Source organism: Eleutherodactylus coqui, chromosome 2 (assembly GCF_035609145.1).
Source record: "Eleutherodactylus coqui strain aEleCoq1 chromosome 2, aEleCoq1.hap1, whole genome shotgun sequence".
Lineage (NCBI taxonomy): Eukaryota > Metazoa > Chordata > Amphibia > Anura > Eleutherodactylidae > Eleutherodactylus > Eleutherodactylus coqui.
The window spans coordinates 205611906-205894832 of record NC_089838.1 but is presented as its reverse complement, the minus strand read 5'-3'; the positions used below and the strand labels follow the sequence as shown (position 1 = coordinate 205894832).

The 282927-nt window shown below is 43.3% G+C and overlaps 4 protein-coding genes across 11 annotated transcripts; 2 read left to right on the top strand and 2 right to left on the bottom strand.

Annotated features, from left to right (window-relative positions):
• Positions 1-15792: 15792 nt before the first annotated feature.
• Positions 15793-35080, bottom strand: CA12 (carbonic anhydrase 12). Its single transcript, XM_066592299.1, has 10 exons — positions 34887-35080; positions 34310-34330; positions 25030-25209; positions 24800-24942; positions 22753-22845; positions 20902-20965; positions 19904-20061; positions 18629-18755; positions 18457-18544; positions 15793-17481 (listed from the first exon to the last, which is right to left on the bottom strand). Exons 1-10 carry the CDS (start codon positions 35035-35037, stop codon positions 17412-17414), a joined length of 1095 nt encoding a protein of 364 aa, XP_066448396.1. The 5' UTR covers positions 35038-35080; the 3' UTR covers positions 15793-17411.
• A 27037-nt stretch (positions 35081-62117) lies between these two features.
• On the top strand, positions 62118-109717 carry USP3 (ubiquitin specific peptidase 3). Of its 2 annotated transcripts, none has more exons than XM_066592297.1 (15): positions 62118-62272; positions 80128-80188; positions 81238-81378; positions 82969-83052; positions 84414-84495; positions 85457-85539; positions 86475-86588; positions 91330-91443; positions 95995-96141; positions 96469-96575; positions 104887-104964; positions 106270-106388; positions 107420-107533; positions 107654-107721; positions 109003-109717. In XM_066592297.1, exons 1-15 carry the CDS (start codon positions 62149-62151, stop codon positions 109166-109168), a joined length of 1602 nt encoding a protein of 533 aa, XP_066448394.1. In that variant the 5' UTR covers positions 62118-62148; the 3' UTR covers positions 109169-109717. The 2 variants fall into 2 exon arrangements, with proteins under 2 accessions (XP_066448394.1, XP_066448395.1); XM_066592298.1 differs by lacking the exon at positions 62118-62272 and adding an exon at positions 77094-77234.
• An 8770-nt stretch (positions 109718-118487) lies between these two features.
• Positions 118488-134850, top strand: FBXL22 (F-box and leucine rich repeat protein 22). The gene is made up of 3 exons (XM_066592296.1): positions 118488-118630; positions 120615-121054; positions 134187-134850. The coding sequence occupies exons 2-3, from the start codon at positions 120699-120701 to the stop codon at positions 134533-134535; spliced, it is 705 nt and encodes a 234-aa protein (XP_066448393.1). The 5' UTR covers positions 118488-118630; positions 120615-120698; the 3' UTR covers positions 134536-134850.
• Positions 134851-144146: 9296 nt separating this feature from the next.
• On the bottom strand, positions 144147-282458 carry HERC1 (HECT and RLD domain containing E3 ubiquitin protein ligase family member 1). Of its 7 annotated transcripts, none has more exons than XM_066592289.1 (80): positions 282304-282458; positions 261718-261839; positions 258864-259822; positions 258655-258750; positions 256674-256868; positions 255973-256284; positions 255780-255876; positions 254217-254360; positions 253996-254123; positions 253748-253892; positions 253059-253230; positions 252662-252796; positions 252251-252416; positions 252015-252140; positions 250962-251183; positions 246434-246586; positions 244593-244725; positions 243327-243518; positions 242917-243138; positions 242003-242176; positions 241803-241917; positions 241338-241458; positions 241161-241208; positions 234787-234958; positions 231948-232272; positions 222640-222760; positions 221501-221549; positions 220130-220392; positions 219432-219650; positions 217256-217376; positions 215375-215612; positions 213145-213314; positions 204628-204783; positions 204407-204513; positions 202772-202882; positions 202508-202684; positions 200333-200572; positions 199353-199436; positions 198734-199245; positions 190688-191436; positions 189298-189496; positions 187887-188047; positions 184627-184743; positions 183163-183370; positions 181983-182107; positions 181150-181370; positions 179848-180116; positions 179064-179116; positions 178335-178532; positions 177942-178116; positions 177544-177817; positions 176744-176957; positions 176445-176650; positions 174464-174591; positions 170751-170863; positions 170390-170590; positions 168426-168553; positions 168150-168349; positions 167535-167643; positions 163683-163829; positions 163454-163555; positions 160500-160673; positions 159963-160256; positions 159019-159084; positions 155845-155970; positions 155537-155675; positions 155042-155223; positions 153994-154149; positions 153062-153184; positions 152689-152791; positions 152383-152552; positions 151821-151959; positions 151484-151653; positions 148507-148676; positions 148242-148407; positions 148055-148131; positions 147574-147826; positions 145479-145631; positions 144919-145224; positions 144147-144776 (listed from the first exon to the last, which is right to left on the bottom strand). In XM_066592289.1, the coding sequence occupies exons 3-80, from the start codon at positions 259791-259793 to the stop codon at positions 144591-144593; spliced, it is 14541 nt and encodes a 4846-aa protein (XP_066448386.1). In that variant the 5' UTR covers positions 259794-259822; positions 261718-261839; positions 282304-282458; the 3' UTR covers positions 144147-144590. The 7 variants fall into 7 exon arrangements, 6 of the variants coding, with proteins under 6 accessions (XP_066448386.1, XP_066448388.1, XP_066448391.1 ...); XM_066592291.1 differs by having other exon boundaries at positions 181171-181370; XM_066592294.1 differs by having other exon boundaries at positions 190688-191412.
• Positions 282459-282927: the final 469 nt, after the last annotated feature.

Sequence of the window (282927 nt, the reverse complement as noted above, 5' to 3'; positions counted from 1 at the left end):
CCAAGATAATGGTAAAACCAACTGTAGTATCTCACACAGTAGTACTGTCCCCATTTCTGTGCCCACTGTAGGCCCCTCACAGTAAGTGCTGCTTATAGTGACCATCACACAGTAATAGTGACCCCACTTACAATTAATGCCCTCTTTGTTCTCACTCAATAATACCCTTTTTTGCCTCCACTCAGCAATACTGTTCCCTTTTGTCGTCTTCACTAATAATGCCCCCTTCAGATATAATGCACCTGTTTGCCACATTTTAGAAATAATGCCCCCTTTCAAAAAAATAATGTCCCTGTTTTCCCACTTTCAGAAAGAATGCCTGTTTTCACCCTTTTAGAAGTTATGCCCCCTTTTCAGAAATAATGCCCTCTTTTAGTAGTAATGCCCACAATGTTTCAATGTATGGAATTGAAAAAAAAAAAAGTCCATACTTGCCTCTTGTACTGCTCCCTGGCAGCTGTAATGGGCGCTCTGTCCCCTGCTCACTTCCATATTGTGCAGTCACGTGACAAACCTAATAGTTGGGACCATTAACTGACTATGGCAATCATGGGTTTGTCACATGCCTGCACAATGCAGAAGGGAGCAGGGAACAGAGTGCCCATTACAGCTGACGGGTATGTGTTGTGGTGTTTTTTTTTGTTTTTTTTTTTAACACGCTTAAGATTAAAATCAGGGGACCCAAGTGCTGTGCCTAGTCCAGCAACCAAGGCCCCCCGTGACACATCTGTGGTCACAAAGTGAAGTGGGCCCCCCTCAGGCTCACTGGGCTCTGGCATCTGCCCAGGTTTGCAGTGAGGTGATGCCAGGCCTGTTGTTAAGCAATGCTTCCTGGTAGAAGGTATGCAAATTAGTTTTCTTCTTTCTAGAGGAGAGCTGTCTCTCTAAAGACACCTATAAGTAGTGATCCTATAAGTCAATGTCCAACCCATTAAATAACCTTTAAGCCAAGGCAAAGTCGCTCTCATTCCTTTTGGCTTGGCTAAAATCCGTAGTCAACTTTCAAGGCTTTTTAATGGGTGGAACACTGACTTACAGGGTAACTACCTAGAGGTGGCTGTAAACAGACAATTTTCTTTTATCTGTAGGAGAATAATTTGCATTACTGCTCAAACGCATGTTGCTTAACTGCATGGTCACCACAAGATGGAGCTAGTCAACAATTCTTTTGTTTCTTCCTCAATCTTTCACCATTAGCTTTCTTACAAACCTGCACACTTCTTGTTACTGGTTACTTTAGAAAGCAGTTTTTTAGTTGTAGATTTTTATTATTTAGTAACAAAAAATAGAAAATTAAATGTAACCATTAAGTGCCTAAATAATACTGCCATACAGTATCTACCTAACACCACCATATAGGGCAGTGATGGTGAACTTTTTAAGGACCGGGTGCCCAAGCTGCAACCCAAAACCCACTTATTTATTACAAAGTGCTAGCACGTCAGGGGATGGAGCTTATCACAACGTATGATATTTACCTTCGTCATTGTAAAAAGTACAAGGCTGTTCCAAAATAGACAGGGTGCAGATTTTGACTGCTTTTTGGATGTGGAATTTGCCATAGAAATTGCCGCTGATGGCATTCTGCAGCATTTCCGCCACGTGTAAACATATCCCAGCAGTAATGCATATTACTACTGGGGCTGATATATTACTAATAGTATCCCCTATATCCCTCCCAGTAGTAATAGCGCTCCCCTGAGACTCATATACTTACCCCCTCCTCCTCGACGAAGCTCCTCTGCTCGGGCAGCTGATCCTAGGTGCACACTGTGACGTCAGTGTATGCATCTGGATGACTCCTTCCCTCTGCTCTAGCGGAACCAAGGAGGAGGCATAAGGGGAGGAGGAACCCGGGTGCAAACTGACATCACAATATGCAGCTGGGAGCAGCGCTGATAAGTGAATACCGGCAAGGGAGCCGTGGCCCCCGGGCCAGCATTCGCTACCATCGTGAGCAGCTGCTGGTGCGAGTGCCAGGAGGGAGGCATCTGCATGCCGCCTCTGATATAGGGCCATAATAATCCTACCTTTGATAACCCACATAGTAACAGCATGTAGTTCTCAAAAAGTAGTTTCCAAGGGTGCAACAAGTAAGCATGAAACCCTGTAGGAAACCCAACTCATGAAAAAGCTTATAATTATCTTGTTGAGATTCTCAGCCCATGTAAAAGGGCCATTATACACAAGATAGAGGCACAATAAAGAGATAAATAACGGGATTATCTTGCCTTTAAAAACTGATGGCATATCCTCAGGATAAGCCATCAACATGGGAACAGTTGGGGTTTGCTGCTCAAGTAAGGGCAATGGCCATTTTGCGATATGTGCACTTGATTTCGGTGTGAGGCCAGAATAAAGTGTGGATAGCGTAAAACGGCTGTTGTGTTGTTTGAGGCTACAATCCCTAGTCCCAGACTCTGCTGTGTCAGGTTCTGCTCATATCAAGATTTGGACTTCATCAAGAATCGGTGAATGACGCAGTTTTTATTGTAAATTTTTTTTCAGTGAGCTAACTTCAAAAAACAAGTGTAACTACCACACTGATAAATGATGCCATTGACTAAATAATGTATCACTCTATCGCTACTGCAACGTGAGCGTTAACGATGTCCCTGGCAGAAGCGGATTGGCTTCAGGCACCAAACCACCAGGTAACCCCTGACTAATAGTATGCAGGGGAGCTGACACTCTGGGGTTTCCCTCAACAAGGAGGTTAGAAATACCACCTGACAGACTGCACTATAAGTAGGGATCCAGTGAAGAAGAAAATGGAAACTTGTAGCGGTGCAGCTAGAAAACCCCAAAGGATGCAAAAATATCCACATGAGATGCATTTAATGGGAAGCTTTATTGTTCACAACATACACCTATGTACCAAACAAAAACTCCAATAGTTGAAATACGGCAATCGATGAGGTTTACTTTACCATGTTACAGCTGATCAGTGTATATTTATTTAGAAATAATCAAATTGCTTTATAAATAGTGGAGACGTGGACATCCTATATATTTATATAATATGGACTAAAAAAAAATCTAAAATTAGACAAAGGACTAAGTGGCTATGAGGTTTGTACAAAGAGCGGGTGGATAGGTCACGTCTCACCTGCTGTAATAGACTGTCTGTGACTCTAATCTAAGCAATTTTCCCAAGATGAAGTCTCAGTGGTTTCATAATTCTAGCTGTCTGATTTCTATAATAAGCATTGGAGATGAAGTCTGGTAGTCTGCAGGATGATGGAAAACCTATGATCTGGCCTATCTTCAGCACAATGTTGTATTAGTCTCAGGAAAAAGGAATCGTATTTCTGGAGAACTTAAAGCGAAGCTGTCAAATGAATTATGCTGCCGTATCTGAGAGCAGCATATGATAGAGGGAGAGAAGCCGAGCTGTGAGATATATTGCTTCATATGTTTTGGAGGAAAATTTCTCTTGCCGTGTGTGCAAGTTGCACCTTGGAAGAATTGGGCGCAACTCGCATCAGACACCTTTCCGTGTGCTGTTTGATACACGTATGCAGGAGCGTAACTTACAGCTTTTGCATTTATTGGGGCCCTGAAGCTTTAACAGCTGTATTCATAGTACTGGGCTTCCTCTATGGAGAAGAGAGACCTTATGGGTCTCCTAAAGCTCGTGGGCTGGGGTGCAACTGTATCCTCTGCATCCCCTATAGCAGTGGTGGCGAACCTATGACACGTGTGCCAGAGGCTGCATGCAGAGCCCTCACTGCTGGCACGTGCGTCGGTGGCTGCTCACCACGATACTGAATGGTGACTACTGTTCCCCTGCCGGTATTCACTTTGTGACGTCAGTGTTCACCAGGGATCTTCCTCCCCTGATGCCTCCTCCTTGCTTCCTCGAGAGTATAGGGGGAGGAGATGTCCGGGAGCACACACTGATATCACAGTGTGCACCTGGGATCAGTACCACTAGCAGTGCCAAGCAGAGGAGCAGGGGGTAAGTATATGGGTTTCAGGGGGGCTATTACTACTGGGGCTGACATAGGAGATACTATTAGTAATAGTGTTCCCTATACCGGCCCCAGTAGTAATAGCATCACTACTGGGGCTATTGTGGGGGGGTCACTATTACTCTATTACTACTGGGGCCACTATTACTGCTGCGGCTACTGTGTGGGGTCACTATTACTGCTGGGGCTACTATGTGGGTCACTATTACTACTGGGGCTGCTGTGGGGGTCACTATTAATACTAGGGCTACTGTGGTTGGGGTCACAATTATAATAATAATCTTTATATAGTGCCAACATATTCTGCAGCGCTTACTGCTGAAGCTGCTCTGGGGGTCACTATTACTACTAGGGCCACTGTGTGTGTGTGTGTGGGGGGGGGTCACTACTACTGCTGCGGCTACTGTGTGGGGTCACTATTACTGCTGGGGCTACTATGGGGGGGGGGGGTCACTATTACTACTGGGGCTGCTGTGGGGGTCACTATTACTACTAGGGCTACTGTGGAGGGGTCACAATTATAATAATCTTTATTTATATAGTGCCAACATATTCTGCAGCGCTTACTGCTGAAGCTGCTCTGGGGGTCACTATTACTACTAAGGCCACTATTACTGATGAGACCACTGTGGGGGTCACTATTACTGGTGAGACCACTGGGGGTCGCTATTACTACTGGGGTCACTGTTGAAATCACTATTACTACTGGGGGGCTACTGTGCGGGTCACTATTACTTCTGAGACCACTGTGGGGGGCACTATTATTACTGGGGCCACTGTGGGGAACACTATAACAACTGATACCACTGAGGCCACTGTAGGAAACACTTAGTGACCTGCCCACAGCGACCTGTCATATTACTACTTTGGCTACTGTGGGGGGGGGGGTCACTACTACTACTGAGGCCACTGTGGGGGGTCAATATTACTACTAGGGCTACTGTGGGGGTCACTATAATAATATTCTTTATTTATATAGCGCCAACATATTCTGCAGCGCTTACTGTGGAAGCTGCTGTGGTGGTAGTGGTGGTGGTGGGGGGGTCACTATTAATGCTGAGGCTACTGTAGGGGTCACTATTACTGCTGAGACCACTGTGGTGGTCTCTATTACTACTGGGGTCACTGTGGAGGTCACTATAATGATAATTGTTATTTATATAGCGCCAACATAATCCGTAGCGCCTACTTCTGGGGCTACTGTGGGTGTCACCATTACTACTAAAACCCACGGTGGGGGGGCGTGACCTGCGACCAAGATGGCCGGTCGCACCTAAGTGAAGCTCCCCAGGGGACCCTCTATTATCCTGCGATAATCCTGGCCTAATTCACTTCACTTACCTCCCTGAGGCACCGACAAGACCTACGCACCCTGCTGCAGCTGCGGTACGAGAGACAGCGGTGCTTCTGAGACCCCACCGGACGGCGGGAGACTCGGGACGGAGCGCGGGGTGACCGCTCGCCAACGCCCTGCCGGCGCCCCCGGCCACATCCCAGCGGCGCTGCGCGACAGAGCCTCCGGACATATATACCCCCGCCATACCAGCGGGACTGGCCCCCGGCACCTGGAGCCAGCGGTGTAGCGGCCCGCGGCTCGGGACTATCGGCGGCGCAAACGGCCGCGCTGGATCACATCGCCCGGCCCCCCCCCCCCGCCCCCCCGCGATCAGTGCGGACGCACACAGCCCTGGAAGGGCCATCCTCCGGTCCCCGACGAGACATCTCAGCGGAGACGCCGGGCACTTACTAGTCTGCTACCGGAATCCTCCTGCAGCGTCCCGCTGGCGGAGCCCTGGGCGAACCTTCTCCTTGCAAGCCCTGAGCACACCGCGGGCTGGCCTTCTTCTCCTGCCAGACGGGACCCGTTAGACCAGCAGCACGCCGACCGCTGCTGCACTGTACCAGCCTGCTCGCCGACACATAAAATCCGCGGCATACCTCACCCACCGCTGAGCCCCTGCCCCGGGAGACCAAGAACTGTGAGTAAAATCGGGGGGGGGGGGGGGGGGGTCATTGCCCGGGAGACTGACATCCCCTAAGCTACACCCCCGAGACAAAACCCCTGGCAGGACACCCCAACAGAGGCCGCACCGCAGCTTCCCACAAATCCGGGCACCCGGGATAGCCCCCAACAAACGGCGCAAAAAAAGGCAGCCAAAACAGCAAGCCCTTTAAGGCATATATCTGTCTGGGACCCGAAGGCTATCCCCCTGGAGTCACTATAGGACCCTCATCGAACCTCTGGAGCCTAGTCTTCACACCTCCCTCAAACACCATCTCCCGCCAGACCAACTGGACTGTAATCCAGGCCCCTACACAACGTTCTAGGGCCTACATCCCCAACGGCTGACGGCATCCAGCTAACGCCGCTAGGGGTTTCAAGTCACTCAGCTCTTCAAACAACACGAGCAGGGCTCCTCTCCAGCCCCATACATTCTCTCTCAATGCTACCGTGGAGTTACACTCCTACAGCCTCAACTATCTTCCCCGTTTAATATTTATTCAACATGAGTACCCGAGCCAAGGGTGGCACTGCGGCCGAAAAACTTAAAGAATTCTCCCGGACAGAAAGACCTGAACAGACACCACGGCCTTTGCGTACCACCCAGGCGAGAGAGAACGAGACAGATCCGGGGCAGTCCCCAGAACCCACTATGCGGCAACTTCTTGAAGCTATCAATATCTGCAAATCATCCCTCACGGGTAAAATAGACTAAATCAAAGCAGACGTTTCCCTGTTGAGACAGGACTTACAAAATATGCGAGGCAGAATGAGCGAGATGGAAGACCGCGTTTCTAATATTGAAGACTCCCTGAAACCCCTCCCGGCAGCAATACACAAAGCTACCAAACAGTCAGAATTCTGCCAGTCCAAGATGGATGACTTAGAAAATCGCCTTCGCCGTAACAACCTACGGATAATCGGCTTGCCGGAACGAGCAGAAGGCTCCCAACCGGAATCTTTCACGGAGAACTGGCTAAAATCTATACTGGGGAACGACATTTTCTCAGCCTCATTTACCGTGGAGAGAGCCCACCGTGTCCCGGCCAAACCCCCGCCCCCGGGGCCCCCGCCCCCGGGGCCCCCCCCCCCCCGCGCCCCTTTCTGGCAAGGATTCTAAACTGCAGAGACCGTGATGTTGCACTGCACCAAGCCAGACTTAAAGGCCCACTCAAATACAACAATTCGCCGATCTCCATTTTTCCTGACTTTTCCACGGATTTACAGAAGCAGAGAGCCACCTTCATAGAGGTCAAGAAGAAATTTAAAGACAGGAATATCCCTTACTCCATGGCCTACCCTGCCCGCCTGCGCATCGTAGCGGACGGAAAAGTCCTCTTCATGCAATCACCAGCCGAAGCCATGGAATGGCTCCAGATGCATCCCATACCATCCGCGGGCGCTGGATCCTAAATATGCCGTAGCTATATTCTAAATCTTACTTATGATGCTATTCTGTATTTCCCCTGGCCTACTGGGAACAATGGGCAATTAGTACTCAATAACTCCCTTATTGGGACCTTAACACATAATAAATAAGACGCAAAACTCATTAGTCTCAGTCGATGCCACTACTTCCCTTAAGGCCACAGGAATTTCCCCTACTAGTAACAACCGTTACTCTCTCGTTAGAGCGTAACTTAAAGGTTTTTCTCTCGACATTCCCGTTATAATAGTTAAACGGAATGTCACATGTTAAATGTTTATGTGATTACAGTTCAGTTTTTGTTAAACTCCCGGAGAATCCGCGCTGGTGCTATTATTCCATTAATACACACAAAATGCCGCCGCTCTTAAATGCCCTATTTGCGAACTACCGATTTATACCACTTAAATGGCGATAACATGTTTTAGCTGGAATGTGAGAGGTCTGGGCACCACCGCCAAGCGCAAGGCTGTGTTTTCATACATTAAACAATTTAACCCCCATATTGTATGTTTGCAGGAAACGCATCTTACTATAGAAAAAGCCGAACTACTTAAAAAACCTTGGGTCCAATGGATAAGCCACTCCTTCCACACCTCCTCCTCCAGGGGAGTTTCACTCCTTATCCACAAAGCAGTAAGATGGAACCCTATTAACACCCGTAGAGACCCCGAAGGGAGATTCATCTTCGTACATGCCGAAATAGACTCTAAGCCCTATATCATTTTATGTATATATAACCCACCCCATAACAACCAATATCCCGTACAAGCGGCCATAGCATTCGTCCACCAATACCCCCTGGCAAGTGTAATCTGCATGGGGGACTTTAACCAAGTAATGGATTCAAATATAGATAGGTTCCATACACCTCCCACAGCCTCACCCGCAGCTAAATCCTCCCTGCAACAGTTAACTGATAGTGTGGGATGGTTAGATCTCTGGCGCATCAGTCACCCCACTACCCAGGAATACACCTGCCACTCCCAGGGACATAACACCCTGTCCAGAATCGATTACATATTCGGCTCCCCATCGCTAGTAATTTGTCTCTCCAATATAACACACTGCCCGCGGGGCATCTCGGACCACTACCCGATACTATTAACCTTAAAATTCCCCCAACATAAGATCGTCCCCAACTGGAAAATACATCCATTCTGGCTTAAACTTATCGATACCGACGATCAAACACCCGCCCACATATCAACCTTTCTGGACGTCCACAACAACAACACCCACTATGCCCTGAAATGGGATACCCTCAAAGCTTACCTTAGAGGCTGTCTTAAATCCGCCATCACCCACATTAAAAAATCCACATCCCAGTCCGACCGCGACATTGAGGCCCGGGCTGTGGAGGCAGAAAAACTATACATTTCTGACCCTACAGAATCCAATAAAGTGGCATGGCTCGGCATGTCCCGCCTGCACAAAATTCAAATCCATGAAAAAACCAAACGTAAATTATTCTTCACCAAACAATATTACTTCGAACTGGGGAACCAATCTAGCCACCTTCTGGCTAACCTCATCAGACGGGAGGGCCAGTCCAACACCATCCTCAAAATCCAAAACATACAAGGTGAGACGCTCACCGACGCCCAGTCCATCACAGAACGATTTAGAGAATTCTATGCTAACCTTTACAGCTCCTCCACTAACAAATCCACTACAGACACTCTCAACTACCTCCAAGATCTGGTATTCCCAACACTCGAGGCCGAACAAATAGCGCTTCTAGAGGCCCCTATTTCCCTAGAAGAAATTCAACAAACCATCCAAGATATGGCACTGAATAAATCCCCGGGCCCAGATGGCCTCCCCATTGAAGTATACCAAAAATATAGTGAACACCTTACCCCACTACTACACGAAACACTACTCCAGGCCCAACTAGGCAACTCCCTTCCCCCTTCCTTCTATAAAGCCACCATAATCGTTTTACTAAAGCCCAACAAAAACCCGCTAGACTGTAGCTCCTATCGACCCATTTCGCTAGTCAATGCAGACTACAAAATCCTAACCAAAGTCCTAGCAACTAGACTAAACCAAGTCATTCTCTCTATTATACACCCAGACCAAACTGGCTTTATGCCAGGGAAGTCTACAACAATCAATATACGAAAAGTCCAGACCGCCATTCAGATCGGTACAAAATTTAACATGCCCTGGGCCCTCGCATCACTGGACATGATGAAAGCCTTCGACTCCCTGGAGTGGAGCTTTCTGGAGGCCTGCCTTCACCGCTTCAGTTTCGGTCCCCAGTTCATACACTGGATCAAGATAATATATAAATCCCCAAGCGCCAACGTAACTGTAAACGGTATTCCATCGGCCGACTTCTCATTGACCAGGGGCACCCGTCAGGGCTGCCCACTATCCCCGGCCTTATTCGCCATAGCCATAGAGGCGCTGGCGATTCGCTTGAGATCCACATCGGCCGTAACCGGAATCAAGTGGGGTGGCCTGGAGAGTAAGGTGGGCCTTTATGCGGATGACACGATCCTGTTTTTATCAAATCCAGAAACCTCCTTCCCCCAGGCCTTATACCATATTGACAAATTTGCCCAGTACTCAGGCCTACAAGTTAACTGGTCCAAATCCACGATCCTATACATGGACCATAACCCTGTGATAGACCCCTCAGTAGCTAGATATGGCCTGGCGGTAGTATCAACGTTCAAATACCTTGGGATAAACATAACCCGAAACCACAACAAAGCCCTGGAAGAAAACATTAACCCTCTATTTGAAACCATAAGATACAAACTTAAACAGTGGTCCAGGTTGCCCCTATCAGTTGCGGGCCGCATAAACCTAGTCAAAATGGCTATACAACCGAAATGCTTATATATTTTACAGCACATGCCTGTGATCGTCCCCAAACGATATTTCCAATCCCTAAACTCCCACATCTCCTCATTTATATGGGGCTCATCGAGACCCAAACTAAGTTTAATGTCACTACAGAGACCCAAGACCCAGGCTGGCATGTCCCTCCCAGATCTCAGACTATATTATCTAGCTGGCCAACTTCGCAATCTACGTCTGTGGTTCCAAAATACAGGGAAACCCACCACAGACCAATACCTTGAACATCAAGTGAAAGGCAACAATCTGTTGGTGTACTTGGAGTTTCCCGAATGCTCAAACCCCTCTGATTTATTACCACTCCACAGATTGGCGCTGAGTGTGTGGAGAGAGACAAAATCTATCCAGAGATTTGACGATACGGTATCTGATCTCCCTCTCTGGAATAACCCAGGCCTGACGGCTTTGCAGTCAGTCCCAGACCCCCAATACTGGAGGAATCTGGGGGTCACCTCGCTGAGAGAGGTATACATAGATGGTATACTCCCTACATTCACTCAACTGCGCGACCTAGTACAATCCCCGCACCTCCAGCTGTTCAGATTCTTTCAACTTAGGCTTGCACTGACCACCCAGTTTCCCCCCAACTCTACTCAGATATCCAATTTCCCTACCATCGGAATCCTTAAATCCCAAGGACCCAAGGGCTTGATTTCGGCACTTTATACACATTTGCTCTCAGCCAAAATAAACCATAACCCACTTCCAGTCTTTAATAAATGGATGCTCTCTATCCCATCCCTCACAACTGACGATTGGACAGACATTATGGAATCCCACCTGTCTGTCTCTCCCGCCGTGAATAATAAACTGATCCAACTTTATATAATCCATCAAGCTTATCTCACCCCCAACCGACTACACCAAATGGGCAACGTCCCATCAAACTCATGCCACAGATGCCACCAACCTGGGGCGAACTTTTGGCATTTAATCTGGGACTGTCCGCCAGTAAACAATTTCTGGTCTGACATTACAGCCTTTACAAACTCACTTTTACTACCCCCATTTACTATATCAATGGATCCCAAAGTAATTCTATTTGGCCTACTGCCGGAAGATCAATGGCCCAAATATACACGCATCTTCCTCAGGAAAATACTGTTCCTGGCCCGCAAAGTGGTGGTACTGCACTGGATGGCTGCAGACCCACCCTTACTAACACAATGGATAAAACTAATAAATGACGTCACTCCATATGAAAAAATGATCTACAAGAACAGAGGATGCCCGGGTAGGTTTCAGGAGATCTGGGGCCTCTGGCTCATTAACCGACAAACTCTATCAGCAATCTGAGTTTCATCCGAGTTCCCACCCTTTCCCTCCCCCCTCTGGACTTCGTATCTTCCTCATCCCTCCCTACATTCCACTTGTATCCCTAATGTACCTTCCACCTTTCCGCCAAGCACCGAGCGGCTGCCCGGCGCGGGCTCTCCGACACTCCCTCCCCCCTATACTGTTGTTCAAATGTTCAATATGAAACTAAGTAAAACAAAACAAGAAGCAATGTTTTTCCTTTTTATTGACCAGTCTATATAGGTACAGATCAATGTTAAATGTACTTATACGCATGTATATTATTTGCATAGAAACAATCAATGCCATGTATAATATTTTTTTTTTGCCAAGCAAATATGCTCTGTACCGTAATTTTGTGTTCTGTTAAATAAAGCAAAGTTAAAAAAAAAAACCCACGGTGGGGAACACTATTACGACGGGACGCTGTGTGGGGTCACTATTACTACTCTGGCTACTGTGGGAGACACTATTCCTACTGAGGCAACTTAAAGGGACACTAATACTGCTGAGGCAACTTTGGGGGGACACTACTACTACTACTGAGGCCACTATTACTGATGAGGGGGTCACTATTACTATTGAGGTCACTTTGGGAGACACTATTACTAGGGTATGTTTACACATGGCGGAAATGCTGCAGAATGTCTTCAGCGGAAATTTCTGTGCAAAATTAGGCAGCATTTCCACATCCAAAAAGCAGTAAAAATCTGAACCCTGTCTGTTTTGAAACAGCCTTGTCCTTTTTATAATGACGGAGGTAAAATCATATGTCGTGATAAGCCCCGCCCCCTGACGTGTTGGCACTTTGCGATAAATAAGTGAGTTTCGGTCTCTGAAAAGTTCGCTATCACTGCCCTATAGTTACACCTCTGCACATATGGCCTGCACATTCACATGCATTTGCATGTCTAAATTCTCATCCATGATACAGACAAGTCGGGTATGTGATCAGTTTTTTCACGTCGACCATCACTCAGCATGGAAAACCCACAATGTGCATAGACCTATAGGCTATAATGGGTGTGTTATACGTCCGTGAACTGACGCAGAGCTCAAATATGTTCCTAAGGCCCGAAGCGGAGTAATTCCTGATGGGACTGCTAAGAGAAACAGTAAAAGTGCTGCTTACAAGTACAGACACTGATGTAGGGAAAGCCATCAGCTGCTTCAATTTCATGTGTCAGTGTGTGATGGAGTGAAAGGTGCATATAAGGTCCTCATAATGTGGTAGCTTGTCCACCATTATAGTTAGATTCCCTCACTTGTCACAGTTACAATAGCTAAAAGATTTCAGATGCCGTATTACATTAAGTTGGAAAAGCTGCGGCCAAGGACATTTTGCACTGATGACCACCTTCAGACAGGTCATTTTAATGCCTAAGTAAATCAACTTAGTTCAAACTTTTTGTTTAGATTTTCAATTTAACTAAATTTCACCATTTAACTAATCATGGCCATTTCAGGAGAGGACAAGTATCCTAGATGTTGCAACAATTCCTACCCCATCTCATGGGAGGTGGCGAGTTCTCTGTCAATGGAAGTCTTCAAACAAAGGCTGGACAAATATCTGTCTGGGATTAGTTAGTGAATCCTGCATTGAGCAGGGGGTTGGACCTGATAACCCTAGAGGTCCCTTCCAACTCTGATTCTTTTTTTAATGCAGATTTTATGTTTTTTAATGTATACATTAAGCTATTCAAATAACTGGGACGGCCAGCACCAGACAAACTGCAATAGTTTTTAACAGAACCAACGTTAGGGACCTCTGACCTATCACTCTAAACCAAAATACCCCCCCCCAAAAAAAATCTATGGTTGGCTTTTGGAGGGGTTTAGAGAATAAATACCATAATAAAGAGAAAGCAAATAAACCCAGCAGCACCACCGTTTCGTCCAATTGTATGGGGAAGCTTCAAGGTTGCTAGCTTGCTTCTAGGTCCTGACTTCAAAGAAGGATCCCTGCCGCAGGCCGAAACGTCGCTTTTGTGGACACAAAGAGGCATCTGAGGATGCAATAGAACATTTAGCAAGTTTCCCGTGTGTTGCTTGCATGTATGTTAACCATAATAAAAACAGAATTCTCAGAAGTGGAATACATAAAATAGAGAAATAGAAAAATACAAGAATAAGGTTGAATGCACACAGGCATGCTGCCATAGTATTTCATTGGTTTATGCAATCCTATGTAGATACCCGCGATTTTGATCGTGGATAACAAAAACTGCGGCATGTGCCGACTCTGCACTGTGCATGTGCAGCTGTGCGCCAGCCGGCACATCCACTGAGCAAAGACGCCAGACAGGTAAGCCGTGGGTCACGGGTCGCATCCTGCTGAGAGAATCTCGCAGTTGGAATCCGACCCGGCCGTCTGCATTCCGCATAAAGGAGATTGTTTACCAATGAGCAGCCTGCTGGAGAGTGTTGGATGGAGCATGAATAAGTGGGGGAAAATGCCAAGGAGTACAGGGAGAAGTACGTATGTCCCCAGCATAAAATATATGCATAAAAAAAGCCAGTGATCTGCAGATTTTGTTGCTATACGTGAAATCTAAAGTATAAACCAGCAACAGATAGAACATCCTAAAGTTTAGAAACTCCACAGAAGGCCTAGAATCCTCTATGTAGCTGCAGCTCAGGATTCCCTATCTTCCAGCCCGCTGTCAGGGCAGCAGTTTGACCACCAATGCTGTCGCCTGAGACAGAAGTGTGATAGAAGGCTTCGCTCCTAATGGGAGCAATGCCTCCTATTACACTTCTGGCTCTGAAGAGCTGAAAGTGCAATAGCAGGTATAGCTCTCACTGATGTAGATAGGAGTGAAGCCATCTATTACACTTCTAGCACCAACCATTGATGATGTCCAGACCCACTTTACTGACAGCAGCCCAGAGTGAGAATCATAAGCAGCAGACCCCCAAGAATTAATTGATGACCTATCCTTAAAATAGGTTATTAGTAAAAGCACAGAATACCCCTTTAATACTATAAAGCCTTACAAGCATGATACAATTGGGGGTGCATTCTTAGGAGTGATTACAAAAGGACACACCTCAATAGGATTCCAAGGGAATATTCATTACTGTTAAAGACAATCACATTGCTGTCTAACAAAAAAAAAAAAAAAAAACACAAAACAATTATAGCTTAGCTCTATTGAGGTGAATGGGGCTAGGCTGCAATATCCCACATGACCTGTGGACTGGTATGACACATGGCTGCTTTCTTTAAATCCTTGGTAAACACAGGAATTACATTTTAAAAAGGCAGATAACAGTGCCATAAGCAGGCGTCAAGCTGTAGCTTTAAGTTGAGGGGAAATCAAAGGGGATATAGATCATATAACACAGGACGATGGAAGTCTGTAGTCCCCTAATGCAAGTATGAAAAGCTGCTCTGCAATAGGCCAGTCAAATATTAGCAAATCTCTTATGAGATCTATGTCCAATACTACTGAAGGTCACTGGAAGCAGTTCATTTACATGTGATTAGTTGTAAAATGTAATTATGCAGACAGTGGAGGAGGTCAATTAAGAGGGAGTCTTGGCATCATGAGAATGGAACGTTCCATTTTACACTTGTTTACTTTGCTTTCTGAACCCCGTGTTCAAAGATTTAATAGTATAACAAAGTTGATTAATGAAGTCTGTTATGAGCCAATCATGCAGAACAATGAAAATATCTAACCAAAGACCTGTAATACACTCAAAAAAAGAAGAAAAAAAACATGAGTCAAAAACACAAAGAGTAAGACCACCACAACTATGTAGATGTGCAGTAACTGGGGAAGAGTGTAGGGAGTAGAGAAACTGACAGTGTATAAGGGTTGTCTAGAATGCAAAAAAATAAATAAAGCAAACTGTGCAACATCTGTTCATGCTGTGTACGGTATTGCAGCTCATCCTAGTCAATTGAATGAGGCCAAACTGCAATACCAGAGGGTCCATGTACAAATATGGAGCCAATAGTTGGTGGAGCAGTTAAGAAGGAGGTTGTGAAGGATTACAAAAACAAAATTGAAAGTACTTTGATTTATCAGACTTCTCAGAGTTGCTTTTTATCAAGATATGGAAAGAAATTGAGCACTTGCTGTGAATATATCAGTAGTAGGAAGGGTTAAGCAATACCTCTGACTGCAACCATTTCCTATTTTTATTCTTTGCATATGTTGCTCTGGAGAACGCTTTCTATAAGATGCCATTTTACAAAAAATACTAGTTAACAGTTTTTAGAAGAAAAGTTTATTTTTAAACAATTCTACAATAAAAATATGCATTCCTAGGCATTTATCGTTACTTTAAAAGTCACAGGTAGCCGAACAAAAATCAAACTTACACTGTACAAACAAGAGGTCAGATCTGCAATACTGTGTTGTGTGGCGTGTGAGAGACATCTTTCCAGACTTCATTCAAATACAAATTATGCGTGGCTCAATATGCAGTTACGAAGACGGAGAAGGAACACTCTGGAAGTCAATGTTTAGAGGACTGTTCTATGTTTGGGTAGGAAAAAATGTGCAGTTTCTCACGTAGACCCAAGCAGCATGAGAAATAACGGAAAGTGGAAAAACACTGGTTTAAAAAGTTAAAAGGAGTCTGTTCTGCAAACATGACATGTGACATTGAAGCAGCAATTCACCGAAGGCCTTTAAAGTTTTTTTTAGGAATGTCAAACCACTCTTCATCTCCAAATTATATCCTAGTCGCTTAGGTTTACCAAACAATAGTCATTCACTAAGAAAAAGCTACCCAGTAAAGTAGAGCACTCAGACACCTGGTCTAAAGATCATTAAAAAAATGTTTTTAAAAAACTTCCTTTTGTCCCTTGTACTAGTCAAATACAGAGATCCCAGATTTAAGATGCCAAATTATACAATTCTAAGGAACAATTAACATTAAGGGTGCATTCACAGGTGAGAAAAGTGTGTGAATTGTGCATTGCGAGATGCACGAAACTACAACCCATTATATGCAATGGGTATATTAACATGAGTTGATTTTTCTTTCGCAGTGATGCTGAGATGGAAAATGATTGCAGCAAGTCTATATTCATGCGAATCTTGCATGAGAATAATGCATTCAAATGTGCAATGTCCCACACATCACAGAAGAACGATGCAACACGTGTTCTGTGCGATAAGAGTCACACCTGAGGATCTCACGCTCTACATCGGCCATGTGAATGCACCCTTACATTCATTTTCAGAGAAGTAGTAGTGTGGAAAAGGTTTGGGCATTGAAACGAGATGTTAAAAGCTCTCCAGTAGCATTAAATGCATTCTAGGTTATTTTTTGGGCACCATCCTAATAGATTTCTTATTCAGGGATCATTTCCTAATAGTTCAGGTGCAGAGTGGAGATGTATGAACAATAAAAGAACGAAGAGGTTCACGGCTCAGATATCAGAAGTTCAGAGAAAGACTGCAATAAAGTCACCGGCATGTGCCTAGAATGAGGCGACTGATCAGTGAAGCCATTGGTAGAATACATGGGGAGTTTCATACATCTTTAGGTTCAAGTTTTCATGGGTAAACTAGTAAGCAGGTAGCATTACTTGGCAGCAGATGACTAGGGACAAATCTTGGTTATTACAGATTCTAAATGGGCATCTAAACCAAGAGAAAAAGAGGCAAATATTTCATTCCTTCAAATCTAAAAATCTAAGTGCTAGAAGATTGGCCAAAAATGTGAGTTTGCAGGCTACCGATCTCCAACAAATAACCCCATTTTCAAGTATTTGTATATGGGGGAGAGGGAAAAAAAACAGTAATGTTCAGCTTTCAAGCATAGAGTAGAACTTGTCTGAAGAGCTGTCCAAAATGATGTAGGAGGCAGTGCGGTGTCATACTCTGGAGGTGTTTTCTTCCATGGGCACAGCAGGAGTATACACAACTTTCTTGGTGTCCTTTGCCCTGGAAAAATGTTTAAGTTGCCAAGTTATTATGAGAGAAAAAGGCAAGGTTAAAACGCAGAATATATAGAGAGTAGAGATGAGCGAACGTGCTCGGCCACGCCCCTTTTTCGCCCGAATACCGCGATTTCCGAGTACTTCCGTACTCGGGCGAAAAAATTCGGGGGGGCGCTGTGGCGGCACGGGGGGGGGGGTAGCAGTGGGGAGTGGGGGGGGGGGGAGAGAGAGAGAGGGCTCCCCCCTGTTCCCCGCTGCTACCCCCCGCACCGCCACGCCTCTCCCCGCCCCCCAGCGCCCCCCGAATCTTTTCACCCGAGTACTGAAGTACTCGAAAATGGCAGTACTCAGGTGCGTAAGTACTCGAAACGAGTACGTTCGCTCATCTCTAATAGAGAGCAATGGTGCTGTATAGCGTTGGTGTTTGTTATTAAGAGTGGTTGAGTAGATGCTTACATGTCCAGTACTAGCTAGTAACCATGTAATATCTGCACCACTAACAAGTTGCAAAAATAAATAAATATAAAGATTTTGGAAACCTGATGAAGTTTGCAACCTAAATCATAACTACAATGCACAATAAGATGACAGCCATTTTGGTAAAAATAAAGTTAACAAAAAGTAATGCTGGTCTTTAGACTCATACCACCTTTTGTTGCTGTGTTAGGCAAATGATACTTCATTGTTCAATGCATCCATGGAGATAATCAATATGGGATGGAAGAGCACCAATAAGTGCTTTGTGTGTTCATATGTATCAGTTATGCTCTACTCTAAACATTTAACTTGGTTAAAAAAAAAAAAAAAAAAAAGAAAAAAGTGCCTATTTTTTGTCTTGGGTCACCATAACTGCCATTGTAGCTACAAATGTGAGACATGTCTAGATGCTAAAAATCTTTGGTTGGCACAAAATGTATGGTTGTGGATAGTTTCTAAAGATTACAGTGCATTTACTTTAAATCACAATACATAAAGTTACCTCCTGTTTCGGCGAAACATCCAACATGTCGCTGCAAGAATGACTAGAGTTCCAAGTAAACAAGCCAAGGTGACTGCTAGAACAACACCTAGAAGAAGACATCTTGGCATAAAAGTATTCTTAAAACACATCAATTTATATGATTTCCTAGACTTATTAACTCAGTCCTTACCTTCCCGAAAAGACACCGACACCAGCCGGTCACCTTCCTGCTGTAGCCTTCTGTAGTTATCAATCATTTCTATAGGAGCAGAACTGTTCTGGTCTGTGCAATACAGGGCTGTCTCTAAGAGGAGAAGCTACAAGACATGCCATTACTGATTTTCAAGCTCATAGTTAAACAACATCTTACATAGTTTGTATCTAACAGGTTGAACTTGAAACCAATTCTGGAACACGAACACACACCAAAATGTCTTTGCTAGGCCATCTCACTAATGTGAGCCATTTCCAGTTCAAGCAAGACTTGACCTTAGCTTGGACATTTTTCATTTAGCAGGTTTGTTATGTTAACTCTATCCTGACAAGCTCATTCTCCACAGCAAGCCCATGTCTTCAGTGGAAAAAAAAAAAATTATAATTTTACTCAGTTCTTCACCATCTAGGTTTAGTAATAAACATGTAGAGTACTGTGCAAAAGGTTTAAGCAGGTGTGGAAAAATGCCATTTTTGAAAGCATTCTTTTGTAGAAGTGTTAGATTGTCAGTTAAAATGCAAAGCGAACGAACAAAAGAGAAATCTAAGTCAAATCAATGTTTGGTGTGACCACTAGAGATGAGCGAGCATACTCGATAAGGCAAACTACTCAATAGAGTAGTGCCTTATTCGAGTACCTGCCTGCTCGTCTCTAAAGATTCGGGTGCCGGCAGGGGGCGGGGAGCGGCAGGGGAGAGCGGGGAGATCCTATTGCAGTGCGTGATACGCAGCAAAATAGGTCATGCCGCATATTTTCTTCATCCGATTGTACACCACATGAAGATATAGGCTCCTGTGAACAAACCCATTGAAATCAATAGGTTCCATTCACCACTTTTTACACGTGCAAAAATACACTGTAAATACGCTCATGTGAACAAGATTTTAATATACAATCAGCTTTACGAAGACAGCCATAAGGCTGATGTGGCCCTCAGTGAAAGTGAGTTTGACACCCCTGTTCTACACAAGTGGGGCATGGAGAGTTTTATCATGCCCAGGCACTTTGTTATATATGAAAACTCAGTAGTGACAATGAAGTAGACATGCCAAGAGACAACATGCTTAATATTTCTTTCCCCCATCCAGATATCGCCCAAAAGTGATAGCAAGCTTTGATGTCATGAATATGGCCAAATTTAGGGCATCATCCAGACATTAGAAAGATAAAACATTTAAATGTTTTCAATCTGTAAGAATGACTGATTAGTTGTATACATGGACTGCCAAGGTTCACCGTTCTATAGACTACCTGCTCCTCTGAAATGTAGACTGGATTCTGGAAAACTGACCACAACACACTGGGATTGCAGGGTGGAGTTGTAAGAGAACCTTCATAGCGATAATACTTATCCGGTCTTTCAGGAAGAAGATATTGCACATCAAACCTTGGAATCTGAAACTTCTGCCCTATATTGTTAGAAAGTTCAGAAAGTAATTGTAGAAACAAGATCTACATGGCATGTGAAAAAACAAAAAACACAACCCAATTTAGAACTTTTACTAACAATGTTCATCTAGCACTGTATAAAGAGGTTAAAATAAAAGCACTTTAAAAAACACTAAGGCTGCCTGTCCACGGGCATTGCTGTATCCCGCGGCAGATACCACCGCCCGGGAGCAGGAGCCGGCAGACAGATCTCCACTGTCAGCCTATCTTATAGGCTGACCACGGAGAATCGTGGTAAATTCGCAGCATGCTGCGAATTGAAGCCCGCGGAGAATCGCAATGATTCAAGCAGCCACCCCCTCTATAATAGGAGGTTGTGAGTGGCTGTCTCATCAGTGTCCTCCACAGGTGTAACTGGCCCCCACATTTGGTAGTTTGGCAGCCTACATGTTGAGGTGGTGCACATATTAGCCCTCCTGTGTCAGTAGGTATATGGCCGTTTTCAGTGATTGTGTGTTGGATTTAGTGGCTTAGTGAAACTGTAGAATGCATGCTGAAATTCTGCATCTGTTCACTCACAGCAGAAAAAAAAAAAAATATATATATATATATATATATATATATATATATATATATATATATATATATATATATATATAACGTCTGCAGTGGAAGATGGACATGATGCAGATTTTCGAGTCAACAGCATGCTCTGTCACAAAAGAGCCATGAATTTTCACTGTGGATTTCATTCATTGCAATGCATGAATTCCACAATGGCAATTCACATGTTCATTTACTCCACAGATGTCTGCATAAAACCCCTACATTGTTACTACCACGTATATTAGTCTACTCACCTTTGTACTTGATATGCGCCAGTTGAGAAATTATATTATTATATGCAGGATTGAAAAAGCCGATCTGCAAGTTTAAAAAAAATGCAATGCTTATAGAAATACTGTATAGTAATGAAGTGTAGTACTTAAATGGCCAATGATGAACAGCACTGCGGGATGCTATTATTTTGGCACTACATGGCAGTATTTAGTGTGCAATGAATGCACACGAGCGTATATCATCTGGCGTTTTCACGGCCGGCCAATCTACGCCACCATCTGATGCAGGGGCTCGGTGTATATGCCATCGGGTGGGAAGGGGTGGGGGAGAAACAGCTTAGTTCTGCTAGTGTACTGAGTTTTAGGGATCTTCTATGATAATGTACTGAGATCCCACCCCCTGGCCGACCCCTGCTGCTGTTTGCACTGGATGGGATGGAGCTGAGTTCCACCCCCTACCATTGCAAACTGCAGCAAGGGGTGGACAGGAGAAGGGGGAGGGAGTTCAGCAGTCACGCTGCTAAACTCCCTTCCACCTCCCTTCTCCGGCCGCTGTCATTGGCTCCCATAGGAGTCTATGGCAGTGGCTGTAGTCCAGCCAGGAAGATAGTTCCAGGATCATCTTTCCTGCCTGGCATAAAAGCACTCGGCCAGGCGCTTTTATGCTGCAGGAATATGCCTGTGTGATCTGATGTATCAGATGGTAGCGATATACGCTCATGTGAATAAGCCTTAAAGGCCTCTTGTCCACTTGAAAAATACAATCCGCACAGAATCTGCCACGGATTTCTGTGGCGGATTTGCTTTAAATGTTTTTTTTTTTTTTGCATGCAGATATCCGCACACATTGCTATCAATATGATAGCAATGTTGCCGATCCGCGGCAGAATGGAGCATGCCGCGTTTTTTTCTCCCGCGCGTGAAAAATGCAATTCTTTTAAAATGCCATCCGCGGGTGCAAAAATCCGCAATTCCATTTATCTAGTGAACATGAGGCCTAAGGCTCATTTATTTTGTTACCTTTCCTTATTTCAGCAGAATTAGCAAGGACCTTTCCACCCCATGCTTATTGGCCTGGCTTTCACTTCCATGTATATCATGACACCCAATAGCATCCCTACTCTCCAGACGCTTTGCATGAACTGGATCAATATACCCATACAAGCCATCCATTTTCTGGAAGTTAAAAGTTAAGGTGCCATACACAGACTAAAGTTGATGGAAATTAATTTCAACCCAAACTATTGTTTGTTGGCTGAAAACTAACAAAGAACGACCTTTAACTGACGAATGACAGCCATTGCCTGGAAAGTAGTCAGCAGCATTTTAAAGTTTTCATCTGATATGATGAAAACTTCATCCATGAACTGTCTTTGAAAGAAAATTTTCAGGAAGAATTTTCATCCATTGCCACTGAACTACATACGGTAACTAACTAACACACACACGTTCAAATGGTAGTTCAGTCAACCTCCTAGCTAATGCGTGGGGCAATCTGTACACAATATAAGGAATTAAGTAATTAGACAGCAGAGTAATTACATTTTGTAATTTATAGATAACTGTCACAAGCATGGCAAGTTGTATATTATTGTGAGGGTAAGGTCTGCTAAAGGTGGTTTTGTTCAGAGCCTCAGTCACACATTTACGTTAAAATCCAGGACAAAATAGTGCTGCATATAGTGCCATTTCATCCTGGAAAATGCCAGACCTAATCAAAATGGTGTCAGTTCATCCAGGGGGGAATTTTTTTTTCCTGCTCCCGTAGTGGAGCAGGAAGCAGAAGTTAAAAGCACCTCTGAAAATTTAGGGATCAGATCATATAGAAAAAAAAAAATCTGTAACTCTATAAAAGCAAAAACCGTGTCTCACTTCTATGAGAATTCCAAGCACAGCCAACCCGTCTGCAGCCTCCATGGCTATGCCAATATTGGCATACTTAGAGTTATAAAACACAATATGCATCTGAAAAAGAAAGTCACATGTCAGCACATCTTCGATCTTGGTCCAGCTGCAACAGCAAATTTCAACCTGCAAATAGGGGAAGAGGTTGATATTACGAACTCACATGCTCTCAACTGAACTGGATTTGTTTAGGCCATAATAGAAAACCATCCCTTCAGGTCATTTTTCCTACCACTGCCCTCTCCCATGCAGCTTTACTAGACACAACATCTTAGGCTCAGAAAACACAGGACATTCAATTTTAAGCAGTGCATTATGGCTTATTCAGACAGGTGTATATTGGTCGGGTTTGCACACCAGGCCAACATATGCTGTCCCTCTCTGTAAGGGGAGGAGGTGGGACGAGCCAGGAGCTAGTGCACTGAACTTCTGCTCCTCGCCACTACTTGGAATGGGAGGGGCGGAGCAGAGCCATGTTCCGCCCCCTCCTATTGCAAACATTTACAATGGGCACTAGCTCCTGGACAGGCTTGCCACCTCCCCTTGCAGAGACGGAAAGCGTATATCGGCCGGGCGTGAAACTCGACCGATATACACCTGTCCGAATAAAGGCCTATTTACATGGAGCGATCGTTTAAAAAAAAAAAAAAAAAAAAAATTATATATATGTTCGAGCGATAATCGATGCGTTTAAACACGCGGCTATCGTGCACTGCTAGCTGATCGTTAAATTCGAGCCAGCCAAATAAAATAAAATCAGGACTGCACGCCGAGTTCTCCGCCAGGAGTGCTGATAGCATTGTTTCAGCCATTTAACCCATTGGAGAACAAAGGAGCTGAATGCAGCCAAGAGCCCTCCAGCTATTAACTGCATTCAGCTAAAGGCTTCATTTGCATGCTAATAAGCTGCTGAGTAGCTACTTAATAGTTTATGCAAAATGATCGCTCAAAGCTGTCACTCATACTGTTTGAGCGATGATCATTGCTACGTGTAAATGGGCCTTAAGCCCTAGGTTTTATATCAGGATTTAGCTCCTTGTGAGATCACACAGGAAACTACTACAGGTGATTGTTAGGGTCAGAGTACACAGTTAGATAAATGGTGCTGCTGAAAGGTGAAAGTCATGAGGTTTACCTTTTAAAGCCATGTTCACATCTGTGCTATGCTATCCGTTCCATCATAAGAATGGGGGGAAAAAATGGAAAGCCAGATCTGTCGTATGACGAAACTGAACAGCCCCAAGTGGACCCCAATAACTAGTTGCTCAGCTTCTGTTATACCTTCTGGGATTTCTGCATTGGAGGCTCAGTTCAGGGCCTCCAGCACAGATGTGAACAGAGGCCAATGTGTACTAAATTCATGGTTGACCACTAGATTTTACGAATTTTCCTCATCCGCTGCATTGTAAACTACCATTACCAATACAGAAGCTTAATCAAATTACTAAGACCATTTTGATATTTTTCACAGTAATAATTAGTTACCTCCATTGTACTGGACTGGCAGCAGGGCAATATGACTGGTACTACAGTTAAGAGCCCGACAACTAATTTTTCTTGTTACTGAGTAGCAAAATTAGTATAGCAACTAGCGCCAGTTTTGTTTTCCATTACCCGATTCTACACAGACCCCAGTTATTACAGCAATTCCTCTGTTGTGTAACCCTGTATTTACTTACAGCACCGCTCTGGAGTCCTCACATGCATGGCACCACACTGTCTGAGCGCTGCCCAGAGTCAGATGTTGCGTACAGGTGTGTAGAAAATAGATATATTTTCCCCTCCAAGATCCTACTATGAGTGCCAGACATTACTACTACAAATTTTATGCATTTAGTAACTGTATACAATAACCAAAAAGAGGGGGTAAAACCCCCCAAAAGTTCATTTTTTAACACCACACAAAAGGCGAGGCCCATGCATGGTCGATGAACTGGAACAGTCTACTGGATATCACTCATTCATACCATATTAAGCTTCGGAACAGCAGATTAGCTGATGAAGTATGATTTACCTCAGCTGGAAACCTCTTTCCTCCAATGCAATGTTCTGACCCTTTATGACCCGCCGGCCTGCCCCAGTGAAAGTGAAGTTGTGAAGCAATATACCGAAAAGGTGGAATCTCCATATACAAACTTGGAGGCAGGGACACAGAAACTATAATAGAGATGAAAGTTAAATCCTTTTAGGTTCTTCCATTTGTCCTCAGGAGCTACAGATGGTTAGAGAATACAGCCTCTTTACCTGTATGTCCAGTGTTGGAGATAATGAAGTTATCGGTGTGGGATGCGTTATAGCCATACAGCCGAATGCGTTTCAGAGTGGAATCATACTGCAGGAAGTTGCCATGGAAGTCAAGAGGGGACTGGTAGACACCACCACAGAAGCTATATCTTGTTGCCCAGTTCTTCTCCCCCTCCTCACCTATGACAAGATTCAGATGTCACTGAACAAAATGTTAAGAGAAAAGTTCAATTCCCTCCCATATCCCTACCAGTTACATGGTGACAGTAGAAACGGAGCCCAGCAGCCCTGATTTATTCTCACTGCTATTTCTATTAGGAAGTTCCTGCTTTAATTGCTTAGAACTGTTTGAATAAAAGAAGTCACTGTATAAAACTCACCACACAGGAAGACCAGGAGGACTCATAAGGCTCTGTTCACACCTGGTTTATTACTCATTTTCAGTAATCAACCATGAAAACCTGATGATTTTAAGTGCATACTTTTAGGCCTGTTTCACACGGGCTAAAAACCCCATGATTTTATAGTGATGCGACATCCCTACAAAATGCATATATGTGAAACCTGTGGTTTCCAATGGGTTCTTTCACATGAGCGATGTTTGTAGCCTGATAGAACTCATTGGAAATCATGGCTTCACATACATGCGTTTTGTAGTAATGTCACATCGCTACAAAAATTGTGCAGGCCTTAAACAGAACCTCACACCACAATACAGATACAATTGGTAGGGGTACACAGGAGTTTGCATTAAAAAGAGACTATTCAGTTCTTTAAAATTAATGGGACATTGTTAGGATAAGCTATCAATATTAGAGCAATGGGGGCCCAACTCTCAGGACCCCTGGCAATCAGCTGTTTGAAAGGGCCATGGCACTCACTTTCATGATTTTCCAGACTCCGCTTTGTACTTTAAATCAGCAGTTGTGCCTCATTGTAGCTCAGTCCTATTCACTTGAATGAGACAAAAGGTGTACTTCACTGTAATACCAGGCATAGCCGCTGCCAAGAGTACAGAACTGTGCCCGATAAACAATGAAGGGGCTGTAGTGCACACCAAAGTGCCATGGCCCCTTCAAACCGCTGACTGGAAGGGATACCAGGAGTCAGCTCCCTCACTGATCTAATATGGATGGAGAAACCCATTTAAATTTTGATTAATATTGCACCTCCTGTCTCAATAATCAGTTTGTTCCATCGACCCACTCAGTCATCACAATGAAATACAATCTTAACCAAACAAAAGTAGTTTCTTGTGCTTGCACACTGCATTTACTTATACATACAATGAATACTAAACCTTACCTGGACACTTCTATGTCCTTGCTCTGCTGAAGATATACTATGCACTGTGAGATAAAAGCAACTATTTCCAGGCTGGTAATAGAATTATTTATTATGGACCCATACCAATGAAGGAGTAAGATCTTTGTATTGCTCGTGACAAAGGCCCCAGTGTCCTTTTCTGAGAGTCATTGTGAACAACTGCTGAACACAAGGAATTCCTCTTTGTAAGTGTAACTTCATATGCTTGAGAATGGTCATACAGAACAGATGAGCTGAGCAAGGATTGGATGTGTGCACTCTCAAACCTGGTTTCATCGTAGATTTCAGTAAACTTGTATCATTTTTATCCACTTGTAAATCTCTCTCTCTCTCTCTCTCTCTCTCCCTCTCTCAAAAACGCAATGCAACAAAAACGCAAGTTGTGTTTTTAACATTAGAAAGTCCCATTGACAATGGTGTTAAAAATAAAAAATGCAATTGGGTGGGAGCCCTTACGGACCTGTATTATGGACGTGTTCCGACACGCTCATGTGAAACTTCTATCTACATGCGATTCTTGGACCATGCGAATTATATTTTACAGTTTTGACAAGTGAGAGCAGAGATAGATACGAAAATGAAGATTAGCATCCACATACAACTGCTCAATGGGCCTTTCTTCTCAGTCAGTTTTGTAAATAGGTCATTCTCAAACCCCCCCCCCCCCCCCCCACATTACCAGTTTGTGGAGGGTCCGGCTGCGGATTTACTTTAAGACTCCTGCTAACCTTACATCAGAGTAGCTGTGGGTTTTTATTGCTATGTCAAACATTTCATAGTTGCCACATCTACTTGGAAAGCATGGTCACTGAAGACACTGCGCAATGATATTCTCTGCCAAAACAGATTAGCCACAAACTTTTTTCTTTACTTTTAAAGTTTGCTCCTGGATTTGAGATGGTCAAGAACATAACATTCCACACTAACCAAGTCAGAAATACAAATAATCATTTCTAATCTTATCCAGGAGGACAGATGAAAACACATATCCATGTAGGTAAGCACTAAGCCTTTATTGGTAAACTAAGGCTATTTCTCAACATCATTTTCTCTCATTCTGTGCTCCTTCATCCTTTAATTCAGATCTTTGGGTCTTTTGTTGGAAGTCTTCCCTTCGCTGCAATGCTACTAATTTACTCGTACATATAAAATAATTCAAGTGAATTCAATGCATCAGCGGGACGCCTTTGCCAATTTTGCTTGCAGTGCAAATATGGAAAGCATCCATGTCTTTTAGAGAAATTTTTTTTTTCATGCTATAGCTATATAATATAGCGCCTTAAATGTGTTGTCGAGACCAATGTCAAATTTCATAATATATTACACAATACTATAGTAAGTCCATCCATCCATCACCTTTCCTCTCCATGTTCTTCTCTTCATCCTGAGGAATCCAATGTGAACTGTTCTTCTACAGACTTCCTGTCTGCTGTTTCTACTATATTTCCCATAATCCCATTGGCTACATCTCAGACTGTATTCTCCTCCCACACCTCAAGATTGCTAAACCCCACCAGCTTGCGCCAATTCACCTGTAGTTTATGATAGGGATGACAGCTGCAGTCCTGTCAACGGTACAATTCTGAGTTGTGATTGCAATTCCCCAGTGTGAAATCAAGTGCAGCCATCTGGGGTGATATGTGACATCATTCATAAGCTATATGTGGCACTACAGGGGTGTAGCTAGATGCCCATGGGGCCCGAATGCAAGAAGTTCAGCTTGACCCCCCCCTCCCTACTGTTCTTCATGGCTGCTGGCTGTGCTCTGCCCCAAACATTCCACTGTACTGATGAAGCACTAGCAGCGAGGGATGTTGCTAGAGTTTCAAAAGATTAAGGGCACAAGCTCCTAAACATGGGCATCACCCCACGAAAAGAGAAAAAAAAAAAATGGGCATCTGTTAGAAACTTTTGTATTGTCGCAGGCTTAGATACAGCAGTTTAGCTCTAGCGTACCTCTCTGAATAATGCGGTCATCGTGTAATAGATCCCACTTCTATATAGCGATAACGGTGCAGTTACTTCCAGTAATCACAGCCAACATCTATGTGCCAGTCGTACTCAGTTCTCTTCTCTAGCTAGGCCCAGGCCGTATTGAAGACTTCCAGCCACAAGTGGGAGTGGCAGCAGCGCCGGTCCCATTGAAAACAATGGAATACATTGCGATCTCCTGCTGTTTCCATGTGAAAACTCCTCACATCTAGGGGGTTTAGAAGCATTGCGAAGGTGATATCACTCTCGCCAGTATGAGGGAGCCCTTAAACTATTAACCCTTTCCAATCCAATTTGTATCCTGGTTTTCCTAGGGGGCTTACTCTTTCTGCCATTATACAACGGTGCTATCTGCAGTACTGCATGAGGGGACACGTTGGATAGGCTCCAACAGCAGAGAGGCTGGCACTATACAGTAAGAGAACCCCGGCGGACATCTTCCAACATTGGAGCTATAAAGCCCTAAATCATAATATCTTCAGATGTCAGACAGTGGATTGGAAAGGGTTAACAAATTGCACTAAAATTGGTTAAGTCGGCTTACTTTTATTTACTGTGCATGTCAAAATAAATCACTGAAGATATCAAATATAAAGTTTGTTGTCTCGCTAGGAAAGTTGTACAAGTCACTGGGAAACAGAATAAAAAGACAAACATAATCTTTATTGGTTTACATTCAAAACTCATTGCCATCACAATGTTTCATACAGTATATAAAAGGATACATTAATCGTATTCCTATGTGGGCCAGTATTGGAAACGCCATCTCCTACACTCCAAATTCATTCCACTCATCTAGACAGACATTGCTTTCCTCTCACACTCCAAGAATATAGCGGATTTAAAGTTTCTGAGCCCCACTGGGGCAGAATTTATAAGATCAGTGATATAAAGTGCTGCAAGATATGTGGACGCTATATAAATAAAGTCGATTGATTTGCAGCCCCTGGGTCATTATCCAACTAGGTACTCCATTTGTCAGGGGATTAGGAAGTACATATAATCCAAAACCCACACTTCTGTCATACAAAGGACAAAAACAAACCTTTGTGGTCTCAGAAGAAAAACAAAAAAGTTTGTGTTTCCCTCTTAACAAAAGTGTTTGAAGTCCTTGTATTTCACTTACTGTTTATAAAACCCATGTCGCATAACTATATAAAAGGTGTCCATAAAAACACAGCTCTAGTTACTAGACTATCTACAAATAATGAATATCCAGATTCCATGGGATCCTGCATCTATGGCACTTTTAAGAGAGTTTCCATGCCAAAAGTATTTGCATAAGGATGTAATTAGCAGCCTTGTTTAAATATAACATTACAGAAGATTAAAAAGTCTTTAAGTGCCATTTTCATCACCACAGATAGGGTCTTGCTTTGGAAACGTGATCCAGTTTGGCAAAGCACCAAATTTAAACAGGGCTCTAGTTTGGCCAGGACATGTGCCCAATGAGGAGCTCAGATTCCCTAGTCACTCATGAGGGTGAAAGGAGGGGTGTGGGTCCTCATGGGTACATTTGACTCTGCAGAATACAATTAATAGTACAAGCAATGACATACAGATGGGTGTCTAAATTTATGGTGCAAATCAAGAAACACCACTATACAAATGCAGGTCACTACTTAATGCAAACAGTAAAACAAATCTTAAACTCGCAACAGATAGGGCATGTTTACACAGGGTGGATTTACCACAGATTTTTCATGCAGAACGAATGAAAAAATATGCAGCAGCTATGAATGAGATTTTTTAAATTTTGCTGAAACGCTACAAAGAAAACCCACCCAAAATTCCTGCAGAAAAGACCATGCTGTGTGGAATTTAAATCCACAGCATGTCAATTAGCTACAGTGAGGATTTCACTTCTGCAAATGATTGGGTGAATTCTGCACCAAGAGGTACGATTTTTGACCTGCAAAATGTTCACTGCGGACACGCCACAGCAAATTCTGCCTTGTGTGGATGAAACCTTCATGGTAGTTTCATAAGAAAAAATGCCACTTTTTTCCCCCCAGCGAAACCCACCATGACCAGATGTCTAGGTCAACAGGAAGTTAAATACATTGCAAACACTTTTAGGGGTCAGGGGACTCTTCTCGAATATGGGTATAAAATATGCATCCATAATATGCCCACGTAGAACGAGCCTAAGGCCACCCTCACACATGCATTTTTTCCAGCGTTTGCCGTTGTGTTTTTAGCACAGAGCTAAACGCTGTCAAACACTATCACTGATTTCAATGGGGCTTCTTAGACCTACGCTAAAACGCAGCATTGTAACACTGCTTTTTTCAAGAGCTGTCTGTTGTATTTGTATGTGTTTCTGCAATTAAATATGCGAGTTTTCAGTATTGCTGAAAACAAGGTAGAATGTGGTTACCGCGTTTTTGACTGCTTTTTTTTCAGTTCTGGCATTATCAGCTTGCTTGGCTGCGTTTATGACTGTGCTGAAAACTCAGTCAAATACTGTCAGAAAACGCATGTCAACGCAGCTGAAAACGCAGTTAAAAAACAGCGTTTTTACAAGTGCATGTGTGAGAGTGGCCTAAGGCTTTCTTCATACACAAGTTTGTGTTTGGTTTTATTTTATTTTTGGAGCTTGTGAAAAAAAAAACACATGAAATTCAGTCTTTCTTGGCGAGTTTTGACAAGCTATTTTTTGTATATTTTTCCCCTAGAGCAGTGGTGGTGATGAACCTATGGCACGCGTGCCAGAGGCAGCACGCAGAGCCCTCCCTGCTGGCACGTATCGCCATCAGCACGTTAGTGAATACCGGCAGGGGCCACAGCTTCCCTGAGGGTATTCACTCACTGCGCTGCTAGCAGCGCTGATCCCGGCCACACTGTGATGTCAGTGTGCAGCCGGGATTCTCCTCCCCTTACATCTCCTACTTGGTTCCGCAAGGGCAGGGGGAGGAGGTATCCGGCAGCACACACTGACGTCACAGTGTGTGCCAGGATCATTCCAGAGCAGGGGGGCTGCTGTGGGGGTGTTACTATTACACTAGGGCTGCTGCGGGGTGTCACCATTAGTACTGGGCGCTGCTGTGGGATGTCACTATTATACTGGGGGCCTCACCATTATTACTAGGGGCCGCTGTGGTGGAGTCACCATTACCGCTGGGGGGGGTCACTATTACCGCTGGGGCCACTATTATTGCTGGGGGGGGGGGGGAGGGGGGTTACATTACCGCTGGGGTATGTTTACATATGGCAGAAATGGGCAGGGCTGCTTCACAATAGACAGAGTTCAGATTTTGACTGCTTTTTGGATGCGGCGATACAGAAATTTCCGCTGGAGGACATTCTGCAGTATTTCCGCATCCAAAAAGCAGTCAAAATCTGCACACTGTCTATTTTGAAGCGGCCCTGTCCTTTTTAGAACGACTGAGGTAAAAATCATGTCATGCTAAGCCCTGCCCCCTGACATGTTGGAACTTTGCGGTAAATAAGTAGTTTTAGGGTTGCAGTTTGGGCACTCGGTCTCTAAAAGGTTCGCCATCGCTGCCCTAGAGAGATAGATGTCTAAAGGAAGACCATTTAAAAAAAATAAAATATATATATATAAAAAAAGGTGACTTAGCTAAAAACACAAAGTAATGTAAATGCTCCATGCTTCCCAGTTAGAATGTCTGCAGCACATGCACAAGATTTTAGCAAATCTCATCCACACTGTGTAGAAAATTGCCATGTGGAATTGGCATGCAGGGCAGATTTCACCTCTTCAAATCAAATGAGTGGGTGAAATCCATATCAAAATCCACAGTAATGTGGAGATTTTTATACTTTTTACATGTACTGACCACGGATCCCCAACACACAGCAGGACTATAAGATCCCAGGGACATTCACATATTCTATGTCTGCTTTTGTGTACCTGATCCGCTGTAGTAAATGTACGGTTGGGGGCCTTTATATTGAGGAAACAGGACAAACTGAAAGCAAGGATGAGATGTCATCGCCATACAATTAAACAGAGGAAGACAGAATTACCTGTGGCCGAGCACTTTTCTAATCATGAACATGACATAGGAGATATGAGAGTTTTGATATTGAAGGGTGGTTTCAAGTTACAAAGCCACAGAAAAATTTTGAAATATAAATTTATAACTTTTGACACGTTCAGTGGAGGACTAAATTATTCCCGAGGATTTATGGGTAAATGGGAGGTATGAGATATCCATAACACAGATAAGACTGCTGGTCTGGTGACGACCCCCAATAGTAATTCGGGGTGGCTTCACCCCCCCACCCCCACTTTAGAGTGGCTTCGCGTGCACAAAAACACGCGTCTATTACAACACATTAATTCCCTATGGTGTGTTCACATGGCCGTGTTTTACAGGCGTGTGCCTGTAAAGATAAGACAATGCGTGCATTCCCTATTGTGCACTCATGTCCTCAATAGAGCCACAGCTGCTGCTGGCAGCTCCATTGAAGACAATGGTCTGCTGGTACTCCTTAATTGTTTTTCAGGAAAGAGTTTTAAATATAAGCTCTTCCCTGAAAAACAAACATTTCAGTGGGGGGGGGGGGGGACAAAAAAAAAACACACACACACACACACACACACACACACACACACACACACACACACACACACACAAGAATTCCCTGCTGCACCTGCCACATCTGTGACAGATGCGGAAAAGGAATTCAAAATCAGCGCCTCAGCCAATCAAAGGCAGCTCTCTACTGTCATTCATCCAGCAAGAGCTGCCTGTGATTGGCTATGCACCTCAGCCAATCACAGACAGCTGCTTCTGATTGGCTGAGCACCTCAGCCAATCACCGACAGCTCTCGCTAAATGAATGACAGGCGAGAGCTGTCTGTGATTGGCTGAGCACCTCAGCCAATCAGAAGCAGCTCTTTCAGCAAGCGGGGATTTTAAATCAGCACAGAGAGGACACGGCTGAAGGAAGGCGACGATTTTTGTTTTTTATTTTCACCACCACTTTTCCTTGTTTTTCAGGAAAGGGTTTATATTTAAAGCCCTTCCCTGATAAACAATTACAGGATTCCGGCAGCTGGATCCCCTTCCGCAGCTGTCATCTGTGACAGCTGGGGTAGGGAATTCTTTATTACCCACAGGGATGAAGAATTCCTTTGCTGCATTTGTCACAGATGTGGCAGGGAATTCTTTTTCCTCGCGGGGATGAAGGAAACATCTGCTGCATGCGGCAGATGTTTTCTACCTCTCCGTGGAGAACACAGCAGCGGCGGACGGGTGATTTTTTTTTTTTTTAAACACAAATTCTTGTTTTGCAGGTAAGGCCTTATATTTAAAGCCCTTCCCTGAAGAATTACAGGGTGCCGACAGAACATGGTCTTCAATGGAGCTGCCAGCAGCCAGTCTACAGATAAAGCAGTTCCATGTCCGTTCCCATATTAAGGGGTTATTCACATTTTTGCTGTGTATTATGCGTGCAAAATTTGCAATACACAGCGAACAGAACCCATGTCTTATTTTTGTGCGCAGTGCACACATATTAAACTAATATTGATTCTCCATTGAAATCAATGGGAGCAGGGTTATCTTTTTGCGTGCACAAATACGGAGCTATAATCATTGTTTTTTATGACACTTTTTAGATCCATGTTTCCTTTTTTTTTTAAATGTGCAAATTGCAGCACTCTACAGGTCTGTTTTTCCATAGAGGTTGGTCTCTATGCATGTATGTATGTATATATATTTAACAAAAAAAAAAAAACGAAAACAAACAACAAAACAGACCACACTAAAAACGACATGTGACTAAAAAGGTCTAGTACTGTCTCATGGATGGACAAGTTTGCACTGTCTATTTCCATGGGACGACTAATGCCCTACTGCTTTTCTGAATGTTCTGGTATGTTACTACTTTTTGAATGGCTTTCATTTTCTTAATCTAAAATAGATACATAGTTAAACGTTTTTCATGTTGCGATGTTACAACCACATAATACTAGGTTGGCACCTACCGGTATATGTCCAGCTGTGTCCTGCAAAAAGGAAAAGGAATTTTAATATTTCTAATATGAAAAGCAGAGGAACTGCACAACAGGGTTATAAGGAAAGATGCGTCAAAATGCTTATTTCATGGGGAATACGAATATTTAGAGGGGACTGATCCGCTATAAGCCATTCTAGAAGATCACTACTAATTGCATTGCAAGCTCATCATACACAAAGGGAATTTGTACTAACATCAGACAGACTACTACTTGTTAAACTATAGCAAGGCAAATGTAGCAGAGCCATGTGAAGCACCAGGAGAATTGTGTTCATAACATCTTTACATAGGACTGCTAGGAAAATGAGCTGCTGTAATAAGTGATAAGCCTTCCCTGCTTGGTCTAGGATTTCTTGCTAGATATTAGTTGTCAATTGAAGACATATAAGGTCATTTAATTTTTTTAAAGATGCATACATTCAACTACTTGCCATTTTTTTAACAATTAACACATGGCACATAATAAACCACGTACATAACCCCTGCACTTACAGAGCAATTAGTAAAAGTTATGTTGAACAGTAATAAATGGGGAATTACCTTACCTTCAGAAGCTGCCTGTATAACAGGCAAAACAAGTATAGAGAAGAGCAGCCTGTACATCTGTGCCAGTTTCAGTGATAGTACCAGTGATACACCTCTGTTCTCTAGTCCTCCTTCATACACAGCCCCTGCACAATAACCTCTCAGTTTCATACAACTAACTATGCTGTCAGGCTCAGCCCAAAGCCTTTCGCCACCAATAACACAGCACAGCTTGTTACCTGGCTCAGTCTCCAACTCCTCCTTCCTACCTGCTCTAGATCCCCAATGAATGATCACACCTGAGAAATGCTTAACTTTACAACCTGAACATTGTTCTGCATTGATGAATGGTTAGAAGAACATTGAGAAAGAAAATGACCACTCACTATAGTTTAAGTAATCTATACAACAAAGGCCCCATTCACATAACTGCCGCAATTTTACCCTGGCCGCATCGTGGCCAAAAATCGCACCCGTGAAGAATGACTGCGATCGAGTCCTGAGATTAATTAGTGTTTTCTCATCCATTCACATACGCGTATCGCCTGAAAAATAGGCTGCAGGCCCGGAATTCGTCGGTCGGTAGAAGTCCTCTGAATGACAGCCAGTGCTTAAATAGCGGCAGCTGTCTTATTTCTTGAGCACCGGACGCAGATAAACTCCTTCCCCCTCCCTTTTATCAGCTCCCATAGGAGTCTATGGGAGCCTCCAGCGTTTTCCGTCAAAAGATAGGTCAAGAAGATCTATCTTTTGACGCTGCGTGATTTTGTGTTTTGGCGACACAATTTTTCTCATACACCTGAAAATAGCCCATGTGAATGAATGCATTGGAATCCAATGCTTCACAAGGTTGCGATTGTTAGGCAACATTTTATCACGATTAAATAAGCACGTAAGAATGCTTGTGTGAATGAAGCCTCCAGCTCAATGGCCATGGCTCTGTTCACAACTGCATTGGAGGCTCTATTTGGAGCCTCAGGTGCAGGTCCGCCATATTGTTCCATTTTGTTTCCAAAAATGCCAGGTAGCATGTCAGAAGCCCCGGCTGCAGACCCTATTATAGTCAATGTGCCCCACCGACTGGATACTGTATATTTTGCATCATAGGCATGGGCGCTGGCCACTAGCTCGTTAGATTTTGCGCAATCATCATTCTTAGGGTCATGAAGCCAGATGATTTCCTTTCTCTATGTGGCAGCCACTTGTGGAAATACATGAATCATCCTCTTTCTGACTTTGTCTCCTCCCTTCCAATACTTTGGAACATCAAAGCGGAGGATGCAGAGCTGGGAGCAGGATGATTCATGAAACTGTACAAGATGCTGCTGTGTGGAGGAAGTGAGCATATTAAACAAGGGAGCTGAAATACTGCACTGAGGGATTTCTGAGACACAGAGGGAGTACTACCGTATTACATTATAGGGGGACTGTTACCTATAAAGACATTATTGTACTGTGGGGGCACAAATGAGGCACTAATATATTGTAGGGGCCAAATACAGGTACTATTACCGTATAAGGGCATTATTATATAGTGGAGGCACGCAGGGGGCACTATTACCTTAAGAAAGCACTATAACTGTGGGGCACAGAAATGTTCCACTGCCCAGCCCGAATACCCCCTGACAGTCTGCAGATGTCAATGGCAAGTGGCAGGGGCGAAGCTGTGGAGGAGGTGGAATGCAGAAGGGCAGGACACCCCTGACTCAGAGCCCAATCGACTCGTCTTCGTGACTCGAGGTGGGGCGACTTGCATACTTGGCACTAGAATATAAAAATTGGTTTTTACTGCGATAATTGTGATAGCAGAATCCCTTTTAATGTAATGGATTTATAATGAATTGGACATTTGATGCAGAATTGTGTTCTTTATGTTTGAGATATTCTATTCCTGGAAGGAATGCTTCTAGTGGAGTATACCTCCATAGTATCTAAAGGACCACCCCATGATTTTTTTCTGTCAGATTTCTATGTAATTTGACAGAAAAAAATAGAAGCTCACGAGAGATCCTATTACAGTTAAACAGTAACTAATGGGACACAGCACAAAATAGTTTCTGGCAGCTTCTTTATGAGTCTGAGAAAAAAGAAACCTCTGCTTTCATGCATTTGAAATTGGAAACACACATGTCTATGGACAGTTGTGTACTTGAGACTTTATATATCTGTTAGGTCAGGTTAAAAAAAATCACTCGTTCACTATTCAGTTTAAATACCGATTGTTCAGTCGTTCTCATTTACTCATACAGCGAATGTGAACCAGTGAATGATTTCTCAATTGAACGAGCCAATGATGTATCACCTGTAGTAACATGCTGCCTGAGAGAACTCTGACATTGTTCGCTCATTCAAGCGATAAATCGTCAGGTCTAAATGGACCCTAAGATAACTTTCTGCGTAGCGCTATTAGAGTCAAGGTAAAATTTGCTGAATCTGTACAGCAAGCAATAGTAAAATTTGGCTTTTGATAAAAAATAATTTTATTTCTGTTTGTAACCAATTAGTGATAAAACTACAAATAGGTTATAATTAGAGATGAGCGAACGTACTCGGATAAGCACTACTCGTCCGAGTAATGTGCTTTATCCGAGTACCGCTGTACTCGGGGCTAAAGATTCGGGGAGCGCCGCTGCTGACAGGTGAGTTGCGGCGGGGAGCGGGGCAGAGCGGGCGGGAGAGAAGGAGAGAAAGATCTCCCCTCCGTTCCTTCCCGCTCTCCCCTGCAGCTCCCTGCTCCGCAGCGCGTCCCGAATCTTTAGCCCCGAGTACAGCGGTACTCGGATAAAGCACATTACTCGGACGAGTAGTGCTTATCCGAGTACGTTCGCTCATCTCTAGTTATAATATATTAATCCATCTTCATTATGATTTCTCATATAGGACCTAAGGGTGCATTCACATGAACGTATATCGGCTCGGCAGGGGCCTAACTAATGGCTCAGGGGCCCTGATGCAAAATGGGAGCTGGAACCCCTCCCTCTATCTGTATCTGTACCCATACCCATACCTAAACCATGCTGCACGGAGACATAACTTGAAGCTTCTGGGCCCCAATGCAAAACCTGTAACAAGGCCCCCAACTATAATGCTTTATTAATAGAACTGGGTTCCCGATGTGGAGAAGAGAGGCCTTATGGGCCCCCTAAGGCTCCTGGGCCCGGGTGCAACCGCATCCCCTGCATCCTCTATAGTTACGCCCCTGCGGCTTGGTTTTCACTCCGAGCCGATATACGTCGTCCTCATCTGCGGGGGGGGGGGGGAGGATGGAAGAGCCAGGAGCAGGAACTGAGCTCCCACCCCCTCTCTGCCTCCTCTCCACCCCTCTGCACTATTTGCAATGGGGAGAGGTGGGACGGGGGTGGGGCTAATTCTCGGAACTTAGCCCCACCCTCGCCCCGCCTCCTTTCATTGCAAATAGTGCAGAGGGGTGGAGAGGAGGCAGAAAGGGGGTGGGAGCTCAGTTCCTGCTCCTGGCTCTTCCATCCCCCCCCCTGCAGATGAGGATGACGTATATCGGCTCGGCGTGAAAACCGAGCCGATATATGTTCGTGTGAATCCAGCCTAAGCTTGGTAAATGTACGGCATTTTTAAAAATATTTAAATAGATCTAAAATTTTATGCTGACTAATTTCTCCTTGAAATATCTTGATAGTGATTGGAGTTCATTTTTTATACAGTGCTCCAAATCTTCTATATAGACATACAGTATATATAAAACCTAACATGCTGGATGCCTGTAGATGCCTCTAGAGGGAGCTTAGGAGCTAATTGCATACAGGTATATATTGAGCTGTTATTTTCTTAATCTTTAAGTCTGTCTTGTAGATGTGGAGTTCTGTATCTGAAAAATTGAGCTCCAAGCGCTATAAAAATATATGAAATTAATCATTACAGCATTTTGACACAGTATTAAAAGTTGGCGTTTAACTTTAAAGGGAACCTTTTACCAAGTTTATGCTGCCTTATCTACAGCCAGAAATACAGTACAAAGCCAGTTTCATATGAGTGTATTATGGCCGCATTTTTGTGTCCGTAATACGGACATGTGTCCCCGCTCAGCTCATAGATTCCTATAGTAGTGACAGATGGGTTATTAAACAGCAGGGTTGCTCCAGGACTCACATCTGTATTATGGGCACAAAAATACGGCCATAGTTTGCTTGTGTGAAACTGATTTAAGAAGAAAGCAGTCAATCATCCATAGGTGGACTAGGAGGTAGAAGTTTATTAATACCAGGACTAAACACTAGGCTTGCTGTGCCTGCTCAACAGTGATTGCAAGAAAACTACTGCACGAGATTTCAGCAATGTTTGATGCCTCTGTCAGCAGAATGCAGGCTGCCTATTCTTCCTATGAAGCGTCAAACTCAAACTATCGCAAAATATCTTGTGTTTGGACTGCCAAGATATAATATGATAGGGTATTGTTACTTTTATATTTTCCTAACATGTTCAGGAAGGTTTGCTAGAAGTACCTTATGATAAATTCAGCTCTGTGCAAGGGTTTATAATGACATTTACAAAGTATCAGCTTTTGGTGAGATATTGGGGAGTGATGTTATAGTCCCAAGTTTTGTAAGTCTAGGTAACCAGAGTCTATGATTGTGTGTTATAAATCAATCAGCCCACTTATGATTAAAGGGGTTAACCAGACCCAAAAATTGTTTTGACGCTGGTTCAGGTTGGTGGAGAAACATAAAAAAAGTAATACTCACCTAGTATGATCCATTGCTGCTTCCATTGCACTGTTGCCCAGTCTCCAACATCTCTCCACTTCCTGCTGATACAGCAATAACTTCTTGATACAGGAACATGTGACTGCTGCATCTAATCAGTGGGCGAAGTGATTGACTGTAGCGGACACGGATACATGTCCTTGGTGTAGGTAATGTCATGACTGCAGCAGGAAGCAGGGAGCATTGATGGACTGGGCATCACTAGAATAGGAGCTGCATGGGGTTTAGATTAGGTGAGTATTACTTTTTTGTTTCTTCACTATCCATTTTTTTAAACACAATGAAGGGCTCCTACTAGAAGAGGGACACAAAGGTCCAACAGAAGACCAGCATACTTCGAGCTAATTGCTAGCCACTAATGTCTGCTTATTATACAATGAATCACAAATGATATATTAGACCTGAATGATGATGTTTCCTCTATGTAAAAGTGGATTTGTACATGTAGAGCTGTAGGGTGGCACTTAGAATCACTTCCTTTGGTGGACCCAAGAAACTCGAGTATAATAACAGTCACCAGTAAATATATACATACAGTGGTGCCTTGGGTTAAGAGTAGAGATGAGCGAGTATATTCGCTAAGGCACATTACTCGAGCGAGTAGTGCATTAGCTGAGTATTTCCCTGCTCGTCTCTAAAGATTCGGGTGCTGGCGGGGAGCGGGGAGCGGCGGGGGAGGAACGGAGGGGAGATCTCCCTCTCCCCCTGCTCCCCGCCGCAACTCACCTGTCAGCGCCGCTGGCCCCCGAATCTTTAGAGACGAGCGGGGAGATACTCGGCTAAGGCACTACTCACTCGAGTAATGTGCCTTAGCGAGTATACTCACTCATCTCTAGTTAAGAGTTTAATTTGTTCCGCAATGAAGCTTTTAACCTAAAACACTTGTAAGTCAAATCAATTTTCCCTATTGAAATGAATGGAAAAGCCATTAATCCATTCCGGATCGCAAGCTCTCGCATTGATTACAATGGGGATGCCGCTGTCCAATTGAATGCAATGGGCTGCCGGCAACCCCGACCGTGCATGCTCAGCCAGTGGTGCATTCACAATGACCTCACTGCAAAGGACACAGAAGTCACGTTCTTGAGATCGGCACCACCCCCATGATCAGCAAGTTATGCCCCATTGTGTAGATAGGGGATAACTTGTATTTCTGCTACCACTCCTTTAAGGCATGTCTGATTTGTAAAAATTAAAATCATGATTATCAAGGAACCAGTAGTGTGACAGATCATCAAAAGATCTAAGTCTGGTAAGAAAGCTTGCAATATACTACTAATACTTTTGTAATTTGCTGTTGAAAAAACATCTTTAGAAACTGTATAATGCCAATAATCTATAACCATGTAGGATGCCTAATATCTATATATTTACCAAAAAGGGAAGGTGCTTGAAGAGTATTAGAAAATGTTTCTTTTCCCAGAATAGTTGATTCTATATTGTGACTCATATTTTGGACAGCTAATTTAACTAAAAGGATTTTAATTAGTCCAGAATAGTAGCACAATAATACTGCAGGATCGAAGGACAGCCAATTCCACCATCCCATATTGTACTAAAATAATGCCTTTACCCAATAATAATATAGTGTATAATAGTTGATTGTAGTTTTTTTTAGATATAAGATGGATAAGTATATGGGGACATTTCAAAAGAAAGATTCATTTTTAAGCGATAGCATTTTTATTATTGCTGTTCTTCCAAGCCGGGATATTCCTTATGATTTATAATGGGATGAATCATTTTTTGTCTCTTTTAGAAAAATTAGACCATTTGAACAAACAGTTGTTTTGTTGGGTAAGTGATTTTTATTCCCAAACACCAAACAAAGGAGTGAATTTGAAACTAACATATCCATACTAATATTATAAATGCATAAGTAACTCTGTCTGCTTGTTACCTTTTCACGGCTAAACCGCTGGAGCGATTTTGATGAAATTTGCCGGGGAGATAGCTTGCATCTTGAGGAAGGACATAGGTTATGTTTTATCCCGAAAATTTACAGTTCTCTAGGGAGCGCAACAAGACAGATGCATTTGGTGATGCACAGGCGCGCCTCTGCTTTGCTGCTGACGCCGTGGCATGCGGCGAGGTGGAGGAGAAGAGGGCGCACATCATAAGCTATGCCTCCCCAAACAGGCAGACACGTTAGGCTAGTAGGGATACCCGGTGTTGTCCGGGATTAAAACTTGAACAAAAGACACATTAACATGGATTGAGGTTTTAAAGAAAATCTGTGTTGCCCATAACAACCAATCACAGCACAGCTTTTATTTTACCTAAGCAGTATAAAAAATACCAATCACAGTGTGGCTTTTATTTTATCGCAACAGATACTACTGGTGTAATTACATTAAATCGTGAATTCTGTAATGTTGTTCATAGTACAGAGGAACTGATAAGCAAGGTTTATTCTCAACTGCAACCTATTATGGAGAATAAAGAATGGTTGTGTCAAAGGGCAATTTTGGCACCATCTAATGAAACTGTAGGACAGATGAATGAAAAAATTATTTCACAAGTTGAAGGAGAAATTGAAGAGTATCTGTCAGTGGATAATGTTATAGACACTGAACAAGTCACCTCATACCTTGTAGAGTTCCTTAACTCTTTGGCATTGTCAGGAATGCCTTCCCATAAACTGAGGTTAAAAGTTGCTGTTCCAATCCTACTATTGCATAATCTTAATGTACTAAAACTGTGCAATGGAACACATTTACAAATTACACACCTTGGGCAAAATATTGTAAGAGCCATTATTATGACTAAAATAGCAAAAGAAGAAAGTGTTTTAATTCCACGCATTCCGATAATACCAACAGATTTTCCTTTTTAATTCAAAAGGCGGCAATTCCCTCTGAAAACAGCATTTGTGATGACGATTAATAAGGCTCAAGGGCAAACACTTAAGGTAGCAGGTGTACATTTAGAAAAAACATGTTTTTTTCATGGGCAACTGTATGTGGCGTGGTCACATGTATACAGCTCCCAAAACCTTTATATCCTAACAAGACCAAAAACGTAGTGTAGAGAACTGTGCTGACATAGCATATTGTAGTTATATTCCTTTCACCATTTCAACTTTTTACGTTTCACTATACAGCAAAACACAGATCAGATTAAAAAAATACAAATTCCATGTGGATGAAGTTGCGGGTAACAAGTTAGTTCACTATACTTAGAAGAAAGCTAAAGGCCCCAGGCTGCCATGACAGCCAAAGAGCACCCTGCAATATATCTAACCCTTTTATCAAAGATTTTTTTTAACTTTGTTGAAAATCTAAGGAATTATTGACGGTGAAAAGTGCAACCTCTTTTTTGTATTTAATTGGAATGCAATAAAACTGAGGGAATTTGTGTTTAATTCTGGGACAATCTTTTCCCAAAAGGTGTCTCTTGAGCACAAAATGTATTGCAGTTTAAAGACTTACCTCCTCACCATAAAGCCGAATGAACACGGCCAGGTCAGATTCCGCATACCTGTCTGCATTGTCCTTAATCTGTAATACGGATGTGGCGGCCGGCGCACATACACAGTACAGAGGACGCCGCTTCCTTTCAATGGAAGCTGTCTGTGCGAAATCCGCACTGAAGTAGAGCATGCTTTGAGTTTTCCTCCATGAGCGGAAAATTGCAATTGATTTCCACTCGTGTACAGGGGGGAAAAAACGATTTTCTATAGCATGCAATGGGCATTATTTACTGCGGAATCCGGAGGCAGACGCCCGCTTCGGATTCCACAGTGCAAATACACCCGTGTGCATTGGGCCTAAAAGAGATTTTTTGAAAGGGCTATTGTATCCTTTACATTTAAGGCTGAGACTTTGCAAACCATTATCTATCTGAAAAAGAAGTGCTGAGAGATGTTAGAGTAATCGTATTTATAACTGGATATATGCTACTCCACCAAAGCTCCCCCTTAAATAGAAATGTGAGTACATTTATGATGTAAAACCTGGAGTCTAAAGTATAAATATACAGAAAAACTGTTGAACAGTGGAACCAGTAAAAAAAAACTAAGAAATTCTTTGTTCAGGGTGAGTTGGCCAGTCAAAAATTATTACTCCTGGGATGATGAGGGGAAGGGTAGCAAAAATGTCAAAATCTTGTGAATAGTTAGCCACCTAATAAGTCCATGAAGCCTAAAGAAAGGTCCATATCAAGCATAAAGCTTCAGAGAGATTTTGCTTGCTGTGAGCCAATTTTAGTGTTGGCTGTGAGCAGAGAGCAAGTTCACAGAGCCGCTTTCCTCTGCATCAGGCCATGTCCCCTTATACATAGCTTTATTCTGTAATGATTCCTATTACAACCAGTTTCCAGATCTCCTTTATCAGTTGATCCAAATGGTCAGGGCTGAGTGATGCTGTTTCTTTATTCATTCACTTCAGTGGGGATTGCAACATATAAAATGGCAAGGAAAGAAACTTTCTAGAACAATAATATTCTCCTAGCTCTCATGTCTGAAAAGCTATACCTTTCTATAACAATGGAACAAGCATTGAATGATCATAGATAAGTGAGTGTGCAAGAATGTGATATATTTATGACACTGCAGGAATCATGCTGGTGCACCGACCAGCTCTACAAGCCAAACCAAGAAAACTCAATCAGATAACTAGAGTGTAGGACCAGTCTGGTTTCCACCTGCTAACTTAATGATCCTTGAAATGACTTAGCAAGCATATTTTAAGAGGTTTTCTAGTCATAAAAAAAATATTTACTGGCGAACCAGGCTAGAATACAACCTGTCAGCAGGAATCTGGTTGCAGTGCCTATAAGAAGACACCATATCTCCTAACAGGGATCCCAACAGAATTTGAAGCAGATGGGTGCAAGATCTGATTTAACTTTTTTTATAAACTAAATTCACATACTAAACCCATCTTTTACTGATTCTATACTCAGAATCCTAAAATATTATATAGTCTCCGTTGTCTAAAACTATCACTTTCTAAAAGGTGTCCACTTGCAGTGAATATGAGTGACTGTCACAGCACACTGCCAATGCTCACCTCACTCACCTACTGATGGGGCTGCGGTCAGGCATCACTGCCATTCATGCTCCGCACACTGCTCATCCCCAGGCTTCTGCTACTGGGGCTCTTGCACTCTCCCATCCAGCTTCTTAAAGAGCCAGTGCACACACCCTTTGCTCGTCCCCCTCCATTCTGGTTCCTGCAATTGCTATAGTAGGCATCTACTCCCTAGGGTGGGTGGCTAAGCAATTTGGTCTCATCTAGCCAGTTGTGTAAAAGCCCTCATTTGTGTTCCTGGTTCTGACCCTCTGCCAGTACTTGACTATCCTGACCTCTGTATTCCTTAACTTCGGTTCTGTATCATGGATACCGTTTTGTCTGCTGCTCGCCCCAACTAGAAGCTTGGTCCTTGCTTATACGCCTGTGTTGCCAGCCATGACCCAACCCTATCTATTTATTACGCGTCAGTTCAGGCCTTTAGGCACCATGCCTTGTGCAGTGTCAGCGGCTACACACCAGACTATCTGTGCATATAATGGCGTAGGGATCTCGCAACAAAGCCGGCATTCTGCTTGATGAGGTTAAGCATGAAAACCAGGGTTTCCTAGAGGATGCCACGTCAGTTAGTCCACATCCAAACCAGTGTGTGGCAAGGCAGATCCACATCCGCCTGTCTGACAGTAACACCTTTATATCACCATTGAATATGTAGACCTGGGTGTCTCACTGCATGTGGTAACCTGCTTTTCTAAGTAAAGGTGCCCATACACCATTGTTTGCTGACAGCTATTTCTCCTGACTTCCCCATACACTTGAACACTCAGTTTGCCCCATTGTGCATGTGTTTTTACTGGGTAGAGGGACATAAGTATCTGCTAGACCGCTCAGATGGTGGCTTATGTTTAGGAGGAACAAAAGGATTGGGTGTTGAAATTCAATATGTACAACCCTTCTTTGCTTCTTCAACCTGGTTGGATTTTTTGCAACTGCGAAGTAATAGTTGTGGCAACCTGCAACTCCATTGAAGTTAATGGCAGTGTCGTGATGCGGAGCTACACAGTGGTTTTGGTCACATGACCCCTGTCGTGGGCAAGGTTGCCATGTAGCCCTAGTCTTACAGAGGTGATAACTTAAATGGCTAACAAGTAAAATTATATTTGCAAGCTTATAGTGCACATAGGCACCTTCAAACCACAATACACATACATTTGTATTGACATCACTTCTCCAATCTATTGTCCAATGACCTTAAAGTGGTTTTATAGGACTTTACTATTGTCCTGGAACTTCCTTTAATGAAAAAACACAGAACACAAAACAAAACTGAAGTGAATAGGTTCTCTGTGCTACCAAATGGACCATTAACCATCCGGAATTCACTGCATGATCTTATAATATCCTATGATCCTGGCTGACCTCTAAAGCTTGGTAGTAACATAGAAATCTGTTTAATTGTGGTGACTGCTCTTCGACAGTAAACCTATGAAGAGTCATGATTTTTCTGGGATTGCACCAACCTTTAGTTCCTAAAACAGCTTGATGCTCACATGGTCTCTTGCAAATATCGGAATGCAAGTCACATTAAAAAGTGCTTCATTTTTTTTTTTTGTAACAATAATTTTTATTGAACAACGGTATTGCAGTATTATAAGAAGATTGCTTATCATTTTTCAATATTAAAGCTTCTAGGCTTATCTTTAGAGAAAACTTCTAATAAAGTAATAACAAATAGGTGTTATCGTATGTTGCGTTTTTCATTGTTATTGGCGGAAAGAACTATATTCAAGAATAAACAATGGCCTGGCCAGGGCCAATTCACAATGTCGGAAAGGAAAGGTACTGGGGAAAGTCTGAGGGGGGGAGGGGGAGGGATTCTCTCTCTCTCAGGGATGTCACCCTTTGGGGCAAAGACACCAGAAATCTGGAGTTAGGTTAATAGGCTCATCCCCGCTGTAGGAAAGGTATAATTTATCCATGGGGTCCAAATACTAAGAAATGTATCACCTTTATCTTCCGTTATTGAAGTAAGTTTTTCATTTATGAGATACCAATTCATTCGGTTTTTAACTTCGGAAAAGTCTAGGGAAGCTTTACGCCAGGATTGAGCAATAGTTTGTTTTGTGGCTAGGAAAATAAATGAAATACATTTTCTGGAGTTTGGGGGTATATTCGTGATCTTTTTGTTCAACAGAGCCTCCCATGGATTTTTGCATAGATCATGAAATGTTACTGAGTAGATTAGAGAGTACGTCCTAATCCAGAGTCGTTTGACCCTAGGGCAGGACCACCATATATGGAGCATGTCTCCAGAGGACGAGCAACCTCGGAAGCATTCTTTCGAATAACCGGGGACCGCATGTGCAATTCGAGTGGGGACTAGGTACCAACGTAGAAGAATTTTATATGAGGCTTGCAACATTAATATGTTACGGGCTCCATTGTTGGTTGATCTCGAAATCTGAGACCACTCCTCCTCACTCAGGACATCCCCTAGGTCCCGCTCCAATCTAGACATAAGGTAATTGTGTGTGGAACTTGGTGTGAACCAGGTTCGAGTATATTTGGGAGATGAGACCTTTTGCCTGAGGGTATTTAAGGCAGTAGGATTCGAAGGGGGTGAGGGAGTATGGAGGTTTTGTGTTCCTCAATAGGGACGTTGACCAATTTTTTAACTGTAAATAGCGAAATATTTCTGATGATGCTAAGTCCCTATTCTTCTGTAGGATAGGAAATGCCATCACCCCTTCCTTTGAAAGTAAATGGTGTAATTTGGTAATACCTCTATTAGTCCAATTTTGAAAGGCTAAGGGGGAGTCCTGGCCTGGTGGGAATAGAGGGTTACGTAAGAGTGGTAGGAGGGGTAGGTGAGGGGAGGTCAGGTTCCCTGAATTTTTAATGCAGTCCCAAACTTTAGAAAAGTGCTTCATTTTAACCTTGCATTAGAGATTGTCATAATTTTTTTTATCTTCATCTATCATCATATAATAATAAAATCATTAGAGATGAGCGAGCATACTCGCTAAGGGCAATTGCTCGATCGAGCATTGCCCTTAGCGAGTACCTGCTCACTCGGGAGCAATTATTCGTCTGACGGTGGCGGGCGGGGAGTGGTGGGGGAGAGCGGGGAGGAACGGAGGGGAGATCTCTCTCTCCCTCTCTCCCCCTGCTCCACTCTGCTCATGGCCGCAACTCACCGCTCTCCCGCGTCGGCAGCCGAACCTTTTCTTCTGAGCGGGGAGATACTCACTAAGGACAATGCTCGCTCGAGTAATTGTCCTTAGCGAGTATGCTCGCTCATCTCTAATAATCATACATAGAATCAAACAAACATTAGCTATCATGACTCAGAAAAACAAAAAGGCCAGGAAAAACAGATTACAATATATTACCCAAAGAAGAAAAAACAGAGGAGAGAAAAGAAAAAAAGGGGACAATGGTTTTATCCAAACTTTACTTAAAGGGGTTGTCCCGCGGCAGCAAGTGGGTCTATACACTTCTGTATGGCCATATTAATGCACTTTGTAATGTACATTGTGCATTAATTATGAGCCATACAGAAGTTATAAAAAGTTTTATACTTACCTGCTCCGTTGCTGGCGTCCTCGTTCCCATGGAGCCAACTAATTTTCGCCCTCCGATGGCCAAATTAGCCGCGCTTGCGCAGTCCGGGTCTTCTGCAGTCTTCTATGGGGCCGCTCGTGTAGAATGCCGGCTCCGTGTAGCTCCGCCCCGTCACGTGCCGATTCCAGCCAATCAGGAGGCTGGAATCGGCAATGGACTGCACAGAAGCCCTGCGGTCCACGGAGACAGAGGATCCCGGCGGCCATCTTCAGCAGGTAAGTATGAAGACGCCGGACCGCCGGGATTCAGGTAAGCGCTGTGCGGGTTGTTTTTTTAACCCCTGCATCGGGGTTGTCTCGCGCCGAACGGGGGGGGGGGGTTAAAAAAAAAAAAAAACCCGTTTCGGCGCGGGACAACCCCTTTAAGGTAGTTATCTCTTAGGCAGATCAACCACCTTTCCTTGAAACTTTTCTTTTTTCCTGCCTGTTCTATCCACATAACCCATTCATATTGCAAGTTATATGTTTTAACTATTTACTACTTCTGTAATGGTTGGAATCATGTTGGATTTCCAATAAAATATTTTAGTATGAGCTACGAGCCACATTCAATATTCTACTGCAGACCCCTTTACTCCTATCTGGAATCTTTTCTACTTTTAAACTAAGGAGAGCTAGTTCTGCTATCAGAAGTGACTGACTACCTGTTACTCAGCTAACTAGTCTGGAGACCTTTCACCAAAACTCCCAGCTTGTTGCGGTTCTAGAACATATGCATTAAATCTGCAGAAGCGTCACATTTACGTCAGCACTTATCTGAGATGTCCTCATCACATCTAGCCACTTTCCTTAGAAATATATATGAACTATGGATTTATAATGGTCTTAGGGCGAGCACCCACTGGCGTTTTTTTACCTGCGTTTTGCGTTTTTCCTGCACAGGCATAGAGATAACATGTGTTCCTGTCCACTGGCGTTTTTTTTGCGTTGCGTTTGCGTTTTTAACATAGGAACTGTCAGTTGCATATGTGTCCTTATTTTTCTCCATGGAAATTAATGGAAAAGCCGCGAAAACGCCGCGAAAAACGCCGCGAAAAACGCAAACGCCAGTGGGTGCTCGCCCTTAATATCATTAATACATTTAGTATTTTTGCAACTATATCTTATAACTTCCTGCCACTCACGTAGAGAAAACTCCCTTTGGAGGTCTCTCTCCCACTCTACCATGTATTTAAGCTTCTTTCTGGCATCTTTTCTTCCCTTTTACTTTTATTCAAGTACACTTAGTATTTAGATGATGTGTTTTATTATATCCCAATCTTATCAAATATATCAAATGCTTTTATATACATTTGGAAGATATAATCTGTTTTAGCTTCTATCTATTGCTAAAAGAGGAAACCTCCAATTGAACCCAGGTACTATCATGTCCTCCTGCCACCTAATAGGCTCTAATATTGCTGCTTTATAATAAGCCAACAAATTTGGAATCCCCAATTCCCCAGATTTCATGTGTAAATGTGCCAATTTGGCTGCCACATGCACTTTCGCTCTATCTCTTTTCTATATAAAGCTTGCTTAAGAATGATTGTAGTTTTGTTATGCAGTGAAAGAAGAGTCTAAGGGATCGTTCACATTAGAGTCGGAGGTACCATTTGGAACCTTCATCGCTGCTTTTCACTAGAAAACAGGAAAAAATAGAGCAGCAAGCTGCACAATTTCGTCCTGTAAACTCCGGCAAAAGAGCTGGCCGTGAATCGAACAGACCCCCATTATAGTCTATGGGGAGCAATTCAGCACCATTTTGTTCCATTGTAAGATGGAATCATTCGGCCATGGGGTACTGTTTCCCTTTTCCGTGAATGGAGCAGGAAGATGGAATCCCCTAATACTGATGTGAATGAGCTCTTAGGAATAGGCTACAAAATGCTAACAGAATTTTAGGCAAAATACACATTTTGATAGCTTAAATCCTTGCTATCATGTGGCGCAAAGTGTTATGGCAGCAGAAATGCTCTCACTCACATCTTGAAGGTTGCAAGTTCGATCCCCGTGTGGTTCAGGTAGCCGGCTCATGGTTGACTCAGCCTTTCATCCTTCCGAGGACGGTAAAAGGAGTACCCAGTAAAAAGATGACTGGGGAAGGCAATGGTAAACCACCCTACAAAAACAGTCTGCCTAAAAAAATGTCACAATGTGCCATTACCCAAGGAGTCACTCATGACTCGGTGCTTGCACCAGGGAACTTTACCTTTTACAATTTGGAATTTAATTTAGACAAATCTTTTAAAATCTGTGGTAACTATACTTAAGAGAGCTGTTTGATTTAACTCAATTGTGTTAGCCATGTTATTACACATATTTAACTGTAGATACTGCATGCTGACCCTAACCCACTGATAACTTTCATTTCTTTCCTTAGATCTGTAGTGGTTTTAAGAGATAAAACGTGGCACTTTTTTTTCATTCAGATTATACAGAGAAACTTCGGAGAAAGAATCAGTAGTTTCTTTTAGGGTACATTCACATATAATCAAATTTGTTAATTTGTGCAGATTTTGACATGGATCCCCAGGAGATTCAAATGAAATGGTGAAATCTACTACGTATCCATGTCAAAATCTGCCCCAAATGGTGTAGATTGTGACGAGGCTATGCACCAAAATCTACTGTGTAAAATATGCTGCACATTTTGGGATGGATCAGTATCAAAATCCACTATGTGTGAACATATTTGTATATAAGTAAATTGGAATATCAATACAAGGGATTATTATGTCACCCTGACAAGAGATGAGTCCAGATTATTCAGGAGGTGCTCTTAGCTCCGCCTACCCTCCATGATTGGTAGTTTTCTCAGTATGCAGTGTAATAGCTAGAAAGCAAAACATTCAGTCAGTGTGGGTGGGTGTGCTTAGCAGCACCTCCTGAACAGGCTGAATTCATCTCTTGCTAGGAGCTGCAAGGGCAAGCAGTAAATTCTTATGAACCAATGCGCATTATCTCATAAGTAACAGCCCACTGAAATCAGCATGCCTGTCACTACTTTGTTGCATTCACTGAACAGGGGAACTGTAGGAAGGGAAAGAGTTATCCTGCTCATTGATGTCTATGAGAACAGTGGGGAGAAGGGAGGAGGAGGAGATAAGCAGAAACTCACACAGACATGCTGCTAGAGCTAATGGTGCATTATTTACAATTTATTCACATCTCCCCTTCACTGCTTAGTACTGCTGTACAGTCTTACATGATGATGCTATTTATGTCTTTTTATGTGTTACAGAGAGCAGAATCTACAGTTCTCTGTGCACAGTAAATAAAAAAAAACTTTGGTACGGTGTTAGGCCTTAGTCAGACGGGCGTTTTTTTGCGCGATTTGCGCATGCACATGCGTCCAGCGATTTTTTAAAACCATTGCTTTGCAATGGTATCGGACACATGGGCGCTTTTTATGCGCTCATCCGATAAATTATAGAACAGAAATCGCAGATCGCACCTATCTGCGATCCCTGTTCTCTTCTCTATATGCGCTCAATGGGGCTGAGCCAATCAGAGGCAGGTCTCACTCACACCCATTCATGAATTCATGAATGGGTGTGAGTGAGTCCTGCCTCTGATTGCCTCAGGCTGAGCCAATCAGGGGGAGGTCTGACTCACACCCCCTTCACACCCACTGCAGGCCAGCCGCGCTGAACTCCGGCTGCCGGGAGCAGGTAAGTATATATATTTTTTTTATTTTAACACATTTCTGGATGAATTGCAGGGAAGGGCTTATATATTTAAGCCCTTCCCGACAATTCATCCCACACTCGCCCGCAGCGCATTGCTTTCAAAGGAGCCGGCTGTATTGCCGGCTCCATTGAATGCAATGCGCTGGACAGCTCCGGCCCGTTTCTATTGAAACGCGGCTAGGAGCACATTTTCGGGCGATTTTCGGGCACCGGTCACGCGATTTGCAGATGCACATCAGTCATGCGATCCGCAAATGGCGCGAAAAAACGCCCGTCTGACTAAGGCCTCAGCCAGTAGAGCAAACTTTGATTGTTCTCAGTAAGAGAAACCAAGTAATCTTGTAGATATGATACCTTTTAGCCATTAAAAGGTATCATATCTACAAGATTACTTGGTTTATCTTGCTGAGAACAATCACAGTAAACAGAAGACATCATAATAGCTAAAACGTTTCCCACCAACTCAGAGAGAACTAAAAATCAGATATACAACTTGCAGAGGGATAAATGGTAATAAATGCAGGATGCAAGTCATATAATAGCCATAAATGGTGTTATTTATTCATGTACACACGGTAGCTTAAACATAACACAGATATTACCATGTATAAGAAATCCCTACCCAGCGTAACCCCTTAGCATAACTATTGAGTGACATTGATATATTCTGCTCAGGTAATCTACTTTTTCCACTTTCTAAATTACCCTGAAAAAATACATAGCACAAATTCTATTTTATCGTTAGATGGACTTATAAGTTCTGCAATATTTGCTGCCATATAATACAGCAAGTAAAGCTATTCCCAATGAAAATGGCAAATCAATGGGAGAAGATCGCTGAAGGAATCCCCTGCTGCAGCTGTCACAACCGCAGGAGGGGATCGTGATGGTCTCACATTGGTTTTAATGGGCCAGCATTTCTGCTGCCAGTCCCGTTAAAAATAATGAGCGATATCGTCAAAAAGAACATACTGTGATTTGTTTTCTGCATCGCATCGCAATGTAGGAAAACATTGCAGTTGTGAATGAACCCATTCAAAAGAATGGGTTTTATAATTGTGCGAGATTTGTGAGTCTCGCAACACACAAATCTTGCACGATTTTATTGCCAGTGTGAAGGTGCCCTTAGGGCTTATTCCCACAACAGTATTTACACAGGTATTCAGCCGTGCCAAAGAAAATTGCGACCATCCGAAGCATTGGATTTCAATGTATTCATTCAGATGCATAATTTTTGGCCATGTAAAAAAAATCTCACTTGAAAAAAAAGGCATATACACGATCGCAGATTTTATATGCGGCGTGAAAAGATAGGTCTTACCCTGTCTTTTGCCGAGATACGCAGGAAACTCCAATAGACTTCAATGGAAGCTGAAAAAAAGGGAGGGGGAGGGACTTACCCGGCGAACAATGTTGGAAAAAGAACACAGCTTACTCAATTTAAGCATTATTGGTCATTCCAACATCGTTTAAAACGATCAAAGGTTTTCATCGCTTCTGTGTATTTTTTGCTGATACGCAGCAGCAGCCCGTGTGAATGGCTGAAAATACATGAATAAAGATCAGGACTCTGTGTGTATGTGCGAACATATAAATGCATAGGGTCGTGTGAATAATCCCTTAAACATATAATGGGATTGCTGCTCTTATTCTTAAAGGGGTTGTCCCGCGCCGAAACGGGTTTTTTTTTTTTTTAAACCCCCCCCCCCCGTTCGGCGCGAGACAACCCCGATGCAGGGGTTAAAAAAACAACCCCCACAGCGCTTACCTGAATCCCGGCGGTCCGGCGTCTTCATACTCACCTGCTGAAGATGGCCGCCGGGATCCTCTGTCTCCATGGACCGCAGGGCTTCTGTGCGGTCCATTGCCGATTCCAGCCTCCTGATTGGCTGGAATCGGCATGTGACGGGGCGGAGCTACACGGAGCTACACGGAGCCCCATAGAGAAGAGGAGAAGACCCGGACTGCGCAAGCGCGGCTAATTTGGCCATCGGAGGGCGAAAATTAGTCGGCACCATGGAGACGAGGACGCCAGCAACGGAGCAGGTAAGTATAAAACTTTTTATAACTTCTGTATGGCTCATAATTAATGCACAATGTACATTACAAAGTGCATTATTATGGCCATACAGAAGTGTATAGACCCACTTGCTGCCTCGGGACAACCCCTTTAACTGTTACATTGGCCCTATTGTACTGTCCCTTTTCAATTGCTTTGCAGACTAGTAGCACACTGCAATTTGTTATGACTTGTCATTACAATGATTATGTCGTTTATATGCAAGTCAAAGTACCTACCAGCCCTGGAGAACCCAGCAGTAGATTCTGGAAGAAACACTTAGATGTTTGTTGCTCATTTTTGCCCCTTAATTAACAATAATGAATTTAATTACTGAGTTCAGATTTGCAGCACAGCCTCTTATTTTGAGCCACACAATGGTCATTATGTTAAATATATTATTTTGTTTCATGTGCAGAAACAGTGACCGCATTTTAGAAACATACAATTCTTGCTGCAGTAAATGGGAGGAAAAGCGATAAAGACAAGAGAACAAATTATTTACTTTGACAAAATCATGGTGGACAAACATAGATGGGGGATACTTTGGAATACCTAAGACTGCATTCACACTTCACTTAGGCTGTCAGTTATAATTCCTTCTTTGCTCTGTTTTTGAGAAACAAAATTAAAACTGAAAGAAACTGATCATTTTTCCCCCATTGATTTCATTGGGGTTTAAAAATACAGAAAGCTTAGCTCGGATTCACAACTACACTGGAACATCCGTTCGGGGGTCCTGTTGCAGACCCAGGCACAAAATACAGGAAAAATGGCGCTGCATGCAACGCTTTTTCTTTAGTTAGTGGCATGATATAAAGCAGGGGTGTCAAACTCATTTTCACCGAGGGCCACATCAGGCTTATGGTGACTTTCAAAGGGCCGATTGTAAGGCTGCCTGCAGACGGCCGGGTCGTATCCCGCTGCAACCCGAGCCCCTGCAGGAACCAGCGCGGCACTCACCTGCTCCCGTGGCTCCGGCTCTGTGATGTGCCGACTGCCGGGCAGTGAAATTTCTGTGCGGGCCTCTGTGAGCCCCGCACAGAAATAGAGCATGCCGCGATTTGTTTTCTGCGCAAGATTTCACGTGGACAAATCGCGGCCATCTGCATAGGATTGTGTTTTCTAACGCAATTCTATGGCAGCTTCCACGGGCGGAAATTCTGCGGGAAATCCCGCAACGGATTTTCCGCCCGTGTGCAGGGGGCCTAAGACAGTACAGCAAGGACCTGTTCACACAAGTTTATTTGCGTACATAATATGCAGTGAATAGAAGCCAGTGATTTCAATGAGTTCATTCACATGATGTATGTTTTCATACAGCATGACCTATTTTGTTACGTACTACGCAGCCCGATAGGCCATTGAAGTGAATGAGCCGCGCAACTATGTGGTAAATGCGCAGGAAACCTATGTATTCACTGCATATTTGCGCACCGTTTCAATGGGCCCACCAGCATTCCTTTTTGCGTACACAAATATACAGGCATAAGCGATTTTCGATTGAGCAAATATGCAGGGTATTTGCGCAACCGAAATACAATTACACCTGTGTGAACGAGCCCTAATAGTGACCCTGATAGTGGCCCCAGTAAAAATAACGGCCCCCACGGTGGCCCAGTTAGTAATAGTAACCCCCTCAGTAGTAATACCCTCATAGCAACGTTAACCCCCCCTCAGTAATAATAATAAGCCCCCCTCAGTAATAATAAGCCCCCCTTAGTAATAATAATAAGTCCCCCCTCAGTAATCATAATAAGCCCCCCCTCCTTACCTCCTCCTACCGTACCTGTCAGCACTGCTCCCCCTCTGCTCATGCAGAGCCCGGATGCACACTGATGTCAGTGGGTGCGCCCGGCACGCTTTCTCCCCGAGTCCTAACCTGCGGAACTGATGAGCAGGTATGTCTCTCCCGGCACCCTGGCTCCATACGTGCACCGGTTGTCCGGCAGCCGGCACATCAAAGAGCTGGAGCCGCGAGAGAGGTGAGCGCCGTACTAGTCTCTGCAGGGGCTCGGGTCGGGTCCCGCTGCGAGATTTCTTGCAGCGGGATCCGACCCGGCTGTCTGCAGGCGGCCTATCAGGGACGTACCCTTGTGACTGAAGGCAGAATGTATCCTTTCGGGCAGTAAGCCCGTGTGTAAGAGACTATCAGTTGGTGGACGCTAGACCCACACAGAGAGTTTTGAGACTATCCTGTGTTTCGCAACATTTAAGTAGTATGCCCTCCTATGGAATGGACTGTAGTAAAGTTTTTGTTTGTGCTACATTAAACTTGTGTCTACCTCCGTCTCTCCAGTGCTGTGCTACTCCTAACATCTCACGTGCAGTTGTACAAGAGCACTGAGAGTATGGCCCCCTGCACACGGGTGGGAATTCCGCGGCGGTATTTCCCGCAGAATTTCCGCCCGTGTCCGCTTGCGTAGGATTGTATTAGATAATGCAATCCTATGCGCACAGCCGCGATTTGTCCGTGTGAAAACACGCGCGGAAAACACATCGCAGCATGTTCTATTTCTCTGTGGGTCTCGCAGAGGCCCGCACAGAAATGTCACTGGTGAGGCGCCGGCTCCGCTCTGTGCATGCGCCGCCTGGGCGACAGCTGGCGTATCACAGAGCAGAGGAGATGCCAGGAGCGGGTGAGCCGCAGGGCTGTGCAGGGGCATGGGTCCGCATCCCACTGCGAGAATTCTCGCAGTGGGATCCGACCCGGCCATCTGTAGGTGGTCTAACTCAAACATGAACATGTCAGAAATCCTTGTTCCATTGAGATGAATTGGATCCATTGATGTGCAGTGTATCTTTCCATTTAGACCATGTAGACTAAGTAATAGACACACAACAGAAATCTACCCTTGTGACGTCTTCAGTGACTATGGAGGCACTATTTCAGTGGTATAGATTTTAGTCTACTGCTTCCATCTATAAGCAATGGCAAAAAACTAATTTATGGGCAGGGATGTAACATGTGATGTGAATCTTGCCAAAGTAAGGCTCTTCACATTGCTCCTTTGCCTCTGTCCCAACTTTCTATCTTGGGTTTCTGATTTTTATGCCGAATGGTGTAGAGACAGAAGTGTGGTTGAAGCCATAGCCTTTAGGCCTTATTCACACTAACGTTTTATCACAGCTGTTTTGCTGCGATAAAACGTTGGCTGTAAATCGTGGCCATCTGAAGCATTGCATTCGTAAAATTGGCTGGCCGGAAAGGATGGTACATACACTGTGGATTCCGGCCTGTCGCTTTTATGTGCATCCGGAAAAGGTAGGCCTTGCCCTATTTTTTGGCTGCGATCAGCTGAGAACTCCCATAGAAGCCTATAGGAGCTGCCAGCAAGGGGAGGGGGAGGTACTTTAGCAGCGGCTCGCATTGCTATACTCCCTCACTTTTTGCTTCTATTGCCGCTATTAGCTGGCAAAGGGAGGGGATACAGCTTAGCATTGCTAAACTCTCTCCCCCTGCCTGACGAAATTCTGGGCTGCGGCTTATAAACGCTGCACCCGGCTGTCTGGTTGGGCGAGAAAACACGAGACTTAGCCATGGCTACGTAGTGACTTTCTTTTGTTCATGCGATTTTCAGCTGAGATGCAGGCGGACGAAAATCGCCATGCTGTGTAAATGAGCCCTTAGGGCAGCATATACCGGCTGCCGTTTTCACGGTTGGCTGATATATGCTACCATCTGATGCAATGGATTCCAATGCATCAGATTACACAGACGTATTCCCGCAGCGTAAAACCCCCCCTGCTGGCCAATATAGCGCTGGGTGCTTTTATGCCGGACAGCAAAGATAGTCCTGGAACTATCTTTCTGCCCGTAATACGTCGGCCGCTGCATAGACTCCTATGGGAGCCAATGACAGCGGCTGGAGAAGGGAGGTGGAAGGGAGTATAGCAGCGTGACTGCTAAACTTCCTCCCCTCCGGCTGTTTGCAATGGGAGGGGGCGGAGGCGGACAATTGTTGGCTGCAGACAAGGGGCGCAGATGGGAGCTTAGCTCCACCTTCTCCTCCCCCTCCCTGGCGGGCGCACGTAAAAGTTTCTGCGGCCGTGTGAAAGAGCCCTAAATGTGTGAAATGGAGACAACCAGGCGTGGGGTTAATAGAACAGGATCTGGAGCTGAGCCTGCTCAATACATGATGGTTGTCAGCCGTTTCAAAGAGCTGACAGATTTGGCTGATTAATCTCTTAAATTCTACAGTCAAAGTTGATTGCATCATTTAAGCCAGTGGAAAAATGTGAGGGGTCCTCGGTCCCTCCATCAGTCTCACCTCGACATGATCGCAGGATGCTGATTGTTGCCATAGAGACCTGGGGCGTGCCTTGGGTTGATGGTTATTAAGCCCTATTTGTGGCCGAACTTAATATGCTAACGGTAAAAGTACAATATACTATATTGTGTCCAGTATACTATGTGTGTGCAGTGTATTGTAGAAGTAATTAAATGATTACAAGTTCAAGTCCTCCAGTGGGACTAAAAAAATGAAATTAATGCAATAAATTAGCAATAAACTTGAAACTAAAGGAACCCTCAGACTCGGCGCTGCTCCACACCTGGATCCAGAGAGCCACTTTCATGTCCGTATATCAAATAAAGTGCAAACAGCATATGATCTTCAATTGCTTTATCAAATGTTTCAATACGTACAATCAGAATAATCACCCAATGTGGATAACATCTAAAACAGTTTTAAACACTGTCTGAAGCAATGAAAAAAGGAAAAACGGCATGAACACCCATCAGCCACAGTGATATTGCGAGGGGGGCCTCCCCCTTCCTTAGGTAAGATACATATCCACATTGGCTGATTGATTATTCTGGTTGTATTTATTTAAACATTTGATAAAACATTTGGAGATTATATGTTGTTTGCAGTTTATTTGATATACAATAAAAAATGAAACATAATTGTTATTAATGCAACCATAACATTCAAATATTAAAGTATTGCATTATTTACTCCAGTTGGTGAACACTGTAGAAAATAATACATAATGCCTGTCATGTTGATTTTTTTTGTCACTTTGTCCCCCCCCCCCCCCAAGACTAATTTTAAAAAAATGCACATACCCCTAATGGTACCAATAAAAACTACAGCTCACCCCATAAAAAAACAAACCCTCACACAGGAATATCAACATGAAAATAAAAAGTTAAAGGGTCTTTGAATGGGGTGACAGAAAGCAGTTTTTGTTTTTAAACCTTGTTGTGGTCATAAATTAGCTGATAAAAGCATGCAGGAGAAGAGAGAGCAGAGGAAAGCTCAGACTTTGTTCATATGGTGCTTTTATTTCCATTTTCCTGCTCCATAATGAGAGCAGGAAACCGGAAACCACTGACCGAAAGGATCAGCCTTATGACGGAACCAAAAAGTGACGAACAGACTCCATTATTGATAATGGAGTCTGCTTGGCCATCTGACATTTTACGGAATGAGATAGCACTGCATGCAGAAGTGATTGGCAGCCCAAAATGCATGCACAAAAGTGAAAAAAATGCGCCTTGTAGATGGCCATAGACTTTAAGTTTGGTACAAACAAAACGTGTAAACATAATATAAAGTAGGAAGCCTCATGCATTAGACTGTCTAATATTATTTTACATAATACATTGTAAAAAACATAAATACACGCAGTTCACCTTGAGATACTATAATCACAAGAGGGGTATTTTGGCTACATGCTACATGTTTTTCCCCCAAACGAAACTTGTTTGTGTTTCACAGAGGTCAGTACATGTTCACTGATAAAGACAGATAAGAAATAAACCTGGTCAGAACTCGCTAGCTGCTTGTCCTTCTTTAAGGAAAGCTAGGTAATAAAGTTCACGTCCATTATATTGTAAGATGTTGGTTAAGGGGCAGAGTGAACACAGGGCTATACTATAAAGTACAGCTAAATGTGATATCATTTGTGGGGTCATATTACTGTATATGGAATGGAATAGAGACTGCAATGTGATACTCCACTCAATAAAATACATAACTGTCACAATGCTCGTGTGTATGTGTCTTGGCCTGCTTTCACACCTGCGTTATGCGGGAGTGCGGGAGAGCAGGAGTTAAAAAAAAAATGGAGTGCCTGGCACGTGCGAAAAAAAAAAGATCCGGTCGCGACGGAGGGCAGATCCGCAGCATCCGGACAGGTAAGTAATGCTTACTTTTTAGCCTCATGTCCGCGGGAAAGGAGGGACCCGCTGTGGGATTCTGCATGAAGAACCCGCGGCGGGCCTGATTTTCCCCGTGGACATGAGGCCTAACAGAATAGTCTAAATACTTTCTTATTCAAAAAGAAAAAAGACAACATCAAATAATATTTAAAATAAAGGGGCAAATGATGGTAGCAAATGATATGTGACCAGCAGTCAGCTAGTATCATGTGTGTGTTATTGTGCATACACAAACTAAAACATAGGCCTGGATGGCCAACTTGTAAAAGCCTATGTAGAGATTAGTAAATAAGCACCACTAAAACCCTATTAAAGCCTAATCTATAGCCGCCCGACATGTTTCGCTTTGCGGCGTCCTCAGGGAGAACAACAACCAGGGCTATAGTGAGCCGAGCGCTGAACTGGTAACTCTTAAATAGCAGGGAGGCAGGATCTTCTTTTGAGTAGCCAATCTAGACCAGAGACAAGTCAGCAGCACATAATGATGTGAGAAAATCCTGACAGACAGCGAACGGTGCTATAGTTCAACCAATAACATATCGATGGCTCTACCAATCAGAGTCTGTTGCCAGAGCATGCCCAGAGCAGAACAGGCACGGCTGTCTCAATAGAGCATGTGCAGACACTTAGAAAAACTATTGAGTATGTCCGCATCAACTGAGCATGATCAGGGAAAAATTCTTGAGTGCTGCTGAACACTTGGAAAATAGAACAATGTGACTATCTCAATAACGTGTGTACTGCCATTTAGAAAGATTGCAGTGTTTTATCCACATCAGCTGAGCATACTCAAACAAACAATGATAGCGAATACCACTGTCTCAGATATCACTATCTTTATAAAGTTATAGTTTATGGGCTAGATAGGCCATTAAAAGGAATAATATAAAATATAGGTAAACACATTCACTCTCAAGTACAGCAAACTACAGCTAAAAAGGATGTTGTAAACGTCATATGGTCCAATAATAGTTTATTTAACCCCTTAAGGACCAGGTAGTTTTATATCTTAAGGACCAGACACTTTTTAGGGATTTTACCTGTGGTAGTTTTACTGCCCTATTTTTTTCCTTTTCCTACCAAAATTATTTTTGCTGCTTTTTTTGTGACATATAGGGCTATTTTTTAAATATCTTTTTCACTGAATTTTTTTCAGCTTTTTTGTTTTATTGAGGGTAAAAAGCTAAAAAAAAAAGAATGTTTTTAACATTTAGAGTGAATAATTGGATCAGAAGCGGCGCTCCAATGGTGTACAAGAAAATTGAGAACAGAATAAATATGAAAAGAAACTCACCGCAACTGAACCGGTCCTATGAAAAGGAGACCGGTCAGTTCGTGGGTCCACTAAGGCCTTTCAAACCAATTTAGGGCGAAATACGTTGACGGTCCTAAGACATCCCCTAGGGGAGAGCAGCAGCGAGCGACTCCGAAACAGTCGTGTCAAGGAGGAAAGAAATATGTATTCAGAATAGGCAAAAAGACTCACTTAATGCGCTCCGTCCATGTGATCACGTTACGGGAAGACTATCGTACTGAACGTCATCACGCCCAGCGTAATATCACGTGACCTCCCGAAAGACATGACAAAAGATCTCCTGGATGAGACGTGACGGGAACCCGCCCCTTCCTTGTATCCAAGGATACCGAACGCTAGTCGGATCGGTTTAAAGGAACGTCCTACTTTGTAGTGCAACACCATATTACTTCCCCCTTTTCCTTTTTGAGTTCCGATCACGTGGTTGAATAGCGCAGTGTCTCTCTATGGGGACCGTTTGATATATGTAAGTTTGCATACATTATAAAAATAACCATAATAGTATGCTACCATAAATGAGGATATGATACCACTTATTGAATTATATTTATTATTTAGAGATTACACATAGCGATTGTCCACACCAAAGCCCCTCCCTTTCCCCTTCCCCTCAGTGTCTGTTTGCTATAAATAGGAAGCACTTGACATTTGTTCCCTATGCTTGAAAAAGGCTTGTCAAAAGCCGAAACGCGTTGCGATATTTACCCATTTGCTCTTGTATGCAATAAATTGTTTTATGAAGAATACCCCTGCTTCGTTGGAATTTCCCTGCTCCTTTGGATATTGGGGTGCCAGGAGTCCAGGCACCCCCCATCAAGTAAGATTTCCATACTTTGATACAGTTGGACGGAGCACATTAAGTGAGTCTTTTTGCCTATTCTGAATACATATTTTTAACATTTAGTTATTTTTGCTTTAAATTAGTACATTTACGCAAAAATAATGTATGGGAACGGGTTCCTCATTTTGTTTCGGAAAAATATTGATATATGATATGTATGGTTTTGGATTACAGGGCACATATAGCGATGGTTTTGGTTGGCGTTGGCTTTGGGTTATTATTATTAGCATGTGAGCGGGTACTTGCGGGGACGAGTGTCGGGCATCGTTTGCCAGACATTTGTTCTATCTACATGGGCCTTAATAAATTGCGAAAACTCATGCCCCTTCTAAATGTAATGCCAGGATGTTCAGGTAATACGTCCTTCAAATCAGCGAGTAATATAAGCCAATATTTATGGAGAATTTTGGTAATTGCGTGGTGTATCCATGAAATGTACCAATACTTCTGATTTGTTTGGATTCCATTTGTTTATTTGTAAAAGGTCTCAAAAATCTATTTCTGTCATCAGAGCAGGCACGCTTATATGCTTTCTTCAGAATGTGAGTAGGATGTCCTCTAGCTTTAAATCTAGCATACAGAGAATTGCATTCAGCTTGGCCAACAGGTATCCCTTTCTTCAATGCGGGAAGGTGGTGGCTCTGCCATACCCAAAAACTATTCTTTGATGTTGGTTTACGATAGATGTTAGTATGAATACACCCATCATCTTCAAGTCTGATAGTAAGGTCAAGAAAATTAGCACGACAATCCCCAATCTCATAGGTGAACTTCATGCAGAAGTTATTATTCAATCCCTCCAAAAAGGAAATCAGATCGGTACGTTCACCCTCCCAAATTAAAAGGATATTGTCAATGTAATGACCCCAAAAAAGAATGTGTGTGTGAGTTTCCTCCATATCATCTGAAAAGATATGCGTAGCCTCCCACCAACCTAAAAAAAGATTTGCATAAATTGGGGCACAGATTGTCCCCATAGCAGTCATATGTAGTTGTAAATAAAAGGTGTTATCAGATAAAAAGTAATTATGTGAGAGGAGGTATTTAAGCAAGCAGATGATAAATTCATTAAAGGCAGAAAAATGACTACCTCTTGAGGACAAAAAATACCTTATAGCCTGGATGCCAAAGTTGTGATCAATGTTGGTGTACAAGCTCTCCACATTTATGGTGACAAGTATAGAATTGGATGGGACAATGATATCATGGATTTTTTGGATGGTGTCTTTTGTGTCCCTAAGGTATGAGGGTAGAGACATGACAAATGGCCTGAGAATCTTATCAATATATAGACTAATACCCTGTGTTAGATTGCCATTACCTGAGACTATCAGTCTACCTTGTATGTGGGTGATCTTCCTATGAATTTTGGGTAGAGCATACATCGTAGCTATAGTAAAAGTTAGATTAAATACAACCTCATATTCATCTAAGCTTAAAAGCTGTTGTTCCATTGTATCTAAAAAATGTAATGAAGTTCCGTGAGGTATGTACATGTAGGATCCCTAGGTAAAATGTCATATACCTCTGCGTCCATAAGAAGTCTCTCAACCATCACTTTATAATCCAGGGTATCCATAACTACAACATTGCCACCCTTATCAGATGGCTTGATCATAATATCCTTGTTGTTCATAAGGTTCTGTAGGGCTAGCTGTTTATCCAATGTGAGGTTAGAATGAACCATTTTCTTCTGCGGTCGGATTTTCATGATTTCATTAGACAATTTGACAAAACTGTCAATATTGCTATATAAGGAAAGGGGGAGAATATTTTTGGATCTTCGATGTAAGTCGGTAAACAGGGCTTTCTTATCAGCAACAACTACTTTATTCTCATAGAGTAGATCAACAAAGCATAGCTATACAAAAATCATCGTCCTGAGCTATGAAGGGGGTTGGGGGAAAGGGACTTGTTATTTGTATAGCGCCAACTTATTCTGCAGCGCTTTCAAGTAATATATTTATTACTCCCCACCAAGCTGGGTACTCATTTTGCCGACCTCAGAAGGATAGGAGGCTGAGTCAACCTTGAGCTGGCTACCTGAACCATGTGGGGATTGAACTGGCAATCTTCAGGTTGTGAGCGAGAGCTTGACTCTGCACCAAACGGAGGCCAATTATCTGAAAAAAAAGATTAATATCTGGGTACAAAGGATAAACTTTTAATAAGGACTTGTTCTTCAGCATAAGTTAGCTCGTGAAAGGACAAATTCATAATCTGGGATTTATTGGACCGAGTAGAAGATTTATCCTTAGGGACACGAGATATTAGGGGGATGTTCGTGGAATGTCCCACATTCACTTCAATCCCCAATTTGGCTAGATGTCTATTCTGAATTTTATCTAGACCATTGCAAGAAGATAGGGGGTAGCATACATTTGCAGTTTTTTTGTGCAAATTGCAAGATGCTTAAAGGGGTTTTCCGGGCACACCATTGTAATTCTGAAAATGCTGAATTCTAGGAGTTACAGCTAAGTAGCAGCAATCTGTGCTGCTGTGTTTACATGCATCAATTCTGCAGTAAGCACAGCCGCAGACTATTACGTACAACTGCCAGCATGCATAGAGCGTGTTTACTGGCCACCTATAGCTCCGCCCACAGCTCACAGGTCCTACAATTTACAAGCACCAACTTCCCTCTCACTGAGAATTCCAGAGAAAGCTGCTGAAGTCGGCACATAGAACCTTCCGGCAGTCTGAACTTACATGAGCAATACAGCGCAGTACTTCCGCTTCTGTCCTCCCATCATGCATTACTCACAGCGCTGTATATTTACTGTGCTTGGTCCTAAAGGGGTTAAAAAGAACAACAAGCCACAAGAATAAGAATTTTGAAAATCAGAAAATGGAACAGATTCCCAAATATTTATTTACTCTGGTCACTGCGAAACAGCAGTAATACTGAAAGAATGAGAGATTTCCCAGCTTTTATGTAGAAATGTAGTTAGATGCTGCCCAGGCAGAAGTAGATCTACTTATTGCAGAAAATCTGCTAACAAACAGTGACCTCTGCAGGATTTTGCAACTACTGTAGGAAAAATAGATGTACTTAACTCCTTTGGCCGGGCTCACATGGCCGTAAGCGTTTAAACGCTGTGAGGGTCACGCAGTGTTTTACAGCTGTGGAGCCGTTGAGTTTCCACTTATTACATGGTGTGTATACACGTGTGATACGCAGTAATTATACGCCCGTGGGAACCCAGCCTAAGGTCTCATTCACACAGCCGTATGCGTAACCGCTGCGTGGATCACGCAGCATTTTACTGGTCTGTGGAGCTGGCAATGAGCTGGCTTTTGCTGCGTATGACAGTAAGTGCACTGTACATGACAGCGTATCTCAAGCACGCTGTCATGCGCAGTGTAACTTGTTTTTTTTTTTCATATCGGCATTGTGTATGTATTGTCGCCCATACGCAATATATTGTGAATGAACAACGCTGCATACGCTACTCATAAAAAAGAATAGAGTTGTTCCTGCGTGATACGCGGGGAAATAGAGCATGCTGCGATCTTTTTCACCTGTGTATCTACATGCAGTGTTTACACACTAATGTGAATGGATCAATGAAAATCCATGTACTTTTATTGACTCTATTCACTGCATATCACATTAAGGACACGGCTTGTTTTGGCCATAAGGACGCAACGGTTTTCTTGTGATTTTCATCTCCACCTTTCAAAAGCCATAACTTTTTTATTTTTCTGTCGACATGGCGATATATGAGGGCTTGTATTTTGCATGTAGATTTTATTGGTAAAATTCTTTGGGTACATATAATGAACTATCAAATTCTTCAGTTTTTTTGGAGGGCAGAGAGAAAAAATACAGCAATTCTGCCATTTTTTTACAGTGTTAATCACACAGCATAAATTACATTTATTTTTATAGAAAGGGGAAAATGCACAAAAAGGTTTTTTTTCTATATTTATTTTTTATTGTCTCTATAGAGGACTTGAACCAGAGAAGCTATCATTGCTATGACAATGCATTGCAGTACCTTGGTGTCAACCCAGCGGCCCTCTACGATTAAATAGTGGAAGGCCAATGATATCACAGAGGGAGCACACTCCCTCTGTGAACCCTTTACATGCTGCAATCTAAATTGATCATGGCATGTAGGGATTTAACAGTGTGGATCAGTGTTCTTAGCGATCCCCGCTGTTGCAGCGGGAGGCTGGCTGTCATAGCTGACTCCTGCTGCAGGATGGAATGGGCTCACTTCTGGTATACATGGCCACTTACATTACACTACAGAATTGTTTTACTAGCGCAAGGTGACCAGATGTCTTGATTTAGGCGGGACAGTCCCGCTTTGGGACCCTGTGTCCCGCCTTTTCCCGGGACCCCAGTGGGACAGGCATATATCCTCCTCCCCCCTCCCCTCAGCTCTTATCTTTCGTTCCGCTAGAAAGGAGACAAGAGCAGAGGGGAGGAGGCGCTGCTGCACACATACTTCCCACATTGGCTTAGCATTCTCAAGATACACTAAGTTCTTGTGATCGGTGAAGACTGTCACCTGGTGTCGAATCCCCTCCAGAAGATGACGCCATTCCTCAAATGCCCATTTTATTGCCAACAGCTCCCTGTTCCCAACATCGTAGTTGCGCTTGGCGCTACTGAATTTACGGGAAAAGAAGGCACATGGACTATACCCTGAACGGCCCCCCAATTCCTGGGAGAGGACTGCCCCCACCCCAACCTCCAAAGCGTCTACCTCTACGAACAAGGGCTTCTGAGGGTCCGGCTGAGCAAGCACCGGCACGGTGGAAAAGCCCTCTTAAGTTGCTCAAATGCCTCTGAAGCTTCCAGAGACCACGACGTCACGTCCGCTCCTTTTTTCGTGAGACCAGTCAGCAGTTGTGCAATCACTGAAAAACTTCTGATAAATTTTCTGTAAAAGTTGGCAAACCCAAGAAAGCCCTGAAGAGCCTTCAAATTATCTGGTTTAGCCCATTGTGCGATTGCCGCAACCTTGTCTGACTCCATACACACATCAGTTGCAGTAACGATATACCCAAGGAATGACACGCGTTTGACCCCAAATGAGCACTTCTCCAATTTAACATACAATTGGTAGTCCGTAGCCGCTCTAATACTAAATGGAGATTTCTGACATGCGTGTCCCAATTTGACGAGTACACCAAAATGTCGTCCAAATAGATAACCATAAAAACCCCTAGATAATCGTGGAAGACCGCGTTCATAAACCCCTGAAAAACCGAAGTGCCCCAACAGGGTGTTGAACGTGGTCTTCCACTCGTCACCGGACTTAATACGTATAAGATTATAAGCCCCCCGAAAGTCAAGCTTAGAGAACCAGCGTGCTCCCACCACCTGATTCAACAGATCAGGGATCAGAGGGAGAGAGCACTGATTTTTTACGGTGATCTTGTTTAAAGCCCGATAGTCAACACAAGGCCTCAAAGACCCATCTTTCTTTTCAACGAAAAATAGGCCTGCTCCAGCTGGTGACTTTGATGGTCTGATATGTTCCTTGGCTTAAGCCTCTGAAATATAGGATTTAAGAGCCTCATGCTCCCGACCCGACAGATTAAATATGGTCCCCTTAGGAATGGGACAATCCGGGACCAGATCAATCCTACAATCCCATTCGCGGTGTGGGGGTAATAGCTCAGAAAGCTTTTTAGAGAACACATCTTGAAAATCCAGTAAATAGTCCGGAATACTAATAGTATCGGTGGAGCACAATGTAACAGGCACTAGATGATCCTGACAGAATCCTCCCCACCGAACTAGCTCCAGAGTAGTCCAATCGAACTGAGGATTGTGCGTCCTTAGCCACGGCAATCCCAGAACGATATCCACGGACATCTTCTCCATGACCAGAAATGAAATAACCTCCGAATGTAATGCTCAACCGTGAACTGAAGTTCTGGTGTCCTCCAACGCACTACCCCTGAGGACAGAGGGGTTGCATCGATACTGGTAAAGTGGATGAGCAAACCTAACGCAGTAAAACTTGATAACAGTGGTCTTATGAGCTGCAAATGGATACGGTTCGCGGCCGACCCAAAATCAATAAATGCCTGTTCCACCCTCTGAAAAGCCTTGTAAGACAAACTACAAGGCACCAGTAATTTCAGGAGTACCTGATCTCCTAGATGACCCTCCCGACAGTAACCTAGGAGCTGAAGTTTTCCTGCTGCTTCCGTATCTGCCTTTCCTGGCAGGATGCGATGCGATGACCAGCCTTGCCGCAGTAGAAACAGAGTTGGTTTGAAACCCGGGACCGCCTCCGTTCTTCAGGACTCAACCGGTCCTCTTCCATACCATCAGCTCCGGGGCTTGACAATAGAGTACAGGCTGTAGAAGTCGCCAGAGACTTAGCACCACGTTCTTGACGGCACTCCAGCTTAGCTTCCCTTCTAGACCTGAGTCTACGATCAGCTCTGACTGCCAATTCCATTGCCTGATTCAAAGTATAGGGTGATGGATGGGACAGCAATAGATCTTTTACTGAGTCAGACAGACATACCAAAAACAAATCTTTGAGCGCACACTTGTTTCATGCAGATTCACCTGAATACCGCCTGAAACTAGAGTAATATTCTTCTGCCGACTGGCGCCCCTGGCGTAGGGCCAACATCTTACTGACTGCATAACCTGCACGATCGGGTTCATCAAAAATATTCCCGAGCTCAATGAAAAAAAGAGTCTACCGACTGCAGACAAGTGGAATCAGCCAGTAAAGAATGGGCCCATGACTGAGGCCCTTCTCTTATCAGGGACATAACAATCCGCACCCATTGGGGCTCGGACACAGAGGAACGAGACCGCAAGCGAAAAAACAACTTACAAGCCTCCCGGAAGACGAAGACTTTTTTCCGTTCCCCCAAGAACACCACGGGTAATGGATATTTAGGTTCAGGTACTGGATCAGCGCGCACAACCAACTGCTGCTCATGATGGCTGAGACGCCCCAACAGGTTCTGAACCATCCCGGCCAGGTCACGAATCTGACCGGTAATCGTATAGTAGGACTCCATTCACACCGTGAATCCCACCTAAAAAAAAACGCATGAAAATATTTTTGGGGCCCGTTATTATGTTACAGCACGGCGCGGGACTCCCTGACCCTAACTGACGCCAATGTCCCTTCCTGGAGGTAGCCCCAAAGGTGGACAGGTCCAGGCCGCCAACACTGACCCTACGCTGCCTAGTGGCAGGGCAGAAAGGAACCGCCGTACCTATGCAGATGACAACTTACTAGTACCAACAGTCTAGGCCGATAGAATAAACCAACACGACAGGAAAACCACAGAATACAGGCAGAGCTGGATCGAGACAAGGTAACTTTCACTGGAGCAGGACTGAAGTCAGACACACAGGAAACGGAACCAATAACTGGCAACTACTATCAGCAGCTGCCAGACTATATTCAGGAGTCTCCGCCCCTTGGGCGGAGACTAATCAAGCCGGCTGACTGGAGCTCCCAGCCAGCCACTATAACTTACAAAGGTAGAGCGCGCGCGCCTCTCATAGCAGACTGGACACCGGAGCATGGCACCGCTGCTCGCGGACCCGAACGTGGACACAACACCATCCCAGAACGCCGCGTCAAACCGCACCCCTGCCACCCGTGGTCCCTGACTGGCCTCATGATAATACCTGCCCATGATCCATATCTGCAGGAGAGATGGAGGGAGTACTCGAGAGCGATGGAGATACAGAACCTACTAACAAGGGTAACAACATTGCAGGAGGAGGCCGAGTCGTGTGCCATCTGCTGGAGCAAATACAGTATTGAGAAAGAGGTCACCATCCTTCCATGCAATCACGAGTTCCATCAGGATTCCATCTATCCCTGGCTCCGCTCGAACCCTCACTACCCCTTGTGATAAAGGAACTGCTTCCACTGAAGTAATCTCTTTAAAAAGGTCAGACCATAATTCTGCCAGGGCGGAGAAATCAGGGAAGACCTACCGCCAGTGATGGAGTCACCGCGAGGAGAGGGAGATTGCCTAGAGGCTCTTTGCCGCATAGGCCATCCAAGAAAGAAGCTGCTCCCCTCTAAGAGCCGTCCCAATGTGGAGTCCTCTGATACAAGTGGCCCTCCTGTACATCGCTCTCCTGTACATCACTCTCCAGTACATCACCCTCCTGAAGTCTATCTATTTTCCATTATCATCAAGGTGGAAAGGACAGATGTGGTACTAACACCTCCACAGGCTCAGCCACCTGCCCATGATCCATATATGCAGGAGAGTTGGAGGGAGCACTTGAAAGCAATGGAGATACAGAACCTACCAACAAGGGTAACAACATTGCAGGCGGGGGCCTGAGTCGTGTGCCATCTGCTTGAGCAAATACAGGATTGAGGAAGAGGTCACCATCCTTCCATGCAATCACGAGTTTCATCGGGATTTCATCTATCCTTGGCTCCGCTCGAACCCTCATTGCCCCTTGTGCCGGAGGTACTGCTTCCATTGCAGTAATGTCTTTAAAAATATCGAACCATAATTCTGACAGGGCGGAGAAATCAGGGGAGACCTACTGCCAGTGATGGAGTTACCGAGAGGAGAGGGAGACGGCCCAGAGGCTCTTTGCCGCACAGGGCCATCCAAGAATGAAAACGCTCCCCTCTAAGAGCTGTCCCAGTGGAGTCCTCCGGTACAAGTGGCCCTTCTGTACATCGTCCTTCAGTACACCACTCTCCAGTGCACCACCCTCCTAAAATCCATCTAGTTTCCATTGTCATCGAGGTGGAAAGGAGAGACGTGTTACTAACACTTCCACAGGCTCAGCCACCTGCCCATGATCCATATATGCAGGAGAGATGGAGGGAGTACTCGAGAGCAATGGAGATACAGAACCTACCAACAAGGGTAACAACATTGCAGGAGGAGGCCGAGTCGTGTGCCATCTGATTAAGCAAATACAGGATTGAGGAAGAGGTCACCATTCTTTCATGCAATCACGAGTTATATCTGGATTCCATCTATCTCTGGCTCCGCTCGAACCCTCATTGCCCTTTGTGCCGGAGGAACTGCTACCATTGAAGTAATCTCTTAAAAAAGGTTGGACCATAATTCAGACAGGGCAGAGAAATCAGGGAAGACCTACCGCCAGTAATGGAGTTACCGAGAGGAGAGGGAGACGGCCTAGAGGCTCTTTGCTGCACAGGGCCATCCAAGAAAGAAGCCGTTCCCCTCTAAGAGCCGTCCCAATGGAGTCCTCCAGTACAAGCAGCCCTCCTGTACATCTCTCTCCAGAACACCACCCTCCAGTGCACCACCCTCCTAAAATCCATCTAGTTTCCATTGTCATCGAGGTGGAAAGGAGAGATGTGGTACTAACACTTCCACAGGCTCAGCCACCTGCCCATGATCCATATCTGCAGGAGAGATGGAGGGAGTACTCGAGAGCGATGGAGATACAGAGCCTACCAACAAGGGTAACAACATTGCAGGAGGAGGCCGAGTCGTGTGCCATCTGATTAAGCAAATACAGGATTGAGAAAGAGGTCACCATTCTTCCATGCAATCACGAGTTCCATCAGGATTCCATCTATCCCTGGCTCTGCTCGAACCCTCATTGCCCTTTGTGCCGGAGGAACTGCTACCATTGAAGTAATCTCTTAAAAAAGGTTGGACCATAATTCTGACAGGGCAGAGAAATCAGGGAAGACCTACCGCCAGTAATGGAGTTACCGAGAGGAGGGGGAGACGGCCTAGAGGCTCTTTGCTGCACAGGGCTATCCAAGAAAGAAGCCATTCCCCTCTAAGAGCCGTCCCAATGGAGTCCTCCAGTACAAGCAGCCCTCCTGTACATCTCTCTCCAGAACACCACCCTCCAGTGCACCACCCTCCTAAAATCCATCTAGTTTCCATTGTCATCGAGGTGGAAAGGAGAGATATGGTACTAACACTTCCACAGGCTCAGCCACCTGCCCATGATCCATATCTGCAGGAGAGATGGAGGGAGTACTCGAGAGCGATGGAGATACAGAAACTACCAACAAGGGTAACAACATCACAGGAGGAGGCCGAGTCGTGTGCCATCTGCTTGAGCAAATGCAGGATTAAGGAAGAGGTCACCATCCTTCCATGCAATCACGAGTTCCATCAGGATTCCATCTATCCCTGGCTCCGCTCGAACCCTCACTGCCCCTTGTGCCGGAGGAACTGCTACCATTGAAGTAATCTCTTAAAAAACATCTAAGCTGACTGGAAAAAAACAACATCTCCTATTCCAGGTAAGGGATCTGCACTAATACTAAAGTGCTATTATTGTCCAAGCTGACAGCGGCCGCTCCAGACTCCAATATTACCATATTTTCTATCTAATGGTAAATATTACAATAATAAATGCTATTTACCATCTTTACGTCTGGTTGTTACTTTGTAATCTATGTAAGGCCAGTCTCACATGGACGGGTCAGATTCCGCATGTGGCAGCGACCACACGTACCTTGTATTTTCTGTACTGCAGATGTCCGCCGCGGCTCGCCGTTGGTCATGTGCAGTACAAATTATTTTTTCAAATCCCTATTTTTCCCACTCAGTCACTAGGCGATGACGCAGATACCCGCGAACTATCCACAATGTCAATTGCGGATTGGCCGCAGGTCAAGCGGCTTCCATTGACTTAAATCCGCACAAAAACAGAACATGGTGCGATTTTATTTCATAGTGATGTGGAAAATTAAAAAATATATATTAACATGTTTTAAAACTACAAGTTTAACATAAAAACTTGATTTAAGCAATAGGTTAAAGAATGGCTTCTTATAATACGCTTCCTTAAAATGGATCGTCTAGGACTTTAGGTATATTTCTATTGATGAACTATCAATAGGTGATCAGTAAGGGTCTGCTGCTCGGGATCCCCACTGATCACTTGATTCCCAGCCCCGCAGTCAACAGACAGCAGCCCAGTTTGGTACTACAGGCAAAGCTAAAACTGAATTCAATGGGAGCTGTGCCTGCACTACCAAAACAGGCCACTGCAATATGGACAGTGCTATCTGCTTCCTGTGCTGTCCACACTGACAGTGATACTGGCAAACAGCTGATCAGTGGGTTTCCTGACATCGATTTATTGTAGATCATCTGGAACAAAGTCCCTGATAAATCCTTTAACCCCTTAGTGACCACCCTATAGTGTTTTTACGTCCTGCAGCTGCAGGACGTGTATGGAGGGAGGTAGCGCCGCTATCTCCCTCCATACAGCGCGGGCGTCAGCTGTTTATTACAGCTGACACCCGCGGGCAATAGCCGCGCTCGGCCGTTCGGCTGATCGCGGCTAATAACCCTTTAAATGCCGCTGTCAATTCTGACAGCGGCATTGACAGCGGCATTTAAATCCCCCAAACGCTGTTTGGGGGTCCCGCACGGCCCCCCCGCGGTGAGATCGGGGGATCCGTGCAGGTGTCATGGCAGCCGGGGGCCTAATGAATGGCCCCAGGGCTGCCTTAGCAGACTGCCTATCAAGCTATCCACACAGGGTGGCTTGATAGACTGCCTGTAAAAAAGCAGTATGACGTAATGCTATAGCATTACGTCATACTGCAGGAGCGATCAAAGCATCGCATCTTAAAGTCCCCCAGGGGAACTGCAAAGTAAAGTAAAAAAAGATCAATAAAGTTTTTTAAATTGTAAAAAAAAAAAAAGTTATAAAAGTTTAAATCACCCCCCTTTTGCCATATCAATTACTAAAAAATCTAAATCATAAAATAAAAATATGTATTTGGTATCGCCGCGTCCGTAAAAGTCCGATCTATCAAAGTAGTGCATTATTTTTCCTGCACGGTGAACGTCGTCCGAAAAAAAAAATAAAGAATGCCAGAAATACACTTTTTTAGTTACCCTGTCTTCCAGAAAAAATGCAATAAAAAGCGATCAAAAAGTTGTATGTATTCCAAATTGATACTATCGGAAACATCAGGACATCCCGCAAAAATTGAGCCCTTGCACAACTACGTCGACGGAAAAATAAAAAAGTTATTGCGCACACAAAATGACCGCAGAAAATAATTGCAAAAAATTAAATATCTTTAAAAAAAAATACAAGTACTACAGCAAAAAAAAAAACTATATAAGTTTGGTATCGTAGTAATCATACTGACCCATAGAATAAAAATATCAGGTCATTTTTGTTGCAGTTTTATGCGCCGTAGAAACAGGACGCACCGAAAGATGGTGGAATGTCGTTTTTTTTTCCATTTCTCTCCGCTAAGAATTTTTAAAAAGTTTTTCAGTACATTATACGGTACAATAAATAGTTCCATTGAAAAATACAACTTCTCCCGCAAAAAACAAGCCCTCATACAGCGACGTCGATGGATAAATAAAGGAGCTACGATTTTTTAAAAGGGAGTAGGAAAAAACGAAAATGGAAAAAAGCAAAAAAGCCCGGTCACTAAGGGGTTAAGGAGGATGAAGTGCATTACACATATCAGTGGATGGTAGTATTGTGCGTGCATTTGCGCTCCCCCCATTGACTTTCATGGGAACTTTTGGTGCACAAATACGCAGAAAAATAAAACAAGCTCTATTTTTTTTTTGCACGACCGAAATGTGCACCCAAAATACAGAAGTCTAAATGAACCCATAGAAATCAATGGGTTCTATTCTCTCTGTATTGTGTACACAAATATGCCCATATGAAGCCGGCCTTAACTGGACCGACGGATGTCCCTGACATGTAAGTGACTCAGGGTTATACTGAGATGCTTGTGAGCAGTGTATCTATATGAAGCTACATGGAGCGGGGTCTTCTGCATCAGCTCCCTATAGTGAAGGCTGATCTGCTCTGGAGCTTGTGTTACATACAGTACCGTATATACCGGTGTATAAGACGACTTTTGAACCCCGAAAAAAACGCTCTGAAGTCGGGGGTCGTCTTATATGCCGGTAATACAAAAAAAAAGTGTAAAAAAAAAAATCATTACTCACCTCCCCCGGCGTTCTGTCGCGCTCCAGCAGGATGTCGCTCGCTCCTTGTCCCCGGCGCAGCATTGCTTTCTGAATGCGGGGCTTGAAATCCCCGCCTCCAGAAAGCTAATACACACGCCGTCAGCCAGTTACAGCCATTCAATGACATCAAAATTGAAACCCATGAAACTCGAGGCAATTATTTCCATAGGAATCAATGTAAATCCAATTAATGTGTTCTAGATTTTCCAAAAAACACATCAAACCACATTTAATGGAGAATAAATATGGTATTTAATACTGAAAACAATAATAATAAATTAATATAAAAGACTACTGTAAAGAATAAATGAACATTTAACATGTTATTGAACATATTACTGTGTGTTATCTGTGGCGTTACATAGGACTGCAGGTCACATCTACTACATCATCTGTCCTCAGCGTTATCACTGTGTTCTCTGTGCTGTTACACAGGACTGCAGGTGGCATCATTATGTGTCCTAAGCGTTATCACTGTGTGTTATCTGTGGTGTTACATAGGACTGCAGGTGACATCACTGTGTTATCTGTCCTAAGAGTTATCACTGTGTTATCTGGGTAAATATGGCCACTTACATTAGACTACAATACTGTTTTACTAGCGACCAACGCGACGCTTGAGAAGGGTGGGTAGCGTTTCAGCATTAGGAGGAGGAGACGCTGAATAGGAGATCATGTAGACTGCATTAGCAGCGAGGTCACGTGGGCTGCGTCAGCAGCAAGGCCTTGTGGGCCGGTGGCCACCAATAAAACTAAAAGCGGCCAGTGAAACTAGAGGCGAAATTCTAGCTTGAAAAATCAGTGAAACTGGAAACCAGCTAAACAAGATAATGAAACTGGAGGTTGGACTGTAAATAAAACAAAGTCACATGACCCACAAAGTGCTACATTTTCCAGACATAACCCAGACATTAACCCATTCAATCCTGCAGAGGTGCAATACACATAAATCTAAAGCATACCACACATAAGAAACTGATATGAGAAAGACACAAAACAGTTTGTTTTACTGCGTGCAGGGCTGCATGTCTGCGTATGCTTTTATTACGTATTTTTGCACAGTACCAACGCAGCCCAGCGAGCTGATGATGTCACAGCTTTTGTTTTCCCCACCCCGTGGCATAGTAGCCTGCGTAAAAAAATGCATTAAAAAGCATTCCTATTCGTACGATCGTGTATTTACTACATTTGTTTATGCACCCCATTCATTCCAATGGGCGATGCTGTGTGTGACCGACATCCTACAGCGCCGAAAATACAACATACAGCATGCGATTCTGCGCCCGGCGACCCCGACTCTTTCATGTGCCGGCTGCCGGGCAGTCGGCGCATGCGCAGACCGGAGCCGGCGGCCGGGTGAGTGACGTTTCTGTGCCAGGCTCTGCGAGCCCCACACAAAAATAGGACATGCCGCGGTTTGTTTGCCGCGTGAGATTTCGTGCGGCTAAACCGCGGCCGTCTGCATAGTGCGTATTGTAATGCACTCCTATGCAGGCTTTCAGTGGCGGAAATCCCGCCGCGGGATTTCAGCCCGTGTGCAGGCGGCCATAAACAGAGGTTTAGTGCTGCGTATTCTGTGCACATAATTGTGTGAGAGGGGCCTGACTCCATTCACTGCGTATTACATATATTGCGTACGTAATACACGCAGAAATGACATCCGTGTGAATGAGGCCTCATATGTTATGTTGTGCACACGTTATTTGCATCTCGTCAGGCAGCACTCAGTGTATAACGTGCGCCGCCTCCGCAGCCTGCGTGATGGATGACAGGAACTAGCGCGGCTCCCTGTCAGGTACATCGCACAGTTGCTATGGAAACCACTGACTGGACGCAGCAGGGGCACTGATATCAATGTGCGTAAGGAAGCCACGCCTTTATGTTTCTATGGTGGAAAAAGTCCCGGTTCACTGTGCAGTCTTAACCTCTTGTGTCCCTCCGCAGCGCCATGGAGTGCCCGCACCTTACCGCCAGTGTCTGCATTGCCCCGGATTCTGCTGCTTTCCCCAGCGGCTGCCCCTCCTCGTGGTGCTGCAGTGGTGAGTTCTCTCACTCCTCCCCGCACTCCACCCGCAGCAGCTTCCAGGAAAGTCCCCGGCTCCGGGCATGGCCTAGTGGGGAATGTGTTATTGTGTAGAGCCTGCGGCGGGCAATGGACGCGGCTGCCTCTCCCCTCCATACCGTTCCCAGGAGGGGGAGGCTGTATTACCCATAGTGGAGGCAGTCCAGGTGTGTACAGGGCAGTGTCCCCTACTATGGAGCATGTGGCTGCAGGCAGCCCTCAGCCATGGTGACGGTCTCCTTTGTTCCTGACCTGAGCAGTATTAGAGGAGCCCTGAGAGGTATCCAGAATGTATTGTGCTCCCCTCCACACTGGGCACACCGCCACTATGTCCCTGGTGCCTCGCTGGCACATGTGGCGCCTCCTGTATGACTGGCACAGTTCTTTGTTATGTCCTTTGGCTCCACAAGGACATCCCTAGGTGGGTCCATGCATTACAGGTCCTACGCCGCAGTGGGTACCAGCCCTGGGGCAAGGCTGGCATGCACTATACCCTACGGTGCCCCTTTCTTTTGTGTCCCTTACTTGGTGCTGGACGGTAGACAAGACATTACAGAGAAGATGCTTCGTCTTCTGCTTGTCCTGATAAAAGGAGCAGAACAGGAATATTTCTAAGGGCGCCCACCCACTGGCGATTCTTTTTCCCTGCGAAATTCGCAGCATTTTTTTCTCTGCAGGGGTCTATGGGACTTGTAATGTTAAAATCGCGATCGTGCAAAATCGCGATTTCGCGGTAAATTGCGATTTTGCGCGATCGCGATTTTAACATTACAAGTCCCATAGACCCCTGCAGAGAAAAAAATGCTGCGAATTTCGCAGGGAAAAAAAATCGCCAGTGGGTGGGCGCCCTTAAAGGGAATAGTCGTAGTTAAAGGTAGTGCCGGTCACTGATCACAGCGATATGTCTGCTGTATGGACCTAGGAAGTAGTTTTGGAGAAACCTGCATTTTATTAGCAGCCAGACACAGAAGTAGTCCTGCATATCCATGACTGCAGCTGGCCACACCCACCCCACCCTCCAGCCAATGATTGGCAGATCTCTATCTATGTAGCTGGAGGGCGGGGTGGGTGTAGCTAGCCTGCAGTCATGAATATCAGGGACTACTCTAAAGGCCCATTTAGACACAACGATTATCGCTTAAAAGCCGTCTTTTGAGCGGTAATCATTGTGTCTAAACGTGCGTCCATTGCGCACTGTTCCTTGTGCACAGTCTTATCAGTGCCACATGCTGATATCTCAGCGGGCGGTGCTGGTAGCATTCTTTCAGCTGGCAGTTCTCAGCTGGACACCAGCTGAAAGCACCGAGAACAATGCAGCTGTTTGCATATACAAAACAGTTGCATTGTTCTCCAAACTATCACGGTGGTATCCCGCTCAGCCTCTATAACTCCTAAGTAGCTACTTAGTTATGCAAGGATGATCGCTCAAAACTGTCACTCAAACTGTCATTTGAAAAATTTTTGAGCGATCATCACTCCATGTAAAGGGGCCTTAAAGGAGATGTCCCGAGGCAGCAAGTGGGTCTATACACTTCTGTATGGCCATAATAATGCACTTTGTAATATACATTGTGCATTAATTATGAGCCATACAGAAGTTATAAAAAGTTTTTTACTTACCTGCTCCGTTGCTGGCGTCCTCGTCTCCATGGTGCCGACTAATTTTTGGCCTCCGATGGCCAAATTAGCCGCGCTTGCGCAGTCCGGGTCTTCAGCAGTCTTCTATGGAGCCGCTCGTGCCAGAGAGCGGCTCCGTGTAGCTCCGCCCCGTCACGTGCCGATTCCAGCCAATCAGGAGGCTGGAATCGGCAGTGGACCGCACAGAAGAGCTGCGGTCCACGAAGACAGAGGATCCCGGCGGCCATCTTCAGCAGGTGAGTATGAAGACGCCGGACCGCCGGGATTCAGGTAAGCGCTGTGCGGGTGGTTTTTTTAACCCCTGCATCGGGGTTGTCTCGCGCCGAACGGGGGGGGGGTTTAAAAAAAAAAAAAACCCGTTTCGGCGCGGGACATCTCCTTTAAGTAGTCCTCTATGCATGTGCTGCTACTGATAAAAGGCAAGTTTCTCCCAAACTCCTGCACAGATCCATACAGCAGACATATCACTAATCAGTGTGAATGTCATTACCTTATGGTGCTCTCAGAGAGGAGTGGAAAAACTTGGTGACAGGGTATGCTTACACATAGTGGGGATGCTGCAGAAATTCTGAGCATTTCCACAACCAAAACCGAGTCAAAATCCGCACCATCGACTGTAAATCAGCTGCACATCCGAGTTCAGCAGATATAGCGCTCCCTCTCTCACCTCCAAGTCTTCGCGCTCCTTGGGCTTCCTTCAGGAAACTGTCAAAGTGGCATGCCGTGTGTGCAGCGCTGTAAGTCTATGCTGATGTTGGGGAACTATGAGTCCCAGAGGAGCACTGCAAAGGGATTTAACTGAAAATCTAAATAATTTAGCAGAAAACAGTATGACAAAATACCTTTTACATCATCCCCTTGTCAGCACAACAGGGGACATGACTGTCAGCCAGCAGCTCTATCCTGATTAATACCTGTTAATGAGATTGTCTATGGTGAGAAAAACATGGCCGCTTTCTTCCAAACACAGCGCCCCTTGTCCATAGGATTATGTGTGGTATTACAGCTCAGATCCATGTAAGTGAATGGAAGCTGAGCTGCAGTACCAGACACAATCCACAGACAAGGGTGGCGCCATTTTTTTCTAACACTGGAAACCCCTTACATATTAGGGTCTACCAACATCAGACAGTCACCAGGATCAGGGCTGGTGATTTAGCTGTTTGCTGCCATTTATAAGCTGATGGTTTTTCTTTTTTTTTTTTCTCACAGTTTTTTTCTGTTTATTTTAGTTTGTCGTTCCAATAAGAGCCCATGGGTCTGCCTGACTTGTTCCAGCGTCCACTGTGGACGGTAAGTGCAGTTGTGTTATATTAATCGAGCAATGAGACCTATTGGGGATTGTGGTGTTAAATAAAGATGAGCGAGTATACTCGCTAAGGCACATCACTCGAGCGAGTAGTGCCTTAGCCGAGTATCTCCCCGCTCGTCTCTAAAGATTCGGGGGGCAGGGAGCGGCAGGGGAAAGCAAGTCCAACCCCTAATCCTACTCTGTTGATCTGACAGAAGGCAGAAAGCCCCATGATATGGGTGCCAATTGCAACGTATTAAGAGGATTTTTTTTCCTGAATCCTAAATAAACAGTCAGGGTAATGCGATTCACAATACATGGATTTCTGTGCCCTATCAACCCACCCATGATGTGACTGCTGATGGATTGGTGTGAAAACTGGATTAAGAGTTTAATAGGCAAAGTACTGTATAAAGAAGTACAGCATTATATACTACAAGTGATTACAAGTTGGAGACTAAATAAAAATATAAAAAGTTAATATTTTTAAAAATATAAAATATTAAAAGTTCAAAAATCCAGTTTTTCATATAAAATAAACAATCATAAATTGGTATTGCTCTGTCTATAAACGTCCAAATATTACTCTATTTATTCTGCACTGTGCCTGGTGAAAGAAAATTGGAATGCACAGGCTACAATTGTGGGGTTTTCTGCACTGTAGATGCTATAAAAATGTAATGGTACCATTTAAATAACACAGCATCCTTGTTCTGTTCTTGAAAAGCTTAATGAGTTGTATATTCCCATTAATTCACAGGTAATAGGTTTTTTACATCGAAAAAGTTGCACACAAAAACAGCCCGCTCATACACTCAGACTGCTCACATTGGCCTAGGACGGATCCTTGCATACGCTCACTGAGGGTTGGTCCCGTGTTTCAGAACCTCTTAGGGGGAATGAATTCTGGATTATTAGTTGTATGTTCGGTTGGGTGTGCTTCAGTGCTCTTTATGAAATGTGCAATAAACCTCTGTAATTAAAAAATATGAAATGTGGCTTATGAGAAAAACTTGTTCTTCTTGTTTGCTGGTTTTCATGTATTGAACAGATATGTGAATGGTCATGCAAAGAAACATTATGAGGAAGCGCAAACGCCACTTCCCAACCACAAGCAACATGAGAAGTCTGAGAAGGAGAAAACCCAGCAGCACACCGTGTGTATGGACTGCAGCAGCTATAGCACGTACTGGTGAGGCTCGGCGGCTTTATATTCAGGCAGTCTGCTTAATAGAAAAGTCTCTGGTATTAGCTATATTAGGAATCTGCCATGTTCTGGCTCTTCCACATTGAGCGCAGCATAAAGTAGTGACAGACTCGCTTTTACTTTCCTCTGGATCAACAAGGGGTGCGTGGAAATAGGCTGAACTGGATGGACCTTGTCTTCTTTCAGCCTAACATACTATGTATGTTATCACCTATTGCCTACAGGTATCTGGTTTTTAGAACTTACATGTTGGTCCTGCCTGAGATGAGTGCTGCTAATTCATGAGGTGCTGCTAACCCGGTATCGCATGAGTATGGTTAGTGGTTGGTCATATATAATCAGGACACAGCCGGAGCCGCCTGTAAGGCCCCTTTCAGACAGGAGTTCTTGGTCAATGGTTTCCCTCAGTATTTGTAAGCCAAAACCAGGAAAGGAACTTGTACAGGAAAAGTAAAATGGAATGATTTGTGCATCCCCTGTATTCTGGACTCCGTTCTGGGCTTGACTGATGCAAAGTACTGACAAAATACTGTCATCTAAGTGAGGCCTAAGTTCTTAAAAAGGGATATTGACACACAGATCTATATGATTGTGCGAGCTGTGAGCTTTATGTCATCCTTGCAGAGTTTGCTGGCAGTGTTAAACAGCTGACACCTGCCCGCATAAACAGCCTTTTAAGCACCTAGATGCCACAGTCATTAGACTTCGTTGATCCATCGAGCCCCCACTGCAACATGCTCACAAAGTTCTGATGGGTTGCCATTGCAACCTAATGAAGGATTCCAAACTTGTCATATATTGAATGCCATTAAGCCATTTCGATGAATACACTGCAGAACAGAAGTGGTGATGGAAAACAATTTTTAAAGTAAAGTCATAATAAAAAGATACATTTTTTTATCATTCTCATTGTTTTGACCTGCAGAATAAAGTCAACATGTAATTTATATCACACCGCGAGTGCCTTAAGCCTCATGCCCACGGCCATGTCAGACTCCGCCAGTGGAATATCGCGGCTGAGTCCGACATGGCGCCCCACAAACACCCCATACTCTCCTCTCTGGATCCGCTGTGAGAGTCCCGTCCGGCGCGCATGTGCAGTGCAGCACATAATGGGGCGGTGACTGATAATCTTGCAATACGGAAGTATCACAATTTTTCAGTATATTATATAGTAAATCGTTTCGTTAAAAAAATACTACCAACAAAAAAAAAGCCTTCCTGTGACTTTGTTGACGGGGAAAAATAAAAAATTAATCTCTTTTGAAAGACAAGAATGCAGAAATTAAACACTGAATATGGCTGACAAAATAATTAGGCGGTTGACAGTGACATGTCATAGACCAGTCTTCTCCTAGCCCTCTAGAGGTATAACACAGCAGTTATTGACTTGCCCACCCTGTAATGATAACGAGATCGCTCTGTCCCAAACGCAGCACAGCTGTAAAGTGAACTACAGGAAGCTTCATTCTGCTGTAAATGCTCTTGTCTCCTTTGTGAAATGTGGTATATTCTAATGTCTTTTTTTCTGGGGATTTTTTACCTTTTTAAGACAGTCTACCTTCTTGCTTGCAGCTACCGTTGTGATGACTTTGTGGTCAACGACACAAAGTTATGTTTAATACAGAAAGTTCGAGAACACTTGCAAAACTTGGAAAAGTAAGTATAGCTGTTGATTTTACAGGATAGCGTTTAAAAACTAATCAAAGATGAAAACTGAAAATGTAACTTTTCACGACACTCTGGATATGTTCACGCACAACGGACTAAGGTTGCTTTTTTATATTGGCTGAATTCGCAGCCCGATATAACGAACGGAGCTTGTTACAAAGTTTCTTTCCTATGGACCTAACAAGCGTAATTAAAGTAGTTTGTCCCTTTAGGCTGGCTGTACTTATCCTCACTCTCACAGGATGATTGGCAAGCATTTTATGCTTTGTGAAAGTCAACGATCAGCCGGCAAATGGCACATTTGGTTGTTTGTCGGCTGATCGTTGGCAGTGTTACAAAGCCCAATTGTCAGATGAACAAAGGTTATCAAACCATATTAGCTTCTCATTGCAAATGAACGTTAACAGTGTTCTTGTATTTAAAATGGTTACTAGTATAGATGAGCGTGTATACTCGCTAAAGGCAATTGCTCGAGCGAGCATTGCCTTTAGCGAGTATCTCCCCCGCTCGAGACTGAAGGTTCGGGTGCCGGCAGCGGGCATGGAGCTGCGGGGGAGAGTGGGGCGGAACGGAGGGGAGATCTCTCTCTACCTCTCCCCCATCCCCCCCCAGCTCCCTCCTACTGACAGCCGCTACTCACCGCGCCAGCACCCGAACCTTCAGTCTCGAGCGGGGGAGATACTCGCTCGAGCAATTGCCTTTAGCGAGTGTACTCGCTCGAGCAATTGCCTTTAGCGAGTGTACTCGCTCATCTCTAGTTACTAGACAGGATGAGGACATGGGTGGTGCTGGTAAAACCACACCAACAGGTGTTTTTACCACAAATTTAGTGTGGTTTTCAAATGGTTGCTAATGTCTGTGTGTTTTTCAATTCTCGTGTAAAAACTGTACAAACACTAAATTTATTGTACACTTAAGCAACGCAAAGGAGGTCAGCCCACAAAGTAGGTAGATGCAACATGCCTAAAGCCCCATTTAGTGTCAGGCAAACGATGCCTGACACTCGTCCCTGCACATACTAGCTCCTGTGCAGCAGCATAAACGATGGACAATAAGCTGATCACTCAGTGTAAATAGCAGCCGTTGAGTACTGAACGTCCGCTATGTTAAGTCAATGTAGAGGGGCAGTTGTACAGGAGCTAGTAGTGCGGGGACTACTTTTGCCCAACACTCGTCCCGTCTAAATGGGCCTTAAACCTCAAAGAAAGCGCTAAGTCGGTTGGGGCCATGTCTTACATCACATCAGATCTGTATTATGAGGGGAAGGTTAAAAATAATAGTGATAGGAGAGCCAATGTTTCTCAAAGATTTGTATCAGAGGACCTATAATTAATTCTATGTTTTGTTAGTTCTGCTTTCACAGTAGAAAGGCACAGAAAGAGAAAGTTCTTGGATAACCCTTTGTTGAATAAGAAAATGCTCAAAATAAATGTAAGTATTTTAGGCTATCGTGCCTAGCTTAAACAGTTGGATTCTGCGTTTCCTCCAATCCTGAATGTTTAATCCCTTAAAGGGGGTTGTATCAAAATGTAAAGTTATCCCCTACTCTCTGGGATAACTTTATGATCGGTTGGGATTTGACTACTGGAATCTTTCTCGATGTCAAGAAGGGGTTGCAACAGTCCCCACATGAATGGAGGAGACCTATGATCATGCCCCCACTGATCATAAAGTTATCCCCTATCCATAGGATAGAAGATGCCTTTATATCTTGGTACAACCCCTTTAAGCACCGCAATCTAAAGCATATTGCGGTGCGGACAAAGGAAGTGATCCCTTTGTACTGTTCCTGCTAGTCCTGAAAGTACAATTGTAGTCCGGGGCCTAAAGGCCCATTTACACGGAGCGGTGACTGCTCAAACGATAGTTTGAGTGACAGCTTTGAGCGATCATTTTGCATAAACTATTAAGTATCTACTTAGCTACTTAATAGCTTATTAGCATGCAAATGAAGCCTTTAGCTGAATGCAGTTAATAGCCAGAGGGCTCTAATCTGTATTCAGCTCATTGTTCTCCGGTGGGTTACATAGCTGAAACAATACTATCAGCACTACCCGCGGAGAACTTAGCGTGTAGTCCTGATAAGGCCACACAATGATTTTCAGGCTGGCTTGAATTTAACGATCAGCTAGCAGTGCACGATGCCTGTGCATTTAGCTGCAACAATTATCGCTCAAACGATTGCTGTTGAGCGATATTTTATTTTTTTTTTTTTGAGCGATCATCGCTCCGTGTAAATGGGCCTTAAGAAAGGCCCCTAAGGTTCCCCATAACTGCATGATTTCTACTACAGGAGTTACTGTGCTAACATTGACATATATGAATGTCATTGTCATGTATATGATCTTTTTTCATAGTATTTCTTATTTACTGATTTTCCTTTATTCACAAGGGAAGTACCTCTGCAATTTGTGCCACTGGTTTACGAAACCTGGGGAATACCTGTTTTATGAATGCTATACTTCAATCACTCAGGTAATTCCTGTGGCTAGGCCTCTAAAGATTCTCTGTAAATCATTTATATGTCCTATGAATATTGGCTGAGGCCAGTTTGCCAAATGTATTCATTTGCTTTGAATGAAATGAAGGGGCTTGATTCGTCATGACAATCCCTTTTTAAATTGAAACCAACCCATTGATCAGCTGATGGCACAGGTAGAAACTAGAGATGAGCGAACGTACTCGGTAAGGCCGATTTCACAATCGAGCACCGCGATTTTCGAGTACTTCACTACTCGGGTGAAAAGTACTCGGGGGCGCTGTGGGGCGGGGCGTGGTGTGGTGGAGCGGGGGGTAGCAGCGCGGAACAGGGGGGAGCTCTCTCTCTCTCCTTCCCTTCTGCAACCCCCCGCTCACCCATAGCGCCCCCGAGTACTTTTCACCCGAGTAGTGAAGTACTCGAAAATCGCGGTGCTCGATTGCGAAATCGGCCTTACCGAGTACGTTCGCTCATCTCTAGTAGAAACCCAAATATAAGCTGCCAGAATTCCACTTTTTTTAGTCGGTCTCTCCAAGAAAATAAAAATGTAATAAGTCATATGCACTCTAAAATGGAAACTACAGGACTTTTCACAAAAAAGCGATCCCTGCCACAACCCCATCAACAGAAAGTTAAATAAGTTAATGGTGGTCAGATTATGGCAGATTTTATTTTTTAAAATTAGTACAACGAAAAAAAAAACCAACCAAAAACTAGACAACTGGCAGTGTCGTGATTGTACTGACCCCCAGAATAAAGTTATGTCATTTTTGCTGCAGTGTAAGCTGGAAAAACAGCTGTCATAGGTGGAAAAAACAAAAATGAAAAGAGAGGGCAGCGTCCCAATGCCTTATTTTTCCCCTCTCTTTCTCTTTGCCGCCTATGTATCTGTGTTAATGTAGTATGTTTGTTTGTTTTTGTCTTTGTGCAGCAACATTCAACAGTTTAGCTGCTATTTCAAAGAGTTGCCGGCAGTGGAATTGAGAAACGGGAAAACAGCCGGCCGTCGGACTTACCACACAAGGAGTCAAGGGGAAGTTAACGTGTGAGTTCTATCTGAATGTGTTCTGTGGTTGCACTCCCTGTATATTGGAGATTTGATTTTCTAGGTGCCGATTGCTGGCCCCTACTAGCTGTAATATGCAAAACAGGAGAAGGGGACAACACTCCAGACTATCCTTTTTTGCACTTAAAGTAGACAGACCCCATTGACATTTGTGCCTTGCAGTTCTGGTGTATTTCCATTGTTCTGCTCCATCCTCCGAGCCAAACAACTAAAATATTAAAATCGCCGGATCTGCAACATGTCAAACCCAAACAGAGCTGAATGGATCTCATTGACTATATTGGTATCCTTCTGGTATTCCGATTGGCATTTTACTGGAGAAAATAGCATTCTGTGGTGTTTCGTCCTGAATTTTCTTCTGGTGGCTCTAAATATATTTTCATATATTTAATTTTAAGACCCTCTAAATCGTGTGTTTCAATCCTTTAGACACAATCGATTTTCCAATTATTGAAGCCATGATGGACATTAGTCATAGAATCAATGTGTCAGTAGAAATGATTGATTTCTATCATTGTGTTTTTTAGCCTGATAAAAGAATGGTTTCTAACAGTTAAATTAAAAACAAAGACAGGGAAACTGCAAAAGGTGAAACCAAACCTTGTGTACACATCCCTTTCTGTGACTACTTGTTCTCCTAAAGTAGAGGGTACTCATCTGTTAATCCAAGCAGATATATGCCACAGAGGTGTTGTACATATAATCAGCAACATAGGCAAAAACCATGGCATATTTAAAAAAAACTTTCATATCATCTGGCGCATTGTTTTACTCTAGTACATATGATAGATGTCAGCTTCAGCAATTCTAAAGACCCCTGTGGAGCATTATAGAGGAGGCAAGTGTTTTATAACTAGAACTCCATTGTCATCCATGCTTCAATGGGATGAACAACTACTTAGGATGCAGCTGCAGCTATATTTCTGTAGCGAGCATAGAGGAGAGGCTACTAAGAGTTTATTTTTGGGTAGGTGTCTTATCAGCATGGCACATCTTGACTTGGCAGTCTTTGCCCACTCTTCCTTGCAAAAGTGTTTCAAATCTGTCAGATTGTGAGGGCATCTCGTGTGTAGCGCCCTCTTCAGGTCACCCACAGATTTTCAACGGGATTTAGGTCTGGGCTTTGGCTGCACCATTCCAAAACTCTGATCTTCCTCTGTAGAAAGCCATTCTTTTGTTGATTTGGTGGTCGGCTTTGTGTTATTGTCATGCTGAGAGGTGAACTTCCTCTTCATCTTTTTAGCAGAGGCCTGAAGGTTTAGTGCCATGATGGGCTGATATTTGGAACTGTTCCCTCCAGCTTGACTAAAGCCCCAGTTCCAGCAGCAGAAAAACATCCACAAAGTATAATGCTACCTCCATCATCTTCACTGTGGATTATGGTGTTTTTCTGGTAATGCGCAGTGTTTGCTTTGTGCCAAAGATACCTCTTGGAAATATTGCCAAAATGTTCCCCTTGGTGTCATCAGACCAGAACACGTTCTCCCACATATTTCTGGTAGACTTGATTTAGGTTTGGGCAAAACACGTCCGGGCTTGGATGTTTATCTTTCTTAGAAAAGGCTTCCATCTTGCCACCCTCCCCCACAGGCCAGACATATGAAGAATACAGGAGAGGGTTGTCACATGCACTATACAACCAGTACTTGGCAGAGATTCCTGCAGCTGCTTTACTGTTGCTGTCGGCCTCTTGGCAGCCTCCGGACCAATTTTCTTTTGGCCTTTTCATCAATTTTTGAGGGATGTCCAGTTCTTGCTAATATCACTGTTGTGCCAAATTTAATCCACTGTGTTGCCTGGTGTATGTCTTGGAAATTTTTTGGTACCTTTCTCCTGACTGATACCTCTCAACAATGAGATCCCTTTGATGTGCTGTAAACTCTTTACGAACTGCGTTTTTTGACAAAAAATGCAACTAAGAAAATATCAGGAAAATCCTCCTAGAGGAGCTGAACTTTATATGGGGGAGATCAGAATCACTTTACATAATGGCAGCGGAGTACTGACTACTATTTATCATGAGGTTAAATGTGATTTGACTGATTCTGAACACAACCAAATACCCAAATATAAAAGGGTGTTCACACTTATGCAACCTCATCGTCTTAGTTTTGTTTTGTTTTTTTCCCCACCTTAAGGCCCCCTGTCCATGGCTGAGGCTAGCGATATTCCGCCGTGGGGGAGGAGGGTAAAATGCTGACAGGTCTCCGAGGTGAGCCTATCTGATAGGTATGCTCACCGCAGAGAATCTCAGTGTGCTGCAACTTAAATGGCTATGATTATCCACTCGTGGACGCCAGCGCTGCGTTTCCATAGCAACCCTATGGAAAGCTTCACAGAGCGTGATCTGTGGGCGATTTATCGCCAGCGGGTCATCGCCCGTGGACAGGCAGCCTAAGTAATTTTAGTGTCTTTTTCAATGAACTTCTATAGATAACAGGTCACACTTTGTCAAATTTTTTTAATGTGACAATAATATGGCTTTTTAACAGGGGTGTGTAGACTTTTTATGTCCATTGTAGATGACTTGCAGTCCTGCCACCCACATGCCAAATATAGCATGATGATGCATTTCAAGAAGCCTCAGGTTCCTTTCATTTTGTCTGTTTTTAGTGGCATCATTCTATGCTGCTTGACTCTTCCACTTGGGCTTACAGTTTTTGGAAAACGGCTGGAGAAGTCCTTGCATACGGTCAGTCCATGCACGCCATGGTTGCCCTCTCATCCCAGATATCAGTCAGCCGATAGTGAGCAGCATTTTCCTTTCTGTGGAATGTCATTCTGTGCATATTTCTCTGGGTACTCTGAGGAATGTTCTTGTCCTCCTTTCATGTTTCTCCGCAATGCTCTAATACTAGGTAGCCGTTCCACTATCAGGCAGCATAGGCCATCTTCTTGGTGCATCCGCCAGGTATATTACCTGTAATTCCCTCTAGCACTTCCCTACAAACATTAGGGCACACATTACACTCGACCCCTTTTGGCTACTGGGTAGCTTTCCCAGTTATGAAGTTAGATTAGCATTCATCCGTTACATATCTTCTTTGCTACGTAGACAGTCGGTTCTACAGTATATCATTGGGACATTCCTGTGGTGTTTTAGTATCTACGGTCGCGGGGTTGGCTGTGCTTTTAGGGCTGATCTTAAACAAATCTGTACTTGGTGCATGATGGAAATTATTCTGCTTATCCTTTTGTAAGCACTAATTGCCCCACGCAGGCTATGTTTATTAGATTCTCTCTTCCCTTTACCTCCATCAACCCAGTCTCCCGCATATGGCAGATCCTTTCCCCCTTTTTTCCCCAGGGATCTGTCCTTGGCTCGATAGAATGGAAACTGGAACATCCCGAGCATTGTATTTCTCCAGGTGCCATTGGCTCTCCTTCGGGACTTTTTCCCTTTAAATTGGTTGTACTTTTTTATTATTCAAGTACAGGTCCTGCAAGACTCCTTCAATGTGATCATCCTCATGACTTTTGAGACTATTCCTCATGCTCCCAGTCTGCACACTGCTTTCTCTTCTCTGGCCTTTCGCAAACTACAGACGTAAGTTGTACTAGGCTAACTAAGTTAAAAAAAACTAAATCGCCATGTCAGCCATATCTAGCAGCTGGAAACTGTGACTCACGTTCCACCATCTCAACTACCTGTGTCTGAGAGCGGACAGCTGTAAGGCTGGCACTTCCACTCTTCATGCCTTTGGAACGGTCCAGCTAGAAGATCATTGTTGACATTGGATCACCCATACTCCTGCCCTGCCTTTGTTCAGGTAGCAAAACCATGAACATGACATGCTGTACTTTGTGTATCGTCTGTTCTTCAGCCTGTTTCAAATGTTGAGTCCAGTCTCTTCCTTGAACTCTAATAGAAATTGGAGTTCAATTTGTTTTTGTTTTTCTTTTTGCAGCATCACTTGTAGTTTTTATTGGTACCATTCTTTTCTTTTTTTTTTTTTTCTTTTTTCTTTTCTTTTTCTTATTCCTATTTTGGAGAGGAGAGAGACACAGAAAATTTCTACTTTGGCACTTTCTTTTATATTTTACGGAGTTTATTATGCTGGATAAATGTATAATTTTATAGTATGGAATGTTACAGATGTGGCAATACCAATTTCTTTTTTTTCTTGTCTTAGTTATTTCAATATTTAAAGCATTGTAAAGGGAAAAAAACATTTTAAATGTTCTAGAGAAGTGATCAAGTGAGCAAGTTCTCGTCTTTTTACTCCTTTTCTGGGGAAAAAATAGATCCGCGTTTGTGACAATGAGAGAGCAGATATGCTCTCTTGTTGCTGGGGGTGGGGCGGAAGAAAAGGCCATGTCACCCCTTTCATGGGAGAGGTCAAGAGAAGGAGAATCGCAAATCCTATCTGCTGCCTGCTTGCTTTCCCCCTTGCTCTTTTCTCTGCACACTGACTGACTGAGAAGTGACAGCTGTAAATTCAGTATTCCCGACTCCAAACGGCTGTAGCTCTGGTTTGGTAAGTGCTACTAACATGCTTTTGTCATTGCTAAAGCTATAATTTTGGTTTGCATTTAAGTAGAACAGATAAAAACTGAGCTTATAGCCCTTTGAAGTAGAACGAACTCTGTGTGTCCAAAACTGTAATATCGTTTTGCTGCAGAACAAACGGATCTCGTCCTGAGCCGTAGTTGGCGTTAAAGTGAAAAGATTACGTTGGAGTGTTTTTAGAACCTGAAATAATTTTAATTTTTTTTTTAGGTCATTGGTTGAAGAGTTTAGAAAGACTTTGTGTGCATTGTGGCAAGGTAGCCAAACTGCATTCAGTCCGGAATCTTTATTCTACGTTGTATGGAAAATCATGCCAAGCTTCAGGTAATTTTTGTGTCGAGATGCTAGTAAAACCTGTTCAAGCTTCATGAAAACTGTCAAGCATGTATCTATTTTTGTCATGCAGCTAACTTAAAGTTTTGTTACTGCATCTACAGTATGTGCTATTGTGCTTGGTGAATCAAAGTATAGTGATGACAATATGTCCACTTATGAAAAAATATTTACCGTTACTTAAAGGGGTATTCCCACCTTTAGACATTTATTCTGTAGGTACAGAATATACTCTAAATATTGTGAGGTATGCTGGTCCCCTCTGGGACTTTCAGAAAGGTGGGTCCTCCAACTCCTGTCCCACCTGGTGAGGCGCCCCCTTGCTGCTGCATCCAGGTGGAGAATGAATGGAGATTAATGCTAATGTTATAACCATTTATTGCAGTGAGGTGGAATTGTCTTTATTTTTCTGTGCTTAGGCAGGAAAAGCAGTGCATGCTGCATGTTCCCATCTGTTAAGATTTGCAGATTGCAAATACCCACAAAGTGAATCTTTGAGAAAAATAAACAAATGCTTTCCTGTCCCCTGCCTGTCTTTTTTTTTTTTTTCTCTACTTGTTCAGCATCTTTTAATTTTTTATAATCCGACGTCCTTTTATGGCTTTTTTTATTATGGAACTTTTAAAACTAACTTTATTAAATATAATAAACACTCATGACATAAAATGAAATAAAAATGTAAGTTTATTGAATTGCGTCTTGTTTAACAAATTTTTTATTGATTTTGAAAAGGCCAAAACATATTAATCATGACTTTCAACATTACACTCATGTATATAGGCAGGGGATTACAAAGTTGAGCAAAATGCCTTAAACTTACATTTCAGATATTAATTCTTACAAAGTAAAATAAGGTAATGTTCAAGATTTCTGTTCCTTTTCTAATAGTTTAACCCCTTAAAATGTAAAATAGAATCAATCTAAATAGACCAGAAACAAGAGTAACAGTTGGGAAGAGACAGAAAAAAATGGGAAACCGCATAAGGAGAAGATCAGGGGGGTAAAGGCAGTTAGGGTGTGCTTATTGTTTGTCATATCGGTGCACCTGTGTTGGGAAAGCGAAACAAAATCCTTCTGATAACTAGCTCCAAAGACATGCAAGCCCCCCCCCCCCTCTCCCCCACCGCAATGAGCTTGTGGGGTGCCATTCGGAGGTCATGGCAGCCTGTTGCCTTGTCGAGGAGACTTTTAAATTTTATTTTTTTGCTATTGATGACCAATGGGGACTTGTTGCTTGGATCCCTGCTGATCAGCTGATTCCCAGGCCCACCAAAAGATATTTTATTTTTACAAGCAATATGACATAGAAGGCTATAAATTTAGTATCGCCTTAATAGTGTTGACCTACATAATATATAGTTAACATGTAATTTTTTTGCTATGTCATTGGGGGACACAGCAGGACCTTGGGTATAGCTGCTGCACTAGGAGGTGGCACTAAACAAACACAAAAAAAGCTAGTCCCTTCTATCAGCTATATTTCTCCAGTTTTAGCTTTTTGTCCATAGGAGGCAGACCTTTCTGTTTTACAAGTCTTTTGTGCTTTTGTTGTTTTTCCTTTTCCCCCCTCCAGTTGAGAACCAAGTTAGATCAACCCTGATTCCCAAGTGGGGAGGGTGAACAGTGATGCATTAGGCACACTGTTACTCCCTTCTCCAAGACGACCACTAGCCATGATGTCACCTGACATCCCTGCTCCCCCCCCCCCCCCACCCCCATCCCCATCCAGCAATCTCTTACCATATATTGACAGTCGCTGAAGCTGGGACTCTGGTGGAGCCAAAGTGAAGAAGAGGAGATGATAAACTGGATAAGGTAAGTATAGAGCCATCGCCCTTTACCCCTTCATACTTGCATCGCCTTCACCTTCCTCCAGTCCCCCTTAGTCAGTTCCGGATGCAGGGGCTCTATAGTCCCCAATATGCATCTTCCCCCATGGGATCTCTCATCTGGAGTCGCACTCAAATGGACCTTGGCCTGCGGCCTTCTCCAAGAGTCTCTGTCTCAGGAATAGACGGCCTCTCACCCCCCTTGCTTGGGAATGTTCCTCCCCTTCCCTCAGGACCAACTGTTGTGGCGGCTGTCACCGGTCAGGGACTCCGTTTTCCTATGTGGCTTTAGGGTTGCTTTCTAACATGCGCCTGTGCTGCGGCGGAAGGACCCCCCCCCCCCCCCCACAAACGCTTCACAGGTGCTTTGCGTTTCTCAGTGCTGTGCAAGAGTCCCTGGACGGATTGTTGCTGCTTGTTAAGATCCTATATTGGGGGTTCAGGAGACCTGGGCTCCTGTGGTGGTGCTTTGCTCTGGGCCATGTCCTTGCAGCAGCCCGCCAGTAAGAAGCCCATTGAGGTATATATGTGTGAATGATACCACACCTCCTTCGGCGACATCCCAGTTGGCGCACTTTTGACGGCGGGGCTTTCTTTCTCATCCTGATGGGTCATTGGTTGTGTCCATGGTCACCTTCCAGCCCTGGGATCCTTCCTTGGTGACTCCTCACAACAACCCTCCAGAAAGGAACCCATAGATGTATATATGTGTATTGCCACACCTCCTTCCCCATCATTCCCAGTGTGGTCGACAGGAGGTAGTGCCCCAGGTATGGACAGTGGCCATTGGCATGTGGGCTGTATGCTTGGGGATGTTTTCTTTGTGCTTCTCCACCTCCAAGGTTCCCCAGCTTAGAATTCATCTTAAATGGAGGTGGTGCCCAGGAAAAGACCGCCCATCCCTATGGGCAGTGCATCTGGCAGTTTTCAGGGTTAGTACAGTCCCCTTAATTGCTTTCGAAGGTTGCTGTTCCTCCCTGGCTTGCCCTGGCGCCAGTCCACTGCTTAAGCTCACTGCAATCTTGGCAGAGTGCAATGGCCCATGCTCCCTCTTGTGACTAGGATAGACCCTACATATCATTTCCCTTGTACACTCAATTTACCTAATGTGCAAGTTCAGTTCTGCCAAGCCCAATGCATCCAACCATTTGGAACAGATCTTACTGTATTTGTGTCCTGCTTTACGTTTGAAGTATATGCCTTTTTCCCATGGTAAGTCGGTTATCCTTAAATTCCCTCAATGTAGGGGGAGAATCATCCAGCCAATGCTGCGCTATCAATTTTCTTGCGATATATAAGAGTCTCGCTACTGCTAGTTGTTCATGCTCCTCCACTGGTATACCCCCTTCTTATAGGAGGAGTAACTGTAGTATTGCAAGCATATATCTCTTTTGACTACGTGACTTTGTCGAGTTGCACCCACGGCTCTTTATTACTGTCCATAGCGGAATAATGTCATGCTGTAACATAGCGGGCATCCTACCCCCTCATTGACCAGTCGCATTGGAGGACTTGTGTCATAATTGTAAACATAGCTATCAGGCCACCATATTATCTTCTCAACACATAAATGTCTACGCCTTCCCTTTGCATTGATACGATGATGCAGTCAGTAATGGTCTACAGCCACCTTTTAATACCCTTCAAATTGCAGGAATTAACTACTGCTGGACTCCATATGTCGCTTCATTATGTACTGGATGTGAATACCAGGCGGCATCATTGACTTCTCCATAGGTCAAAGAATGATACTGCTGCTCAACTCTGTAGTTGATGGCTTCGGCGACGATCCACGTAGTCCGCAGTTCTACCCTCCGTACCACAATTACATTACTGCTACATTCTATATAGCAGGTTTACATAGTCCTGGGAACATCAGATGGACTCAGTATTTCCTCTTAGGTAGGCATCATTGTGCAGTGGGTCGCTAAATTCCATCCCACTTTTGTTAGGCTCTTTTTGCCAAATAGCCGGAGGAATAATGGCATACCATCAGTCATTACCTCAAATATTTATGTCTAATTCTCATATATCAGTCAGGTGGTATCTTCATAACCACATTATGACTGTTACCAGACGGCTCATTCCCTATTTCTGCAGTGTAAGTTCTCACATGCCTAATGAACACTTCCCTACCCCCTAGGTCGAGCAGTTCTGGATGACAGATTGCCCTCCGTTCTTGGCCTGTTCTCTTATGTTAATGCTACTTTATAATATTATGGATGATAAATCCTTTACTTACACTACATATTGCTCTAGATCAGATTCAAAAAAGTCTTGGTAGCAAAATAGCCAAGGCTGTACAGTACAATGGAATGCCCTGGTTTTCAAAAGAAACTGAATGCTTTGTTTGCTTCCATTCCGTTTATAAATAGTGCAGTCTGCATCACTATTTGTTGTAGTAAAACCAAAAAAACAAGGAAAACAAATAGAGCAGGGAGCAAATAAAGCATTCCTTTTGTTTTGAAAATCCACTGAAATCAATGTGAAAAAACTAAATCGTTTAGTTCTGTTTTTCTGTTCCAAAAAACAAGAAATAATTGTGACTGAAGGCTTCAATGCAGTTGTGAATGGGCCCTTAATTGTATAGTTTTTGAATTGCAGTCAAATGGCCCTGGGAAATAGTTAATGAAAATGTAAATGTTCTGAGTTTCTAATTTTAAAAATGTATAGTTTTTAGTATATGCTCATCGATTTAACTTTTTTTTTTCAGGGGCTACCAGCAGCAAGATGCCCATGAGTTCATGCGGTATTTGTTGGACCATTTGCATTTAGAACTTCAGGGGGACTCTGGCTGTAGTCAGCCCCTCATGTCGCAGGAAACCTCCAGCAGATCCAGCAGAAGTAGCAAGTGTTGTATGTAAGTGTCTTCCATGCAGTTTAGAAAATGGGGGGAAAATTCATTATTTTACGTCTTTGCTATAAGTGTACTATAGCCGGTTTTATTTGTGGCTATCAACATGTTAACTGGCTTTAGTCTGTAATTCTATAGATTTGTAGTACATTTCAGCAGAGTATTCCATCCTCCACATTACAGCAGGAAGCTGTAATATTTCATCTCCTGTTACACCACACATCTTGTATACTTTCATGACTTTACAGTAGCAGTCTTTTAGGAATTGTTTTTTCTTCTATGAAGACTGTAACATGAAGGTTGCTAGTTTGTTGTTTATATTGTATATTGCAGCAATGGAGAAAACACAGTGGTAACATCTGTGTTTGGGGGTATTCTGCAGAATGAAGTCAACTGCCTAATTTGTGGGACAGAATCTAGGAAATTTGACCCATTTCTAGGTAGGTTTCTTTGCTGCAGACTAGCTTGAAAAATTCTAGTCTTTTATATGCAATTCCAAATGTCCAGTGCAATAAAAAAAAAATGGCCACGAATTGTGTTATGTATTGTGCAGTACAAAATACCTTGAAAGGGGTATTCCGGGCATTTACTGTTGGCGACCTATCCTGCCGCTCAGGATCCCTGCCAATTTACTGATCCTCCGGCCTGCAGTCGGTGCAGTTTGGTTGGACGTCCACATCCTTGGTCAGATCAATGGGAACGATGACATCTGTTCTCTTATTATACTTCCATCTCTGACTGCAGTGAGGAGGCGGAAGTGTAATTGAAGGTTTTACTCCCATTAATTTCAATTGGATGGAGGCCTTCTATTACATTTTTGACTCGAATTACCAATGTAGATGTCTGGCTCGGCTGCACTGACAGCAGGTGGGGATTCTGAGCGGCAGATCAACTATGGATGACCTGTCCTGAGGATAGGTCATTAATACTGAATGCCAGAAATGCCCCTTTAAACGAAAGGTAAGGCTGCTCTGGCAGACACTTTTTTTTTTTTTCTTGCTTTAAAAGTAATTAAAAAAAACAAACATGAATTTAATGTTTTTGAAAAGTTTTTTTTTTTTTTTGTTTAAATATGCAGACAAGGGCAGTTGGTCTGGGGATGCCCCTATGTTGGAGATTTTTGGAGTGAGGTCTTTGTCTTCTTGCCCACGCTTCTACCGGTCCCTTTGGCTTTGGACTCTAAAATGGCACTATTTAGATTGTGGATGAGGAGGCATGGATCCATCACGATAAAATATTTATTAGAGAGATATTGTTTCTGGCCAGGAAAACGGGGGCTATGAGGTGGATGGGGGTGAGATCCCCTTCCATTTCCTATTGGATAAGATTGGTCGACAATTCCCTATGAAAAAGTAGTCTATCAGCATCGAGGATGTCCTGACAAAGTTGAGAACGTTTGGGGCTTGTGGATAAACTCGCACTCCACACAAGAAAAAAAAGAAAATAAATACACAGCAAAGCAAGCGTGTTAGAAAGGATATTTTTTAATTTCAATTATTTATTGTTTAATGCAAAATAATATCAAACCGATGAAGATTTGTTCTAAGTCAAAGAACGACGTATGAGAAACTGTATACATGTCATTGTGTATGTTATACTTGCTTCGTCATTTTGTTAATAAAACGAAGTAAAAAAAAAATGCAGACCAGCTTTTTTTCTTAGAGGAGCCTCTGGGAAAAATACTGTGGACCCAAAAATGGTGCCAAAAGTGAGGAAAACCCTGCCTTGTTTATAGTGCATTTATATAACTCATTTTTGTTATCGTTGTCATTGGGGGACACGGCAAGACCTTGGTTATAGCTCCTGCCACTAGGAGGCGGACACTAAGCAAAAAAAGAATTCGTCCCTCTCACCAGCTATACCCCTTGTGCAGGCGCTGAGCTAAATCCGTTTTAGATTAGTGTCTGAAGAAGGCAGACCTTACTGCTCTGCAGGTCTTTTCTGTTTTTATTTCTCCATTTATCCCTGTAGGTGGGAATCGGGGATAATGTAATTTACCTGATTGTTCCCAAGTGGGAGGGGGGGAGGCGGAGATCAGTGCTGCATAGACACACTTACTTCCTCCTGCAAGAAGGAAGAGTGGACCAGAGCGGCACTAACCACTCTGCTTCCCACCGGCCACGGGGTCATCTGAGATTTCTGCCTGATAAACCCACACACACACACACACACACACACACACACTTCCAGCAATCTCTCACCATGAAGTGAAAGTTGCTGAATCTGTGTGTCTGCTGGTGCCCCGGGACAGTCAAACCAAAGAGGATAAAGACGAGATGCGTAAACTGGATTGGGTAAATATAGAGCTATTGCGTTCCACCTCCACCCTTTTGCAATTTTCCCATCTTCTCTACATTCCTTTTCACTATGTTCACTGCATCAGGTAGCTGCCAGCACTGCTGCTAAGCCCCTTCTACATGGTACCCCTCCTCCAAATTCACTTCTCACTGGCCAAGGTTGACATCTAAGTGTTGCCATCTCTTACAGCCCTTAAACATTTGCCACCTTCAACGGTCCCTTGCCTTCCCTTGTGGCCCACCCACTGTACCTACCCTAGTTTGCAGATGTGTTTCCAACTCCCTTGCTAGTGTACACTTATGCTGAGGGAGTGGCCTCTTTTCCACTTCCAATGTCCATTTCTGAAGGGCTCTTCCTGGCTGAGGTTGTGGGATGGGGCTTCCTCTAGGCACACTGGAGTTTGTGGGGCTTCAAACGGGTGCTGTGCTGCCTGGTCTTCTGTTTGGCATGTTGGGCGCGCAGTACTTCCAGTGGGTCAGGTTACCACTTCTGTGGTGGTCCCAACTCGTGGGCCGTGTGTGTGGGGGATTTCCGATTGGTGCTCACTGTTGGCTGTCATTCTGGTTGGCGAGTTGGGCATGCAGCACTTCGGGTGGGCCAAGCCGATGCTTCTGTAGTGGTCATGGTTTTAGGCCTGCATACAGGGAAGATGAGACTTCTGGTTGGCACTCTGCTGGAGGAGGGACTTCTCTATTTCTCTATCTCATTGGCCAGTGGCCACATCTAGGTCCACCTCCCTCCAGCCTTGGGTTGCTTCCCATCCTCCTCCTTAACTACTCACAGCCGCCTTCCAGTGTGGGGTACACGGGTATAGAAATGGGACCTAGACCCCCTATTCGGACAGCTTTCTCCAGCCGTGCCCCAGAACTGCTTCTCAGCAGCTACTTAATTGATTGCTCCTCTGCCTTGGACCAGAAAGGCTCTGCCTTTTTAGGGGCGTTTCTTTCTGCACCCCACCCCTGATTGTGGGATATGGGAAACTCTGAGACAAGGATTAACTAATGCCCTCTGACCAGTCAAATCGCATCTGCATGATTGCTGGAAGTGTGAGAGAGATTCTCCTCAGTCCCTGGTGTCCTTGGGATAAAATGGCCCTTGGTAACCATTACTGCATCAATATCAACTGTCGAAGTTGTACTCTGTACATAGAATGTTCTTCACCAACAGCAGCATTGTTTTCTGTAGTCAATACTGATACGATGCCTTCCTCCATCAACCCGTGTGGAAGTCAAACAACCCATATGGCAAACTCCTTCATTTGGAACCCAACGCTCAGGTCCACTGGACTCGCAACCGAAGCAGGGGGGCTATTGCACCATCCAGAATGGCCAAGCTCATGCCTAGCATGTCTCTTGAGTAACACGCCAGTTATCTCCTGGCCCTGTAAACTCTGTATAGGATGATACAGGTATACATGGGTAAACTCCATATATTATCACACCTCAGTGAGTAAAATAATTACCTGGTATACAGGTGCTCTTGTACCCCATAATTAACACTGTGGAGGACCTACTATTAGTGCACATTACCCTCACCCTATAGGAGGAGTAATTGTTGTACAGCAAATCTGTGCCTGACATGACTACACGGCTGTGGAAAGCATAATTTACGCTTTCATTTTCCTCTTTCCTAGAAAGAGTAATTGTATTATGGTGAGAATCCGCATGTCTCATGACTGCCCAGTTATTGCAGGAGTCATCCGCCTCATTACCCCCTTCCATAGGAGGAGTTATCCTATTAAGGCTAGACTTTTGTATCGCTCATGATTACGAAATTTTCGCAGGAGTTATCCGTCTCCCTGTTTCCATAGCAGAAGTAACAGTAGTACTGTGTATCTGTCATGACTACAGTTAGGAAAAACATCAGTCGCCTCATTACCCCCTTCCATGCATCAAGTAATTGTATTATGCGAGACTGTATCTCTGCACAATTATGGCATGAGTCATCCGTCTCATTACCCAGTGTTACAGCAGAAGTAATACAGTAAGACTATCTCTCATGACTACTCAATTATGTACTCTCTCCTACACCTCATTACCCCTTCCATATGAGAGTAATGTAGTGCTCTGATATTCTGCATCAATCATGACTGTGGTCAGACCCCTCCATTGACCATTCACATGTCATCCAGTTATAACTTGGTGTGTTACGGTCCCCATGGTAAATGCAGTTATCAGACCGCCATATTATCTCTTTACCAAAGTGAATGGATTATGGATAGACTTTGCATTTGATGCAGTGAATAGACTAGTAAGGAAGCACCATTGCCCCCGTCCGCGGGAGGAATAAAAGTGTTACTGCTAGATTCTGTCTCTGACATAACGCAGCAACTACAAGCCTCAGGCTGCCTTTTTCCATTTCCATGGGAGGATCATTGTATTTGTGCTAGATTTTGTATCTGACACAATTGGGCACTGAATGCAGGGGTCAGGCAACCTCATCGCCTCCTGCATACTGCTCAACCCTCTATTAAGGGTGAGACAAGTGTTAGTAGGCTGCTTCATCCCTCCCACCTTCTAGATCAGGAATAAATGTCTTACTGGTAGACTCCGTGTCTTGTATATGCAATGATTGTGCGATTAGTTATTCCCTTCGGCATATGCGGTGACTAATGGTATTACTACTAGCGTCTCACTATTATGCAGTGCTTGCTGGTGTCAGTCACATTACACCTTTCATGGAGGAGTAACTAAATTACTCAGAGACATGGTCATCTATAGTTCTATCTTCCAGAAGTCAAGCTCAATAGCTTGATCATGCAGTCAAGAGAAACATCAGATTGTTATACTACGGCTGGGTTCACACGGAACAGGAATGTCCACAGCGGGACCGCACGGAAATTCCGTATGATTTCCATAGCGGAAAGGCTGCTTGGGTTTCGAAGCAGCTTTTCTTTTCAGACTGTATTCCACTGCAGAAATCTCCCCCCTTAGAGAGGAGAGCCCGCAGCGGAAACGGCTTCAAACCAAAACTGACGTTGCAGATTTGAATTCTGCGACACGTGTCCGTTTCCGCATGGCTTGTCCGCAAGGAACTGTTGGCAGCGTGTGAATGAGATTTTTGCAAATCTGATCCACTTTACTGCTTAGTCTCAGTATTAAAAATGAAACAGAATTTCTGTGCGGAGGGTCTGCACCCAAATTCCGCGACAATTCTGCCCTGTGTGAACCCAGCCTGACACTTCCAGAAAAGTAATGAATTTGGGTGTATATCATAATCAAATGCAGTAATGCTATTTTTTGCAAAAGCTGGAGTGGTAGCTACATAATCTTCCTTATACAATGATCCTTATCAGTCCGCCAGTGTCTTCATAACCACAAGGTAGTGTCAAATATCACAGCCCATTTCCTGCTTCCGCAGAACAAGCATTGCATCTGATATGGGCAGTTGGTGCTACTGGTAGTAATAATTGAAAATCTCTCACCCCCTCTATAGACAGCATGTCACTAGGCTAGATTCTGAAAAGTCTCTGTAGCAGCGCAGTGTTGCAGGCTGCACGGTATAATGGGATGCCCTGACTTAAAGCCCAAGTTCTCACAGTTACTGGCTATATTTATCCTCAAGCATGATTGCTCTCTCGGCGAGGCTTCAAATGGCTTTTTAGGGTACCACCAAGGAATAGTCTTAAATCCCTTCCAGTTGGTACTACTTCCTGGCGAATGACTGCCCTCTGTTATTACACAATACACTGACCAGGCTAGGCAGAAAGTTCTACCATCAATCAACCCTGATGATCCCTTCCATAGCAAGAGTACATCATCTGTTACTATCATAAGTAACTAAACACACTACACATTTAGGGACTGTATTAGAGTCCTGTTAGACGAGCCACTTCTCATTTGAACGAGGGAGTGACGTCCCTGCTAGCTTGTTTGCTCATGCTGCCTGTTTAGACAGGTCGATACAGTTTTAGGCTTTTTCCTCTGTTTAGGAAATATCCCACCTTGGCAGCACAGATTCTGGACCATTCAGGCCTCCATGTTTCTGATGTCCTGATCGCTCTCCAACGAGAGTAGCTTCCTCCCCACTTACGATCGTCATCCTATAACTTCAGATCATCTGTACGCTCATACGCCAAATCTGTTTTGTGCCAATTCCCTGTTTGGCACAGTTGCATTACCCCCACAGTAATGACCTGCAATGAAGCGATTATGTCAGAGATGATTAACATCCTGCAGTCTATTATGTCCCATGTTTTAGCTCTCTTGACCTGCTACTTTGCAGAAGTGGGCAACTGGATAACCCCATATCCACAGTCAAGAACAGATTAAATCGATGGGTGAGCTCTTCTCCCCTTCACAAAGTTTAAATGGAAGGGCTCTTTTCGACTTGGATTCAACCATAGTCGTGCTTTGCCTTGGCTGCTAGCAAGGAAAGATGCTGCTTCATTGTAGTAAAGGTCTGACAGGACTGGGAAGGGACAGAACTCCACCTTCAAGAAGACTGACGAACAGGCTGGAAAATGAACGGTAGCTCCTAAAATGTATGTATTTTTTTTATTAAAGGACAAGCACATCACGCTCCCTCATTGGTACCACCGTGCTACACTTACAGGCACTTCTTGACATTTGGCAACTCGTTCTGCCTTCCTAGTGATGGGAATGCTTTCCAATCTTCATTATCTCCAAGTCCTACAGAAAGCATTACTTGGCAGCTGCCGGTGGACCTGTCGCTTGCTTATGCCCACTGGGATTAGGCTGACCACCCCACCTTTTCCATTGCCCCACCCTTTGAGTACTGCTCTGGAACATCCCAAGGTCTTGCTTTGTCCCCCGATGACGCAGACAAGAAAACACAGGATTTTTGTTACTTGCGTAAAATCCCTTTCTGTTCACGCTCATTGGGGGACACAGCAGCCTCCCAATTGGTTATTTATTGTTTGAGAAACTGCCACCAGTGCAAACTGATTCTCAATCCTGCTTGGTTTTTGCCTAGAACTATTTGTTTTCTGGTTATTGCCGATGTTGAATGACTTCATGTGTTTAATTTGTTTTCTCCTACTTCTTATGTACAAACTGATTTAGGCTCCGTGCCTGCAGGGGGTATAGCTGGTAGGAGGGACTAACTTTCTTTGCTTGATGTCTGCCTCCTAGTGGCAGGAGCTATACCCAGGGTCTTGCTGTGTTCCTCAATGAATGTGATGAGAAAAGTAAGAAACAAAAATCCTGTTTTGCCTTACAGCCTAAAAAAAAGCTGCTAAAAATAAGTTTTTGCTAGAAACACTGTGTGAAAGCACCTTTTAACAGCCCTTACACATTAAATAGGAACTGGATGGCTTGTTACTGATTTTGTAAGTCAGATCCTTCTTATGATGGACCACCTTATGTACATGCAAGACTGAACTGGCTTGTCAGCAGCTGCCTTTTCACACAGTTGTGACGGCTTCAGACACCTCCATGTACAATATATGTGGTGGGTTTGTGAGGAATACAGGTCAAGTCCACAGCATGTCTGTTAATTTGTGGAAATACAGTAGATTTCACCCTGTACAATGCAAGGCATGAATTCCACCACAATCTCAGGATTATATGGCACGTAACACATGTAAGCAACATCATACACCTACATATCTAAACTTGTAACATAAGGAAAGCTCCAGCTTGGGGGGGAAAACCAGTTTATAGGGAAGGGTGAGGGAATATACTGCATTGTACAAGTAGGGGGTGGTTAGTGAGCACAAATAGCCACCACCATGGTTTATTGTAGGTATGATGTTATTGTGGAATGCAGTGTAGGTTTTATGCCAGATGTCATGGGACCCAAATTCTTCCTTTGCCTCATCAGTCCATAGAATGTTATAGCTAAAGTCTAGGGGGTCTTCTAGGTGTGTGTTTGGAAAATTCGAGACGGGCCTTTACAGCTCTCTTGTTCACTAGTGGTTTGCACTTTGCAACTCTTCTGTGGATGCCGTTTCTGTAAGTGTCTTTTTTTTGTCGAATGATGTACTTTGACCTTTAGGCTAGTTTCAGACTTCACTTAGTAGTGGAATTTTTTTTGTACCAAAGCTCTGTAACTATGTACAGCACAATGTTGGTGAATAGGGTTTGTTTTAACCCCACGTACTAACAGAGAATGCTGCAGATTTGAAAATCCACAGCAAAATTTTTCTTATTTGTTGTGGAAAATTCACTGCAAACTTCGTTAATTTAATGTAATGAGTGAAATCTTGCAGGTAAATCGGCACCAAATCCCATTTGTGTGAATTTTCTGTGCAGTAATGCAGTTGATTTTTTTTTTTTTTTTTTTTTTTTCTTTTTCCTTTTCCCACTGTGTATGAAAGTAGCCTTCATGTGTTTTGTCTGGGTTCAGATGTTTGTGACTTTTTGGATGAGTCGTTGAGGCACCCTTGGTAGGTTGGCCGCTCCTTGAAAGATTCACTTTTGTACCAAATTCCTCTTCGTTTGTGGATAACGGCTCGGTGCGCATCCTTCTAATCACTGCTTCTCGTTACAGATCTCTCTCTAGACATTCCCAGTCAATTCCGTAACAAACGTAAAAACCAAGAAAATGGACCAATCTGCAATCTCAAAGGTAACGATTGCTACAGTTTGACAATGAATTTGTTAGAAACTCTAAATAGGTTTCTGCTGGAAAACCACCAATGTTTGCTTTTACTCTGAGTCATCGGCACTGCTCCCTTGCAGTGTTGGCTTTGTAGGTTCAAATCTGACCACGGGTGATGTCTGTGTTGGCTTTTTTATGTTCTCTGATTAAGAAGAATAAACACAATTTCTTTGGCAATGAAAGAACAAGTGTGGTGGCTCAGTCATTAGCACTGCTGCCTTGCAGTGCTGGAGTTGTAGGTTCAAATCAGACAAAGTGTGATGGTTGTGTGGAGTTTTTGAAAGTTAATGTTGCCCTTGATAAGATTAGGACCTCAGCATTGCAAGGCAACAGTAGGAACTACTGAGCCACATTCATGGAAGAAGCAACACCACGCAGAAAACAGATTGCAGATTCAATTTCCATCCGCCTCCCATTGAGTACAATGCAATAAAAAAACTGGAAATAAAAGTGGAGCAGTGTAAAAAATCATAATGATGATGGCAAATAAGAATCTGATTGAAACCTGAAGACTTTCACTTAAATACATTTTTATTTGCCTGAAAATGGGAATTAAAACACTAGCGTGAAAAGGCCCTAGTAAAAGAACTTTATTTTTAAAAATGTTTTACGCTTGGAACATTTAGATGTAATGAAACATAAATTTTAATTTGAGTCTAGTTAGTTTTTATTCTATATTGAATGTTAGCTATTTTTTTCAACTTTCCCCGAGAGCAGTAGTATTGGTGGCACACATCCTTCCTGTACAGAGTTTATAGTACCATTGATGTAACACCGACAGCCTGTTATTCAGTCACAGTGAAGGGGCAGCAGTCAGAATCATTCAGGTGAATAGGATGACTTGCCCAACTGTAGATGTGACAGCTTGCCTGTATATACACTGAAGGGGGACAGATGAAAGGGAGAATGACTGCAGGTTCAGACTACTGCGTTTTCCTGAAAATAAGACACTGTCTTATATTATTTTTTGCCCCAAAAGAGGCATCATTGAATGGCTGTAATTGGCTGACGCAATGCTTGATGAGCCAATCACAGCAATCTCTTGCTGGAGGTGGGGTATTCAACCCATGTTACCGGGAAGAGATTGCTCTTTCAATGCTGAGGAGGTCACAGTAGTCTGCCGGAGCGCCTGGAGAGCAGCTAGAGCGACTGGGAGGGCAGCTGCGAGCTGAGTATTTTTGGTCCGATTATTAACTGTTTTTGCTTCCTTTATGACTTACCTTTGAGTTTGGGCTTGCAGATATTTATATCCACTTATCTCTGTCATTTAAGACTGCCTTCGCAGCTTCACAGACCTGGAAGAGTTGGATGAGACTGAGCTCTACATGTGCCTGAAATGTAAAAAGAAACAGAAATCCACCAAAAAATTTTGGATCCAGAAACTACCAAAGGTGAGAGGTGGACAGTAATGTGATGATCGACCTTACTGACCTTATGTCAGAATTCTGCTAAACCCAACGTAATGTACTTATGATCTGAGCTTTGTAGAGTGGATTTGATTTTATGTCATCCCCATTAGGGTGCATTCACACCATGCTTAAACTACATCCTGGGGTTCTGTCTGACTCCTCGAAAACTAACTAGAGACTTTATTGGTCTCCATTTAACTAATGAAAGTTGTCTTTTGACCAGGTTTTCTTTCACTTCCAGCAGACAGAATAGCATGATATTCTATCCAGCACTAATAGAACCCTAGAAAAGGCAGTCAAAATTTTTAATGAAGCCAATTACAAAATTTACATGTGCTTTAACTCTTTCCAATCTAGCGCCGGACCTCGTCCAATATTGAGATTTCCCCGCATAGCTTTCATGTCTGATGAGGTCCAAGACATGTTTCTAACACTATGCAGAGGAGAGCTCGGACATTTGAGTCCTCTTCTGCATACTGTAATATACATATGCATAAGAACTCCGATGTCCGAGCTCTCCTCTGCATAGTGTTAGAAACGTGCTATACACACTATATGCAGTTATGGGATGCCTCTGTATATGCGATACACACTATATGCAGTTATAGAATGCCTCTGTATAGCACAGCACAGATTTAAGTAAATGGAATGCAGGACAATTTTCCTTTTGTCCTGTTGGCTCAGGAAGATGGTTTTATACTTTGGCCAATCTTTTTATTGGAAGTGATTAGCTGGGAAGCCACAGTCCGTACTCCAGCAGCACCACACGAGACATGGAGCATTACGTGGCCATTGAAACAATGGTTCGTTCACATGAATTGATCTATTGATGTTGCAGATCCTCCAGAGAGAGAGATGCTCTCTGAGACTTTCTTCAATCAGCCAAGGAAGAGAATGTCCACAATTTACCACCCCACCGGTCCTAATTAACACACATTGCTCTTAATAGGGCATTTGATAATGGGTGTTCAAACCCAATCAACCCCTTTACTAGTTACCTCTTATATCTGCAGGTGCTTTGCTTACATTTGAAAAGATTTCATTGGACTGCTTACCTGAGGAACAAGGTGGATACGTACGTAGAGTTTCCACTGCGAGAGTTGGACATGAAGTGCTTTCTACTGGAGGTAACGTGCCGTGTCTAATCTTCCCAGGCTCTTAATTTCACTAGATATTATATAGTGTGATAATGCAGCTGAATGTCTAGCGTCTTGTCTATGAAGCAAAATATATATTTTTTTCCTTAGCCAGAAAATATGGGCCCAGAAAGCTGCCTTTATGACCTGGCAGCTGTTGTTGTTCATCATGGTTCGGGGTGAGTACATTGTAAAAGCTTGATTATCCTCATGTCTTCAGTGGCGGATGCATACCACACAACCTAAAATCACCTGTGACTGCTGCAGCCAAACAGTGGCCACAGTGGTGACCATCAATAGCCAGTGACTGGCTGCCGCAGTCACAGGTACTGGTCAGCTGCAACCAGGAAGGACAGAGTGGTTGTTTAAGTTGAGGGAAAACTCCTTTTTTAATTACATTTCCACAAGTTTTGCATACTCATCTGGTCACATGGTTATGATCCAATGAGCAATCAAAACTACCCAATTACAGTATTCAAATGTAATTGCCAAGCGAACAATATACTATTGCTACATCACCACTGGTTGCATGCTTCTTCCTATTTATCTTGTAAGAGGACCTTTTATATTAGATCACTTATCAGCTCCCTTCAGGCTGATATTTGATTGGCTTGTAATAGGACTACTACAGTGAATGTAATTTGTCAGAATCTGAACTGAAGTCCCAGCGGATTAGACCCATTCACTACTCAGTAAACATTTTTGTAGTTGTGGAATAAAAAATGGTGCCATAAGGTTACAAGAGCAATACATTATGGCCAGTAAATGTAAGATGTTGGTATTGATTTAAGGTAGCTTTCATATACTGAAGAGGAGATATAGAGAGATATATATGAGCGTGTGTAATATTATATAATGGATGTAATTACACACACTAATATTACTTACTCTATGGCCCCCCTGTACATGGGCGGAAATTCCACAGCAGGATTCCCTGTAGAACTTCCGCCTGTGCCCGCTGCCATGGGATTGCGTGCATGCACGCAATCCTATGTACAGAGCCGGGATTTGTCCACGTGAAAACACATGTGGAAAACAAATCGCGCCATGTCCTATTTCTGTGCAGGTCTCGCAGGGGTCCGCACAGAAATGCCAGTAGAGACCCGCCAGCTGGGTGGCAGGCGGCACGTCACAGAGAACAGGAGACGCTGGGAGCTGCAGGTCTCTGCAGGGGCACGGATCCACATCCCGCTGCGAGAATTCTCGCAGTGGGATCCGACCCGGTCGTCTGCAGGCGGCCTACATCTCCTCATCTATGTATTTAATAGTATATTCTTTGTTTGTCTACTCTTACCATGTTTTACTACTTCTTAGAGTTGTGGGGTTTTCTAGTAATATTTTATCGACTACTATTAAAAATACTAGTCTTTTTGGCAGTTCTGTTATGCATAACTAAAAGTTTCTTTATTGATATTCTATAAAGTTGTAGTCACCATTTTGATGTCTTTATTTTTGGACAGTGTCGGTTCTGGTCACTACACGGCCTACGCAACCCATGAAGGACGCTGGTTCCATTTCAACGACAGTACAGTAACCCTTACAGAAGAGGAGACCGTGATGAAAGCAAAAGCCTATATCTTGTTCTATGTGGAGCGTCCAGTCCCAGCCACTCCAGAAAAACTTTGAATACCTCTTTTCATTCCTTCAAACTTCACACATGCCCATCCCTCCACTAATACTTGATTGAAAAAAAAAAAACCAGTTTTAATTCATGCACTTTCACAGCTCTTTGTCTGGCTGTCATTGATGGAATAAGCTGTACTGACAGAACTTGATAGCCCCACTATGCTGCCAATAGCCTGCAGATTTTGCGTTACAATGTAGATGTTCTCCAAAACAAAGACTGTAGATGCAATCATCTTATGCAGACATTTGAATCAGATAAAACAATATGTTCAGTGTAATCACATAAAGCATGCCGATGTTTGAGTTGTAGTAAAATTCCAAATCTTGGTTGCCTTACTTGCTGGTCTTTAGTGAGGCCCCAGAAGTTCATTTTGGGGGAAAAATTTACATAGCTCCATTAACCTTTTAACAACTAGCTGGAAATCCTACAATCCATATCACTAGTTTGTGAGCTTTGGCACCTGCAGAATTGTACTCTAGGGAGCCGATCACATTAGGATTTAAAAAGCGTATACGCACATATGCTATTTTAAGCATACCTGTACATTTTTTTTAAAAAAACATTTTTGAAGTGGATAGCCGTATGTTTCTATGTGATTGTGTCCGTTTTTACATTACAAAAATGTATACTTTTTCAGTGTAAACTACTTTCTTCAAGTTTTGTAGTTGAACACTTTTTTTTCCCTTCCTTTTAAAGGGAACCTGTCATGTCCACACAAGCACCATAAGTAAGTTTGTGGCAGGCAGCTGGGTGATGTGTGTCAATGGGTCTGTCGAGCAGTGTGCTTCATGCTTTATTTTTTAAATTAAAATCCATACACCTGACGCTGTGATCCTAATGTGAACAGCACTTTACAAATCAAGTTGTTGCTGCAGAGCAGTTTGGCTTTATAGTCTGGACTTCCTCCCTACAGATGGAGCAACGTTTATCCCTTTTCATGAACGGGGGTGTTTTTGTGCCCCAAGCTAAAGGTTACCCAAAATGTTTTTATGCTTTGCCTTTTGGGGACACATGGGGCTTTATTGTTTATTAAAGTTGAAGTGAATATTAATTTTTTAGGGTAAAAAGATCAGAAATAGAAAAGTTTAGGTTTTTTTTTACCCTCCTTTTTCTGTGCAATATAAGGTTTTATTAATACCCTAAAAATGGTGTATATTGTTTAATGTAAGACGTCTCTATAGTGGCAAATACAAAAAAACATATTTTAGCTCTAAATCTACCTGCTTCCTTAAAGGAGATGTCCCGCGCCGAAACGTGTTTTTTTTTTTTTTTAAACCCCCCCCCCCCCCCCCCCGTTCGGCGCGAGACAACCCCGATGCAGGGGTTAAAAAACCCACCCGCACAGCGCTTACCTGAATCCCGGCGGTCCGGCGTCTTCATACTCACCTGCTGAAGATGGCCGCCGGGATCCTCTGTCTTCATGGACCGCAGGGCTTCTGTGCGGTCCATTGCCGATTCCAGCCTCCTGATTGGCTGGAATCGGCACGTGACGGGGCGGAGCTACACGGAGCCCCATAGAGAAGAGGAGAAGACCCGGACTGCGCAAGCGCGGCTAATTTGGCCATCGGAGGGCGAAAATTAGTCGGCACCTTGGAGACGAGGACGCCAGCAACGGAGCAGGTAAGTATAAAACTTTTTATAACTTCTGTATGGCTCATAATTAATGCACAATGTACATTACAAAGTGCATTATTATGGCCATGCAGAAGTGTATAGACCCACTTGCTGCCTCGGGACAACCCCTTTAAGTTTTAGCTGCGGCAGCTGTAGGTAGATGATAATCAAAGTACAGATTTATTTATATTTTTTTCCAGTTAAGGTGCAAAAGCATTTAGGGTCGGGATACAGGAGTGTAAAATTGATGACTGAGGGTTTTTGTTTAAAATGTTTTTATGTTTTTCATAGCATTCCGCATGACAGGGATGTATTAATGCATGAGCACCTGATGTATAAGTTTGCTTGTTTTTTTTCTTACACATTTTTACGTTTTTTTTTGTTTTTTACAATGGCGGCATAGGTAACCAGGGTGCAAACTATCTTTGTGTTCTCAGCTGTCCCCACACACCGATTACTGCTAACAGTGATGTACTTGACTCTTATAGTAATCTGTAGTCGCAGACATACAGAGAGGATGCACATGTCCCTTCTGCATGCCTCCAGGCTTGACATGCATGTGCAGGAAGTTCATCCCCTGCTTGTCACTGCTGGAACCAGAGGATTACAGGCTTGCTGCTTCTCTAAAACTCCTGCTATGGCCATGATGAACAGCTTGTGCTCCAGGAGCCATTGTCAGGACCTGAACTAATCCATTTCTGATGTTGGCATCCATACCAGAGGCTGTTAATTACAGCCATAGCAGGACCTTTGAAGAAGCTGGAAGCATGCTATCACTGCTGGAAGGAGGACTGTAAATATATGGCACCTCTGCCAACTGGCATACTGCTAGCTGCCATATATATTTGAGTTGTTTAGAAGGTTAAAACAAAAGGGAACAGGAAGTTATTAACAAATTGCATCAAGTTTAAAGTTTTGTTCCATGTGATCTCGCAGCTGTGGGGGTCCAGATTACATAGCCTGACTGCTGTCTAGCAACCTATTACATTTCTAGAAGATGAGGATAAGTCTGCAGATGACCAAGCTCAGAAACTAATGTATTGGTGTATTCAGACTGTGTGGATCAAACAGTATCTGGGACAGTGCATGCAATTCTACCGCAGTATTTGGTGCGGTTGCAATAAAACTGCAATGTATTAAAAATCTTGGCAAATCTGCATGTGGGGTTTTCTTATGCGGTTTTAACCCTACCTCCTCCACACCATCTGAATACACCCTTTGCTTATTACGAACATGTTTATTTTAGACAGACCTGAATCTGTAATAATGCAGAGCAAGGATTATGTATAGGTGTCTGCGCCAACCTCAAGTTGCAGAATGTTTAGTGTTTCCTCAAAGTCTGGCAGATCTCCAGCTGCAGGTCTTGTTTGTTGCCGATGAAGCAGATTGTGATGTGGGATAATGCAGTCCTGCCTAGTTTGATGATTCTATCAGCTTGTCCTGCAGATTAGTTTGGTCTATCTGCTTATCCAGGGGCTTAACTAATGATTCCAGAGATGCCTTTCCTTTGAGGTGCCTGAACCATAGGTCTGATCCTTAATGCAAGAATTGTTAATTCTTATGTTCTCTTGCCCTGTAGATGTCTTTATACACATTCATTTGAATGATTTATACTTTTAAAATGGTGTCCATTTCATTGTATTTCAAAACTACCATCACATTCCTTTTATTGAGCTTCTCAATTCTAGATGGTATATTGTTTATCTGAAGAATCATGCTGTTTTGTTCAGCAGCCAGTATAAAACTTCATACTACAACATTCCTATCTCTTGTCTTATTGCCTTTTTCTTGTTTTGTATAAATGTGTTTTTATGATAGTGACTGAGAGATGCAGACCTGAAAATCCTAGTCACAAGAGTGTAAGATGGTACCGCGTATTATCCGTGGTATGTACGCGCATGTGAAATGCGGTAATTTGCAGGCCATCCAATACATTGCCTTATGCTGGAGTTGTTCACATTTGCATGTGAGAATTGCGGCATGAACGGGCACAAAAAAGAACGCAGCATGTTCTAGTTTGCTGCGTATTACATACAAGAGAGCACATTGTAATCAACGCCGCCCCATATGCAATTACAGCAAAGCTATGGTGCGGAAATTCAAACAAAACTAGGAATACTGCACATGACTGCATGCGTGAGATGCACTGTATAGTATCACTGCCATAGCAGTAATAGGTCTGCTTCACAGCAGTAAAAGGCTGCGTGGCTTATATGGTTGTGTGAGCCTGGCCTAATCAAGCCTTCTTCTGAGGATTGTGGCATTTACAGCTGCAATCAATAAAAAAGCAAGGGATAACCACAGCAAAATAGTGCTTTAAGTAGGAGGACACCAAATTAAACCGGTGCAAGGAGCAGACAGACCCATAGTCGGTGCATCAGGCTTTAGAAGTATGTCACTCCTGCTACAATAGTAATAAAGTCCCCTTAGAGTAAAACAGTCGGTACTTTCCCCTTGCGCAATTCCCTATCAGGTCCAATATACATGCAATCTCAAGGCCCACACTCATTGCTAAGCCAAAATAGAAGCCTGAGCATTTTCTAAGCGTTCCAATGGAAAGCCCATGGACAAATCCACAGCCTATCACAAAGATCATCTACGCACAGCTTGTGCAAAAAGGAATTTCATCCAGGCTTGCGGGTGGTGCAAGTGGAACCTGAAAGCTCCAGTCAGGAATAGGAAAATGGGCAATGCCCAAGAAAGATGATAGTCATGAGGAGCTAGACAGTTCTAAGAAGGGAAGTAAAGCCCTCCTTTCTGAGGATAAGATATGTTGCCCCTATGTCCCAGATTTTCAGGAGTGGCTATAGCCAGTGCCTCATAAAGTACAGTTAGAGACATCTAGGATGAGGTGAATTTTGGTTTTGTCCAACATAACAGGGCTGTGGGGCCAAGCGTTCCAAATTATTAGCTCCTAATCTGTATAATAGTAAAGTTGCCACAAGAGGTCATAAGGATTGAAGAAATCATTTGAGCCAGCTCTTGCCACTCTGTCTATGGTGAAGGTGGCATCTAGGAGTCTCCTATAGTCATTTTGTGTGCAAGCTCATCTTGCAGAATGGGTTCCCGCAGCTCTTTCAGCCATATGTTATTCCGCCGACTCTGGTTCTGATCTAATAGTGTCAGTTTGTAAATGAATACAGGACTGAGCAGCTGCTCCCTCGAAGGCCACAACACTAGCTAGAGCACTGGCGGTGGTTTGATCAACTGGCCTCCAGAACACAATCTTCCCCCTTTTCTGGCCAGAGCCTGTTACTAGGATTGCTCGAAGCGGAAGAGGAGTGCCTCTAGGTGGTTTGTGGGGAGGCCTTAGATGAGGTCCTGCAGACGCTATAGCTCAACATGCTCCAGCAATGCTATATAAAGCTGCCTGCGAGAGACCGAAGAGTCTAACCGCAAGGGTCGGGAAAGCATGGATCCCTGTCTCTGCACGTGGCACCATATTCCCTACGGGAAGGAACTCGGGAACAAGTGCGGCACTGGAAACCGGAGAAGCAGAAGAAGCAGTAGCTCTTGGAGAGCGAGAAAGTGTGGTTTCCACTGTCTGGAGAGAGTCACTGGAGGTGCCATCAGGCTCATTGAGTAGACTGCAGGGGGAATGGGAGTCTATATGCGGTGCAGACAGAGCATTGGAATTAGGCAGGCAAGGGTTAGCAGCACTTCTACGTTTCCTATTGGGCATGGCAAAGGTCAGTAGGAATGGCAGAACTGAATGCTCAGGGCTACAGTACAATTGAGAGCCACGTCCTTACAGCACCATTGCTAAGCCACGCTCCCTATTGTCGCAAAGGGGGTAAAATCAAGAACAATTTAAAGGGCTCAACACTACTAATACAATATCAAGTGGTTTCTTCAATTCAACACAAAATGCAGTAGCCACTAAAAGTGGCTGTCTACATTTATTCACCCCTTCCTGACAAGCGTCTTTAGTAGAGCTCTTGCTGCTGTTATGACCTGTTGCAAATGTGATGCATAGCCACACGCCAGCTTCTGACAGCATTCCTGAGGAATCTTAGCCAATCCTTCATGGACAATGGCCTCTGGTTCACTAATATTTTGGGGTTTGTATGTTGCATTCACCTTCTTTAAATCTCAAAGATAGTCCATGGGGTTTAAGTCAGGTGACCGTGATGGCCACACCAGAATTTTCCAGGAAGTCTTCTGAAAACAAACCTTGGTGTTTTGTATGCGCCTTACTGTGAAAACAGAAACCTCCGTGCCTGCTGCAAGTCGTTTGCAGTCACGCGAGGTTTTTGACCTCCTGCCTTCTCAGGAAACTGGTAGCATCCAGCTTTCACTTTCTCTTTCTGCTGCATTCAGGTAGTGGAGCCAGTGTTCCTTTAGCCTTGAACTTGCGCAATTAAGCTGCTAACTGGATCTCTTGGAACATTCAGTAACTTCGCTAGTTTTTGTATCCTTTTCTTTGTTTGTGCAAGACAGTCACCTCTGCTTTAAACTTTTTGGACCACTCTGAACGATAGCAGCCCGTGTAATTGGGCCATAAGTCAAGACATTCCCGTGCTCCTGAGGGAATTTGAAGGAATCACCCCATGTAAATACTGGCAGAAAACTGAACAATGCACCATTCTAAAGTGAACGACTGCTGTTTACACTGAACGACTGCCTGCTTTTAGTGAATGGAAGCGGGTGGTGAAACAATGCTGGACAGGCTCCTCCATCTATTCCAGCACCGCTGTGAGCGATGCCAGCGATACTCGTTCCTGCGTAACAGCACAGGAATGTGCATCACTGGGACAAGCTGGCGGGTATCGTTGGCCCGGTAGCTCATTTTGTGTAAATGGGCCATTAGTCATTTTTCTAATCAAACGTTGGTCAAGAAAGCCCTAGCCAGTCCAGGGATTTTGACTCTGACGCACTTCATTAGTTGGATTAGGTGTGATTGAGACAACCCATGATTTGCAAAAATGTGCGCATAGGGTTGAATAATTCTGAGACTGCCCTACTTGTTACAAGTGACAGCCGGTAGTTTCTGGGCACAGCAAGACAGGCATGTCTAGAAGGTCCTGGCAGAGCACATACTGCACAAATTTACTAAATTGTCAGATTTTAAACAAATCTGTGAACAAATTGCACAGACACTTTGTACATACAGCACAGTATAAGCTGCTTTTTCACACTGCCCCTGCTAGGACCTTTTGACTGTCTCGGAGCTCTGCTTTCCCTGCTGCCAGCATTTTGGCTATTAGACACACCAGCAGATTGCTGCATGGGTTTCAGAAGAAAAAATGTTTTTTGATAGTCTGACACACATCATAAATACAATCTTTCCAGCACCTTCAATTTAAAAGATGTGTGTTTTAGACACTGTAAAACTGTACCAACTATCTAGGACTTTCTGGAGAGTTAGCTATTGGCTGGCTGCCAAAGTTGTTATCTGATATGTATGGCCAGCTTTATCTTTGTTCCTCTGTACTATGGGTATCATCAGAAACTTATGTAAGGCCAAATGCACCTGGCCGGGTTGGATTCCGCATGCAGAATCCAACCCTCTGCGCAGCCAGTAATCCCTGCGTACCTGTCCGGATTCTTGCCCTCTGTGCTGTGGACTTGCCAGCCCGCGCACATGTGCAGTACAGGCAATGCGACTCCATCACTAGGCGATGATGCAGATCCTGCGGCCTTTCTGCAATGATTGTAGAAGGGCCGCAGATCAGACTGCTTCCATTAACTTCAATAGAAGCTGCTCGCACAGAATCTGGCTCAAAATAGAGCATGCTGAGATTTCCGCTCATGGGCATAAAAACTTGCTTTTACATTGCATGCTTATGGCAGGTATTTGCTGCGGAATCCGGAGGCGGACGGCTGCTCCAAATTCCACAGTGCAAATCTGACCGTGTACACTAGGCCTTACTGTCTCATTTGATTGAAACCTAATTCTCCATTCAACCCCTTAATGATGTGACCCTTTTTTCCGTTTACGCCTTGCCACTTTTTAAAAATCCATTACTTTTATTTATTCATCAATATACTTATCTTAGGGCTTTTTTTTTTTTTTTTGCAAGACACGTGAAATGGGGAAAAAAATGCAACTCGCTGCTGATCGGCCTTTCCTTCACCAGACTCTCCCCCCTCCAATCCATCCTGAATGCGGCAGCCAGACTCACCTTCCTGTCCAGCTGCTACTCAGACGCCTCTGCCCTGTGCTGGTCACTGCACTGGCTGCCCGTCGTATACAGAATTCAATTCAAACTCACTACCTTCATCTATAAAGCTCTCCACAGCACTGTGCCGCCCTACATTGCCTTCCTGGAGACTTGGTGACCAAAAAAATGCTGCTTTTTTGTTTTTCTTTCCGACCTTCATTGTGCAGGACCAATGTTGCAAAACTTTGATAGATTTGACTTTTATGGACATAGTGATGACATATATTTGAGGTTTTGTTTTGATTTTATGATAAACATGGGGAAGGCCGCCTGCAGACGAGCGGGTCGGATCCGGCAGCGAGAAATCTCGCCGCGCGATCCGACCCCAGAGCCTGCAGGGACGAGCGCGTACTCACCCGCGCCTGGCGGCCCCGGCTCTTTGATGTGCCGGCTGCCGCGCAGCCGGCGCATGCGCAGACCGGAGCCGGCGGCTGGGTGAGTGCGTGCCCCGCAGAAAATTAGAACATGCCGCGGTTTGTTTGCCGCGCGAGATTTTGCGCGGCCAAACCGCGGCCATCTGCATAGGAGTGCGTATTGTAATGCACTCCTATGCAGACTTTCAGCGGCGGAAATCCCGCGGCGGGATTTCCGCTCGTGTGCAGGCGGCCGAAAGGCTGTTTTTTTTTTGTTTGTTTTTTTTTTTACCTTGACAACTTTTAACTCCTAGTTACATTTTCTTTAGCCCCCAGAGTATAATGCAATACCATAGTATTGCATTATACCACATATTGACAGGCAGTCTTATGAAGTGATGCCTATCAAGCCATGTCTCTGGCAAATCGGTCATGGCAGCCCTGGGGACCTTCAGAAGGCCCCAGGCTGCCATGGCAACGAAACTGTACCTCACGGTCTCATCGTGGGGTTGGGGCTTTCAATTGATTGGGGCAGTTAAACGCCACAGTCAGAATTGACATTGGCATTTAACCCCTTAAGGCCGCCTGCGCACGACCGGGTCAAATTCCACTGCAGAATCCCACCCTGTGCCGGCCAGTGACCCCGCGCCCCTGTTCGGATTCTTCATATTCTGTACTGTGAATGTCCCAGCTGCCGCACATGCAGAGTACAGATTATGCCACACCGTTGCTAGGTGAGGACGCCAATCCTGCAATGATGATTGCGGAAGGGCTACAGGTCGGCCGACTTTTATTGACCTCAATGGAAGCTGTCTGCATGGAATCCACCTAAAAATAGAGCATAATGCGATTTCTCTCGCCCCCCCCCCCCCCCCCCCCCCATTTCTCCCTATATGCTTTTCCAGAGTATATAGAGATATGATAGATAGATATAGATTGCAGTCATTGTCCTGGGACGGGCTTTCTACAACTTTTGTATATCTTCAGTTTGTTTCTGCACAAGTGTAGCACCCCTGTGTATATTGACTTCGGATGGAGACACACATGGCTAATTTAAAACCTCACTAAAAAGGCAAGAATGCCATTTATCAGGCTGATTTAAAGGGCCTGTATCTGAGTCTATATATAACCTAGTGACAGCTGTAGTGCTTGTTCCCTGCCATATATGTCCTTAGTAGGGCTGAGTACACAACAGGGAAGATCTATGATTCTTTGCATGTGATCCTCAGCATGGAAAAGTCTCTAAAGACAAAGTGGATTATAATTCTTAATTGCAGTAACTAGACAAATCGTTCCTTCAAGACCAGAATGTCCTGGACGCCTACAAAAGGTATTCATGGCAATAACGTTTCCTTTTTCTTCCTGTATTCTATAGCGAGAAGTAGAACTAGAACTTAACAAAATAGTGCAGCACAAGTTTGTAGCGATTTCTGAAATCCTATCCCTAAAGTATCATTGAATACATAGGCTATAGACACAAGTATAAACAGTCAATGTCCTACTTGTGAGGTTTATTAAATGTATAGAGCAGTTGAGTTACATGACAAATACTGAATGGATTTTTCTTTTTTGCTCTTTAAGGCGGCCTGCACACAGGTGAGAAAATTGTGCAATTTTTTAGTGATGTGAGAGTACGCAGAATAAAAACCCCATGGTTTTCAATGGCTACATTCCAATTTCCTGTCATGCGGTGTTGAAAGCTTTGAAAAATCGCTGCTCGCCCTATTTTTCTTCATTTTGCATTTTTTTTCTCACCCATTCTTCCCTATGGAGCCTCTGATTTATCGCAATGCGCAAACTTGTGATGTTTGTGCGATGTGTTTTTTTTAACATTACCAGCACCTGTTGTACTCTATCACGTGACTAAATCCCAGGTAGCAGCAATGCAATGAGAGATTGTTTTACAGGAAAAACCATTGCTGACGCTCAGACATCGCATGAGCAGGTATGCGATATTACCGCGAGTTTCTTGTGGTAATATCGCGCTTACCGATGTGAAGTAAGCCTAAGGCCTCACTCACACAGGTGTTCTTTCACAGCATTTAGCGGGGGTTAAAATACTGCACTTAGCCCCAATTCGTTTCAATGGGGCTTCTGAATCGAGTGTTTTAGCGTATTTATAATGCACGCTAAAACGAATGCTATATGTTCCATTTTCAGGCGTTGCAGCACGTTTTTGACAGCCTGAATCACCCATTAAAATGAATAGGGTGTGTTAAAAACGCTGTGTACAGAGTTTTACAGCATTTTTAATGCTGCTAACTATACCACTGGGAGGGGGAATAAATGGTAAGCCCACAGGCAAACACTTACGAAAACACTGCTCACAACACTGTAAGATCGCTGCATTTTACAAACACTTGTGTGAGAGTGGCCTAACAAATCAAATTCTTACTAAATTTACAAAGCCTATTAACCATTGGACGTAATTTTTTAAATTTTCTGTTTTTCCTCTCCACTTTAAAAAAAAATAATTTTTTTAATGTCCATTAACCCTTTCCAATCCACTGTCTGACGTCTGAAGACATTATGATTTAAGGCTGTACAGCTCCGATGTTGGAAGACGTCCGTCGGGGTTCTCTTACTGTATATTGCCAGCCTCTCTGCTGTCTGAGCCTATCCAACGTGTCACCTCATGCAGTACTGGCTTTAACCAGCGGATAGTACCATTATATAAAGGCAGAAAAAGAGTAGGCCCCCCTAGGAAAACCAGGATACAAATTGGATTGGAAAGAGTTAATGTAGATGTCGGGGGATGGGTTTTTTTTGTTTGTTTTGTTTTCCTTTTTTGAGGTGCAGGTTGTATTTTTCAGTATTACTATTTAATGCACCAAATAATGCAATATAAAACTTTTTTAAAAGTGGAGTGAAATGAAACCAAATTCCACCATCTGTTAGGAGAAGGGGTCTTGTTTCTGCGATGTACATGCTGCAGCAATAATTACATAACTTTAGTCAGTATGATTTACTACAATACCAAATTTATATAGTTTTTTTTTTTTACTGTATTATATTTAACCCCTTAACGCTGCAGGGCGTACATTTTTTAAACAATAATTGTACTAATGAGCGATGTTGCCAATTGTTCTCAACAGGCTGGCGGCAGCAGCGCCGGCCCCATTGAAAACAATGGGAGAACGTTGCGACTTACTGCCCCGGCTGTGACTGCTATCCTGGGGGATTCCTTCAGCCCTGCAGTGATGCAAGGCAGTTTCTATGTGGAAACTCTTCACATCCAGGGGTTTTCAGAAGGATTGTGTTCTATAGATTAGATTGTGAGGCATTAGGTCTAATAAAATGTAACCTTTCTACAGTGACCTTGTCGTCGTCTCCATCAACTGATCTTGCAGTGAAGAAAAAAGACTTCTGGCTTGAAAACGCTTTTTTTTCTCCATCTTATGATGCCTGGAGTTCCTGCAATGAATATCACAGATTTAAACCGCGAGTGTCTTCTCCATTTATTCTCATTCCTGGATAAAAACAGCAGGAAATATCTGTCACAAACCTGCCACAAGCTGCAGGACGTTTTCCAGGACCCTTCGCTGTGGACCTTGCTGAGGTTCAGCTCGCCTTCTGAACTCGCAAGAAAGAACTATATTTTGGGACCCGCTTTGAAATCCTTGTCAATTTGCTGGTATTCAAGCAGGGTGAAAATCTGCAACATTGAGGACTGGGTGAAAACTGCTCTTCAAAAATCCATGTGCAGCCCCCATCTGAACACAGTCAGTGACTTCCTCCAAGAGGTTTGTAAAAGGTAATGCATACAGACAGATATCTGACAGCGAGGGAACCTAATGCAACCACAGTGGGAATTCTGGGCCTTCATTTACATAAAAATTAGACAAGCTCACCATAGACACCCATCTTGGCAAGCAATGTTTAGCTAATGTCCAGCTGGCACCACTTGCGCTCTTACAGCCATAAGTAAGGTGGTGTCACAGGACCGGATTTTCATTGTAGAATCCGCGGCCACACGGATGATACACAGCCAGTAGCATGCATGCAAGGTATGTAAAATCGCAATTCGTTTTTACAATTGTAAAGAAAAAAGCGAGTTCTGCAAGCAGGGGAAAAAATCACAGCATGCTCTATTTTGCTGCGGACAGCCTCAGTTGAAGTCAATAGAGGCCGGCCAACCAACAGCCCGTCTGCAACTGATGTTGAGGATAGGCCTCAGGTACCTGAGTCATCGCCTAGCGCCAGCATAGGAGGAACAAACCTTTAAAAATTTTTTTTTTAAAGTCTGTACTGCACATGACCGATGGTGAGCATCCATGGTCATCCACAATACTAAAGAAGCAGGTACGTGGGGGTGCCGGCAAGTGTCACAGACGAATTCAGCTGACGGAAATCGGATCGTCCATGTGAGCGCGGCCTAAAAGCGCAGCCGCTTAAAACACAACACGTAATTATTACTGACACTAAATGACTGAGATTAGGAAACACTAATATAGATCTTACAAACTCCAGTCCTTATGGCTCCCAACAGGTTATAATTTGAGGACATCCTATAGGGATAGAACATGAATGACAATTAGAGATGAGCGAGTATACTCGATAAGGCACATTACTCGAGCGAGTAGTGCCTTAGCCGAGTATCTCCCCGCTCATCTCTAAAGATTCGGGGGGCAGGAGAGATCTCCCCTCCGTTCCTCCCCGCCCGCCACCAGCCCCCGAATCTTTAGAGACGAGCGGGGAGATACTCGGCTAAGGCACTACTCGCTCGAGTAATGTGCGTTAGCGAGTATACTCACTCATCTCTAGTGACAATGTCTGAGGCACTGACAGTAGGACCTCTATTGCAATGCTTAAAAGCTGACCTGTGGAGGAGCAGTCAGGACTGAAGTTTAAGAAACGCTGATCTATATGAATAAAATACAATATTTGAGTGCTGCCACATAGCCTAAATACTAAAGACCTGGGCTACATTTACTATAGGTCCATATTTGTCTGTATTAAAATATTCAACTTTTGAAAGCATGTTATGCTGTATGTAGTAGGGCCGTAGTATTAGTAAATCTGATGCAATCGCCTATCTAAGGGCTCATTCACACGAGTATATTGTCACTGTGTATTTCCCGTGTGTAACACGTAGTGAATGGAGGCAATAAACTTTCATTCTTCCATTCACACCTACATTTGAACATTGCAAGGGGACGTCCGTAAAATACACAGGAGAAATAAATCGCAGCATGCTCAATTGCTCAGCGTATCATATGCAGCCCTTGAAGGGTTGTGTATGAAATGCTGTTTATTCGCAGGCATTGCGAAGGGGCATAGTTTCAATACGCAGCCCCGCTCTACACAGAGCAGGGAAATTTGAGAAAAGATTTTTTTTAAAAGTCACACTGCACATGTCTGTGACGTCATAATTCCGGGCATGCACAGTGCCTATCGCAGCCCGTACAAAATCTCTGCCGGCAGAGCGAATGGGCTGTGATAAGCACAGTGCTGTGAGATATTCACAGCGTTGTACACGCATACCCGTGTGAATGAGTCCTAATAGACAGTGTAAACTTAGACTAAACAATCCTAAAATGTACCAGATTATCATGCTGCATGAAGGTAGAACTGATCAAAGCTGGTGTGCTTTTAGACACCTTTCTCAAGCTTTAGATCACCTATTAGTGGACTTTTGAAATTTTCAATGCCGGGCTTAGTATAAAGGCCCATTTACACACAACGATTATCGCTCAAAAATCATTCAAGCAATGTCTTTTGAGTGATAATTGTTGAATATAAATGCTACCATCGTTAGCTTTTCGGCCGAATGATGATCTTTAGTTCAGCATAAAATCCATTGTTCAGCAGGAGAGCTGATAGCAGGGACCGCATGCTGCGATTCTCCATGGGAACGCTGATAACATTGTTTTCAACTGATAAACCGTGGGAGAACGATGGAGCTGTATGCAGATAACATAACCCGCTGTTATCTGCATACAGCGAAGGGAGCCTCATTTACATGCAAATGGAGCTAATAAGCTACTAATGGGTATTAGTGCACATTAGTAGTTTATGGAAAATGATTACTCAAACTATCTTTTGAGCAAATTTTGAGCAATCATCTTTGTGTGTAAATGGGGCTTTAGTTTGCCTCGGCACATGTATTAAGTGCATCCCAACTTGGAAATCTACGTCAGATCCAACCTGTCATAAACTACACATAAATCTGTCAGTCCAGGGGGGCTACACTCCCCCTAACTAGTCTCACACACTTTTTTTGTAAAAGTGATGGTCAGTGCAAAAACCTACAATATAGTCACCACTGGTTTACCTTGGAAACTGGTATAAAATGGTTTAGAAAGGTCTGCTACAATGCTGAATTTAGGCCATACCTCTTTCTTGAACACTCTTTTGTAGCAAAAAGTGTAACACATAATATATTGCAAGGCATGGCTAGAGATGTGGAGTCACTGTTTTTTTTTTTTGCTACTCATCTACTGGAGTCAGATTGTGACAAACTGTGACCTTTTAAAGTCACAATTCTTAAAACATCACTCTAGAACCTTCACACCACACATCAAGCCTCTTCCCCTCTCCTCTTTGGAAAAGTGGAATGGGAAGTGTAAAACAGCAAAAAAGTTGCACAAAAATGTGCAACTTTTCAATGATGAAAAGCGATGGCAAAGGCCTTGATAAATTACCCTAGTTTATTTATTTGTAAATTTCAAATAAATACAGTGCAAACCCAGGAGACAAAATGTGGCGTTTGGTCCATCATATTGCTTCATTATAGAGGTACAGTATTTTTCTCCATTTGAGGCCTCGTTAGGGACACCCAAAGTAAAGCTATCATGTCCTCTATGCTGCCCTCAAAGTCTACACATTATCAATGTAATATACTCATAGCAGAGGTGGGCAATGTTACATAGTACAATAAGGATTGTATCTGCTTTATATGTGTAGTTGTCTACACTGACTCAATGCAACAAGAGAAAATGTATGCAGAATGTAACTGTGAATAAGACATGTTCAAATTGTGTCAGCAGTGATGCCTTTAAAGGGCCAATCTGGCAAATTTTTATTTATTTATTATGTAACTGCCCCCCCAGTATATATGTTGGCTAGTATAGTGTAAAATTACTTACCCGAATTTCCCATTTTCAGGAGTCCATAGGCAGTACAATAACGAATGGGCTCCTAGTTACAAGCAAACAGATTAGTAATCAATTATTAACTAAAATATCAATTAGCATGCTCCAATACAGACAAGACCAAGACACAGGCACATTGTATTGTAAATAAGCAGTATTTATTAAAGGGTGGAAAAACTGTGCTGCCTATGGACTCCAAGAAATGGAAATTTCGGGTAAGTAAATTTACACTTTCCTGAACGTCCCATGGCAGCACAGAAAGAAATGGGAATTGATGAGCAATAACTTGTACATGAGTGGTGTAGAAGACACCATTTCTAGCACTCTCTGGCCAAAGATGGAACCCTCTGCTGCCAGTATGTTCAACCTGTAGTGATTGATAAAGGTTGTTGTTGACCATGTGGCAGCTCTGCAAATCTGCTCCAATGTGCTGTCCCCTTTCTGCCCAGAATATTGTAGAAAAATGGTGTCCGCTTGCCCAATGAACAGGTTCTGGAAATGTACATGAGTATGGCATGTCCAACAGCTAGAGAAAGATTTTTATCTTCATCTTTGTTTTATGGATCAGGTGAAAGGACTGCTAAGCACATTTACTGATTAATATTAGCTTGTGAAACCAACTTGGGCATAAACCCTGGCATAGTGCAGAGTATAAGGCAGTCCACCCTTTCCCTGTGGTAAGGACCTTTGCCGACATAACAGCAACTAGAAAGTTAGTTTTGAATGTCAGGTACTTTAACCAACAGCTCAAATGGTTGGTTAACAGAGGCAGACAAGACTACAGTTAAATCTGAAGAAGAGAGAGCCTGGAAGGCTGGTGATAAATTCTTCCAGACTCTGAAGAAGTTTCTAGATCATGATGTTGTAGTATTTACCAAGCTGCTGTTCATTAATGGCTGTAACTTGGACCTATGTTTAGTTTTAGGCCTTTCTCAAAGTCCCCTGTCGAAACTAAAATAGAAGACGCAGTACAGAGATAAATTGTTGCACAGACACTAGTTTTTAAAGAGTGACCAGACTCTGTCATATACTTTTACTGTAGCTGGTCTGCGTGCAGCCATTAATGTTGTAACCCTGTCCCCCTGAAAGCTATTTTCCCGCTTTTCTTTCTGTTGTGCTGCTTTTATATAGTGCCCCTAGGCCAGGTTTTAATTATAGGACATATTCCATGGCCATTACTATTCTCTTTCCAGTTTTATTTTTTTTGTACCCAACCTCTACTTGTGGAGCCTAGGCTGGTTTTCTTTGTAGATTTTTTGCTATTTACTATACCATCTGTCAGTTCTACAAACCTTAGACTACAAAGTGTTTGTTTTAGAAGAAATATGCCAGTTGATTGCGTACCTACAATACAGAGACACTCTTAAGTGTAAGTAAAATGAATAGCTCAAATAAGGTACTTTTTTTTTTGTTTTGGGGGCAACATTATGGAGACTTATACTTGTCTGGACTCTATCGCTGGATAATTTTCATACCTATTTAATCACACTCAGTTGTTTTAAGGCAATGTTCAGTATATTGAACTTATTTAATCATGCAATTCTTTTTTTTCATTCTCCTGGATCTGTAGAGATTCATTTTCAATAAACTTTAAACTTAACCAGATAATCAAATTCTCTGGTATTCCCATGTGCTGTCAGCTTCAGCATGTGGGGGGGAGGCTGAAGAACATGGTTTTCTGAGATAATAGATCTTCTCTGAGGAAGCCTCCAGAAATTGCCCTATGCTAGAGTCCACACAAAGGAGAACCAGGTTTGTCGTGGACAGAATGGAAGAAAGGCTATTGTTTCTGCTTGTTCTTTCAGCGCTTTCCTGAGGACTTTGGGTATCAGCGGAAGAGAAGGAAATACATATACAAATTTGTCTTCCCAGCTGACGGAAAGTCCTGTCAATGCAGGGGCTTTCGGGGACTGGTAGCTGTTGATCTTAGCGGTTCCTGCTGGCATTTAGGTGTGGGCTGCTTACCCTCCTCATCTGGTGAAAAAGAAAGAAATTAATGCTCCATTTCCCTGACAGAATCTTGCTGCGGCTGAGATGATCTGTTTTAGTGTTTAAAGTGCCTCTTATATGGATGTCTGAGATCCCTAGGGGATTGTTTTCTGTCCATCGCATTAACTTTTTGCGCTTGAAGGCCAGCTGTCTACATTTGGTTCTGCCTTCTGATTAATCAAAGCCAGCCTGCCTTCAGCTGCTACATGTTTGAGGATAGAGACTTGTCTTTTCCTCTCTACCCAAAGATTGAGTCTGGGGTGCCCATGTAGACAAAGAAGAGGCATATGTCGTGAGGAGGTTCTGAGGCTGGGAACCCAGGTATCTTCCCATGAAGAAAGGATGTTACATTGTAGCAGTCGGATGCTTGCCTTTTGAAAAATTGTAGCGGTACCTTATCTTGTAGTAAGTTTTCTTCTGTCAAAATATCTGTTATTAGATCTCAACCTTGAAGACCTTTTCCTTTGTTCTCAATAGAACAGAAATTCTGCCTTTTTTTCTTTTGGGAAACTTTTCCCCCTTGGACTCACTGACTCAGTAAATGTGGCGCAAGGCACACTTAGGGATTTGTGTTTTTAGGCACTTTTGAACATTTTCTCTGACTAGGTCTGATAAAGGGGTGTAGCCTAAATTGCACCAAAATCATTGCAAAATTTTTGAAGTCAACTAACAGATGGTCTAAACTTCGACTAGACAATCTTAAAATTCAACAGATTTATAGGGAGTAGAGCCCCTATGATAAAATCTGGCACATTTTAAGACTAGTTCCAACTTTTAGGATTTGTTTAGGTGGGGTGGAAGCAGGCTGAACTAGATAGACATTGTATGTTACTAGGTTTACACAAGCACGTTTTCATCACGGTATTATGTGAGCAATTTTTGCGTGCATAATACACAGAGTGAATAGAACGCATCGTTTTCAATGGATTCATTCACATGGCAGTATTTTTTCATGCGATGTGCGATCACATGAAAAAATACAAACCATGCAATATCTTGTGTATTATGTGTATTATGAAAAGAAGCCCATTGTAAATACGCAAGAAACATGCATATTCACATATGAAATCAATGCGATTTTGTGCACTCTTCTGTGTGTGCAAATACGATGTATATTTGCCCACACAAAAACACACTTGATCAGGCAAAATACACCACTGTAAGCGATTACTGTTCATGTGGATACACAGCCAAATAGGCTTAGGCCCGTTTGAACCACCCTTTAGCCGGTAATAAATAGGCCCCAATGTATCTGTCTTGGTCTTGCCTTTATTGGAGCATTCTAACCGATAAGTTAATTACTTAACCGATTTGTTTCTGTACTGCAGTAGGACAATCAGGAATACTTTGGTTAGTTATTCCTTTCTATCTGAAACTTCCTGTAGTCCTTTGCCTCAGATGGCCAAAATAAGTGCACATTGCCCATCTAAGATTTACTTGGCTTTATGTTCTCTTAAAAGTCAGCATAATTCTTGTGTGAGGATATTACGTAGAGCAAACAAGCTCTTCCTGAGGAGCACGGACACTCACATCACAGTCACTTTTGATGACTAGATGCTCTTGTCACTCAGTTATAATGAAGGAGCTCATCCTCCTGGCTGTATGAATTCTAGTGTGTAGTTTATTGATGAATATAGAAGATAATGGCACTGTCCTCCGAACACACAGAGATGGTATTTCCTCTAGCTGGGCATGTGATGCTGTTCTGATGCATCATTGGAGTGTTACAGCATAGAGAAAGCAAGCAGGGAAACATTTCTGTATTCTGCAAAATAAGCATAAGTCAGACAGCACTGTATGGAAGTAATGGCAATATACATAGAGTGACAGGCAATCAGGTGAGGGGGCAGCGATGGAAAGCGGAAAATTAACTCACCTGAAATTTTCTTGTCCTGGAGTCTGAGGCAGACCCATGGGCTCAATGTTCCAACCTAGCTCTAGCCAGAACCTACTAAAAGTAGCAATAGTTAACCCTTTCCAATCCACTGTCTGACCTCTGAAGACATTAGGATTTAAGGCTGTACAGCTCCGATGTTGGAAGACGCCCATCAGGGTTCTTTTACTGTATATTGCCAGCCTCTCTGCTGTCAGAGCCTATCCAACGTGTCACCTCATGCAGTACTGGCTTTAGCCAGCATATAGCGCCATTGTATAACGGCAGAAAAAGAGTAAGCCCCCTAGGAAAACCAGGATACAAATTGGATTGGAAAGGGTTAATAGTTCACCACACCTTCTTAAGTTATAAAGAACTCCTCATTCCTCATACACCTTGAAATAGAAGCCAAGCATATAAATGCAGCAAAATATGGTTATTGGAGGGTCGTTTGCTGCCTTGGACCTAAGGAAAAAAAAATTTCTGGTGAGTATTTTTTCTTCTTCATTATTTTGAGTGGCACCCATAGGAGTTCAATAGCAAAGATGGGAGAGGGTAATTTCGTAACATTATACTGAAGACTCTTGTATCAAAAGCTGACAGTTCAGAGAAAGGGATGTATAAACAGTAGTGTTTCAAAAAAGTGTATGCTGAATCCCAAGGTGAAGGAATGCTGCCATCCAATAGGTGGCGCTGCAGAGGTACCGTTCCATTTTCCTTATTTGCATATGTTACCCAGAGGAGCATGCATGGCCTTGTAAAGGCCCATTTACACGGGACAAGTGTCGGGCAAATGATGCATGACACTCCTCCCTGTGTCTCCGCGCTCCCGTGCTCCTACATGGGAGCTAGCAGAGCTGGCTGGTTCACGGAGCGGCCAGCAGGGGGGCAGTGCAGTGCAAGAGATTCCTCTTGCTTCCCCACTCCCCTCCATTGAGATAATACAGCGGCTGTTTGCTACTGAACGGACACTGTTTAAACTGTGCGATGAGCTTCATCGCTCATCTTTTATGCAGCATAAAACAGGAGTGATGAAGCTCATTGTGCAGTTTAAACAGCGGCCGTTCAGTAGCGAACGGCCTCGGTGTTATGTGAATGGAGGGGAGCGATTAGAGAGGAATCTCCTGCACTGCCCCGCCCCCCTGCTGGCTGCTCCGTGAACCAGCCAGCTCTGCTAGCTCCCATGAATCATTTGCATGACACTCGTCCTGTGTAAATGGGCTTTAAGTCTACTCACTCACTTCCTAGGTGCCCCTTCCGACCCACTCACCTATTAGGTTTTTGGCACGCAGGAGAGCACCCAGAAGGTGTGTGGAGACACCTACTACATACTGAGATGGTGAAAACACCCCGCAAAAAACAGCTGTCTGTGTATGGTTTCCTATTCCCAATCATTGTTTTAAATACTTGTTTAGAGAGTCGTACATTGATTTGTAGGAATGCTGCCATCCAATAGGTGGTGCTTCAGGAGGTATTCTTCCATCTTCCTCATTCGCACTGAAGCCCAAGACGCTGTTTGACAGATGACCTAAAGAGGCACTTCACTGAGGTCTGCCCAAGAGGCTGCAGCCTTTGTGGAATGAGCTTGAATTCCTTCAATGACAGAAATATCTCCCAAAGAATAGCATAAGGGAATTACTCATTTCAGCCATATGACTATTGAGGCTTTGCTGGCAGCTTGTCCTTTTTTGGCCCCAAAAGAACTTCTAAATAGGCATTTATTGCTGCAAAGTTGACACGGAGGGTATTATACTTTTTGAGGAAAATCCTAAACCTGTGAGGTTCGTATAACAGGGCATAGATCCCTGCACCAGTTGGAGAATATGCCTTGACTTAGTTATAGACAGCAATGTATTAATGACACATTGAGAAAGTTCTTGATTTGCCAAATTCAACCTCTCACTATTCATGCTGTGAGATGTTGCCCCCTCAGAGCTGGATGCTTGAACCCCTCCTTCAGAATGAGATGGTCTGTGGGGCAGCTGCCAGTAAATTCCATTCAAAAGTTCTCATAATGCTTGAAACCAGGCTCTCCTGGGCCAAAAGGGGATCACCAGGACCTTGGCCTTGTCCTGTCTGATCTTCTGGAGGTAGCTCTAGATCAATGGCAGAGATGGAAACAGTCACAGGACCTTCCCCTTCCAGGAGAGGGAAACTGTGGCCAGAGCTACTTAGTAACTTCCTGTTGGCCGCCATTGCCATTAGGCCCAACTCTAGCAAACCCCACTTCTCCACTAAGCAGCTCACTACAGTCTAGGTCTGTTTCTTGAGAGGCTTCGGGGATGAGGCTTTCAGGAACCAATCGTTGAGTAAGAGTACTAAACTCCCTCAAGGTGCAAGAGTGCTACCCGAACTATTGAAACCTTGGTAAAAACGTAGGGCAGATGAAAGCTTGAAAGGAAGGGCTGCAAACTGTAGAGGAACTACACGGTTGTTCAGAACATAAGCCACTCTTGAGAAACTTGCTGTGTTCTGGGTAGATTGGGAAGTGCAACTAAGCACCCTTAAGGGCCAGCTTGGACATCACACCACCCCTGGACAACAAAGAAGTGACAGACTTAAGAGTGAATTGTGGAGACATCTGTTCAGCCATCTCAAATCTATGGCGGGCTCTCCACTCGTTCTCTGGTTTGGGCACAGGGAACACCAGAGAATAGTACCCATTTTGCCACTCCTTGTCCAAGAACTCATAAAAACAGGCCAGCAACTTATGGACAGACCTGTGGGATCAATTCTAGGAAGTATTCCTTCTGAATGGTGTTTAATATGCAGGCATGTGGAGTAGAAGCCTGCTACGTGAAAAAAAAATGCTTTAGCCTTGCACCCACCAGGATAGCAGACATGTCAGAAATCAGAGTTTGGAACAGATGATGTGGGCTTTTTTTCCCATGGGAGGGTGATCTTGAAGCATGGGCAAGGCATGGCCTTTTCTTGAACGGCCCTGGAGAAAAAAAAATAGCTCTTTTCATTGGAGGATTATCTTTGTCAACTGCTCAACAAACAGATGGACAATTTGAAAGGGTAAAGAGCAAAAATTGTTTTTGGAAGACATATGACCATTCCAGGGTTTGAGTTACACAGCACACCTAGCAGCATTTGATAATGCCATCTGCTTGAAGGATAAAACATTATATGTCAAGGGACACCTCATTAAAAAAAATAAAAAAGTCAGCAGCAGTCTTATTATTGTATCTTGATGCCACCAGGAACTCCTGGTGGAGACAAGAGTGACAGGGGGTGACATTCCCTCTACGTGATTGGCTGCAGGTCCTGGAAGGCCACTATTTAGCTGCTGTCCTTTCTCCTGTTACCATCAAGTAGTACTATGCCCTGTCCTCCCGTCTGCTGTCACTACCCCTGTTCCTCTGCTGCCTGCTCCGGCTACAGTCTTGCCCCTGGTTACCAGCGGCACAGTGTCGGTGGTGATGTTTGGCCCCCTCCTCTGCATCAGTTAGGCAGATTTCCATGATTCTTCTGCCGTCCGCTGTGAGTACCCCTCATCCTGTGCTGCCTGCTTCAGGTCCAGTCTTCCCCTCGCTTTGCAGCAGTAGAGTGTCGGGCGTGATGTGCAGCCACCTTCCCTGTCTGAGCTGTCACTTACTCCGGGAGGTAAGCAAACAGAAGTATGGGCCAGTAAGATTGTGAGGGGTTGTCAGGGAGCACTGAGGCGGACGCCGGCAGACCACATGGGCAGTGAGCAGCAAGCAGTGAGGCAGCGGGGACTATGCTGCTAGAACCTTTGTCCCTTCACCCTATCTGGAGCTAGTGGTGTGAGAGGCGTTCCTCCTGTCAAACCCCTAGCTTCCGGTGGCGTCAAGATACAATAATACCCAGTCTTCATATCAGGGATTATCTGCAAAATTGGTTCACAAGGGCATACCTGCCTCCAATTGATCCATCAGTTGAACTAGCCAAATTCTTAATGCTTTAGCTGCAGCAGCGGAGGAATAAACTTTTCTTCAAGGATGCATCTGCCCTTCTGTCCAAAGGATTTTTAAGAAGGGAAGAAGTTTCCCCAGGAAACAGCTGTTTTAGAAACTTTTGCTACATCTATCCTAGTAGATAAATCTTAGGGTTTAGAGTCTTTTTCATCAAGCTTCTCTATTGAAACAGACCACTAGATCTGATTTCTTGTCATGGACAGCCCATTCCTTCTGCAGTACAGAATCCAAAACAGGATGGGAAGGAAATACCTTGGTTTTCTTTCTAGAGAACTACAAAAGCAACTTCTTTCCCTCTTTATGGAGATTATTATCATCAACCTCCACTGTAGCTTTAACAGATTTTAGGAATCTGGGCATCTGATCTTTTCTAGAGACAAAATTATCATCCTGATCAGAGTCTGATTCAGAGGAGTTTGAAAGAGTCTATTAAAACAGGGTACCCTGTCCCCTCTTCCTTAGATACTAAAAGATGTAGCTGCTCTTTAAGGGACAGCTTGTGAGCATTTAAACCAGGAAAGGAAACTTCTAGCCTCAGAAGCAACGGGAGAGTCCTCAATAGACACATATTTAGCAACCAATGTCGGCTGAGTATCCTGGGGATATTTGTGCTGACATGAATTGCATTCTCTGTGCCTGGTCTTTCTCTTCCTCTTAAGAGCTTCACTCTTAGGTTCCTCTTGAGCGTGGACATAAGATACCTGAAACGGGAAGTGACTCAGAGGCCATATTAGAACCTGACAAACTGCAGCGTTGAGCATTGCTAAAACCAGATAAACTAAATGCAACCACCCAGGCTTCAGGAATATCACTGAACACCCCCACCTCGAATATAAAAAAAACAACCTACGGGCTTATTCTTGCACCACACTTTGACCCCTTTGGTGGATGATTTTGGTGTCATTAGATTTGGTACATCCTCACCACCGCCGTAAAATCATGAAATTTAAGTTTGATACAGTAAGTGACCTGTAAGGCCAAGTCAAAGTTTCTATGTTATGTCTAGCAGTGCTGTTATGCTTTAGCTAGGGAGAGTCAAGCGTCACTAAACAATGTTCGTATCAAGTCCTTACACATTTTGGGGACATGGTAACAGTAAAACTGGTAAGACCAAGCCATGGATGGTGAACAGTTCAGGCCGAATCCTCAGCTCGACAGTTCTTAAAAGATTTACAAGCATTTTTCCAAACATTTTATGTTCGCCTAGTGAACATCGCGTCAATCTTGTAACATAAGAAGCTTTATGCACAGTTTCAATTATGAACACAGTATTGGGAATGTGACGCTAAACAGCCCAAGCTGTGATGGAGCTCTCTTGGGAAGATAGAAGACACAATCATCACAAAAATTAAATAAATCTTTACTGTACTTACTGCTTAACGGTCAGGAAAAGGGTTAGTAAGCCCTCCTGTGGCAACACCACCAGGGAGCAGAATCACCCCCCACCCCTTTAACTGTGTATGGGGAATAGGGATCTTCTTCTAACACAGTGTTTCTCAACTCCAGTCCTCGGAGGCCCCCATACCCCCAACAGGTCATGTTTTCAGGATTTCCTCAGTATTGCACAGGTGATGTAATTATTGTCGGTGCCTCAGACATTGCCAAAAGTGTTCTTACTATAGGATATCCTGAAAATACAACCTGTTGGGGGTCCCTAAGGACTGCAGCTGAGAAACACTTTTCTAGCAGAAGGGGGTGTGGAACCATTAACTCTTACTTAACGTGCTGCTTATTAGTACATTATGTCCAAAGATGGGTTGGGACATAAAGCCCATAGGTATTGCCAAGGACAATAAGGAAAATATGTTTGCATGAGTATGGCCCTTTAAATATTGTTTTCGCTTAGTGACCATTAGCCACATATGATTTTTAACTGCAATATCTTTAACTCAGAATATGCAAATGTGGTGCCACGTAAAAATAATGTAGTTTTAGAACCCTCATTTAATTGAGAAATGTTACTTACTTTTTATCTCATGTTCTTTTTAGATGCCCAAATCTGCGGACATTGACTCTCTCGGGTTGTGCCCATATCGGTGATGAAAATCTCATTCAAGTCTTAAAACACTGTCATAACCTTCAAAGTCTAAAGCTGGAAAATTGCTCTGGAGTGACAGACAGGATATTGGTGATGGTTCCCCTTCTTTCTAAAAGACTTCACACCCTCCATGTAAACTTCTGCAGAAATATAACACGGAAGGGCCTCTCTCAGATGCGGCAAGGCTGCCCAGAGATCACACTGCAAGCCGACATGAGTGCAGATATGATCGCTGACAGAATGCCAGATGATTTCTGTATTCCGCAGCGAACACCAGGAAAAATAATTATCCTGAGATAAGACACTTGGTGACAGCAGCTTGGACACAATACTTCTGATCACTACCATCCAAGGTCTTTTCACTTATTGATGGTTTTGCATGGCTGTAATATAGCAGCATCTGTAATACTAGCAGAATACCCCCTCCCTTGCGGTTACACTGAACCAAACTTACCATAAGGGATCACTATCGGGTCCAGGTGTTGCACGCTCATTGACACAGCCCATTTAAATGAGCTAGTACTCTTAGATCAGATCTAAACAAAGCCGTATAAAACATTTTTTTCAGATGCCTGTGTTCAGACCAAGAATAAATGTTCATTTGCGGTTTATCAAGTTTGAGTTCTGTCTGATACGTTATATTTTAGATGAGGAATGTCAGTGTACTTGTTTTGTTAATAGATGCAAGTCTGTAGAAGAGAATGCAAGTTTTATATATTTGTAAATGACGAGTATTGAGCAGCCGTATTAGAGACATATCTTTCCAGTACTTTATAATTAGAGCGTGTGTGTACGTGCCTTTTCTATTCCATGGTACCCAGTAGTATCTAAGAGGTGACCGAGCACACCCCCCCCAAAGGGTGACAGCATGCAGAGCCAGCTCTACACTAGGGTCCTCATTAAATCTCTCACCCTCTAGTGAGAATTGTTCATTTTGCCTCAGTCTACACAGCAAGGCTGTCAAATGATCTAATGGCAAATGTTCATAAAATGCTGATTTAAATGTCATTTTCTGACAATACATTCCCAAGATTCGTGTATTAGTGTTACATCATAGCAGATAAGGACAATGCCAATACTTGCTGCCTTTCAGCAACTGCAATGACTAATCCTTCCCACAGTAAATTATTAAATTGCCAACGCGTACTTTTTTCTTCACAAGATTAAAATCTCATAATTTGCCAAGTGAAAACTGATGGTTGACGGTTTTTACATTCAAATGTATATAGGATTCTATTGATTTGAATGTAATAGGGACTGTTTAAACCCGGCAGTTGAACTGTGGTCAAAGTTTAGACCAGCGATACCCAACCAGATAGAACTTCTTTGTCTTCTTTTGATTTAACCCCTTAGTGACCAAGCCTGTTTGCTCCTTAATGACCAGGCCAAATTTTGCAAATCTGACATGTGTCACTTTAACATGGAAAAACACCAGAAAGGTTTTGCATATCCAAGCGATTCTGACATTGTTTTTTCGCCACATGTTGTACTTCATTTAGGCGGAAAAAATAGAGCGATAGAATTTGTTTATTAAAATCGCCAAAATTGGGAAAATTTTGAAAAAATCGTCATTTTTTCACATTTCCAACTGCAATATCTTAAATATGTGCAAACATAATATAGAAATTTTTGCTAAGATTTATATTTCCACCCGTTTACTTTATTTTGGGCGCACATTGGAAAAACTTTCGTTTTTTTTTAACCATTTAGGAGAGGTACAAATTTAACATTACTTTTTAGCATTTTGAGGAACGCTTTGTTTTCCTATACCAAGCCAAGATTGGAAAGGCTCATGAGTGTCAGAATAGATACCCCCACAAATGACCCTATTTTAAAAACTACACCCCTTAGTGTATTCACTGAGGGGTGTTATGAGTATTTTGACCCCACAGTTTTTTTTCAGGAATTAATTCAATTTAGAGGAGAAAAAGTAAAATTTCATATTTTTGCAAATATGTCATTTTAAAGACATATTTTTTTCCTGAAAATTTTTTTACATGAAAATCAGGATTTACACCCCAAAATGGATACCCCTATTTCTCCCGTGTTCAAAAATATACCCATTGCTGACGACTTACTCCTATACCTGTCCAACCCCCGAGTCAGCATGCCTGTACTATTGAGAGAATTTGAAAGATTCGGGAGGGTCAACAATTATAAAGTAAACACCCAGAAATCAGAGGCCCTTAACATTTCGCTTCCGCAGGCCGAGGTTTCCCTACTAAGACGGGCACTCCCTTTCCGGTGGGTCAGCTCGCACCTAAAGTACCTGGGAGTCATGATCCCGACAGAGCCCTCACTAGCCTACAAACTAAATTTCATCCCCTTTATAGACAATTTCGAGAAGGAACTGGGGAAGTGGAGACCCCTGTATCTTTCCTGGAATGGCCGGGTCAACGCGATAAAAATGGACGTGCTGCCCAGATTCTTGTATCTCTGTCAAACCATCCCGATTGGGCTTCCGAGAGCATTTTTCAAAAAAGTCAAATCCTTAATCACTGCCTTCATATGGAGGGGCCGCAAGCCGCGACTACGTTTTTCTATACTAACAAGGGAAAAAGAGAGAGGAGGCCTGAGCCTCCCGGACTTTTCCCTCTATCACAAAGCCAACATCACAAACTGCGCCCTCGACATCATCAAAAATAGGAGTACAAGACTCTGGGTAGAAATGGAACATGCAGGCGAACCAGACGGGCTTGACGGAGCGCTATGGATCCCCCCGAGACTGATAAAATCCATCCCAAATATCTCCCCTTTTGGTCTCCAACTAATTAAGACATGGGCAGATATGGCGCACAACTTTGGACTGGTCACAATACCAGGCCCTCTAACCCCACTCGCAATTAACCCCCAATTTGAAGCCACCTTACTACACCAGAGGCTCCTATCTCTCCCAGTCAGACCGATCCCCAGACAGAGATGTCATGACTCAAGAAGGCCTAAAACCCATGACAGAGATACTGGGACAGAACTCCCATCAGCCAGGGTCCTGGCTTCAATACCTGCAACTAAGGGGGTTTGTGAGCTCGCTGACACCGAAAGACAACCTGACAGCGCCACTTACGGCGTTTGAACAACTCTGCTTATCAACCACAAATCAGAGACACTTGATCTCTAGATTATACAAGATACTGCTGGACCGTGAGACAGAGGACGAGACCCTGAATTACAAAGAGGCATGGGAAACAGAACTTGACACCATTCTCACAGAGGAGGACTGGGATAAAGTATGGGCCCTCACACATAAACTCTCCTCAGCGGGCAGGATCCAAGACCTCAATTACAAGCTAGTCACAAGGTGGTATAGGACGCCTGACCTGCTGCAGAAGATCTTCCCTCAATCCTCACCCATGTGCTGGAGGTGTGGCGAGAGCAGGGGCACAATGATACACATCTGGTGGGACTGCCGACGAGTGGCCTCCCTCTGGAACAACTCTCTTTAACCACATCAACCACACAGGGCTGTCGATAAACCCAAAACTAGCCCTACTCTCGCTATTCCCAGGGTCGGTGAAAGATGCCAAAACAGGTCTACTAAGGTACTTTATAATAGCAGTAAGAAGGCTAATACCGAGGTTCTGGCGTTCTCCAACCACCCCCACTAGAGGCATGTGGGTGGAGGAACTCCACACCCTTATGAGATATGACGAAATGGGGGCTGACGATCCCAAGACTTGGGAAACCACCCTTAAGACTTGGCAGCCATGGGTGGCGTTCAGAGGCTCAGACAATCTTAAAAAGTGGGTAGCCCAAGGCTCGCTGGACTAGGCAATAGGCCAAGGGACAAGCAGACGAGACCATAAAGCAGAACCTCAGGGGGCCCCACACAGCAGCTCTTCTCGTTTCTCTCCCCCCCCCCCCCCTCTCCTCTAGACCCCCCCTTCAGTGTGTTAAGAGAATTATGTTCCACATAGTCGAAGGGAGAACAACTCGCTATACTCAAGGTGGGGGCCGTAACAAGCCTTGCCACCATGAATCCCAAAGGTAGCCGAGGTAGAGGGAACGCGAAAGAAGTAGCTAGCACGAGACATAATTGTCTCGCCAAGCCCCACCAGGGATAAACGCTCCTCCCCCAGACCTACCTCACTTCTCCCTTCGATCTTTATATTCTTTCAAAAGTTTACGAAAGTTATATCTGATTTTTTCATGATTAATGCAGAAAATTAACACTGTTTGTCTGATATATGCAATAAAGTCTATTTGAATCAAAAATATACCCATTGTGGCCCTATTGTTATATCTGAGTCCACAACGGGGCCCAAAATGAAAGGAGTAGTCAGTGTCTTTCAAAACAGAAATTTTGCTTGAAGTCCTTTTAGGCCCCACAGCACACATGTAGAGTTCTTGAGCGCCCAAAACCATAGAAAACCCCCACAAATGACCCCATTTTGAAAACTAGACCCCTTAAGGAATTTATCTAGGGGTGTACTGCGGATTTTGACCCCACAGTTTTTGAATGAATTCAAACCAAGCAAAAGGAAAAAAATTGTGATTTTCGTTTTTTCAGCAATTCTGTCATTTTAAAAACAGCTTTTTTTGTACAGCACACATATGAATGAAGACTTGCACCCAAAAATGGATACCCGTTTGTCCCGTGTTCAGAGACATACCCATTGTGGCCCTAATCTTATGTCTGGATACACAACGGAGCCCAAAATGAAAGGAGCGACCGGTGGCTTTCGGAACACAAATTTTGCTTGAAGTCCTTTTAGGCCCCATTGCCCACTTGTAGAGTTCTTGAGCGCCCAAAACCACAGAGAACCCCCACAAATGACCCCATTTTGAAAACTAGACTCCTTAACGAATTTATCTAGGGGTGTACTGCGTATTTTGACCCCACAGTTTTTGAATAAATTCAAGCAAAGCAAAAGGAAAAAATTTGGATTTTGTTTTTTTTGGCAATTCTGTCATATTAAAAACACCTTTTTTTTGTACAGCACACATATGAAGGAAGACTTGCACCACAAAATGGATACCCCTGTTTGTGCGGTTTTCAGAAATATACCCATTGTGGCCCTAATCTTATGTCCGCATGCACAACGGGGCCCAAAATGAAAGGAGTAATCGGTGGCTTTCAGAACATAGATTTTGCTTGAAGTCCTTTTAGGCCCCATTGCCCACTTGTAGAGTTCTTGAGCGCCCAAAACCATATAGAACCCCCACAAATGACCCCATTTTGAAAACCAGACTCCTTAACTAATTTATCTAGGGGTATACTGCATATTTTGACCCCACAGTTTTTGAATAAATTCAAGCAAAGCAAAAAATTAGGATTTTTGTTTTTTTGGCAATTCTATCATTTTAAAAACAGCTTTTTTGTACAGCGTACACATGAATGAAGACTTACACCCCAAAATGGATACCCCTGTTTGCACTGTGTTCAGAAACATACCCATTGTGGCCCTAATATTATGTCCGCATGCACAACGGGGCTCAAAATGAAAGGAGTAATCGGTGGCTTTCAGAACATAGATTTTGCTTGAAGTCCTTTTAGGCGCCATTGCCCACTTGTAGAGTTTTTGAGCGGCCAAAACCATAGAGAACCCCCACAAATGACCCCATTTTGAAAACTAGACCCCTTATTGAATTTATTTAGGGGTGTACTGTGTATTTTAACCCTACAATTTTTGAATAGATCTAAGCAAAGCAGTAGGAAAAAATTACGATTTTCATTTTTTGGGCTATTGTGTCAATTTAAAAACAGGTTTTTTTGTACAGCACACACATAAATGAAGGCTTTCACCCCAAAATGGATACCCCTGTTTGTCCCGTGTTCATAAACATACCCATTGTGGCCCTAATAGACTTACAGGCCCCATTGCAAGGCCTATAAAGGAGGGAACACCCGTTGGATTTCAGGGTACCACTGAATAAATTTCAGGCCCCACTGCCCACTTATAGAGCCATTGAGCAGCCAAAACTATAAAGAACCCCCCCTCAAATGACCCCATTTTGAAAACTAGACCCCTTAACGAATTCATCTAGGGGTGTACTGCGTATTTTGACCCCACAGTATTTGAATGAATCTAAGCAAAGCAGAAGGAAAAAGTTACGATTTTCAATTTTTTGGGCAATTTTTTCAATTTAAAAACAGTTTTTTTGTACAGTGTACATAGGAATGAAGACATTCACCCCCAAATGGATACCCCCGTTTGTCCCGAGTTCAGAAACATACCCACTGTGGCCCTAATCTACTTACAGGACGCATGGCAAGGCCTATAAAGGACGGAACACCTGTTGGATTTTAGGGCACAACTGAATAAATCCCAGGCCCCATTGCTTATTTGTACGGAATAAAAATTGACTCCCTAAAAATCCCTCCCCCCCTCCGCGCCCTTATTGGCGTTCGCAAATCTTAGATAAAAGTAATAATGTGAACTGTGTAGTATTTCCGAAGACAGGGGTAATTACGGAGGCTGGTTGGAATGGGCCCATGGGGCAATAAAACCGGCATCCCCCCTCCTCTCATGTATTTTGAGGGGCTTTTCTTGACCTCAGCGGTGGGGATGGGGTGTAAAAAGTGGCGATCCGTGAGTCTTCGTAAGCTTGCTGAGGTGCAGCGGTCTCACACAGAAGGCGCTCAACAAGGTGCTCCTGGAACTGCAGGAAGGCGAGCGTTCCCGGGGCTTCTTGTAAATTACGTATTGCAGGTAGCGGTCTCAATAACGCCGGGCTCACGTGGGTGCAGGCGAAATCTGCTTGCGGAGGCCCGCAGTGGATCCCAGCTGTGAGCCGGCTGTGACCCTGCGTACGGCCGCGTAATGTACTGCACATAACTGCCTACTCTCACAGGCGGTCATGCGCAGTACACCTTTTTTTGTTTGTATTTCCCGCACCGTCGCTTAGCGATGACGCGGGTACCCGCAGCCCGTATACAAGGTAGTTGCGTATGGGCTGCGGGTATATCCGAGAACATGGAGCACAATGGGCTCCATGCTGCGGATAGCCGCGGTAAAATAGAACCTGCTGCGTTCTCTTTTCTGTGAGTGGATTACACAATTCCAACCCGCTAATGTGAGAGGAATTGTGTAATCCAATGCGATTGATCCGTGTAATACCGCGGATCAGACGCATGCGGAATCCGTAATTCCTATCCGGTCATGTGAGACCGGCCAAAGGTAGATCGCTACCTTTTTATCACGTGACTGGGGAACGCTCAACGAGGCCACCCGTCACTATTCCAGACTCTCGGCGACTGTTGGTCGCTGGGAGCAAGGAGATTTTAAGTTTCCTGGGCTCCCCGACTCCTGCGCATGTGTCTGGCTTTTTGCCGGCAATCGCATGTGCAGAATTCGGGAAGGTCCACGAAGGAGGATCGCGTCGGAGTTCAAATACGCAGGCCTCCGGTAAAAAGTTTCATCTCCTCTCACCGATCGCATCAGTGAGGGGAGATGAAGATTGAAATTTTTTTTTTACTTTTACGTGATCGCCATTATTGGATAATGGCGAACACGTGACCAGGAACTGCTCACCGCGGCCCCCCCGTGAAATCTCCATGCTCTTGGCTACGTTTTGTAGCCAGGAGCAGGGAGAATTTAAATTATTCTGGCAATCCATAGCTTTTGCGCATGCGTCCGCCATTTTGGCGACAGGTGTGTGCGCAGAAGCTGTGGTAAGGTCCGCGGATAAATCCGGGGGCCTTAGGTATGTACTTTCATCCTCCCTTACGGATATGATCCGTGAGGGGAGATGAAACGTACGCTTTTTAAACTTTTTTTTAAACTTTTTAAAACTTTTTTTTTTTTACACTTATTTTACTTTACATGATCACTGTCATCCATTGGATGACAATGATCATGTCCCCGGTATAATCTCTCTGCTCCTAGCTACACATGGCAGCCAGGAACAGAGGGATTTTAAATTTCCCGGGGCTCGAGCCCCTCAGTGCATGCGCCCGATGTCAATCATCGGGCGCGCATGCGCATACGGGGATTCGGGTCCCGGGACATCGGGACACCGCTGAGGACTGGGGGTGAGTATTTTCACCTCCCCTCATGGATCCGATCCATGAGGGGAGGTGAAACTGACTTTTTAAAAACTTTTTCGCGATCGCCGCTATCCATTGGATAGCTGACATCTCCTGCCTCCTGGCTACCTACAGGCTACCTTCCATTGGATAGCGCCGATCGCAATGCCGGGGGGGGGGGGGGGGGGGGGGGGGGGGAGGTGTCCCCGCAGCCCGGGATGACAGCTCCATGCTGTCGGCAACCTGCGGACACCGACAGCATGGAGCTGTCACGTCCACAGCCAGAGGGGCTTTATTCTCTGCAGGACACGTGTTTTTACGTCCTCAGAGAATAAAGCCCACTTCGGGAGGACGTAAAAAGGCTATGGCCCGGTCGTTAACGGGTTAACCTCAAGGCCACGCTGCTAGCACACCATCCCAGTACCTTGAACACCTAAGCACAGCTTCTGTGGGATGCAAGGATGTCAGTGTGTCCACCCAGATTCCACCTCCTTGAAAGGTTGGTGGAAGCAGAGGAGAAGGGAGACGTAATCCAGGTGCATACACTGCCATCCATGCATCCCACAGTAGCGCCGTGCTGATCACAGCAGCGGTGCATAGAACTTCAAGGTACGTGATGGTGTGCTGTCAGTCCGGTAGGGAAGGGGTTAAATCAAAAGAAAAAAAATATTTCACAAAAATATTTCTAAAAAAACAAGCAAGAAAAAGATACAGCAGATACAGCGCTTGCCTCCGAAGTGTTGGGCTGTCAAAGCACTCCTTCACCCAGTGGCCTCTAGTGAACGCAGCGCCTGCTGGTCAGGTGATGGCCCTTTCTGCTGCTTATCTGCTGCAGACATTCCACAGCAATTCAGTCCCATGTGAACCCAGCCTTATGGTACGTTTACACGTGGCAGAAATTAGGTCCTTGCAAATTTCAAAATACTGCATACTCTATATTCAGTATATTCAGTAGATGCAGCATACACTTTAAAAGTGACATTCTGCAAAAAATGTAAAATGGTTTGCCCCTCAATGCCAATTTATTTAGAGTGCGTGTTCAGACGTAGTAGAGTTTTTGTCTTCCATGCATATTTTGTGGCAGATTTCACCCTGTGCACCTGTCAAACATGCTGAAATATTAATTCCAAGGCTTGATATGTCACTGCTGCTCTGTCCTAGAACAGCTATGGCTAGATGGTTCAACTGGGTCATCAGAAAGATATAACAGAAGATAACTACTACCTATAGAAGGTGAATACATAACATGCATCAGCTTTCCTGGAAGACAAGTCTCATACACTTTAGAAATAGGTTTTCCAAAATGTGCACCGCACTAGGATACTGGGTAAAACATACACTGGCTAATTGTGGGAGTTTATATTCCCTACAACCTTCAAGCTTATTCTGTGGACTGTAACTTGTCCTCTCAGAATAACTTACACAACTTTTTTTTTTCATTTTTAGGGAACCAACATACTGAGGGACATTTATCAAAACTAGCAAAAGGGAGAAGTGGAGCAGTTATTAATAGCAACCAAATTCCAATTTTTTCTTGAAGGCTCAAAATAGTTATCTGATTGAGAGGTATCATTATCTTCTCCACTTTTTCCTTGTTAATACATTTTGATAAATTCCCCTTACTGAGTTTCAGGAGACTGATGTTATACGCAAAGTCGATTAGGTCTCATACACAATGTCAGGTGGTCAAAACGAAGGCACAATGCTAACAGTGCGCCACACAAGCGTAGGGTAAGGTTTGTCAAATACCCCATTTTACTAACATGTAACAGTTGCGGAATCTTGGTGTGAAAAAATTCCACAACTGGTACAGGATATCTGAAACAGTTGTCTCTGCAGTTTCCACTTCTGGGTTCTGGCTTCCGGCTTCCATAAGACTTACTTACTGCCAGGTGAATGAGGCATAAGAGTAGAACATCAGACATAATACTCACAAAGAAACATGTTCGGTAACAACCACACAGTCCTTCTGTTGGGTTTATTATTTTTCCTGCATAACTAATCCTGCACAGGCAACTCCCAAATTAAAACAAAATAAATAGGAATAATCATGTAAAACTGTTCTTTGGGGGTGAACAATAAGTGCACCAATGTACAAAATTAATTCTTCAAGTACAGCACTGACCAAGGACATCTGGAAAACCTTACAAATTCCCTTGGCCACTTACTCTATCCCTCAACAGAAATTCTGCTCTCCATGCAACTTATTATATTCAGCAAGTGAGGGAAGGGCCAGTTCACTTTACCTTAAATTTACAATGACGTAGGGTAAAATTAAATTAAAGCAAGTTTGTCCTGTTATTAAACAAAAAAAAAATTGCAGGTGTTGTAAACGCCTGGTGGAACTTCACGCTTTCACTTCTGGAGAGTGGATATACAAATTTGGAGCTTAGTAGTCTGTATCTGATCCTTCAGTATTATCCACATTACGGGATAACATATAGTTGTCCATGTCAATAGATCGGCAGTTGTTGATTGCATAGCGCAGGCGTTCGGCCATCACTGGCTGACTCGAGTATGGAGGGAGTCGGAGTTGAAAAAAGCACGTCTGTGAGGTAGGCAGACTGTCGTGAGGCTGTGGATGGAAGAGCAAGAAATAGTAAATCGGTGTATTACTATGGTCAAAAGTAGAGCTAGAAATATAGGAAATGAACCAGAAGTTTGTAGCAAACAAAAATATTTCATGCATTCACCATTCAAACAACAGGTACACTTACCCTATCAACCTTCATGATCTGGAAGCGCTGTGAAATGTCCGCGGTGTTAGCTGGAAGTCGAGACCGGCCAGAAACAAACCTCATAAACAAGACTCGCTCCTCATTAGAAAACTCATCTAGTGTCTGCCAGAACCACTGCACCAGCTGGTGTTGTTCATCAACCTCCCGGTATCGCACAACCTTCTTCAGAACTTCCACAGAGATCTCTGGCATCCCACACACCATCTGTTCTAGTTGCCTGGCAGTAAGAAGCGAGAGGAGGGGAACAGGCACGATCCATGACATTCCCTCTCGCACTGCAGCCACCTGCCATACAAAACAGGCGTATCAGTTTAACATGAGACATAATGCTTGACTACATGCTAGTTTGTAGCTTTTTCAATGCGGTTATATAAAGGGATGATTACATATTAAAACAGAATGCTTTTGAGTTTTTAATCAAGAAACTCTGAGGGAGATGTCTAACGTTAATGTTTCTTATGTAAAAAGTAATTAAAAGGAGTAGAAAAATCATCACCACGTCCACCTAGCTCACATGTGAAATTTTCAGTGTCTCTCACCTGCCGGTCCATTTCATGTAATCTGTAGTCAATTGCTCGCTCTACATATTCCTTGCGGTTAGAAAAGGTCAGGGGGATGCTGTTCCCTCCAGGAATAATGGGCACCATTTTTCCATCAGCACTTTGACCAACAAAGGAATCAAGTGGTATCATCTACAACAAGATGAAATAATAAGTGACACTAAGGAGCTGAATTAGCTCTTTAAAAGTATACGCATAAAGTATATAACACATGGAGGTTTTTACAAACTAAATACACCAAGTCATTAGCTCTTTAGTCTAAGGCTGGGCTCACGTAAGCGCAAGTTTACCACGTATTAACATGTGTGATATGCGGTAATTCGCAGGCAATCAAATAAATTGCCTTACGCTGTTTCACTCATATTTGCGTGTATGCACTGCGTATTACATGAGCGTGTAATAAACGCCATCCATATGCAATTACATTGTGCATGTATGGCGTATACTTGAGCTGTTGTGAAGCAATTGTGTGGGAAATGTAAACAAACAAAAAACAAACAAACCGGAAGACTGCTCATGACATACGCTGCCATGCGCGGTTCCACAGCAGTAAAACCTTGCGTGAGGTCATGTGAGCCTGGCCTTCAATGTACCAATACTTTTTGCTTTATTTTTGGGGAAATTTTTATTGCATTTTTTTATATACAATACAAAAATATACAAATACATAACCCTTTCCCCCCCATAACGTTGATGTACCAAGTCAGCATTTATACCCAACACCTTTATACAGAACACAGCAATACAAGTCAGTATCAAATAACACTTTTTTTCTTCGGGATATGAAGATGAATTACTTCATGAGCATTTAAACCTACATCTGTGCATGAAACAGTCAAATAAAGGCCCATTTACACCAGCAGGTGATCGCTCAAAAATCGCTCAAATGACAGTTTGAGTGACAGCTTTGAGCAATCATTTTGCATAAATTATTAAGTAGCTACTCAGCTACTTAAGTATCGATTAGGTGTGCAAATGAAGCCTTAGCTGAATGCAGTTAATAGCCCAAGGCTATTATCTGCGTTCAGATCCTTTGTTCTCCACAGGGAAACAATGCTGTCAGCACTCCCCATGGAGAACTGCTGATAAGAGTGAAGGACGATTTTTAGGTTAGACTGAATTTATCGATCAGCAAGCAGTGCCCAAAAGCGGACGATGGGCGCACATTTAGACGCACTGATTATCGCTAAAATGATCACCGATTAGAGATTTTTTTAGCAGTCATTGCTCCGTGTAAATGGGCCTTAAGGCAAGGAAGGCAAATATTCAATATCATCCAAATAAGAATACATTACCATCAGGGGTATCACTGCCAACTCGCTCACACACCAGAAATTAAATATTCCCTCTCTTGTGAGGGTAATTGAGGCTACACCCCATCTAACCAAGTGGATCACAGACCTTCAAATTTGTGTACAGCAGCTTGTTTTATGTAAATAATTTTCTCAATCGAGAGGAGCTAGTCTAGTTCATCAATGAACTCCTGTTTTTTTAGGCAGAGAGGGAGTCATCCTGCTAACTAAAGTCAGAGCTGAGCAGTGGGAGGGAGGAAGTAGGAAAGCAGACGCTCAGAGAGACATGCTATTAGAGCTAATGGTTTGTGATTTACTGCTCAGTACTGTTGTACCATACACGGTCATCTCTGATAAAATGTTTGTGTGTTACAGACACAGAATTTGCAGTTCTCTGTTAACAGTGTATAGAAGACAACATAACAGATGTTCCTCCCACCAGATCAGAGTGAACTGAGATCAGATGTGTCGCTTGCAGAGGGGCAAATGGGGAAAAATGTAGCCTGCAAGTGATAAAATGGTCCTAGTTATAGCGTTATACCGCACGTACACACATGGTAGCTTAATTGGGGAAGTCATCCGAAACGTTAGATGCGCTTCAGCTCTCAGGCCACCCCTTTAATTGTATTTCAAAATACAGATATATAAAGATCTCCTTTATTTGTGCATCAGTTAATATCACAATAAATCAATTTCGACCAGCAAGGTTTGTGGGTAGTGACTGCTTAAATAACTAATACACTAGTGTTATAGTTCGTGTCTCAATAAAAGAAATGCAGTACCTCATGGAAGGTCTCCTCGGTTATGCCACTGTCTTCAATGTGAAGAATGCTATTAAGAGTCTGCACATATAGCAGATCGACCTCCTCAAGGTCCTCTAGAGTTAGTGGGATACAGCACAGCTGTTTCCATACCAAGGGGGCCAGATGTAGATCAAGTGGCTTTTTTGTGCGTATAGCTACACCCATTAGGATGCCAAGGAACTTGAACTGCATAAGGTGCTCATCCAGTCCAGCAGATGGGTTAAACAAGAACCTTTAAAAAGGATGAAAAAGTAGTATTAAAACTTCAAGTATGTAGAAGACTATAAATAATTTAATCAAAACAAAAAGTAAGACCTCGCACCAGGGAATTAAAGACCAGAAGTAAAGTCACTATAATAATGTCAGTGTTCATGAGTAAAAAGCTAAAATGAAAAAAACAAGTAACCTGCAACACTTATACTGAAATAGTAATTGACGGTGATGGATACAAGTGCATTACCTGTCTCTGTTGTAACCCACTTCAGCTGTTGCATTAGGTGAAGGAATAAGAAGATCAACCACTCCAGTTTCCAGCTCCTAACAAAAGGACAATAGGAAATATGGATGCATGAAATGATTTACGTAGAATGTGATGGTACAATACCAAATACAAGTTATAAATATGAACAGTGTGAAGAACCTCTCACCTGACACATTTCAGTGATTGTATCATCAAACACTCCCCCTGCATCATCCGCACCCTCTCCTACCAACTTCACTTTCCAAGCGCGAGATGGGAGACGCAAGTCTGATGCATTCAACTTTACCACCTGTCGGGCAATCTGCACAAATATGGGTTTACACTTTCTGCCCCTGAGCGGTGAAAAACAAAAGGAATTAAATGGTTGTATTAATGTTAGAGAAAAAAGGTAAGATGCTAAGGGGGATTGCAAGATAAAAGGAGGAACCAACCTGGTGGAGATTCTCTTTACAGTAATTTGAGGTCCATAGTTCTTCCCCTGAACCATAGTTTTCCCAATAGACCGAACCATGGGAAGTGTATAAACCCTTGGTGCCAACAGGGGCCTAAGCTGGCCCTGTACTATACCCCATGTCCCAGCATTATAGTGGGATGTACTGCTCTGGAAGATACAAATAATAAAATCACATTAATACAGAATGGAAAATCGGACAACAATAATACAATTAGAAATATGTGATGAACTCTTATGATATATGTGTAAATATTCAGAGACCAGACCCACACCTATTGGATATAAGGCATGCGAAGGGGTACCCAAAAGAAGCAGGAAGTCATCTATTAAAAATAATCTATATGTAAATTTTGAAACTTCAGTCTCCTTCAAACTACTTTGCATTTAAAGCAATACATTTCTCCAAACGTTTTTTTCCAATGCTCAAAGCATTTTTTTTACTCATTATTGATGTCTTTTACTACTTGTGCTGCTTTTGTTTCACCTCTTCAACATCAGCAAAATGATTTCCTTTTAGGTTTCTTAAAAGTGACGGGGGAAAAAAAAAGTTGCACTGAACAAGATCAGGTGAATACAGCGGGTGATGCAAGCGTGCCATGCTATTTTTTTGTCAAAAATTGCTTAACATTTAGCGCTGCGTGGGCAGCTACATTGTACTAATGGAAGAATTAGGTCACCTGTTTACCACAAATTGGGAAGTTTTCTCCGTACATCATAACAACTTTCTGACAACAACTTGGTTGACTGACTGACCCTGTTACAGGTTATGAGTGTGCTATCCTTCTCACATCAAAGAAACTAATGAACATTGTTCATATGAATCATCCATTACAAAATAGGCAAAAAAACTGAACAACTTGTTGAAAAAATAAAATAAAATCACTGGAGCCAAACCACAGCCTTCCCTAGCAACATATCCCGTGGATATGCGTAAAAGTCCTAGATAAGCATTTAACGGACCGATGAATAATTTTTTTTTTAAACTCTTCATATCATTGTAGTCAGAGCTATAACTCTCTGTATCTGTATGAGGGCTTGTTTTTTGCAGGATGAGTTATTTAAATGTTCTACTTTGGAGCAAAACAAGTTGGTTAGCTTTAACAACAAAACTTTATATTGGGGGGTGGGAGAGAAAAAAAAAAGTTCCATAAAATAGTAATCGCAACACTTTATAGCACTGTTACCTGTGACTGTTAGTTTGCCTGTCAGTGTAACTAGGTCGTCACGCCTCATAGCAGACCTGGGGGATTTTTTTAGGCCTCCATGGTAACACCTATGGGCCCCATAATTGCGTAGTAGGGTGTCAAATTGATTCAGGCAGTCCATTCCACACTTTAAGTTCTGACTAAAGTCTGAAATGCGACAACTGAAGTCATGTCTTCACATGAGGTCATACAGTTGTTCATAAGTTCGCTAGTTTCTGTGCTGTTGGCATGACAAGCTTTACTTAGAATATCAGGAAAAAAAGATTTTTGGACTTACCTTTAAAATCTCGTCTTGTATCATTAGAAGAAACAGCCAAAGGCCGTGAAGGGCTATAGCTACTGCCACTAGGAGGCAGACACCAAGCAGAGAAAGGGTTAGCTCCTCCTACTATCTATACTCCTCCAGCGGGCACTAAGCTAACCAATTTGTATGCAAACAGCAGGAGCAGCCAAGTAGGATATGAAAAAAAAGTTAATATAAAAACTATTATAACTGACTCAGCACAGCACTATGTGCAACCTCAAAGAAAGATATCCTTCACAGGGAAGGAGAGAAGCCAGAGCTGGTATACTAGCAGAGGAAAAGTAGTCCCTCATGAAAAGTAGCTAGAAGAGGTGCAGAGTGTGGGAAGGAGAAAGAGAGGGACACAGATTAGAGGGAAAGTTCTTCGAGTCCCAATCCCCAGGTAGGTACAGGCCTTGTTGGTTCAAGTGGTAGAAAACCGGTCCTGGGGAATATAGCCTTGTGCCTCCCTATGGAGAAGATGGGAGTTGTAGTAGGCAGTGGGGAAGAGAGAATAATCACCTTGCCGTAGAGTGGGGAAGACACTTACCCTTTCGCTAAGAAAGAAACGACAATTCCTTAATTTCAGTAGTGTACACCCCAGTGCTTGCCTGTCTGAGTAGAAAGGGAGAGCTCTGGTGAAAAAGGGGGCACTATGGCTGGCAAATTATATTCAAGTTTGGGCTTAGACGTGCTTCTTTTTCTTCTGAGATCCGGGCATGCAGAGTGTTAAACTATGTTCTGCTCGCTCTTCTTGGTGGGGTAACAGGGAGAATCCTGGCAGCAGTGTATTCCCCGTATCAAAGTAGTTCTTGAAGACCAGTGCCAAACAGGTTTGCCTCCTCCAGACACTAAGCTAAAAGTGGTTGGCTTGGTGTCTGCAGGAGGGGTATAGCTAGTAGGAGTCAACACTTTTTCTGCTTAGCGATCACCTTGTAGTGGCAGTAGTAGTACCTACGTGTCCCCAATAATACAGAAGAAAAATGTATTTTTCCACAGTGCTGGTATCTTTTGTATAAATCTTGTCAAACACATTAAACGGTTGCTAACAGGATTGAAGCCATAACCCAAGATTCAAGCTGTCATGTAATACATTACAGCAGGAGCCTGCCTGTCAATCACTGCTGATCACACAGGCACAACCTCTGTAAATCATTAGAACAAACAAGGTGCTTTAAAAGCAACACAATTCATGCCGTACTTCTATTCCATGGTGCACCATGGGGTTAACCACTGAGGTAATATTAGCAATGATTACAATTTGAAAGAATTTGTGTGTCATGATGCGGTACAGTTACTTGAGCAAAAATAAAAGTTGCAAAAAACAACCATTTTTTCTTAATTCTGGAATTTCCAGTAGTAAAACATCAGTCACTGTTCAGAACAATCAGAATTTTCTTTCTAAACACCACATCATATGACAAATTTAGTTCATCATCAGAAATGTAGAACTGCATTATCAGTACCTGGTTGTTGGGGCTAAGGTTCAGTAACCTCCAAGATGAATACATAAGATCAGAGAAGTGATAAAGTAGTCGTAGCCTGGCTCTGACTGTGTGTGTACAGATGTCCTTCAGAGAACTGTACTGCGGTGGGATGACATCAGGAAGGCCCAGTTGCAATGGCACTGACACACCTAAACATCCAGTACAAACTAGTTAAAAGTGATGCATGTGCAAGCAAATATAAATCATGTCCGTTTTCCTGTATACCCACATATAATAAATAGCCATTTACGTCACTAGATGACACACAAAAACAAAAAATGCAAACCAAAGTATTTTTGGCACAGTGCTAAGTTACCTGGAGCACGTGGTGGCACAGGAGTAGCAGTCCATGCAGCACTGTGACAACGTCCTGCTGAAATTTGACGAATGCTCTTGCCCTGTAATGCAGTGACTAAAGTGGGCTCACGTACGTGATTGGTGTGACCAAGGCCAAGCTGAAAGCCAATAATAGTAAACAAAAAAGTCAGATAAGCCAATTTCTGGTCCAAATATCTTTCACATACCTCAATGAGTCACAAGTAAGGTTGGGTACATCGTTGAGCATTTTTAAAACTAATTGCTACAACTATATAAAATGCAATGGATCGTGGCAACCTCACTTTTATTCTATCAAACACTTAATGAATTGCTAAACACCTTTCCATATTTACTAAAATAAAACAGTAATGCAAAGAAGAAAGCTGCAAGATCTAGATGCGGGGTTAGCCAAAGGTTAAATAGGTAGGATTATTATTGGTCTAGCAGGATGATGTTATTGCAATTAACACACAAGCACTATAGTCAAGTATATACAGATTAAAAGAAGAAAACAAACTGACAAAGGAAGCCCATGAATAAAGTGAGAGCTCATCACTAACCTGACCCTCTGAGTTACTACCCCAAGCATACACTTCACCAGCAGATGAGAGCGCTAAAGTGTGCTCTGCTCCCACTGCTATGTCTTCAATAAAGATGCCCAAGAGGCCTGGAACCAGCTGGGGGCGATTGTGATTCCGAGCTCGACCTTCAGGTAAACCAATTAGACGGTCTGAAGAACAATCACAATACAGTACACAGTTATGTGTAAGTAAAGGTTGAGTAATTATGCAAGATCAGTGATTAAGTTGAAGCGATATATCGCATATTAAGATGCAAATAACGAGGTAAATCATCAAAATGCTCACCTTGACCAAAAGTGTAAACGTGTCCATCTTTAGTCAATGCAACAGAAAATTGTGTGCCACATGCTACCTTCTTAATGCCAATCCCACAGAGTATGTCCACTTTCTAAACAGAAACAAACTATTAAGACTACAGCCTAATTATAAGTAGGGGAAAAGTAAACAAACTGTTGCAGATTCATCACTTAATTTTACAGCAAAATCTGCATGTTTTACATTCAGATTTTGTGGTGTATGTCACCCTACGTACGGCAAGGGGTGAGATCTGATATAAAAATGTGAAGAATTGAAATGCTGCGGATTTAAGATCCATACCCCATATTCATTTTCTCAAAACCCTACATTGTACAGTGTCAAGTATTAAGAAAACGCTCACCTGTGGTGAAGATTTGGCAGTCGAGTTTCCCAAACCAAGTTTGCCATAATCTCCATCTCCAAAAGCCCAGACCAACAAGCCATCAGCAGACACCGCTAATGTATGGTTCAGCCCACAGGCCACCTGAAATGTAGGTTGGGAAATAATGTCTGATGGGTATCATATGAAAACACAGGCATGTCATTTACTTTTTACATGTTAGGGTCAATGCCCACGAACGGATTTCTACCAAGTTTCCCGCGGCGGAAATCCGTGCGTGAATTAAGCAGCTATTAGGTTCTATTGAGCCATATAAGGGCTCATGCCCCGCGATGCTCTTGTGCGAACAGAATATAGATAATACAGGTTAGAAAGACAAACCTTAAGAATAGTTTGCCGATCTAATAGCACAATTTGCATTTTGTTAATAAACATCAAAAAAAATTATGTAAAGACAACTTGTCAAACAAACAGTTATGCTGCATTCTCCGAGAGCAGAATAAAATGTTGTCAGACACACCAATTTCAGCGGTCTGTCACTTATGTCTGCATAGGTTTTAGTTTAGTAGAACATACAGTTTATTTGCTGCGGTGCAATGCCAGAACTATGAGGCAGGGGTCTGATGAGTTTGTGTGATGCGGACGCCCCTGCTGTGTCCAAGAGCTTTCTCTCCCATTACTATACATAAGGAGAGAGCTGTCAATCAGCGGTGGGTGCATGTTAGGAGCCCATATCGCATGAATACATTGAACTTCTCGTTCATAGCGCTTGCCTTGTGGTATCACTAAATCTAAGTTTCACAGAAACTACAGCACATTCATCCCACATAAGTGACACCACGGAAATCCATGTGACTGTCACTACTTTATTCTGCTGTTGCAGAATAGACAGCATATACAGGCTACTTTTAATTAACAGGAGGAAAACTGATAGATTATTCCAGTCATATTACCTGTCCAATGTGAAATCCTTCCAGAGCTGTCACACGCTCAGGCAGTTTCTTGTTGGATGTGTTTCCCAAACCCAGACGACCATAATCTCCATTTCCAAATGTGAAAAGTTTCCCATCTGCTGTCACCACTGCTGAGTGTTTAAAGCCACACGACATCTGGAATTTGGTTCAGAATAGACATGGGCACAAATTTAGTAGGAAGAAAAAAAAAAAACTATTTCAACACCAAGTTTTTACCATTAAGAGAAGCAGTCTGCAGCCCTATCATTGCTATTAAAATTAATGAATACACTTGACGTAAATCTGACAGACCCATTTTAAAGTTAAGGAGATCGACCTGCCAAAAATGGAAGCCATGATGCTAGTGTGACCAGAACTCATAAGTACATGCACGATGACAACGATATTACAAATACATTTAAAGTCTAGTAGAAAAGCAATCATGATAAAATAGACAAAATGGTATTCAAGGGCGGACAAAACAGAAGAACGACAACATTTTCTAGTAGTCTAGAATTGTGATGTAATATTTAGCCAGATTAAGTACTGTGCCTTCAGAAAATAAACACTGTGGCTAGGTGCATACTAGCTGTAACTGCAAGCTGCACCAGGAAGGCTGGAGTGCAACTCGCATCAAACACACGGACACTTCTATGTGTGTGGTCTGATATAAATGGACACAGCACACTGACACGCAATTAATTTATTGTCTGTGAAGCAGAAAGGAGTAGGCTATGCCAAGAGTTTTTTACATAGACCATCAGCACGCATAGGGGGTGGGGGAGGAAAGACAAACAAACAAAAACCCCATGCATGTGTGTAGCCTTGTGGTCTATAGTGGGGATCTGTGCTGTCAGTGCAATTACCTGGACAGCACAAGGCCCCGAAATATGCTAATGTGCCCGAGGCCTTAAACCAAGGATTCTGCTAAGGATGAAAGTGCAGCAATTGGGACGGGAAGACTTCACAACACTTCACAAAGGAAAAAAAAGAATGTATGTCCAACAAAGCAAATGTTTTATGGTCACAGTACAAGGATAAAGCTTACCTGCACAACCTCTTCTCCTTGTAAAGCTTCAATCTGCCTTGGTCGCCTTTGTCTGTCACTATTTCCATGTCCCAGCTTGCCATAATCTCCATCTCCCCAACTGAACACTTCTCCACTCTCGGTCAGTGCCATGGAGTGTCCATCTGAACCGCAGGAAGTCACCAGCTGTGTCACCACAAATCCTGAGAGAAGAAACACAAGTTTAACCTTAAGCAACTTGCAAACAATAAAAAAAAAATCAGTTTCACTAGAGAAGAACCAGGATTTACGAATTGCATTTATGGAAGTAGACTGTGTACCATCTTCCATTTGCAGCAGAATAAGTGGTCATGAAGTGCTTGATTCAGTTTAATGTCATTAGGAAATTATATTTCATAATACCCTTATTTATATAACTGTAGATTTGTTATTGTGTTATCCAAAAAAATTGCTAATTTTAAAATATTGCATCATCAATTAAATCTACACTCTAAAATGCCTCAGAGTATACTTTACCTTGAAGAGCAGAGATGACAGTCAGTACATGAAGATCATCTGAATTACCTTGACCAAGACGGCCATAACTACCCTCTCCACAGGCTAACACAGTGCCATTAGCTTGGATTACAAAAGTGCAATTTTGACCACAGATGACCTGGGAACATATTTAAATGGTTAACTGTAAATCACATTTAACACGACTAAAGTTTACTTTACAATCAGTTAAATTCTTACACAACAACCTGTCACTACGTGATGCTTATGTACAGATGTGGTAATATGTACTAGTTGTTAATCTTGCAAACACCATGCCCCCAAGATACCTGCTGTGCCTGAGAGAAAGAGGTTGCTGCAGAGGGAATCATGACATTTCTGCCAGCCTCTGCTAGTTGTCCATGCCGTCCAGCTCCCCATAGATGTACGTCACACTTGCCTCCAAGATGCCAATCCTATGACGAAAAACAGGACATCGAATGCAGTTGGAAAAATGAAATGCATGCTTTTTTTAAAATAATCAAATCCCTCCTTAAAGACTAGTGCTCCACAATAACTGAGGTATCCGGTAAAATTGTTGGTTAGAATGACAGCTGCATGATCTTAAAGGAGATGTCTCGAGGAAGCAGTTAATTTTTTTTTTTGCCCAGTCCCCCCCATTAAACACACATTACTAAGCCCCCCTGTAAATGACATTTCTAGCTGGTTCGTACTTACCGTTCCAGCGTTTCAGCAACTTATAAAAGTTTCCTCAAGATGGCCGCCGGCTCTTTCCCCGTCGCTCGCTGCAGCCCGACGTGCGCGCTCCCGAGACGCCGCCAACTGTGTCTCCATGGCAACCGGACGCCCCGCAGCCGCCGACCAGACGCCCACCGCCAGGCAGCAGGTAAGCGGCGCTAGCCCCCGGCTCCCCAGCGCTAGACCCTCAGCCCAGGTGAAGGCCCCGGAGCCCAGCGCTAGGTTCCGGAGCCCAGCGCTAGTTCCCCCGGCCTAGCGACAGCCCCCCCCGGCGCAGCCCGGCGCAGCGGCAGCCCCCCCCGGCCTAGCGACAGCCCCCCCGGCGCAGCCCGGCGCAGCGACAGCCCCCCCGGCGCAGCGGCAGCCCCCCCCCGGCGCAGCGGCAGCCCCCCCCCGGCCTAGCGACAGACCCCCCCCGCCTAGCGACAGCCCCCCCCCCCGGCCTAGCGACAGCCGCCCCGGCCTAGCGGCAGCCCCCCCCCGGCCTAGCGACAGCCCCCCCGGCCTAGCGGCAGCCCCCCCCGGCCTAGCGACAGCCCCCCCGGCGCAGCCCGGCGCAGCGACAGCCCCCCCGGCGCAGCGGCAGCCCCCCCCCGGCCTAGCGACAGCCCCCCCGGCCTAGCGACAGCCCCCCCCGGCCTAGCGACAGCCCCCCCCGGCCTAGCGACAGCCCCCCCGGCGCAGCCCGGCGCAGCGACAGCCCCCCCGGCGCAGCGACAGCCCCCCCGGCGCAGCGACAGCCCCCCGGCGCAGCGGCAGCCCCCCCCCGGCGCAGCGGCAGCCCCCCCCCGGCCTAGCGACAGCCCCCCCCCGGCCTAGCGACAGCCCCCCCCCGGCCTAGCGACAGCCCCCCCCCGGCCTAGCGACAGCCCCCCCGGCCTAGCGGCAGCCCCCCCCCGGCCTAGCGACAGCCCCCCCGGCGCAGCCCGGCGCAGCGGCAGCCCCCCCCGGCGCAGCGGCAGCCCCCCCCCGGCGCAGCGGCAGTCCCCCCCCGACCCATCACTTACCTGGGAGGCTTCTCGGGGCTGCTGGGCTGGGCTGGGCTGGGCTTCTCCGCTGGGCAGCTCCAGTTTCTGCACCTTCCTCTAACAGAGGATGGTGCAGAATGGCCGCTTCAGCGCGCTCCCCAGCAGTGACAGCTCGTCTGCGCATGCGCAGAAGAGCTGTAGCGGGGAGCACACTGAAGCGGCTCGTGCTGAATGGAGAAGACCGGACTGCGCAAGCGCGTCTAAAAAAGCAAGCTGCCAGCGAATTTAGACGGAACCATGGAGACGAGGACGCTAGCAACGGAGCAGGTAAGTGGAATAACTTCTGTATGGCTCATATTTAATGCACGATGTATATTACAAAGTGCATTAATATGGCCATACGGAAGTGTATAACCCCACTTGGTTTCGCGAGACCACCCCTTTAATGTTTTCACTATGAAGTAAAGATTTTTGTTCTCTTCTCACAAAACTTTTTTTTGTCACTCTAGCTTCATAGTCGCTTCTCTTTTATACAGATCACATTTCAATCTGCAAACAAAACTAATCAAACGTATAGCGCCTTTAAAATTGCCAAAAATAAGTAAGATCCATCCCTGGCTGTAAGCAGCTCTCCCCCATACTGTCTGCTACAAGGGATCAAGTTTAGCCAAGTTCCAGCCCCTTATCTGCTGTCTGCCAGGTGGTGACAGAAGGGATCGGAAAGGAATGAACACTGCTGTTCTTGACAAGATTCACACAGGAGCATGCAGTCCTGCAGACTGGGGCTAGTTTGAGTTCCATTTAACATCATTCAGTTCCAGATTTGCTATTCTTTCAACTCCCAATAAAAATCACAGTGGATGATACCAAAAATAGTATTATTAAAATAAGCTAAATAAATGGCAGATTAGCTAAACTACAGTTTCTTTCATATATTACAATTTCCTCTAGTTTTTTTCAAGTGGCTAATACACAGTGGACATTTATCACATATCAAGAATAGGTATAACTATGTAATTACTGCAAGCCCCAATAATCATTAGAAAGGAGGTCTTGAGAAGTCTGAACAGAGCAGCGCTCAAGCATGCACGATGCTGCTCCATTCAAAGTCTATGGTACTGCCAGAGACAGAGTACCTTGCTTGACAGTTTCTGCCAGCCCCAAAGATATTGAACGGAGCAGGATGCATGCACGATCACCGCTACATTCAAATTCCTCCTTTCTCTAATCAGAAATGGGACACTCAGGATCCCAGTTCTAATGATCTGTAAGGAGCTCAGTAAAGAGGCCCCTAGTGTTAGGTGATAAATTTGGACTGTGAGACAAGCTTTTTAAAAATAACTAGATTGACCCCATGTTCGCTACATGAATATAAAATGTTTGGAAAAGTGGTTGTAAATGTTTTAAGAACTGATTTTAATTGGCAAGGATTTCAGGATAAACTACATTTTTAATGTGTACGAGCTTCCATCTGAGCGTATCCCTTGAACTGTTCGCCGTGCACGGCTTGGTCTTTCACGTTTTGGGGACATGGCAACAGTCAAACAGGTAAGCACTTGATAAGAACATCGCTTAATAATGTGCCGCTAGACTCAACATAGGAACTTTGGTCTGGCCTGACAGATCACTCAATGTATCAAACTCAAATTTTATGATTTTACGGTGGTGGTGAGGATGTCCCAAATCTAATGACACCAAAATCACCTAAGGGTCAGGCAAAGGGGTCAAAGTGTGGTGCAAGAAAAAGCCTGTAGGCTTTATATTGGACAAAAAATATGCTAATGTGGATTAACTCACCTCAGGCCTGGAGATGGCCCATGACATAATTTGTTCATCTGTCCCATTGATCCACTTGCCGTTATCCTGTGGACAGAGTAATACATCTGAATACATACATTCAGAAGCAGCTGGGTGGTTAAAAAATGAAGACATTTAGATTTTCTGCAAGAATAATTCTAATTGAAAAAAAACCCACTATATTAATGGCCCTTCTAGCAAGATTTATTGGAATTAGTTGGGTCAATTCCATAAATCTATCCAATTAAGGTCTCCTGCATTCGGGTGGATTTGCATTGCGAAATTCAGAGTGGGATTCTGCAGCAAATCCAGACCATAGCATGCTATGAGAATACGCGATTTCCTGCCCACGAGTGTACTGAAGTCAATGGAAGCTGTCCGTCCCACGGCCATTCTGCAATCATTATTGCAGAATGGTCGCGGGAGCCACGTCATCGCCATCCTCTCTACTGCGCATGTGCGCCAGCTCTCTGGCCGGCACATTCGCAGCAGAGGAGGAAGACGGTAAAGGGGTAAGTTGGGGTCACCGGCCAGGCACCACGTCAAACTCCGCTGCAGGAATCCCGCATGTGGGGTCCGACCCACCCGTTTGCAGGAGGCCTAAACATGACAGGATACCCAATCTGAAAAAGCTGCAAACAAACTGAAGCTATTTAAACATCTACTATTTTAAGGGTATGTTGACAAGCAGCAGATTCGTTGCATATCTCTATATGGGATGGTCATTGCAGGAGGTGCAAGGGTTTTCACAAAAAATTTGGAGCATCTGAATATGACATAAGAGTGTGGGTCCGTATTCTCGTATACTTTTATTTTAATGTGATACTTAGGGAACAACTATTACTTTCCACTAAAAACCTAAATGAAATATTAAAAGAGTTGCACTAGTGTTTAAACAGGTTCATGGAAAACAAACAAACAAAACCCAGCAGCAGCTTTCATACCATTAAATGTCTTAGTTCTTCCTCTGGAACTGGTTCCAGATCAGGAACAGCAAAGGACTCAGGAAACTGTGCTCCCCGAGCCAGAGCTTCAGCTGCTTTAATGGTGGTAGAAAAGCACTCTAGCCATGCCCATTCTGCAGGGTTCCATGAGGCAGGCTCTGGTGGAGCCAGGCGGTGGTGTGGAGGGATAGGCGGATTGCACAGAAGCTGGTCCAGGTTCAGTCCCACGGCCAGTGATGCTAGGCACTGCATGTAGGGGCTGTGCACCAACTGGTCCCCACACACAACATGAGGCTACAAAGCAAGAGACAAACAACAAAATATGAGTTTCCCCAACAAAACAAAAAGATAAGTTATATTACTGATAATCACTGAAAATGTAATGGCTGTTACTAGAGATGTGAACCATGACAACATTTAGATCAATACAATACTTTATTCTGATATTTATAAGGGACAGTTTTAATACAAAGACTTGTAGGATAAAGAGAGGAAGGATTTATAGTAAACACATGTTGTTCATTACAGCTGTAGTACCTTCTCATATGCATATTGTTCCTGAAGCATTATTGGAAGGCGCTCTAAGAAGGTTTGCATACAAGGTGCCATGTTCAGTCCTGCAATCCCTTGGTGCTTCAGTGCAGTTCTGCAGGTGGCTAAAATATGATTGGAGGACATCCACTCTGGGGTGCAATTTACCACCAGAACATCCTGCAAAATAACAGTAGACACTGATGTTGGATTATGTCAAGATGGAGTTTGTCAAAGACGCTGCAAAATGTTGCCAGAAGCAAATCCTACTAAAAGGTTTGCAGACATTTGGATACCCACAAGTATATATTGGAAAACTATACAAAACATCTTTCAAATAAAAATAATAACCCATTCAGGACCAAAGATATTTTTTTTATTTTTATTTTCACTTTTTTGTCATTGCCTTCAAAGAACCAGAACCTTTTCATTTTTCTATTGACATAGTCATTTGAAAGCGTGTTTTTTTGCAGGACAAGTTATATTTTTAATGGTACCATTTAATGTACCATAAAATAAATATATATATAAATAAGTAACTTAAATTTTTTTTTTTAAGAGGGGAGAAATTTTAAAAGAAATGCAATTGCGCCATTTTTAGGATTATTTTAACAGCGTTCACAGTGCTTTAAAAATGACAGATGAACATTGTTCTATGAGTCAGTACCATTAAGGCGAGACCAAACATATAGTTTTTTAACCCCTTAGTCCTCCCTCACATAGGCATCGCTGAAAGCACCGCAATTTAAACCGCAGCACTTTGCAGCGTTTTACTTGATGAGGAGCGCTAAACGCCTAAAAATAGAACAGACTCCGCACATAAATCGAGCAGCTGCCTGAGACGCTCTATTGAAAACAATGGGAGGCTCTGTGTGAAAGAAGCCTTGAGGACATGGCCTTTTTTACCATTTTCGCTTTTTCCTTCCCCCTATTATTTAGCCATCGACGTAACTGTCTGATGGCTTATTTTTTGCGGGATGAGTTGTCGTTTTCAATGGTACTATTTAATGCACCATATAATGTACTGAAAAACTTTTAGAAAATTCTAAGTGGAGTAAAATGGGAAAAACTGCGTATAAACTGCAACATGACGACTTTATAAATTTGGTATCGTAGTAATCATACTGACTCACATATATAGTTATTTTTGCTGTACTGCTTTTATTTTTTTTCCAAGATATTTATAAATTATTTTCTGTCGCCATCTTCTGACAGCCATAACTTATTTATTTCTTCATCAACAGTTGTGTGAGGGCTAATTTTTTGCAGAACGTCCTGTAGTTTCTGTTGGTACCATTCAGATACAACTTTCTGATCGCATTTTATTACCTTGTAATATTTTTAATAACTAGTAAAAAAAATTAATATTTTTTTTTAATCCCCAGAGGGGACAAGAACTTACGATGCTTTGATCACTCCTGCAGTATGATGTAATGCCACAGAATTACATTATATGGCGATCTGACAGGCATTCTATCAAGCCACGCCACAGGCATGGCTTTATAGGCATTCTGCTAGGACAGCCCTGGGGCGTTTCAAAAGGCCCCTGGCTGCTGTGACAACTGCACATCAACCTGCAATCTCATCGCAGGTGGCCGTACCGGACCCCAGAACACGAGTCGAGGGATTTAAATGCCGCTGTCAGAATTGACTGTGGCATTTAAAGGGTTGTTAACTCTGATGAGACGTACGGCTTATCAGAACTGTTGCAGGTGGGTGTCGACTGTAAGAAACAGCTGGCACCCACATTGTATGGAACGAGATAGCTCCACAATCTCTCTTCATACATGCCCAGAACATGCAGGACAGAACTGTATGCTCTGCAGCATTAAGGGGTTAAATAGTTTTCTATTTTTAAAAAGTAGATAAAATGTTTTTTTGTTTTTTTTTGTCGACTGTGGGAGGGCTCTTTTTTGCAGGGTGAGCTTTAGTTTTTATTAGTACCATTTTGGGTAACATACCCCTATCACTTTTTATTCAAATTTTGTGGCAGCAGGGGTACCAGGAAAAAAACAAAAACAAAAACAAAAAAAACAAGTTTGACATCTGGCATTTTTATTTTTTCCAAAAAGCTGTAACATATTTCGGAGGTGAATCAGTAGACAAGCACCTCCTTTCTCAAGCAGCTTTGTGAATGTGGTGCTTGTCTCTGTTATTTCACCTACAAAAAGTGTTGCAGATCTTTAGGCTTAATGCATGTACCTTGGCAGTAAACAGATTCACTGCTCCTGTTGGCCTTTGCCCAGTTTCCTAATATGTCTGGACAGTAATTTGCTATAGACTTAGAAGTTCTATCAACTTAGAACTTTGTTCCACGACTTTCCCTCAGAAGCCAGTTATATCTTTCCTTCTGGGTATACTGCCATATTGTATTTTTTGAATATCTATCCCCGAGCGCTGGTCTTGTTTCGTTTCATAATTACCTGCATTGTGGTGACCATGAGTCATTGGGGCTCATCACTGGCACCCTTCAAGTGGATGTCCTGAACTGCATGGTACTTTTTCTTTTGTTGCATTGTGCATTCAATAGATTTTGCCAAAGGCTGAGATGGCTTATAGGCGTGGTGGTTTGCTTACTGACCAGGGCAATACCACCATGCCAGATGAGTTTATTAATTCTCAATTTTATGCACTTCCTCTTCCAAGTGTCTTTGGAGCCCTGTCCTGCTGTTTGAACTTTTTTTTGCTTCTGGGAGCAGACTACTCTCTACACTGTGGCCCAGGTTTGCACTGTAGGCCGAGTCCCATTCAACCCAGGCTACTGAATGTTTTAAAATGCCATCTGCTTCCGGCAGCAAAACTCTGTACAGCAAGACATTTTAGGAAAAAAGCAGATCGGCAGGGGACCTGGACGACAGACCCCAGCCTATCTGCTCCTGATGACCTATCCTGAGAACAAGTCATCAATAGATAGAAGTGGGACAGTCTCTAACGTAGAAACATGAGAATAGGAAACTTACCTTTGAACGATTGGAGCAGGCAGCAACTCCCACATCAGGAATCCAAGCTGTGGTTGTAACCGCGCCAGAACCGGTTATAACAGACTGCAAAATGGAACCATCCTTTAAATATTAAAAAAAAACAAAAACACAATAGCATTATACACTCAGACATTACTGTAATGTGCGAAGTAATTACAATATAACATATATGAAAAGCATATTCATTACAAATTTTTTGTCTTCGTACCCTTAAAGACCAAATATTCAACAGGCCACCAAGTCCACCAGACACCAAGGCTAGACCATCATGGCTGAAAGCCACAGTGCGCACAGGAGTAATGTGACCCTTTAACTTGTAAGCACAACGAATGTCCTCAGGCTTCCTGCAAAACTCCTAAGATGAAGCAGAACAAGGGAGTCATTGTCATTGGAAAAATGCTGGAAATTAATATAAATATGTGAACCTGATATCTCACAAAATTTACCCAAAATGGACAAAAAATGAGTCCCTGCCATCTAGGATGGGGTTTTTATTTTACAACAATGAGGGCATTGCAAGAAATACAATATTATGTAATTTGCTTACCATGCAGTCTAACACATCAGCAGTGAAAGAACTACAGATATGTCCACTCTTAACTTATCAGGAATACCGTTAAGTTATACAATTTGTCATAATACCACACAACATCAATTTAAAACAATGTCAAGCCATTCTTCCTTTAAACACGGGCAGTCTATGGAAGGCAGATGGCTGTCTGACCTTTTTTTTTTTAACATTCTGCGCTATAGCTCTCAGAATATGTCGGGTTTGGAGACAAAGGAAGGACATAGCAGTAACTATAACATGCTGGTCTAGTTAGAAGACTCAACAATCCAAGCATCATAAAACGCACATGCTTCCACACCGCTCTCATTGCTGTAGACTTCAGGATTCTGCTACATTTATTCATAGATAAAAGTTTTCCTTAATGGCAAGGTAAGTGTAATTTTTATAGACATCAATAGAAAGAAAAAACTAAAGAGAGTTTTCTTTTTATACATTTGGAGACCCCCTGACTGAAGTTTTTGCAAGAAGAGCATGGTTGTTTGTCTACCAATTACTCGTACCTTCACATGGGCAGACGACTGGGTGAATGAACGTTCATTTCTGATTATTTGCCTGTGTAAGACGCCCTTGGTGCCAACAGATTTCGACTGCTGACCCAATTTCTGAGCTTTGTAAGTACTTTCTTTTTTCCAATTCAGGAAAAAAACTTTATTTAGACAGGCGAGAGAGCAAATAATAGCAAACAGTGCAGCATCACATTGATCTTTCAGGTAATGCAAGTACAAAACAACTAGATTTTGTAAGAACTTACCGTAAAATCTCTTTCTCGTCTTGTTCATTGGGGGACACAGCAAAGACCTTGGGTATAGCTTCTGCCACTAGGAGGTGACACTAAGCATAAAAAAGTGTTAACTCCTCCCACTAGCTATACCCCTCCTGCAAGCAGCAGGCTAGCTCAGTTTGTGTGCAAGCAGTAGGAGCAGCCAGTAGGATACAACATAGATAATCAACAACAATACTCACGAACTGTAACTCATTCCAACACCGTGTGCGACTGCACCACGGACCCTCCCCTAGGGAGTATACGTCACAGTTCCAATACCAGACTGGGTGGGTGCTGTGTCCCCCAATGAACAAGACGAGAAAGAGATTTTACGGTAAGTTCTTACAAAATCTAGTTTTCTCGTCTGTATCATTGGGGGACACAGCTCTGACCTTGGGACGTTCTAGAGCAGTACCCAAGGGGGCAGGAAAATAGAAGAAGCCGTGTGTGTAAGGAGCAACCTGCCCTTCAACTGCGACCCGCATTAATGCATTACTAAGCATCCAACATGCTCAGACAGAGCTTAAAGGGGCCTAAGTAAAAAGCCCGATCCACCCTCTGGGGGAAGAAATCCTGACGAGGAGCCTCTGATGAGGCACTCGCTGTCAGAGTATACAAGCCGTAATACGGCCTGAGAATAGAACCTCACTGTGACTGTGACCCTGTATGCCGCGAGTTGATCCGTTGCAAGGATTCCCCCCCGGAGACACCGGAATCCAGTCGGAGTTGCCAGGATTAGCAGCCGTGCACTAACGTGACTGAAGCATGCTACCTACGCGAAGTACTCTTGCGTAGTCAGACCAAGCCAACTTACCCTGGAGCGTTCCTCAGAACTTCTGACAAAGGTGCCCACCGATACTCCGCTGAAGTGGCCCCGATACCGACGGCAGACTCACCGCAGGTAGATAACGATCGTCTCCTGTACCGACGGTACAAGGTAGGCATCCAAAGCAGAGTTGTTGGGCCCCAAGCGCAGAGACTTCAGAGAGTTGTCGGCCTTCCGCCAGTCGACTTAGTTGTAAGTGAGCTTCTCTATACCTCCAGGTAGCCAACCTCACCTTCACAGTCCCTCCGTGAGGGAGGACGCAGGTCCATTCCAGACGCCCTGAAGATACTACTTGTTGAGATCTGCCCCGTTCCATGCTGGAATTCCGTGTTGACCAAGGCTGGAGGATCTGCTGTGTAACCCAACTACCTCTGTCCATGACGTCGGCTGTCAGATTAGAGCGTTCATTTGCATAGCCCCTCGTGCTTCTGAGGACATCCGTCCCCTGGAATGGAGACTAACTGGGTAATCAACTAGCGCTAACCCCGTACTGGGATTCAATGTTACCGCGAGAATCTACTAGGCACCACAAAAGTTGGGCACGCAAGGCAGCAAGGGTACACTAGAAAGGGACTCTCACTGATCCCCTTGGCACAACTCCAGCAGTAGGGGAGGCCAGGAGGCCGCCGCCGGCAACCACGTGCACAAACACGCCGACACGGGCCAAGTCCCCGCACACACCCAGCAGCAGCCAATGCAAAAAAACACAGACATTACGGTCCGCACGGCGGCGGACTAACAAAACAAACCCACATACTTACCTCTTGACTGAGGTAGGGTGGCTCCCGGGCTCCAGCAGAGCTTCTCCCCATCATCGCCTGCCTTTGGTGGGGCAGTGGATGCCGGACCATAAATAAGGGGGGCTCTATGGCTGGCGGGTCACGCTCAGTTTGGTGGCCGAGTGTGCCTCCTTTGCTGCAGAGGGGGCCCGGCAGATAACAGATGTCTGTAGTTACGTCTGTTCGCCGCCCTCGGTGGGATAACGGGGAGAGTCCTGCCTCTCCGTTATGCCCTGGCCTTCCAGGAAAAAAAGGAAACTAATGGAAAAAATTCAAAAGAAAGAAAAAAGTAGTCTCAGCAGGAGACACAGTCCTGCCTTCTAGACACTAAGCAAAAAACTGAGCTAGCATGCTGCTTGCAGAAGGGGTATAGCTAGTGGGAGGAGTTAACACTTTTTTATGCTTAGTGTCGCCTCCTAGTGGCAGAAGCTATACCCAAGGTCTTTGCTGTGTCCCCCAATGATAACAGACAAGAAATATAAGCGACATATAAAACAGATTCACAAATCGATATGATAAAAACTTAAATAGCAAAATATCATCTGAACAATTGTATATTTTGGCCATAAAAAAAAAAAAATCCAGAGAGAAGTTAAAATAAACTGTGCAGTGCACGGTACCAGAAGGAACACTCGCAACCCCCCACAAAGTCAGAGACAGTCCGTTTAATAATGGGGCAGTAAAAAGAAGCCCCCATATCTTAAATGTAGTGGCGCCTATAGTGGAGTTCTATTTAGGGAATCCTACAGGACAGGCAAGAGAGGGCAGGAAAATAAAGTGAAATAGACACATCAACTGCCCTGTTTAAACTTAACGCCCTGTAAGGAGAATAAATCCAGGAAGATCAAATAGTGTAGAACTTATCTGGGACCCCTCGGTGTCAATATATCAACCGTTTAGATGCTGAAGCAGTATGTACGCTCCTAACACACTGCGCAAGCATTGGCATACCGTTGTTGATCCAGTTAATATGCTTTTTAGCTTAAAACAGAGTCTTGTGTAAAAGCTGACACTGAGGCACTGGGGGAAGTCTCAACCAACCCCTGCAGTAAGTACATTTTTTAATAAATATGATTCTTCTATACATACAATAGGGAAACCCAATTACTCTAATCACTGACCTTGCTAGACATTTGCTCCTTCCATTCTTCGGTGGCTGACCTGGACTGAAATGTATGCAGAGCAGTCTGCGGAACGGTCCACACGCACACCAGACCATTTTGGCATCCACTGCAATAAAAAGCACTATCAGTTGGTAGTCAGTTGAATAACGAATGGTTACTATAATATAGAAGTAAAACAGAAATGTTTCGACATTTTCCAAAAGAGTTGCAAATCAGTTACAACACATTTCATCTTTCACTTGAAAAGTGTATCGTAAAGTCGATCGCTGGTCTTTAGGTTCTGTAGTTATAAGCGTTGTAGCCCTCAGTTCCCACATGTTAAGCAAAGACTGGTCTTGTGGCTTGGCATAAATATGTGTTTTTGGCAAAAAAAAAAGTTCAAGTACATAGAAATATCTTAAAAAGTGGCCATCTTGAGCAAAGTGTCTTATGTCAAACCAGACTTAAGTGGTTTTCTTCTCAAAAATGACAAAGCTTCCTAGTATACAACGCTCCCATTTAACACCAAGGACCAGCACAGTGAGGAATTGGAAAGCACCACAGAGTCTTAATAAATAAATATTACAATGAATAATAAGCAGACATTACGACAGTCGGAGGAAGGACACTTACGTCGCTAGCATCAGCTGTGGGCTGTCAGCCTTACCCACTAATCCACACCAGGCTACGGTGTTAACATAGGACGGATGTGTCAAGAAGTAGAGTATTTTCCAGCTGCCGTCTGAGTTCCCCCATAACTTTACAGTGTCTTCTTTAGCACAGGTAAGCAGCATTTGGCCAGTTGGATCCCATTTCAAGTTAACAAACATTTCCTAGAAAACACCATTTTAGTTTTCAGATATGATGACTGAATTAGCTACCAATCCGTGAATGACAATTACAGCTTACCTTATGTGCGTCAATGAGAAAGACTTCTTTATCAATTGGTTCTTTGTTTCCAATTAATAACTTCCCATCTGCATATCCAATTGCAAATGGATGATCTTCACTAAACCAAGCAATGCAGGTAACAGCCACTGCCAACAGCAAAAAGAAAAAGTGATGCAGGAAATCTGTTACTTCCTATATCTGTGAGGACTTAAAAAGAAAACCATTAAAGCCACATGTGAAGGTGCTCAAGGATGAAAGAAAACATGGCCAAGCTTAAGGAGGTTGTCCAGATGTAATCTATTGTGCGTCTATCCTTAGAATAGGTCATCAATAGGACACCAGCAGGAAATCACCACATGGGAGCCACACTGGGGCACTTCCCTTCTGCAGGAAGTAGACAGCTCTGTTCCCACTGCAGTGCCCAGGCTTGGTAATACAGGCAAAGATCCTATTGAAGTGAATGGAAATTTGGACTACAATACCAAGCCCGACCACTGCACTGGGGAAAGAAAGCAGTCTACTTCCTGCTCAGACACTGACCTGTGAACGGCTGATAAGTAGTGGTCCTAGAGAAGGAACCCTGCTAATCTACTATTGAAAGCCTACCCTAAAGGCTGGGGTCACACAGGGTGCTTTTGCTGGGGAAATTCCGTCCAGAAATTTAGCTGCAGCAATTTCACATGCGGCCACTAATCCCGGGATTAGCCAGCCATGTGGACGATGTGTGTGAAAAATCTCATCCACACGGGACGTCCAATCCATCGCAGCAAAGTCGGCACTGTGGTGCGGATTCCCCAGCCGCAGGTGGTCAATTTTTTTTCCCCATTGCGGCCTCGCTCTTCTCTAAGGGAGTGCCGGCAGCAACGGAAAAGTGTGCAGCCAAGCTGCTCCAAAACCCGCGGGTTTTGAAATAGTGCTTTCCCGGTGGAAAACCGCGAGATTTCTGTCGGGAATACGTCCGTGTGACCCAAGCCTAAGGATAGACCATAATTAGTTTGGAACTGGACAACCCTATTAACCCTTTGCAATCCAATTTTGGATTCAGGGTTTTCTAGGGGGCTCTCTCTTTCTGCCATTGTACAATGGCACCATCTGCTGGCTAGAGCCAGTACTGTGGTATATGACATGCCGGAGAGGCCCCCGACAACACAGAGCGGCCAGTAATATACAGTAGGAACACCCTGCCGGACGTCTTCAGACATCGGAGCTGTACAGCCTTCAATCAAAATGTCTTTAGACGTCAGACAGTGGATTGGAAAAGGTTAAAGGTAAACTCCATTCTGAATGACATTTTGCAGTATTTCATACTTTAGTTCTTCATTAAAAGCTGAACACATATTGCAAATAGTTATAAACAGAAAGTGATAAGAATGAAAGGACTTAAAAAAACTGGTACAAAACCACGTAACATTGGGGTTTACTGTTACTTGAAATTTTCATGCATATTTCATCTTGGACATTTAGTAAAAAAGGTGGATCTTGCTTTGGACAATACTTTTTAGTTTTCTGGCTGTTCATTGGTTTACTGTGCAATTTAACACAGTCTTCTAATTGAACACAGATAAAAGGCAGTTTAATTGTAAATAGCCATGCAGTTTTGCAGCCAAAACCCCAAAGCCATGTGGCCATTTTTAATCAAATTGCTTTTATCTGTGCTCACGTAAAACACTGCGCTGAACTGCAGTGTTTACTGGTTGAAGGGAATAACCGCACGGATCACACACACGAACACATCCAATACCCTCCCGGACTATAGCCATCATTCATGACCACTAACATTTGACTTGGTTAAATATGCATGTTTTCCTATAGATTGAGGGGTAATAAGTACCTGCCAGCAAACTCTAGTAGAAACTAAGCGATAAAACACAGAAGAAATCCATCTCATTCATGAATCTCCAATGGAATCAGACATAATATAAAGCATTAAATACCTGGCACATTCTGTTAAAACTGAAAGATCTAAAACACAGGATACAAACCTTCTTTTCTGTAACAATGTTCCAATTCCAAACGTCGCATGCTGGTAATATCTGTCACCTCAATGAGCCCCAAAGAACCATCCATGCGCCCAACTAACAAAGACTCCGGTAGGTCACCTGGCCATGCACCCCCTGGATAATGTTCAGGCCAAGCAATTGAAGAGATCCAATGAGGCTGAACATCCACAAGGCCTTTTCCCCCTGTTATATACAGGTTCGCAAAAAAAGAGAAACAAACAAAAAAAAAGCTCTGAAACGGATGATAGATTCGCTACATAAATGTTATACAGACTTATACGATACTACACAAGTCTTCCTATACTAATTATTCTTACTACTATAAAATATAGGAGGTGGATACCATTCAGCTGCCAGATGTTGATTGTTTTTTCGAGGGCTCCAGCCAGATATTGTCCACTAACACTCCAGCATACAGGAGACAGAGCAGGGTCAGCTTCTTCTGGTGTTCCCTCGCTAATGAGGAGAGCGAGAAGAGGAAAAAAGAAAAAGAAATTCAGTCAAAGGGTTGTTACAGAAATTATTAATGAGACAACAAAGCAGAATCAAATGGTTTCTTCCACATTTTAAGTTTAGAGTTGCTCATCTAAATAAGGACATTCTAGACTCAGACCGCCAACACTAGGGGAGCATGCTGAAGATGGATTAACTCCTTGAGTGGCGGGTTTCTTACCTCCCTGTCGTACCCACCAGGGCAGGTTTTTTAAATAGGCCAATCATTTAATTTCAACTAATTTTCTAGTCGCGTTCCGAGAGACATAACTTTTTCATTTTTCCATTGACACGGCCATATGAGGGCTTGGATTTTGCGGGAAAAGTTGTACTTTTTGATGGCATCATTTTTGGGTATATATAATGTATTGCATAACTTTTGTAAAAAAATTTGTAGGGAGATTAGGGGAAAAATAAGAAATCCTGCCATTTGTTTTTTGGATTTCATTTTTACGGCGTTCAGCGTGGAGAATAAATAGTGGGATACCATTATTCTCATGATTCCGGCGATACCAAGTTTATACAGTTTTTTATGTTTTGCTATTTTTGTACATTTAAAACATTTTTTTTTCTTAAAGGTTTGCTTTTGTGTCGTCACATTCCAAGAGCCGTATTAATTTTTTTTACCATTGCCAGAGCTCTACAAGGCCGCGTTTTTTGCGGGATGAACTCCAGATTTATCTAATTTTTTGGAACATGTAAAATTTTAATCATTTTTTATTCCATTTTTTCTAGTGGCAAGATTAACAAATCTATAATTCTGGCATGTATTTTATTTTTATTTTTCACTGCATTCTCTGAGCAGTATAAATAATGTATTAAAGTAATTCTACAGGCCGGTACGATTATGCCAATACCAAATTGTAATAGTTTTTTTTCTTTTTCATGACTTTTTCACACTTAAAAAAAAAAAAAAAAAGTAATAGAAGTTTAAATCACCCTCCTTTTGCCATATCTATAATAAAAAAATCTAAATCATAAAAAAAAAAAATACATATTTGGTATCGTCGCGTCCGTAAATGTCTGATCTATCAAAATAGTGTATTATTTACCCTGCACGGTGAACGTAGTCCAAAAAAAAAAAAAAAAAAAAAAAATGCCACAAATGCACTTTTTCAGTCACCCTGTCTCCCAGAAAAAAATGCAATAAAAAGCGAACAAAGTCGTATGTATTCCAAAATGGTACCAACGTTAACTACAGGAGGTCCCTTGCTTAAGTACGTCAATGGAAAAATAAAAAAGTTATTGCGCGCAGAAGATGCAGCAGAAAATAATTTAAAAAAATTAAATGTCTTTGAAAAAAATACAAGTGCTACAGCAAAAAAAAAGTATATACATTTGGTATCGTAGTAATCGTACCGACCCATAGAATAAAGTTATCATGTCATTTTTGTTGCAGTTTGTGCGCCGTAGAAACAAAAACGCACTGAAGGATGGCGGAATGTCATTTTTCTTTCATTTTACTCCACTTAGGTTTTTGTAAAAGTTTTTCAGTACATTATATGGTACTTTAAATTGCACCATTAAAAAATATAACTCATTCCACAAAAAACAAGCCCTCATACAGCGACGTGGATTGCTAAATAAAGGAGTTACGATTTTTTAAATGGGGGGGGGGGGGGGGGAAGAAATGGGGAAAGAAGTAAAAAAGGGACCGTGTCATTAAGGGGTTACATAATGTACTAACTTCCTTCTCTGGGTCATTAGGACACAGGGATACCACATGTGTAATTTTATTTGTAATTTTTCACAAAGTAAAGAGAGACAAGTGTTTTTAATTTTATTTATTTTTTTTAATAATTTTAAACTTTTTTTTATTTTTTTTTAAACTTTTTAAATTTTTGTCCCTTTAGGGGACTTCCACAGAGACCCATCAGGACTCCCTGATCACATACCAGGGGAGGGGGGGGGGGGGGTGTCCCATGGTGACAGCCCTTTGCATGCTGCAGTCACATGGAATGCAGCATGTAAAGGGTTAACACAGAAGAGATGAGAGGTTTTCTCTGATCTCTGCTGTAAGAGCTGGTGCCTAGCAGTCCTCTGACAGCCAAGCACCAGCTCTCCCTGCAACAGAGACCATCGGCTTGCTTCTCACAAGTCGATGGTCTCTATAGCAACCTGTAAACAAAGCAGGACATTAGAAGCAGGAGATTGCCGCCATATCAGCAATATCTTCCTGCTTCTCAATGTCCTGCTGTGTTCTCTGTGGGATAGTGCAGGCAGAGCACAATGTCACAGCTTGTGGCATTGTGCTCTGCAGCTCCCATAGCGATACATAGCCCGGAAATCTTCCGGGCTATATCGCTATGAGCAGTGGAGCTCGTTCCGGAAAATTTCCGGGCGTGCCACTCAAGGGGTTAAAGGAGGCCAGGATTGTAGCTTAACTCTGCAGATGTGTAAAGCAAAAAAAATCAGGAGAATGTTTAGACACAAGGGGAAAAAAAAAAAGAATAGGTCCACTTTAACATACATCCTGAACATGTAATTACTAACACTTATTAGTGAATTGAGACTTGTAGCTTGATACAGCACTTGAATACGCTGTACACACAGATTTATAGATCTACTAGCTGCTATACCCGGCTTTGCCTGAGTTAATTTGGTACTGGTGTTTATCTGGTGTTCACACAGAAAATCTTATGAAGTCGTCGTCACTTTAGAGATACCGAGGAAAAAAATATGTTCACCATTTTGCATGGTTCTTTGTGTTACCCAGAAAACACCACGTGGAGGTAACCATGCGACGTTTCCTTTATATAAAATGACATCGGAAGTGATAGAATTAGATTACGTACGTAAAATTTGGACGCTAATTCTTTTACACTTAGAATTGAATAATCGAGTTGGGACCCATTAACTTTTCTTATTTATGACAATCAATGCTCGTGCCAAATTTCTAATTTCTATGACATCGGGAAGTGAGAGAATTAGATTACGTACGTAAAATTTGGACGCTAATTTTTTTGCGCTTAGAATTGAATAATCGAGTTGGGACCTATTATCTTTTCCTATTTATGACATAATCAATGTAGGTACCAAATTATAAATTTTTATGACATCTAGAAGTGAGAGAATTAGATCCTGTACATAAACTTTGGACGCTAATTCTTTTGCGCTTAGAATTGAATAATCGAGTTGGGACCCATTAGCTTTTCCTATTTATGACATAATCAATGCTCGTGCCACATTTCATGTTTCTGCGACATTAGGAAGTTTGAGAATTTTTGGCGAGTCAGACAGTGAGGGCTTTCGTATATATATATATATATATTATATATATATATATATATACATATTAGATAGATAGATACCGTTACCGTTCACTAAGCTCTTGATCTCCTCTGTTCAACATGAGCACGCACTTTACAGGATCCTTGATGGTTTTGACAAATCAACTATGTTTTACAACATATGCTAACGGATCCCTCTAATTTATAATGGATCCATTAGGTTTCTGTGATTTTTTTTTTCACGAACATAGAATAGGTAACCATTTCATTCAGTGTCATCGAAGGGAACAGACATTAAACAGTTTTACAACTTCTCCTGTCAAGAAATACTTACAGTTTCTGGAAAACACATGTCTGCTGCATAAAATACTGATTTCTAGACACATTCCACACTCGGACAGTGCCATCAGAGCCACTTGTGGCCAAGAGACCCTTCTTATTGCACCAAACAGAGGTAATCACCTGGAAGCAGAAAATTGTGCAACACTCAGCTTTATTTATTGTCTGAACGCACTATTCAGTGCAAAAGTGGTAATGAAAGCTAGGAGATGCTGTGAGTTTTCCCAGGGCAAAAGCTAAAGATGAAGAGTAGATGTCTCAGGTCAGAGGATTGAGGGACACCTACCAAGAGAGAGTAAGAAGAGGGGGTGGTGTACAAGTGAAAGATACTAAATGTTTGGTCATTGAGATATTATGGGATAAAGGAAATTGATGCAAGGGGACAAGAGAATTGCTAATTAAAAAAATGTCTAGGGGGACCACAGGGTAATATTTTTGAGGGTTTGGAAGTTAACAGATTATTGGCGATTTCGGTTAAAGCTGCTCCAGCAGAGTAGTGGGGCTTGAAGCCCGATTGCAACTGGTTGAAAAGGGAGTTGGAAGAGAAGTGGGAGAATAGTTCAAGATGGACATGATGTTCAAGGAGTTTTGAGGCAAATGGGAGTAAGTGAGAAGAGGCTATAGCTCAACAAAATGATGGCTCGAGGGTTGGTTTCTTGAGTATGGGAGTGATACATTAACTCAATATTTAAATGAAGGGGAGGCACCAGTGGTTAATGGTAAGTTGAAGAGACGGGTTAACTCTGGGGTAAACACAGCAGTAAGATTGGGGATGAGGTGGTGGGATGCAATTGGGTTGAGGTGCAATTTGGAGAGTAGGATAGAAAGGTTTTCATCAGTAATGGTGGACAACCAGGTTATGAAGGAAGAGTTCTGAGCACTTGTACAAAGGGGTTGTGGGGATTATAGCTGGAAGCCTTCTCCAACGTTGTTGACCTAGTGTTTAAAATATGTAGCAAACTCCTCAGCTGAAGCGAGAGATATAGGAGCATTGGGGGATAGAGAAGGGAGTTAAAAGTCTTAATTATTTAGGGTTATGAGGCAGTGACGATATGACAGCAGCAAAGTAGTTCCCTTTAGCAGAAGTACAGTAAGTGCAGGCTTGAAAAACGGAGAAAGAGTAGTTGGGCTTTCCTTAGAGTGGATTTTTCACTGTACAAGTGTCTTACTACTTTGCATTGTTGATTGTAAGAGGTCTTTCACAAATACTATATAAATATTCAAATAACTGAGCATCTTTACATTTGTTTAGTCTATGTGTTTTGATCTTGTAACACATTATGGTTATGATTTATCAAGACTGACTTTTCCTATGCTTCTCAATATAAACTCTGCTGAAGTAGGGCCAGGCACACACAGCAAGTGTGCACGAGTTGTGCCCGACAGGGCCAGGCAGCAATCCATGTGCTGTCCGATACATGGACTGCCCGCACATTGACATGTATTTGCATGTCCTAATTCTTGTCTGTAGTATGGATAAGAATAGGACATGCGCTAAGTTTTTTATTCATGCAGAACAACAGTTTTTGCTTTAATAAAAAACAAAAAAACATTTGGGACTTAATGAAGAAAGCTGACACAAGTCAGTTATTAAATATGGTCTTATGAAATCCATGAGGTCAGAAATATGTCATACTCTTACAAACCCTAATATCAGAGCACGCTATGCCAAAATGCAGTGCAGAAAAATAGTACAACGGGTCTGTACACTAGTCTAATGTACTAAGACTGACATGTCTCAGAACACTGTGTACTATACGGTCTCTGCTAGTGATTTCAAAAAAGTGTTTGTCAAAGTGTTGCCCATTTCCAAGCAGGAACCAGCTCAACTCTGAAGAAATAAATTAAACGGAACGTAAAGCTCCTCATACACAATATATGGATGCTGGTGGATTGTGTTCTTACTGAAAGCGTGCACAACAGCTACATTGTCAAACAGTACCCACTTCTTAAAAAAAAAAAATAATAATAATTACCCTGTTCTGATGTGCCTCCAACTTAGTAAAGGAACATTTTCTCAAGTCTCCAGCCATATCAGCAAGCGTTTGAGGAGCAGTCTGATTATCACGATCATGGGCAGCCAAAGTGCGAACTAACTGCTGAGCCGCCCACTGCCGATGCTGTGAGGATAGCCGTGAAGACAGGCAGCAGGCAGCTAATGCATTTGCCAATTCCAAAGGACCTGCAGCATAAATATAGCAAAAGAATTAGCAATTCCCAGGAAAAAAAAGTGTGTCCAAAACACCCCTGAAATAGGTATGTAATGCTTCAATACCTCTTTTTTCCATCTCTGCTTTGTCATAATTTGGACGCAATTTAGCTCCCTTATCAGCTAGTAGAGCTACAAGTGCTTGTGTCACTACAAAGTTGGGAGAGGTGACCAGCTTGTATTCCTCAGCAATTCCCCGTAGAAAACTTGGTAAAAACTTTCTCTGTACAGGGTCATCCACAGTAGTTAGATTTACACCAGTTGCTGCAGATATCAAGTTCTGTGAATACAGTAAGCAGTCCCCTTTAAGTTACCTTCGCAATATATACTGCTGTAAACACAGAAGTCTAACAATAATTAGTAAGATTCTTACAAATCGTAATTCACCAAGAAAAAAAGAAAAAAAAAATAAGTTAAAAGGTGTAATTTTCTAAACACATCTAGTGCCAGCAAATGAAAAAATAAGCATGGGAAAAAAAATTAAACATTGAACCCCTTTCCATCACAATCAGTTTGGGCAGACACTCATTTCTTTCATTCCCACCTTACAGAAGTTGTAACTTTATTTTGCCATCAACATATTGGTAGAAGGACTTGTTTTTTTGTCTAACAAGTTATAGTTTTTAATGGTTACATATAAATATAGTGAGAAACGTTAAAGGTTTTTGTGGAATGGCAAGAAACAGCAATTCTGGAATTTTTGGGGATTGCTTTTTAGATTTTGTTTTTACAGCGTTCATTTTGTGGTAAAAAACATTAACATTATATTTGTCAATACAATTGCGGCAAGGCAGAAATGTCACTTTAGCAATGGTACAGATAAAGATCTATTGAATGATGAAAACTGTTCAAAGTGGATATCTAACCTGGGTACATAGCTGGACAAGAAGTCGAGCAGCACTGGGTGTACTGGATGCCAGGCAACCTACGGCTGTGCTCAGGTATGCTAGACAGGAAATGGGTTTGCTGGTTTTGCTGTGTATACCACGTGAGCGGTCAGTAGAATTAGACAGCGTGTTCGAGGGACTAGTGGAGAGACCAGCTCTACCTGCTGCAGCCAAACACATGAGGCGGACCAGAGTGCGGATATCGGTTAGACCCAAAGACTCCAAGCCTGCAGCAAGGCTGCAACTAGATCCACTGCAGGAAGAAGAGCAGAAGGGCATATTATGTTGACTAAATAGATTTACAATATTTACCAGTTTCATTCTTATTGTTAAACACCTACATAATAAACCAATGGAAAAGGATAATAAGTACAGACCTAACAGAGAGTAGTGAAAGTGCACGCATCACCATGGTACGTGCCAGCAGGACTTGTGCAGCAGCTATTACCCTGCGGAGGGCCATCACACGGTCATGAGGATTTACCAAAGCTGCTGCCTGCTCTCCCAGAGTAATTCTGCCTGATGAGCTCTTCTCCAGAGCACCTTGGCAGCCTGAGGAGGAATCCCAATAAAGTAATATGACTACAGAATATATATGTATACTATCAAAACATTAACTCACTGTGTAACTAATTCGACTAAAGACAACTCCACAAAAAAAAAAAATCACTTCAAACTGAAACTTGCTGTACAACTTTGAACTACATCTTCAACACAAGATACTGGCCATCAACATAATTGAGTGATTTTTCATGCACGCTCCAATGTACCTATTTGCATTAGAGTTTCCTCCATGCTGTTGGTGGCCGTTACCATGGCTACAGAGGCGCCCAAGGGGTCACTGTCTGGAAACTGCACCGGCTCTGGTACAATCCTACGATCATTAAGGCCAAGAGGTCCGGCTAGAAGTTCAAATTCTTCTTCTCCGGTCAGCTTATCTTCATCAACATCCAGCATGTCCCAGTCTTCTGTGTAATGTAGCAAATCGTATTAAAATCCAGAGTTCTGTAGACATTTAGGTATTTGGATAAATGCCATTTAATTAAATGGATATTCCGTGACTTTAACTATTGATAACCTATGGTGAGGATCCCCATCAATCATCGGTGGTCAGCACTGGAAGTGTAATAGCCAGCTTCACTCCCCCTAAAATCAGTGGGACCCCTACAACTCTGATTATACTTCCAGCTTCTCACTGTGGTTAGGGTCGGTCGTCTGGTCCTAACTGCGAGCTGGGAGTGTAATAAGACAGCCCTCCCATTGATTTTAGTGGAAGTGAAGCAATCTGCTACACTTCAGTCCCATATCAGCGCAGTGGGTCGGACATGGTCATAGGTGGTCAGGTCTGGAACGATCAGCTGCTTGGCAGGATCCCGAGTGGTGGACTGCAGCCAATCAAATATTTATGACCTATCCTGAGGATACATTCTCAATAGTTAAAATTCTGGAATTCCCCTTCAACTATGGGCTCAATACTCAAAATAGCAGATATTTTTTACCTTCATAAACACTGTCTTGTTTACCGATTAAGTCGGGAGCATGTCCTTTGTACCTAAAGCATGGAAAGTTTAATTAGCTTCCTATATTGCACTCATTTTGTTATTAAAGAGAAACTACACTTTCAGATGTCTATAGGATATATGTCAAATATTAAGTCAACAGTATTGATCATTTGGGGTCCCGCTGCTGATCGTTAAAAAAAGGGAGCTGTATCAGCTATCTTCGCTTATTTAGGTCGATTCAGGCAACTAAAGACGAACTGCATAGAGGTGTATAGAAGGCGCTTTACTGAGGCCATCTTCAGTTGCTAGAAGCAGACGAAAATGAGTGAAGATGGCCAAGGAGGGCACAATGCTAGGGTGAGTGATGCCGCCCCTCCCTCATTTTAGTGATTAGCATGAGTCTCAGCAGTGGGACCCCCGCTGATCAATAGTTTTGACATGTGTCTACGTTGTGTCAAAGGTTATGTCAAGGTGTAGCAACTCTAAGTGTTTGTTCTTGGCTCCCCATTTTATAATTGGGATTGTGATTGCCGAAATAGCATTGATAGAAGTGTAAGACTAGTGCGCAGATGCTGCAATGTCTGAATGAAAACCTCCCTCACTACAACACCCAATGTCCTGAGGGCGGCTGTGTGTAAACAATGCAGTGGTGCTCGAGTCCACCACGGAGTTGGAGGGCATTTTTTGCGGAAAATGTAATGAATAGGAGAGATTGATATTTAAAAAAAAAAAAAAAAAATTTAAATTTAATTGTAGTAAATGTACTGCTACGTCGTCTTACTTTTCTGATGCAGTTGCTTTACGCTTGCTCTTCAGACTCAAATACTTCTCACGGCAGCTGCCACATAACAGGTAGTATGGATTCCCACTGCCACATTCCCCTCCAAACCATCCATCCACATAAGAGCCATTACTACGGTATCCCTGCCGGTTGGCACTGTGCCCACAGCCTGGGTGATACCTCTTCATGTGTTGATTGAAGCTAAGTACACTTGCCTCACACAGCTCACAGATTACCACCTCTTCCCTTTCATCTGTTTCACAGACATGCTGTAAGAGGAGGACAACTTTTAACTTGCAAACAATAACTGACAATAGTGGCTTCAAAGACAAGCAAGGCTGAGGTTGAGCAAAACATGCATGTTACTCCATAGTGAAAATAAGCATCGATTTACATATAGAATACATAAGGATAAGCAGGAACATTAATGACCTAGCATGCAGAGGGTGGCAGATTACATGGACTGCTCTGGAAAAGTCCTTATCTATACTTTGATACAAAATTACAGAGGGTCTAACATTTTTCTAGGGGGCTATGAATTAAGGTTTGATACACAGTTTTATAAAAGCGCCCTTACAGGGATTGTACCGAAATATAAAAAAAAGTTATCCCTTAGCCAGGCGGAAACCCCACCAATCCAGAGAATAGGGATTCACACAGTCCCCACATGAATGTAGCGGCAGTCACACATGCACACTGCTACTTCATTCATTTCAATGACTGCACTGCATATTGCAGAGTGTGAGTGCTTTATAACGTAGCCACTGCCTACTTTTAAAAAATACCTGGGAACGGGGATATATAAATTTTATAATTCAGGTATTATTTGTGTATATCAAAAAATGTGAAAACTGGATATTATCCGGTGCTGTAAGATACAGTTCTACATAAAATGTAATTCAATCAATTCTACAGTTTACATATAAGATTGAAAAGAAAAAAAAAAAGAAAAGAAACAGCCAAGTTGTTCACCCTCTGCTTGCTTTGTATAAGCCATTAATGGAGTAACGTCCTTAACACAGCAAACAATGCAGTAAAACCACACCACATATCCAGCTCTTAATTCCAATTAATTGAATAAAATTAAGATTACGAGAGGCCTACACTTCTACATAAACCATTCACTATAAACATCAGCTTTTCTGTTAGTATTTGTTATCAGGGAGGATTATTAGAGCCACATTTGTAAATGCTGTAGCTGGATGCTGCATGCATCAATGCTCTTGATCTCATGCTGGGGTAATAAGCAAGGGGTGAGGGATTAGAGCAGAGATGAGAGCAGCTCCAGCTGCTGTCACACACCCATGTTGGCCAATCCAGTACCTCTGGGATCCACATTCCCAGAATATCATTATCGCTTGCTAGGTCTTGTCCAAACATTGCCTCCATGGCCTCATCATCAAGGTCAATTTCTAGTTCCTCATCCAGATTGAGATCATACAGAGATCCTGGTTCCTGCTGCAACGATACACCATCTCTTCGACCTTGGTTGCGGCGAGCTTGAACGGTACGGTATAATCCAGCTGCCAATAGGATGCAGGGAAACATCAGTATACCAAACAGACAACCCAATTAGCCTTACATTTTATTTAATCGGCTACTTAACCTATAGTAGAAAGCTGTAAATGCCTTAGCGTTAGGGTGACTTTACACATGACAACTACCATCTGAGTGATACTGGGGAGAGGTTTACGGTAGCATTACTTATGGGACTTTTTATTCATTCTACTTGTTGCTTTATGTTGCATATCCATAGCATTTAAAGAAGCACTCTATTTATTTTGCCTATATAGTGTGGAGAAGGAGAGTGCCCTCTCCATCTCCTCTGGATGCCACTACTGCCAGCATAGACTACGGCATCTAAAAGGGTTAAATCACTGGGTTCGGAGCCAAGCTCCATCCTGGTGGTTGCAGCGAAATGGGAATATACGACACATTATTTTATCTTATTCTCACCCCTTCCTTCCCCCAAGTCTCATGGCCTACTTAAGTAATTTTTTTAAAACCTTGCCAAAAGGGAAGAGAAAGTTTCATTCTGGTAGAAAATAGGCCCAAAGTACATTTCTGCATATATATTAAAATATAGGCTAGTATCCTTCAAAATAGGTTGACTTTAAACTTATCCGATAACATACCAGCCCTTGCCAATAGTGTTCTTGCTGCCAGATCAAACTTTTGCCTCCTGGTTACAGTGGACCTGCCTCTGGTCTGCTGCCCACTACTTGCTCCAGCGTTTTCTGCTTGTTCCATGCTGTCTGGACTACAATAGTATAGGACATAATTAGATATGACTTTACAGCCTCCTTCACACAGTTATTGAGCAACATTTTAAAAGTACATGCTGAAGACAAAACAGAAGTTTGAAGCATGGAGGAGTAAACTACTCTCACCCTGAAGCCTCTATATAAAACACCTGGTGGGAAAGGATCAGTTTTCAACCATTAGGCACATAACTACACTTTCTCTAAGGGCTCTCTCGCATGTTACCACGTATTGCACAGTACCAATCGTCACATTGACTTTCAATTGGGTCTCTCACACACTGTACTAAAGGAAAAAAACATCATAACATGTACTATCTTGGTGTGTATAACCCACGCACACACTCCAAGAAGGGGTATGGGGATTGTCGGTGCGCAAGTACACAATTCAGAGTGTACTTGTTTGGGTGCTCCTGCGCAGGAGATACACACACAGTGCTCTACAAAAACAAAAAATAAAAACGCTTGTGTAAGAGAAGCCTAACTTACCCACCATTTTGCCAGTCTGCACTCTCGACCCTAAGGTCGACATTGACTTCAAGCTCTCTGCTGCTGCCGTTTGACCATCAGATCTTCCTGTTATAAACCTTCACTGGTGGCTCCTTTGTGGGTCCTCTTCCTGATATCCTACTCCTAACTCTTCTTTCTGGGCACAAGCCTGAGTATTGCAATCATTCTGTCCCATTCTGTTTCTATCATAACTATTTTTTCCCAATACTAATATGGTTCATTAGCTTCTTTTTGTACCATTTTGATGTATAAATTACTCAGCCCACTTTAGGTCTGTGTTTTTGTTACCCATTTTCCCCTCCGCTCTTTCACTGTGCCCTTTAAAGTCTTCACTTTCTGTGTTGAAAACTGCATTAAGAAAAACCCACGCCACAAATTAAAACTATCTATATATTTTTATGCCTTTTTATAGGACTTTCAACTAACTTCTGTAGTGTTTTAACCCCCACCCAATTAAAAAAAAACAACTCACTGTAAAAATACAGCCAAGTATTCATGCATAAAAATTATTTTTCAGCAATTTTATTATTCGTACAAAACTAACCTTTCACAAAAGCATTCTTCTAACTCTGGGGTGTCTGAGGAGGTAATATCTCCCGTGAATACATCACTGGATTTACCCCCTGCACCTGTAATAGCTGCCCCCTGGCACTGTTCGCTGGTTCTACCAGAGTATCTCTCCTCATCATCTGGATGTTCTATCATCCACATTGCCAACACAGTGATATTCTGGGGGTCAGCCTCTCGAGCGCCTAAAGAAATTACATAAGAAATCAAAGTATACACATTAGATGTCTTCGGGAATGTAGTTCTGTGATGGCAATAACTCTTATGAATATGAGGCTTTTACCGTCAACATTATAAAGGGTGAGAACAAAAGCAGGCCTTCTTCCAACAGAAATATATTAGACAGTTTTTGTGCTCACCCTGTAGAATAGTTTAAAATAGAACTTAAATAGGGGTTGTCCAGGCACAAAACTCTTGTAAAGTTGCTCAGTCTGCAGCACAAAGCTAAAAGTAGTTGTTATTGGAATAAATCATATTCCAGATTTCACGGGTTTGCTCCAGATTGGTTATAATGAGAAGCTTCATGCATGAATATATATATTTGAACTCACGGATGTTATCTGTCAGCCCCCAATACTCTTCTGCTTTATTTAAAGGAAGTACAATACAGATATACTAAATATGACGCACCAATTACATGCACGCCCTCCCCCCAACATCATAACAACTCATGATTGGCCTAGTATGTAATGATGCTAATGATTAACATATGTTGACCCCCAGGTGTATGTCACGATGTGAACATGTAATTATACCCAAGTAGCATAGACCTTATTAATATTCCAATCTTGACCAAAAATATGCAGTCAGAGATAAGAAGTTCCTCCCCTTGATAGCTAGCTCTGGGAACCGTACGTGGGAGCTTCAACCTTTACTTGTACATACCAGGGTATAATATTGAGCTTGTTATATATATTTATTTGCCTAGGCTAATATAAGAAACACATTTATATTATTACTACAACATAGTCATACCCAACTCACCTGATCCACAAACGTTACTGTTTGGTAGTTGTGGAATCCCCGTTGCACCATTGACATCACTGGCACCAACTTACTTTGGCTACTAATTAACTGTAGCAGACACGTCTTTGGTGTCAGTGACATCACTGAAGCAGGAAGGAGACAAAAGTGGGGATTGAGCAATGCTGAAACAAGAGCAATGTGGATCAATTGAGAAGAGTATTATTTTAAGGTTTGTGCAGGAGGGAAAGCAGCTATACAGAAAAAGTTTATTACTGGTTAACTCCTTTATCACAAATTACAGTGCAAACTATGTATACAGAATTTTCTTAAATGAATAAATCGAACATTTGTGCCCCAATAGCGACAAGATCTGTCAGTGGTAACGAAAAATCCAAATTAATATGGATACTTCGTCATATAAAAGGGATCAGCAATATATAATATGCCACATAGAGGACATGTACAAGACAAGTACCAGTTGCTTCCATGGCCTTCTTGATTTGTCCTATGGAGAAGCCCATTTCTAGTAAAGGAACCACCACAGCGGGAGGTGGGGGTGATGTAGAAAGGCGGCTACTGGGATCTGAAAGAGCTGTGAAGACAAATTATTTTTATGTTCAATCTTTTTATTGAAAAAAACTTTGGTTTTCAAAGAACAGACAAATCATGTCTCACAGGACCACATGTAAAATCAGGACATATATGTTAAAGTAGATTACAAAAACCTAACTGACAGAGCTCAGCCTTTATACAAAAATCTCCATTGCCTCACCAATCAATGGATTGTCTCTAGCACATCAATCGGTCTCACAAGAATTAACCATTGTCAGCGCCGGCTTCTTCTTCTTGGCACATTATATTGGACTAAACTCCAAAACAACTGAAGGAGACACAGGAACGAAGAAAGCGAAAAAAAAAAGAAGGAGGGGGGGGATGGAGGGACATATAACGGTGTCCCATTAACAGGACCTCAACTCTCTGGTACCAAAAATCCAGCGACCAGAGAAGCAAATAAGCAGATATAGGAAATATAAAGGGGGGAAGGGGTGGGGGGTAACCTATAAAGAACCAAAGTTTGATATTGGAGAGAGAACAGAAAAAAACAAAAAGAAACACATACATATATATTACTGAAGTAGAATAAAATAACAAGGGGAATGGGTAGGGGTGGGGGAGGGGTAAAAGGAACAGGTATAACTATCCTAAGGTCAGTCCGACAGGTCTACAAAATTTGTAGATCATCTTAACCTAAGCTATACTTTTCTTGAGCTATCGGGATTTATAAAAATTTAGGAGAACAGGGTCTCAAACTCCGCAGAGGACACAAAGTCCAACCAAGGCTGCCACATTATTAGAAATTTCTCCATCTCTCTGTTACGTTCAGCACAGAATTCTTCCATGCAGCATAACTGCGCCATTTCCTGCTGCCTACTCATGGAAGGGACGTGAGCCGTTCACCAATGTCGTGGGATCACCACCCTCGCAGCTGCCAGACAAAACCTAAGCAGTCCCCTTTTCTGAGCTCCGATTGAGCCTGGCAGAATAGAGAGTAATGCTATTTGTGGGGTGTTTTGAATTGCCTTCCTACTCATCAAATTGTATATTGCGAATACCTTGTCCCAGAAGGGTTTCACCTGGTCACAGCTCCACCGTACATGGATCATAGCGCCCCTGTCAGTCCCACAGCGTCAACACCAGTCCGATACCGAAGGGAAAATGTGGTGCAAACGAGCTGGGTATCTATACCACCTTGACAAGATCTTGTAACTTTCTTCATGGGCGGCGCGTGCAATAGACCACTTATGTGTAAACAGGCATGCCTTCTGCCAATCCCCGGTGGATATCGCAGCCCTCCCGGTCATCTTCCCAGGCCAGCTTAAAACCAGGGTCCACATCGCAGTTTTCCAGTATCAAAAGGTTGTATATCAGGGAAACTACATGTGCCAGTTTATATTGCAAGTACAATAACTTTTCAAATGGTGTTAACGCCCTCTCAAAGGAGCAGTCAACTCCACATGCAGTGAGGAATGAGTTCAACTGGAAATATTCAAACCAGCAGTGGTCCAGTCCTCCAAGTTTATCCCTAAGTTCCTAAAAAGTTGGCAATGATGCCCCATTAATAATATGGTGTATCCGTGTGCCTTCCTGTGCCTCCCAACCCATGAACCTATCTCTAATCTTGCCCGGTGGAAAGGCCGATTTGTGAAATATGGGGGTGAGCAGGCTGTCCTTCCCTGACAGACTCCATTTTTGGACCGTGTTCTCAGTGTCTCCTGCAGTAGAAAGTTAGGAGAAATGACTTGAGCCCTGTCACAGGCTCTAATCCACGGGACAAGATTTATACGGATTGAACATTCTTCTTGCTCCAGGACCACCCATTGTTTCCTAGTAGCGTAAAATTGCCAGTCTATCAGATGCATTAAAACTGCTGCTCCGTGGTATTGCCTGAAGTTTGGTAACCCTACCCCTCCCCTAATTTTGGGAAATGACAAAGTACAGACTTCCCAGTTGAAGTCTACGTCTACCCCACACAAACGTGATCACGGCCGCTTCGAGTCTATTAAAGAATTGTATCGGAGGGGAGATGGGGAATCACCTGAAAAAGGTATAGGAACCTCGGGAGTATGTCCATTTTAATTGTGTTTATCCGAACCAGGATAAATCCCGGGCAGCATATGTGGGCAGGTCTTTCAGCGTTCGTTCTAAGAGCGTCATATAATTTCTAAGGGAGCAATTTAGATGGGTCATCAGGGATACAAACTCCCAGATATTGTATAGCCACTTTTTCCCATTTAAACGGAAAGTGTTCTGCAACACTGAACCATTCGGGGATTGAACTTGCAAACCTTCAGGTAGTGAGCAAGAGCTTACACTCTGCACCACACGAGTACTACACGAGTAGTACGCGGCTTAGTAATATACAGCAAAAGATCATCTGCACATAACACCAACTTGTAATGAATGAGCACTGCCTATTTGTACTCCCTTATTAGTCGTGTTGTTCCGGGGACAGGGGGCAACCCTGTCTGGTACCATTTTTAATACTAATTGAGGATGGCAGTCTGCCATTTACTCTGGCTTTAGCTGTGGGAGAAGTGTACAGGGAAAGTACCCTGGCTAGAAAGTTGGGGCCCAACACAATCTGTTTCAACGTCTCAGTCAGGAACCACCAATGTACCCTGTGGAAGGCTTTTTCAGCATCAACGGATAGTAGGCACATCTTACCTTAGATGTTACTAGTATGATTTTAATAATATTGTCTCTGGCTTCTCTACCCTTAACAAAGCCCACCTGGTCAGTATGGATAATGGAGGGCATGTATGGAGTTAGTCTGTTAAGCCAGAATTTTTGAGAAGAATTTTACATCCACATTTATTAATGATATTGGTCTATAATTGGTGGAGACCGTATGGCCCTTGCCCGGTTTTGGTATGACGCTAATATGCGCCTCCAGCGAGTGACGTGTAAAGGGAGAATCAGAGGAGATTGTGGAGAAGACCCTTGCACAAATTATATTATATTCAATTATATATCTTTTTCAAGACTTGCCTGCCCCCTGGTTCCTGTGATGCCTGCTGCACAAGATCGCACATGGCACTGAAAATCTAATTCTTCTTACAGTCCCATGCACACGTTCTCCCACATACTTGTATAGGACAGACAGATATATTATATATATTTTTTTCTATATTATTTTAAAATTTACTTGCAAGTTTTGGTAATTTGTACACTCACCAGTACGGTTGGTGTGCCTTGATGGCTGAGAGTCAGGAGATGTTAGACTCTGCCTTCTTCCAACTTCATCAGTGGGTGATGTGGGTAATGATGTGATTGGAGGGGTCTGTGCACGACGTGTGGGCAGCACTGTTGTTGTTGGGTAGCTTGAAAACATTTGCCTAAATGAAAAATGTAAGATACTGAAAAAGGTGGATGAAATAGAAGATTTCCAATGGTGGCTCTAGCAAGGCTGCCTTACTGCACTGGGAACCTTTGTTCACATCCTGCCAAGGGCAACATTCTACATGATGTTTGTATGTTCTCATTACGTTTGGCGTGGATTTCCTGCAGGGACTCTGGTTACCTCCCAAACTCCAAAAACATAGTTATAAATATATTGGCCATTCTGTTTGTTTGTTTGATAATTTACATTGTATCCAACTGGATACGCCTTTGTGTATATAATGTTGGCAATGAAAATAAAGTAACTCTTTAAGCTTTAACGTTTCATTTACAGTGCTCTGTGGATAGCTGTGCTTACATGGCAAATTTGACGCAAAATCTGACTCATAAAAAGTGTAATGTTAATTATAATAGGTCTATATAAAAGGAGGTTCTTACTATGGAGATTTTTAATCCACGTCACGGAAAAAAGAAATAACTTACTTCTTGGCACAGAATCCACAGCTTCTACAAATGCAAATTGAGGGAAGAAATCTGCATTATAAGCATGGATTTCTGCCACGACTTTCATTGAAATCCGCATAAAATTTTTCCAATGCCTATTTATTCCACTTGGCTGAACATAGTGTGAATCCCAAGGCACTACGTTAATCTATATGGCCTTTATAGACACCCATGTACACAGTTTAGTTAGAAAAGGAACCTGTCAGCCTGTCCTCTAAGCAACCGAAAAAGTAATTTAGATTTACAAAGTAACTGATAACTATTTTCTGGCAAGATTGAGGCAATAGTGATTATGTACTTTCATAATGCCCACCGTATTACTAGCAACATGTCATAGCCAAAAGCACTTAAATACCTACAAAACATTCAATGCAAACATCAGGCTTTCTACCAAAGTGTCCAAAGTCACACCACAAATGTGGTTATGTAGAAAATGGGATTTGTTGTATAAGTAGTAACTTTGGAAACCGCTTAAATTGCTTTCTGCTTACTATACGAGGTAATAAACAAGCTATATGACCTGGACACAATGTGCAGAGAAGGACTACTATATTTTGTAGTGTAAAGGTTATGCAAAACATGCAGTATGCAGCAATGTGACACCAAAGTGGAGAGCCATTTACACTGCTCATAATCAGCATGTTTAACTGTGTTAAAGCTTCTTGGCATTCTTGCACCACTTGGAAAAATTGTCAAAGAAAAAAAAAGCAAACAGTACGACATAAGAGAGTTTATATGGTACCTCAGCAAGCTAAGAGGCATGACTCCAGGAGACTCGGATGCTGGCACTGTTTCAGTGTCAGTGACTGGAGTGGTGGCGGTAGTAGTGTCCTCAAGTGAGCTGCTCATGAAAGAGGTGGTGCTGGATGCTGATGGGCTGGTGGTGACTGGTGTTTGTGCTTGATGCACTTGGTCATTATCCTCTGCTTGTTGGTCTATGTCTGCAGAAAAAATAGACATTAAGCACAAAAGAATAATTACCCAACAAAAAAATAATCCCAAGACAAATAAACAGAAAGTATTAGGAAAACACAAATGTTGGAGAGCAATTTAAAATACATGGTTAAAATTCACAAAAAGTTAAGGGATTTTATAACCCCTCTTGATTTTCAGATACACAATATTCCTATCTGTATTGAGGTCTAGGCTACAAGCAAATTTGCATCCTAATATATTTCACTACTGAGACCTGATAGCTAAAACTGTATAAATTGCATCTGCAATAGTCATAATAGTTTGTTCAAAGAAAATTATGCTTGTTGCAAAACGTTGTTTTATCTCAAAAGCAGGATGTGTACTTTCTAGCACCATAATGGATCAAGTGCAACAATTGTGACACTCAAAAAGCAAAAAAAATATGGCCAGCTTAAAACTTTACATAAAGTTTTAAATAATTTTTTGAAAATTCTTAGAAGTGAAAATCAAGATAAAAATCAATAGAAAAGGTTTAGGGACTTCAAAATTCCAACTGTTAATGAGGGATACAAATGAATACATCTAACTTAGTCTGGGTTCACATCGGCTTTCTTTTATCTCTAACTAGTGGGTCGATCTTTTTTTTTCTTTGCAAAACAAAGGAAAAAAAAAAAAGGATGCAAACAAGCAATCAGAACGGCAAAAACAAAATGATAGAAACAGATCATAACTGATGCAAATGGAAGCTAACGGATCCAGTTTGATTGCTTGCAATGTAGCTCTATTTTACAAGTGCACATGTGCAGTTATTGCTAGAGGGCCAGTTAAAATGTTCCAAAACCATGTAGCACAAAAAAAAGGGTAAAAAAATAAATGTATTGCTAAATAAGGGTAGATTCACGCTAGCGTTTCATCTCAAGTTCATCTCACTTTTTAGTTTTTGGAGCAGAGAGGCAGAATAAAAAGGGAAATAATCAGTTTTTAATCACCATTGATTTCAATGGGATTTTTTAAAACAGAAAGCAAAAGAGAAAGCTGCAAAACGTACAATTTGTTTTACTTAAACAGATCTGCTTAATTCCCTTTCAATTCTGTCCCTCTGCTCCAAAAACGGAACAGACAGACAAAAACCTAAACCAGAGATTGAACACTAGTGTGAATCCACCCTAAAAAGATGTCAATGGAACAATATTTCAGTATGAATTTTTATGGTATACCTTGTCTAATCCTGCTGCCAAATTGCTCTTCCAGGAGTCCATGAACCACCAGCTTGTAAATCATAGATTGCGCTCTCTCCAAATCAGCCAGTCCCAGTGCCCTCTTAATGGGTGATCTCATTACCGCCCTCTTTACCATGTGACGCATCAGAAATTGCAGGGCAGCTCTCATTTCCACATCCTCATGTACAACAGGGGAGCTCGCACAATCTGAATTGTGCCCATTTTCTGCCAGCACCTTTGGAATAAGCAGCAGCTCGGCATATTTACTGCAGCTTAGCAGCGCCCCCAAGGATTTCATAGCTCCTAAATTTATGTAGGATAACTGAACGGCTCTAATTTCAGATTGGGCAACATCATGGCTTCGTGAGATATGGTCATGACTTTTACGTTTCCCATCAACAGAATGATGTTGATCAATGGCTGCCGTTTCACTCAGAAGCGTAATAGATTCATTTTCAGATTTAGAAGCCATGTTGCTTATGGTTTTTTCCTCCGTCGCTCGGTCTGCAGGTTCACAGTCAGCCTTCTGCTCAGGGTCTCCTTTCTCTTCCGATTCATGACGGTGTTTCTTTTCATGGCGTTTAGCACCAGATTTGCCAGGATCTTCATGGATGCCTGTCAGGTATGTAAGGTCAAGTAGTGTAGAGGAAGTCAGCCCACGGAAACGAGCCACATCGAAGGGAGGGGGGTCACAGGGCTCCAGATTGTAGAGAGGAGTGTCACTAGGCGACCAAAAAGTTGGGAAGCTTTGGTTGAGAAAAAAAATCAGAACGACACAGGAAAAGGCAAGTGAGGGACAGACAAGAGGAGAGTACAGGAAATAATGTTGATAATTGTCAAGTAAATGACAGCGAGCATTCATGTGCAATATAGGGTCTTATTTAGGAAAGCTAGCATAGAAAGTGAAGAGTCAAACATAGCAGCCATTCTGCTTATGGGGCTCATGGTTCAGCTAGCACACATACATGCACAAAAAAAAAAGCCACTAAAATCAAATGGCTGCTATGGCGAAAACGGTCACTTTTCTTAGAAGTAGTTTTCATAAATAAGTATATTTGTGACTCGGAAATAAGAACAGCAGAGATTTAAAAAAATACAGCATCAGCAGCGCAGGACAGACTCATGAGTTATTAAGAAGGGTGAAAGGAAAGACATTGAAGACGTAAGGATGGAACTATACTGACTTAAGACACATGGAGTTGGGACACGGTGTAATGAATAAGACTTTAAATAAAAATTATGCAAACCAGGTGAACTGAGGATGGCCATATAAATATGTAATTTATATGGCCATCCTTAGTTCAGCTGGTTTGCAAGAACAGAACAGCAACCGTATCTCATTTATTTATGGGAAAAATACCATGTAACAACTACTGAACGGGCTCTGTGGTCGCAGGAGAGTCACTTCTATAGGACAAAAGCCATACAAACATGTAATGTCTCAAATAGACATTATTTGTAATGTCTATACGACAATAGAAAGCACAGGAAATGGCAACGTGACTGAAGACCGGTAAAGTGCAAACGCTGGTTAGTCTGCCATCACACCATTGGGGGTCCAGCTTCTGAGACCCCTAGCCGATGACGCAACCTGCAGTTGGCAACTCGTTTCAATATTCTATGTCAGCGGCCCTGCACTGTGACTAATCGGAGAGGGGACTCCATGAAGGACATTCATGTGGAAAAGGGCTGTGTCACTTATTTAAAATAGTCGGGTAAATGACAAAGATCTCTGATATGAAAGCCTGGATTCCAACCTGTTGGAACCTGTCTCCCCCCCCTGGAGATAAGCAGCATCATGGGTGTCCATTAGTGGTTTGTCCCAGTGCTTTTAAAGAAAACGTACCTCATAGATTCTATTTTTTAATAACTAAAACCAGATACAGATTTTTTCTAATTGCAGATTTTTTTTTTATTCTATTTTCTGTACATGTCTATGGGGGTAGCAATCTATGCCCGAGCTGCAGTTAACAGCATTTAGAGATACTTTACAGCAGAGCTCATGGGCCAAAGACACATTAAAATTGGTTATACCACTACCAATTCCCTAAGAATTGGTATTATAATCCTATTAAGAATTGTAATAATGCCAAATCTTTTGAGAATTGGCAGCCCCATCGCCTAGGGGCCACGCCCGATAGCCGTGCAAGGCCAGCCACGGGCGGTCTCTTTATCACAGGTTCCGAATCAATTGGACCAATTTTCAAAATCGTCCCCACTCGACCGTCTCCGATTTTGCTGAAAATTTACTCAGATATATGTATATGTTTGAAACGAGGTTCTGTGAAGTTTTAGCTCCAGATCTTAAATACCTGTGGCACTGTCGCCTTTACACTGGAGGTCCCACTGAGCTCGCGGCTTCAGCTACAAGGATTTTGCAAACTTTGGCACATAGGCATTATAGAAATATACTGGCTATGATGCTGAAATTGGACATACTAGCTCAACTTTTGCTGGTGAACACAAAAAAATTAGTACCGGCTATCACAAAAGAATATATCGGCCACAATTTTGTGTCAAAGTAGCTTGAAAATCACGCCGCATGACATTTACACCAAACTTTGGCCAAGTATAGCTCAAGACCAAAAACGACTTGTAACCGGTGCTTTGCTCTGTACACCAAACAGCTACATGGCTTTGCACTGCTGCAATATCACGGTCAAAGCATATGTATTTGTGAAGATATTCACACCCACATATGATGAAAAATGTTAAATGATCAAATCTGACCTATTTTTAAGGTCAAATATCTAAAAAAGGGTACCCCTCAAATCTATTTATTTTGATATCAGTCGAAAGAGCAAATTTTTCTCTACAAGGATCATCATTTTATTTTTTGGAGTCTTTCAGTTTAAGAAAAGAAAAATGCCACTGAACATGGCGTTTTTAAACATACGCAATGAATGATAAATGCACTATTCAAACCCTTGCGTTGGTCCATGGTGGTTATACCACTACCAATTCCCTAAGAATTGGTATTATAATCCTATTAAGAATTGTAATAATGCCAAATCTTTTGAGAATTGGCAGCCCCATCGCCTAGGGGCCACGCCCGATAGCCGTGCAAGGCCAGCCACGGGCGGTCTCTTTATCACAGGTTCCGAAGCCTGAGGGTGGGTGTCTTAGCCTAGGATCCCAAGCCTAATATTGGGTCTCTTTTGTTGGTTCCCAAGCCATAATGTTCAGTCTAAGTGGTCTGGAACTGTTGCTGAATTTGCAACATAATTGGCTCCAAGAAGCTGTATTGTCGTCCCATTGCTGTTGCAGCTGGTGCTGGCAGTATTGCAATGATTGACTGCTCAGGAATCCAGCAGGTATCATTTCTCACAGGCCAGTGAAAGAAGCTAGCTGGTCCATGAGGATGCATGAAATTTATTAATGCATCATGGTCGTCGACTGAAATTTCAGAAATATTTCCAATCCACCAGTTGTTATCGTAAATGCAGGCAATGTATTGCCCTGGCTGGAGGTTTGCAATTGGCACAAAAGGCATTTCTGATCTGACAGATCGATCTACATGGGCAATGAAAGATGATGTGTCATTTGACACCCTTGAAATGCGAATCTTTTTGTCATCAATTGGCACAAACTGGTGATTTTCTCGTGTTCCAGCAATTGTATGTCCATCTTTGAACCGTTCTTCTTGAACTACCCGTATTTCATCAATTTTTTCTTTTGGAACAAACAAAAACTTGATTCCATGCAGTTGCTCATTGCAAAAGTTGAATAAATCCACCGGGGTCAGTATTTGGTTTTCAGTTGGGCGTTGAAGACTGGCACGAGCTGCCAACCTCTTTGCTGTCCCTCCAATCCCATCACAGGGCGACTTTCCATGACTGGTACCAAAAAAATTCCATTCAGCACTGATATTGAAATCAGCATTATGGTGGCACAAGTTGAGAAAATTTTTGAAATTTTTGTACTGGGCTGCAGATCCATCGCTGAAGTAGTGGATATGACGAATTCCATAGATGAGAGTCAAATGACACATCATCTTTCATTGCCCATGTAGATCGATCTGTCAGATCAGAAATGCCTTTTGTGCCAATTGCAAACCTCCAGCCAGGGCAATACATTGCCTGCATTTACGATAACAACTGGTGGATTGGAAATATTTCTGAAATTTCAGTCGACGACCATGATGCATTAATAAATTTCATGCATCCTCATGGACCAGCTAGCTTCTTTCACTGGCCGGTGAGAAATGATACCTGCTGGATTCCTGAGCAGTCAATCATTGCAATACTGCCAGCACCAGCTGCAACAGCAATGGGACGACAATACAGCTTCTTGGAGCCAATTATGTTGCAAATTCAGCAACAGTTCCAGACCACTTAGACTGAACATTATGGCTTGGGAACCAACAAAAGAGACCCAATATTAGGCTTGGGATCCTAGGCTAAGACACCCACCCTCAGGCTTCGGAACCTGTGATAAAGAGACCGCCCGTGGCTGGCCTTGCACGGCTATCGGGCGTGGCCCCTAGGCGATGGGGCTGCCAATTCTCAAAAGATTTGGCATTATTACAATTCTTAATAGGATTATAATACCAATTCTTAGGGAATTGGTAGTGGTATAACCACCATGGACCAACGCAAGGGTTTGAATAGTGCATTTATCATTCATTGCGTATGTTTAAAAACGCCATGTTCAGTGGCATTTTTCTTTTCTTAAACTGAAAGACTCCAAAAAATAACATGATGATCCTTGTAGAGAAAAATTTGCTCTTTCGACTGATATCAAAATAAATAGATTTGAGGGGTACCCTTTTTTAGATATTTGACCTTAAAAATAGGTCAGATTTGATCATTTAACATTTTTCATCATATGTGGGTGTGAATATCTTCACAAATACATATGCTTTGACCGTGATATTGCAGCAGTGCAAAGCCATATAGCTGTTTGGTGTACTGGTCAAAGCACAAATTACCAATGGTTTTTGGTTTTGAGATATATTTAACCAAAGTATGGCTTAAGTTTGCAAAATCCTCGTAGCTGAAGCCGCGCGCTCATTGGGACCTCCAGTGAAAGGGCAACAGTGTCCCAGGTATTTGATATCTGGCCCTAGAACTTTACAGAACCTCGTTTCAAACATACATGTACATCCTTATAAATTTTCAGCAAAATCGGAGATGGCCGAGTGGGGACCACTGGTCCACTTGGCATGGAATGACCCAATAGACAGGAAGGGACACTGAATTCTATGGGACTGTTCTGGGCATGCTAGGTGACATGTGTAAAGATCTTTGTACAGGGAGGGAGAGGAGGTGGGTTGTGACCATCACCTATTGTGATTATTGGATCCTGAGATCTCTATATATAGATTTTACCTTTCATTGTAACCCTGCCTGTGATAATGAGATGACTGCTGAAAAGTTCAATCTACAGAACAGGAAATGCCAGACTATTATTCATCTTAGGCCACTTTCACATGGCTGTATGTAAAAAAACAAAAAGGGTTTTCTTAATGCAGCTTTATTCTGCATTAGCAATTGCGTATTAACTGCGTTTTTTCCCCCTTTTTTTGGGGGGGGGGGAGGGGGAGTTGTTTTTTCTTTACACACCTCATTCATTTCAATGGGCGATTTATGCCTGAACTACACACTAAAAATGCTAAAAATAAGACCTGCTGCATGTGATTTTGCATTTTGAATAAAATATGCGGTGCAGAGACACTAATGTGAGAAGCCCCATTGAAATCCATGGAGATTTAGTGCTGCGTATATTGCAGCAAAAATGTTCCATGTGAGAGTGGTCTGAAGTGGTCAATGTGAAAACTGCAGGATGTTAGTTTTTTTTCCCTACTTTTTTTTTTTTTAAATCTGAGGTCAAAATTAGAATAAAAAAAAATCCTAATGCAGATCATAACCTTATAAATAATAAAAACAAGAAACAAACAATAAATCAAAAATTACTCTAAAATATCTAAACACAAAAACTTGCTTTCTACATAAAGGTCCATTTAGACGGGAAGAATGTCGGGCAAACGATGCCAGACACTCGTCCCTGTGTCCTCGATCCCCGTTGCACGGAAGCTAGAAGCGCTGGCTCGCTCACAGAGCGGCCAGCAGGGGGACTGGGCATCTGCAGTACTGAACAGCCTCTATGTTAAAGGGGTTGTCCCGAGGCAGCAAGTGGGTCTATACACTTCTGTATGGCCATAATAATGCACTTTGTAATGTACATTGTGCATTAATTATGAGCCATACAGAAGTTATAAAAAGTTTAAGGGCTCATGTCCACGGGCAAAATATGATTTAGGATCCGCAGCGGATCTCCCGCGTGCGGATCCGCATCCCATAGGGATGCATTGACCACCCGCGGGTAGATAAATACCCGCGGATCGTCAATAAAAGGGATTTAAAAAAAAATGGAGCATGGAAAAATCCGGACCATGCTCCATTTTCGTGCGGGTCTCCCGCGGGGACGGCTCCCGCGGGCTTCTATTGAAGCCTATGGAAGCCGTCCGGATCCGCGGGAGACCTAAAATAGGAATTTAAAGTATTTACCATCCGGCGCGGGCGGGGAAGGTCAGCTGTTCCTCACGGCCGCATCTTCCTTGCTTCGGCTCGGCGGATGTGCCCGGCGCATGCGCGCGGCACGTCGGCGACGTGCCGGCGACGTGCCGCCGGCGTCAGGAATTCATCCGCCGGCCGAAGATGAAGATCCGGCCGTGAGGAACAGCTGATGTTCTCCGCCCGCGCCGGATGGTAAATACTTTTAAATTCTTATTTTCGGCGCTCATGTCCGCGGGGCAGGAGGGACCCGCTGCAGATTCTACATGTAGAATCTGCAGCGGATCTGATTTTCCCCGTGGACATGAGGCCTTATACTTACCTGCTCCGTTGCTGGCGTCCTCGTCTCCATGGTGCCGACTAATTTTCGCCCTCCGATGGCCAAATTAGCCGCGCTTGCGCAGTCCGGGTCTTCTTCTTTTCTGAATGGGGCTCCGTGTAGCTCCGCCCCGTCACGTGCCGATTCCAGCCAATCAGGAGGCTGGAATCGGCAATGGACCGCACAGAAGCCCTGCGGTCCATGAAGACAGAGGATCCCGGCGGCCATCTTCAGCAGGTGAGTATGAAGACGCCGGACCGCCGGGATTCAGGTAAGCGCTGTGCGGGTGGTTTTTTTAACCCCTGCATCGGGGTTGTCTCGCGCCGAACGGGGGGGGGGGGGGTTTAAAAAAAAAAAAAAAAACCCGTTTCGGCGCGGGACAACCCCTTTAAGTGAATGGAGAGGGGCGGGGGAGCGCGAGGAGTGAAATCTCCTGTAGCCGCCCCACTGTGAGCCAGCGATACTAGCTCCTGTGCAGCAGCATGACAGCGTATGTGTGGGGACGAGCGTCGGCCATAGTTTGCCCAACATTCGTCCCGTCTAAATGGGCCTTTAGGTCATTTTCTGATGACTTATTCCCTTTACATTATCATGTACAATTGTGCCAAATGAAGCAAGTTTCTGTAGGAGGTGATAGTTTATCATCTGGTTAACAGCTATTGGAAACATATGGCCACCTTAACTAGAGGACATAGAAACCTCATGTGCAGTATGGTATGGATACAGAGCAGACTTAAAGCATTTACTTACTAGTTAGACAAGCTAAGGAAGATGTATTTAGACACTTGATATATTAATTTCCAACAAAAGCAATAAAAAGGACTTCAAAAATAGGTTGTCTCAACTCAGAAGGAATCCTGAGTTAATAAATTAACAGTTTTCCCATTTGAGGCTCCTCTATTGGCAGAAGACAAGAGCAGCTGCAAAGATCACCTGTCACTATGAATGACCCAACATGTCTGTGTTCCACAGACAGCCCCATCTATTTCAATAGGAAATGTGTAATACTTTACTTTCCATGTAATAGCACTACGTGGTAAATAGAATGTTGGGTGTCTCAGGAGTGGGACACAATTTTATAAAAGTTTATGACCTACTAACCAAAAGGCATTTAAAAAAATAAATCAATAAATCTCCATTTTTTTTTCTTAGTGAAAAAGATGAAACATATAGTAGAAGTACTTTAAAGCAGAATAGCCATGTTCATACCTGATCGTGATCTCTGCCTCGTCCCACTGAACTTTTGCAGACGTACTGCCTTCTTTTACTACACCCAACAGAGTAGCATGACGACCCGTCTGTTTATGGACACATCTGCCACCCACCCTCAGTCCTGTGTCCACTCCTCCAATGACAGCCAAAACAGGCCACACTTCCACACACAGAGTCTTCAGTTGAGTTTCACCCAGCTCTGCCAATCCGTGCCTTGCATGCTTCCCCTTCTCTTCCTCTTTCTCATCACGGGTTTCATGCTCTTCTCTACTCTGGACTGACCGACTTTTCTTTAACTTAGCGCCTGCTTCTCTTAGGCAACCTTTGATTTTCTGCAAACGCTCAACCATTTTTTTATTAATGCAGTGGGTCCAACGATCGGTGCGGTGTAATATTCGGAGAAGCTGCACACTTGACTCAGCCAGGACAGTGGCTACAGGACTACAGATAGGATCCCCTGGCAATAAATCTCTTGGAGTGCCTCTCATTTGCATATCACAAATCTTTACCTAAAACATGAAAATTCCTTTGCTGAATATAACCAATTCATTAACCTCTCATATTTAAATTGTGTGCTTAAGGTTGAAAACAAAAGCAAGTAGTAATAAAAATGTACCTTCTCTCCAGGATTACTACTGTAAAACATTACACAGGGGTACAGCTCTGCTGCATCAATGTCTTCAAACGCCAGCTTAGGCTCCTGTGATTAAAGAAAAAAAAAATGCATAAAATTCACAGAGCTAGGCTAGTTTCACACGGCTGATCGCGATTTTGCCGAGAGAAAATCACTGCAAAAATCGCTTCTTTGTTCCTGTGATTTTTGAGCGTCAGCGATGCATGTTTTGGAGAATATTGCATCGCTGCCACCTGCAATATGTTGCATTGCGATAGAAAGAAGGCTCCATGGGGGAAAATAAGAGATTTAAAAAAAAAACAAAAAAAAAAACATGCATCACAAAACGATAAAGCGTGCTACAATTTTTTGTTTTATGAACATTGCATGAGTAAAAACATCGCAGATGGGAAGGAAACCATTGAAAATCATTGGTTTCATAATCTGCTTTTTTACTAACACATCAGGCGAAAATTGCGTAATTTTCTTGCCCGTGTGAAACCTCCATTAGGCCGCCTGTAGACAGCCGGGTCGGATCCCGCTGCGAGAATTCTAGCAGCGGAACCTGACCCAAGCCGAGCCCCTGCAGGGACCAGCGCAGCACTCACCTCTCCCGCGGCACCAGCTCTTTGATGTGCCGGCTGTCGGCCAGCCGGCACATGCACAGAGCGGAGCCAGCTGCTGGTGAGTGACATTTCTGTGTGGGGCTCTGCGAGCCCCGCACAAAAATAGAGCATGCCGCGATTTGTTTGCTGCGCGTGATTTCGCGCGGACAAATCGCGGCCGTCTGCCTAGGATTGCGTTTTCTAACGCAATCCTATGGCAGATTCCATGGACGGAAATTCTGTGGGAAATCCCGCCGCGGAATTTCTGTCTGTGTGCAGGAGGCCTTAGTCATTTATAAAAATGTAGCTGTAGCAAAGAAAAGATGGATTTGTTTTTAAATCACAGATAATACAAAAGCAATAACAGCTTTATCTCACCTCTCCGTTTTTACCAAATGACACGGTACGAGCTTCCATGTCAAGGACACAAGTGATAAAGTCTCCTTGAGTAAAGCTAGGTAAGGTCAGAGTCTGCTCCCCATTGTGATACAGGTTCCCACTGTATGCTCGGTACAGCCACATATCTAAGGTGGTTCGGTGATTGAAGTCATGCACAGGCCATCGGGAAACACCAACACAGGTACCTTCATTGCCACGATTTTCTTTCACAATATAAAACTAGGGAAGAAAACTCTGTAAGATCATCTTGCTTAGGCTGGTTAATTATTTAAAATCTTGTAGTGAAATATTACTACTTAAGCTAAATTTCATAGCATGAATCAAACGTGAACGGTAAAGATACAACACCACTGAAACATTTCTAGGAAGTTACAAATGCAAATCGAACAATGGTGGCTTGCAACTGTGGAAAACAGACAAAATTAAGAAATGCAGAAATCTGTAATTCCCTCAGGAGGAAAATATCAGAAACCACCACAGAAGATGCATTTCCAGGACTTTCTTCTTCCCATTTTATTGCACCTTTAAAAAGGAGTTTTCTCATCTCAGTCAATCATAGCTGAGATGGCAATACCTCTCTCTATGCAGCGGTTGGGAGTCTGAAAATAGCTGAGCGAGCCGTTTTATGCCATTTCTGTAACTCCCACAGAAGTGGGAACACTGCGAGTCATGCTGTTTCTGTAAATCTTGAGCTGTGGAAATAGTGTAGGCTCACCGTGCTAAGAGGTTTTCATAACCCCGATTTACTTCACTTCCTCCCCATCCCCCAACTTGCTGTTTGGTATTCCTGATCACCCATGTTCATAGCATGCAGCCTGGCCAGTGAGGTCAAGTCTTGAGACAGAAGTGGGCCCCAGTCACACGCCACATCCTTACCTCATCCTCTCTCTGTCGGTGTCTTCTACGGCTGTTACTAGCATCCCTAAACTCTTCTCCATCTATACCCATGGCTTTCAGTACTACCTTTATCCTAACACTTGAATCTACCTCTCTGACCCAGATGTTACCTCTCTGCTATCCAGAATCTCAGAGTGCCTATCAGCATATCCCTTTTCTTCTCTTCCCCTTTCTAAAACTTAGCATGGAAAAAAAAACTGAACTCCTCATCTACCCTTCACCTCACTCTACACTCCCACCGATCTATCACTTTTCAGTGGTTCTACACTTTCACCAGTTCCACAAGTCTGGTGTTTCGGTGTTACATTTAACTCTGCCCTCTCCTTTAAATCACACATACAAGCCCTCGCCACCTCATGCTGCCTCCAGCTCAAAAACATCTCTTGGATACGATCTTTCCTCAACCCCAAAGTCAAAAACGCTAGGGCATGCCCTCATCTTTTCCAGTCTGGACTATTGCAATATCCTCCTCTGTGGCCTCCCTTCCAATTCCTATGCTCCCCTCCAATCAATCCTCAACTCTACTGCCCAGTTCAACCATCTTCTTCCCTGTTACTCTCCCGACTCTCCCCTCTGTCAATCCCCTCACTTCAAGTAATGAACTTGAACTGCCAATCCCGTTGAAATTATCTATGACATACAAAGCTGTCCCACAGCCTGTCCCATGATTAAATCTCTGAGCTAATCTCCCAATACCTCCCCACATGTAATCTCCAATCCTTGCAAGACTTCCTCCTCTTATCTCTTTTAGTCTGCTTCTCGCATTCTCCAAGTTTTCTATGTGCCACCAACCTCAACCACCTGGGAAATTTTCCAAAGGAACCTGAAAACCCACCTCTTCAGACAAGCCTACAACCTACTGTGACCCTGCTACCACCACAAGATGAACAGCTTCTACCCCTCATCTCTCATCTCCTCCCTTTCCCCTGTATACTGTAAGCCCTTCCTCTCTGCCTCTGTATCAGTTTACTAGTTATTTAATGGATATATATGTGGCTATATATGTAGGAGTATCTGCAATTTAATTTAATGAGAGCAATGTAATTTAATCCTATTCTCCAGCGCCTTGGAATTAATATCACTTTAACAACCACCACCGTATAAGACTTGTATAGCATAATCTGTGGATATGCCATAAAGTCTGTGATGGCAATACCCCTTTAAGTTGTCTTTAACCCTTTTTTTATTCTTCATACATATTTGTACTGTATATATTCATGGTAGATTTATACACTTATAATATTTAAATTATCATACCTTCCACTGATAGCAACCTGATGTCACGCCAGTTGAAGCCAGGCCATACCCTTTACCACCACTTCCATGAGTTAGAATTTGTCCATTTTCCACAAGGCAACACTGGGCTTTTTCAGGATCAAATGAAACCTCTTGAATAGGAAGGTCTTCCTCCTCCTCTTCCAGCTCCCCCATCTTCTGTATGGGAAGTAATGATATTGACTGATGCTATTTCGTATAATAAAGCTTTAGAATTTACGATTTTCAAAAGTCAATCTAAATTACCTGCAGTTTAGTTTCTTGCTCTTTTTCCTTCAATTGATGAGAATGTTTAGCCTGAGCAATGGGCGTTTCCCACATACAGTCTGAAAGGAGAGAAAAGAGTCGCTCTACCACCTGTAAATTTAAAGTTAAAAAAAAAAAAAGTTAAATGTCTAATGCATAAAGCCATATATCCAATATTTATAATGGCATGCAATGCTTCCTTATGTTATCACATGAGTTATTAAGTTCAGGAACACCCATTTCATTGCACATCTTTCAGAATAATATATAAATAAGGATAACAGTTTGTCTTCAGGGATATTGTGGCTACCTAAAAGAAACAACATTTACACAATTCTAAAAAGTATTATACAATTGTATACAATTAAAGTGTATTGATCATAAGTATGAGTCAACATGTACATTCAAACTTACTTATATTTTACTGTAAAATCATTTTCTCTTATTTATATCTGAATCAATTTAAAAAGCATTTACTGAATAAAACTTTTTTTTAAAGATATTTTTAAGTACACCCCCTCATGAGATGATAGATAGATAGCCCTTTGCTAAACACCATATTGACAAAAGTATTTGGACACTGCATGTTTTTCAGAAAAAGTGCTTTATTATTCTATTTAGTAAGGTGTCGGCCCTTCTTTTGCTTGCTTTGTAGCGGCAGAACGTCGTGGCATACTTTCCACAAGATCTCTACGTCTGGGCAGGAATAGCTGCCATTCCTCATGCCAGGCTGTGGGAAGAGATTGTTGCGAGGATAGGCGTAGGTGGCGGTGTCGTACCCGTCGCTCCAGTTCATCCCACAAGTGTTCAATCAGATGAATGAATAGATATTACAAAATGAGCAGCTTTTTATTTTACCCATGCCCTTACCAGCATACCATTCGGCAAACTCAGTATTGGCATATTTGCTACTTTTCTGCAGTGTCCAAATACTTTTGTCTATATAGTGTACTAGCTGCTATACCCGGCTTCGCCCAAGTTAATTTGATGCAGGTGTTTACGTGGAAAATTTTATGAAGTCAAGGTTACTTTAGAGGAACAAAATATGTACACACAGAGGAGCGTTAGATTCTCCTCAGACTGCATGTATCAATGTCCCTCTGCAGAATGTGCCACCCCTCCCACTCTCCTCACTTAGGACCTAAATAATTTTCGCGCCAAATTTCACGCTTGTACGACACCGGGGAAGTTACATTACATAGGGATGCCAATACTTTTGCAATTAGGATTTAATAACAGAGTTTTGACTGATTTACTTTTCCTATTTAGGACCTAAAGAAAGCTCGCGCCAAATTTTATGTTTTCAAGTTAGAGAATTAGTCGCCAGTCAGTCCTCTCACTACATTATATACACACACACACACACACAGATCAGTGCCTCTCAACCCTTTACTACCGAAGCCTCATCAGTTTGATCATAGTGATGTTTAAACCTGACCAGTGGTCCAAAAATGTTACGTTTATCCACAGTTTATTTTTCATTTGTGTCTGAGGCAAGATATGTTGCAAAATGGGTGAAAGGTCTATGCAGTGTATGAATTTTTGTCACAGTTACACCTCGCCAACAGACTCTCCTCACAGCTTGAGAAGCACCAGCCATAAATCTTGGTCATCAAAATATAAGAGAAACCATACCTGGGCCATCTGATCGTCATCAACGCTTGACTCACATGCAGGCAAAACAGCCTCTAAGACATGTAGGGCAAGAAGTCTTGTTCTTAAATTCCCTACAAGTGGGACACCTGCAGAACAATCAAGACAAAGATTATTAAATATTCAGATACTAGTCTCACTTCAAGCCTTTTATGATAAATGCTATGAGCATCACAATTTAGCACAAAGAATGTAAATTATACCTGAGCTGCACTTCTGAGAAGCAATATTCAGCAAAACTTCTGTCCATTTGGGAGATGCCATCTTAGATTGTATAGCCTTGGAAGACACAACTCTACGTAAGAAAACTAAAAAGTCACCAAGATGAAGCTCTGCTGTGCGCTGCTTCCTGAGTGTAGCTGGAAGAAAAAAGGACTGGGTTACATTCCCCATTCTCTGCTGCAAAATATACAATATTCAAACTGCATGTAGAAGTGTACATATACAGCATGTGTGGGCAAACACCGAGAAAATATACAAATTCCATGCAGATTTTGCCCATGTTCAGATTTAAACCAACGACCCCTAGGAAGGCAACAGTACTAACTCCTGAGACAAATATGATAAAGTGATTATGATATTCTTAAAGCTTGTTTTTTCCCCATTCCCAGCAGGTTGAATATCCAAGCCAGGGGCGTAACTATAGGGGATGCGGTTGCACCCGGGCCCAGGAGCCTTGGGGGGCCCATAAGGCCTCTCTTCTCCATATAGGAAGCCCAGTACTATGAATAAAGCATTATAGTTGGGGGCCCTGTTACAGGTTTTACATTGAGGCCCAGAAGCTTCAAGTTACGCCTCTGATCCAAGCACATTAGTCTGTGATACCAGAAGAACTCTAAAAACAGTAGCCCTGACATTAACCCCTTAGTGATGAATCCCGTCTGCGCCTTAATGACTAATTTTTCTTTTTTTCAAAGTTGCATTCCCAGAGCCACAACTTAATTTTTCCGGCTAAATAGCAATTAGGGGCTTGTTATTTGCAGGACAAGTTGTATTTTCCAATGACCTCCTTTTTGGGTACATATAATGTACTGTATAATTAAATTTTTTTCAGTGGGATTGGGGAAAAAAGAAATTATGTCATTTGTTTTTTGGATTTCATTTTTACGGCGTTCAGTGTGGAAAAATAAATAACGAGATAACATTCTTTTGTGTCGCGGCATTCCAAGAGCCAAAGCATTTTAATTTTTCCATCAACTGAGCTCTATAAGGGCTTGTTTTTTGTGAGATGAACTCTATTTTTCATTTATACAGATTTGGGGAACATATAACATTTAATTTTTTTTAATTCATTTTTCTAGAGGCAAGGGTAACAAAAATTGCAATTCTGGCATTTCTTTTTAATTTTTAACGGCGTTCACTGTGCAGTATAAATGATATGTTAATTTAATCCTGCAAGTTAGTACGAATACAATACCAAGTTTATCCAGCTTATTTTTTTTACTTTTTAAAAAATAATTTATATTTTGTTGTGGTCTTACGCAAATTAAAAAAAATATATATGAAGTTTTGCCCATCATTCTGCATTCAATACCCTATAACAACAAAGTGAAAACAAAATGTTAAAAATCTTTGGAAATTTTTTAAAGACGAAAAACTAACATTTTGCATTGATATTGACCCATTGGTATGACACCCCCCCCCCCCCTGTGGAGAACTACTGATAAAAGTGAGAGATGATTTTTAGGTTACCTTGATTTTAACGATTAGCTAAAAGTGCCTGAAAACCAGGTGCCCCGTGCCCATTTACACGCACAGAATATCGCTAAAACGATCGCCGATTTGCGAATTTTTAGCGATAATCGTCCAGTGTAAATGGGCCTTTAGGCTGAGTGAGGACAATTGCCCTCTAGTTCAGCCTGGATCTATCTACTACTACCAACAAAAATGCATTATTCATAAACTTTTAAACCCCTAGCATATGAAATTTATACAGCTTTCCAGGTCAAAACTCCGGTACACAGCCTGTGCCCACACGTCATATAGCAGCGTTTAGAGCTTCAGCTTTTGGCAGGGCTTGCGCTTTAATGTGCACGTGCTCTGAGCAATCCTGTTCATCTCTATAGGAAACAATTCTGCAGGGTGGCCTGAGTGCTTGTGCACATGTGCACAGTGCTTGCTACAGAGGCTAACACCACAAGGTGTAGTAGTGGAGAGAGCAGAACAGAGCACATATAGCCATCCGCCCGGGGTTTAGATAGTGCCCATGCCACATAAAACAATGAAAATTCATAGGACACAAAATGGGGAACCAAATGAAACGTGATGTCAGAGTTGGAAAACCGTCTAAGTATCTGCTACCTCGGGGGGCGGAGCCTGGCCGGAGATGTAGATAGTCGCATCTCAGAGTAGCTCCTGCAAGATCCGACATTCCCATCCTGTTAACGGGACCCAGAGACGCCGAAAGGCAATCAAAAAGCAGCGGAGACACAGTAGCAAGCTCCGGAGACAGAACAGACAGCAGCAGAGTTAATGATGCGAGGCAAGGAGCGGGGGAAGGCAGATGAAGCCGGCGGCAGGCAGAAGCAACATGGCGCCGGAGGGAGGGAGCCGAGAACGCTCATACCGCGGCCCAGCACAAACAGTGCAGACACAGCACGTAAACTGGCAAGGTATGCCAGGGAGGAGGGGGGCAGAAAACAGGACTCCATAAGCCCTAAACAACAGAGGGGAGAGCGGGAGAGCCCACAGAGAAGCACACAAACGGAGGGAGCAGGAGGGGAGGAAGAAACTGCAGACACAGTACATGCAGAAAGTGACAAGGACAAGGAAAAACAAAATAGTCTACATGCTGTACAAGATCATGCTGGAAATGAGCAGGAAGTCATAAGTCAGGCAGACAACCCCAACTACAAAAATAAAGGTGCAAACAGTGTCAATCCAGACGAACACTACACAGAAGACAGCATGAATAATGCAAGCAGCCCAGGCATATGCACGCACAGCGCAAATCACGCAGACACCTCAGAAAGCACTATACGAGACACCTCCCAAAGTGCAGAAGATGCCGCCAAAAAAGATCAAAGGCAGGAGGACGAAAGGTGCGCCAGGGAGCCTACGTTGAAAGAAATATTCAGCGAAATCACTAAAGGCAACGCATCACTGAACAACCTTAATATGCAGATGGGGGCGATGCAAAGTAATGTAAACCTGCTACGGCAAGATATGAGGAAAATATCAGAGCGTCTGACAGAAACTGAACAACGTATAAGCGACGTAGAAGACGCAACACAGCCGATGCAGCGAGACGTGGAAAAAAACCTGCATGACATACAATATCTACAGAACAAGGTAGACGACCTAGAAAATAGGTCAAGAAGGAACAACGTGCGGATTGTGGGCCTCCCAGAAAAGACGGAAGGAAGAAACCCAGCAGAATTTTTTGAAACATGGCTGCCCGAACTGTTCGGAAGAAACACTCTAACTGCAATGTTTGCAGTCGAAAGAGCCCACCGCGTACCGACACGACCCCTCCCCCCGGGGGCTCCAGCCAGACCGATACTCATCAAAGTACTGCATTACAGAGACCGTGATACCATACTCCAAAAGGCCCGCGAAAAGGGTGAAATCCAATATAATGGCGTGAAAGTCTCCTTCTATCCAGATTTCTCCACGGAAATACAAAAGAAGCAAGCAACATTTGTAGAAATAAAAAGACGACTGCGAAACCTACAAGTGCCCTACGGGATGCTGTACCCGGCTAAACTGAGAGTGGCGGCGCTGGGCACGACACAATTCTTTGAAAACCCAAAAGATGCAGGTGCCTGGATAGATCAAAATGAAGAACAGATTCGGAGGGGAAGATCGCCGCGCAAGACACCATGAAGAGGCTGCACCTAAAGAAACGTTCATGCAAAGGGAACCGAAAATTTCTGAAAGGAGCTCCTGGGACGACAGGATGCATCGCGTAGAAGAATGGAGGACTGGTACCCCGATCCGATGAGACAACGGATCAGTGAGTTACATGTTGGGGGTGTCTGTTGTTTGGTCTCTCTCTCGCATATTAGGGGAATATTAGATAAGATACAGTTAAAAGGGATAAGGTTAAACGATAGAAAAATGATTCAGGGTGGGATAAGGGGAAGAAATGTCAACGTAAATGTACAAATGATAAATGTGTTGCAAATAACGAAAATATGTATAGTAAATGTGGATAAATGTCTGTACTGGGGGATGTGGGGGACCAAACCAAAATGTTACTGGAGAAGCCCTATGCGGAGAACAAACAGTAATACACATACACATATACGGGGCGACACGGGCGAGACACAAATACAGAGATGGGGACCCTCCCAGTGCGACTCACTCATAAAAACAAAAAGGGGTGGTAACGCCCAGAAAATAATAACCCTGCGGAAAACAAAAAACAAGGAAAATGGGTAGTAGGATAAGGGTCGTATCGTGGAACGTGAGAGGTATGAGTGACCAGACAAAACGATCAGCAGTACTGCAAGTCATCAAGGAACAAGGCCCGGCTATTATATGCTTGCAGGAAACACATTTATCAAAAGAAAATACGGACACGTTCAAAATAGGGGGGATGGGTCAGAGCTTCCACTCCACACACACGAGGTATTCCAGGGGGGTCAGCATAGTGGTACACAGAAATATACCGTTTAAATGTCTCTCACGAAAAATTGACCCAGAAGGCCACTTTATATGCCTACACTGCAGAATCTACAACTACACATGCATTATAGCTTCAGTATATATCCCGCCACCATATAATAACATGATAATGAGGCAAGTTATAGGATTCATAACAGATAAACCGGACATTCCAGTCCTTATCATAGGCGACTTTAATTCTGTCATTAACCCTGCACAGGACAGACTAAGGGCAGGAAACGCAAACGAAGAAAGGAACCTGACACCACTAGGTAAACTAATAAACGAGATATCATTGATAGACATATGGAGAACACGGCACCCCACAAACAAACAATACTCCTGCTACTCATCCACATACCAATGCTTATCTAGAATAGACCTAGCGGTAGGGAATATTCAGATATATAGAGATATAACCTCGATAGAATATCTACCAAGAGTTGTTTCTGACCACTCCATCCTACGTCTGGACATACAGCACAGTAACACTGTGAGTCATTCCCAAAAAAGATGGAATCTGAACTCGCACTGGCTAAACATATTAAACAAGGAAATAGTGAAAAAAACACTAGAGGAATACTTCATATTAAATAAGGATACCACAAGTATGACGATTTGCTGGGAGGCCATGAAGGCATATATGAGGGGGGTATACATACAGCAAATCACACAGGCAAAAAAAGGACATAGAGAAAGAGGGCAAAAAATACGAGACAAACTAAAAGAATCAGAAGAAAATTACATAAAAGAGAAAACTATAACAACACTCAACCTATGGAAACAAGCCCAAGAGGCCCTTAATAAATACGTCCTAGAAACGGCAGCCACTAAAAATGGGTTCAGGAAACAGACCTATTATGAGGAGGGAGAAAGAACGGGACATATGCTGGCAGTTATAGCCCGAGCACAAACTAGCCCCACATACATCATTGAACTAAAAGACGCACAAGGCGAGATAGTCAGGGACGCAACATCCATAAGAGAGATTGCACGGGAATTTTACTCCTCTCTGTATTCCTCGAAACTGGAAAAAACGGTAGAACAAATCGAGGAATACTTGGCGGATATAAGAACACATAAATTGACGGAGGAACAGAGAGAGTTTCTAGATGCACCAATAGACTTGGAGGAGATGCAAGAGGCAGTAAAAGATATGCAAAATAACAAGGCCCCAGGGGAGGATGGTTTCCCAATAGAATTTTACAAACAACATGCAGACACTTTATTACCACAACTCCTGGAGACATGGGCGGGGGCGGAAAAGGAAGGGGAACTGCCACAAACAATGCGAAAAGCAAAAATAATAATTCTGTTAAAACCAGAAAAGGACCCCCTGTTGATGGACTCGTATAGGCCGATATCGCTGTTAAATGCGGATGTCAAAATTATAGCAAAAGTTTTAGCCAAGCGGCTATCACAAGTGGCATCCACCTTGGTGCATCCAGACCAGAGTGGGTTTATACCAGCAAGATCAACGGCAACGAACATCCGTAGAGTATTTCTAAACCTACAAATACCCGTAGATAATACCGGAGACAGAATCATATGCTCACTGGACGCGGCCAAGGCGTTTGATAGCGTTGAGTGGCAATACCTGTGGAAGGTACTAGAAAAAATGGGCTGTGGCCCAATATTTGTGAGACGAGTAAAACTCCTATATGCTAGGGCGGAGGCGGATGTGTCCATCAACGGGGGGTCATCAGAAACATTCCCACTACATAGAGGGACAAGGCAGGGATGCCCACTATCGCCACTCCTGTTTGCACTTGCAATAGAGCCCCTAGCATGCAAAATTCGGTCACACCAGGAAATAGTGGGATTCATAAGAGGAAACATGGAGGAGAAAATCGCTTTGTATGCAGACGACATGTTATTATTTTTAGGGGACAGGGAAAAATCTTTAGAAACCACGATGCAAACAATAAAAGAATTTGGAGCCTTCTCAGGACTCGCTATCAATTGGACCAAATCCGAAATACTATCAATAGACACCCCAGACATGCAAGTTGCCAACAGAGAATTAACCCTGAAATGCACCCCAACAATTAAATATCTGGGAGTTAAAATTACGAAAGAGGTCAGTGAGTACGGGAAAATAAACCTGGAACCACTTATGGAAAAATGGAAACAAAAACTTCACATATGGAAAAAACTACCCATGACAATTATAGGAAGAGTGAATCTTATAAAAATGATATGGATGCCCCAATTGCTATATCTAATACACAACTCCCCACACTGGATAACACAAAAATTTTTCCACAAGGCCAAGGGACTGTTTAGAGAACTCATATGGGGAGGGAAGGCACCCAGGATAAAATTAGAACTACTATACAATTCAAAAGAAAAGGGAGGATTAGCCTTGCCCAATCCGTTCTCGTACTTCATGGCCTCCCAGCTGCAGCATCTCAGGGGATGGGAGACAGAAGAAACACACGACGCTAGTTTCAGAATCCTTAAAAATCTCTTTAACGGATCACATTTGTTTGAAACCCTGGAACGTGGAGCGTTTAAAAAAAACGGTCAAAGTGCCCCCACGCTATTATTGATACATAAAATATGGTGGAAGACCAGAAACATGCTTGATATAAAAAACTGCACACAACATACCCCCATATGGAATAACCCGCACCTGCCAGAAATCAACAAGCTAAAAGGATTCCAAGGGTGGAAAGACAGGGGAGTTAGGAGAATGGATCAGATACTGGAGGGGGGGGAACTAAAAACCTTCGAGCAGTTAAGGCAAAACCACGACATCCCCAATAGTGACTTTTACAAATATCTGCAACTTAGACACGCTATACAAGCGGAAAAAAACACGGCGGAAATAACAATGGCAATAAATATAGTAGCGGACATAATAGGAAAAGCCACCACCACAGCGGGGAAAATATCTGTACTATATTCCCATATACAGGACACGGTCAATGCACACAACCCGTTATCAACAAGAGCAAAATGGGAGGCAGACATAGGGCCCATTGAGGAGTCGCACTGGGAGGAAATCCTACAAATGACACCCAAGCTATCTCTGAGCGAATCACACAGAGTCTCACAAATATTTCTAATACACAGAGTGTACCGCACCCCGGCCTTCTTACACAATATAGGAATGAGAACCTCCCCGATATGTGCAAGGTGTAGAACCCACACGGCGGACCTAATCCACATGCTATGGCGATGTCCGAAATTGCACAGATATTGGATGGGAATAAGAAATGCAATTAACGCGGCATTTGGCATACGTATGGACTTTACACCATACGTGTGCATTCTGGGATACATACAGGATCTAACATTAGATGATTATGAAAAACTAGCGGTAGCCAGACTATTGTATATAGCCAGAAAAACAATAGCCCAGCGCTGGTTGGACGAAGAACCACCCACGCTGGGAGAATTCAAAAATAAGGTCAACCAAATTTTACCGTGGGAAAGGAGTATTTACACTAAGCGTAAGGCCAGTCAAAAATATCAGGACATATGGCTGAGATGGATACACGCCCAGAGCAGTAATGTTGGACCAAATACATAGGGAGTGGTGAGCCGTGTGGGGAGGCACCAGTAAACCGGGGATTTACTAAGACATAACAACGTATGTAATGGATATATATAAAGTTTATTGGGAAATGTAGAACAAATTACAGACTCGATATACAATAAAATAAAGTGGTAAGGAGTAATAGGGAAAAGTTAAGAAAGGAGGGATTGGAGAGAGAGAGACCGGGCAACGGGCAAAAGAAATATGACCCCCCCCTCGAATGCAACAAAAAATCTAACCCTGAATCAATAAAAGAAAACAGCAAGAAGATAAGCAACACGAAGACCAAAGAAGAAAACAAATATACGTTACAAGAACTGTTATTATTGTTTACGACACAACACTGTGTTCATTCAGAGACAGTTTACCCAAAGAACAGAACGTTGAGAGAGAGATCTTAGGGGGGATGGGGGAGGGAGGGGGGTGAGGGGAAGGGGGTGGGTGAGAGGGGGAGGGGGAGGGAGGGAAGGGAAACCAAAGATTTGTTAAAAAAAAATGTTTTAAAATATGCAAAAGGTGAAAAAGTTTAATAAAAAATACTTTAATTAAAAAAAAAAGTATCTGCTACCTCTGAAGTCCTTTCTTTCAATCTCTCCTAGAAGCTCAGATTTTTTCTCTTCCTCATTTTCACCAAAGGTAGGCATGACTCCAGCCTGAGAAAGAAGGTTCTTCAGCTGACTACACAGCAAGTCCAAAAGAGATTGCACCACTTTAGGGCTTAACTTATCAGCATAGGTCCTAGAAAAAAATACATATCAAAGTGTAACCTGGCATTCATGAGGACCACAATTGTTATTCACAAAACAAAAAAAAAAGAAAAACTTTAATACACCTTAGAAAATCGCCTCAAAAGAACTGCATGTCAAATATATTTTTACAGTAGCAAAACGCCATTAGCCATGCTAAAAAGTATATACATTATGGATTACATCACGCATATGTTAATACACATGAACTGGAGAATGTGGGTGCATGTTTCTACATTACTGGCAAGGAACAGATTGCTATGCTCCTTTATAACTGTGTTCACAGCACGTATTGGACAGTTTAGGGTATACTTGCTATATACACAGACCTTATGTAGTATCCCATTATTACTACACTCAAATTAGTATGGTTATGTAGCACCCAACATTTTGATACATGTGTATTTTAATCCATTTCTTTACCTACTACTATGGCTTACCATATTTTCCAACTGACACGCTAGGGATATTACCTTTGCATATATTTTTCACACTTTACCTTGGATGATGATCCGTGTGACATTTTTGTTCTAGCATTACTTGGCATCAAACATAATCATGTACTATCTTTGATGTACTTTTACACAATTGCACATTATGAACTTATTCTATTTTGTATGAAGTATATCTTTATATATTTTTTTACCGTCACTGTACCCTTTGTGGATGTAGTTCTATTTCTCACTTTTTAGCCTGATTAAAAGCCTTCATCCAAAACGCTGCTACTACTAATGATCGATCAGTGGTGTTGTGTGCGAAAACTATACACTAAAGGCTGATTTAGACACAACGAGAATCGCTCAAAATTCGCTCAAAAGAATCTTTTGAGCGATTCTTGTTCTGTCTAAATGCAGGGACATCGTGCAGTTTTCGCGCATGAGTTGTTGATAGCTGAATTCTAGCTTGCTAGAATTGAGTGATCGGCTGTTATCAGCGGAGCAGGCTGTTATCAGCGGAGCAGGCTGTTATCAGCCGGCTGTGCTGATAAGATTCCCTGTTCCTGTGTCCTCCTGTGAATTCACAGTGGGGCACAGGCTGTAAGTGCAGAAAACACTACAGCTGTTTGTTTACACAAAGCAACTGTAGTGTTCAGCAACAGATAGAGGTGGTATCCTGCTGCGCCTGCATAGTAGCTAATTAGCTACTATAAGGTATGCAAAGATGATCGCTCAAAACTGTCACTCAAACTGTCATTTGACAGATGATCACTCAAAAGTCGCCCAGTGTAAATGGGGTACCTGGGTACCAGCACCCAATAAGCCTACTTTATCTCGTGGGAGAGTGCTGATCTGAACTATTACTAGACTATTCACAGGATATGTTATAAATGTATTATCACAAGCTTCCTGTGTGAATTCAGCAGTAGTGTGCATGTGTGACCACAGCTCCATTCACAGAGGAAGCTTGGGGACTGCTGTGCTTATGTTCGCTGCGGTTCCCAGCAATTGAACCCCCAGTAATAATACATTTATAACCTATCCTGTGTATAGGTGATAATGCGTGTTTAATTATATAAACCACTAAGCAAGTGCATGGAAAATATTGCAGGTTTTATTGTTGTTAATAAGGTGTGTAGAAAAGCAGCTAGTAAAGTGGTATGTTTGTGTCGCCAAATAATATTTTATGCAACCAGGTAGTGTGTGCAGCAGTCCTTTGGCTGTCTAATTAGCTAAATCAGGAGCCAGCCAGGAGGGCTCTGTAAATAAGGTATATGCTGTTCAGACCCTGCTCTCCAGCCTGGAAGGACAGGAATAGTCAGCCTGTCGACACCTGAGCAAGTTCTGTTATGAACCATATTTGCGGCACTAGACTGCCTAGTTATTTTGAAATTGGATGTAAATTTGCTTTCCTGTAAAAAAAAAAAAAAAAAAAAAAGCTGAGGCCAGTGTTGAACTAAGCTTAGCCTCTCTATGTAATAACTCCTCTTGTCCCAACAATCTTACCCAGGAGATGGCTATCCTGTAAGTTAAAGTATCCCAAGTTTTTACAGAAATGGTAAATAAAATTTTGATATTAAAGCCAAATGTTAAGTTACAGCTTAAAAATACTCACCCTGTAGTAATTGCAAGGATTTGGAGTAGCCTAGTACTGGCTACTTTAAGTGCAGTGCTCAGCTGAGACACTCCAGACTTGGGGAGTAGCTGGAGAGGTTGTCCAAGCATAGTCTCCGTCCCACAGAGCTGTGACAGAACACTCAGCAGGCCAGTGGAAATTGCAAGAGACACATCCACAGGCTGATAACGGACACTAAGAGCAAAAACTGTCACCAATAGGAGGCGTTGCTGGGCTTCTAAAATGAGAAAAAAGAAAGGTATAAATATACTCTAGTTTCTATACAGCCAAAATTAACCCTAGATCACTAAACATATTTTCGAGTTAGTCTGTGAGACTAATATGCAATGACTGTGTAACAAAATTAAACTTCAATATTTTGATTATTGTATTTATTAGTGAAAAAGTAACATATGAAAGGACATTAAAATTACCTAAAAACCATCAAACTAAAACTTCTTTGCTTGCAATCATTGCAAACCGATACAGTGCGTTTACCACAAATGGCCTTGCTGCAGGAATGGCACGAGAACGTGGTCATCCTGTGCTTCTGGGATGGACAAAATGCACAAATTTTGTGTTTGTATGGCCGTGCTTGAGAAGTACTTGCCACGGCACTTTCAATTTTCCAAATATCTTTAATACTTGCTTTAATATCCCTCCTCAAAGCCACAGTTTTGAAACGTTCCCGCGACCACGGCTCGGTGGAGTATCTGTGAGACTAATGTTTAGTGATCTAGAGTTAAAGCAGCACTTCAGGATTTTTTTTTATTTGAGAAACCCATCACATTATCACTGATCTTTGCTATGACAAATCCAGCTCTGTAGCTTGTCCCCTCTATATGTGTATTGTGCACTTTTCTTCCGGCCTCCAGGTCACATGACCAACACTCCGACAACACTCAGGGACAGATTTATGTTAACTGTCAAAGAAAAGCTCTCGCTTGCCTGTAGCAACCAATTACAGAAAAGCTTTCAGGTCGTATTCTGCTCCTCAAAATAAAAGCTGCGCTGTGATTGGTTGCTACAGGAGACAGTTTTTCTTTATGACAGTTAACAAATCTGTCCCAGTAATTGCAGGACAGAATGTTGTCAGAGTGCTGGTCATGTGACCTGGAAGCTGGTTGAAAAGTGCAGAATACACAAGCGACAGACGATTCTTCATAGCAAAGATCAGAGATATTGTGATGAATTTTGTAAAAAAAAAAAAAAAAAAAGCTTCTTTAATAATTCGCAATGAATATTCACAATGACTACTGCCATATTACTATAATATAGAATCATTCAAGTAGTGCAACCGTTTTCCAGTTTTATGTACAGAAAGTTTTGTTTTATAATGAAAAATTATTTGATTTTCTAATATTTCTGCTTGAAATCATTAAATTGAACTTTTTACTTATTTTTTAATAATTTTATTTAAAACAAACAGAGACAAAAACCCACACACATTTATACTTTCTACAGTTGTAGCCAAATCTGGTCATCTGTAAAATTAAAAGTGGTTTTACCAAGTTATGAAGTTATTCATGATCAAGAGGACAGGCAATAACTAGGCTCGCAGGGCTACGACCGATGGGACCCACACCGATACTAAGAATAGATGCCCCCATATGAATGCAACAGAGGTCATTTATGTGTATGCAGCACTACAATTTCAATAAGGAGCATCAGAAATTGCTTTCTACAGGGTGGCAATGCTTGTGCGCACGCGCCCCCCCCCCACACACACACACACCCCCACAGCAGAAGAAAGGAAGCTATGGCACTCATTAGAATAAAAAAGTGCATTTATGAACTATCAGATTAAGATAAACAGTCTGGAAACATTTCATAACCACAGATAACAGCCCTTAAATACATAAGGACACCAAAAGAACTTACCCACATGGTGTTTATTTGTCTGCAGAGCCCGGTCCAATGTGGTAGAAAGCTGCTGATAGATTTTGTGCACAGCTTTCTGAATCTCAATCTGTATGCTTCTTTTTGAAGCCCGTATTCCATCCTGAAGAAAATAAAAAGCATTACACAAATGCATAACATGAAGAACATCTTTTTCAATCCTTGATAGGTTTGCTGTACATATGATTTATCTGGTCTATATTAGGTCAGATCTCTGCTTTGCACATATGCTGGGAAAAGCTCTTGCTGTACATGTTCCATTAACCCAACCAAGGTCAAAAAGAGTGCCCTTTTGACCTTCATCACGCCAAGACACTTAGGCTGCCTGTCCACAGGCGTTTCGGTACCAGACGGATCTCCGCCGGTCAGCCTGTCAGCTTATCTGACAGATAGTCTGACCACGGAGAATCGCAGTAAATTCGCATGCTGCGATTTGCAGGCCGCGAGCTGAAAATCACAATGATTCTCCGCTCGTGGACATGGGGGAAGCGCTCTCCATAGCAACGCTATGGAGATTTTTCACTGCGTTCCCAGCGGCCGGATTATTGCCACGGGGAACGCAATGAAAACCCACCTGTGGACAGGCAGCCTTAGCAGACTTTACTATAGTGTTTAGAAACAATAAAATGTATGCAACACTGTACACTTTTTAACATGACAGGCTAGGGGAAAACAGTTTCCTTTGTATGGCATTCAACACACACCTCCATCAAAAGGTATATGCTAAGAGCTTTTCCTGGCGTATGTGTAAAATAGAAGCCATAAACATGATGTGAACAGAGCCTTTTGGTATATGGGAGAAAACTGCAAGAAAATTGCTTTGCTAAGGCCCAATGTCCACGAGCAGGTTTGATTTGCGAAATCTGCGTAAGGCACCCACGCAGAAGATCCGCAAGTCAAGACGCCCAAAACATGGACTCCCTTAAATGAAATAAAGCATGCAGATTTCATTTGCAAACCTTTTGGTCCAGAAGAAAAAAAAACAAAAAAAAAAAAACACAGCATGCTCCATTTCAGTGCGGATCCCTCACAGACTGCTTCCATTATAGTCAATGGAAGCCATCCGATCCGTGGACTCCCGCATGCGGAATCTGAACCGCCCGTGGATATGAGGCCTTGGGTAATACACTATAGAAAAAATATATATATGCAAATTTACACAGTAAGGCCCCAATGTCTACAGACGGATTTTAAATTCTAAAATCCGCGCGCGTCTCTTGCGTGTGCGATTCACTCCTCTTGCCACCCATAGTGATGCATTAGCATCTGCAGGGCAATTTAAAACATGCGGTTATGATTCTTTTTTTTCCTTGCACGCGTGGGAAGAAATCGCAGCATGCTTCAACTCGTTTAGCCTGGACAATTTAGTTAACAGACAAGAGAATCCAGAGTAGGGTTGTCAACCTGATATTTCCATTTTTGTGGGCAAGTTATTTAAAAATAATGACCAAATCAAAAGTTTTAAAATGTGATTGTTCGCATCAAGAGAAACCACGTAATCTTGTGGATAGGAAACCTTTTAAAGGCTAACAAAAATACATAATAATGTGAGCTTCCAAACCTACGCAGGGTTCGTCTTCAGGCTTAAAATGTGGGTAAGCCTGAAGAAGAATCCTGCATAGGTTCGGGGGCTAGCATTATCATGTATTTTTGTTAGCCATTAAAAGGTTTCAGAACTACAAGATTACGTGGTTTCTCTTGATGGGAACAATCACATTTTACTCTACCGGCTAACACGGTACCAAACTTTTAAAAAAAATTTAAAAGGAACTGGTCACTAGATTTTCAGAGAGTAAACCAATGCCAAGACTTTATAATGCTTGGTAATTGCTTTCTTAAACATACCCATTAAAAAAATAGCAGTTTTACTATGTTAGATAGAAATTATAAAAACAACGCACGTCACTCTCTATTGGCCATCTGGGAGATGTTGGTGTAATGAAGAGTCACTGTGTCATAGTTATTAGTACACCCAATCTGCCTTAATTGAGGTTTGCTTGGCGTTTGATGTCAAAGCTAACTCTGCCAAGCAATACATCACTCAAGGAACAATGAGGGTGCTAACAGCCAGGACACCGTGAGTTTTCAAGTTGACTCTGGGCGAGTGGCATGCACTGTAAAAAGACTAGATTTGTGTAACTACAAAAACCTCTTTTACCTGGTAATGATGAAGGTGAACACTTTCTCCTTTTGTGCCTGTATGACCAATAGTACCTAGTCCAAAGCATCCGGCAAGAAACTGCAGCCTCACAGAGGTAAGAAGAGAGGAGGACTGAAAGGTACTGAGTGACTGACGGCTACCTAAAGTTTGGACATTTCCCTTCTCTTCCATTCCAGACAGAAGAACAAGAATCTGGTGCAAGGCCTCCAAGCGCAACTAAGAAGAAAGCAATAGGGGAGATTAATCATGTGAGACTTTAAGTCCAAGTACCGATCAATTATGGAACAATTTCATTAAAAAGTCGCACGTCACAAAAAAAGATGCAAATGCTTTCATAAATCTCCATTACTACTTCATGAGTTTTTCACAAAAGCCATTCTCGCATTACTTAAATTCTCCTTTGACAGTTTTTTCTACTGCCACAAGGTTGCATATACAAAGCTACATTTGAGAAACAAATTTCCATCTATACTCCTGAGACTTTCTACACCCAATAGCGCCTTTGTGCGTAGTGCATTCACCTGGTGCCCCATGCAAAGTGCAAGTCACAAAAATTAGTCGCTCATTTAGTAGATCTCCAAAAGTCTTCAGTATCAAACATTCCATGAGAAAATTTTTATATTATGGTAATATTTTGAGTAAACCTGCTGAAATACTTCTATAGAACGAGATCCATAGAAAACATACAGTAATACCTCAGCACGGAGTTGCTGCTGTTCCATTGCAATTATGCATGCCTGGGGAGAGCTGGACATTCCTTCTTCTGGCTCTTTAAACCCTGGGGAACTTCCTACATCTCCACTTACAAAGCTCAAAACATTGTCCGTTAGTGTATGCACACCAAGAGCTTTGCTATGTTCTGTCTCTGTATCAAAGCCACAAGATAAACCATACAACCAGTCCCGATTGTGCTTCAGCCGAGCCCAAGAATCATTGGCAGGATGTTCCGATGGGGACACTGCAGAAAAATCAAGATTAAAACTCAGGGAGGCCTGAAGATGCAGAGTTAATGGGTTTTGATGCTATCAAGTATAACGATACTGAGTATGTCTGTTCGTTTATAGCAAGTCCAGGTCCCAAAATCAAGCATACTACCATGGAAAATAATGGTAGCAAGAGCAGTTTAGAACTCCTTGGGGATTAAGTAAAATATTTGGCTTCTTTCAAGCCATTGTGTGTCAGCACCTGAATGCACATACTCATCATCCTTATACTACATGGTTTTATTTTTTGCTCCCTGCTCAGCACAGATGCTTTCAAAGCATGTGCTTATGAAGTGGATGATATAATGGAAGCTCCTTTTTTTTGCACGCCAAAGCACAGTGAGTTCATACAATGAATAAACCAAAACTTAAATGAAAGGCAATAGCTAGCTTGAAGGAAGCCAAATAGACGAGGATAAAAGAAGAACATGCCGTTAAGTACTTGCTTGGCGATCTTCTTTTTCCTGGGGCTCAACAGGCCAAGAGGGGACAAGTGGACTAAGGGCCCGGTATCAGCAGAGAAAACACCACGTTTTTATAAAGGAGACACAGAGAGGAGAGGGAAAGGAAGTCCAGCTTACCCCTGTTCATTTCTTATGTAATGAAAGAAATGTGGTTCATTTACTTCTGGCCTTACATTGCTGGTAATCTTGCTTCACCGATTGCAGAAGAGTATATCTTTTGTATTCAGTGAAGCTTAAATCAGGAAACTTCTATCAACTGATGTATACATTTGTCAATATATATGAAGTGTATGGAAAATAAGCTAAAACAGTCAATTCGGTGAATGTTTCCTTGCAAGATTACATTGTGAACTTCATCTCTGAAAATATCCACCTTTGCATACAGTCAGTCATGCTTATGCTGCATCAGCAGCTAATGTATTCTAATATCCATTCATCGGATAACACGAGGATGCAATTTTTTAAAAAGGTACAGAATGGAAAATTGTATATACTGGCCCAAGACATTTATCCAGTGTAAATGACAAATGCATTCATTCTATACTATATATGCCAATAAAAATGCAGCTAACGTAATATAGAAAACTAAGATTGTGCAACAGAGCCAAAAATGTCTCACCTCGTTTTCTATGGGATGCGAGGTCAGAGTCCGTGTTCTGTCTTCCACTCTGCAATAAAAGGTTTAAAAGAATTTGGGATATGGGTAAATTAAGCAATACAACTTTAAAAATTAATGGTTTATTAGTGACAGACCAAAACCCAAATGGAGCTGTAACCTCTGCTGAGGAATAGGCTAACTGCATGGTCCCTAGTATCTAGCCAGAGTTCTCTACGTGCAGCACTACAGTTTCTGGCACCGAATACACAGCGTCCTTCCAGTGTCACTACACAACTGCAACTTCCAATACACGTTGTGAAGCTACCAAGGCAGCTTTCCAGCAGGGAGAGAATGGGAGAAGAGACCTCCCCCACTCCCGCGCTATGTCTGGTCTATACACGGAAGAATGGCAGAAGAAGAGGTCTCAGAGGCACCACCTAGGGGTCTCCTAAAAACTGCTAGAGCGCAATCCCAGGGCCCAAGAAATGTAGGACCAGGAAAGAAGCCACACAGTATTCAGCAAGGGGGGAGAGGAGGTATCCAGCTCCTGGCTGGAGTCTCATGCTGCCAGATAAACCTATCCCCATACAGGGAGAGGTGCCCTGCAGTTCCACATTCCATCAAAACCTATCCCATGTGCTGGAAACAGGAACTGAGGCAGCAGTGGGTGTTCCTGCCTTTAAAAAGATCTAGGAGGAGGTCCTGTGTCACTCTAATGGGAGGTTGGCTCTCTTGATTGCTGTCATGGGTGTAAGGGAAAAGTCCATTTATTAGTTGCAAGTATACAATTGATGCAAGTAACTTTCTAGCGACAGTTTGAAGTGAACAATAACACATTGCATGCTGTGTATGTAGGCATGTCTGTATGCATGAAAAAAATAAATAAATAAAAAAATTTTTATATTTAGAGATGAGCGAACCAACTCGGCCACGCCTCTTTTTCGCCCGAGCACCATGATTCTTGAGTACTTCCGTACTCGGGCGAAAAGATTCGGGGGGCGTCGTGGGTGAGTGAGAGAGAGAGGGCTCCCCCCTGCTCCCCGAATCTTTTCACCCGAGTACAGAAGTACTCGAAAATCGCGGTGCTCGATCGAGTAATTACTCGAAATGAGTATATTCGCTCATCTCTATTTATAACAAACAAACAAACAAACACTTACCAAGGTATATCCCTCTTCATCAGATTCAGGTTGGGATAGATCAGATTCACTTCTAGATTTGATAAGTCTGTAGTTGGGATGTGAATGGACAGATCTCCTTTCTGCTGTTAAGCTTTCACTCCTTGAAATATAAGTGGAAGGAGACACACGTAAAGCCATGGTCAATTGAAACCTGCATTCTTGATCATTTATGGCCCCACAGCGGCTCATAACACGGCCATGCAAATCAGTTTCTGGCACTTCAGATTACACAAAAGTGGTCCTCTGCCGGCAAGAATGGTCATCATTAGAGATGAGCGAGCGTACTCGGAAAAGCACTACTCGCTCGAGTAATTTGCTTTATCCGAGTATCGCTGTGCTCGTCCCTGAAGATTCGGGTGCCGGCACGGAGCGGGGAGCTGCAGGGGAGAGCGGGGAGGAACAGAGGGGAGATCTTTCTCTCCCTCTCTCCCGCCCGCTCTCCCCTGCGACTCACCTGTCAGCCGCAGCGGCACCCGAATCTTCAGACCCGAGCACAGCGATACTCGGATAAAGCAAATTACTCGAGCGAGTAGTGCTTTTCTGAGTACGCTCGCTCATCTCTAGTCATCATACCAAACTGATAAAAATTATAATGATAATGTTATCTTTTTGTACTTTTCTAACTTTAATACTTTATTTTGATTATGGAGCTATTCATTATGTTTAGATATGTTAATGCCCCCAAATTATTAGTCACTTATAGTGCAATAGACACAAGACAACAGTATTGCGCAGCTTTTTTTTTCCAAACCTGTTCTTCTGTTATACTAATAAAAGTTTCCACAACTCTCTGTCCGTAATGAAGTCAACGCAGCTTTTTGTGTTTTATTTATATATCATGCCTATTATTTCTTCGTTAAATGTTAAGGGCTTGAACACATTCAAACACATTTTATAAAACATATACACCCCAAATGCTCTCATCCTAAATTCCCGCATGTTTTTTTTTTTTTTGCTTCAAACCCCGACAGGAAAAAAAAATGAAGTATTAAAGGGGTTGTCCCGAGGCAGCAAGTGGGTCTATACACTTCTGTATGGCCATATTAATGCACTTTGTAATGTACATTGTGCATTAATTATGAGCCATACAGAAGTTATAAAAAGTTTTATACTTACCTGCTCCGTTGCTGGCGTCCTCGTCTCCATGGTGCCGACTAATTTTCGCCCTCCGATGGCCAAATTAGCCGCGCTTGCGCAGTCCGGGTCTTCTTCTTTTCTGAATGGGGCTCCGTGTAGCTCCGTGTAGCTCCGCCCCGTCACGTGCCGATTCCAGCCAATCAGGAGGCTGGAATCGGCAATGGACCGCACAGAAGCCCTGCGGTCCATGAAGACAGAGGATCCCGGCGGCCATCTTCAGCAGGTGAGTATGAAGACGCCGGACCGCCGGGATTCAGGTAAGCGCTGTGCGGGTGGTTTTTTTAACCCCTGCATCGGGGTTGTCTCGTGCCGAACGGGGGGGGGGGGTTTAAAAAAAAAAAACCCCCCGTTTCGGCGCGGGACAACCCCTTTAATTGCAATCAGTGATTCAGTATCAATTTCTCAGCAGGACTTATACGTAAATCCTTTAGGTAGTTTTATAATAATTTGTCTGAGATTATTTATGTCTCTTTCACTTAAAGGGGTTGTCCCGCGAAAGCAAGTGGGGTTAAGCACTTCTGTATGGCCATATTAATGCACTTTGTAATATACATTGTGCATTAAATATGAGCCATACAGAAGTTATACACTTACCCCCTCCGGTGCTGGCGTCCCCGTCTCCATGGCACCGACCAAAGCCTTCTTCTGCCTGGATTAGACGCGCAGAAGACCTGTGCGGTGCGAGCACGCCGGAGTGGCCCCATTCAACAGAACAGAAGAGCAGACTGCGCAAGCGCGTCTAATCGAGGGAGGAGAAGGCTTCGGTCGCCGCCATGGAGACAAGGACGCCAACGCCGGGGGGGGGGGGTAAGTGTATAACTTCTGTATGGCCAATATTTAATGCACGATGTATATTACAAAGTGCATTAATATGGCCATACAGAAGTGCTTAACCCCACTTGCTTTCGCGGGACAACCCCTTTAAGTGAATTTCTCATCTAAGCAGCAAGCTAAAACATTTTCACGTTTTGAAAGGAACAGCTAAGATACAAAAGAGCACTTTGAATTGGAGGCGACTTCAATTCAGTTATAGATCCAACTCTGGATTCCACTTCTGCATCTAGATTAATTTTCCCTATTAGTCCCACTTTTGAAGAGAGGGAATTTTTTCTCTTGGATGCCAGAGGATTGATGGAGGTTATATGAACCAATATTGGAACCATCACCTGGTTGGATCATTTCCCAGTGTCATCATCAGTAAACAAGAAGTTTTTCTATTCTCCCTCCTGCCCTTGGAGACTTAAAGGGGTGGTCTCGCGAAAGCAAGTGGGTCTATACACTTCTGTATGGCCATATTAATGCACTTTGTAATATACATCGTGCATTAAATATGAGCCATACAGAAGTTATTCACTTACCTGCTCCGTTGCTAGCGTCCCCGTTGCCATGGTTCCGTCTAACTTCGGTGTCTTCTTGCTTTTTTAGACGCGCTTGCGCAGATGCATCTTCTCCCTTCGGCTGGTCTTGGAAGCATCGGAGTTTTGGCTCCGCCCCCTTTTAGCGTCATCGCGTAGCTCCGCCCCCGTCATGTGCCGATTCCAGCCAATCAGGAGGCTGGAACCGGCACACGTCATGGGGCGGAGCTACGCGATGATGCGTACAAGGGGGCGGAGCCAAAATGCCGATGCTGCCGAGCGGAGCCGAAGGGAGAAGAAGGGAGAAGACGGATCTGCGCAAGCGCGTCTAAAAAGGCAAGAAGACACCGAAATTAGACGGAACCATGGCGACGGGGACGCTAGCAACGGAGCAGGTAAGTGAATAACTTCTGTATGGCTCATATTTAATGCACGATGTATATTACAAAGTGCATTAATATGGCCATACAGAAGTGTATAGACCCACTTGCTTTCGCGAGACCACCCCTTTAATGAACATATTCTTTGCCACCCAAAAGCCAAATTTAACTTGAAAACAGAATTAAAAAGGTTTCTTACCATTAACTCAGTTTCTAGCATCTTCTCAGTGTGGTATGCCCATAAAGCCTATATTAAAGGTTTATTTAGAAAATACTGTTCTAGGGCTAAAAAAGTGAGCGGAAAAATCAACTTCCCTAACCTCTCAAATTAATACCATTGACTACCTAAATAAAGCTTATCCCACACCACAAAGAACAAAAGAGATATTTAGGTTGCTGGCCAAGCTTAAGAGTCTTTGGGCGGCAAACCATTGGGTCTTCAAAAAGTGAATATGCAATTTTTAGCACATGATAACCGTACTGGGGCACTATTGGCAAAACAACTTAAGTGTGTTTAATCTAAGGAAAGCATTAGATATCTTTATACTCTGGCGAGCATACAATTACTTGTTCCCAAGAAATTGCTAATGCATTTACCTCATATTACTTATCTTTTTATAATCTAAGAGAAAATACAAATATGCATCAGCCCCAACTTAAAGAAATGTCACATTTTCTCCAGGACATTAATCTTCTGTGCTCTGATCTCTGATCTCTAGGTCTGAAGTTCTACAAGCCATTAAAACCTCTAAAGTCTCTGGGCCCAGAAGTCGTCTCTAATGGTCATTATAACTAATACTCCTCCCTTCTGGCCCCCTATCTGGTGATGGTGTTTAATGACACAATGAACAAGGGGTTTCCTTTCCCTCAGGAATGTTAGAGGCCCTTATTGTCACTTTACCCAAACCTGCCAAAGAAACTACTTCCCCAGCTAATTTTCATCCCATTACCCTATTGAATACTATTGTAAAAATTCATGCCAAGATCCTCAGCATCCGACTCTACTACTCTCCCAACATTGATTGCTGCAGATCAACTAGGTTTTGTCTGACAAAGTCACGCTCCTGATGGAACCCGCCAGTTCCTGAATCTCATGTAGACCGCTGAACTTGGGTATATGCCTTCTTTATTCCTAGCCTTAGATGCAGAAAAGGCATTTGATCGGATTTACTAGGGTTATTCAGAGGCAACCTTAGGGAAGTTTGCATTAAATCTGCAATCCTGTCGTTTTTTCATCTGGGTGAATTTCTCCTCCATTTACAATTTCAAATGTTGCTCGAAAGGGCTGCCCTACTTTGTCCCTTATTTTTGCCCTTATGGAACTTCTGGCTGAACAGATTAAAACAAATATCAAAAGGAATTAAAATTAGGATATCAGAAACACAAAATAGGACTATATGCAGATGTTATTTTAGCTGTAAGAGAACTTCTTCTCTTCCTATTTTTAATCCTTACTCTTAAAGGGGTTGTCCCGAGGCAGCAAGTGGGTCTATACACTTCTGCATGGCCATAATAATGCACTTTGTAATGTACATTGTGCATTAATTATGAGCCATACAGAAGTTATAAAAAGTTTTATACTTACCTGCTCCGTTGCTGGCGTCCTCGTCTCCATGGTGCCGACTAATTTTCGCCCTCCGATGGCCAAATTAGCCGCGCTTGCGCAGTCCGGGTCTTCTCCTCTTCTCTATGGGGCTCCGTGTAGCTCCGCCCCGTCACGTGCCGATTCCAGCCAATCAGGAGGCTGGAATCGGCAATGGACCGCACAGAAGCCCTGCGGTCCATGAAGACAGAGGATCCCGGCGGCCATCTTCAGCAGGTGAGTATGAAGACGCCGGACCGCCGGGATTCAGGTAAGCGCTGTGCGGGTGGTTTTTTTAACCCCTGCATCGGGGTTGTCTCGCGCCGAACGGGGGGGGGGGTTAAAAAAAAAAAAACCCGTTTCGGCGCGGGACATCTCCTTTAACCCCTTAACGACCAGCCCATAGTGTTTTTACGTCCTGCCCAAGCGGGCTTTATTCTCTGAGGACGTAAAAACACGCCTCCTACAGAGAATAAAGCCCCGTGGGCTCTGGACGTGACAGTTCCATGCTGTCGGTGCCCACAGGTAGCCGACAGCATGGAGCTGTCATCCTGGGCTGCGGGCAGTCCCCCCCGGCATTGCGATCAGCGCTATTCATTGGATCGCAAAAAAGTAAATAAAAGTGCTTGAAAAGTTAAAGATTCAGCTGCCCTGTTGGATCGGATCCATCAGGGCAGCTGAAAGTACTTACCCAGGTTCCCCGATGTCTGCCGCGCAGAAAGGGTCCTCCGGGACCCGCCGCGGCTCTTCTGCGCATGCGCGCCAGACGAATGACGTCACGCGCATGCACAGAAGAATGGGAACCTCGGGGAGTTTAAAATTTCCTGGTTACCGGCTCCTGAAGGTACATTGGGCGCGTGCACAGAGGGGCTCAGGACCCGGCAAATTTAAAATCCCTCTGCTCCTGACTGCCATGTGTAGCCAAGAGCAGAGGGATGTCCCTGCAAAGATGATCACTGTTAGCCAATGGATAGCAGTGATCATTTAAAGTAAAAAAAAGTGTAAAAAAGTAAAAAAAAAAAAGTTTAAAAAGTAAAAAAAAAAAAAAAAAAGTTTAAAACGCTTACATTTCATCTCCCCTCACGGATATGATCCGTGAGGGAGGATGAAATTACGCACCTAAGGCCCCTGGATTTATCCAAGGACCTTACCACAGCTTCTGCGCACGTGACCGTCGCCAAAGCCGCAGACGCATGCGCAAAAGCCGTGGATTGCCAGGATAACTTAAAATCTCCCTGCTCTTGGCTACAAAACTTAGCCGAGAGCCTGGAGATTTCACGGGGGGCCGCGGTGAGCGATTCCTGATCACGTGTTCGCCGTTATCCAATGGATAATGGCGATCACGTAAAAGTTAAAAAAAAAAAAAAAAAAGGTAGTTTCATCTCCCCTCACCGATGCGATCAGTGAGAGGAGATGAAACTTTTTACCGGAGGCCTCCGTATTTGCACCCCGGCGCGATCTTCCTCCGTGAACTTTCCCGGATTCTGCACATGCGACCGACGGCAAAACACCGGACACATGCGCAGGAGTCGGGGAGCCCAGGAAACTTAAAATCTCCTTGCTCCCAGCGACCAATGGTCGCCGAGAGACTGGAGCAGTGACGGGTGGCCTCGTTGAGCGGTCCCCGGTCACGTGATAAAAAGGTAGCGATCTAACATAGGTCGGTCTCACATGACCGGATACGAATAACGGATTCCGCATGCGTTTGATTAGCGGTAATACGTAGACCAATCGCATTGGATTACACAATTCCGCTCACATTAGTGGGTTAGAATTGTGTAATCCACTCGCAGAAAAGAGAACGCAGCAGGTTCTATTTTACCGTGGATATCCGCAACATAGAGCCCATTGTGCTCCATGGTCGTGGATATACGTGCAGCCCATACGCAACTACGTTGTATACGGGCTGCGGGTACCCGCGTCATCGCTAAGCGACGGTGCGGAAAATACAAACAAAAAAAAAAAGTACTGCGCATGACCGCCTGTGTGAGTAGGCAGTTATGCGCAGTACATTACGCAGCCGTACGCAGGGTCACAGCCGGGCTCACAGCTGGGATCCGCTGTGGGCCTCCGCAAGCAGATTCTGCCTACGGCTGCGTGAGCCCGGCGTTATTCAGACCGCTACCTGTAATACGTATTTTACAAGAAGCCCCGGGAACGCTCGCCTTCATGCAGTTCCAGGAGCAGCTTGTTGAGCGCCTTCTCTGTGAGACCACTGCACTGCAGCAAGATTACAAAGCCTCACAGAGGGCCACTTTTTACACCCCATCCCCGCCGCTGAGGTCACGAAATACCCCCCAAAAAGCATGAGAGGAGGGGGGATACCCGGTTTTCTTGCCCCATGTGCCCAACCCAACCAGCCTCCGTAATTACCCCCGTCTTCGGACATAAAAGTGATAATATAAACCGCGTTTTATCTAATATTTGGGGAATGCCAAAAAATGGGGATGGCGGGGGTGGGTTATTTTTAGGAAGTCAATTTTTTTCCCGTGTAAGTGGGCAATGGGGCCTTGAATTTATTTAGTTGTACCCTGAAATCCAGCGGGCATTCCCTCCATTATGGGCCTAGCCATGTGTCCTGTAAGTAGTTTAGGGCCACAATGGGTATGTTTCTGAACATGGGACAAACGGGGGTGTCCATTTTAGGGTGAAAGTCTTCATTCTTATGTGTGCTGTACAAAAAAAACCAGTTTTTAAATTGACAAAATTACCAAAAAAATGAAAATCGTCATTTTTTCCTTCTGCTTTGCTTAGATTCAGTCAAATACTGTGGGGTCAAAATATGCAGTACACCCCTAGATGAATTCGTTAAGGGGTCTAGTTTTCAAAATGGGGTCATTTGTGGGGGTTCTTTTTTTTCGTTTTGGCCGCTCAATGTCTCTACAAGTGGGCAAGGGGGCCTGGAATTTATTCAGTTGTACCCTGAAATCCAACGGGTGCTCCTTCCATTATAGGCCTAGCCATGTTTCCTTTAAGAAGATTAGGGCCACAATGGGTATATTTCTGAACACGGGACAAACAGGGGTACCCATTTTGGGGTGAACGTCTTCATTCCTATGTACACTGTACAAAAAAAACCTGTTTTTAAATTGACACAATTGCCAAAAAAATGAAAATCATAATTTTTTCCTTCTGCTTGGCTTAGATTCATTCAAAAACTGTGAAGTCAAAAAAGTCATCGTACCCCTAGATAAATTCGTTAAGGGGTCTACTTTTCAAAATGGGTCACTTGTGGGGGTTCTCCATCATTTTGGTCACTCAATGGCTCTACAAGTGTGCAATAGGGCCTAAATCTCCTTCAAGCAAAATTTCTGTTCTGAAAGCCATCAGTTGCTCCTTTCATTTTGGGCCCCATTGTGCATACAGACATAACACTAGGGCCACAATGGGTATGTTTCTGAGCACAGGACAAACAGGGGTACCCATTTTGGGGTGCAAGTCTTCATTCATATATGTGCTGTACAAAAAAAACTGCTTTTAAAATGACAGAATTACCAAAAAAATTAAAATCGTAATTTTTTCCTTCGGCTTGGCTTAGATTCATTCAAAAACTGTGAAGTCAAAAAAGTCATCGTACCCCTAGATAAATTCATTAAGGGGTCTACTTTTCAAAATGGGGTCACATGTGGGGGTTCTCCATCGTTTTGGTCACTCAATGGCTCTACAAGTGTGCAATAGGGCCTAAATCTCCTTCAAGCAAAATTTCTGTTCCGAAAGCCACCGGTTGCTCCTTTCATTTTGGGCCCCATTGTGCATACAGACGTAATACTTGGGCCACAATGGGTAGGTTTCTGAGCATGGGACAAACAGGGGTATCCATTCTGGGGTGTAAATCCTCATTTTCATGTGTGCTATAGAAAAAAGTCCTGTCTTTAAAATGACATATTTGCAAAAATATGAAATTTTAGTTTTTCTCTTCTAAATTGCATTGACTCCTGAAAAAAAACTGTGGGGTTAAAATACTCATGACACCCCTCAGTGAATACGTTAAGGGGTGTAGTTTTTAAAATGGGGTCATTTGTGGAGGTATCTATCATTTTGACTCCTATGAGCCTTTCCAATCTTGGCTTGATGTAGGAAAACAAAGTGTTCCTCAAAATGCTGAAAAGTAATGTTAAATTTGTACGTCTCCTAAATGGTTAAAAAAACACGAAAGTTTTTCCAATGTGCGCCCAAAATAAAGTAAATGGATGGAAATATTTATCTTAGCAAAAATTTCTATATTATGTTTGCACATATCTGAGATATTGCAGTTGGAAATGTGAAAAAAATGACGATTTTTTCCAATTTTTTCCAATTTTGGCGCTTTTAATAAATAAACACAAATTCTATCGGTCTTTTTTTCCCGCCTAAATGAAGTACAACATGTGGCGAAAAAACAATGTCAGAATCGCTTGGATATGCAAAACCTTTCTGGTGTTTTTCCATGTTAAAGTGACACATGTCAGATTTGCAAAATTTGGCCTGGTCATTAAGGCGCAAACAGGCTTGGTCACTAAGGGGTTAAAATAATTCTATAAGTAGACTCTTTAACACCTGTTGTTCCCATATTGTGATAGGTCTACCGAGTCCTTGTTTTAGACTAGGGCTATTACTTCAAGTTTGTTTTGTTAATATTTCAAAATAATTTCAATAAAGATTTTTTTAAGTAATTAGCAGAACGTGAATAAGGAATAATAAACCTGCTACACAACCGTAACACTCCTACACACAGTTCATTCACAGTTACTTAGAATTTGCTGAACTTTATAAATTTTTTTTACTCTTGCCACTTATGATTAAAAATTGACAGAATTCTAATTAAACACTACAGTTCACATTCCAAACTGCTACCTTGTCATAGCTGCTGTAGCTTCATGAGTGGCCACTGATGAGACTTGCTGCTGTCCATCCTCTGTTGGTGTGTCCAGCTGATCAATTACAGGGCTGACTCCAAGTAGAAGGAGGGCACATCGGTGGATGACGGAATTACAAGCGGCAGTGTACAGGTCCTGACCTTCTGCAAGGTGGCCACTGTCTCTTCTCCCCTGCACCAACTGCTGCTGTGGCTCCTCCTCTCTAGCACCTGGGCAAGTGGTCCCAGTGGAGACAATACTCATTCTGTCCCGTTCACGGCTGCGTGCCACTTCGCGGGCTGATAGGAAACATTGAAATATTTCTGTAAGGTGCAACACAAGAGAGACAGGAGGGGAGCTTAGGACAGGAGAGCAGTAACATCATTGACATGGAGTGATATCAGTATCACAAGGGGCATGTCAAGATACACAGTACTGTACTGTATGGATAAATAAGGTGGCATAGTTAGTTTAACTCCTGTCAAAACCTAGCTCCCCTAGATTGAAAGAAAAAACAAAAAACAAGATAAGAAGGGCATAGGCCCTCGAATATATACAATTAAGTTTATTTTTCAGTCTTGTGTATTTCCTTTAACTTATGTTAGGAGTTACATGCAAATATTGTTAAAGACACAATATTATGAAAAACACAGGCATGAATAAGCATGGACTCTGTAAAATACAGTACACTGTATCAAATAAACCTCATACCTCATTTTTATAAAAGTGCAAATGGGGGGAGGGGGGGGGGAATGAAAACTTACAAAATGTTCATACAGATTATCTTCACATGCAAATGTTCAGTTACAGTGGTGCAATATAGCAGCACTGTAATGGAACACCACGGGTGCAACAAACAAACACAAGAGCAACAGGTGGTGGAAAATATTTCTCTTAAAATGATCTTTTTAGTTTGACAAATGTTTGCCATGAGTAAAGACCCCACAGAGAGAGTAGGAAATGAGCAGTTGATTTCTCATTTCGACACCATGAACTTTAGATGCAAACCCCCAAAATATTATGTTTTAACCTACACAGAAGAGTACTGGACATTATTTTTTTTGTATTAACATGTATACCGGTTATATGATGGTCCTAGCTTTAAATTATTCCGACAATTACAAAAAGAATTTGGGCTTCTACAGTTGCAACATGCAGCACAATCAAACTTGCACAGCTGCGCTGTGGAATAAGTTGGCACCATAGAAACAAAGATCATTATTATATAACAGTGTTGCCGATTCTAAAATGATGCAAAAAGAGTTAATGTTATGTCCATCTTCACCATTTCACCTCGTTAGCCCAGTTATGCCTTAACATCTATCAATGAAAGAACAAGTTGCCTCCAATAGTGAATTATTGTCGAACGATGGTTTCCCAAATGACACCTTTATTAGACTTACAAAACATGTATTAAAAAAAATCATGAAATGCTTCGAGGTTTGTGGCCTCTTGCTCAATTCAAGTTTCACAGAGGTGGATTCCTCCAAAGCTTGGCCTCTACCAGTCATACAACTTATGTTACAAGTTCTATGATAAATTGTTCCAATAAAATATAAAATAAAAACCATGTAGGTACTGCATATAGATTTTAAATCATAGCATCCCATCATTACCTGCAGAATACATACCACTAGCTTTACTATAATCCCTATATGAGAAACCACACTGGAAATGTATACAAAAGGTAATCATGAAAGAGGTGAGAAAATATCCAAAGGGTAACATTAGAAGACTTAAAGAAGACTACAAAACTTCAAAAAAAAACCTATGTTCAAGAGTCTACTATTAGAAAAAGGCTGAAAAAGAATGGTGTTCATGGAAGGACACCATGAAGGAACCTGTTGCTATCCTAAAAAAAAACAAAAAAACATTGCTGCCTGTCAAGTTTGCCCGTGACCACCCGGATGTTCCACAATGCTTCTACAGAAATGTTCTGTGAACAGATGAAACGTGAGTGGAACTTTACTTTTTAGCAGAAATGCACAATGCAAGGTTTGCCGGAAAACATGCATGGTGGAGGGCGCATCATGTTTTGGGGCAGTTTGTTGCCTCACAATTTTTGAGGAAACAATGAATGCCAAGGTGTTTCAAACATTTTACAGAAGAATGTAAAAAGTTGCATTCCATGACCTCAAGCTGAAGAAACTATGGGTGATGCAACAAGGCAATGACCCAAAGCACACATGTAAGTTGAAGAATGGTTGAAAACAAGAGGATTTGTGTTTTGGAATGTCCAAGTCAAAGTCCATTAGAGTGGGGCTACATATGTGTGTTACGCTTGCAGAAACATGTGGATAGCAGCACGTAGATGGTATGGTAACAAGACAAGAAGAACATGGTGCAATATCCTAGGGTTCTACTACCAAGCATGACCCCAAGTACAGAAGCATACAGAGAAGGCCAACACACACTTCACAGGAATGCAAAATTCTTGCAAATTTATTGAGAACTCCATAGGTACATAGAAAGAGTAGGCAACGTTTCAGTCTTCAGACCCATTATCAAGCCTGAGAGAGCAGCACTGGGACCCAAGGCTACTCTCTGCAATCTCACTAAGTGATGTCCATCTCTGTATGCTTACAGGTGCGTTACAACCTTTGCCCCAATCTTGACCACATGGGCACTGTAGTAGTGCCTGTACAATTTGTATGCCATGATGTAGATATTGTCCACTGCTCATGATATGTATACTCATTGGTCAGCAAGCAGAAATATTTTTCACATGCTTGTTTCTTTGTATAGGTCATTTAGCAACTATATAATGTGTACTTACAATTAGATCTAACCTAATAACCAAATTCTGTAAAAATAGAGAAATTCTTTGAGATACTCACTGCCAGCAGTAAGAAGCTCATGTTCTCGATCCTCCTCTTCTTCTTCCTGTTCAGGGTGTCCCTCTTCTCGTTCTCTTTCTGCTTGTTCCTCCAATTCAGCTTCCTCATCTATTGTCCTAGTAAAGGAGTTCTCTTGGGAGCCTAAATCAGCAGATTCCTGACTTTCTGATACCTAACAAGAGTATAGATAAAACAATACAAATACACTCCACACAGGATCTCAAAACTGCAAAAAAACAAAAACTAACAAAACCTAGTACATAAAACTATAGTACTGGAACATTAAGGCGGCTCTCATACTAGCATTTCCCAACTGCATTGTAGAGGCGTCTAGTGGTCAACAAACAGGGGAAAAAAAGGAGGTCCACTACACACAAGTAAACTCTGAGAGCATCACTTTTAGAGCCTCAGGTGGCAAGATTGTTTATCTAATCATTTGCATATCTGTCTGAGATGGAGCTGCATGCTGAGTTGGCATTTTGCTGCAAAACTCGTTCTAGGGGTTTGATTTGTTTTTTTTTTATTTTTTAACAAAAACGGGAATTTTTCTTACCGATAATTCCCTTTCTTGAAGGCATCATGACAGCATACACCTGGAGGTTGCTCACCTGCTGACCTGATGGGACAGGAAGAGGCAGAACATAAAAGGCACCTCCCCTCCACCAAACACCAGTGCGTTCCAAATAACCACAGTGACAGTATACTTAACCAGAAGGTGTGATTTTATTGGCATTACACACCTTAGACAAAGAAATCATAAGCATACACATTACCTCATGTGTTAAACAAACAAGGGTAACCGTGTCAGTAGGGGGGGAAAAGCCCGTATGCTGTCATGCCGCCTTCAAGAAAGGGAATTATCGGTAAGAAAAATTCCCGTTTTCCCTCCGACATCATGACAGCATACAACTGGAGGAATACCAAATAACTGGCATGGGCTTTTTTAGGGAGGGATTACTGCTTGAAGCACCTTCCTCCCGAAGGTTGCATCCTCACTAGATTTTAATGTCCAGCCTATAAGGTTTAATAAACGTATGACTAGAAGTTCACAAGGCCGCGTTACAAATCTGTTCGATTGAGGCGTGCGCTCTTTCTGCCCAGGAAAATGTCACCACCCGAGTAAAGTGGGCTTTCAAACCTTTTGGGGGAGGAATGCCCCTGGCCTTGTAAGCCTCCTGGATGGCTCTTCTGAGCCACCTGGCTATTGAATCTCTAGAAGTAGCCTTCCCTTTGGCCTGCCCCTGAAATTGAACGAAAGTTTGTCAGTCTTTCTGCAACTTTCCGTTGCCTCAAGGTACGCTAATGCAGCTCTTTTAACGTCAAGATTATGGAGCTTCTGCTCCTTTTCGTTTTTAAAATTTAGACAAAGGCTGGATTGACTATTGGCTGGCCTCCGTAGAAGTCTGACAAGACTTTGGGTTGGAGGGAAGGGTCTAAGGAGAATACGATCTCATCAGGGTGCATAGTCCTATATGGGGCCCTTTGCGAAAGGGCCTGAATTTCACCCACGCACATAGCCGACATAACTGCCACAAGGTAGGCTACCTTGTACGTCAGCAAGGCGATGGATAGGTTTCTAATAGGTTCAAACGGGAAGGGGGGGGGGGACGACAAAAACGCAGAAGGCCTGAAGGACTATAGTCAGATCCCGGGGGGGCACCATCAGCCTTATGAATCGATGCAATCTACTCGCCCTTCTAGGAAATTTCCTGATCCCCTTGTGCTCAGCAAGCACAAGATCAAAGAATGCCCCCAAAGCCACTACTTGAGCTTTGAGGGAATCTGGACTCAACCCTTATCCGGGCCTGCCTGGACGAAATTTAAAATTTTTTACGAATGTCTGATTGGATGTCCTGACCCATCCATTCTGAGAATTTTTTCCCGCTTTGGAATAAATCTTTTCCATCGAGGGCATAAGGCTCTCGCAATTAGTGGAAACCCTATTAGATGATAGACCCTTTTTTAAGAATTTTACCCGTTCAAGATCCAGACTCTAAGCCTGAACTTGTGAACCTCCGGGTAGAGGAGAGGACCCTACAGCCAATAGGTCCAGTCTTAATGGAAGATGGAGAGGCTCTCCCACTGACAGATCTCAGGAGAGGAAACCAAGGTCTTTTGGGCCAATAAGGCGCTACTAACGTTACTGACAGCCTTGGCCGCAGTAATTTTCTTAGGAGTAGCGGAATCAGGGGTAAAGGGGAAAAAGCGTAAGCCAAGTCCCAAACCCAGGGGTGAGAGGGGGCGCCCATGCCTAAGGCTTGTTTCTCCGAGTCTCGGGAAAAGAGAAGACGGCAATTGGTATTTGCGCTTCACGCAAGCAAAACAATTTCGGGTACCCCCTATTTGTCCCGAGTAGGCTAAACACTTCGGGATTGAGTCCGCACTCTCCTGCGTCCACTTTCTTCCTGCTTAGAAAGCCCGCGACTGAATTCTCGGCTCCTTTTATACGGAAGGCCGACAGTGACTTAGTTGTGAGTTCCGCCCATTGAAGGGACCTTCCCGCCAAATGCTGAAGTAGAGGATTCCTGGTGGTACCCTGGTGGCGAATGAGTGGCACTGCCATCATGTTATCGGAAAAAATCCTCACATGCTTCATCCCTAAATGGTTTGCAGGCTACGTCAGGTTTCCCAAACCTCATTACGTTCTCTAACGTTAGATAACCTGGATCTCTCATGAGGGTCCTATGTACCCTGTATATGGCCACCTTCAAAGGTGACCCCTCACCCTTTTGCGCTGGCATCAGTTATTGCGGGGTCCCCATTAAAAGGTTGTCTGAGGACAACCGCCAGTGGAGTGAGGATCTAGCCCTAGTGGAAATAGGGATTGTCCTGTCAAGTGAGGACTGACTTGTCCCCATTCTGGAGGATAAGTGTCTGGAGATCACCGCTGTGGAACTGGGCCCAGGGAACCACTCCAATGCATGAAGTCATTAGCCCCAGGATCCGCATCGCCTCTTATTGAAACTGTAGATTTTTTATATAGAGCAGAACATTCTCTAGAATGAGCTGTTTCCTTAGAGGAGGAAGGGACGAACATTGGAGACGAAAATCCAAAATGACTCCCAGGAATTTTTTCCTGGTGTCAGGATCCATGTTGGATTTCAAATCATTAATGATCCAGCTCAGACCCTTAGATAGCTGAAGCGTGGACCCCCAGTGTGACCTCAGAATAGTGAGGGGATCTGCCACCAGCAGGGAACCATCTACTGAGCTATGCCCCCTTTCAGATGGGGGATGATGATAATCCTGCGATTGTGCAGAAAGGCTACCATTTCAATTACCCCTTTGGAGAAGATCCGTGAAGCAGAGGAGATTCCAAAGGGAAGGCGCCATTCTCAGCGCAAATTTAGGAACTTTTTGCGAGTTGACATAACTGGGGATGTGATAATACTCATCCTTTATGTCAATCGTAGCCATAACGTTATCCCTACCAATCAGGGGGGGGGGGGAATAACTGCACCGATATCCAGCACGATTTGTTCACCCTTAAGTAGAGCCTGCTCTAGGGTTGGTGCCGGGATGACGGTCGCGGTGGAACCGGAAGCCCTACTTGGACCCAGGCCCACACAGTCCGAGCTTAAAATGAATCTATTTGGAGGGCGGGGTTCTAGCTCAAATCTTGTACCCCTCCGTCACCAGGCCTGCGCTTGTGGGATCGATTCCTGTCATTGGGATCGTTTCCCAGCGTGTGGTAGGCACCGTCAGTAGCTATGTTTCTCCAACTAGTGCACAAGTGAACTAATCTTCTGCGGGCATGAAGATGCAGGTTGAGGGACAACAGTAAGAGCCTTACCGCTTCCTCCGGTCTTTCCATTCCCCACTTATGTTGTAGACGAGGGAGATGGAATTAAGGCGCTTTTTGCGGGGTCTGATGACTAGCCGCCCCGAAAGGGTAGGGTACACAACCTATTTTTGGAGGTTATGTCTCTTGACCACTACTTTACCCCTGAATGACGGCCGCAGTGGTGCCGGAAAGCCCGTCCTTGGACCCAGGCCCATGCAGTCTCCGGTTAGCTCCCAGATGAGGTACTTCCCACTGGGGCAACCGGGGCTGGCAGAAGAGATGCTCGTGTTGGATAGGGCTGCCACGCGGGTTCCGAAGCGGACCGTAGAAGCTGACCTAGTCAAACCGCCATAGAGCGAGCCACCAATGTGGCCGCAATATTAGCTTTATAATGAAGCTGGACGTGGACCAAGCCTTACGCATGGTCATGTCTACTTTGTTGTCCATGGAGTCCTTTAAGTGGGACGTATCCTCAGATGGTAGTCCAGTTCTTTTAGTGTCAACATTTGGCGTCTCCTCAAGGATAGCCACTTCATTGTCTGCAAATAAAGGACACTCCTAAAATTCTTTTAGAAATTAACGGAGCTTGATCCATACAATTCCAATCATTAAGGATCAATGGTTTAAGTGTGGCGTTTACAGGGAATGTAGATTTACGTTGTGGAAGCTGACTCGCAACATGACGTCCTGCACAGTGCAAGGTTTCTCTGTTAGCGTTTTTTCGAAAACGAGATATTTTTTCTCCCCCTGCGACACTTCCAAGATCTTCAAGATCGAATTCTTCTGCCATGTCAGAGTCGGACTCTAACACTGCCGGAGCAGACCTTCTTGTGGCCCCTAAGGGCCCTGGTTGGAGGCCGAGAGGTAGGACTGTTTCTTCCCGGACAACTGACTGGATTTCAGACATGGGGGAAAATTTTTCTTCCTGCAGAATTTTCGCTGAGCAGGAAGCGCATAATGTTTTAGAATAGGAGTCGTCAAGTTTTGTAAGCATACAGGACGCTTTTTACTTCTCCTCCTAGCCTCCCTAGGGTTTTGAGTATCCCTGTCGTACATGACAAGGGAGAGCTCTGTTAGTAAGGGAAGTGTAGTGCAGGTGTCTGTAGGTTGGCCCACAGGACCACTTACAGTTTGGAGATTCTCTGGGTCCTCTCTTGGCCGACATCCTGCACTTGTGGGATCCATTCCTGTCCTTAGAATCGATTCCTAGCGTGAAAAGAAAAAACACCAGCCGACTTCTCCTGGTGCAGGGGCTTTAAACTTTGAATCTGGCGCCAAGCCGCGCCAGGCCACGCCCCCCTTTGTGTGCTCCATCGAGGCCACGCCCTCTTGCGGAACGTCTGGCGTCACACTCCTTGTGTTCCGCCCGCTACAGCCGGGACCCAGAGATGGCGGTCGCCGCCTGGTTGACGGCCGCGGTGGTGCCGGAAAGTCCGTCCTTGGACCCAGGCCCACGCAGTCCCCGGTTCGCACCCAGATGAGGTACTTCCCACTGGGGCAAGCGGGGCTGCCAGAAGATGATATCTTAGAGATGGCGGCCGCCGCCTGAATGACGTCCGCAGTGGTGCCGGAAAGTCCGTCCTTGGACCCAGGCCCACGCAGTCCCCGGTTAGCTCCCAGATGAGGTACTTTCCACTGGGGCAACCGGGGCTGCCAGAAGAGATGCCGTCGCTCACCGGTACGTTCTGGAACCACCGGCATGGGACAGCATCGCTGGAGCTCTGCCGCTGCTGTCCTGGAGGGACAGGAAAAGCACTGGTGTTTGGTGGAGGGGAGGTGCCTTTTATGTTCTGCCTCTTCCTGTCCCATCAGGTCAGCAGGTGAGCAACCTCCAGGTGTATGCTGTCATGATGTCGGAGGGAAAGTGTAATATTAGCGGTTTCTTTTTTTCATTTAACGTCTTCTATGACATAAGACCTTTGGATTCACAATGTTTTTTTCTTATTTTACAATTTTCTAATGCAACTGGGACATCTATAGGAGCCCCAGTTACATGGTAAAATATCCCCCTCTTGTGACATTAGTTACTGGCAGAGCCAAGCTAGGTCAGCCAAGACCCAGCAGCTCTGTGAACGATCACACAGTCAGCATGTTTATTAGAGGAAAAGGCACTACTGCTTCCTCTATTCATTGCATAATGCTAATTCAGGACTATGAAGGCTCGAAAAGAGAAGCAGTCGACCACCCAACCTGTTAATTCTACACTGCAGGAGCTTTAAGCCTATACCATCGTATTTAAAATGGCGCAGGAATAAAGCCAAGGACCAGCACTGTACATTTACGGCGCTTGCTCATAACCAGGTTACATTTTACATACATTTTTGTCAGGCTTTTATTTTCCCTTTATGCCTGAAAAAGGGGCCAAACCTAGAATATGCCATGTTTGAAGGGGTACGGGCAAAAAAAAACCAAAAATCCCTGTGAACTTAAAAACCGCAAAACAGAAACAAAATCCCAACCAATACAATGTGTGGTACATTTTATACATCCTCTCAGCCTACAGTTGATATCTGGCGGCTGTTTTTTCCCACCAAAATACTGTAAAACACAGAACATGGTGCTTTGACACAAAAATACTGTGTGAACCCACCTTGCTCTTAATTTCTGTATTATTTTCGGCATAACAATTCAATGACAGCTGTACTCAAAGAAAGGGATTGTTAGCGCACAGATTTAACATTTCTGGAGCAAATGTGGTTATTAACTGAAAATACCCACTTACTCCTCTCAAACAAAAATTATTTAAGTGCAGCCCGCCATAACTTACCCATCTCTCTCTGGAGGATGAGCGAGTTTGGATCAATTCCATGTTCTTACAGGCAAGCAAGCGACTCCTGACCTTGTACACACATCGAAATACCTCAGCTAGAGATTTCCCGGGCTGGTATCTAAATAAACAGATTAAAATAATAAATATATTATTATACATTAGAAAAAGAAAACCATCTCAGAGCATGACAACGCATGTGATATCATAATGAGCAATGACGATTTAAATTACATTAATCTAAATAATTTAGTTTCTTGCTTTTACATTTCCCAGCAATACAAGTGTGATGTATTTATTACTATATATAACTGGGCACACTTGTAATTCAGATGTCTTGCCAAGCTGGGTAGCAACCAAGCAGGAATAGCAAAGATTACCATTAGTGTTTGTTACTTTTGGTAACGGAGTAAATAGGTAAGAGAGTTTGTACATCTATCTTCTAGTTAGAACAAGACGACTGACCTGCTCTCACCAGAGGCTTGTGGCAAAAGCCCTGTATGCTTTAGAAGTGCAGCAAGAACAAATCGCGATACTGTGTCCAGCAGTGTCTCGTTACTAACAGCAGCACTGTCCCAGTCTGGCAGGGAAGACAAAGGGTTACTTTTTATTATTTTATGGTTGATTACATTTTAGGCTCAACTTTAACTTACAAATTCATGTACCTTTACTAATGGCATAGTCCTGCATACTGATCCACAAGCTGCGTGCTGGCTCCTTGGTGGATCCAACCGCTAAATCAACCAAAACTGAAACGTCTGGTCTTAACTTGTAATCAAATGTTTTCTGTTCCTCATTTGCAGATAACGCCACTTCAAGCAATGCGCTCATACACTTATCTAGGGAAATTTTTTTTTAAAGTACCGTCAAAAAAGTAAACTTCTCAAGGTGATATAAGGCATGTGTACATTAACAATTGATGATACTTGTGCCCTTTATTTTCAGTACTTAACCCCTTAGATGATGCAGCCTATTTCAGATCCAAGAACGCAACAAATATGTTTTTTTATTTTTATTCTCCAAATTTTTAAAAGACATAACTTTATTTTTCCTTTATGTTGACTGACATCCAAATGACATGCCAACCCCACAGGCCCTTCACTATTTCATGGCAGAGGGTCAATGATGTCCCAGAGAGCGCATCCACCCTCTGCTAACCTTGTACATGCCACGATCAGCATTGATAGTGGCATGTAAGGTGTTAACATCTGCAATCAGGGGTCAGCTAACGCTATCTAAATGCAGTAAAACTACCCCCTTCCAAAGATGTACATGTAAGTCACGGGGCATTACAGTGTTAAAGGGTTGTTCCAAGAATCAAAGTAATCTATAACTAACTAGACTTTCCCCATTTGTCCCTTTGAAATTAATGAAGGGGTGGTTGTATATTTGACTAATGTTTTATTTATTCAGGGACCTTAAGGGCCCCTGTTCTCTTCATCAGTAGAGGTCGCAACGGTCAGACACTCACCAATCAAACAATTATGCTGTGGATAACATTATCTTGGGGGAGAACCTTTTCAAGCTACCAATTCAAGGTTATACAATTTGCCAACTATGGAGCAAATCTCTTACTTACCCAACTGAGGATCATCCATTTCAATACCATTTCCAAAAAGTGGTGTCTTTAACCAATATGCAGTGTCTTGTTCCTCTGGTGATGTGGGCGATCCTTGCAGCATACCCCCTAAGCAACGCCCAATCAGCAGTGTAACTGTTCTCTCCAAGTCCACAAGCCAGACCCAAGACTGAGCTGGTGCAGGCAACAATACACCTGCAGGGTCAACTTGCTCTGGTCCACCTGAATATAACAATAGGAATGTGCATAGCTAGTAAACTAAATCAGGCCCTAATGTAGTAAGCCCTATTATAACATAGTAATGCTGTAAATATTGTCATACTGTGGCTTGCACCATACAATCTCACCCAGCATTTGCAATACTCCTATGTTAGGAATGAAATTAATACAAGCCAACAATGATTATTTACCATGAAGGGGCCATTGTAACTCCTGATCCTCCAAAAGAACAGCTGCAGGCAGCAATCTATTGAGGCAATCTAGCGGAGGCAGCAGGTCCAGTAGGTAACTGAGCAACGGTCTAGCCACCCAAACTGGCAGTAACAGTAAGGCATTAACAAGCTGACACAGCATGCTTCCGGCTGCAGACACATAGACAACATCTAAAACAGAGAAGAGATTACAAATTAATTTTGACATTTCACATGAATTACAACTCAAGGGCATTTAAGGTGAAAGCGACGTATGCTGTAAAAGAAAAGAAATGTCAGGGAGTGGGCTATTGCTTCACATGTGTCCAAGTGTGGGTTTATAAATGCAGAAAGCTATATAATTTTCTAGGCTGCAGTGGGGATTTATAAAAAAAAAAGGTAAGAATAAATGTCACATGCAAATATCTTGGCCTAAGATACAGTATAATGCATAGGAATGGAATATCATAAAACTGCATATTGATAAGGGTAAAACATCAGTACATCTTGCGATTTGCTGATGATTTCACCTACTGCTAAAATCTCTGCAGATGTCATTTTAATTCAGCTGCATTGTTACAAAAGACAATGACAATACACAGTAAATTACAATACATGGCAGATTAAAGTGGTATTTTGGAGATTCAATGTGAAAGTTACATGCTTCATAAGGCACTAACAATAATTTTGCAATATAAAGTTACAGCTTGTTTTCCAAAGCTGCAGACATTACTTTACATGTGGTCGCCCCCTCCATGCTTAGTTCTCCATTGGTATTCAATGGTTACGAGTCTTACGACCTGTAGGCTCCGCTGTTTTACTGGTCAAGCATGCTTAGTGCCTTCACATTCACATTCATAATGATGGCAGTTGGCACAGTTGTTAATGTGTACTCGTTAACTGGCAATGGGGCATTGTGGGAGATGTACTTTTTGCACTCCCCACAGCAATTTTAAATGATGTGGAAATCTGAAGCTGTCTGGAATGCAGGTCAGCAAAAAAGGTACTGTAGTTCAATTAGATGATTTAGACAGATGTTTGGAATAATGGAAAGATGTGGAAACTTTAGCAAAATTTAAAAAAAAAAAACAACCTTTGCCCGATTTCCAGAATGCCCCTTTAAAGGCTGCAAGTACAATCTGTCTGCTTGTCAAAGTGACAAAAATGAAGTTTAAAAATAATATAATACTAAAGTACAGTAACTGATCCTGTGTATTCACAGTGTCCATCAGTAATGGGTTATAATACACCTTCAGTAACACATACCACGCAGTTTTTCGCCGACGCTACCATTGCATGGGCTTTCACGCAGAAGTGTAGCAGACCGGGAGTAGATATCTGTTGCATGAGGAAGCAGAAGCTGTAGATGCTTGTGAAGCAAAGCAACACTGCTGGAGTTCTGAAAATAAAAAAATGTGGTATTCAGAGGTAAAGAACACTAAACCATTGAAATATATAAAATAAAAAGCATATATTGTCTGAGAACACACTGATGTTGGGACTTTTTAAACCTCAAGGAATCACAATTCTAAGTTCACACCTCTAAAACGGTGTATAAGAAATAGTATCTACATGTCAAGCTGCAATCAAGAAAAAATTGTTGGAAAAAAAACAGACAACATTTCAATAAGAACTGATCCCCATCCATGAATTCTCACTTGAGTTTTTCAACCCCAGCACAACTGTTCGATTAGGGCATATGGGCATCATGGAAAGAAGTCCCCATATAAGCCAAAGCAGAGCTACTTCTGTTCTTGAGTATTCAGCCCAGACATATAATACATAATCCGCCCCCTTTATATTGTTGGAAAAAACACTTTAACTTCAATTTGTAACTCCATTATTAGTATTTACAGAAGTCGTTTTTATAGTTTGTACATTCAAGTAAAGGGGCTGACATTACGCAAAAGCCAAAAAATACAAAGAACAGAAGCAAACTTTAATTTGCCCTCCCATTGCTAGTGAAGATTTCAATATAAGATATAATGAATAATGTCTTTGTTGTTTTCCTCACCTCTGTAATTTTATATAATTTATAGTGAGTTAACGTAGGTACTGACGGATGCGGTGTGGCCTTGACGCGGCCCGTCAGCCTATGCGTTTTGGCCAAAATGCAGTACCAACACCCGCATTTTATTAGTATTTTTGTATGTGGTTTGCTAGAGTTGTTGGGGGAGCCCAAGATGTCAGCCAGTGTGGCCCACTTTGGAGATACAGGGCAACCCGCTGTTATATCACTAAGGGTTGATATTCTGTATGGTGGGTCACCATCTATCTTTGGCTGGTGTCTTTGGTATCGTTCACATGTGCAGCCTATGATTATATGCCGTCGCTCCTCCCCAATCTGGGCTGGAATTAACAAGTTGCTCCTCCACACCATTGTCGGGCTGACTGCATACCTTTAGGGCTTATGGCGATTGTGCCTGCCTTATGGCGATCCTGCCTATGGCGACTGTGTCTACTTTGCAGATTATCAGGTATTGCATTTTTTGCTTTTTCAGTGAAAAATTTAAGATATAACATGGTAAAAACCAACCATAAGTTACACCAATAATGAGTAAAATATGAAACTGACAAATAGTATATAAAGGGAGAGATGTAATACACTCATACAGTGTCCTTCAGTGAAAAATTCAAAGCATAGGAGGAGTTAACTATACTAAACTTGGCACTTCTCAAAACTTTAGCTTCACAAATACAGGACACATTAGAAAATAAAACTGTGATCCAAGGTAGAATAGAGCAGGAAGCTGTGCCATTCTTCTAGGTTGAAAAATGGGAAGTGAGGTAACAGCAAGAAGTTCTACTATGGTTACTTCTTCCCTCTGTGGAGGGTGGTTAGCGTAATGGGTACACTAGAGTCAAAATGTTGTATGGACAGCACAAGTGTCGCCCTTTTCTCAGATAGATGCATCTGAGCAATGTACATAAGCATTCATCATGCATACATTGTGGCACACTTGACAATGCACAAGAATTTAAAAATATTAAAAAACAAACAAAATTGATTTATTCCAGGCAGCAAAAACAATTCACAGAATATCCTATTTTTAATGGAACGTCTGACCACACTATTACATAAACATTTTGTTAGTGACATTACATACCTCACTTATGTTGTTAGTATGGCAATATGCTAACAGCTGCTTCTGTAAAGAGCAGAGTAGCTCATGAAGATGGGCCGGTTGGCTATTTTCTGATGAGGAGGCCCCCAGAATTAACTTATCACTGTTTTTCTCTAATTCTCCAAATGCTTGGTCCTAAAGAAAAAAAAATTACACCAAAATGCATGAAAGTCAACAGAAAAAAGTCTTTAAAAATCATATGTACAGCACATAACCTTTTACTGATGCAGCTAGTTAAGGAATTTATAATGCTATAAAGCAACATTTTTTTTTGCCTTTTCATTCTAGTCTTCCTGAGAGCCATATATTTATTTTTTTCATCAAAGTAGATGTATGAAGGCTTGTATCTTATTGGGAAGAGTTGTGTTATTAATTCCACCACTGTGGGGGTACATACAGGGTTACTATAGACACTTTCAACATTTTATAGAAGTATTATTGCTATAACCACAAAACTTATTCTTTTTTAGTATTAGGTCTTCAAGCTTGTATGACTAAGGCTGCATGTCCACGGGTGTGATTCCGCCAGCGATAAATCGCCGGCGAATCACGTTGTCTGAAGCCTTCCATTGCGTTGCTATGTAAAGTGCAGCCGCAGTGTCCACAAATGGAGAATCATAGTGATTCTTCACTTGCGGGATTCAAATCGCAGCATGCTGCGATTTTCCCCTGTGAGCCTGTCAGATAGGTTCAGTGTGCAGAACTGTCCGCTGTCTCTGGCTTTCCGGCAGTGGCTCCCGCGGCGGCGACCTGCCGTGGGATATCACTATGCCCGTGGCCAGACAGACTAAGATACAAGTGTTTTATGCGTGAGCCTTTTCATGAACATGGTCCACTTGTTCCTCTGCTACAGGGGTGTCCTAAAAATTGTCCCTTTGCATAAACAACCAGTGGTTTCAAGTTTCTTGCTCCACAGTCGCTCATGTGATGCAGAAATAACAAAAAGCTGCAGTTGCAAAAGCCTTCATCCCAACTCTACGCTGCTACACATTGCGTGTATACCTTTTTAACAATTTTGGTTCTATATAACCTTGGGCAAGTCCATCTCTTTTATAGTATCCTGGTATAAATTTATTTAAAAATTTGATTAACGCTTTGAGAAAAATGAAAAATCTGCAATTTTTTTTTATGGTGGTTATTGCGTGGTTCAAATGACATGCTATATTTATTCTGTGGGTCAGTACGATTATGATGATACTAAATATATAGCCTTACTATAGATTATTTTTAAACATATAAAACTTAGAACATTTGTTTTTGTTTCACTACTCGAAGCAATAACTTTTTTCTTCATTCAATGAAGTATTCTTTTTTCGTAGGGACTTTTATTTTTGAATAAGGCCATATTTAAATGGCCAATAAAGTCACACCCGACACTCTAGGGAACGACTCGCATCACAAAGAACACGAACACCTGCCTGAGTTTTGTGCGATGTCAGAGCTTCGCACATTTATATGTACGATTCTTGTGTGAGAATGAAAACAGGATATGCTGCAATTTTTCGTTTTTGCAGTGTCGCTATGAAAGGAAAAAGAATGATGTAAAATAGACCCATTGCAAACAATGGGGTCTATTTTCATGTGAGTTTTGTTAAGCCTCACAAAACACAAAACTCATTCAAGAATATAGGCCGTGTAAATAAGGCCTTAGTGATATAATTGCAGTACTACTTTTGCACAGTAAACAAAAGAAGAAAAAAAAAAAAAAAAAAGAATTCTTCATTTTAGTGTCACCACATCCATCAGCATAGATGTATGAGGTCTTGCTTTTTGCAGGAGTTCACATTTTCATAGGATTACATTTTGGAGTACATACAACTTTCTGATGACTTTATTCCTATCTATTAGGAGGTGTAATTAATGAGAAAAGAATAATATTGCCTTTTTATGGCGTTCACCATGTGGACTAAATAACCTGTTAAAATTTACAGTTCAGGCTGTTATGAAAGTGGTGGATAGTTTTTGTTTAATTTAAGATACAGGTAACAAATTTAGAAAACGCTTTAAAAAGGGGTTGTACCAAGATATAAAACCTATTCCCCATCCACAGTATAAGGCCATAACTCTATGCTCAGTGGGGATTCAATCACTGGGACCCCCACTGACCAAGCATGTCCCCACATAACATGAATAGGAATGGTGGCATACTTGCGCTGAAAGTTGCAGAGCGCTCGAACTCAGCAATTTCTAGAGCAGTCAATGAAATTAATGGAACAGTAGTATGCTGGCACATCTTCCACTCCATTCATGAGCGGACCAACAAGACTCCCCTTCTTAGAATAAGTGAGGGTCCTAGTGGTCAGACTCCCACCAATAATCAAGCTATCCCTACCCTGTGGGTAGGGAATACGTTTATATGTAGGTACAATCTCTAAGTCATACTAGGAGACTAACATAGCTTACAGCTCTGTTTCTGGAAAGGCCCAATTGATGTGCTAAGATGGCAAACCCCAGAGGCCATTATAAGGTCCCGCCAACTCTAATAACTATCGGAAACTTGTGATTGCCTTACAGAGGGGCTGACTGAGAGAGACCTTTCCATCGGTAAATCACAGATACCACAGTCTGCTCATTCAGATCATATAAACTGACCCACCCATCAATGGCCTCCATTGAATAACACTGCGCGCGGCATTAGAAATTAGTGCATGCTCAGTTTCACGGACAGCATTATTCAATAGATCAAATCACATATCCCCTCCATCAGTGACCCTGTTATGGACAAGAGTGTCGTGCTGGCAGGGAGTTTGACTGTTTTCAAGGTAAGGGCATCCCTCTACAATTGGCACTGTGCTGGTAACAACGATATGTGGATTTAATTTCTATTTCCTGTACATATGTAAAGCGAAGTAGAAAGTGGCTATCCCCCTTTTATTATTAAGGAGATGTTGAACATTAAGGCCACCTTCTCTCATGACAGAATTACCGCAGGCAATCCACAGCAGAATACCTGAAGCAATTCCGCAAGAATTCCAGATTGGCTTTTGCTGCATTTTTACTTGCAGCACAGCTGCGGAAATTAAACATTGTACTTCAAGGGTTGCATTTCACAGCATAAATAGACATACTGTGGAATTAGAATCTGCAGAGTTTTTCAAAAACACTACGGATTCATAGTGGAAAATATCTGCATCATATGAGGAAGATTTAGGTATTCATAACTGCATGGTTTTAGCGTTGCATTTTTGCAAGTCATAGGCCGCCTGCAGACGAGCGGAAATCCCGCCGCGGGATTTCCCGCGGGATTTCCGCCGCTGAAAGTCTGCATAGGAGTGCATTACAATACGCACTCCTATGCAGACGGCCGCGGTTTGGCCGCGCGAAATCTCGCGCGGCAAACAAACCGCGGCATGTTCTAATTTTGTGCGGAGCACGCACTCACCTGGCCGCCGGCTCCGGTCTGCGCATGCGCCGGCTGCGCGGCAGCCGGCACATCAAAGAGCCGGGGCCGCCAGGCGCGGGTGAGTACGCGCTCGCCCCTGCAGGCTCTGGGGTCGGATCGCGCGGCGAGATTTCTCACTGCCGGATCCGACCCGCTCGTCTGCAGGCGGCCATAGTCTAAAGCTTTGTATTTGTAATGCAGAAATTAGTCTTATTTTTGTGAATTGCTGTTAATATACTTTAATGCTAGCTAGGAAAAAAAATTGATGTAAAAATATACCATATGGCCGCCTGCAGACGAGCGGGTCGGATCCGGCGACGAGAATCCTCGCCGCGGGACCCGACCCGAGCGCCTGCAGGGATGAGCGCGTACTCACCCGCGCCCGGCGGCCCCGGCTCTTTCATGTGCCGGCTGCCGGGCAGTTGGCGCATGCGCAGACCGGAGCCGCCGGCTGCGTGAGTGACATTTCTGTGCGAGGCTCTGCGAGCCCCGCACAAAAATAGGACATGCCGCGGTTTGTTTGCCGCGCGAGATTTCGCGTGGCCAAACCGCAGCCGTCTGCATAGGACTGCATTTGTTAACGCAATCCTATGCAGGCTTTGAGCGGCGGAAATCCCGCCGCGGGATTTCCGCTCGTCTGCAGGCGGCCTATAACAACTGCAAATTAGTACTTGGAATTTTACAAAGCAGTTTATTTAAAAAAAAAAACGAAAACAAAAACCTCCTTTGTAATGTGGTGTCCATCTTATTACTAAGGGCTCGTTGCGTTGAGTGGGTTCCATCTAATGATGGAGCCAAACAGCCCGACTGACTGTAATCCAGCTGGGGTTTCAGGTTTTTATAGGATGAAATAACACAGCACGCTGTGCCATTTTGTCCCTAAATGGAATTTAGGGCTGAATGTTCCAAGCAGAACCTCCGACACAGACGTGAACAAGCCCTTATCTTGTGTGCTCGCGGTAAAGTTATTAACAAAAAAAAGCAAACTAGGTGAACAGTGGAACGAAATTCAATGAATAGAAGCTACAATAATTAGGGGAAAAAAAGTGCACACATGATTTTAGTCTCTCACTGAAAGATGAACTAGTTATTGCAATTAATTACTGCTATTAACACATCTGTTCTTACCGTGTAGAAGCCCAGGTTTCTGAGAAGTGTCTTCATCAGGATCTCAGCCAGGTGAGTGTCTGGATGACTAGTCTGAGAACTGTAGCTGGGGTCAGAGCTTGAGCCATAAGAAAGAGGCAAGGATGAGTTGTCAGAAGAATCAGAGGGAGAGCTGTAGCCCAGTAATGATGCCACATGTGTGTGATCCTGCAAGCTTGTGAGGATGATATCCAATTGCATTCTCTGTGGTCAAACAACAGGGGGTGAATACTTTTTACGCATCTACAATCTCAATAGTTTAAAGAATTTAGCCAAACTAGTCGCATTTAAGAGAACTTTAAGAGGCTACTGCTCACATGTAATGCTACAAAACTATCTTGTATAGTATATAACTGCAAATTACTTGCCACAAGTGAAGTTAAAATATGCCTAAAGGGGGGCAATTTTTTATTATTATTTTTTTTTAAACACCACTTCCAACATGTAATAGGCCTCATGCACACAGCGGATTTGATTGGCGGCAACCGTGTGGGAGATCCACTGCCCATAGGGAGACACGGGCACCCGCAGAGAAGTTAAAAGCATGCAAATGTGATTTTTTTTTCCAAACATGCGGATCGCATGGTGGGAAGAAATCGCAGCATGTTCAATTTTCCTGAAGATCCCGCAGGGACAGCTTCCATTGAAGTCAGTGGAAGCAGTCCGGTCCATGGCACACCCGCAGCAGTCACTGCGAACGTGCCGTGGATCCGCGGGCCCCATTGAAAGTAATGGGAGAACTCCACTATCCTCTCCCACGGCTATGACAGCCATGCCGGAGAATCCCAGCATCCCCAAAGTGATCTGACGCTGTTTTCACATGAAAACACCTTGCATCAATAAGGCTTTCACATGGCGGGGAGAGTGATGAGCGGGCAATATTCACAGCCCCATATTGCGCTTGCCAGTGTAAAGTTAGCCTTATTCTACAGATCTGTAGTGTTTCAACATGCAGACCACAACCAAAATAGGTCAGAAGACCTATTTATTACTGAAAAATTAGGCAATGTTGTATTAATTTGAAAAGACACATACCTGGCCTTTAGAGAGACTTTCCCATCTATCCGGCCCTTGAGGCAAGAGAGAATGTAGCAACTCCATCCTTTCTCGCAATGGAGGCAGCAGCATGGTTGCTCCAACTGAAAGTGTCTCAATCACAACCTAAATATAAAAAGATCATGAAAAGAGCATAATCATAATCAACTCAACACACAGTTATTTCTGATGGCATTCATAAGAGAGTGTTATTAAAGAAATAACCAAGATATTACCTCTTGAATCTCATCTGGCACACTTGCATCCATTAGTCGAAACAATAAGTTGCGAAGGGGGCCTGCTTGACGACCCAAGATGCTTGTAGCAACTCCACCCGCTAATGCAAGGGCTAGATGGTTTGAGAGCATTTTCAGGCACAGCTTTAGGAAATGATGATGTTCTCTTCAAGAAACAAATTGTTACATAGAGTTAGAAAGTGAAATGTTACAGTAATGAGAATAAATTCTGTGCAGTATGCTCAAAGAGTATTGATGAAAATCTTTATAGCCCTTACTAGTAAAAAAGTAACGAATATAAAGAGAAGGCAAAAAGTGAACTGAACTCAAGTTTTCAAAGTAACTTTCTCCATTACAAAATATTCTTAGCTGATATTAATTAAAATACTGCCCTTAAAACACCACAAATACCTGGATGACGGAAAAGGAGAAGGCGGGACATCACTATTTATCTTCTCACAGTATCGTTCCAAAAAGGATCGCAAATGGAAGAAGGTACTCTCTTCTAGATCAACACAGTAGGGACGATGCCATGCAACCACTTGTCTAAAAGGGAGCAAAGGGGCTAGATGGCTGAGTAAGCTCAGAATACCACTAATCAACTACAGTTGGTTAAAAACAATTAATAATGACATTTTATGCAAGTAAAATATTTTACATTAACGAGAAAATCTGTGTCACTAACATTTACCTCAAATGTCTGTGAATTAAAAGTTCTATGGTGCAGAGCAACTTAATGTTTCAGTCACTCAGGAAACAAAAGGACAGCCTATGCCAACATTATCCCAAACAAAACATTTGTTTTTACCTGTCTCTAGGCAGAGCTGTCCATGCCAGGCTGTGGGATGTACCTGCTGAGATCTGCTGTATAGCCACTCCATCTAGTCCACTCACTTTTTTTGGTTTAGTTATGGGGCCAGTTGAATTACCTTGTCCACACTGTCCCATAGAATTATTGCCCCATGCATAAACTTCATTATCTAGAAAAATAAGTGGTAGAACACATCAACAGCATGCACAAGGAAACACGAATATCTAATCAGATAGCATAAAACTACATGAAAGTGTCTTCTATGGAGAGAAATTTTTGAATAATCGACAAACTTACTTCAACCTATATAATGCTTCTACCAAACTATTCCTCAACTATTGAAGAGGTTTTCCCATTACCTAAAATTACTCCACAGCCACTCTGTACTTCCAGGACCTGTGACTGCTGCAGCCAAACACTAATCACAGCAGTGATCTTCTATAGCCAGGGATTCGGATCAGGAGTCACGTGTCTTGCTCAGCAGCAACCAAGTAGTATAGAGTGGCTGTGAAGCAATTTTAAGTAATGGGAAAACCCCTTTAAGAATTGAGGATGCAAAGAGAAATCCCTTAAAAGAGGTTTAACCACAAAAACTAGTTATCCTTTATCTACAGGTTAGGAGATAGCTTGCCGATTAGTGGTAGTCCACTCACTGGAATACTTAAAATCTGTCATATGCCAAGTACCATGTGAAAGTGCAAGACAGTGGCTGTCTCCTATAGAAATGTCTACTATTCTTGTAGCAGCTAACTCTTCAATAAGTTTGGGACGCAAGGCAGTTGCTTCTGAAGATCCACATCCCAGGCAAGCTCCACAGCCCCAAGCATAAACCTGAAAACAAGAAGAAAAAAATTATTTGAAGATTTATATTAGAAGCCAAGAAACCATATCTAAACAAAATTTTGTTCTGTTTAGAACACCTAAATTAATATACCTGTCCGGTTGATGTCAGAGCCAAGGAGGACTGACTGCCTGCGCACACCTTCCGTGTGAACATTCCCTGCAGTGCTTCCACCACCTTTGGTTTGTATACCCTGTTCGTATCGCCATGGCCCAATTTCCCTTTAAAAAAATATGCATTAATGTTAAAATGAACTCAGATGGATATCAGAGGTGGAATAAAGGTTACATTAAGGACTACAAACATATACATACCATTATCCCCTCCACCAAATGACCAGACTGTTCGTCCATCTTTAGACAAGGCAATTGTGTGAGAGCTCCCACAGGATACTTCACCTACATTACTGATATCCTTTACAAGAGTGGGGATGTTCCGACTATTACTGTCTCCATGACCTGGAAAAAAATAAAGAGAATTAAATATCTACAGAAAACGTTTATTTGTAAGGAGGCATAAAACATTTAGTGTATAGGACAATACTTGTGACATTGCCCAATGATCACTGAAATGGGTATTCCCATCTTAACCCATTAAGGCACAAAATAGTCCTGACACTAAGAACCAAGCGATATTTATTATCGCAATGCAAGAGCCATAACGCATTGACATAGCTGTATGAGGGTTATTTTATTGTGGAAAGAGTTGTATATTTTAATGGCACCACTCTGGGGTACATATAATGTGTTCTATAACTTATCACATTTTTGTGGATCAACATGATTATTGCAATATCAAGTTTATATAGAGGTTATTTTTTACTGCATTAGCACAAAAACACATTTTTATATGAATAAAAAATTTGAATCTGCATTGCCGTATTCTAGGATTCATAACATTTTTCTTTTTCTGGCAACAGATCTATTTGAGGTCTTGTTTTTTGTGGAAAGCGGTTTTATATTGGTATCTTTTTGGGATACATGTGACTTTTGTATTACCTACTATTGTGTTATTTTTAGGGTTCAAATGATGGAAAAATAAAATTTTGGTATTACTTTTTTTTATTTTTACACCGTTCACCATGTAAGATAAATAAAATATATTTTTCAGTGTTTGGGTTGTTACGAACACTGTAACATCCACCTTGTGTTTCTTTTTTCAAAACTTTTTGGTATCCATTTAAAAAAAAAAATTTTGTGGGGAAAAATGTATTTTTTTTAACTTTAAAAAAAAAAAATTTACAAACTAAAAACGCGATTTTTTGTTTTTTGCTGAAAAGGCCAGAATATTGGTTTACAAATGGATCAATTCTCCAACGGAGAGAAAGATTGTTTCAGTGTCTGTTATAGTTCTTTCCCTGTGCACCCTTCCAGTGACCCCAGATGAGTGATTAATGAACTTTAGTAGATGTTATCACCCTCCTTACGAATCAGGGAGGGTATGTGCTCTCCAATTGTCAAATTGGGTTTTACGTCTATTTTTCTGGAGCAGCTGAGCATCTAAATTTTCATTCAGACTATAACCACAGAGTTTGTTTTTGTATTTTTTTTTACACAGACAAAATGCTACCATTTATAGCTAAATTGCATTAAAGGTGCCCGGTGTCTGCTTTGAAATAAATGGTTGTGTATGAATATGACTGTAATTTTAAATAAGGATTATGCTGCATGTCCAAATTGTGAAATTTGTGCTGAAATTTTTAGCAGCAACATGGCCAATGTACTCATTAAGCACTCACTAAAGTCAAATCAATGGCTGATTTTTTATGGTGATTACAACAAAATAAAAACTATTTACTGTAATGCATGAGAATAAAAATAAATAAGGTTAAGCTCGTTTCATGAAACAAAATATTGTCACCCATTTAATACGTTTACCTAATCTTCCAAAATCTCCTTCTCCCCATGTATAGAGTTCTCCATCTTCTGTAACAGCAGCACTATGCCTGTACCCAGCTGAAACACATACTACAACCTGACAAGAAAAAAAAAACAAAAAAACAACTTATTAAGCAGAAATCATTAGCATCTCTATAAACTGCTAAACTCCAGGTCAATAGAAATTCATTACCTTTCCTTGTAGAGTGCCTTGAATAAGCTTTGGATATTTTTGCGTTGAACTGTTACCATGGCCTAGCTTGCCATAGTCACCATCTCCCCAGCTGAATACCTCTCCTTCAGTAGTGAATGCTAGGGTATGGCCATCAGATCCTTTGGAGGATGAAACTTTCTTGATAGAACGGTGAGGTTCAAAGGTAAGTTTCTTCAAGGTGGATTGGTTGTTGGAATCCCCGAGGCCTAATCTCCCATAGCTGCCTTTCCCGCAGGCTCTTACTGAGCCATCAGTGGATATAACAAAAGTGCAGTACTGTCCAGCTTCGATCTACGTGAAAGATGAATAATGCACCATATAAGTACAGAACAAAATCTATCGATAATTTTATCCCCGCCCCCAAAAAAGAAAAAGATTAAAACGTTGATCTGATGTACCCAAAATGAACGAGTCAGGCAACTTTGCAAATATGATAGATTAAATCAAGACTACTGTTTGGGTATACAGCTTCTACACAGAGAACAACAACACAGCCCTAATAATCATGGGAGTGTAGAATGAGGTGATAAAAATAAGAAATTCAGCTGTATTACCTCAAAATTTCCTAATGAAGGTAATTGAAAGTGGGTTTCCTAAACAAGATAACTTCTTAAATCTTAACTGGGTGAAAAACCTGTTAAAACACTTTACAATACCAGAGAATCCCGATGAACACTTACTGTCTGTGCATCTGAGAAACAGGGAGCTAACTTTGGCTGTAGTATTTTCTCTTGGGTCCCCTCCACTAACTGGTGGCTGCTATTACTTCCCCATACGTATACTTCACATGTCTCCGATACCACTGGACTTTCTCCAGTCTGGATGCTGTCTGGGCTAGCGCAGGTTCTTGAGTAGTCAGACGCCATTTGACACACCTAGGCAAGAATTCAGTAATTGCTTGTGAAATCAAGAATAATGACAGGATACAAAAAGAAGTCACTCGACAGAAGTTGGAAGTGCTGCAGTTGGGTAAATTAAACATTAGACATACGTAGAGCTCTATTCTAAGAAACAATATAATAAAAGTAGAATATATCAATACCATTTAAGTCCTTATGCAGCAGCAGTAAATGCTTAAAGGGGTTCTGTCAAAAAATTAACACACACACACACACACACACACACACACACACACACACCTGTGCCTTACCAGACCGTTCACCACTAACCTGCTGCTCTCCTGATGGCCCCCCGGCAGCCTTTCTATCGCAATGCAGAAGCTGGCAAAGTGCCAGCTTCCGCCGCGTCAGTGGTTGACACCTCATAAGTGATGCATCGCCCACTGATTGGCCTGGCGGCGTCTAACCTCTGAAGCCCTCAGAGAGTCAACGGCAAGTGCGCAGGCGTCCCCCTTCCAGGCGCGCTTGCACACTCGCTGTCGACTCTCCAAGGACTTCAGAGGTTAGACGCGGCCAGGTATGCGTCAGCCCGCAGAAGCCGCTGGGAGATGACCCCTCACGCGCCAGGTAAACAACAGAGGGAAGAAATACAACGAGATTAGGTAAGTTTACTTTGTTTTTTTTACTATTTTCTTTCCACAGGTTAGACTGTACAGGGATGCAGGGCAGGATGCAGGCAAGTATACATTTTTTTATTTTGCTGACAGAACCCCTTCAATTGGAAGGAAATGAGAGAAGAACAGTACTGAACAAAATATAACCATCACAATTAGAATCATAGAATGGTAGAGTTCGAAGGGAACTCCAGGGTCATCGGGTCCAACCCCCTGCTCAGTGCAGGATTCACTAAATCATCCCAGACAGATATTTGTCCAGACTTTGAACATTTCCATTGAAGGAGAACTCACCACCTCCAGTGGTAACCTGTTCCACTTATTGATCACCCTGACTGTCAGAAAGTTTTTTTTTCTAATATCTAATTTGTGTCTCCTCCCTTTCAGTTTCATCCCATTGCTTCTAGTCTTTCCTTGTACAAATGAGAATAGGGCTGATCCCTCTGCACTATGACAGCCCTTCAGATATCTGTAGACAGCTATTAAGTCCTCTCAGCCTTCTTTTTTGCAAGCTAAACATTCCCAGATCCTTTAACCGTTCCTCATAGGATATGATTTGCAGACCGCTCACCATCCTGGTAACTCTTCTCTGAACTTGCTCCAGTTTGTCTGTTTTTTTGTTGTTGTTTGTTTGTTTGTTTTTTAAGTGGGGTGACGAGAACTGGACACCGTATTCCAGATGAGGTCTGACTAAGTAGAGCGGGATAATTACCTCAGGTGATCTATATTCTATGCTTCTCTTAATACATCCCAGAATTGGGTTTGCCTTTTTGGCTGCTGCATCACATTGTTGACTCATGTTCAGTCTATGATCTATTAGTATACCCAAGTCTTTCTCACAAGTGCTGCGGCTTAGACCAATTCCTCCCATTCTGTATGTGGGTTTTTTTCATTTTTCTTGCCCAGATGTAGGCCTTTGCATTTCTCCTTGTTAAATACCATTCTGTTAGTCGCCGCCCACTGTGCAAGCTTTTCTAGATCCTTTTGAATACTCTCTCGCTCTTCCCTAGTGTTAGCTATCCCTCCTAGCTTTGTGTTGTCAGCAAATTTGATCAGCTTTCCATCAATTCCCTCCTCCCGATCATTCATAAAAATGTTGAACAATAATTAAAAATTCAAACGTTTTAGCTTTTTATTTTTTACTATACCTCCTCAAAGAGACACAGTGCAGCCTCATACAGAGAGCAAAGGCCATCTGCTGTTCTGGTGGGCTCTCTCCATTGAGTTCTGTCTGCTGATGACCCCTTCAAAACATAAGATATTAATGCTGTATTTTATGAATATATTAAATGAAATATGCAAAAACTGCAGAGTGTGAGGAAAGTCTAAAGGGTCAGAGCGCAGGCTTCACACTTACCAGGGACCTCCTCATCTGCTGAAGGATGCTAATGAAGCAATCACAGCTGATCATGCCTTCCTGTGTCGTTAGCATCTTGTTCTTGTCTGCCTCATTAACCAAAGCCGAAGCAGCCAGTGCCATTTCAATCCACTCTAAGAGGTAGCGAAGCGAGCCACGCTGAGAAGCTAGGCCAAGGAGTAGCTCGGAAACTAAGCGTCTGCCCAAGGTGTCTGCCCCTGAATTAGGAACAGTCACCCCTTTCAAAAAGGTGGTGACCTGTGCCAAACAGTCCAGTCCCATAGGTGGTATTTTGCTCTCGTTGGCAAGGGATAGAGGGGGTAGGGAATTCACCACATCAATGGCCGTTCGTATAACATCATTACACAAATTCAGACCAGATCCAGCAGTTGGCAGCATCCAGCTCTGCCGTAGAAGAGCAAAGAGTAAGCTCAGACCAGTCCTCACACCCATTTCAATAAGAGCATCAGTACTTGAGCGTGGCCGTTCACTAACTGACAGGGTATCTGCAGAACTAGAGCTACTCTCGGGTGAATGCTGCTGCTGTTTAACTTTGCCTTTGTCATGATACTTGTTAGAAAGGGCATAGAACACCCTTTGGAGAACCAGCAGTCTCTTCCGCAGAGCCCCAGCAAAAGGGGAGTCCGAACACACCACCTTGGCCAGAGCCAGCTGGCTGCTAAGTAACGCATCCAGGTAGTGATCCTGCTCATCACATGACAAAGACTCCCTCTCAAAATCTGGCAGCTGGGGTCCTTTGAGACATAGGACCTGTTGTGGAAGTGGGACCACTTCTTTGTTGCTGACCAACTTGGCATATAGGACAGAGACTCCTTCCCGGGTAGCAATAGATTCACTATCTTCTGTTATCCAGGAGCTGTTTAGGTGCTCCAGCCATTTTAACTTCACAGGGGGCATCATGCCAGCCATTATTATTCACTCTACTGCCATGGGGACTTCTGTAAGTAAAGAGAATGAGGAAATAGACATTGATGTAAATGTACCACCAAAAATAGTCTAAATGATGATAGTGGAGTAAAACACAGTAATGGTATCCTGACATTTTATGCTAGGAAAGCACAAATCGAGACTGGCAGTATAGTAACTAGTGCTGATACCAGGAGCTGGCATCGGGCAAGAAAACCTCTTAACCTTTAAAACTATTTTTATGATATTTATGATTGATTCCACAATAAGATGACGGAGCTTTATTTATTTAGCCATTGATTTCAAAAATGCATATTCTAGCAACAACAAATAAGGCTTAATGGTTATACAGTGAAAAGTCATGTAACTTCCTAATATATCTTGTGTATAAGCCTTATCTGCAGAGACCAGAACATTGCGTAACCCGCCAGCAGTTTTGGACGAGTTCTGTTTGCTCAGCAGAAAAAGGTCAGTTTAGGACGAACAGCTCGTTCTACATTAAAGGGCTGCAGCCCTATCAACTGCAGTTCTATTCGCTGTACTAAGTAGTCTGCCTGTTCAAGTTTTATAATGGGCGAACTACTTAGTGCTCACTGCACTGCAGCGACAGCTTCCAGCGCTCACACCGGGAGAGGCAAGAACACCACTTACGAGGCGATGCTGATAAGTCTTTGGCTTTGTGTTCTTTTTGTTTCTATGGTAACGAATGTTACATCACATGAAAGCCTTATGTGTCTAATATATGTTTTAAAAAATTTGTGTTTGCAGCTTATGGTAACAGTGATCTAGCCACGCGGGAAAACAAAATGGCAGAGTCTAAGGCGATATTCACGGCAAATGAGAGCAGAGTAGGGATAAAATTCTTGTTTCTGCAAGGAAAGTCCACAAAGGATATTCATGGTGATATGTCGCAGACATTGGGGGATCAATGCCCTTCATATTCTACAGTTAAGAACTGGGTTGCCAAATTTAAAACAGGCCACTTCAGCACCAATGATGAGGAAGGTCCTGGACGACCGAGAGAGGTTGCTGTTCCAGAGATCGTCGATGCTGTGCACAACCTCATACAGCTAAAGGAATAGCAGACATCATGGGGATTTCTCCTGAACGTGTTGTATTATCCATGAACATTTGAACATGAAGAAGCTATCTGCAAAGTGGGTCCCCAAATGTTTGGCAACAGATCAGAAAAGCATGTGAGTGAAAACTTCCCGTCCATTTGTCAGCGTTTCCCGACTGATAAGAACTTCCTGGATCGACTGGTCATTACGGATGAGACCTGGATTTATTTGTATGACCCTGAAACCAAAGAGCAGTCAAAAGAGTGGAGGCACAGTGCTTCTCCTCGCCCAAAGAAGTTCAGGGTGCAAAAATCAGCCACTAAGGTGATGGCGTCTGTGTTCTGGGATGAGGAGGGCGTGATGCTAGTGGACTACCTTCAAAATGGTTCCATCATCAATGCAAGGTATTACATTGAACTTTTGGACCAATTGAAGGCAGCCCTAAAGGCCAAAAGGCGCAGAAAGCTATCCAAAGCAATCTTGTTCCTGCAAGACAACGCCTCTGCTCACACTGCACAAGTGACCACGGCAAAACTGGTGGAGCTAGGCTTCCAGCTGGTTGACCACCCACCTTATTCACCATAATGTTGTAATGTATCTGAATGTCCCACCTTTCTTTTTTTCTATTCTATATAAACCTTTTCCCACTCAAATAAAAGGCATATGCCCAATGGTATACACTCTATAATGATGTGTCTTTCATTGCAGTCTCCGGGCTCATATTATTCATATCCAATATGGCACCCACAGTATATCGAACAGTGCAAATTGCGCTAACAATATGAAAACTAGATGCTATTATGCCACAGCATAAGGGCAAGCTGCCTATATGAGGAGAAAAAAAAAAGAAAAAATGTGTCTCTTACTTTTCACACTTCAATGTTGCGGGTGCCTCTCAAGGATTTCAGTTGCCATGAAGCTGTGATACTGCAACATCCATTGTGATGCTTATAAAGTGTTGCAGCGTTTGCAATGGGTGAGGAGTCTTCTGCAGAGAAAGAAAGAAGTTTACTGTAAAAATATAATGTATGACTGGAAAGGTACAGAAAAACAAAAAACGTTAGTGTCAGTAAATGCCTCTTCAGCGGGGTCACGGGCAAGCCTTGAGGCTCATTTACACGAAAAGATGATCACTCAAAAGATGGCTTTTGAGCGATCATTTTTCATAAACTACTAATTGGTACTAATGCCAATTAGTAGCTTATTAACCCAGGAGCTATATTCCGAGAACACCAGGTGCTCTGTTCTCTAAATACATCTCATTTGTGCTGCTGCGGGGCTGACAGCTGAGACAATATTATCAGCGCTTCCCGCGAAGAACACAGCATGAAGTCCCTGCAATCAGCTCTTGTGCCGAATGATGGATTTTATACCAAACATAAAATCATCATTCGGCAGAAAAGTGAAAGATGGGCACATTTACAAGCAACTATTATCGTTCGAAAGATAGCTTTTGAGTGAATTTTGAGCGATAATCGTTGTGTGTAAAAGGGCTTTATCACTACACTGTTCTGCACAATGTAGCCTTATGATCCGCCCTCGACTCCATCACCTTTCTCCCACCAGTATACTTATGAGTTTTCTCATCCTAGGATAGGTTTCCACAGGTTGCTTTGCCATAACCTATTGTATTCCATTCCTGGGCAAACCCTTTAAGCCTATTTCTTCATAACTTCCATCCCTGAATTTTGACCAGCACCCAAATCAAATAATACAAATACATTATCCAGGCAAGGTAATATACCAATGCAGTGCAATGAAAATTGTTATCTTGGAAGATTAAGCCTCATAAAACAGTATGCAAATAAGGGAGATGGAATAAATCCTCCACAGTACCACCTATTGAAAGGCAGCATTCCTTCAAGTCAAAGTCAGACTTTTTATACAAGTCTTGTTACAATGACTGGGAATTAAAAGCAAAGCCAGACTCCATGTACAGACAGCTGTTTCAGGGTTTTTGCCCTTCATCAGTGTACAGTAGGAGTCTGGCTTTTGCTAGTGAAAGGCCTGGGACGGGGGTCAGAAACGCTCTTTTCTCCTTAGGGAGAGCAACTATATACTATAAACTAAATGAGGAGGCCATCTCCCTTATTTGCATATTACCCAGAGGAGCGTGCGTGGCCATTTGAGTCTCCTCACTTAGTTTATAGTATATAGTTGCTCTCCCTAAGGAGAAAAGAGCGTTTCTGACCCCCGTCCCAGGCCTCTCACTAGCAAAAGCCAGACTCCTACTGTACACTGATGAAGGGCAATAACCCGGAAACAGCTGTATGTACATGGGGTCTGGCTTTGCTTTTAATTCCCAGTCATTGTAACAAGACTTGTATAAAAAGTCTAACTTTGACTTGAAGGAATGCTGCCTTTCAATAGATGGCACTGTGGAGGATTTATTCCATCTCCCTTATTTGCATATTACCCAGAGGAGCGTGCGTGGCCATTTGAGTCTCCTCACTTAGGGAGAGCAACTATATAGTATAAACTAAGGAGAAAAGAGAGTTTCTGACCCCATAAAACAGTATGTAACAACTTCATTTTCCCCCCCACAAAAATCAATAGTACAAGCATATATAAGGTTTGTAATACATCTTATTGCTTCCTACCTCTTATCAGACCACCCTCTCCTACCCCATGCACAGCTCACTCACTCACTCACTCACTCACTCACTCACTCAACACACTGGTAAAAATCAGTCTTGGGCGCTGGAGAGGGAAATGTGGCTGCAGAAACACATGCAGACCCTGCTGCTGGCTCTAGAAAGTGTTTTACTACCTCATCCCAGTGTTGGATCCACAGCTACACTGCTCAGTACTGCTATATAATTATCTCCTTGCTCCTGCTTCTACGTATTTGCTACAGAGAATTCGGCTACATTCACATGGGTGGGTGTAATACTGGGCCTCTGAAATTCCAGGCACCCAGTGTCCCCTATTAAGCACAGAGCCGCTGGCCACTTCCATATCACCTGACCAGCGGCGCTATGTTCACTAGAGGCCACCAGGTGCCCAGTAAGTGGGGCTCACACAGCAGCTTGCAAGGGCCTGCAGCGGGTTCCAGCTGTGAGCCCAGCCGTGACCCTGCGTACGGCCCCGTAATGTACTGTGTATGACTATGTACTTAAAGTGGTCACGCGCAGTACACTTGTTTTATTTCTCATGCCGTCGCTTAGCAATGACGCGGGTACCCGCAGCAGATATGCAATGTAATTGCATATGGGTTGCGGGTATACCCGCAACCATAGACCACAATTGGCTCTATGTTGCAGATTGCACAGTAAAAAAAAAAAAGAACATGCTGCGTTCTTTTTTCCGAGAACGGATTATGCAATTCCGACCTGCAGAATTGTGCAATTCAATTCATTTGATTGTTCCGCGTATCACCACAGATCAAACGCTCACGGAATCCACAATTCCTATCCGGTCATTTGAGAAAGGACTAAAGAAGGTGCCGTAAGCATGAAGAATTGAGAGGTGAAAGGGAACGCGGTATCTTCTGATGTCAGCTGCAGTGTGGTGTATTTCGACTCTGTTTTTGCAGAAATGCTGCAGATTTTGCCATGGAAAATCCCTAGCATTTCTGCTACATGTGAACATACCCTAAAGCTGGGTCCACACGGGACTGATTTACTGCAGAATGTCCGCATGCAACTGGCGTGGAGAGGCCGGCTCAGCTCCAAGTCAAACTTCAAAGTGTATTCATTCAGAAATGCCGCAACAATTTACAATAAAATGTGATTGTTCCCAGCAAGAGAAACCAAGTAATCCTGTAGATATGATACCTTTTAATGGCTAACAAACATACATGATGTAATAGGGAGCTTGCAAACTTCTCGGACTCTTCGTCAGGCTATTCGTTAGCCTGACGAAGAGCCCGAGAGCTTCGCAAGATCGCCATTACATCATGTATGTTTGTTAGCCATTAAAAGGTATCATATCTACAGGATTACTTGGTTTCTCTTGCTGGGAACAATCACATTTTGCTCTACTGGCTAACACCGTACCAAACCTTTGTTTTCAATTTACAATAAAACAGCCACGGGGGCAAACGTTATCCTGTTTCGAGTTCATGCGCTTTGAGGGTCGGGCAGAATGGACCTGATGACAATCAGCATGTTTGTACAAAGGTCTGTGTAATTAGCTCACCGGTCAGGCTTGTGTAATATCTGACAGTGCAGTGGGTAAATTACACAGACGTTTGTACATACACAGCCCAGTAAACGTGTGCAGTCTATGGGATGGGGACAACCCGAAGGATTCTGGGATTGGAGTTGGGGTTGGGAAAGAACGCTCTTCTTCTCCTTTGCCCTTTGGGGTAACTCCATCAACTTGGTTTTAGCTTTCCCTTAATATTCCCTAGGAGAAGAACAGGGTCTACAAAACTGCAGCTTGTTTTTAACTGGTTTAACTCCAGGAAGTACTTTTTGTTGGCAGCTTTCTCAAAGATTCTGTCCAGTTCTGGACCAAATAGTGCTTGCCGTATCACCTTAAAAAAAACAAAAAAACAATTTGTTTTGTCATATCATGTCCCAAGTCCAAGGCTTTAGCCATAGGGCCCGGCGAGTAGAGTTAGTAAATGCTCCCATTTAGTAGCAAAGCTCCACAAAAAGAACCTGCAGCCGCCTAAAATATAATTCTAGTAAAGTTCTCTTTGGCTAAATGGCTTTAGCTGTGAAACCGAACACTGCAGAGGAAGGCCTATGGAGAAACAGAATTTAGTGGTGTGTGGGTCGGAGCCCAGAGTTATTGTAACCTCACTGTTCACACAGTCTGCTCTACAATGCAGTCTTTCAAGACCTATAAATACTATAACAACAAAGGAATAGCAAGAAGGAGCCTTCTTTATCTTGCATTTAATGCAGATATAAAACATTTGATACCTATAGAGAATATTCCAGAATAATTTAAATCATGGCATCTATTATTCTAGCCTAATCACATCAACTGAATTGCTCCCTCCTATATTTGGATTGGTACAATATGTAATATGCAAGCCTTTTGACCGCTGAAAAATAGTTGTTTTTTTTTGCATCTGATGTGTATAAAGCATTTATACCCTTCCCGGCCCACGTCAAAGGCCCCTCACTAGGCAGGGCAAAAACCTACTGCACACTGATGAGGGGCAAACCCCCAAAACAGCTGTCTGTGTATGGATTCTGGCTTTTGGTCTGCAATTCCTATTCATTGTTAGAGCTCCTACCCACTTGTGTTTTTTTAACACGATTGTTAATGGGACTTGCTAATGTTAAAAAACACATCACAAGTTTGTGCTTTACGATTTTGTGCGATTTGTTTTTAACATTAGAAAGGCCCATTGACAATTGCGTTTTAAAAAAGGTAGCGTTAACAAAACGCTAGTGGGTAGGAGCCCTTATAAAGACTTCTAGGGTCTGACGTTGATTTGCAAGAATGCTGTCATCCAATAGGTGGCACTGCAGAGATCTTGTTCCATCTTCCTTATTTGCATATCAACCACTACTGTAACACCACTTACCTATTCCACTATAGTTTTTCCCATAATATTGCTGGCAATACCCCAATAGCAAACACCAGAAATGGTGTAGCGAGTCCAATCATATGTTTAACCCCTTCCTGCTATAGGACGTACAGTTACATCCTGCGGGGTCGGAGTATGTATGAAGAGAGATTGCACGGCGATCTCTCTTCATACAGCACTAGTGCAAACTGTTTATTACTGCTGACATCTGGCGGCAATGGCTGCAATCGTCTGCATGGCCAATCGCGGCTTTTAACCCTTTAAACGCCGCTGTCAGTTCTCTAAGTGAAAATAAGAACAATAAACTTTTACTAATTGTTAAAAAAAATAAAAAAATTAAAAAAAGCACACACACACACCATTTGCCATATTTACAATAAAAGAATCTAAATAATAAAATAAAAATACATATTTGGTATCGCTGCGTCCGTAAAAGTCCGATCTACCAAAGTAACACATTATTTACCCCGCGCGGTGAACGTTGTCTAAAAAATAAATAAATAAAAACCGCTGGAAATGCACTTTTTTGGTCACCCTGTCTCCAAGAAAAAAAAAATACAATAAAAAGCGATCAAAAAGTCCTGTTTATTCCAAAATGGTATAAACGGAAAAGACAAGTACCACGGCACAAAATGAGCCCTTGCACAACTATGTTGACGGAAAAATAAAAAAGTAATTGCGCGCAGAAGATGGCGGCAGAAAATAATTTCAAAAAATTAAATATCTTTAAGAAATAATACAAGTAGTACAACAAAACAAACAAAAAAATAAACACTATGCAAGTTTGGTATCATAGTAATTGTACTGACCCATAGAATAAAGTTATCAGGTCAATTCTGTTGCAGTTTGTGTGCCGTAGAAACAAAACGCACTGAAAGATTGAGGAATTTTTTTCATTAGTACTCCACTTAGAATTTTTTTTGTAAGTTTTTCAGTAAATTATATGGTACATTAAATAGTACCAATATAAATTGCAACTCGACCAGCAAAAAACAAGCCCTCATATAGCTATGTTGATGGATAAATAAAAGGAGTTACAATTTTTTTAAAAGGGGTAAGGAAAAAAACGAAAATGGGTGTGTGTGTGTGTGGGGGGGGGGGGGGGGGTTAACATGCATTTTTTTTTCTTTTAAAAGGAGTTCACCTACTTTTTATTTTTTGTGCCGACCTTCCAAGAGCCATTGACATGGCCACATGAGGGCTTGTTTTTGGTGGGACAAGTGTTTTGTTTTTTTTTTGATACCATTTAATGTACCCGTATAATATATGTAAATGTAAGTACAGCAATTGCAGCTTTGGGAGTGGGGGGGGGGGGGGGGGAGGGGGTAGTTGATTAGTTTTAACAGCATTGTTTTATGGGTCAGTACAATTACAGTGACAGGAAATTTATAGTTTAATGTAAACAACATTTTTTTCTTACCAAAAATTGCTCAGCATCATCATATTGTGAGACTACTGATTTTTTTGCCAGGTGATCTGTAGTTTTTACTACCATCGTTTCGGGAAGTGTATGCCTGTAGGTCACTTTTTATACAAATTTTTGGGGAGCCAAGATATCAAGTAGGGGGCAGGGGTAGAAAATCACTAATTCTGTCATTCCATCAAAAGTGTAGGATAAATTTTGAAAAATTGTGATATTCTAATAGCTCGGCCTTTCATGTACACAACAAACACTGTATACATTGGGGTTTCTAACGGTTTAGATTTATGGTGGGGAAAACCGTAGAATTTTTAAATTTTTAAAAAATTTTAATAAAGTTTTAACAAAATGAAAAAAATTATTCAAATTTTTTTTTACACTTTTGTTTAGCCTACAGAAGGGACTTCATCTTGCGAACATTTGATAACTCATGCAATATACTGTAATATATAGTATATGGTATAATAGTTTAGTAGAACAGTATTGCAGTACATAGCGATTTTTGATAACGCCCATCAAGCCCTGCCAGTGGTATGGTTTGATAGACATCTACACATGGGGGCCTTCAGTAGGCTCTGGCCTGCCATGCTAGCCAACTGACACTCCCCTGATCATGTTGTGGGGAGTATCGATGGGGAGCAGGAAAGATGACGCCTGCCTGCTGATTGTTTCGATGTGTGGTCAGTTTTGACTACAGCATCTATGGAGTCCACTGACACAATCAAATGAACAAATTTGAGTGAAAATCGTTCAGTGAATGAGAAAATAAACACTCACTTGTAGTATACGGTCGTTTAAGCTGACTTTTCATCAGCTTTAAAAAAATCTTATTGGCTCGCTGGCTTGTCGTTTCGTGTAAATGCTCACCGCTTCCCATATGAGGTGAAGCGCTGAGCGAGAAGTGGATGAGAAACCGGCGAGCAGGCGGCAAGTCTTTCAGTTTAAATGCTCAGCACTCGTGCTGACGACCTTAGCGGTGACCTCAGCACGAGTGCGGGCGTTTAAAAGACTATCGGCTCGTGTAAAGGGGCCTTTAGTTGTACAGTGTCTTAACTGTAGGCAGATCTCTTGTGGCACCATGGCTACTCAACACACTACAGTGTTTTGGCACCCCCATTCCTTGTGGTGGAGGGTGCTCTCTCGTGTTTTCAGCAACACAGCAGAAAAGGACAAGCGCTACCTCAGCTTCTATGGTCGACAGTCCAGGCATACACTCTTTCGGACAGAAGGGTTCCAGGGATTCTACTAGTAGTAATTATTAGGAAATTATAGTACCAGTGTTTCTGGTGGCGCAATGCACCACACAGCTCTGCTACGTGGTACATGCATTATGATCCCCACACATCACACCACAGCAGCTTGATTACCACACAAGACTAACACAGCTTGGCTCCTGCCACAGCAGTGACATCACCACAGGTCCTTCAGCCAACCGGATCTCTGTGGTGGTGGTGGGTCAGTGTGTTCTGTCAGAACTGCTGAGTCGTGTCTGACATAATAGCGGTTCAGTTGTATTCTCATTTTGTTATTTTCCCCTTTTCAAGAGCCCCAACTGTGTTGTTCTTCTGTCAGTCAGACACTGTTTTATATATGTAGTAGGACCTTCAATGAGGTCACCGGGGGCAGAGCGATGACATCACCAGGTGTGGAGCATAAGAATCACACTTACATACTCACAGATAACTGGTCGTTAGCAAAAACATCTTACAAGGCTATTTAATATCTTTTTCACTGACTTTTTTCCCCCATTTTTTAGTTTTATTAGGGGTAAAAAGCTTAAAATAAAAATAAAAAAATGAAAAGATTTTAACATTAATAATTGTTTATTTTAATTTGTATATTCACGCTAAAATGAAGTATGGGTTCCTCATTTTGTTTCAGACGTTTTGATATATAATATGTATGGTTTCGGATTACAGGGCGCATATGGCAACTGTTTAGGTTGGTGTCCACTTTCGGTCATTTTCTTTTTTAATCGGTTTTATTTTATTCTGTCATTTTTGTAACTTTTTTTTACCATCTTTGTCCCCCGTGACATCATATAAGACCTCTGGGAGACATTCACATGTTTTTGTTTTATTTGACACTTTTCCACTGTAGCTGAGGCATCCATAGGAGTCCCAGTTACAGGGTAAAACATCCCCATGTAGTGACATCAGTCACTGGCAGAGCTGATCAGGGTCTGCTAGGACTCTGCAGCTCTGCTGTGCCAGGGAATCCCAGTGGTCACCTGATTGCTGGGTCGCATAGTGGAAGAAGCACTCCCACTTGCACTTCTTAGTACATGGCGCTCAGTGAGCGCTATGTACATGGGAAAGGAGAAGGCAGAAGCGGTTAAAAAACACTTTTCCCTTCTGTGACTAACAGCTGAGAATCCGCCATGCTTCTGCTTGATTGAAGCAGGAGAGGCTTTAATCCTACCCCATATCTCTGCAATTGGGCGGAATTAAAGTCCAGGACCAAGCACCGTAAATTTACAACGCTTTGTCCTTAAGGGGTTAATAATTGGAAGCTGGCACTGTCAGTGAGTGTGACTTTTTCAGTCAGTGCACATACACATATCCGATGCAGACCGCGGCAATCCTGGCTCACGCCTCAGCCAAATGGCTGTGGAGAAAGTCGCAAAAGTCCACAGACTTTTTCCACTACAAATTCATGCTCAGAACATCGCAACAATCCACCCTTTTCTCATCGTGGACACGCTAAAAACGCTCACTGTTGCCCTCATCCACTCTTGGCTCGATTGTTGCAACTCGCTGCTGATTGGCCTTCCCCGCGCCAGACTCTGCCCCCTCCAATCCATCCTGAATGCGACAGCCAGGCTAATCTTTCTGTCCAGCCACTACTTGGATGCCTCTGCCCTGTGCCAGTCACTGCACTGACTGCCCGTCAAATATAGAATTCAATTCAAACTCACTACCTTCATTCATAAAGCTCTCCATAGCACTGCGCCGTCCTGCATGGCCTCCCTCATCTCAATCCGCCCAGCCCTGCTAATGAAATCAGACTACGTGGCCCTTTAATTCGAACCGCTCATTCCCACCTCCAAGACTTCTCTGGAACAGCACTCTGGAACGCGCTACCCAAATCTATCCGGGCAATCCCTGACATACACGACTTCAGGCGTGCTCTAAAAACACATCTCTTCCGGGAGGCATACCATATCCCCTAAACCAAACCCCCTCTGTACTCCCTCTGATAACATGGTCCGTTGTCCTACTGAGTGCAATCCTTGCTAGCTGCAGTCAACCACCCCCTGCAGTCATAACGATTAAGCCACAATATGGCTTAAGTCTGACCATTGTCTACGAGTCCACACCGTGCACATCTCCAACCCCTCTACCTTCTATATCACCCCATTATTTGTATATGTAAGCTCATCGGAGGAAGTCCCTCACCCCCACTGTTTCCATCAACTGATTACTATATGTAACTGTGGTTTTTGTATCTGTTTTTTTTTGTATCTGTTCCCTCCATTTTGTAAGCGCTGTGAAATATGTTCGCGCTATATAAATAAAGATTATTATTATATACTGGTCTCTATTGGAGTGTGCATGCACTGAGTGAAGAAAAGAGTCATGCTCACAGACCAAACGTTGACTTCAAGTGTGACAGCGGGAAACCGGGGAGCCGGGTAAGTATAAAAAGTACACCCCCACGGCCCCCCCATAACTTAGTCTATTGGAGGTGTTAACACACCAAAGGGAATGCATTGGGGCTAATAGACGCGTGTTTTTGTGTGCACATATGCTTGAACAAAAACACGCTCATGTAAAGCCACCCTTAAAGGTGTATTAGAGACCACTAACTGCTTAAGAAAAATATGCTTCAGAATTGTTATTTCATGCAGAGTAGAAGTATATATTAAAATGTTAAGAGTGGCGTTAGGACCTCAGTAAATCCACTGATCCCGATGCACTGAAAGGCTTTAAAAACAGTAACCAAAACAAAGACTGAAGGGTATGTCCAACTGTCCATACAAAGGAATCAGACTTGGATTTTTACATGTATATTCCACAGCTAAAAGCTACGGCAGGAATCGACAGTGCGCAAGAAAAGAAGCGCCATATAGACTATGCAGATTCACGACGGATTGCGCTGCAAAAATTCGGTGTGAATATACCCCTAGGCCAGATTCATACGGTCAAGGATGTACACAAGAGTGCGATGCAATGCTTTCTATTGAACATAACGGGAAAACACACTTGCTGACCCTCTAATGCACCTGAAAGCTGCGCCGGAGGATCGCTACTGCACAGAAGGGATGGGGAAAATGCCTCACATCCACGTAAAAAGGCACGTTCGCAAGAGCAATACCAGACAGAGAGCACTGGCTGTGATTGGCTGTAAGAGTCAGCCAATCACAGCCAGCGCTTTCAGCAGCCAGGGATTTTTCAATTCCCGGCCAGAAGATGAAATGATGAACCAGATGATCAGTGCCTGGACCTGGGAGGAAGCTGCTGCGACGCCCTAGACAGTGCAGGAGAGTTGATGTATACTTTTTTTTCTTCAGTTACAGCTTATTTTCAGGGTAGGGCTGATATTTCAAGCCCCCCTACCCTCCAAAAAAAATCCTCACATGTGATGCTACAAAGTCACGGTATTATCGCGAGAAGGTGCAGCGATATCGCACGGTGCAGCATCGCTGCGAATTTCTCGCGGCGATGCATGGTCGCCCATGTGAAGGAGGCCTAAGGGGTTAAGGTCACCTGCACTATTTTACTTGCACGCACCACAAAAAAAATGCAATACTGCGCTAGGTTGCAGCCAATGAGAAGCATGGTGCATCATGAACAACATTAACCCTTTCTAGAAAAACAATTTTTTACACGGTGAAAAATGATTTATGCTGTAATAACAACGTGGTAAATAATCAATTGATTAGAACTAATACAACATGAAAAATGTATTCTGCCATTTATTACAACTATTAGGAGAACAACGAGAAGACTTATTCAGCAATCGATTGGAAAAAAGAGGCAATGTCACGTCAAAAATAATTATGTATGTGTGAGAGCGGCCTGAGAATCTGTGCCACAACCGCTGTGTAGCATCAACTAATATATATATATATATATATATATATATATATATATATATATATATATATATACACACATATACACACATATACACACACACACACATACAATAGCAATGCATTATCAGAGTGATCACAGCTTTTCTGGTTCCAGTCAAACAGGGACATGAAAAATAAGATAAAAATAGTAACAGAAAACCCTTTTTTGCACCCTTTCCTCTGCTTGTATAAAAACAAAAATGACTAAGCAAAGAAAAAAAAACACGTATTTTAGTGATGCGTATTCTGCATCATCTTATCCACAACGGCCTGTACAATAAACTGAACGTACTTTATCCTGTATAGTGAAAACAGTCAAAAAAAAGTCAATTAAAAAAGTAAAATAAATATTACAGCTTGTATGCAAAAACGAGCCCTCTGAGAGCCCCCTCAGTGGGGGAGGGGGGAAGTTATGTGACTTTGAATGCAACAATGCAGGAAAAAATAGGGGGGGGGGGGGGTGGGTTATTGCGCAAAAGTGGAAAAACTTAAACAAATCTATCTAGTTTTTTTTCCTGCGGGTTGCTAAGATTACGAATATACCTAAATATTTATGATGTATATTTTCTGGTACCATCAATTTGATCATCAATTTGAAACCGTAACTTTTATTTTTGCGTTGACATGACCATGTGAGGGCTTGGTATCTTGCATGCCAAACTGTAGTTTTTATTGGTACCATTCATTTTATTTTTTTTTAAACATCAAATTTTGTTACTATTTGGTCTATTTTTTTTTCTGTTGCGGCCATGCTCCTCTCTAACTGCCACGGGTTTTGAAGCAGCGCTTTCCCAGCGGAAATTTTGTAGTTTTTTGTTGCGGCAAAAACCATGAGATTTCCCCTGGGAATACGTCTCGTCTGACCCGAGGCTTAAGCTTTTATTACCCTTTTTGTTTTCTAATAAAGCTTTTTTTTTTTTTACATTTTTAATTTTTTTAGTTATGTTTTTAGTTCCCATAGGGGATTTAAACTTGCGATTGTTTGATCGCTCATACAATATAATGCAACACCACAATATTACATTATACTACATTCTGACAGGCAGTCCATCAAGGCATGTCCCAGGGTACAGTGGACCCCAGTGCAACACACTTGCTACTGCAAATTTTTGATGTTTATCTATCTTTAAAATTTTTTTTTTGGGGGGGGGGGGGGGGGGGAGATAAAAGTTACAGAAAAATATTTACTCCGATTTAATAAAACCAGTTTTCAGAACCCGACATGATGACTGGTGGGCAATACGTCATTAGGTTTAGTATCTGGAGATACATTTTCGTTACAAAACAAGAATCACATGCCATGTCACCTTGAAGTCTTGGACACAGGTCAGATGAGATATTTCATCATCCTGATAGTCTTACCAGAAGCATCAGACAAGCATGTTCGCCAGTGATAAAGCTCTGAGTACATACTGTATAGTACATAGAGCTGAAGGTAAAGCAGGACACAGACTAGCCAGGACAGGATGGAGATGCTACAAACAGGAATGTTCTCATTGATTCAGGCTAACATTCTGCTCTGGGCTTTCCAGTAGCATCCAGCTGATAGGAGACAACCTGCATACATAGTTGTACACAGCACCCATCCATACACAGCAAACATGAAAATACACAATAGAAACAATGTAACACCATTCATGACAATTGTATCCCAAAACAACCAGCCTCACATGAAACCGTTACAGTGTCCAGTGCCAGTCCTCTCTGTGGCTGAGACATCTGCATGAGGACAATTACCATCATCTCTGGGCTCTGTACTATCTTTAGCAAATCAGGGCACAGTCATTTGCATCATGCAGACAAATGAGAGAAAAGTCATGTAGAACAGCGCTGTAACACTTATGTCTACTGTACCATCCTCAGGTGAAGATTGTAATACATTCATAACATACACATAGCATGAGACAATAGGCAAGACCTACACATATAAGCTTACAAATCAATAAGGCCACTTCAACTGCAGTGAAAGAATAAGAGAAACAAGCAAAGACTTCAGAGCTCAACTTGTTCACATCTACATTCATAGCCCCCTTGAACATTTTAGACACTTCTGCATCGCCATGCTTGCTCTCCACATGACACAAACCTAGACGGAACTGCCTGTAAGGGTGGTTTCACATCTGCACTGGAACCTCAGAGACTACTTGTGTGTAGGGACTACTTGTGTGTAGGGACTACTTGTGTGTAGGGACTACTTGTACCGCTTGTGTAGAGCTCGTTGACCACTAAACGCTTCTATAACGTAATCAAAGAGATTTCACCCAGTTAAAGTTTGAGGAGGGCGCATTATTGGAATGCAAGAAAGCTGGGTGTTGTTTCAACAAGTTGCCCGCCACCTGGGCCGCTCTGACCAAACTGTTGAGAAGTGTTGTGTGCATACCCTCACACACCTACTGGGTCCCATAGTTACCGGTCTCAGGATCCCCCTGACAGACTATTAGTGGAGAGGAACAAGCAGCACAAGCAGCTCCAAGTGTTTTATTGTCTGCCATCCAGAGACCGGTGGCATCATCTTAACATGGACATTTGGTTTCACGGCGCCCATTACGTGTTCTGCCTTTAACACCCACCGTCGTAGTTTGCAGTCATTTAGTGAACAACTAAACTGGACTGCTACGGAGTGGAGCCAGGTTGTCTTCTGCAACAAATCCAGGTTTTGTTTGGGTACGGACAGTGGTACCAAAGCCTCCACGCCCACCCGTATCACATCTTGAATCCAAGCCAGAGGCGGCTCAAAAGGGTACCAGAGCCTCCATGCCCACCCGTATCACATCTTATATCCAAGCTAGAGGCGGTACAACAGGGTACTAGAGCCTCCATGCCCACCCATATCACATCTTATATCCAAGCTAGAGGCGGTACAACAGGGTACTAGAGCCTCCATGCCCACCCATATCACATCTTGTATCCAAGCTAGAGGCGGTACAACAGGGTACTAGGGCCTCCATGCCCGCCCATATCACATCTTGTTTCCAAGCTAGAGGCGGTACAACAGGGTACTAGAGCCTCCATGCATGCCCATATCATATCTTGTTTCCAAGCTAGAGGCGGTACAACAGGGTACTAGAGCCTCCATGCCTGCCCATATCACATCTTGTATCCAAGCTAGAGGCAGTACAGCAGGGTACTAGAGCCTCCATGCCCGCCCATATCACATCTTGTATCCAAGCCAGAGGCGGTGCAACAGGGTACTAGAGCCTCCATGCCCGCCCATATCACATCTTGTATCCAAGCTAGAGGCGGTACAGCAGGGTACTAGAGCCTCCATGCCCGCCCATATCACATCTTGTATCCAAGCTAGAGGCGGTGCAACAGGGTACTAGAGCCTCCATGCCCGCCCATATCACATCTTGTATCCAAGCTAGAGGCGGTGCAACAGGGTACTAGAGCCTCCATGCCCGCCCATATCACATCTTGTATCCAAGCTAGAAGCGGTACAACAGGGTACTAGGGCCTCCCTTCAAGCGGTCAGTTTTCTGTAATAAATTATTCTTTTGCTCTGATATTGTATTCACTTATATCAATGGTACAATCACACAGAGAAAGTTTCATTCGATACCGACAATTCTTTCTAGGGCATGTTTTTTCTTTTGACAATCAGTGTATTTAATAAGGGAGGCAAGGATTTATTAAAACAGACATCAGGAGAGGCGATAAGTCCTCTTTCACACAGGCGACACAACATTGCCGCAAGAAAATTGCAGCAATATCACATCGGTGGTCCGTGATGATTCATTGAATGGCTGTGGTTCGTTCATCGAGCGCAGAAATGCTGCAGAATGTTACCCTAAAGTAGTAAATAAAATGGTACTGCTTTTTTTAACAAGACGTTTTTATATTAGTGACGGATTTATGTTCTACTTAAAATGATGAAACAGACCTACATCTCATAGTATACAGCGAGACAAGAAATTTCGCGTCATGGTCTTTGGCACTGAGTATCACCACAAAGTCCACATTCATACATGAAGATCTGTGTTGTTGGCTGTGATTTTACCCCTGCAGCAAGATGTGCAACGTTATCTCTAAGTCTTGCATGAATTCTTTGGAATGGAGTCATATACATGAGTGGCGGGTCCTATCTCTTTGCGTTCCTTGGAACACATTGTCCATTAACTTCAATGGGACCTTGAATGCATGGCATGCTGTGCGGCATAAGATTTCACATTGAAATCCATGGGAAAGGCTTGCGATCCTCTATCGCATAAGAGGATCGGAATTTCACAAATGCGTTGCGTTCTTGCCTGAAAAATGCCTCGTAACTGTAGGTATAACGCAGGTTGCTGAGTGCGATGACGTGTGTAAGCAGCCTAAGGGTGCCTGCGATGCCGTGTGTAAGCAGCCTAAGGGTGCCTTCACAATTGCACGTTTGTTGAGCGATGCGAGAGTGAGTAAACAGACTGAATTATGAAACCAATGATGGTTTCATTCCCATTTGCGATGTTTTCACTCACGCGATGTGGAGTTTGAAAATCGCACCATGCCCCATCTTTCTGCTTTATCCCCCATGTTTCCTTATGGAACCTCCCTTTTATCGCATCACAACTTCTAAACTTGCGATTTTCGTGTGATGCGTTTTTAACATTAGAAACACCCATTGATTTTCGCACGTAAAAATCGCGGGCGGCAGCAATGCAAGATTATTCTCAGGAAAAAACATGGCTGACGCTCAAAAATCGAGGGAACAAAGGCGAGATTTTCTTACGACAAAATCGATTGCCAGTTACAAGGAGCCCTTAAAGGGGTTGTCCCGCGGCAGCAAGTGGGGTTCAGCCCTTCTGTATGGCCATATTAATGCACTTTGTAATATACATCATGCATTAAATATGAACCATACAGAAGTTATTCACTTACCTGCTCCGTTGCTAGCGTCCCCGTCTCCATGGCACCGACTAATTTCAGCGTCTAATCGCCCGATTAGACGCGCTTGTGCTTCCGGTCTTCTCCCTGGTGAATGGGGCCGCTCGTGCCGGAGAGCTGGTCCTCGTAGCTCCGCCCCGTCACGTGTGCCGATTCCAGCCAATCAGGAGGCTGGAATTGGCAATGGACCGCACAGAGCCCACGGTGCACCATGGGAGAAGACCCGCGGTGCATCGTGGGTGAAGATCCCGGCGGCCATCTTAGTAAGGTAAGGAAGAAGTCGCCACAGCGCAGGGATTCGGGTAAGTACTAAACGTTTTGTTTTTTTTAACACATGCATTGGGTTTGTCTCGCGCCGAACGGGGGGCCTATTGAATAAAAAAAAAAACCCGTTTCGGCGCGGGACAACCCCTTTAAGTTCCATTTACACAGTCAGATCAAGCATAGTTTAGTGTTTTGCCCTCCTGACCCAAATTAAGTTTGATATGCCTACCATGTGCCATTTTGGCGCAACCTCATTAGACATCACTGGGTTTTGGGGCCTGGTGACATCCCATAAACATGTCACATGGGCTTCTGATCTGCAGTAGAAGCCTCAGCAGGTTTATGGTCACGTACAACGACCCGTGTCTGGCCTTCTATTGGATGTAGCAGTCATGTGGGTAAACCACCATGTGACTGCTGCAATGTAAACAAACCACCAGAAGGGCGGCAGGGCTGCAGCATGGCAGCAGATGGACAGCAAAAAACACGTCCCTATTTCAGCTCCCCACTACCAATCTTCTATATATTTGTCAATGTCTGTTTCAGCGTCACGCACAAACGGTACGACCGATTGACATGACATTTTGCATACAGTATAATCTCGACCCAGAGAAGGGTACAGGCTAAAAAAAAAAATCCGAAATGTTGTTGTCTTGGCAACCTTATTTGCATATTTTTGCCTTTCCTTGAATTTTATTGCAGCAACCCCAAATTTGCTTTCACCAATGGATTCTACGTACTCGATTTAGTATTCCTGCTTATTTCCAACAAGTAATTCCCACTAGAAGAGTCAGACTGAGCGCTGACAATTTGTGTTTCAGGAACTGGTATGTTCGCAGACAGGAATTCATGGAGTAACCGAGGATTGAAAACTGTTGCCCATAGCAACCAATCACAGCACAGCTTTCATTTTACCTTAGCAGAATGATATATAGCAACCAATCACAGCTTAGCTTTCCTTTTACCTCAGCAGAACAACAAATGAAAGCTGATCTGTGATTGGTTGCTATTGGCAACAACCAATGCACAATTCTACTGAAATTGGACCAGAAATGGGGATTTGTATACGACACAAACTAACAGATTTAGCGTTTTAGATATAAGTAGCTTTCATTCTCTCTCAGCACTGGGGATTAAAGTTGTTGTCTACAGCAACCAATCACAGAGCAGCTTTTATTTTACTACAGCAGTATATAATATAGGAGGCAGAGAGGGGGCGGGAGCTCAGTTCCTGCTTCTGGCTCTTCCATCCCCCCCCCCCCCCCCCCCTGCACATGAGGACAATGTATATCGGCTCGGCGTGAAAACCGAGCCAATATACGTTCGTGGGAATGCAGCCTAAAGCATATTTTACTGTGTAATACCCATCACCAATCTTAACAAGACTTTCAATTGTGCCTCACACACAGCGTGCAAAAAAAGATTGCAGCATGCACTATCTTGGCGCTTATTACGCACGTATACTTGCCAGGAATGCAACTTTATTTGAGGGACCGCCGCTGCCCTGACACATCGACTTTATGGAAAACATCTTTACTTAAGAGCAATGCTACTCAAGGGTTTACTGTATGTGCAATATCACTAAACTCTACTGAGTCCACACCTAGCCGCCATCTGACACCTGGGCACTTGTTCACTCTGTGGTAGTGACAGGTAAAGTAGCCGCACAGCTCTCGCTCGCCATAGACACAAGCCAATCGCCATGTATCCCCAACAACTGTGTGAAGCTGAAGAATCACATCCACAGAGATGAGATGAAGCAGGCCATGTTTAAAGGAGGAGTCTGGGGGCCTCATAAAAGGCAAGGATAGTGACCCTATACTCAGCTGTAGCCAGCGCTATATCTCAGTGCTAGGGGCCTGTACTGAAGGAACAAGGGCGTACTTGAATAGGAAGGCATGACGGTATGGCGCACGGGCCCTGGAACATGGATTTCAATTTTGTGCTTTGGCCTCTATAAGGGCTCCTTCACGCTATGAACGAGGTTGACTTGCACGCACTTTGGCGCATTTGTACTTTTTGTGCACAGAAGGCATGTACATTTGCGTGCAGCAGACGAACACCCCCGATTTAAATGACTAGCCTAATGAGGTCTAGAGGTGTTCTTTTTTTCCCACTGAACTGTGCACCTCCCATAGACGTCAACAGGGACCTGTGGTGCTATAGCGCTGGATGCATCTTTCTGACTGCATCCTGTAGAACATGCATGATGCTGCGCACATCCTGCTGACCTATAAAGGGGACAAGACCGGAGAATGTGGAGTCAGTCTGCCTACAGCACTGGGGATCAGCCACAATCTAAGGTTGGCGCTGCCACAGCTGGTACTACTAGGACGGATGGTGGTGTGATCCTGCTGACACGTTACAAAATGTTTCATCATTTGTATCCAGCCCTGATAACACAGCAACAACATGTTACACCATATGACATCGGGCCGACGCGTCACATCTGGGGGGCTGATAACCGGCAGCTAATTATTAATAAAGAGGCCAAATTACGACCTCTTAACCCCGCCCCCTCTCGTTCCATCGCGACGCAGCCCCCCCCTCCCTCTCGTTCCATCGCGACGCAGCCCCCCCCTCCCTCTCGGTCCATCGCGACGCAGCCCCCCCCTCCCTCTCGGTCCATCGCGACGCAGCCCCCCCCCTCCCTCTCGGTCCATCGCGACGCAGCCCCCCCCCTCCCTCTCGGTCCATCGCGACGCAGCCCCCCCCCCTCCCTCTCGGTCCATCGCGACGCAGCCCCCCCCCTCCCTCTCGGTCCATCGCGACGCAGCCCCCCCCTCCCTCTCGGTCCATCGCGACGCAGCCCCCCCCTCCCTCTCGGTCCATCGCGACGCAGCCCCCCCCTCCCTCTCGGTCCATCGCGACGCAGCCCCCCCCTCCCTCTCGGTCCATCGCGACGCAGCCCCCCCCTCCCTCTCGGTCCATCGCGACGCAGCCCCCCCCTCCCTCTCGGTCCATCGCGACGCAGCCCCCCCCTCCCTCTCGGTCCATCGCGACGCAGCCCCCCCCTCCCTCTCGGTCCATCGCGACGCAGCCCCCCCTCCCTCTCGGTCCATCGCGACGCAGCCCCCCCCTCCCTCTCGGTCCATCGCGACGCAGCCCCCCCCTCCCTCTCGGTCCATCGCGACGCAGCCCCCCCCTCCCTCTCGGTCCATCGCGACGCAGCCCCCCCCTCCCTCTCGGTCCATCGCGACGCAGCCCCCCCCTCCCTCTCGGTCCATCGCGACGCAGCCCCCCCCTCCCTCTCGGTCCATCGCGACGCAGCCCCCCCCCTCCCTCTCGGTCCATCGCGACGCAGCCCCCCCCCTCCCTCTCGGTCCATCGCGACGCAGCCCCCCCCCTCCCTCTCGGTCCATCGCGACGCAGCCCCCCCCCTCCCTCTCGGTCCATCGCGACGCAGCCCCCCCCCTCCCTCTCGGTCCATCGCGACGCAGCCCCCCCCCTCCCTCTCGGTCCATCGCGACGCAGCCCCCCCCCTCCCTCTCGGTCCATCGCGACGCAGCCCCCCCCCTCCCTCTCGGTCCATCGCGACGCAGCCCCCCCCCTCCCTCTCGGTCCATCGCGACGCAGCCCCCCCCTCCCTCTCGGTCCATCGCGACGCAGCCCCCCCCCTCCCTCTCGGTCCATCGCGACGCAGCCCCCCCCTCCCTCTCGGTCCATCGCGACGCAGCCCCCCCCTCCCTCTCGGTCCATCGCGACGCAGCCCCCCCCTCCCTCTCGGTCCATCGCGACGCAGCCCCCCCCTCCCTCTCGGTCCATCGCGACGCAGCCCCCCCCTCCCTCTCGGTCCATCGCGACGCAGCCCCCCCTCCCTCTCGGTCCATCGCGACGCAGCCCCCCCTCCCTCTCGGTCCATCGCGACGCAGCCCCCCCCTCCCTCTCGGTCCATCGCGACGCAGCCCCCCCCTCCCTCTCGGTCCATCGCGACGCAGCCCCCCCCTCCCTCTCGGTCCATCGCGACGCAGCCCCCCCCTCCCTCTCGGTCCATCGCGACGCAGCCCCCCCCTCCCTCTCGGTCCATCGCGACGCAGCCCCCCCCTCCCTCTCGGTCCATCGCGACGCAGCCCCCCCTCCCTCTCGGTCCATCGCAACACAGCCCCCTCCCTCGTTTTATCAGGACACAGCCCTCCCCCTCTCGTTCCATCGCGACACAGCACCCCCCTCCTCCTCCTCATTCCATAAACCCTGTCTCCCGGTGCAGTCCGCAGCTTGGGTGCCGGGAGGCCTCACCGGCTGCACATTGCCCACCACACCTGTGTCATCCCCACTGAGGAGTAATGCCGGCCGTGTCCCCATACTGTCATGTCTCCGCTCAGCACACACCCTAATACCTGCAGCTCCGTCCACACACGCCGTTACCGGCGACTCCTGCCGCAGGGTGTCCGCCGCCCCTCCGTGGGGCACTGTGCACGGCCGCCGCCCGGGGTGCTGTGAGGGGAGCGGCGGTGTCACGGAGGACAGGCCAGTCACTGCCAGCCGCAACGGTTCCACTTGTCAGAAGAAAGGAAAGGGAGGAGACGTGGGAACACACCCAGGAACAGGCGGGGAGAGCCGGCTGCCCTCGGCGGAGCGGCGTTACATAACCGGGGCTGTCCGCCGGCGGCTGGAGTACCTCGTCCGACCTGCAGCCCTGTAGCTGCTTACCCCGGCTGTGCCACCGCCCTGTGTGCAGCACAAACAGGAGGCTCCCCTAGTTCTGCCTGTCAGACGGGCTGTGCTGTGTCTGACAGGAATGGAGGGGGGCTGATTTCTTATACATTTCATATTGGGGGTCAAAGAAATAGCGGGTGCTAAAATACTAAGGTCGCGCTCACATGGCGCATGGTTACCGCGTATTACGCAGGCTCTGTACGCCCGTGTGATACGCGGTAACTCACAGCCAATCATTTACATTGCCTTAGGCAGTTCTGATCACATTAATGTGTCAGAATTGTGTAATGTGCCAGCGCAAAAAA

Coding starts and splice junctions, on each gene's coding strand:
- HERC1 (XM_066592289.1), bottom strand. CDS start 259,793: ATGGCTGGCATGATGCCCCCTGTGAAGTTAAAATGGCTGGAGCACCTA. Junction 176,651..176,743: donor AGCAGAGATGGAAAAAAGAG/GTATTGAAGCAT, acceptor TTTATGCTGCAG/GTCCTTTGGAATTGGCAAAT. Junction 163,556..163,682: donor TGAATATTTGGTCTTTAAGG/GTACGAAGACAA, acceptor TAATATTTAAAG/GATGGTTCCATTTTGCAGTC.
- FBXL22 (XM_066592296.1), top strand. CDS start 120,699: ATGATGCCTGGAGTTCCTGCAATGAATATCACAGATTTAAACCGCGAG. Junction 121,055..134,186: donor CTCCAAGAGGTTTGTAAAAG/GTAATGCATACA, acceptor TGTTCTTTTTAG/ATGCCCAAATCTGCGGACAT.
- USP3 (XM_066592297.1), top strand. CDS start 62,149: ATGAAGAATACCCCTGCTTCGTTGGAATTTCCCTGCTCCTTTGGATAT. Junction 84,496..85,456: donor AGAAAATGCTCAAAATAAAT/GTAAGTATTTTA, acceptor TTTATTCACAAG/GGAAGTACCTCTGCAATTTG. Junction 86,589..91,329: donor AGTCAAGGGGAAGTTAACGT/GTGAGTTCTATC, acceptor TTTTTTTTTTAG/GTCATTGGTTGAAGAGTTTA.
- CA12 (XM_066592299.1), bottom strand. CDS start 35,037: ATGAAACTGAGAGGTTATTGTGCAGGGGCTGTGTATGAAGGAGGACTA. Junction 24,943..25,029: donor CTCCAACACTGGACATACAG/GTAAAGAGGCTG, acceptor TCTCTATTATAG/TTTCTGTGTCCCTGCCTCCA. Junction 18,756..19,903: donor TCTACATTTCAGAGGAGCAG/GTAGTCTATAGA, acceptor CATGTCTTGTAG/CTTCTCCTCTTAGAGACAGC.